Source organism: Chionomys nivalis, chromosome 18 (assembly GCF_950005125.1).
Source record: "Chionomys nivalis chromosome 18, mChiNiv1.1, whole genome shotgun sequence".
Taxonomy (NCBI): Eukaryota; Metazoa; Chordata; class Mammalia; order Rodentia; family Cricetidae; genus Chionomys; species Chionomys nivalis.
Window position 1 is genome coordinate 32677429 of NC_080103.1, and position 266155 is coordinate 32943583.

At 44.4% G+C, this 266155-nt stretch overlaps 3 protein-coding genes across 6 annotated transcripts; 1 reads left to right on the forward strand and 2 right to left on the reverse strand.

The window, feature by feature from the left end:
- Positions 1 to 24901: 24901 nt before the first annotated feature.
- Rwdd3 (RWD domain containing 3) lies at positions 24902 to 37113 on the reverse strand. 2 transcript variants are annotated; one of them, XM_057793742.1, is made up of 4 exons: positions 37011 to 37113; positions 27746 to 28233; positions 25760 to 25875; positions 24902 to 25662 (listed from the first exon to the last, which is right to left on the reverse strand). In XM_057793742.1, exons 1-4 carry the CDS (start codon positions 37093 to 37095, stop codon positions 25548 to 25550), a joined length of 804 nt encoding a protein of 267 aa, XP_057649725.1. In that variant the 5' UTR covers positions 37096 to 37113; the 3' UTR covers positions 24902 to 25547. The 2 variants fall into 2 exon arrangements, with proteins under 2 accessions (XP_057649725.1, XP_057649726.1); XM_057793743.1 differs by lacking the exon at positions 24902 to 25662 and having other exon boundaries at positions 25799 to 25875; positions 27793 to 28233.
- Positions 37114 to 65157: 28044 nt separating this feature from the next.
- On the reverse strand, positions 65158 to 121282 carry Tlcd4 (TLC domain containing 4). 3 transcript variants are annotated; one of them, XM_057793682.1, is made up of 7 exons: positions 121261 to 121282; positions 94190 to 94355; positions 91345 to 91434; positions 88974 to 89032; positions 86898 to 86992; positions 70822 to 70895; positions 65158 to 70562 (listed from the first exon to the last, which is right to left on the reverse strand). In XM_057793682.1, the coding sequence occupies exons 2-7, from the start codon at positions 94342 to 94344 to the stop codon at positions 70244 to 70246; spliced, it is 792 nt and encodes a 263-aa protein (XP_057649665.1). In that variant the 5' UTR covers positions 94345 to 94355; positions 121261 to 121282; the 3' UTR covers positions 65158 to 70243. The 3 variants fall into 3 exon arrangements, with proteins under 3 accessions (XP_057649665.1, XP_057649663.1, XP_057649664.1); XM_057793680.1 differs by lacking the exon at positions 121261 to 121282 and adding an exon at positions 120841 to 121116; XM_057793681.1 differs by lacking the exon at positions 121261 to 121282 and adding an exon at positions 120841 to 121116 and having other exon boundaries at positions 94190 to 94358.
- Positions 121283 to 145992: 24710 nt separating this feature from the next.
- Alg14 (ALG14 UDP-N-acetylglucosaminyltransferase subunit) lies at positions 145993 to 210768 on the forward strand. Its single transcript, XM_057793858.1, has 4 exons — positions 145993 to 146222; positions 153206 to 153354; positions 170910 to 171041; positions 210349 to 210768. Exons 1-4 carry the CDS (start codon positions 146087 to 146089, stop codon positions 210577 to 210579), a joined length of 648 nt encoding a protein of 215 aa, XP_057649841.1. The 5' UTR covers positions 145993 to 146086; the 3' UTR covers positions 210580 to 210768.
- The last annotated feature ends 55387 nt before the right edge of the window (positions 210769 to 266155 follow it).

Consider the following 266155-nt stretch of genomic DNA (forward strand, 5'->3'; position numbering starts at 1 on the left):
GTAAGGAAGCAATAACAGAAATACTGAGAAACACTGACCAGAGTCTCTGCAAAGTGGGGATGAGCTTTCCTGAGAGAAGCGCGGAGGCTAGGGCTGGGGAGAAGTGGGGAGGCAGGCGTTCTGAGTGGCAGAGCCAGCCTTGTGTGTGCTCCACGAACAAGGGAGAAGTAAACAGCATGAAATGCAATAGTGTGGTCAAATAAGATAAGGTCTGAGAAGGGTTTATTGGATTTAGCAATTAGGAGGTCACTGGTCATTTAACCTCCTTGTGCTTCAGTTTCAATACTTGTTAAATTAAATTGAAAAATAATCTCTAAGGCAACTTATAGCCCTAAAGACTCTCTCACCATGTTAGGTCTTTTTGCACACAGTACATGTGCACACACACACACCACATACACATATACACATACACACACCACACGCATACATAGACACCACACACACACCACATACACACATACAAAACACACCACACACATACACACCACATGCATACACATACACACAGCACATACACACACCACACACATACATAGACACCACACGCACACACCACATACACACATACACACACCACACACATACACACACCACGCATACATAGACACCACATACACACACCACACACATATACATACACACATCACACACATACATAGACACCACACACACACACCACATACACACATACAACACACACCACACACACCACATGCATACGCATACACACCACATGCTTACACAAACACACACCACATACACACATACAACACATACCACACATACACACACACACCAGACACATACATACCACACGCATACACAGACACCACACACACACACACACACACACACGCCCTCCCAATCTGCATGCTAATCTTTTCCCTTCATCTAATTCTCATGTCTCTCTGCTTCTCTGTTTGCATTTGGAAAATCCCAGTTCTCTTTGTTTAATTATAGCAGTGCTTTGAAATAAATCAGTTATGAGCGTCTACAGTGCCCTGATAAACTGAGCTGCCGGACAATAAACCGCTTAGCATCAGTTCCTATAAACATTTCCAATGCCTTGTAAAGGCCTTTTATGAGGCAATAAAAGCTTTAGAATGTGGATACCAGATTTTATTTCATTTTTTAAAATGATTTTTAAAACCCAGACTCATTCAAAGGAAAGAAAATAATTGATTTCCTCCTAAAGACATCATGTGTTCATTATTTTCTAAGTGCCTCCCGTGTGTCGAGTAATAGAATGTGAGCTTGGAAAATGTCACTGAATAAGACAAATAGTTCATACCTTCCTGCAGCTTCGGGAGAGGAAGGTGGAGCAGGTTAGCATAACTCTGTCACTGCCACCAGCTGGCCACACGGGTGGCATGTTTGAACAGAACCTGAGAAATATGCAAATTATCAGCCTGCAAAAAAAAAAAAAAAAAAAAAAAACAGAAAAAAACACGGTAGTACAATTTTCACGATAGGATTCTCCCTGCCTTGGGGGAGGGGCATGTGTCCCTCCTCAGGATTACGCCTTTAGAGGCCTATACATTATGATCTTATAGTTTTTTTTTTAATGGGCAGCACAGTGTACACACCTCACCTCTTTATTATTATATCAAATCGTAAGTTGGGCAATTAGTTGTCCTATTGACTATTGTAGTTGTGAGGTAGTGAGGGACGTCAGCGTTATAAGATATCTTCTGAAAATACCCCCGATTTCCTGAGCTGACAGAGTCACAGATGTGACGAAACCGTCCAGTGTGGTGACTCTGTCTGTTATGGAACAAAATGCTACAATTTCTGCTGCCGGTTAATCAAAGTGAAGAATTTTTTGTCCCGCTTAAATTTATAGACTCCCTTAGTTTCTTGCAGAGATATCCCACACCTAGGGATCCTAGGGTCCCATTTGAGGGCTCTGGATTAGCTTGGGGTTTTCTTTTTTTTATGACATGGCTCCGCAATTGCCGCTGGAGCGACATCACTGGAACTTTGCAGTGATTGTAGCTGCCCATTATTTGGGGCACACTGCCATCCAATGGCTCTGCCTGAGGTCTAGCACTAATAACATCGGCAACAAAGCAGCCTTTTAGGGCATTAGACCAAACCTGCAAATTAATGTGCTGGTTCGTCACAATTCATTAATCAAACTCAGACTGGATTTAACAACAGATTATTAAAGACTCAAAATTATATCCACAGGGGGAGAAAAAAAAGCAGTTCCCAGAGGGTCAAATGTAATGTGAATGATTTTGCACAAAACTATAAACCTGCTATTAAATTAAAAACAGGAAAAATTATGTCCATTCCTTATCTTCAGTCATTTTTTTAAAGAAATGCTACATTAATTTATTTTCCACTCTTGCTAGCTACGCAGTAAAATACTAAAAGGTTAAAATGCAATGGTTCCTTTGATATTTGGTTGAGTAACTTACACTAATATGCACTGACTGAGGTGAAGAAATTAATGAAATTACTCCCATAATTCATTACTAATGGAACACTGTCAATGCTTTCAACTGACAGTTCACGCAAATGCTCCTCAGACACCGAGACACCTCACGGTGACTCACTCACTCATGCTAGTGTTGAGCAAGGCAGAACTGGGCTGCTTGAGCCCCCAGCCTCCTACTGGCTCAGTTCTGTGCTTTTGCTCTTAGACCGTTCTGCTCTCTGTGAGCAAAACCCAAAGGGGAAACAATAGTTTGCATTTTCTCTTTCTCTTCAGGGACTTCGGTAGAGCCATTTGGGGATTCCCCAAAACTTATTCAGATTCAGAACGTGACAAGCTGGCAGATCGCAGCGCTCCGACCAACTGTGAGAGGAATTTTTAAAGGTTAATATTTTAGAATAGCGATCATAGGTAAAGAGCATGACAGTAATAAGAGGAACCGGGGAAGCAATTTAAAGAATTGCCTGGATTTGTGACATGTTTGCTCTTTCCCCAGTATAATTGAACCATTAGTCCTTTCTGGTATTGCAAAAAAAAAAAAAATCAATTCAAAAATTACTAACACACATGCTGATTAAGGGGTAAAAATGTTTTATTTAGATTATTTATCTAATATTGTATCTGTGTTCGCTACCTTGTCTTTTCCTTTGGTTGTAATACTGTCTGATTGATTGATTGATTGATTGATTGATTGATTGATTGATTGATTGATTTGTTGGTGGTGGTTTTTTGTTGTTGTTGGGTCTTTTTGGTTTGGGAGTTTTGTTTTTGTTTTTGAGACAGGGTCTTACTACATAGTCCTGGCTGGGCTATTTTAAACCCTAAACTTCTTAAGGTCAGGAACAGTGTTTGTGTTATATATCTTAAACTAAGAATTTCCCATTGAAAATGAAATTGGTCATAGTTGTAGTGAGATAAAATATAACAAAAACATATTTTGTGATATATGTGAATGACATAGTACTACACATAATTTTTTGTTTGTTTGTTTTTCAAGACAGGATTTCTCTGTGAAATAGTCCTGGCTATCCTGGGACTTGCTCTGTAGCCCAGGCTGGCCTCAAACTAATAGAGATCTGCCTGCCTTTGCCCCCCAAATGCTGGGATTGAAGGTATGTGCCATCACCATCTTACTCAGAGTTCACATTCTTAACTGTCTCAGGAGACACTCTCACCAACAAATACAGAGGTGTTTTGGGTATGCACCATCTCCCAGGTAGTTCCCACAAACCCCCAAAAAAGGAGGAATAGGTGAAATGTACTGACCCAGGCACAATACCTGCCATGCAGTAGGTATTACATAAGTATTCATGAAAATGAATACATAAACTCCTTCGCCTCTTGAACGCGTACTGTAAGGACTGTCCATCCAAAGTCAGCTAATCACTAGTATTTCTCAAAATGTGTCACTATAGATATTACAGGCAAATAACTGGATCATAAAAGTTCTTGTGGAGCCATGTACTCGGTCTCTATCCGCTTGAAGATGCTGACCACTCAGACACGAGGAGAAATGTGAACCCCAGAAGTATAACTCATGACTGTTTGCAGACACGGGTATAACACCCATATCACAAAAACTCGGGACATGGGAGGCCCCTGAGACAGCTGAGCATAAAGCAGTGGTTAAGTTTTAATGGTAGCTATCTGAGAAAATTAGGACTTCTGAGAGTCTTCGGACTTTAGGGTGAGTTGAGTGTATCCACCCAGGGTGCCTCACTCATGGCTGCTCTGTTCCCATCCTTTCCCACAGGTGCTCTCTACTAAAGATACCCTAAGTTAAAAAGGAAACATGGAAGGAAAGACACAGGCTCCATTCCGTCTCTTCATAGCTCAAGAAATATGCATAGCTGAAAAGCAATGACGCCAGCAGCCGGCATGGAGGCACCCGGTGGCCTGGATTACGGCCCTCTCGGGTGGACTATTATCTTCTTTGCAACTTGCTGTTCTCATAAGTAGAATAAATACCTCTATAAAAGTCAGGATCATGAGGCTGTAGTTATAATTCAATGGAATAGTAAAGATGTGGTGGTTGGGTGTGGTGGCCTATGCCTTTAATCCCAGTTCTATTTATGGCCATCACGGTCTACAGCGTGAGATCCAGGACAGCCAGGGTTGTATAGAGAGATCCTGTCTCAGAAAGATGAATGATGGGATGTCCAAACAAGATCGCTACATGGAGACTATTGCCAGATGTTGAAGTATTGGGTACCGTTTTTAGCTTACAGTCATATTGGAGGACAGATGCAGTCACCTTCAATTTAGCACATTCATTGACCAGCTTCCCATCGCTAAGTTTTATTGAATATCTAAAATCTGTACCTCAAACAGAAAAATATCCTGGAAGTGGTCCTAACCCAAGACACCGGGTGGTGCATTCTTTAACATTATGGCAATTCTCTCTGAGTCATCCCTACTGACTTCGAGTTCTACCCTATGCAGGAAGACTCCTGGCATCCCACTGGTTGAGTGACTCCAATGAGTTCATCTTTGAAAGTCCTCAGGCACCCATCATCTCTACTTTGGTTCCTTCTAATGAAGAAGAATTTAAATATCACTTTATTACTGTTGTTTGTGGCATAAACCCAAATTTAATGTATTGCAGCTATTGGACTTTTAACCAGTTTTGAATAATGAAGATGTATCTGAATGCCGTGAGAATCTGTCAGTTTAAAAGAACAGGATAAAATGATACCTTTCTGTACTGGCTCCAAAATGATTAAAGGAAACAACTAGATATCTTCAAGTTACTGTTGAGATTGATGCAGCCCTGGATTGAAAATGAGCAAGGGTACAATCACCATACACAGGTGACCCTACATACTGCTCAGAAATGTCACCTTCATTAAATGGCTCTTGTATAAATACTTGGATTCCCTGCTAATGAGAAACAGTTTACACACACACACACACACAGAGAGAGAGAGAGAGAGAGAGAGAGAGAGAGAGATACTGGAGGAGACAATGAACTCTCCACCAAGGTGGTAAACACTCCTGGTTACTTCCTCTTGGCTGGGATTGCAAAAGCATTTTGTTAGCCTATAAGAGCAGATAATGAGAAGAGACTAACCCTTCATACCTAAGTCACTCCTGGGTGAAGGTGTCTAAATAACAGAGGGTTATCACAAGCTAATAACTCACATGACCTCAGGAAAACTCAACTGTTGACACTTTCCCTGGACGATTCCCTAAACTGGTCCCTCTAGATCAGTAACATGCAAGTGATGAAATTACCTTATTAACCATCAAAATAAAAGGAACCCTGAGAATAAAGTTGTCATTCTTAATTAAAATGAACTCTTTAATTCCTTTACCCTAACTAACTAAAGTAGATACTAATACAGTAAATACTTAGCTAAGAGAAGGCTTCTATCCACACCCCAATTAGCGAACACTTAATTTATATATGTTGCAGCTCATAGCTGTTTAGCAATGCGGTTGGGGTAAGTCTCTTCGGCCTACTTTTTAAATGATTAAACACTCTCCATCCAACCAAATAGACATCTTCAGAGCTATGTTTTGCATGCTTAAACATTCTGCACTCACACAAGCCATCGCTCACATTGAAGGGGAGAGGGGGAGAGACCCCTAGTGCCAGTACACTCAGTACATGTCTCAAAGCTGGAGTTTTCCATGGGGTCATGCACAGCTAAAAATGAGGCTGGGTTTAATAACAAAGCAAGCGCATTCTAGCACCACAAAAAAAATTATAAAATTTTAATGTGTGATGTGTTCCTTAATTATAGAAAACTGCAACACTCTTGAATTTTACGATGTGGATGCTCTTAATTTATGGCAAATTTCTCCTTAAAACACAAGTATTAAATCTCTATTAGATTTGCCGAGGTGATGCACTAATATGCATCACTAAGATCTTACATTTCGAAGTAGCAATGCTGTTTGTTGGGTATAAATAAGGATTACCTTAATTAAAATACACTATCCCCAGTCTCTCTGTAGAGCTGGCTCTGTCTTTATATAGGACAGGTTCATTATCTATCTCAAGTTAATAAAAGGATGACCTACTGTGGTTACTTCTTTTAAAATTTAATTTTAATTACTATTTTGCTAATGGAAATAAAGCACCAAAGAATCATGAATATGATCCAAAGGCAATTTTGAAAACTTAATTAAAATACCTCTTGAAAGCTTCAAAAGGAATTTAGCACTTACATGGCTTGATAATGGATGGCCTTATAAATACAGCATTAGATAGCAAGGCTATATAAAAGAAGGGGGGAAGCACTGAACGAAACATGTTGCAGAGATCCAACACTCCTCCCTGCATCTTGAACTAACGGTTCAACTGACTAGGTATAAACACAAAACTTTTAATTCAGAACTTTACCATTCAACAAAGGCTCTTCACCAAGAAACGGAGTGAGTGAACATTCCTCTCCAACACAGAAAACGTAAGTGCTTTTAGGCTTTTGCATAAAACCATCACGGTTTAATCCAGGAGATTGCGGATATGCTTAGTTTATCTTTGAGTCCTTCGGGACCTGAATATAAAATTAAAAGGCTGCTATATGTTTTGTAAAATTCAGTAGCAGAGTTTTATTAGGAAAGCTTCCTCTTCAATCCAAATTTCAAAGGTTTACACATATATTATTGATCTTATCTGAGAACATATTGGTTCAGTAAGGAGCTTTTAAACATAACACAATCCGTGAATTTTATTGAGATTCACTACTCCTCATGAATAAGATAAGAATATGAGATGAGAGCTATCACAAAGAGCATGCTCCAGGCAAGAAACCCAGTCTTTGTGATATTCAAAATATATTTAGCAGCTCTTATATTACAAATCTAGTAATGTTCTGGTTTATAAATACAATGTGTGTTTTTGTACCAGGCTACTTGACTGCTTTCAGTAAGTAAAATCTCTGAATTTATTAGCAATAATGAAATTTTCTTCTTATTCTGTTTATGGATAAAAAGCATTCTGCCAAGTTCCTTTCTCAACCCTGTTATGGTAGAAGAAACATTCTGTTTAACATAGTGTCATGGATCTTGACTTTTAGAGATCAACATTCAAAATTCATTTTAAATATTTATTTTTGTTTTTATTTATGTGAGTGTTTTTCTTGCATCTATGTCTGCGATTCACGCACATGCCTGGTGCCTGCAGAGGCCTGAGAAGGGCATCAGATCCCCTGAGATTGGAGTGACAGGTGGTTTCGAGCCACCCTCTGGGTGCTGGGCTCCAAACTCAGGTCCTCTGCAAGAATAACTCCTGCTTTTCACTGCTGAGCCACCGCTTCAGTCTGAAGATTCAGCATTTTTAAAAATTGACTTAAAATGAGCGCGTGACCAGAATGATGGGTGAAACACTGAAGCTTCACTGAGTTTTTAATGCTTCTAGATTAGCCTAGAAATGGGACTGAAATTCACACTCACAGATTTAACCGAATTGAACTAGCCATAGGCGTTCTAACACAGATATAGTCACTCACACCTACAATCTCCGCACTCAGAAAATTCCAGCATTAGGAATGCAGAGACAGGCGATCTCTATACATTTAAGGCCAGCCTGGTCTACATATACAGGCCCTATCCAGAAAAAAAAAAAAGATAATTTTCAGCTATCACAACATTAGAACAAACAAGAACCTCTTCCTTCCACTGTTAGAGGTATGCCACTCCTTCAACTGTGTTTTTACCTGATATTCTGGAAATTACCTAAGTCCATCTCTTGGTACTCTTTATTCACTATACAAAAAAAACTTACAAATGAGTTGATTTCTAAGACCCCTTTACACCTCACGTCTGGGAACTGAAGTTGACTATTCCCTAGAAGCAATACATGGGGATCAGACTTATCCTGAAGAGGGGAATCTATAGAAGTTTGATTCAATCTGACAGCATAGATAGAAGATTTTGGTGAAAGGGAGCCCAAACAAAAATGTTCCATCCTAACAATCAAATAAAATGGAAAGTTTACTCAATAAATATTTGTTATTTTTAAACTCACTGAAGGTAATGGATTTCATTGGAAGAGGAGGCAAATGTAGAGCAGGCGTTCTGGAGAGAACATCTGAGCTTTGTCAAGACTGTTGAAGGTACTTGCCACCAGCTCCATGAAGCAAAAACGAAGCTGTTTCCATGCCCGTGACTAAGGAAATGGAAAGGTGAATCGAATCAAAGAGGGTATCTTAGTCTTAAATGCTCCAGGAGTAGTGGATTCAGTTAGAAAAGCCAGCAAACGGAAATGAAATGTTTGTGACCATTCTGGAAAGGACTTTTGAATTTGCCCAAGGCCTTTGCAGGATGTCCCCACCACCAGTTCTGCATTGAGACATAATTTCACTTGAATTCTAACAACGTGGTTAAAAATGAGCCCCCCCAGAAAGATAAATACTGATATCCTCACTTAAATGTGGAAGCTAAAAGCTGGTGGAATAGGATCACCTAAAATCCTGTGGCACAGAGTGTAAATATGGGTGACAGCAATTAACTGCAAATTTCGCAATATCCAGTAGAGAGGAATATTTCCAATACAGTGAAATCTTAATGGTTAGGGTAAGTGGCATGTCAAGTCCCCTGATCTGATATTACTATATAAACATTTACTGTATATTGTTCTTAACCCATAAATATATACAGTGTTATGTGTCCATTAATATATATACTACATTTTTAACCGTTTATTTGTAATTTTGTGTATGCATCTGTGAATGGATTAGGTGGGCATAGGCAAACAAACATGCATAAGCCAGGAGAGGGCATCAGAGCCCCTGGAGCTGGAGTTACAGGCGACTGTGAGCCGCCAATGTAGGTGCTGGAAGCTAAACCTAAGTTCTCTGCAAGAGCAGCAAGTGTCCATAGTCACTGAGTCCTATATTATATTTTTAATACAAAGTCAAATTTCAAATAGCAAACAATTAGTACAAACAAGAACCTTCTCCTTTGGTTATTACAGGTATGCCAGACGTCAGCTCTAATTTTCTTAATAACCTTCCTATCCTGGTCTTTGTTTTGTTTTGTTAAGGTCCTGTGTGACCCAGGCTGGCTTCATACTCATGCTGTGACTTCCTCCACTATACCAAGCTCTGTTACCCGTGTTCCTATCAACAATGGCAAGAGCAGGGTATAGTGGCACAAACCCTGAATCCTAGGTCTCAGGAGGCAGAGGCAGGCAGATCTCCACGATTTCAAGACTAGTCAAGGCTACATAGTGAGAACCTAACTCAAAAAAACAAACCAATGACAAGAGCTACTTCTAACTCACAGTTCAATTGGAAATGGAGCAATGACCGTGACAGATTTTTCTGGAGGTAACTGAGCACGGTCTAGAAGGACAGAAATGAGGAGGAAAGGAAATTGGAGAAGAAAGGGGAAAAGGTGATTAAGAAGGAAGTGTGTCCATACAAGAAAGGAGTATTGAAGCCCACTAGTTAATGGGTTGGGGGTGTTAATGACTACAGAATTATGCAGTGAGAATTTAGTGTATACTTCAGAGGTCTACCACCAGAGATGTTTATCTCATGGGGGGTCCTTCGACAGGGGGTGCATATGTGCACAAAGATGTGCAAGCGTGTGAGGAGGTCAGAGGTCAAAGTCAGGTACCTTCCTCTATAGCAGCGCTTCTCAACCTTCCTGATGCTGAGACCGTTTAACACAGTTCCTCGTGTTGTGGTGACCCCCAACCATAAAATTAATTTTGCTGCTACTTTGTAATTTAGCTACTGCTATAAATTGTAATATAAATATCTGTGTTTTCTGGTGGTCTTTGGTGACCCCTGTGAAGGGGTCTTTCAATCCCCAAAGGGGTCATGACCCACAGGTCGAGAACCACTGTCCTATGGTCCCCACTTTATTTTTTGAGACAGTATCTCTTACTTACCCTGAAACTCACCATTTTGGCTAGACTGGCAGACAGTGAACCCCAACAATCCTCGTGTCTCTACCTCCCCCACACATTCACCACCATGCCCAGATCTTTTTAGAGGTGCTAGGGATCTAAACTCAGGTTCTCAAGCAAGTACTTCATAGACTTGGCCGTCTTTCCACACCCCGTTGATGAGGATTTTTACTTATTGAGGTTTTTTTAATGAAAGGGGGGAGGAAGAGGAGGAGGAGGGAGAAAGAGAAGGAGGGAAGGAGGAAGAGGGAGACAGAGAGAAAGAGAAGAAGAAGAAGAAGAAGAAGAAGAAGAAGAAGAAGAAGAAGAAGAAGAAGAAGAAGAAGAAGAAGAAGAAGAAGAAGAAGAAGAAGAAGAAGATGATGATAAAGGATCATGAACAGTATGTATTCTTATTGCTCTTTCATGTAAACAGCTTTTTTCACCCCAGTGCTTCTTTTGAAGGGAAAACAAACCCAAGTGTAGGATGAAGCACGTGATTCCTGGAACGTGAGCCATCTCAGCTCACACTTCTGCAGTAATCAGCACTGTGAACAGGCAGAACATCAGCCAGACTTTTTGCATAAAACCATAGTAGTTCAGCTATGTCACTGCAAAAACATTTTTTGTTTATACTTTGGCCCTGCAGGACCTATGCAAATATTGAGCTGATGATGTACCGCATAAATTTTAGTAGCACAGCTAGATTAGGCAAGGGCAGAAACAGCAAGGCAGCCCTCAGAGTCTTTAACACATTCCTGTGCACTGGCTCTCTCTCTCTAAGGTTCTTCAGTGCTTTCCCAGTAATCTGAGCTTTGGGGGAACAGTGGTTATTAGCTCCCTACTACGGTATTCTGTGAGTCAGACTCTGGGAAGAACTAGCCAGGAATAGACAAGGACCCCCAATAACACTCTGTTGCCTAATGATTTCCATAATCCCACTGTGGTCTGGCAGTGTCTTGAAGGATCAAGTCAAAACACTCTTTTCAAATGATATGAGAGAATCCAAGAGAATCAAATAAGATCCATTAGAACAGAAATAAACAGCAAAATATAAAGAAAATCAATGGTTTTCACTAAAAGTAACAGCAGTCCTTTGGGAGATATATTAAGAGAAAATATTCCACTCATAACATGAATAGAAAAGAAGAGAGATCACCCAAAAGAAAAATGGGCAAAGAATATTAACAAGCAATTAACAGAAATATGCAAATGGCCAATTAACATATGAACAGATGTTCAAACTCAATAATAATCAAAGAAATATAAATTAAAACAAGATGTTATTTTCCCCTCATGAGAACTGAAATGATTAAAAACATGGGTAATGCCATATCTTGACATGAAATGTGGAGGAAAAAGACACTGTGATACAAACAGTATTACTCAAAGTCCAGACAGGAACAAAGAGCACACTCAAGTCTGGTAAACACACAAGCATTTACACAGATTGAGTCATGAGGATATACATTCAGAGAGTGACAACCATGGATGGTACCATGTCCACTGCGACAAGCAGAAGAGGAAAGCTGAGACGAGAGGCTCATCTTCCATGATGTGTGACCTCCAATCAAGAGAAACCCTCAACAGCTTCCTAGGGAAATCCAGGAGAAGCAATACTCTCCAGCTGGACCATAGTCTAGAAGGCAGGAACCAGGGCTTCCAGGCCAGCTTCCCAGACACTAACAGAGAGAAGAGAAGAAAAGGTGTGCATGGGGGAGAACTAAGATGCCCAGGAAGAGGCAATGGCGGATATTCAGCATGCACATATGGGGTAAACACAAATTAGTAAAGCCAACTTTGAATAAAAATTTTTAAAAACAAAGACTTCTATAGGTAACAGGTTTAAACATTCACATAGAGTAGATATCTGTTTAGGTGTTTTTAATGAAAAATAAAAATATCAACCCACTGGCAGTTATCTCTAAAGAGGGCTAGAAGAAAAGCTCAGGGTCCCGGCATCAGCCAGATCTAGATTTTCATCTGTTTCTAGATAATCAATGTTGACAAAATAAAATAAATCAGTAAAAAAACAAAACAAAACTGACCTGGGGGAAAGCATTTAGTCATAAGATTTTCACCACCAAACCATAGGCAATCAATCCATTGCCTTCTGATACTAAATAGAAATGCAATTTAGAACAACGGCCAGCGAGAGGACTCGGCATGTTAAGTTATTGCCCAAGCCCAAGGACCTGAGCTTGATCCCTTGGACCCACACGGTAGAAGGAGAGAACTAGCTCCCTAGAATTGTCCTCTGAGCTCACACACAGACCGTGAAATACACACCCTAAAACACACGTACGTACACATACTCACACACATGCATGCACACACAAAAATAAATACACAATTTCAACTAAAATGATCTAGAAAATGCCACTGACTGGGCAGGCATTGGGTCACGTGGTCAACCATGAACCAATCCCCTAGCAAAGCACGGGACAGTTTTGGGAGCTGGCCATTTCTGGCACACACATCCACCTTGTGAACAAAATGTGCAAAAAAAATTAAGGGACACACACCCACAACCACATGTTTTAAAGAAAGAATAATCCACAATCATACAGAGTAAGGCTGGGCGGTGGTGGCGCACGCCTTTAATCCCAGCACTCGGGAGGCAGAGGCAGGCGGATCTCTGGGAGTTCAAGGCCAGCCTGGTCTACAAGAGCTAGTTCCAGGACAGGCACCAAAACTACAGAGAAACCCTGTCTCGAAAAACCAAAAAAAAAAAAAAAAATCATACAGAGTAATAATGCTGTATAAATAGTAATCTTGGTCAAGTTACTCAGTCTCCCTGAACCTCTATTTCATCAAGATGGTGGAGGCATCTTCTATGATAGGGTATGGTAGAACTAATCTAATTCTACCTTATTGTTCTTACTGTTATCAAACATAAAGGTCACAGGTCTGTGCCCCAAGACAGCTTCAGCAACCTGTCCTCAATAAGCCAATTAAAAGAGTCAAATTAATAGTAGAAAGAATAAAAGACTTATTCAGTGTAGTCAGATTGACAAAAGGGCCAAAGAAATACAGTGACTTCCCCACATCACCTTCTGGGCCCTGACATGACAAAGTTCACACACGGTCCAAGGATATGCACTCCTGAACAGTCCCAGCCAAGGTGTGGTCCTGCCAGACTGACTCATCACTGTCTGGCCTCCCGTCTCATCTGCAGGTGCTCTGAGAAGTCGCTGGAACTGTGTGAAATCCCCTTCCAGAAGGCAAGTTCCCCACTGGCTAGGCTTTCCTTCAGCTTGCACGCAGTTCCTGGGGAAATGCCATTTTTTAGGGTCCATTGTTTCAACAGTATGATACTCAGATTGAGAGCCACACGTACCCCTTGAGAATGTCTTCGTTTCTGCCAGGCCAGTTACACTACTGCGTTTGCAGTTCATATTGTTTTATTTTCTAAAAGAACATGCATTGCTTTTAAACAAAAGAAAGACATCTCCATAGTGGTCAACAGTAATTACAGAAGAGCCATCAGTTATACTCATTATTAATGATTTAAAATTTGAACTGCCTTTAGAGTTACCATTTACAAAATACCCACGACTGATAGTTGCTGTACTGTGTGCTTCCCATATGTTATCAAATTTAATCCTTACAGACACTTCATGAAGAAGATGTAGTTCCCATTTTACTGACAAAACTGCCTTCACACCGCAGTGTGGGAGCAGACAAGCAGTGGTACAGGAATCTCTTCTAGGCTTCGGCATTTGTTACTATTTATTTGTTATTAAATTATATAAACTAAGAGCCAGACAGAAATTTTGTAAATTCCTGTACAATAGCTAACAATGGCTGTCACATAAGTAGAAAGCATTCTGGTTACAGTGTCTGCGAGGGTTTAAATGTCTCTCTAGTATCACATGTAAACTCAATCCCCATGGTGATAGTATTAAGAAGTGTGATCTTTTGGGAAGACTTTAAGTCATGAGATCACTGTCCTCAAGAATGGAATTAAAAGCCCGTAGGAAAGAGGCTTCTGAGTAAACCAGCCGTTTGATCATTCTGCCATGGAAGGCCAGAGCATGTGGCAACGGAAGGATGGAGCAATGAGGGGCCATCTTGAAAGCAGAGAGTAAGCCCTCACCAGAAACCAAATTTATTGGTGCCTTGAACTCAGACTACCCAGCATCAAAGCTGAAAGAAATAAAATTTATCACTTATAAACTACTCCGACCAGGTATGAGAAGAATAGACTCCATATCTCACTACACTCTATTGCCCAGACTTAAAAAATACATTCCAAAAGCAGTAAGAAGCCACTTGGCTCCTGGACAAAGACCCCAGGACTGAAGCTAGACCATGAATGCTGATGGCCACTTGTTTACCCAGGATCCTTAGCAAGCTGCATCCTCTCTTAACTTAGGCGTTCTCTGGCATCTGAGCAGCTGTGTCCAGGTTGTCAATAAGATGGGTCCCACCTGTCAAGCAGGAAGATTCTGTGAGGATCCAACTTGACAGCAAAGGTAAAACACTCAGGGCAGGAACTGTTAGTGCTAGATATTCTGAAGATAGCAAAGACAATGGCAATTCAAATTTAAATCATTAAGAATGAGCACGCATGATGGTTTTTCCTCAGTTAATCCTGTTGGCTTATTTTCTCTCAAAATAGAAACATCATTATTTATGACATTGGCAAATTCTTTCCAAAATAAAATATGTATATTAATGCATCTTTCAAATTGCAAAATGTCATAAAAGGTGCTTGTATTATTTTCCTCAAGGTTTTCTTAGGATGCCAAGACAACTGATTTAGAAAAAAGTACCATCCATAGGCAGAGAGGAGCAGTATTTAAGTCAGTTCCCATGGTTACTTAAGGCTAAGAACCCACAGCATATATTTCACGTGCAGCATTACAAGTAAAAATTAAACAGAAAGGTTGGTGGGTTGAGGGAAATAGTGCATCTCATTCTAACTCAATTCCTTTTCTCCATGGGTTTGCTAAAACCGCAGTGGAGGCTTGATTGGAGAGCATAAGTTAGCTGGCAGGTTAACCTTTCTACACTACAGGATTGGGTTCAAAAGCTGATGGCAAAACCACCATGTTTCAAAAACCTGATCTTCTCAATTCTACCGTGTAAGGCAGCAGAAATGGTCCGCCCGTTAATTAACCCTGGGATCCCGTCAAGGTAATTGAAGCATAAGGTTAGAATGAACACTTACTTGGCAGAAAAAGAATGCTGGAGCACGCATCCCCTTGCCCTATTGCCCCCTTCCTATCTCAGTTTGACAAGGGCAGACTCCCCAGCTGGAGCTCAGACCCACTGAACAGAGTCGAGTGTGCATGGGAAAACCTAACAAAAAGGTACCACGCAGCCCATGGATTTAACGTGCATTTTTTAAACATCTCCTCTTAACAGAATTTTCTTGTTCTCTTTGAATGTGGGAGACAGGAGGGAGAGAAGAAGGATAAACAGATTCAGTTGTATTTTTTTTTTAATTTGGCTAAACACTGTAGTACTAGGCCAATAATAAGACCCCAAGTACTTTCACTTGGAAATGATTTCAGTTGTAGACAGTGATCTGTTTGGCTTTGTTCAGAAGCAGCTCCAGGAGAAAACTTCTTACATTTCCATTAACTATGAAATTAAATAGAGGAGGCAATTTTTAAAAGAGAAATATTGCTTTCAGCCTGAAACTCTAAGTGTTGAATTTCTGCCTGCAGTGAGTTTTTTCAATTAAATTATAAAGCATGGGTAATAGAGATTTATAACGGAAGCACTGATAAAATCTTAACTATAAGAACACCATCCGCCACGCTCCACACGGCATATGGATGGATTATTTGCATTAAATTATCTTTAGGAAATGCAAACAAAGCAAAGAAAAATGTAAAGCTTGTCTAGTTATTAGCATAAAGCTAATGCCCTTGAATGCATTCTTGTTCCATATCCAAAGAGTTAACGGATTTTATTCTTAGAGTTCAAAGGGTTCCTAATCAATATGCAAAATGGCCTCATTTATAAGCAAGGGTTTTTTTTTTCTCTTCTCAGTAAAAGAGACAGTTCTTTGCTAGCGGGAAAACACTGTGAAGTTTCAAAAACACGAACTGATATTGATATAAAACCTACACACTCGTATGGCCCAAACAGTAACCACTCGATGTGATCACATCGTCTCTAACCCTCCAGTCTGCACATGGCTACATAGCGTATGGTTAGGCAAATAGCACCAGGCTTCGGAAGATTAACTGTATAAAATACAAAAAGAAGGCACAATCACTCGCTACAAAGGTTTACCTATTTGCTTAACATTTTTTTACATTAAGGAGAAAGCAACCTCAGAAGCACAAGGCACTCGGAACCTAATGGTGCTCATATGAGTTTGTAACGCCAGCTCTAACTTTGAAAAGCAGGGTCCCTCCCATTTACATGGTCTCAGTGCCAAGATCTGTAATGAGGATAAAAAGTTTAGACTGAACAAATATTTCAAAGGTTTGTTGACAAATAGCCGGTTCCATATTTTTTTTTCATTTTCCTAAATATATGTCAGAATTATATCTTTATTGAAAGTGATTTAATTGGTTTTCTTTAGTACATTTTTCTCATTGTAGAGAACAGCAGACAACTAATTCTAAATATGTATACATTTCCTAATATTTTATGCTCTTTGAAGTATTTGGCACATGTTACAAATCAAACCATACCTACTACAAGATGGTCGTGTTTTAGAAAATACAGTAATTTCTTTTAACCAAGAAATAATGTTTTTCTGAAAGAGAAATCAATTCTAAGGCTACTAGAGTTCCAAAGTGCCTAAAACGATGCTACATAGAGCTGTGCGAATAGCCCCACCTGTAGCACCAGGTTCACAGCCAAGATCGAGGAGAATATCCTGTAGTATGCGGTGTTCATATGACAAGTATCAATTAAGAATCTATCACGCTAGCAAAAAAAAAAAATCCTGTAAAATAAAGGGACTTCTGGAGGCATCACAATCCCTGACTTCAAACTCTACCACAGAGCTACAGTACTGAAAATAGTCTGGTATTGGCATAAGAACAGAGCTTAAACCAATAAAAATGTAGAAGCCTGCCAGTTTGGTTGATGTTTAGGAACCCAGTATTTTCGGATGTAGCTCGGGATACGTCTGTACGATGGATAAGTTGTTTCTTGCAGTACTCTCACCATCAATGGATGTTCCTAGGAGCCCTTGGAGTTTGGAAGTGAAAAGCTCCATTTGACCCATTTCCCGATGAGCCCTCAAAGGTGTCTGTTTTGAGTGGGGCCCAAAGTGAGAACAAACTTCTGATCCAAACGGGAGTGCAAGTGACCTGGGACCCACACATACAAAATAAATTTTTTTAAAAAAAAGCAAATGTAAATGGTTATAAAATACTAAATATTAAATTTTAAAAAGAAATGTAAATGCACTACCGGGAGCCATGTGAAATTGGTTAACAATTTTGGAAGTGGATCCGTGAACCCTTACTACATAGCACGAACTGAATATCAGTTCATCCCAAAGCCAGGTTTGCACAGAAGTGGTACGCACAGGGTAAGTAAAAGTGGGTCTTAGAGGGGCATGGAAACCCCTAGAAGTGTGGCTCTGTGATCTTCAGTGCTTCCACCTGAACAGCTTCCTCTTCCTCAGTTCACACTCAGGGAGGGGAACGCAATCCCTTGTGAACGGCGCAGGGCAACTTCAGGCCTGCTGTGCACGGTTCACCACAATATGCTGCAGCAGCGGTCACTCCCGTGCCAAATATCTTTGAAATACAGAAGAGAAAAAAAATTCTTAGCCGGGCGGTGGTGGCACACACCTTTAATCCCAGCACTCGGGAGGCAGAGGCAGGCGGATCTCTGTGAGTTCGAGACCAGTCTGGTCTACAAGAGCTAGTTCCAGGACAGGCTCCAAAACCACAGAGAAACCCTGTCTCGAAAAACCAAAAAAAAAAAATTCTTGGAGGGCAAAACGCCTTGGATCAGTGCTTCTGGGTACACACTTTACACAGGTGCAATGACAGCCAGAGGTGTGACCCCACAGGGTTCCGTGGGCAACGGCTACCATGCTAGCTAGCCTGACAGTCAGAGACACCAAAAGGTCTTAGCTAGGGTTTCTATTGCTACAAGACCAGAAAGCAAGCTGGGAAGGAAAGGATTTATTTGGCTCACACTTCAGCATTGCTGTTCACTGAAGGAAGTCAGGACAGGAGCTCAAACAGGGCAGGATCCCAGAGGAAAGAGCTGATGAAAAGGCCATGGAGGGGAACTCTGGTTTGCTCCCCATGGCTTGCTCAGTCCATCTTCTTATAGAGAAAATGCCTTACTGCTGGATCTCATGGAGGCATTTCCTCAACTGAGGCTCCTTCCTCTGGTGACTCTAGCTTGTGTCAAGGTGACACACAAATCCAGCCAGTAGAAGGAGCCAATCAGAAAGCTGACGGCAGAAGATAAGAGGAGAGGCAGAGATGTGCCTCCCATACTGAGCACAAACGATGAGAACATGTGTGTCTTGTGAGTGTTTATCAAAGGACTACTACTGCAGAGAAGACCCTCACTGACCCACAGGATAACTGACCCTGTGATGTCAGCCAGCCTGTTTCCCTGGTGCCCAGTCTGCTCAGCGGGCCCATGTAGAAAGCAAACAGGTGGCTGGAAATGGGGGACAGACAGGAATTCAACAGCATCAAGCTTCCTTCACTAGCAGCGTGAACTTGCTGCTGGCACTCCTGAGTGCCTAACCTGTGAAGTGCACCAATGAGGCCTCACTTCTTGGGACCCCCAACTACCCAGTTACTAGGCTTATGGGAAGGACGAGGAAGCTGAGTTCTGATGGCAGTGGAGGATGATGGGACTAATATACTCACCAGCAAGAAATGAGGGTAGGCAAGCAAGCAGCGCTGCTTTCTCCTCAGACAATCTTATGTCTGGGCCATCACTAGAAAGTGCTGCCCACTATGGGGGAGGAGGGGACATTGGTGGACATTCTCCCCTCAGCTAATCCTTCCTGGAAATTCCATCGTCAATCTCAGAGACAGGTCTCTTCCTTGATTTGAGATCCAATCAAGTTGACAATCAGAAAAAAGCATCACACTCGGGCCATGAACCTGAAGTCTCTTCCTGCAGTATCATCGAATATGATCTTACAGCTGTGGTGTTCCTCACAAATGAGAATGCAATTGACAAATCAGAGATTCGTTTCCCAACAATGTAGCGATGAGACATGACTGTGAAATTCACAGGGCTTTCCAGGTAACAAACTACCCAGGAGTGTTTAACTTTAAAAAAAAGAAAAAGCAATATAATAACCTACACTGACTCAGCCATTGGGGCAGGAAGGGGACAAGACCCTCTGACAGGGAGGTGCTGTCATACGGAATGTGAAGCCTATACATCAAAACACGCCAGTCATCAAAAACTGCTCCCTCAGCCACTCCTCCTTCAGGACACAGAGCCAGGACTCGAGAGATAAAAAATAAGACTGACTGTTTCCAGTATAACAGTTACTAACTCTCTCGCAGAATTCCGTACTATTATCAAGAATGTCTCTACAGGAGCACATTAAATGGTTTGAGTAAACTGGAAGCTAAGCCTGATAATTAAGTAAACTGGGCTCTCTAAGTCGCTCCACTGTGCACAGGGAGGGTTTCTTGTACTGGCTGGGTGACAAGCGAGACTGGTATAGGTAGATCAGCTTGCTGCTATACACAGGAGTCAACAAGGGCTGCGAGGAACTAAGGGCTTCTCTAGGCGGCCTCATCAAACTCTCCAGTTTAACAGTGAGAGTTAGAAAGCAACTCAGCTAAGGGCCCACTCTTCCAGAATGAAGATCCTGGCTACTGAAGAAAAACCTCAAATAAAGAAGTTAGAGAGCACAGTGTGATGCAATTATGCAGGTTCTTTCCAAATCCACATGCCCTGTCACCTTATGCTCAAAAGTGTTGGTGATCTTTACAGTTAGCATTACAGCATATTCGGGAGGGACTAACTATAAATAAAACCAGAAGAATTCACTCTAATAAAGATAATAGTGGCTCTTAAGACTTTGTGCCTCCCTTTGAGGGGAAGAAAGTGGTAATTTCTCCTGTGTCCAGAAAAAAAAAAAATAGAAGCATAAACATATCTATTTATATATTTAAATATATATATATAAACAAATAAAGGTATTGTTGCTGAACAGACATTTAAGGCTGAAACTGGACAGCGTACTGGTTAAGGATTTCTAAGTTGAGTATGCCACACTCCTCACATCCAGCCTCGTGTCCCCTCCCCTCTGCTTCTCCAGTGTTTCTCATCCGTGACCAATGTCTACCTTAAAGACACGCTGCTTGAAGTACCTGGATCCATTTGATTTCCTAGATGGATGTTCACTGATAACCATTTGCATTTGTTTGCTTTTGATGCTGCGACAAAACACTGACAGAAGCAACTTGGGAAGGAAAGGATTCATTTGCCTTACCGCTTAGAGTGTGTCATCAAGGGAAGCAAAGCGGAAACTCAAGGCAGAAGCAGTCTCAGAGACCATGGAGGAACCTGCTTACTGGCTTGCTTCCCATGACTTTCACAGCTACTGTTTTCTATAGGCCAGGCTCACCTGCTAGGATGGTGTCTCCCACAGCAGGTCTTGCAGGATTAGTCAGGCCAATCTGATGGAGAAAATTTCTTCATTGAGAGCCTCTCTTACCAGGTATGTCTAAGTTTGTACCAGGCAGACAAAAAAACTATCTGTGGTGATTTGAAAGAGAATGGCCCCCAAAAGGAGTGACACTATTAGGAGGTGTGGCCTTGTTGGAGGAAGTGTGTCACTGTAGAAGTGGGCTTTGGGTCTCTTTTGCTCAAGCTTCCCTCAATGTGACACTGAGACCACTTCCTGTTGCCTGAAAGATGTAAGACTCTCAGTTACTTCTCCAGCACCATGTCTGCTTGTACATTGCCAAGTCCCACCATGTGATAAAGGATTGAATCTCTGAACTGTAAGTGAGACACTCCAATTTAATGTTTTCCTTTATATGGTTGTGGTGTCTCTTCACAGCACTAGAAACCCTAAGACACTCTCACACTGTCCCACAAACTCTTGGTGTTTCTCTGCAAGCTTGTTTTCGGCTGCTTATTTCTAGGGTTACCCAGCAACCTCTCGTTACTTGTTGGACCCTGAATTTTAGAATACTTCATGAAAAAAATTGAGGATTATAAGAGAGATATTTACCCCAAAGAAGATTCAGTGGGTCTGAGAGCTTTAGAATTCCAGACCTCCTTAACCCAAGTTCAAGGTCTGAGATTCCCTAGAGCTAATCAGAATGTTTCAAGCTTAGCTGTCACCTAGGCTGGCTACTTCACGGTGTTTCCCTTCCTCTTATAGCAGTCCTTCAGGAGTCTTGGCCTCAGTTCCCACCTCCTCTCTTCTCCTCAGCTCAAAATTTTACTTCCTAAGTCTGAAGACTGGCAAAAATCAAGTCATCCCCCTGCCAGCTCTTCCAGACTAGCCAAGTATCCAACTTCTCTTTCCTCCACGTTTTGTCTGCTTAGAAACTTGAAAGTGTTTGATGTTGCTTTTATTTTCTTCCACGAGAAGTCAGTTCTCTCTTAAGAAATTATAGGTCTCCAGGCATGGTGGTGTATGCCTTTAATCCCAGCATTTGGGAGCCAGAGGTAGGTAGATGTCGGTAAATTCAAGAATATAGTCTAGTCTACACAGCAAGTTCCAGAACAGCCAGGGCTCCATAAAGAAACCTTGTATCACAAAGAAAGAAGAGGAAAAGAAAAAAGAAATCAGAAGTTAGTTTGAACAGCAAGCTAAAAGGACAGCTGTAGATTGTGAGAAAAAATATCAATGGGAGCAATAAAGATTCTCTTCCTCTAAAGCAGTGCTTCTCAACCGTCCTAACACTGCAACCCTTTCATACAGTTCCTCATGTCATGGTGACCCCTCCCCAACCACAAAACTATGTTTGCTGCTTCTTCAAAACTGTGATTTTTCTGCTGTTATGAATTGTAATGTAAATATTTTTGGAGATAGAGGTTTGTCGGGGTCATAACCCACAGGTTGAGAACCGCTGTGCTCGAGCACTAAGAGAGCCATTGAATTGGTGAAGGCTCTTGAAATCAATCCCGATTGCCTGAGCTTCAGTCCCACGACCCTTAGAACGGAGGTGGACAGCCCACCTCTGCAAGTCCTCTGACTCCACTTTGTAGTACAAGTATACCCCCACCCACACACACCAATAAATAATAAAAAGTTTTTTTAAAATATTTATTTATTTGTTTATTATGTATACAGTATTCTTCCTGCAGGTCTCATTACAGATGGTTGTGAGCCACCATGTGGTTGCTGGGAATTGAACTCAGGACCTTTGGAAGAGCAGGCATGCTCTTAACCGCTGAGCCATCTCTCCAGCCCCCAATAAAAAGTTTTTTAAAAGAAAAATCAAAGAGACTCTTAAAGCTTCTGGTATATAATTTAAAACTTTCTTTTATCCCAGTGTCAAGTTTAATTTCTCAACTACTGTCAAATTTTCATATTCCGTTCTGGATGGGAACGTATTTGTGCAAGATTTAGACATAAGTATATAAAAAAAGTAATAACTAATACTGTTTGCATAACTTTAACAGACGGAAACATAACGAAGTGGAAAGAATCATTGCTGCCAGAGTTCCTTTTCAGGGGTACAGAGTAAACTCTGAAGATAAAACTCTGACAATGTGCCAGCCATAAAGCATAAGACAGGCGGCCTTTCAGCAGAGAATCACCGTAAGACAGAGGGGGGACCAGAAGCTCTGCTATGATAAAGCTCAAACCCAACCTCCTGCTCTTGCGGCTCTAGTCGTGATGACAATGACCTTTAATGTTATTGTATTACAATCCCTTTCTGTTCAGCTCAACCATGTGCACAGAACTCTCAGTTCTGGTTTCTGCCCTGTTTTAATTTTCGCTAAGATCATAGTAAATTAAATAAAAGGGTAATAATGGCCAGCCCTGGATCTTAAGTGTGCTTTCTCAGGTTGGTACCCAAGTAGGATATCTTCAGCTTGCCACACGTGACAGTCTAACTGATCTGTCAGTTCCTGAGAAAAAATAAATACCCCGGTGCATGACTTAAGAGACAAAATATCACCTCTGATCAACAGCAATCCAAAAGATGCTCAGTAGGTGGACATAATGTAATAGTGGTGGGATAAGGGAGTAAACTGTCACACTGAGTCACCACGGTGATTTGAAAGAAAATGACCCCCAATGGGAGTGGCACTATTAGGAGGAGTGGTCTTGTTGGAGCGAGCTCTGAGGTCTCTTTCCTCAAGCTTCCTGTTGCCTGCAAGATACGGTGCTCTCAGCTCCAGCACCACATCTGTCGCAGGCTGCCATGCTCCCTTTTGTGATCATAGTGGACTAAACCTCTGAAACTCTAAGCAAACCACCCTCAATTAAACGTTTTCTTTGTAAGAGTTGCTGTAGTCATGGTGTTTCCTCACAGCAATAAAAGCCCTGACCAAGGAAAGCACCATGGCCACAGAACCGCAGTGTCAAGAAACATTCCACACGGTGCCAGGAAGGGGACTCGGTGGGTAAAGCACTTGCTGTGCGAATATGGCAACCTAAACTCAAATCCCTAAGCCAATGCAAAAAGCCAGGCACAGTGACATACACCTGTAACCCCAGAAGGACCCCAGGGGCTTGCTGCTCAGTCAGTAAGCTCCAAGTTCAGTGGGAGACTCCACCTCAAAAAGTCAGAAGAGCTAGAGAGATGGGTCAGTGGTTCAGGGCCCTGGCTGTTCTTCCAGAAGACCAAGGTTTTGCTCCTACGTTCCACAATCACCCGTAACTCCGGTTCCAGAGGATCCAACCCCCCTTTAGCCTGCTTAGGCAGTGCACGCATGTGGTGCGCCGGCATACAGGCAGGCAAAACACCCTTACACAAAAGTAAGATTACATAACTGTTTTCTAATAAAAAGAATAAAACAGCAGCCAGGTGATGGTGGTGCACATCTTTAATCCCAGCACTCTGGAGGCAGAGGCAGGCGGATCTCTGTGAGTTCGAGGTCAGCCTGGTCTACAGAGTGGGTTCCAGGACAGCCAGGGCTACACAGAGAAACCCCGAGTTGAAAAATAAAAAAGAATAGAGAGCAGTTGAGGAAGACATTCAACACTGACCTTTGGCCTCCACACAGGAGCAAGTGCACGTGTGTGCACACACACACACACCTACATACATGGTCATGCATGCACTTGTGCTCAGCTCACTGCGTCACCAACTATGATGTTATGGTGGCCTCTGTCTCGACAAGGTGTAAAGACAGGGAGTCCCCTCGCCTTTCTTCCACAGCTCTGCCTCTTACTTTATGCACATAAACATTCTTCTCAGATCCTTTTCATTATAAATTTTAATACAAGGCCAGCCTGGTCTATAGAGTGAGTTCCAGGACAGGCTCCAAAGCTACACAGAGAACCCCTGTCTCAAAAGAAACAAGCAAGCAAGCAAGGAAGGAAGGAAGAAATTTTAATACAAACGATTTATTGTAAAGTGTATTTCCCTTTGGTCATAGTAAGTGTATTTTATCATTATTTGAAAGATTTCACAATGAAAATCAATAGCTGTAGTTTTTTTTTTTTGGGGGGGGGTGTTTTTTCCTATCCAGCAAACCAGGTTCACTTTGTTGAACACGTTTTCCTTGTAAAACCAGAAATTATTTTTTCAAATAGGAATTTTAATTTACACTTACTATGTAGTCTCACAGCTAGCAGTACCATGTCATCCCGGAACCCTGAAAAGTAACTGGGTTCTGTAAAAACATCTTTGTTTTGTATTTAATCCAGCAGTTTATACAACTGTACCAAGAAACTAAAGCTAGATTTCTCCCAACATTCAACTTAAAACATTAGACATAATAAGCGGAGTGGGGAGGAATCAAGATTTAATGCCAAAAATGTAAACATGAGAAAGTAAACACGAAAACAAATCACTTTAAGAAATCATTTAATTACAAGAAAATTAGCCTGAAAATTGCAGACTCCTAAACAAACTGTCTATATAAAAAACAACAGCTCATTTACCGCCGCAAGTTTTTATTTCTCCTCCAGATAATCCCATCTATTGAACCCAGTCTTTTCTAGCACAATTAGAATATGTGGGGTCTTTTCATGCTTAATATTCCATAAACTAGAGCTCGCCTTCTTCCTGAAATGAGGGTGATTTCGCTACAGAGAAACATGAGATTGCTCTCTTATGAAAACGTCAATGAGCCCCTCCCCAAAGGTAGCGGAAATCAACAACAAAGCTGCTGCTTTACCGACAACGGCTCCTGCCATTCACTTCATTTTACCAGCCCCAGCGCACACTCCGAGAAGAGCTGCACAAGTCCTGCAGTCTCAAATTCCTTTTGTAACTCCTCCAGCGTTGAATACTCTTTGACTTCGAATGCCAGAAACCTGCATTATACAAGAGAAGCTCATGAATATGCGGCGGTTTGTCAGGGATAATTACCCATTCCGTTGCGTTTGCGTCCGTAATAGTACTAAATTATACCTTTTGTGTTCCGGTCGTACTTTTGTTTCAGACAGTACACTAATCATTTTCTCTTTGCATTTCTTTCCACTTGAGTCCACATCGACTTTGGAGGTTTTCTGAAGGATCAGGTACTCCTAAACGATAATCAGTACGGTAAGCGCAGAGCTTACGCTGAAGGAACCATATAACCCACAAGCATTTTCCTGCTTAAGGAGCCGTCTCGGGATGGGACAGTGAGAGAGTTACAGGCTGTCTCTGCATAGGTGGCTAACTGTTCCGCTGAGCAATGCCAACACGCTCGCCTGGGAGTCTGGACTGGACAGCTACTGGAGTGGGTTATTTACCCCCTCCGCTGTTTTTTAAAGCAGTTATTTAAACTAGTTATTGAAGTTCTGTGCCTTAGGTAACCGACCCACACAACCAGCTATAACAGGATCCCCTCGTGGTGAAGCTAGGACAACTGGATAAAGTGACAGACACAGCACTTCCGGGAATGACGGACTTCCAGAGCGCACAACACTGCCCAGTAATCGCAAGCACCGTAGTCACCACGCCAGCCAGAGTGGAGCCATGAGGCACACACCACCTCCTTCTCACCAAGAAGTGCACCTGCACGTTCCTGATCCTAGTACGCAACCTTATAGACGTTTTTATCAGAGAAAGCCATAAAAAGTAATTTCTCTGAACTAGTGGGATTGTAGTGGTAAGAACAGACGTGTGTTAGCAATTCATGATTGGGAGAAACACTATGACACTACATTTACCCTAACCAGCCGGAGCCAGCCGCAGACACTCAGAGCCTTAGCCGAATGTGAGCAAGAAACCTTGCACCCATTTTCATCAGCTAGGATGTTACCTTAAAGGATCGAAGTAAATAGATACATACAGATTTGCCTCAATATCTGTGGTTCCTTAGCTAGGCCCACTGCAGACTATAGATTAAATCTGGCTTCTCTCTACTTACACCAGAACCCAGCATGGACCTGGTTAAGTAAATGTCACAGGAGGTTTGTGGAACTAACCCACCTTGGAAAAACTCAGGGCTGTTACTCTGCAGAGCTTAAGGACCACAGGCTGCTCGTGATAAATCTGTTTTAAATAAAATCTTCTAAACTGTGCCTGTCCCATTGCGTCTGACAGTGTAAGACTTCCTACGTGATCTGTAGCTCCTTTAAGATCTAAAACATAATAAGACGGTTTTCCTGTCTAGCTCCTCATAAAACAGGCTAAGGGGGCTTTGGGATGAGAGCTGGGAAGCCTGAAGATGACGGCTTTGAAAGCACCTGCTGAGACAAGTCAGGTGGAAAGAAGTTGGGGAGGAGGTGACCTGCTGAGTCTGAATGATTCCCAGTACCTAAATGGCAGTACCTAATAGCTGCCTGTGTGTGACTCCAGCTCCAAGGGATCCTACGCCCTCTTCTGGCTTCCTCAAGCACTGTACATACATGGTGCACAGGCATTCATGCAGGCAAAACAACACCCATACACATAAAAAATACAAATCAATATTTTTAAAAACTGCCACTTTAAGTGGCATAATATTTACAGTATAATGTTTATAATCTTAAACTTATTTCAGGTTTATAGTTGTAACAACTAGATAGTCATTTTTACAAAGAACTGGAGGGGTTGGCTAGAGAGATGGCTCAGTGGTTAAGAGCATAGCTGCTCTTCCAGAGGACCTGGGTTCAATCCCCAACTCCCACATGGCAGCTCACAGCCATCTGCGACTTCAGTACCAGGGAATCCAACACCTTCTTCTGGCCTCCACGAGCACCAGGCACACAAGTGGTGCATAGACAAACACGCAGACAAAATATCCATACACATAAAATAAATAGAAATTAAAGAATTGTTTAAAAACACCAAAGTACCATTTAGCATGATAACAGGAAAAGCAGAAGCACCATGCTCATCCATCCCATTGTTAAAAAACACACGAAAGATAAACCATGTCTAGCAGAGACTCGGCACATGCAGATTCTACGTTAAGTTTGCTGGCACCTTGATGCTGCTTCTGTGCCCTTGCAGCAGGATCAGGATTGTTTTGCCCATGAACATCAGTCTCCCTGTCAGCCTCAACTCTGCGGCCCACTTCTCCACGGTTTTGACATATTTAGTCCTTGCTCTCATGTGATCTACATGCAAAAGAATTATCCACAATCCGTCATCCATAGCCATGCTTTCTGGCCGAGCATGCTTCTCACTGCTGCTGGCAGTCTCTGATTGGCTGAGGACGTGTCTGAGATTCTGTTGAACCCAAAGAACCAGCTCGTGAATCATAGGTTCTGACAAAAGCTTCCCGGCTTCTTCAAGTAACTTCTCCTTCACGGTAGCACACTGGGCCCTGGTCAGATGTTTGGAGCTAACCGAGACGCCGGGCAGACACAAAGGGTAACCGGCTGGTAGATGGAACACCAGCTCGAAGGGCACATCCTCGCCCACAAGTCCTTCAGCTGTTGTGTGAATTCTAAATACAGCCCCATCTGTCTCTGGAAGACATCCAAAAATAATTATTAGCTGTACATAATTCAATCTCAATGGCTAAAATTTCCCTTTTAAATCTCTATTTATCTCTCATGGGAAAACTCTGAGTTACTTTACGAAGAGACACATAATACAAAGAAAGCCATGGCGTACAGGTCATTTCCCCCAGCCAGAAACACATATGGACGGCACCACGCAAACCTGCTCACAATTATACTCTTTAACAACCATTTTTATTACGTTTTCCAAAAAGTAGTTTGGGTTCATTTCCTTCTAGCCATATTTCACTCATAATCATGAAAATCATGAATCAACTCTTGCAGGTGTTCAAGGGAGCAATAATGTGTACAGAAAATATGTAAGCCATCCACTCGAAGTTACTTATGGTAAGTCAGTCACATGGAGTCCTAGGTGCGGCACGGTTACGGCTGGATGTGATCCTGAAAGTGACTGGACACAAGCTTCTGACGCAAATACACTGATAGCTGTGTAACGTGAAGGCGGTGAGATGAACCGAAACTGAGCGGACACATTTAGCCTCTGCTGGGCTCCCTGCGAAGAGAGGACGCACACTAGGAGAGGAGATGAAATATTCTGCTCTCTCTCAGATCTGCTCGGCTTCACCACTCTGATGTGTTCCACATCGCTTCACCCCACTTTCCACAAAGTTGATAAAATGTCAGGCTAATTCATTCTGCAGGGCCAGAAGGGCCCAGATTAGAGAGTGGAGGAGGGGGCTGGGTCCAGATGCGTGGCTGTGGGGTGAGCCTGCCTCTCTGCCTTCTTTTCCTGTGCCCTTGTGCTCAGCAAGGAAGCAGCCAGGCCCCGTATCTTCACAGCCTCGACAATGGAGCCCTGACCCCGTCCCCCATTTTAAAGCACCTAACAGAACATTAAAGTTGCTTCCTAGCCATCTGATGTCAACAGCGTCCACAAGCCATCGGTGCACAGATTCCCACAGGACCGTGCACATCTGTACCCACAGGACCGTGCACATCTGTACCAGCTGCAGGAAACTACTACTTTCAGACATCATCCAGAATCCCAGGCAGTAACCATTCCAAAGATTACCAATCTCCTCTCCTATATATGTAATGAATATACTAACCCTAACACTAACCCCAAACCTACCAGCATACATGCTTCTAAACCTCTCACACTCTTCAAATCTGTCTGCCCCTGCTGTTAGTATCACTGTTATTATCACTGTCAGTTCCGTCTCAACACCTTGGAGGATTCTGGGATTGGATTTGGGATTGTCAGGCCCATGCACAAGCGCCTCTACCCACTCAACCACCTCCCCAGCTCCAAGTCGCTTCTTTCTTTCATGGGGTTCATCTTTTAAAGACATATTTTACTGTCATAATAGGCTCCCAAAATGTCAGTTCGGTTAATATCTTTTGCTGTGTGGGACCTGCAGACAACGCAGGATCTCCGGGCTGAACAAACTCGACAGCCATCACCTAGCAGGTCTGCATTCTTTCTCGAGGAGGGAACGGGTTTTTTAAGATCTTCATTCACCCATCAGTCAACAAACATCCCCTGGGCACGTGTCCACCCCACACACTGTGCTGTTCGGAAAACAATGGGTAAGACGCAGGTCTGTCACAATGGCTCAGTCATTGTCCCAAAACATGACATCAGATCTTCCCAGACTTCTAGTCTAGACCTGCAAAACCTTCACTTAGAGATACATGAATATAAAGTTTCTTTTTCCTTTCTTTTTATTTCTCAGGGTTTTTTGTTTGTTTTTAAGACAAGGTCTCTCTGTCACCCTAGCTAGCCTAGAGCTCACTATGTGGACCAGGCTGCCTCCCAAGTGCTGGGATTAAAGGCATGCACCACCGCACCCAGTTTTAAGTATGCACACATGCGTGTGTGTTGGGAGACAGCTCCCCATGGTCTCTCTCAGTGTCTGTGGGCAGTGATACCTTTGCTCAAACAGCCTTGGAAGCCAGAAAGGTTTTCCCCTGGGTCAGACAGCAGGCGTTTTCTGATCAGCACTATAAAGACAGCATATTCTTTTAAGACAACAGCTGAGAAAAATTAGCACAGCTTTCATAAGACTGGAGGGGTTGTTTTTTTTTTACTAACTATATTTACCAGATACATAGAAACATTAAATGTGTACACATTTATGTGGTGTTTATCATAGTATTTTGATACCCTTTCAGGTTTAAATCAAGGTAAACTGGCTGCGGGGCTCTTAAATGCAGTGACCCTCAGCTGTGATAATGACCCGCGGCTGCAGCTATATATGTCCACCCACCCGCACACGACCTCGTGCATGACAGTTTGGATGTAAAAACGCCGCCACGGGCTCATCTGTTTGCACACCTGGTCTCCACTGGGTGGCGCTGTTCTGAAAGGTGAGGCCCTGCTGCAAGACGTGGGTCTCTGCAGCCCAGGTTTTGAAGTTTCTAACCTGGTCCCACTTCCTGTGTAATCTCTGCTTCCTAATTTACCTAGATAGGAGAAAACAGCCTCACACCCGTGCTGCCCCAGCGGGGAGCCCTTCCTGCTGCCACGATTTCCCCACCATACTGCACTGTGTTCTCACTAGGAACCGAAAGAAACCCTCGCTCCCTGATGTTTTCTTAGGAGGCATCTGCTCACAGTACGCCCTGAGATAGGAGAACGTGTGTGAATGTGCAGGGTGCGCAGCGAGCAGTACAGCCACTTGGGGGTGCTGTCTCCTAAGTGCTGAAGTCAGGGAAGCTGGCCCTGTCCTAAAAGCCGCAATTGCCGTGGCTGAGGACCAGCTCAACCACTTGGCTCAATCAGCCTTTGACCTTGTTGCTCTCTTTCTATTCCCCTCTGAGAAGGAAGTGCCTTTCTCCCACACAGCCCACCACCGGCACTGTCTCATTCTAATCACTACAACTTCCTGTGCATTTCCTAACCCTCCCTGCTTCTCCCTCTCGCTTAGAAAATACTCTAAAAAACAAACCAAAACACAGCAAAAGTCCAGTGTTGCAAATTCCTCCATGAGTTCAGACCCATCTCTCTCTGCCCCTTCATCATCAATTTCCATAAAATATAACTCTACCAACCAATTCCATTTTCTTATAAACCAGCCTCCCATGACCTGTCACTTCTGATGCCATATCTTCCTGGATCGCCATTCTCAAACATGACCTATGACCTCTAAAATGCCATGAAGAATGGGGAGAACTTAGTCAGTCTGGGTTACTTCAACCCTGAAGGTTCCTAAGCAAGGCCTGTCTTCAGGGCTGGTCCACAGCTACCTACAGAGAGATGAGCCTGAGACTTTAGAATATCCTGCACAGTAAGAGTGTGTTTTGTATGCTTGGGCTTAACCATGGGATTGTCGTCAATCTTGTTCTGAGTTTGAAGTCAGCCATGCAAGTATGTGTGCCTACATGAGCCCTGAAGAAACCTGACATCTATTGTCTTGGGCCACCTAACATCCCTGCTCTCTGAAGCTTCGATCTCAAACTTTACGAATCATCCCGTAAGTGCTATCATGCAGGGAAAAGTGCACCTTCCAGGTGGCCATGCTTCTGGCAGACCATCATCCAGCGCTGCTGCATCGGGCAAGTCTACCGAGGACCACATCTGGCCACTTGCTCACGGATTCTCCTGTGCCTTTCTCTCCACTGATTCGCCTCTCCCCCGCTAGTATATAACAAAATGGAACTGACTTTAACAGATTCGCTGAGTCCTGTAACTTCTTGTAGCAAATCACTGTGTTCTGCCCACCATGGTACCCTCGAACACTGACCTTATGAAGCCCATCCTACGGTAGTTTCAGATCGAATTTTTTTTTTTTTTTTTTTTTTTTTTGGATTTTTCGAGACAGGGTTTCTCTGTAGCTTTTGGTTCCTGTCCTGGAACTAGCTCTTGTACACCAGGCTGGCCTCGAACTCACAGAGATCCGCCTGCCTCTGCCTCCCGAGTGCTAGGATTAAAGGCGTGCGCCACCACCACCCGGCCAGATCCAAATTTATTATACTTAAACCAAACTAACTTTTTCTATACCTTGAAGTATTCCAATTTTGCTTTTGGAGAGTAATATTGCCATCCCAAAATGGAGGGTTTAATAAACAAATTTTACAGTTATATAGGCCTACACCATTGGCTTATACCGGTGGATCACCTGAGTGAAGAAGCCCTTGAGCCTGTGGCATGCAAAGTAACGGACCTAAGAATGTATGCACCCTGTTCCCATGAACCTGTGGGTATACTCCCCTGCATGCCAAAGCGTCATTGCAGACATGATTAAGGATGCTGGTGTGAAAAAGCTGCCCTCAATTACTGACAAACACCGTCCTTGGTGTCCTTAAAATGGGGAGGGACAGATAGAGATGGAGAGTTTATCAGAGAAGAAGGAAACGGATGAACTGGGGCATGAAGCTCTGCTTCGGGGTTTGGTAATAGAGGAAGAGAGCCCTCCGTGGTGCTGCAGTGAACCCTCGGTATATAGCCATGAAGCTGAGAAAGGCAGGCAATCAGACGGAGCAGAGCGCATAACTTCCAACAATTTGATTTCATCCAGGTGAAAACTGACTTTGGACTTCGGACCCTCAGGATGTCAGTGCATTAAAAACATGTTGCGTGAAGCCACCCATGTGTGAGTACTGGCCGCAGCAGCCAAGGCGGCTACCGTGATACAGCTGCTCTGCTACAGAAAAGGCCAGCGTGTTCCAGCCCAGTGCAATGCATGAGGTTATGGGCAGCCCAGGGAACGGTGTAAGAGGCCCGGCAAATCTTTACCAAGCTTCGCTTCTCTTTGTTATTTTACAGTCCCCATCAGCACACAGGAGAGCAATGGGAGGGGGCGCCCTGATCCTCACTTTAGGAAACCACGGAAGGACGCCCCTACCTACATGTTCAAAGGAAAACTGCTTTGATTCTCCACCTTGAGGAGTCATAGTCTTCCTGGCCGATTCCCCTGGCTAGTGTCTGCCCCCAACACGTCGGAGCTGCAAACTAAGGCGACACTGTTTGCCTAAGAAAATGGGAAGGCCTGAACAGACCCCTTTCTGACGTTAAGTATGGTGGGAGAAAAGGAAATCCACAGGATCTCTTTAAAACTCATTTTCTCAACTGTTTTTGATTCTTTTTTTAATTCTCCTAACAAAAAAGAAAGTTGTTCTATTGTAATGTTATCATCTGCTTTGGGGTTAAAGTTATTAACAGTTTAGCAAGAGAATGGATAAAAGGAATAATTGTACATATGCCATTAATCCTGCCCCTGCCCCCAACTCCAGGACCGGAATTAACTCAGAAGCATATTCTCAATAAGCCTATATCCTAAAGAGCCCATGCTTGTCCTACCAAAGACCCAAGACTGTTTTGTCTAGTCTAAGCCCTCTTCAAGTTCAGATCCATGTTCACTATTTGCACTGCTCACTCTGCCTTGTAACAGTATTGATGTTAAAACTACAACCCAAACTGAAAGAGAACTAAACCCTACCCTTCCTAGCCCAGGCACACTTAGAATACCAGAACTGAGGAGGCTGAGGCAGGAGGATCTAGACTTTGTAGTCAGAGTGGGCTACACAGGAAGGCTCTGAACTAAGACAAACAAACCTTAATTTTCCCTAAAAACACACGAAAGACGTTGTTTCTAACGCACCAAAGACGGCATTATTCAAACTACAGAAACTGAATGAGACCCCAGTATCCACCCTAATTCTATTTTAAAAGTTTCTCTCTACTTCCTTGCCTATAGCACAAGAGAGCTACACAGTCCCGCCACACAGGCGCCGGGAAAAGCAAACGAATACACGAGGCTTTACTTCGGGATTTACTTAGCACACACAGAGAAACCATTTACACACCATAGCCAGCCCGTGTTCTCTGTGCTTGCTTGATTTCTTTCCAATTTTCACATATCCTCAAAGACTTCACACACAAAAGCACTCAAAAGCTTCCCACGCACTCTTCACACTTCAAGAGACCAGGATGGTCTTTGCTCTTACCCTGGGGCCACTCACCACAGACAGGCACACACAAATGCTTGTTTCATGCTTCCGTTAGATTTTCATGTGGCTTAAATGTCCTTACAGAAGGAAACAAACCAACCAAACAGAACGGGAGCTAAAGGTGGCACTGGCATCCTCTTGCAAGGAAGACTGAGGCTGTGTGGGTTTTAAAGAGGCGGGGTCAGCCCAGACAAGCAGCAGACAACAACCCTGTCAATGTGTTACATCAATGTGCTACTGTAACCATTCTGCAAGCAAGCGGAATCCCACCTGAACACCCTGTCTGTTGCAAGCCCATGATATGACGCTGGGTTCCTAGACCTCTTGTTTTGCAACTTTTTTTTTTTTTTTTTTTTTTTTTGGTTTTTCGAGACAGGGTTTCTCTGTGGTTTTGGAGCCTGTCCTGGAACTAGCTCTTGTAGATCAGGTTGGTCTCGAACTCACTGAGATCCGCCTGCCTCTGCCTCCCAAGTGCTGGGATTAAAGGTGTGCGCCACCACCGCCCAGCTTGTTTTGCAACTTTTAAGTCTGTGAGATTGTTTCCAAACTGCAACTCCATTAATAATGAGCACTGACCACAGCAATGGCCCCTCCATGACTTCACCAGGAAAATGGGCAACACCAGCTTTGGCTGCCTCACAAGGGTCCAAGCACATTGTCTTAGGGTTTCTCTCGCCTTGAAGAGACACCACGACCACAGCAACTCTTACAAAGGAAACATTTAATTGTGGTGGCCGGCTTACAGTTCAGAGGTTTGGTCCATTATCATCACGGCAGGACATGGCAGCATGCAGGCAGACGTGGTACTGAAGAGGTAGCTGCTTTCTTTCAAACCACCACACACAGGTATGCGTGAAGGGGATTGCGAACACCCCCCCCCCCGCCGCCACTGAATTGTTCTGAATACAAGCTAGATCCCATCCATACCTTTGCTCTGGATACTCAAACTCTTCTTTCTCAGCACATACACTTTTTGCTAATAACCTTTCCTGCACCAGCCCGACCGCTACAGAGGAACGAGACACGGTGCCCAGCCCAACCCTGCGGAGCTTGGCGGTTATTTAACCATCCTGACCATCAGCGAGCTTCAACGAAAACTGAAGCTAAGAAAACCTCTCATCAAATAAGGCTCATGTAAAAATCAGGAAGGTGTCAGGTGACCACATCAAACTTGACACCTGGGCTGACACGTGGGCTAGAGAACAGGATAATCTTGATTTGCTCTGTCCTCACGCCTTTCCTACAGCAAGAAACCTGGTGCCCTTAAGAGATTGTTAGACACAGTGCCTCTTCCTGAGAATTTACTCTAATGTTAATCTGAGTGGCCGGAATGTAAAAAGTCCTCAAATTGTTAACATAAATGAATCCCCACTAAACTGAACCCATTTGTTCGGGTCTTTTCCATTCAAGACCTGAAGAGCTGGCCCTGAGGTCAGCCTGGGCCTTCCTGGACGGTCTTACAGATATTTGTAAGTGGGCCACAATACAAGAACCCAAAGACACCAGTGTCTTTAACCATCCTCAGGTAGAAGCAATTATCAATAAAGAGCTGTGGAGACGGAGATGGTAACCAGCTAGAGCTATTACCAATCAGAAGAGGGTGGCAAAGCCCTATGATCAATCCTTTTACGGGGGTTTTAAGGAAGATTCAAAAAGACACGAGACTGGTCTAGGCACTAAAGAAAAAAACAGTTCCATTTTCCCAGAAGGTTCATGGTGCCTAAACCATCACAGAGTAAGCACCATGAGCATCTGTAGACTCCCAGGGACTCAGTAACTTACCTTACGGAAACCCAAAGCCCTCTTAATCATAGCTATAACGTCTTTGGGTCTAGCACATTTCACACTACCTTCTAGGACATTAACCAATGTACAGACATAGTTACATTTTAACCCTAGAAGGATAATTCCTATTGTCCTCAAAACTCAAAACGTGCATGACATATTTGACAGCTGAGAGGAAAGTAGGGATCATGAGCATGGACACACTTCCCAAAGGGGGAAATCTGGGGGCGCTGGAGGTGTCTCGGTGGTTAAGAGCACTGGCTGGTCTCCCAGAGGTCTGGGTTCAGTTCCCAGCACCCACATCGCACAGGTCACAACCCTTTGTAACTCCCATCTCCTGAATGCCCTCTTCCGGCCTCCTTGTACAAACAGTACACATATATACAGGCAAGCAAAACACACATACACACAGAAAAAAAATTTATTTAGTGTGTGTCTGTGGAGGGGGGGAGTTTTAATGGAAACCAAATCAAGAATGAAGTAGTTTTCGCTATTTCTTTTTAAATAAATAAAAAGTTTTATAGACCATTAACTCCCAGAGGAGAGGCAGGTACCCTGCCTATGTTAGAAGGGAAGAAGGCATCCAGGAAAGCTGGCTGCGTGGTTAACGCGTCAACCAGGAGTCTGGGATTGGCTGCCCCTTTTGAGCAGCCTGGAAAACGTAAAAATAAAAAGATTTTTTTAAATTAAAAACAAAATACTTAAGGCTATCAACACTGGTGAATTCAAACATTCACCCACCCCAACAAATGTTTGCTGCCTGCCTTCCGCGTGGCTAGCACTGATCTCGGGGCCCAGACAACCAAATATAGCGTCGTGCTGTCAAGGACGTAACGCACAAGTGCTCAGAGAAGACACTGACTATTTCGGGGAGCTGGATTTCCATGAAGAGGGCAGTTTAGTTGCGGGAGAGCCCAGAGGAGGCGGAGGGCGAACCCAGGGGAGGGCCTGGCCCCTCCGCTCACCTCCCACACTGCCCTCGGCCACGTGACTCCCGGTCCCCCGGCTCCCCGCTGTGGCCGCGGGGTGGGAGGCAGGGTATTCACCTGAACAGCTCAACATCTCCCACTCATTTGGCCCGCAGAAAATTGCGGCCAGCGCCGAGAGCTCCTGCCGCACCGCCTCCGCCATAGCCGCGTGGCCAGGACCCGAAGCCGCTTCCGCCGCTTCCCGCAGCAGAGCGCGTCCGCGGCCACTAGAGGGCGCTCCGGCCTCACAGCACGGCGGGCTGCGGGTGGGTGGGGCGGGGTGGGATGTGGGCGTGTCTGTGGGCGGGGCGAGTGTCTGGATGCCCCGCCCAGACCCTTCTGCTCAATAGCGCCAAGGCGGTGTTTACTTCTCCAGTTTTCGACCCTAAAGCCCACCCAGCGCACCTGCTGCTTTCCAGAGCTGAGGGAGCTCCGTAAAGTCCCAAGTTCTCCAGAAGAACACCCAGGCTGTGAACCCACCATGCTTCACCTAGACTAGACTGGGGACGGAGAGAGAGTAAGAGAAACCTAAGCAAAAAAGGAAGGTCAAACAAGGTGAGCCCATGACGGGGCTTTTGAACTTTGTGGCCGAGATCCCACAGTGAGCAAAACACAAATTCTCCACCCTCGTGTTGTTGTTAGTGACCCTGACGGCATGGAAATCCGGAAAAGACGTTGGTAATGACCTCCAGGGAGCTAACCTTGTCACTGACCCTGGAATTACAGAGTCTGAATTCCCAGACCTCTTTCCTGTCAAAGGAGCAGAATGCGCGGACTGAGTCTCCTATCCGCTAAGGTCTCCCTTAGGACTGAGACTCCAGCTACTTTGGGGTGGTCCAAGGTCATAAACACTAGCTTTTCAGTATTTTGGATTGGGTTTGGTTCCATTCGGTTTGGTTTCGATGATTTTCGATACAAACAACATAATGTGTCTATTTAACTGTTGTGACTCCTGGAGTTTAGTGGTGGACCACCATCTTTGAATCTTGATCTAGACGTCAAAACACACGCAATAACCATAAAATAACAGAATCCGTAATCCAACCTGTTTCAACTTTGATTTTAGTGAACAAAATTAATTACAGGAGGGAAGTAGTTCTGTCTGTGTGTATTTGACTTGTCCTTTTTTAAATTTTCAAATAGCAGTTTTAAATTCTGCAGCTCCCAGAAGCTGCCTGCTCGCTCGGGGAGGACCCGCACCTTTTGGGTTGCATCAGAAATAGCGTTCTGTGAGCGCATCCTAGGGTGTAAGAGGGTCCACAGTGGAACAATTTCACCTGACCCGTGCTACTGTCCCCATCATCATTTCTATCGCTAAAAGGGGAATTTGAAAAAGGAAGAGAGATTGGCTTTCAAGAAGAGAAAGGGAATATGACAAGATAGTCAAGAAAGGCTTTCCCTGGGGACACCCTGAGATCTCAGTGACCCCAGGCAATTAGGAGCCATGCTGTGAACATAATTAGAAAGATAAACGTTTATTTAAACACATAATTATCTACAGTGATTCTAGAAGGAAGGAAAAAATAATTCCTTTGAGTTACTTCCAAAATAGCAGTTCGAGCAAGTTCAGCGGGTTCAAAATTAACTGCTAGAGAGATTTGGGGAACAGGATACATTTTTAATTTACAAATCACTCAGTTCTTCCATTTCAGTTTGAAGTCCAGTGTTACTATGGCAAGTGGTGGGAACTATTTAATCTGGTTATTTGTCGTATTTGTTAAGATGGTTCACACAATAATTGAATAGCCCTCATCCTGATTTTAATTTTTCAAATTCAGTGTGTGATCTGAATGAAATAAGATGAACAGCGTGATTCCAGTTGTCATCGGTGTTAGGAGGCGATCGCTGGAACTGTCAGCAAAAGGTCCAGGGGAACTGATGGGAAAGGACAGCCATTTATTATCATGCTTAAAATTTTCTGGTCAGTGAGTTTCTGCTTTTCTTCCCTTTTTCCGCTGGTTCCTTAACCTGCTTCTCATACTTCATTGAGCACGTTTAAATAAAAAGTCGATGTGACTGTCTTTTAAACTGACACAGTCCTGAGCCACTGAAGTCCCATGAATGCGTCCCCTGCACTCTGACATTTCACAGTAATCATCGCACAGACAGGGGAAATGCCAGCTCGATATTTCTCACACCAGGAAAATAGCAGGTACATGTCAGCTCTCTGAACCCCCTGCACGGTGATCATGTTTCTTGTAATAAATTCTCCTCTCGTCACAGGCTACTGAAATTCTAAATATTTAAATGTGAAATGGGTGTCTACGGTGAGAGTGTTGTCTACCTCTCTCCCCACCTCCCACAAACACACACACCAACGTGTGATTTGCTAAAACATTATTATCTTTCCAGGCGCTTTTCCTAAAGAGTTGGGTTCCCTAAGACTAGAATGAGAAAGGGCTTGTACCCTCCCCCTCATCTCCAGTTAAAACCTCTAATCCAGGAAGTCAGGTTAAACAGGCCATTCTTTTCATTGTCCCAGAACGACTGTACTGACTGTCTTGAGGATAATACCTGAACTCAATACTGGAATCTAAAATCTTAAGTCAAAACCCAGTTGTGCAAACAAATAACAATGCACACTCTTAAGACTGTTAGAGTAGGTGAAACGTTAGTGCCCTAGAAAAAGCTAAGTGGATAATAAATAATATTTCTTATAATAAGAAAAATTATGCTCTGAGAACATCAAAAATACTTCCCGAAACCCCCAGGCTGAAGATGTAGCTCCGTGGAGGAGCACTTTCCTGGGCTACCCAGGTCCTGAGTTCAGTCTCCAGTCCCTAAAACAAAAGAGGAGGGGCCTGAAAGGCCAGCTTCCTAAGTCACTGTTAAGTGGAAGCAGCCAAGCAACTGTGTCGTCTAAGGAGTCCCTGTGTTTACTGTTTCTCTGGATGTCCTTGAAGCCTCTGTGTCTGTTGACCTGGCTCTGGGAGCTGGTGTTGGAAAGCAAGGATGAAGCAAGAGGTCCTTGCTTGCTCGCACAGCCTCCAGTCTTCCATCTAGATAAGGACGTGCGATCTGCAAGAAGTCGCAGACTCTTTCATCACCTTAAAGGTACAAGAATTGCCACATTTTGTTAACCGGAGTGAAGTTCAACTTCCTGACACAGTTGAAAGCCCTGGGGGATGGAGCATACCATGTCACCGCCCACAACTTGCTGGGAGAGAAGGGTCAAATAATTTGGTAACGTTCAGGAATGGTGAGAGCTTCCAAAAGTGCACAAGTGGGTGCTATTAATGGGCCATAGATCTTTCTGTCCTGTTAAAGGGCCAAAGTTGCAAAATTATCTCACACCATGATGTCAAAATAGAAACAACTAAATTCGATGAGAATTTGGCCCAGATTTCTGTTTCAGGGGAAGATATCCGGATAATCTGTATTCACCCCGGCACGTCCATGGTTGCCTGCCTCTGCTTGGCTCCTAAATGCACCTGGTATCAAATCAGTTCCAGCTTTGTGGGAAACTGTCCCCAGGGGCAAGGTCAACGCTTCTCTATGTTATCCCAACAACTCGTCGTTATCATGGGGAGTAGGGGTGTCTTAAGGTTTGTCTAATTCAAATAGTATCCAATGCTTAATTTTGGTTGCTGCTGCAAATATATCCTTTTATTAATTCTGTTTTCTCTCAGCATAGGCCTTGAAGAGCCAGTTTCATTACCTGAGGTGGAGACTGAGGGTTGTGTGACATTTTAAAAACCTTTTTCAGAAAGGAATTATAAATGCTGCTGTAGGGTAAGACGGCGATTGAAAGTGGTGGGAGGGAGAGGGAGGCATGGGGCAGAGTGGCGAAACGAGGGCCTGGGTTTCTTAAAGGCAAACAAATAGACACCACCGTAGAAGGAGGAAAGAAGGTGCAAGGGAAAAGGGAAAGAGGACAGAGGGAGGGGAGGGGAAGAGCAGGGGAAATGGTGAAGAAAAAAGAGAAGAAACAAAGAAAGTGGATTCACCTTAAACAACAGTTTAAAGGGTACCGGAATGATGCCATTTTTCAGCCAGGGAAACTGTGTGCTCAGCTAGATAGTGAAGAAGAAACTAAGCGTCATGTTCTTATCATTCCTTTATTATGGAGAGAGGGCCGTGCCGTGGGGAGACTGTTGACAGTCCTTGCCACACCAGCTTCAGTGTTGGCCCTGAGATTAAGGGGTCACATAATTCTACAGACCCAGCATCCCCTCCCCTTGACCCCGAAGCCCTGTCTTACTGGCCTGCCTTGGTTTTCTCACGACATCTACCATTATCTAAAGTCACTTTGTTTATTTGTATCTATGGCTTCCCCATGCTCTGTCTCAATGTTTGTGTCCTGTCCAAGTCCGCGGCCTGAAAGTGATGGTATTGCTAAGTGTGGCCTTTGGGAGGCGACTGTGTCATGAGGCTGGAGCTCTCACAGATGGGATTAGCATCCTCACCAAAGAGATGAGGGAGCTTCTTGCCCTTCTAACCACATAAGGACAGAAAGCCCACCTGTGAGCAAGTGGATTGTCTTAATTAGAGTTTCTATTGCTGTGAAGAGACAACATGACCACAGCAACTCTTATAAAGGAAAACATTTAATTGGGGCTGGCTGGCAATCTCAGAGCTTTAGTCCCTTATCATCATGGCAGGAAGCGTGGCGGCACGCAGGCAGGCATGGTGCTGGAGAGGGAGCTGAGAGTTCTACATCTGGATCAGCAGGAAGAGAGAGACACTAGACCCCGGCTTGAGCATCTGAAACCTCAGAGCCCACCCCCAGTCTAGGCCATGTTTCATTGCTCTCTCAGGGAGGCCTGCTCTTTTCTAAAGGGAAGTGGGGGGGGTACCTGAGGGAGGGGGTAGTGGTGGTGGAACTGGGAAGAGAGCAGATGGAGGGGTAACTATAGTGGAGACACACTTACCCAAACAAGGCCACATCTCCTAATAGTGACACTCCCTGTGAACCTGTGGGAGCCATTTCCATTCAAATAACCACACAAACCCTCACCAGCCATCGCCAGTGTCTTAATCTTGGACTTCCCAGCTTTGCGAATCATAAGAACTGAATTTATGCTGTCTGTCAGTTACCTGGGCCAAGCTACTTTGATAGCGCATTTCTAGCCATCACGTAGACCACAGGATGCATAAGCCAACGCCATCATTAAATCAGCTCAGTTTGCCCTCAGCAATGACTCAGATTCCAAAAGGAACTGGAGAGGCCCATTTCTCAAAGACTGAAGCTTTCTGGGTAGAACAGGCCAATGCGTGATGTCTTGAAGGGTGGGGCAAACAGCCTCAGTATTCTTTGTGGTTAGGGATTGATTGAAACCTAGAGTTCTGCACAGCACTGGGGTTCCCATGATCCAGATGCTACTAACCACTAACGCCAAAAGAAATGTTCAAAGTTCCTTGCAGACGTTTGAAGAGATGAGAAGAGTATGGCTTGACGGCAGCCAATTATCAAATAGAGTCTGACATGTTTATCGTCTATCTCCAGTAAAACCTCAGTTCCCCAAATACACAAATACTGCATGGTCTAACTCTAGTGCTTGGGGAAATAGAAGGAACAGGTAATTAAAGCAAGTCTGGGCTATATAAGACCCTGTCTCAAAAAAAAGAAAAAAAAGAAAAAGAAATATAGATAGATAAATTAGTAAATAAATAAATCCCGCAAACAGAATTGACGTTTTTAGAGATTTATTTACTTTTTATATTTTATTTATATGTGCTTTTTGCCTACTCGTATGTCTGTGCACAACCTGTGAGCAGTGTCCAAGGAAGCCAGAAGGCATTGGATTCCCTGGTACTGGAATTGCAGACAATTTTAGACCTCCACGCGGGTGTCGGGAATCGAATCCTGGTCCTCTGGAAGAGCAATCAAGGGCTCTTAACCACCAAACCATCTTTCCAGCCCCAGAGTTCAAATTTCTTAAATTTAGCATTCAATAAATATTTGTCGCTGCAAACAAACATTTTTAATTAGTTGTTTATAGAATCACTTCCTTGCCAGAGTTACTAAGTATCTAGTGCACGCCATTTAATGAGGTTTGAGACAGTTCATGAGTAAATGAAGCACAGACCTTCCTGCCCTCCAGGAGCTGGGCACCTCATCTGTCTGGGCCATCAACCCCTCCTGTGATGGAGCAAAAAAAAAAAAAAAAAAACCCTGCTAGATGTGTGGAGGCCCACCTGAGAGGACCTGGGAAACCTGTTTGGCCATTGTGATAGAGGCTTTTCCATAACATAGAAGTGGGGAAGAGAGACTGAGTGAGAAGTTTTGTTTGTGACTGCCAAAATTCGTATCACCAGTTCAGTGATGTTGGGAGGTGGGCGTTAAACCTCCGCTGTGTCGAGCAGCTCCTGTTATGCTCAACACTGCGCCAGGTTCTGAGGAAGCAATAGTTTATATACATATGACGCAGGCTTCTTGGTGACCGGCGATTGTCGTGCAGCATGAGAGACCGGCTTGAGTGATAGATAACGCATTTGATCACCAGCGGGAAACCACAAGACAAGATGAGCTTCCCTCCCTGCATCTCAACAGTTTCCCAGGGACTGCACATTCCCAGCAATGGAACAAAGATGCATTGTTTTTTTTGGTCTTTTTTTTTTCCACAATCTGGATCAAAATAATAGTTCTTTTGTGGGAGCCTTTCTGTATTTCCCTGTTGGTTTTCACTTTTTTATGTTGTTCAGTTTTTAGTGGGAAGAAGTCAAGAAAAGAAAAAGAGAAAATCTCCCTTCTTATCACCGAGTAACACCGCTTCAGCGGGCTTGCTCCTTATTTCTCTCTCTACCTTGATGATACACAGTAACACCGCTTCAGCGGGCTCGCTCCTTATCTCTCTCTCTACCTTGATGATACACATTTTTCTTAACTCGGAGCAAGAAGATTTCTCAGCAGGTGAATATGCTTCCTGCTCAGGACTTAGTGACCTGAGTTCAATCCCTGGATCCCATGATCTGACTACCAAAAGCTGCGCTCTGACCTACACATGCGTATACATAGTATTAATAAATTCTCTTTAAGAATAGAATGCTGGTGGAAAAAAAAAGAATAAAATGCTGGGCTAGGGGGTTGGCTCGGGGTGGGCGTGGCTTCGACAGCATAGTAACTATTGTACAACAAGCAAGAGGACCTGAATTCAATCTCAGGACCCATGTAAAACGCCAGTTTTGTGGCATACCTATAATCCCAGCGCTCGGTGGGGAGAGACTGCAGATTCTCTGGGACTCACTGACTGGGCAGTCTATCTAAATTGATGAGTGTCGGGATCCTTGAAAGACCCTGTCTCAAAAACAAAACAAAATAAAGTATAGAGAAGTTGAAGAAGAGGCCTGATTTTGATCTCTGGGCTCACTCATTGACACAGAGAAGAAGGGGGGATGAGGACTTGGCCACTGTTCAGATAAAGCCCTGCTTTATTTATGTGATTCTCCTTGCCCTTAGAGTTACTGATGAGTCGTGACTTTCTTCATTATGCCATAGCTTCATATTTCCACATGAAGCACCGACTTGGAGGGTTATCCCAACATCCTTCCTTCCTTCTGTCTTCTTCTAAAATGCTTTCCCACCGTTCTACCTGAAGAATCCCAGTTCATTCTTCATTGGGTGTTTTGCCTGCATGCATGGGTGAGCACTGCATCCTGCCTGGTGCCCACAGAGGCCATTAGAGTGCTGGGTCACCTGGAACTGGAGTTACAGATGGATTTGAGTCACCATGTGGGTACTAGGAATCGAACTCAGGTCCTCTGGAGAAGCAACCAGTGCACTCCTTAGCCATGTGTCCAGCCCCACACACTCATTCTGGTGGGTTTTTTGTTTGTTTGTTTGTTTTGTTTTGTTTTGTTTTGGCTTTCGAGACAAGGTTTCTCTGAGTTGCTTTGGAGACTGTCCTGGAACTAGCTCTTGTAGACCAAGCTGGCCTTGTCTCACAGAGATCCACTTGCCTCTGCCTCCTGTTAATCCTCTGCTAGGATTAAAGGTGTGCACCACCGCCCAACCTACCCATTCTGTTTTTGTTTTTCGGTTTTGTGATAAAGGGTCTTACTCTGTAGTCTTGACTGGAACTCACTATGTAGATCAGATTGACCTAGAACTAACAGAGATCCTCCTGCCTCTACTACTTTAGTGCTGGGATTTAGAGGTGTTCACCACAATGCCTGGCTTCCCCAATCGAAAATTTAATTAAATATTAAAATCTAAATTATTTCTATAACTTTATTTTTATTTAATATTTAAAGAGTTGCTTGTTTCATTTTATGTGTGTGAGTATTTTACCTACAGGTGTATATGTGTACCACTTGTATCCAAGGTATATGTGTACCATTTGTATCTCCTGGTATCCAAGGAGACCAGAAGAGAGGTCAGATCCCCTAGGACTGGAGTTGTAACTGTGATGGTTGTGAGCTGTCATGTGAGTACTGGGAATCAAACCTTGGTCCGCTGCAAGAGCAACAAGTGCTTTTAACCACTGAGTCAACTAGTCCCCACCTTAAGGTCTGAATCCCCTACTCCCTCTGAATCTGAGTTTAGGACCCCTCCTCCATTTCTCCATCCCTTGTGTTTCTAACTTGCCAGACCACACTGTGATGGCTCACATGTCTCTAACCAGCACAGAGGGGTGTCTTGAGACAGAGGTGTATTTCTGTGGCGTCTTTAGCTGTACCTCTAACTCTTTCACACGGTGCCTAGCATATAAAAGGCTTTCAATTGTAAATTGAACCACCAAGAATGTATGAATGATGGGAACGGGCGAAATGGCTCAGTCAATAAAGTGCTCGTAGCACTCATGTAAAAGGCTGGGCGAAGTGGCTGCCCTCACCTATAATCCCAGCTCTGGGGACGCATAAACAAAAGGATCTGAGTGTACTAGCCAGCCCATCTAAATAAATCAGCAAGTTCTGTGTTCCGTGAGAGACGCTGTCTCAAAAAATAAGACATAGAGACTGAAGAAGACACCTGATGTCAGCCTCTGGCCTCCACATGCACCTGCACACACACACATACTCACACACACATACTCGTGAATACACGCTTGCATGCAGGCACACTCACACACATGACTGAATGAGTGTGTTGATATAGTGTATAACTAAACCGGTTAGGGTCGTGCTCTTACCACCTGCACTCTGATTTCCACTCCATTTCCTTATCTCTTGAACATGCTGATGCACTGACACACAGCGATGTTAAACGAGCAGATTGCTACCCAAATCTTCACTTGGTTCACATTTGGAATAATGAAGGAAGTAGGAACGGGCAAAGAGTTTTCTCCACACACAGCCTTGCAGAAGAATACAGGACTAATGAGAAGGGCTGACTTCTCATACTTCATGCGAATAGCTATTCACGGTAGCCATGAAACTTCCCATATGTATATGCGGGCATGACCTTAAGGTCATTAGCGCCTATACATAAAATTGAATGTGGGCATCCTTGGATCTAGTCTAGAAGTCACTTGCCGGGTGAATCTATGTATTGTTATGTCTCATACTGACATAAGAAACTACATGGCATCTGATGCAGGCTAGCATTATGAAATATTTTCACCTAAATATGTGGCTAAGGTGTCACGTTTAATTACCATACTGGTTAATGTTAACCATTATTAAAATAGCTAAGTCACCAGGCATACTGGCACGCACCTTTGACCCCAGCATTTGGGAGGGCAGAGGCAACTAGATCTGTGAGTTCGAGGCCAGCCTGGTCTACACAGAGAGCTCCAGGATAGCAAAGGCTACATAGTAAGACTATCTCCAAAAACAACAAGAAAGTTAAGTCACTTGAAAATGCCCCTTGATATAGAACAATGCAAACATAGCTGTTGAAATTAAGACACTCAGGGCTGGAGATATGTCTTGTAGGTTAAGAGAACTGTCTGGTCTTCCAGAGGTCCTGAGTTCAATTCCCAGTAACCACACGGTGGCTCACAGCCATCTATAATGACATGTGGTGCCCTCTTCTGGTGTGCAGGCATATATGCAGGCAGAACAGTGTATACATGATAAATCATTTTTAAAGGAAGGAAGGAAGGAAGGAAGGAAGGAAGGAAGGAAGGAAGGAGTTCAGACACTCCTAGATCATGCACTGTGTAACTCGTGATCACTTAAGAAACTCCTTTTCTCTTTATACATAACTTCTGGATTGAAATGTTTTTAAAAGTGGATCTTAAACTCACCTCCAGAACAAGAGCATAGTGCAAGGATTACCACTGAGGAAAGAAAATGGCTACAAGTTCTGGAATAGGGTATTGGTGAGATGCACCCACAAGCATACATCACACGTAAGCACATGCATGCACGTACATGTGCGTGCACACTCACACACACATACACACATGCATGCGTGCGCGCGCGCACACACACACACACACACAAAGAACTTCTAGAAGGGAGCAGTGAATCAATGCCTCTGCCCTAAAGTAGGAGTGTTTGACCTTGTGGCTGAAATCAGATCTTTAAAACAAAGCATAAATGAAGGAGCTACAATGTTCTTGTTTTGTTTTGTTTCATGGACTATTGATTTCAATTTCGAATACCAAAATAAAGTATCGATTTATTTTTTCCAAAATATTAAGATTCTAAAAACCTCACATTAATAAAAGATTTGTAATTATATAAAAAATATCTGGTACTCGGTCTCAGCCAATCCATATAATTTTACAAATCAAAAATTAAATTCTCTATCCAAAAATGTAGACCTAGAAAAACAAACATGAAATGTAACAAAAAAAATCATGTTCTTTTTTCTTTCAAATAATACTAAGCATTTTTGCTCAACAAAGTGAGGTTAATTAAACAAACTGCCTTCAAGTTATAACAAACATATCGTCAAGTTCAAAGGAAACTACTTCTCCAAATTTTGGGGCCCTTTCCCCTCTACCACTGTCAGGAGGGACAAACAGGCTAGGTTCCTATTAGCATCCCAAAGGGCATACTGGCTTTCCAGGCTCACTCAGTACCTGTGGCTCTCCTCAGCTCTACTCATGCAGCCCCCTGTCCTGCCATAAACCTCTGCAGCCCACGGCCTTCCCTTCCACAGCTTCTCGTTCCTATATAAACTTCTGTCATGTGCTAGCTTGATTCTCTCTCTTTTTGTCTTTCTCTCTTGATCCTCTCACTCTGATTCCTCTTTCTTGGTCTCCTTTGCCTTCATCTCTCTGTCTTCCTCTCTTGCTCCCCTTTCTCTCCTCTCTTAAGCCCAGTCCAATCTGCTGGCTGCATTGCCTCTATTACTTCCTCTTTCTGTTCTGGATGTTTCCAGATGCCTCTGACTGTTCCCTCGCACACACATACAATAAAAACCTTCTCCTCAACCACTGGAGAATGGAGCGGTCATGTCCTCAGCTTATACATCAGCTGCTGAAACTCCTGGTTTATACGTGTATTTGAGGATCTACTACTCAGTTTTTTAAAATATGATAATATGTAATTTTCTAGCACAGTCATTGCTGCAATACTTTTAGACGTACATATGGTTTAGAATTTTTGCTAGATTTTAGAAAGATTTTTTTAGGTTTATTCATTTTATGTGTATGAGTGTTTTGTCTGCACGCATGTCTCAGTATGACGTGTGTGCCTGGCGCCCGTGGAAGTCAGAAGAGGGCATCAGATTCCCTAGAAATGAAGTTACAGGTGGTTATGAGCTACCTTGTCAATGTAGGAAATAGAGAATTCTAATAGGCTTGAATAACAAAAATCCGGAGTCAGATATTGGGGTAAATGCTGAAAGAGCAGAGAAGTAAAGGAGTCAGCCACTAGAGAGACCCTTAACCTCTACCGAATCCTCAGACTAAAATGGGCAAAATCCTCCATGAATCCTCAGACTGAACGTTCTGTCTCCTCTAACCTTATCTTCATTCCTCTCTGTCAGCCATGTCACTCCTGTCTCCACCTCCCTAATGCTGGGATTAAAGGCGTGGGATCCCAAGTGCTGGGATCAAAGGTGTGAGCTCTGTTTCTCTTTGATTTAGTCTTGAGTAGCCCAGGGTGGCCTTGAACTCACAGAGTTCTGTCTGCCTCTGAGTCCTGAGTGCTGGGAGTGCGTGTGCCTGGTCTCTAAGGCTAACTACTGTGGCTAGCTCCGCCTGCTGATCTTTAGGCAAGCCTTATTTGTTATAGTACAATCAAAACATCACCACAGGGAAGTGAACCTGGGTCCTCTGTAAGAGCAACAGACGTTCCTAAGCAATGAGCCGTTTCCCCAGCCTGAATTTCAGATAGCATTGTACTGTTGTCTAACTTACTGACTCAGGGGGCATGGTTTTCCTTGTGGCTTTATTACTTTGGGTAGCATTTTCATGAAAGGCAAGCAAGAATGGCGGGGGAGGGGAGCTATCTGCAGCTATATCCACCACCTTAAAAGCTCATATTGGCAGATGGGCATCCCTAGAACCAAAGTGAATCTAACAGGGTCTGTCTGTTTGTGGTACACTCTGAGGATCTATACAACACTCCCTACTAACTCGGGGTCAGGGCATTACAGGTGGGGGAGATAGCAAGGACATCGCTTGAGGAAGCATGTCTTTCAAAGTCCATCAAAGGAACTCTCTAGCTCATACCCACAAACATCAGAGCATCTCAGATCTCAGTCATTCTCATGAAGGGAGGAGCAGACACCCAGATCGTTCCAACTGTACTTCAATGGCTGGGAGAGCAAGGAAGAAGTTGACTCTGTGACTCGCTGGCAGCTAGCCATGATATTAAAATACTTGCCTATTGATGGAGTATGGACCCTGAACAGCTTAAACAGCAGCAGCAGCAGCAGCCTCCAGTCCGACTACAGTGGTCCGTGTTCAAGGGCATCTAAAAATGGTAGTGGGTCACAGCTGGAGCAGCTGGGTTTGCAAGGGGGGAGGGGGGTCCAAACATTTATCTTTACCTATTTACCTAATCCTCGAATTCTGTTATGTACACATTAACATTTCTCGGGGAATGAGTGAGAAAACACATCTTTACAGATGTTAAACCATCAGATCACACTTCAAATAACAGGAGAACCCAAGGCTATGACGCTTCGCACAACCAGCTTGGCCTATATTTTTTTTCCCACTGTGCTATGGAGGCAGGCAGACGTCAGAAAAGGAAAAGCAGCCAATGAAAATGTGGAACCAGGACTTGAGCTTTGTGCCCTTGGAGTCACCGTTCCGAGCAGTTACCACCGAGTGACTTCCTTGGCCGACTGAAATGTTAACTAGGAGAAGAAGGCGCTGCGTGCGTGCACTTTCATCTCAATATTATCTTGAAGAAGCTCTGCTGGGGCCGCTTCTGCCACGTCAGCAAGTAATGTGAATTGAGGTAGATGAACCAAATCACTGACTTCCTGGATGAAATTTATCTGAGTTGAGTCTTAGTAAGCAAAGCAGGAAGCTGTAGAGTCCTTTTTGTAAGTATTAAACATTGACTATTTTAAACTCAGAAAGGCAAATATCATGTTTTCACTCCTTTATGATTCCTAGAAAAAAAATGTGCATATATGTACACAGAAATAGAAGCAAAACTATCTAGAAGGCACTAGCGGGTGGGAGGGGTAGTAGGGAGGGGATAAGCTCAGAGCACATTATATGCTTGCATGGAAATGTCCCTATTGCTGGAGATAAAACTTAGTGGTAGAGCATTTGTCCAGCATGTACAAAGCCCTAGGTTCAATCTCTATCACAAAAAAAAAAATGGAAGGAAGAGAGGAAGGGAGGGAGAGAGGGAGGGAGAGAGGAAGGGAAGGAGGAAGGGAAGGGAAGGGAAGGGAGGGAGAAAAGGCTAACCCATAAACTTCTGATGTCAACTCCCAGGGCAAAACGGAAACAATGTGAAAATCCAACAAAACAACACAAACTACAGTCCCATGATAATGGCATCTAACAAAGTATTCAAAAGAACACTTCTAGCATGCTCAACCAACTCAAAGAAAATACGAACAGATGCAAGCAAAAGCAGAGAAGAGTGAAATAAGAGAAGTCAATTCAAAATATGAAAACAGAGCTCAGCAAAGAGAACGGCTGAAGGAAACCCACACTGAAACGACGCTGAAATGAAAGACTCAATGGGGCAAATAAAAGCCTCACTAGTAGAACAGAATGCATGGAGACTCAAGCCTGGAAGTCATGGTAAAGAAACTGGGTCACTCAGTAAAGGTCAGTGATAAGCTTCAAGTGTGTGTGTGTGTGTCCCCGTGTGTGTGTCTGTGTGTGTATGTGTGTATGTGCAGGCACGCGTGTCTGTGTATGTATGTGTGCGCGCGCACACACGTCTGTGTGTGTGCATCTGTATGTGTGTCTGTGTGTGCGCACCTCTGTGTCTGTGCACACGCGTGTGTACATGCAGAACATAGGAGAGCTCTGGACACCATGAGAGGACCTAATCTTTGGATTATGGGCATAGAAGTAGGAGAATGTCATAGCAAAAGCAAAGAAATTTTCCAAACCTAGAAAAAGAGAGGATGTTGCAGGGAGCCCACCAGCAACGATCGCTCAGGCACAGCTTAGAGCTAACTGAAAGTCTCTATTTCAGCCAGCTGGGACTACACTCAGGCACTCAGGACCTACGCATATTCCCAAGTGACCAAAGTACACTGTTTTTCGGGCAAAAAACACATCTTGGCACCTCGCTCTACAGTTGCAGTGGGACTTTTCAGAAACTGTGATAGAAGGTTGGGGGAGGGAATTCCACACAGTCAAACAGCTTAAACAGAAGCTAAGGTAAGCTAGCCAGCAGATCTTGATCTCAGGTTCCGAGAATAGAGTTTGGTAATTTTCCATGGATTTCTCCATCAAGGAGATCAAATTCTAGTTAAACCTGAAATGGCCTCAGCAAGAATCCAAGATGGAGTAACCTCTGCACTGTCTTGCCCCACACAATTATCCAAGTGTAAAAGGTCTGCAAACAGATAGGACCAGAAATGGAACTTCCAATGGCATGGTATAGTTAAAACATTAAAAACAAAATAAAGGGCATTAAAACTGCAGGAAAGAAAGGTAGGCCCGTCAGGATAACACCTGACTATTTGTCAGAGGCTTTTACAGCCAGACGGGCCTGGAAAGGTATATTCCAAGTTCTGGAAAGCCACAGCTGTGAACCCAGACTGTTATACATCGTAAAACTATTAAAACCAAAGGCAAGGTTTGAGAGATGGCCCTGCCATTAAAGCACACTGGCCGCTCTTCCAGAGGACCCATGTCTGATTCCAAGTTCCCACATGGCAGCTCACAGCTATCTGTAATTTCAGTCTCTGGGGATCTGACACCCTCTCCTATGCCCTTTGGGCACCAGACATGCTCATGGTGCACAGACATACATACGACACGACACTCATAAATATCGATTTTTAGAAAAATTTAAAGAAAACTAAAACTTTCCATGTCTAAAATGAATTAAGTTATGACTACTAAACCCACTTTAGAGAGGCTATGAAAGGAGCACTTGGCTCTGAAGAGGACAAACACACCTGAACTAAATAAACAACTCCAGAAGCAGCCATGGAGAGAGTTCTAAGAAAATGGCATCAAAAAGCAACAAAGTAGCCGGGCGGTGGTGGCGCACACCTTTAATCCCAGCACTCGGGAGGCAGAAGCACGTGGATCTCTGTGAGTTCGAGGCCAGCCTGGTCTACAAGAGCTAGTTCCAGGACAGGCTCCAAAGCTACAGAGAAACCCTGTCTCGAAAAACCAAAAAAAAAAAAAAAAAAAGAAAAAGAAAAAAAAAGCAACAAAGTAACAGGAACTAGTGTATCCTAAGTTTGCAGTGACCCCGTCAGCCACATAAATCCTTCTAGCTCTACCTAATGTTATATTTGAAGGTTTTGCACTGCCCTAGAGGACTCCATCCAATATGTGGCTTTATTATCTATAATCCAGTGTCTCCCACACAAATGCTCAAAATTCTGAACTCCCTTCCATTGTCTCTACTCGCCTCCTTAATTTCTTTTGGCTTTTCCAGAAGACCTCATCGTTAGCCTGTCTGAAAATGGTTGTACTCCCCCCAAGTACACTACATATACAAAGAAAATCTGTTTTCTCTAGCCTTATTGTGGAATTAATCTAGGCAGAACTTTGGGGCTCCCCTGGGCTGCCCATTTCCATCAACTAACATATCAAATCTATTCTCATTAGTGACTGTCTTTCTTTTAAACATTTTTTGAAGGTTTATTTATCACCTGTACAGTGGTTTTTTTTGTTTTGTTTTGTTTTTGTTTTTTTTTTTTTTTTTTTTTTTTTTGGTTTTTCGAGACATGGTTTCTCTGTGGTTTTGGAGCCTGTCCTGGAACTAGCTCTTGTAGACCAGGCTGGTCTCGAACTCACAGAGATCCGCCTGCCTCTGCTTCCCAAGTGCTGGGATTAAAGGCATGCGCCATCACCACCTGGCTGTACAGTGTTCTGAATGCAGGTATACCTGCAAGTCAGAAGACGGCACCAGATCTCATTATAGATAGTTGTGAGCCACCATGTGGTTGCTGAGAATTGAACTCAGGACCTCTGGAAGAGGAGGCAGGGCTCTTAACCCCTGAGCCATCTCTCCAGTGCCCAGTGACTGTCTTTCTAATGATTCTGAACCTTGATGCTTCTGGCTGATACTTACCAAAGGGTCTCTTAATATCATACAGTATTGTAACATTGTATTTCCTCTGATTAAAAATGCTCCCAACTTCCCCATCTGCATTTTGCCCCTGAAGTCTGCCTTAGAGGTTCTTTCTCCAGTAACTGGTCACAGTGAGAGAGTCACCATGTCTGGATATGATGTAGCTCCAAGGCTAGACCCATGCTCTGTGAGGTAGCACTGCCTCGATCCTAATTGTGGCTCTGCAGTCTAGTCCCACAGACGACATATAGTGTGTACTCAGTAACAAGTGTGTACTCAGTAACAAGCAGTGATTTCTTCCTTCAGTCTGTCTTCCTCCAGCCTGCCCATCACAGTCTGTTCTCCTTATGTGATCTGAAGACAAATCTCAACAGGCGTCTTCCTATTTTTCACAGGATCATTTCTCAAAGAAGTTTCCATTTTATGCAACTCTGAGAAGAAGGAAAAGAAGTTAGGCTAGAGCCAGTGAGATGTCTCCATGAGTTAAGGCACGTGTCTGCAGGCCTGACTACCCGAGTGCAATTCCTGGGGACCCAGTGTGCTGGAAGAAGAGAACAGATTCCTATGAGTGGTCCTGTGATGTCTACCCATGTTCTGTGGCAGGTACACATGCACCCGCCCACATACACACACACATGAAATGAATGAATGAATGAATGAGTGATGTAATGGGAAAAAAGGTTAAATTAGGCTCATGATAGTTTTCTTCTAAAAATATATTGAGAAATAGCCAGGCTCCATCTGATGATTGGATCTCTTCTGTCAATCATAATTTCATAATACATTTCTTCATTGAGGCCAACCATGTCAGAGATGGGTCAGGACAGAAACAAAACAACTCCATAATCACGTTTGGACAGAGTCAACATGGACATGGTTCAAGACAAAAAAAAAAAAAAAGGCCTCCTAGTCTGGCTGCTATGAAAACCACTGCCCCTTTGTCAAGGCCTCCATTGCCATGGCCTCTGCCTCTTCAAAAGCAGGTTTACTGAGATCCCCGCTCACAAGACTAACCTTAGTTTCCGACAACAGCCGATCCTACATACAAACCCAAGCATTTCCACGAGCTGGAATCCTACAAGAGATCTCTGGGTAAAGCTGTCTTACTGAACCACCCAGACTGCTGCCCACGAGCCGCAATTCTCGCTGTCAGAGAAATAACCTGGGTTTGCTCAATCCAAGTGTCTTTCTCTTAGCTACAGAGATTTGGTAACGTTTTGCCCTCTATACAGATCAACTGCCAAGCACATCTGTGCAGCTGCTTATGGAACTGGGGAGTTCAGGAACAATGAGAGGAAGTTACAAGGGCGCTCTCAAGGCGAAAGGGGGGAAACAATGGCTTTGGACCTAAGAAGCAAGCTGGGCTGAGGTAGTCATTTTAATATCTGACAAAAAAAGACTTCAAACCAAAACTAATCAGAAGAGACAGCGAAGGACACCACATACTCATCGAGGGAAAAATTCACTAAGTTGTCATTTTATTCTTAACATATGTGCCTCAAACACAAGAGCACCCAAGTTTGTAAAAGAAACACTACTATAGCTTAAATCACATTTTGACCCTCACACACTATAGTGGAGGATTTCGATACTCATGCTCACCAATGAACACTTGTGCAACCATTATGGAGATTAATGTGGCGGTTCCTCAGGAAGATGGGAATTGGTCTATGTCAAGCTTCAGCTATACCATTCTTGGGCATATACTCAAAGGATGCTTCGTCCTACCACAGAGACGCTTGCTCAACTATGTTCGTAGCAGCTTTTTTCATAATAGCCAGGAATTGGAAACAACTTAGGTGCCCCTCAAAAAATGTGAAACCATGAAATTTGCAGGGACATGAATAGAACTAGAAAAATGAGGGGAGTTCTGCAGGTGTCATACAGGGAAGCAAACCCCAAGAAAAAATAAGAATGAATACCTGGCTGGGCAGTAGTGGCGCACGCCTTTAATCCCAGCACTTGGGAGGCAGATACAGGAGGATCTATGTAGGTTCGAGGCCAGCCTGGTCTACAAGAGCTAGTTTCAGGACAGGCTCCAAAGCTACAGAGAAACCCTGTCTCAAAAAAAAAAAAAAGAATGCCCGGCATATATTGACTTCATCAACTTGGATCAGACTTCAGGGAGTCTAATGCCAGATGGTTCAGTTTAATCAGTGCCAGGTGCACAATGAAGCTTAAGGAGTGACTACTTAGAAACTTCTCTACAAAATACGTGTGACCGGGAGGGTGGCTTCTATAGCAAAAAGACCTAGCGTCTAGTATGGTCTCTAAGTAACCAACCAAGGTACTAGGGTAAAACCAAGTACTACTGTTAAATAAATAAATGAATAAATAAATAAATAATAAAGTGGCTGCTAATGGCATTCTGCTACACTCATAGGTCAGTGTCTTTCTCAGTCACCATCAGAGAAGCTTCCTCCCGAGGTAGCTAGGAACACATAACAAATACAGAGAGCCACAGCCAGACCTTATGCAGAGAGAGAGACCTTGGAATATTCAGCCCTAAATGGGGTGTCCCCTCAGGGCTCAGGGGATGCTGTGGAAGAGGATAAGGACAGAATGTAAGAGCCATAGGGGATGGAGAACACCAAGACAACAAAGTCCTCCAAATCAATGAGATGGATTCACGCATGGACTCACAGAGACGGAGCAGCACGCTCAGGGCCTTCCTGTGTCTGCACCAGATGGCGTTCTAGAGCTGAAAGGAGAAGTGGCCACAGCCCCTTCCCTAACCCAGAAGCTAGCTCTAATAACCTCTCGTAAACGAAGATTCAGTTTTCTCCAAGGGAGTCTCACTGCTCTTTAGGGCAGGCTGCTTGCTCAACAATAGATGGCCAACAGAAACCCAACTTCTCTCAGAATATTGTGTCAAGGACTCTTTAATTTTTTTCTTTTTATTACATATATTTTTTCCTATTTTCTTTTTACCCTATAAATCCTTTATATATATATAGTGTCTTCCACTTTTGTTTTGGTTTGTTTATTATGTCTGCAGGCCAGAAGAGGGCACCAGATCTCATTACAAATGGTTGTAAGTCATCATGTGGTTGCTGGGACTTGAACTCAGGACCTCTGGAAGAACAGCCAGTGCTTGTTACAGGTAAGCCATCTCTCCAGCCCCAGTTTAGTTGTTTGTATGGGATTCCCAGGTATGCAGTGACTCCCTGACACTATATCAGTTTTATGTGTCTTTCCTTGGGTTCTTTCCCTTCTGATTTGTCCTACTCTGATGTATTAGTTTTTAATCTTAATTTATTTTATTATTATCCATTAGGAGCCTCTTTGTTTTCTAATGGGAAACAGGAAGGGGGTGGATCTGAATGGGAAGATGGGGAGGAACTGGAATAGAGGGAGGGAAACCGTAATCAGGATGTATTATGTGGGAGGGGGAAATAAACAATTTTCAATAAAAGAGAAAAAAATCAAATGGTACTGGCAATATTTAACTTTATAATTTGGGTGTTTCCTTAAAATTGTGAAATGAAATTACGTTCACCCTTTTGAGTGTTTCCAGCCTGAGGTAAACTGGAAAATATAAAAGAAAGGAAAGACCAGAGGTCACAACGATACGTGCCAAGAAGCTTGGGCAGAAGTAATCGTGTTCCTATAAGTACTTGGAGAATTCTAAGTACTGAATTGGCTCTGAGCCTTCTTTCTGGAGATAAGCAAATACTGGAATGACCTCAAAACATACAATAAACAAAGAGCCAGAGTTTCCCAGGATGGAGAAAGATTTGTTTCAGTTTTAATTGAAGAGTTAACATTTGCTGAAGGACAAGAAGTTCTGACAGGAAATTTGCGATTAGCCACCAATAAATACTCATTTATTAAAGATGTTTGTTGTTTTAGATGCTTATTTAAACCGAAAGCTGTTTAATACAGAAATCATTCAGCATTCTTTTTCTTTTCTTTTTTTTTTTTTTTGGTTTTTCGAGACAGGGTTTCTCTGTGGTTTTGGAGCCTGTCCTGGAATTAGCTCTTGTAGACCAGGCTGGTCTCGAACTCACAGAAATCCGCCTGCCTCTGCCTCCCAAGTGCTGGGATTAAAGGCGTGCGCCACCACCGCCCGGCTAGATTTTTTTTATAAAAAAAAAAATGGTGGGTGTGCATGTGTGTATGTATGTGTGTGCATGTGTGTGTGCATATGCATGCATGCATGTGTGTATGATCAGTTCCCTCAGAGGGCAAGGGGGTGCTGGACCTTCTGAATCAGGAGTTACAGCCTGTTGTGAAACACTTGACATGGACTCTGGGAACCAAACTCTCTGAGGCTGCATACGCTCTTAATAACCAAGTCACCTCTCCAGCATCCCTCCCCCCATATATTCTATAATCAATTTAATAATGAGCATCACACGTCTAAGCACCCAGGCATATTTTAGCCAAACTCTCTCCTCCATTGCTTCCTTCACACCTCCTCCTTCCTTTGTCTTTGTTTTCTTAGGGTATAGGAGCACTGTCTCCCCCTTTGTTCACTCCGCAATCATAGAAACCATCATTCATCTGGCTTTCCCCTCGCCTGTCCCCACAAGTAGTCTGCCAAGAGCCACTGTCAGCTCTCCCTCTACCATCCATTCTGAATCTCGCCATTTTTCTTCATCTCTATTGCTCACACTTTAGCCTGAACCAACATTTGATGGTGTGAACGGCAACCCAGTGATGAATTATGGAATTGGTTTAGTGGGTGACAACCAGCATTTCTTCTTCTACAGTGAAAGGGAGTACAATCCCTCACAGTCAGGGGACCATGCCACAGAATTTTTGTTTTTATGTATGTGTTTATGTCCTGGGCCACTCATGAAATATATCACTTGTGGCCAGTAATAATAAGGTTGAGAGAGCCTAGATTTAAGAGCCCATATTTCACTCTTGAACTGCCTGGATCCTGGAACACTTACCATAAGTACTGAGAAGCCAAACATCATTCAGGGGCATGACCGCCACAGCATGAGCTGGTTGCTGTCCTGCCACATCTGTATCTGTTATTCTTCTTCCTTACCATGTTCCAGCCTCTCTGGCACTGAACATACACACACAGGTATCCCCAGATCTGGGGTTCTACTCTTGCTTCCCCTTGATCTTAAGGCAAATGTCACCTCCACAAAGTATCCTTGCTAATCCCGCCCCCATCTCTACTTTCTTCTGTTTCCTTCATAGCACCTACTTGTTTTGGAATATTATTTTGACTGTGTAAAGGTAGGTTGCATTCGTTAATGCTACATGTATTTAGTGAGGCAGTGATGTGTTGCATTTGTTTCTGCGGCATTTGTTTAATTATGTAAAGATGTGCTGCTGTTTTCCCTTGCCTGCCTAAGGCACCTGATTGGTCCAATAAAAAGCTGACTGGGCAATAGTGAGACAGTAGAGGGATAGGTGGGGCTGGTAGGTGGCGCTGGTAAGAATAAGTAGGAGGAGGAATATAGGCTGAGGAGAGAGAGAAGAGAGGGAAAAACAAGAGAGAAGGAGAGGGAGATGCCAGACAGACAGACAGAGTAGGATAGGACATACAGAATGAAAAAAATGTAAAAGACCCTGAGGTGAATATAGATGAAGAGAAACAGGCTAATTTAGTTTCAAGAGCTAGTGGGACAAGCATAAAATAAAGCTGAGCATGCATAGTAAGAAGTCTCCATGTCATGATTTGGAGCTGGTTGGTGGCCCAAAAGAAAGCCTGCTACTCCTACTCCTATTGCAAACTACCTAATTTATTTCCGGCTTTCAGACTTCCTTGTCATCTCTGTGTTTGCTAGAATGGAGACCAAAGGAAACGGCCTTTTCTGTCTCCTTTGCGGATGTGTCTCCAAAACCTAAAAGACAGCTCACTGTATAACATATATAGAGAATAAGTATCTTTGATTTACTGGTTTGCTCAATACAAATCCTATGCTAGGACTGGGAAATGACTCAGTCTCTGAAGTTCTTGCCACACAACCAGAGGACCTGAGTGAGTCTGATGCCCAGCACTTATGTGAAAGGCTGGGCTTGGTGACAGATCAATAGGTCAGCGGAATTCCAGGGGCTTGCTAACATCAGCCTAGCCCATTTGCACTCAATGAAATAATATTCTTATTTTTCTAAAACAATACAGATATATTTCTTTTGTTACTTTCCTTCATATTAAAATGCATCTGTTAGACAGTCTTTGTACTGATTGTAGAAAGATAGAATGAGGTATATACTACAGATAACTTCTCCACCAATCAAAGACCAATGAATGATATTACAAGAAACAAGTGTGCCAGTCTACTGTAAGCAACAATTAACACTGACTTAATAATTCCTCCAATCAATTCGTCCTGGGTTTGACTATAAAGTCCACCAAACAATTTCAGCATTGTACAGTTAGAGTTTCTGTCTTTGTCTGTCTGTCTGTCTTTCTGCTGCTTCTATGTGTCTACTTCTGTGTGTGCATCTATCTACCTGTCTCTCTATCTTTCTCTGTCTGCCTGTTTGTGTGTTTCTCTGTCTCTGTCTTGCTCTGTGAGTGTCTATCTCTCTGTCTCTCCCTCTGTGTCTGTCTGTCTCTCTGCTTCTCTCTGTGTGTATCCATCTCTCTGTCTGTCTCTGTCTCTTTGTCTCTCTCTGTGTGGTCTGTCTCTCTCTCTCTGTTTGTCCCTGTCTGTCTCTGTCTCTCTGTGCATGTGTGTCTCTCTGTGCATGTGTGTCTCTCTGTGTGTCTGTATCTCTGTGTATAGCTGTCTGTCTGCCTCTCTCTCTCTCTCTGCTTGCCTGTCTCTTTCTGTCCTCTCTCTCTCTCTCTCCCTGTATGTCTATGTCTGCCTGATTGTTTCTCTCTGTCGGCCTGTCTGTCTCTCCATGTCTGTCTCTGTCTACCTGCCTGCCTATCTGTCTGTTTCTATCTCTCTATCTCTGTTCCTCTCTGTGTGTGTCTCCCACTCTCTCTGTATGTGCCTGTGTGTCTACCTCTCTGTGTGTGTCTGTCTCTGTCTCTCTCTCTCACACACACACACACACAAACCCCAAAAGAACAAGGAAGTCTTATCAACAGTCGTGATTATCCAATACTGGGTCAGCCAAGGTAACTGACCCATTAATGATGGATTGACTTTTCATAATAATAAAAGCTTTAGATTGTCTTAATGAGAAAATAGATAACTTACTATTTACATTCTTATTAGTCATCCATTTTTCATCTTGATGATATTTTACTATGTAAACAAAGAAAATTGGCTCTGCATTTGGATAACATGATAAAGATGTTTATATCTTCCAAAGGTTAATGCTAAGATTAACTTTTTTTTTTTTTTTTGGTTTTTCGAGACAGGGTTTCTCTGTAGCTTTGGAGCCTGGCCTGGAACTAGCTCTTGTAGACCAGGCTGGTCTTGAACTCACAGAGATCCGCCTGCCTCTGCCTCCCGAGTGCTGGGATTAAAGGCGTGCACCACCACCGCCCGGCTAAGATTAATATTTTTAAGACCAACTAGATTCTAAATATATTGGGAAAGTACATCATTAAAACTTTATGCTTCTCCTAAGAACGTTGAAGCACTTAGCCTTTTTGGCTGGATTCATCAATTGTAAGTCTTACAAACTCCTCTTGCAGGGGACAAACATAGAATCATTTAAAAAAAAAAGCAGTCTTACTCAGAGCCATAAAGTCATAATTAAAATTAGAATTTAGGGCGGGAGCGAATAGGGCTCAGTGCGTAAAGTGCTTGTCAAGCAAGCATAAGGACCACTTATAAGTTCAGATCCCTAGAGCCCTTGTGAAGGCAAATATAGTAGCAGGTGTCTATGATGCCAGTGCTTCTATAGCAAGATGAGAGGCAGACACAGGAGAGTATGCATATAACTATTACACTTATTTACTGGGAGGGGACAAGCATACCATGGCAAGCCTATGGTGGTTTGAGGCCGTCTAAGAGGATGACTTAGGGTTTCTATTGCTGTGATAAAACACCATGGCCATAAGGCAACTTGCAAAGGAAAGGGCATACTTTGCTTACACCTCTGCATTGCTGTTCATCACTGAAGGAAGTCAGGACAGGAAGTCAAAAAGGGCAGGATCTTGGAGGCAGGAGCTCACACAGAGGCCATGGTGGGGAGCTGCTTACTGACTTGCTTCCCACAGCTTGCTCAGTCTGCTTTTTTAGAGAACCCAGGACCAGCAGTCCAGGGATGGCACCACCCACCATGGGCTGGGCCCTCCCCCATTGATCACTAGTTGAGAAAATACCTTACAAATGGATCTCATGGAGGCATTTCCTCAACTGAGGCTTGTTCCTCTCTGGTGACTCTAGTTTGTGTCAAGTTGACATGCCAAACCATCCAGCCCAGAGGATCTCTTCTTCCATCATGTGAGTATTGGGGATAGAACTTGGGTTGTCAAGCTTGGCGGCAAAAGTCTTTACCCACTGAACCATCTTGCCAGTCCATAAATAGATTTCTGTTTTATTTTTTAGGAGGGAAAAGGAAGCCAACCATATGTGGTGTTGAGAAGGAGGACACAGACCAATAAGGGAGGAAGGGGCTACAGGCCAGAGAGCCAGAAAAGGTAGGCAGTACCCCGCTATCCTACCTACCCCCTACTACATCCCACCCAACCCCTACCAGCAGAATTTACAGGTAGATGGTAAGATTAAGCCAATGGATTCAGGAACTCGGGAGACTGGTGGTGTTCCATAAGGAACTATGGTCAAGACTCTAGTCTCACCTCTGAACAACTCAGAATGCAACAATGTATCTGTCTCACCTCTGAACAACTCAGAATGTAACAATGTATCTGTCTCACCTCTGAACAACTCAGGATGTAACAATGTATCTATGTCTCACCTCTGTACAACTCAGAATGTAACAATGTATCTATGTCTCACCTCTGAACAACTCAGAATGTAACAATGTATCTGTCTCACCTCTGAACAACTCAGAATTAACAATGTATCTATGTCTCACCTCTAAACAACTCAGAATGTAACAATGTGTCTACTTCTTACCTCTGGACAATTCACGAAGCGACAATCTGTCCCAGTCACAAAGGCTCTACCTGCTCAGGACATCTTGGAACTTAATCAATCCCAGCCAGGCTGGGGTCTCCTTGATCCGCCACTGTCCCTGTCTATGGTACCTTCAGCTGAAACTCCAGAGTGTGACCAAGGAAGACTCTCCAGCCTTTTCTAAAGCTCTAAGACCAGATGGGCAGGGTTGACCTCACTGGAAGTGAAGAGTCAGCACAGCAAAGGACCTCAGAAGCTTCTGAAGCTCCGAATGGAGTCGGGGACTGGCCAAGATCTTAAAATACTCGAGACACCCGAAGCCTTAGACTCCCATCCCTTTCCCTCTGAGAGTCTCACGGGGTCTCCTAAAAAGCTGCTGCCAGCAGGCTGAGATCCAGCTCTCAGCCCCCACCCCTACCCCTGGAGGCTGAGGCTCTGTGGCTCAGTGGCTCCTGTCTCCAGTCAGCGCCACAGCCTTACTCGTGAATTTCGTGAACGAACTTAAATGTCCTCCCCACGACTCTTCCCCTCCCGCCAGGCTTAACTATTGAACAATTCTCTGCCTGCTTTTCTTTCACTGGACCTAGTCTGTTCTTCACTCAGCTGGCACTGAGAATACAGCTTCAGATGCCATTCAGGTCAGCCTTACTCCGGCGCTCTCAAAGCTACACTTGTTCTTTCCTAACTGCATTGTGGCAAATGAAAGCTCTTCCCAGTAGCCCGGCAGAGCTGGGGCGGACAGCCAGAGAGAGAAGCTTCAAACGTAACTCTCCGGATGATAAAACCAGGATTCTGAGTCATGGCTGCCACAGCTCAGGCACCTCACACTTCCCGAGTTCCTGTCCCCAATTTACTATTCAGTCCTTTCCTAATGGGCCGCGTCCATTCATAAAGCCTTTCCGTCCAAACCACAGCACAAAGACCGCACGTTCCATCTTCGAAAAGTCTCCCAAGGGAAGTTGGCCCGTAACACAGATCTTTCCAGGAAATTTAATAACCATTGGGTATTTGAATATTGAAAACTTGCTTTTAGAATAAAGGATTTTGAAACCTCAGGTAAGATGCCTTACATAGACAGGACATACATGTACTTATTGCCTTTTAATAGTGAAATTATAGAATTTCTTATACTGTAATACCATAAGAATTTTATTCATCTTATTTTGCTAATTAAATAGTAATATATGCATTACATTCAAAATTTCCTATTCTGGGGCCATTTCATTTTTCCGTTTGTGTTTTTTCTTCCAGATTTCCACTTAAATTAGCCCTTTATCCTCAGTAGACATGCCCACTCTCCATGTTTCCTCTCACTACTCTCTAGGAGCCCCTTTGACAGGTCAGGTGATTGCTGCTAGCATAATCAGGGGCATGGTAAGATGACAAGGGATGTGGCCATGGGATTAGAGGTAGATGAAAAACAAAAGTGGTAGCCCGGGTGATGGTGGTGCATGCCCCTAACCCCAGAATGTGGAAGGCAGAGGAGGCAAATCTCTGTTGAATTCAAAGGAGCCTGGTCTACAGAGTGAGTTCCACAACAGCCAGGGCTACACAGCAAAACCCTGTCTCAAAAAGAAAGGAGGGAAAGGGGAGGACAAGGAGGGAACAAGGGAAGGAAGGAGGGAAGGAAAGAACAAGAAAATAAAAGTGAAGGGACTACCTGCCATGGGCACGGAGTTCCGAGCACTATGCCCTAAATGCAAAGGGACACAGCCACTCACGCATGTACAGTCCTTCCACGAAGAGCCTTGCTATGTGGCAGATTATCAGTTACTTGCATAGGGGAAAATGACAAATTTGCCACATCATAGTTATTGTGGGCATGCTTAGGGACCATCCAGAGGAATGGGGGGCCCAGAGGGCCAGTAAGCAAACTTTGGTAAAGACTGGCCACTAGAAGAATAAGTGAATTACATGCATTGGAGACAGCTGAAGGTGTGGGCGACCTGTTTCTATTTGCTTTCAAGTGGTTTTAATCCGTGCAGTTCCACCTGGGGCCGCTCACCGCCGACAGCTGGGACTGCTATGTTCATGTTGAAACTCAGCTGCTCCTATGGTAGTCTTGATGCAACGTTTCAGGTATGTGGAGAAACATGACTCACGACACTCTCCAAAGACGAAACCACTTCCACAGTCTGTTCAATTAGTGCTCAGCTTCTGGATCTACTGAGGCTCCAGACCCAGATGCACAATTCAGACTGCTCGCAATCTGAGAAGCAGGGAATTTCAGCAAGACACTTGGCAAAAAGTACAGTGCAGGAGCGGGATGCAGGGGGCGGCGCGGACAAAGACAGGAGATCTAAAATCTAACTGCCAAGCATCCCTTAATCTACAATGGCCTGTTGATTGGCTAGCTCCAACCCTCCCACCAATAAGCACAGACTAAAAACACTGAGAGTTTTTGCATCACGGCTGGCTTTCAGTAGCTTTAGTGTCAGTGAGCTGTAGTTAAGGCCAGGAGGTGTGTGTGTGCGCGCATTTGGGAAGATTCTCACCGGTGTGGTGGCTCACACCTGCTGGAAAGCACGGGGCCATTTTTCTGACAAAAGTAAAATGCAACTTCTGGTTTTCTCTGAGGCTGGAATTTCCTCCAGGAGAGAAGGGAGTTTGAGGTATAAAAACCACTTTCACGATGCAGTTGCTAGGAGTGATCCTGGGAGTGGAAAAGGGCAAGCTCATCAGTCCGCTCGCTCATACTATTTAAGCACACACCAACCAGACAGATTTTTGCACTAAATAATTGTGGCTTTATTTCTCTTTCACAAAATACAAAGGTTTGCACCACGTTATAGTAGTGTTTTAACATGAGAAAATCCCAAGGTGTTCGCTGGGAGAGGGTGTTGACTGGTATCATTCGGAATAGTAAAGGAAACTGTCGTGAAGACGGATGCCGACCAGGTAGAACATGCAGGTTATTGCTTAGAACTTGCATAAACTGTAAAGTGGCACACATACAAAGAATACAAACATTTCAAAAGTTTTAATGAAAGTTCTGAAAAGATACTTTCTATCCCTTCAAACAAAGCACAACCAGAAACCAAAATCAAAGAACGCCAACTGTATTTCACTTACTGATGCGTCTTAGTAATACTGATTTATAAATTAACTGGTCTTATGTTTTATAAATAACTCTTCAATCTTATGGAAATAAGTTATTAAGCATATTTTGAGAGGCTTCCAAAACTTTATGACAAGATTATCTATTATAGTATTGGAGAAAAATTGTACATATCGCTATAGTTAGTGCAGGCACCCCAGTTTTAAAGTGGCCTTTGCAAATAATATCTATGTTGAAATGTTATTACAAATTCAATAATTGAAAAATTTCATAATTTATCCTACTTTTAGGAATATCATCTACACAAAAATTCCTTAAGTAAAAAGGAGACAATCCTAGAGAAACCAATCAAACAGGAAACAAAAATACAGAACACGCCTTATTTACAGCTATGTTTCAGCTATGTCTTTAAGTTCGGTTAGCCAAAAGAGCAAATGATTGTAACACACATTAATTACAGAATTACAGAAAAATGCAAAGAGAAAAATTTGAGATGGTGTCTAACAAGTTTCCAGCAGAGGTATAGAGCTAAGACATCTGAGATTTAGAAATCATTTTCATTGCGCTCGGTCTTATGTGTAGGGTCTGTCACCAAGGCTGCTGTGCAAAGTGGGTAAATGTAAACGTTTTCCGATGCACACAGCTCATCTCGCGAAGCTGCCCACTACAACAGAAGACACACCAAGTATGACATGCCATCAAGTAGGTAGAAGCTGAAGTTTGGACCACACAGGTCCCAGGGACTTGAGTCCCTGGGGTTGAACTCCAAGACACACTAACTCAGCTGCTGGTAGCTTGCTTTTAAGTAAACAGGACCACAGAAGTCTTTTCTATTGAAGAGTAAGACTAAAACAATTTGCCACAAGCCAGACCCTGCCCTCATCAAAACAGCTCCATTTTACACCCTCAATACTGCCATGGAGTCTATAAAGAACATTTAATAGGTCATTAACACGCCTACAATAAATCCCCAGCTGAAACGCTTTATAAAACTCTATTGCTAAACCAGTTTAAGAGAGAGCTTACAGATGTTTCCTAACAAAACCATAATTACCTTTGTTCTATGTTGTAAACAGGTATTACATGCTTACTGGCTTCCTGCAGCCTATTAATAAATTGTGGTTTGTCAGATCTTTATTTAAACGTCCTACAATGCTTGTTTTCATGACAGAACCTATTTGTAAACTTTGAAACTTGCCACGGAGATTGAGAAGCACACAGATGACCGGGCATGTCTCAGAAGTTGACATATAGAGATCCCAGCACATGGAGGAGGGATACTGAAGTCTAGTGAAGTCTAGAGAGGAGATTGGCAACCAGGTGAGTTTGGACAGAAAACTCTCAGTAGAGGAAGGAAATACCGTCTTTGAGAGGAAGAGCAGTCTTGCTGTCTCCTCCCACACCAGGTCCTGTGGGCTTTCCTCATTTCTGCATACATTGAGAGTTTTTGCATCACAGCTGGCTTTCAGTAGCTTTAGTGTCAGTGAGCTGTAGTTAAGGCCAGGAAGTGTGTGTGCGCGCATTCAGGAAGATTCTCACCGGTGTGGTGGCTCACACCTGCTGGAAAGCATGGGGCCATTTTTCTGACAAAAGTAAAATGTTTGCTTTTGAGGAAATCGCAAACACAAAAATGCATAAGCTTCTATGAAACATTACTGATGCCCATCCATAACTATGTGGGCTTTTCAGCTGCCCAAGCCACTGAAGTACTTAAAGTCAGGCAATGCAAACAAACCAATCCTTGAGATGCCTCTTTACATACTTGCAGCAATGTAGGAACAAACTTATCCAGGTATGTTAATAGAGGCTTGTGGGACATGTTGATTTTTCTTAAAACTGAAAGGAAAGAAACACGCATTTTGATGGTACTTTTCCCTGTGCCTCCATGAAAAATGACATTTCCAGATGCCTAAGAAATGTCACCAGCAGTCAATGAATCCTTAAGAAGAGCTTGTCTCCAAATGCCCAAGGTCTCAGAGGAAGCAATTAAAAAAATCTGACACTTGAACAAAAGCTGAGTTAAACAAATTATTAAAATTAATGAAAGAACTTCATCCAAAATACCTATAGACTAAGTGATTTTCCAACCAGACCCCCTATGGACCCAGTTTATCCATAATACAGCAAACTAGCTCTCAGAGATGGTAACGGTCTATCATTATTCCTCTTGATACATAACTGGCCCATGAGATAACAAAAAGCAGTTAAAATTTAAACAGTCAACCTACCATAGAGTAATTTGAGTTAATTTCCTTACATGCATACATAACTCATTTTTAATTTTAAGTAAATGCAAACAGTCCTCTAAGTGATTTTAGACACAAGAGTGCAAATTCTATAAACCCAAGCTTAAAAATTTTAGTCTCACACACAAAATATTGAATGCAGGATCCGCGATCTTGCATGCTATCTGCTATTTTTGCTCTTTTTTTTAAGTTTCATGAGAACTTTTATTTTCTAGAGTACTACACATTCAGATTGTCACTAATCTTTTCTAGAAAAATAGAATTGCTTAAAAATGTATACCAATTTGCTTTTATTTTCTATAAAGATTTTTTTAAGAGTTGTTAAATATCAGAATGCCTAATGGACTCGTTTAAATCAATCCACGTAGCCAAAATACTTAATATCTAAAATATCTAGCAAAAATTTGTCATTCAATAAGTGAAAATTTCATTGTTTTAGTAAATATTATGTTTTGTCTTTATTTGGATTTTCGGTTGATAAATATAATCACAGCAAAAACACAGCCCCATCCAGAGACTGGCTTGCGTTGCAGCGGCAGTTCACGGGCATTTCCACTGCACTTCTTCCACGAGAGAACGTGGAGAACTGACTTTTGGGTGCTGCAGCTAATAAGGGCTGCTGACAAAGGGAACGGCAAATTTTAGTTAACATTTGATATTCCGAATATACTTATTTGATGACTGGCTACATCAATCAATTAAAAGTAACAGCGATGACCTTTTAAGCAGGAAATAATTATTGCTTACATGGAGATTCTTAACTGTATGCTGTCATCGTTTTGATGGTGAGTTTGAAATCTGTGTTCAGAACTGCAGCAATATTCAAAGTGTTAAAAACACTTATCTCAAGATTTATTCCTTTTTGGTGAATTTCTAAAACAGTTTTATAATATAAATGTCTTCTTTCCTTACAAAAAAGCTCACTTTTCTTGTAAAAGAGCCGAGAACAATGTAAAATCATTTGCGTTCCTATACCTTCACCCTTTAGACAACCAATACTCTTGAGGCCTCTGATGTAGAATAAACAAGCCATTACCAATGTAACATTAGCTGCTTTAAAGAAGTCCTATCTTTTACATTACTTTATCTTTCAAAAGTAAATAGACCTGATTTTAACATTTGATTAGCTGAATTTTTAATTCCCATCTTTAAACATACTAGACCTTGCCAGATTCTGTCTGTACCAGACAATTAGACAAAACTGCATCACAGAAACCATTCTGACTACATTGCACCACTCTCCTTTCACCGTCATAGGATGAATAATGAAAACAAGTTGAACATTCCCCTTCAATCTGAGACTCTAGACGGATTAGAACTTTTGGTTTAGGTTCAGTTAAATTCAAGTATTCACCACTAATTGAATTAAGTCTCTTTTTTCTTAAGAACAATCATTAAAGTCAAGTACTTCAGAAAAAAATAAATAAAGGCAATAATAGCTAAATATATAATTATTTGGATTGTAAGAACCAAAGTGAAAGTAAACACATACACACACTTTCTTCACATAGAATGACAGTTTTGATCATCAAAATACTTGAGTTAAATCACCTTCTTCCTTCCTGCTCAAGAAAAATGCAAAGCAAAGATGGACTAAGCAAGCTTGAGAAAGTCTACGGATAAACCCAAACACTGACCTGTCTGTAGTGCCATCATTCTAACCAATCAACACAAGGCCGATTTCTGGGGTATAACAAATGCATTCTGGGAAAGACTGGTATTCTGGTGTCAGGCTTTAAACTCAGGGAAGATTTTGCAAGAAGAGTATCTTCTTTTCATGGAAAAAGTACAAGGAAACAGAGGGGAAGGCAGGTACGAAAGCCATGTTCCCAGCATGCACTTTTAGAAGACATTCGTCCCCAAGGTCCACACAATGGGTCTTAAGCCTTGCCTGACATAGTTTTTAAAACGGTTGGATGAAACACTAAAGACAGAAATAAAGCAGTATCTGAAATCTTAAAATGCAGGAAGTATTTTCAAACATGATATTGCCAAAGAGTGAAATACTCCTTCATAATAGATGACCACATACCCAAATGAAGCTATGTCATTTCTGATGGCCTGGGAAAAGGACATGCTAGCAACTTAGAAATCAGACCCTACACAGGCATTGGCATTAGAAAAGAACACAGCACAACAATCCCGAGCTGCTTACGGACTTAAAAGCAGTTCTCGCTCCTTCAGCGAAGCGGGTCACCCCAGCAGTCATTTCTCTCTCTGCAGAGAACGATCCCCACGCACACTGCGAGTTCAGAAAAGGTGCTCCACTCCACTTACAACTTCTACTGAAACCTGTCGATGTCTAGCCATGCTTAAAAGGCAGAAGGAAAGAAGATATCTTGGGAGTGAAAACTAAATTTTATTTTCTTTTTCTAAAGATGAAAGAGAGAGAAGACACAGAAACCCTGAATAACAGTCGTAATGAACAGAGCAGTAGAGGAGCATGCCAGGAACTCATCTATCAGTAGACGTGACGCGGGGAGGAATGAAGATGGCTTTGGAAAAACGGGTGTTTGATGAAGCACGCCTTTAATCAAGTTTTCCGTTCTGAAGGCTACTCTTGACTTCCTCTTGTCTGATGAGAGAGATGACCTTGATGCATCCTTTTGTAATTTTGATCATCCACATGACATTCATCACATCCAAAATAAGACAGGTAGTGATCCAGGTACACTGGACCACCAATCCGAGCCTCATGTAGGCTTCTGTTCCGTACACGGAATACATGAAGAAATACAAAGGAGGTATCGCGAGGATCCGCACTACGAAAAAGACCACTGTCATGAGAACTCCATTGATGACGTTGGCTTTGGAAAACTTGGGGTACTTTAGGGCTTCAAAGAACCACCTGGAAAGAAAAAAAAAGAGTGAAAGAAACATCACACTCATTCTGTGGCTTGGGAATCTATCACCTCACTCTCACGTTTCTGGCTACAAAAGAATTCACGGAGCTTCTAACAGTTTCAGAGAGAGAATGGGGAGAAGGCTCTGTGGATAAAGCGTTTTCGGTGCAATCATGGGGACTTGAGTTCTGTATCTTGGAAAAAAGTTTTCCACAGATTAAAATGAAACCACACATCTTCGAAGTGATAATATTGGTAACCTACCTCTGGTTCACGAAGGGGCTGGAAAGCTCGGCAAGCAGGCGGAAGTTGGCAATGTACGCTAGCATTCCATCTTTCTGGATAAGAGACAGAAACGGTGTCAGGGACTCATCAAAAAATACAAATATTCTAGAAAGGGCCAGTCACTCTGGTGTACAATCCATCGCTACAAAAAGAGACCGGGTGTCCACCTTTTATCATTAAATTAATTTTCTCCTTTTTAAAAAAACTAGTTTTTAGGTTTTTAGGTGTGTGAATGTGGGCCTGGCTGTTTGTGTGGGCACCGTATGCATGCCTGGGAGTCTGAGAGACCAGAAGAAGGTCCCCTAGATCACAGTAACAGTTGTGAGCCATCGTATGGGGGCTGGGAACCAAACCCAGGTCCTCTGGAAGTGCAGCAAGTGCTCTTAACTGCTAAACCATCTCTCCAGCCTCCTGATTTTCTTCTTCAGACTTTAGAAACGTGCTTGGAACTCTACAGGTGATAAAAGATGGTCCATCACACACTTAAGTCCACTCAGCACTTTCTGTTCACCTAGGAAAGCAGAAATCAAGCAACTGACTCACAGTGAACTGCCTCTCTCTACCCCCCGCTGCGACAGCATCCTCAGACCACTTCAGGAAAATGATCACATGGAAGGGGGAATTTTGAAAGTTAAAGAGTTTTATAGTAACACTATGGGCATTCCTTTAATATCCATTATGAAGTAGAAGTGTTTAAACATCTCAAAAGTGTAATTATCCCATACTGTGATAATTCATCTGTAAGCAAGTATATGTTTGCTAAACACAACAATGCTAGATCTAGAAATATATACCTGTCATCTAGAAGATCCTATAGCTAAAACAATACACACACACACACACACACACACAAGCCTGGGATCTTTCAAAATTGAAACATAATACTTAGCACATTCTGCCAATGTAATAAAATGAAAAATACAGCAGAATACAACAAACATTAGAAATAAAATTCTTGGAATTGTATTTAATGTACTTTTAATATTGCTATGAGGTAGACTGGTAAGATGGCTCAGTTTGATGCCTGGATCACACATGGTGGAAGGAAAATTGTCCTGTGACTTCCATGCGTGAGTCCCCCCCCCCAACACTCACACACACACACACACACACGAGATTTTACAATTGCCACAAGGCAGATGGGGTCACTCCAGCATGTCTAATCTTATCAGAGCTGTGATAAATCGGAGAAACGTCTGCCCATTCCCAATCCACAGATGCACACAAAACTTGGTAAACTACTTTCTGATCAGGTATTCCATGATAAAATAACATGAAGCATTATTTTGGGGGTTTGGCCATAGAATTAGCTTTCCTGGAGCTATTTTCAAGTTCATTGTCTTTCGTGTCACTGGAATGTGTGAGTAAGAAGGGAGGAGGGATGCTTAATGATCAAACCAGTGACCCAGGACACTGACACCTAAACAGCGGAGTGTCAGATGTCAGGATGTGTGTGGGTTCACTGATTTCACACAGACATGGTGACGTTAACAGTGCCCGTTAGTACTAACAACCTAACTCAACAGAGATTTTTAATGACAGTACTTCTACAACCATTCTTACTGTCCCTTTACCTCTGCTGAACAGTTAAACAGGCTATATGGTATGTTTCTAGAATACATAACAAATTTTAATAATGAAATAAACAAAATAAAATGAATTAGAACCAGAATGAGTTTAAAAATAACATTTTTTCCCCTGTCTATGAACAGGATATTTCTTTTCTGTTTCCTTTTTCAGTACCACTTCTTTCCAGTGACTGCCTGCAGCCTGAGGGGAAGTTTTTTTTTTTTTTTTTTTTTTTTTGGTTTTTCGAGACAGGGTTTCTCTGTGGTTGTGGAGCCTGTCCTGGAACTAGCTCTTGTAGACCAGGCTGGTCTCGAACTCCAGAGATCCGCCTGCCTCTGCCTCCCAAGTGCTGGGATTAAGTTTTTTAATGTACTGTGTAAAACTACTACAATGGGGGCTGGAGAGAAGGCTCAGTGGTTAAGAGCACTGTCTGCTCTTCCAGAGGTCCTGAGTTCAATTCCCAGCAACCACATGGTGGCTCACAACCATCTGTAATGAGATCTAGCGCCCTCCTCTGGCGTGTGGGCATACATAAAGGCAGAATGTTGTATACATAATAAATCTTTTAAAAAAGTACTACAATGAAGCATGAGGTTTGCTTTGACTTGCATTTCAGCTCCTCAGCCAACTATGTGTCGGTTTCTATTGTCAATCCATTCTGATAATAAGCCCAAGTTACATGATCTCCCAACAAAGATGCTAGGATCTAAAATGCATATTGGTGGTATTTATTTATTTTGATTTTTGGGGTCAGGGTGTCTCTGTGTAACAGCCCTAGCTGTCCTGGAACTAGCTAGCTCTGTAGACCAGGCTGGCCTAGAACTCACTGGGATCTGCCTGCTTCTGTATCCTAAGTGCTAGGATTAAAGGTGTGTGCCACCACCGCCTGGCTTAGAATGTTTTTATTGCAATGGCAGGCTTTTAGAATTATAAAAATTAAGTTTCCTGTTCCCCAGGAACATCTAGTCACTCTGTTTCCAGTCAGTCCAGTTCCTTTATAGGTAGGAGGTCATCATCTATACTCCATCTCTCTCAATAGCCATGTGTTTTCATACTTAAAGTACCCTGGACTCCCTGATAAGCTATGACAGATTCCTGTTTGTTATGGCACCACTATCTAGTAAATTTTGTTGTTGTTTCAGAGCAGTGCCATGTACAGCTCATGCTGACTTTGAACTCACCAGGGAACCAAAGAGGACTCTGCACTCCTAATCTTCCTTCCTCCACCATGCCTGACATGAAGTGCTGCTGTGGGCAAAACCCAGAGCTCTCTGCATGCCAGGCGAGCACTTAACTACTGAGCTACAAGTCCATGCCCTAATTTATATTTAAGTTTTGATTACCTTGCTTCCAAAAGCTGAGTAATTGTATGATTTCTTTTTTTTCCCCAACCAACACTCAAACAACTCAAACGAAGATGGTTTCCTCCTGTAACCTCCTCAACAATCAAAGCAGTCTGAGAGACTGCCCATAAACATTTGTTTTACTGTTCTTATTTTTCTACATTTTCATCCTCAACTTATTTAAAAATCAAAGCAAGCCATTTTTTTGTGTGTGTTCCAGCTCAGAAACTATGAGTTTGTAGCAGCTGGCTTTTCAAGCATCTTTGTGGCCAGCAAAATCATGGCTGCCTTGTAGGCATGCGTTATCTTCAGAGGCTATCCTCACACAAAGTTATTTTTTAAGTAAGTTGTTCTGAAGGTTTTGGTGAAATTTATAAGTGATTGAACATAACATCCTCAATGTCAGAAGTTGTACAGGTGCAAGGAACTTAGCAGGTAATACATTTCCCCGCTTTGGCAAGATGTTAAAATTGGCCAACATGTGTGCCTGTCTTTCATCTTCAGGAAGGAACCTATGTTATGCTATAAAACCTATGCCCACGTTTCCAAGAGGTGGGGTTGGTGGGTTTTGGTCATTCAATGGATTATGGATATTTGTCATTGTTTAGGGGGGTTGGTTCAAGTTACTATTGGTAATGATCAGGAAAAAAGCTAAACAAAGGAAATTAGATTCAAGGTTCTTGTGAAAAGAGAAAGGCCAGGCAGTGGTGGCACATGCCTTTAATCCCAGCACTCAAGAAGCAGAGGCAGGTGGATCTCTGTGAATTCAAGACCAGCCCGGTCTACAGAGTGAGATCCAGGACACAGAGAAACCCTGTCTCAAAACAAACAAACAAAAAAAACAAATATTAAAAATAAAAGTAAGAGTTTTTTTAAAAAGCCATGTAAAGATGGAAAACATGCCTTTAATCCTAGCACTCGGGAGGCAGAGGCAGGCAGTTTACTGTGAGTTCGAGGCCAACCTAGTCTACAAAAGCTAGTTCTAGGTCAGGCACCAAAGCTACAGAGAAAACTGTCTCGAAAAACAAAAACAAAAACAAAAAAACAAAAAACAACAAAAAAAGTTTGACTGCTGAGGAAGGAGCAACAGCTGTTAAAAGACATTTGATTATAAATGCTGCTGGGTTAATCCAACCTATATATTTTGAAAATAACTTGACTTCAAAGTATGTCAAAAGATATGCTACTTTGGATAAGAGGTTTTGCTTTTGTTTCTACAGGAAATGAGAGGCTGTGGATTCATTTTGGGTTAAGAAAAATCATATTTGATCAAGGAAGACTCCCTGAAAAATCTCCGATAGGAGCGAATAGCCCAGATAATCCAATGTTTCAAAGTGCCTCTGATGGAGGTTCCTCTGAGTTCCATATCCAGAACAGCTTGAAGACTGTTGGCTGAGATGATCCAGTCTCAAAGAATACTCCAGCCAATACTTGATCATAATCTTAAATTTTCTTTAGGTTCCCCCAATCAGCAATAAGTAGCCTAGAAAACTATGCCCACATTCCCAAAAATTGGATTATGGATATTTGTCTTTGTTTAGAGTGTTGGTTACAAGTTGTTATGGATGACAGTCAGGAAAAAAACTAAATAAAGGAGATTAGATTTATAGTTCTTGTTTTGAAAAGATAAAAAGGGGAAGTGCTGTGGAATAATGCTCTTGTACCCAGTAAAGATTCATCACTTGTATTGGCTTAATAAAACACTGATTGGTCAGTATTTAGGCAGGAAGTATAGGCAGGGCAACCAGACTAGGAGAATTCTTGTAAGAGGAAAGGCTCAGTCTTCAGTTACCAGCCAGATACAGAGGAAGCAAGATGTCTCACTAATAAAAAGGTACCAAGCCATGTGGTTAACATGGACAAGAATTATGGGTTAATTTAAGTTTGTAAGAGTTAGTGAAAAATAACACTGAGCTAATAGGCCAACCAGTTTATAATTAATATAAGCTTCTGTCTGTTTTGTTGGGGCTGAGTAACTGTGGGGCCAGGCAGGACAAAAACTTCTGTCTATAGACAAACACAAGCTGAGCAACACCATTAACAATGTACCACAAACTCTTATTAGTTTTCCAGGTCTAACTCTGTTCTTCAAAAAGTACCCAAAGCAGGGGCTGGAGGTTGGGCATATTTTGTTGCCTTGACTCAATTCATCATGGGACTATTGAAGAGCCTGAACACTGTTCCCATCTGATAGAATCAGCTCTACATTGCAAAAGGTCAAAACATCTTTTCAGCCCCACAATCCTCCTCTCTGCACCCATTTTATCAAGAGGAAATCTGAGTTACAGTCTTGGAATTAGGAAATGCAAGTTTACTCAATCTCATGTAGCAATCAAGAGGAAAATCCGATGTGTGTGTTCATATGGAATTGCACAAGCTAACTCAAAGCCTGTTACTTTCAACTGAGCATCAACACCTTCCTGGAAGATGAAGAAGGCACAGCTTGATTTAGATGTAGCTGCCCACTGCATCCCAGACTTGTCCTTCTATGCCTTTATATCTCTTCAACTGAAAGTGTATTAATTTGGGAGGGTTGCAACAAAGAAACAGGTGGTAGGTGGAGGGTACAGTGTGTCACAATTTTAGAAGCCAGAAGTCTGAGGTGAAGGTGCCAACAGGTACATGCCTCTGAAGGTCAAGGGAATTCTCTGTTCCACCCTTGCTACTGGCTTGACGGTTCCTCAAGTTTGGTGGCCTAACTCCTGTCTTCACACAGAATTCCTGGGCCCAAACCGCCCTTCTAATATGGACATCAGTAATGGTTTATTAAAGGTCCACCCTTCAGCAATAGAAACTCCTCTTAACATATGTAAATGGACCTATTTTCTTTTTTTCTTTTTTTCTTTTTTTCCAATGGACAGGGTTTCTCCGTAGCTTTTGGTTCCTGTCCTGGAACTAGCTCTTGTAGTCCAGGCTGGCCTCAAACTCACAGAGATCTGCCTGCCTCTGCCTCCTGAGTGCTGGGATTAAAGGCGTGCGCCACCACCGCCCGGCTGGACCTATTTTCAAATACACAATAAGAGGTACTGGAAGCTAGAGACTCAACATAGAAAGCTTAGAGCGAACTTAATTCAACTCATACCAATGTGGAATCCCCAATTCTTTTCTGCATATTAAACAGTCTATTTTGTTTTGACTATATTTCTCTTTAATTCAATATTATGGGTCTTTCCATCTGACCGTTAATAGTATATATATTTCCATATACAAGAATGATGACCTTCTCCTATCAGTTATGTCTAGGCATTCTGGCAGTATCACAAGTCATCTCTTCCATTACATAAACTCTTTTTTTTTAAATATTTATTTATTTATTATGTATACAATATTCTGTCTGCATGTATGCCTGAAGGCCAGAAGAGGGCACCATACCTTATTACAGATGGTTGTGAGCCACCACGTGGTTGCTGGGAATTGAATTCAGGACCTTTGGAAGAGCAGGCAATGCTCTTAACTGCTGAGCCATCTCTTGAGCCCCCCATTACATAAACTCTTATAAAAATACTCGCTCTAGAAAATTCAACCTCAGAGATTAAACCATGCAAATCACAGCTGTCAATCCAACATCCAAAGTCTGAGGGACTATGGCTGCTCACAATTACAATGTACTTCGGTCGCATCAGAATGTCCCATTCTCAGAAACCATACATCAGAGTTGCCATGAGGAAGACACACCATCATAGGAAGGGTTTCTTGGGATGTAGGATTTCAGGTGTGTCTTCCTTGGATAGGTCACACTCATTTTTGTTTTATTACACAAATTCATTTTAATACATATCAGAAGTCACATTTGCAGCTAGGAAACAAAGGGATGAAAAGCAGGACAGTCCAATCTCTCTAATTTGCACGGCATGAAGAAGCACTTTAAAAATAACAGAAAGCAAACTGCTGCTCACATTGCAAGTTCATGCATACTTTATGTGCATTCTTAATAAAAAATCATGGCGGCTTCTTAAAGCACAGCTGAATTTGTCCAGGAGAATTGCCGAGGGGTTGAAAAGATGGCTCGGCAGTTAAGAGCACTCGCTACTCTTGCAGATGAGGCTTTGCCTCCCAGCACCCACACGGCAACTCATTAACCACCCGCAACACTAGTTCCGGGAACCTGGCATCCTCTCTGGTCTCTGCAAGCACCAGGCACTTACAAAATGCACCATGCATATACTAAGGTATACATGCACATACATATAAAATGATAAATAATTTTTTAAAAAATGAATAGCTGGAGTATTTGACTTAAATCTCAGCATGCTGGCATACAACTCTTATCCCAGCACCAAGGAAGATCCTAAGTTCTAGCCAACCTCGGCTACATAAAGTCCTCATCTCAAAAGAAAACAGTATGTTTTTAAAGAAAAAAATAAGATTAGAAGAACATTTAAGTGTACATCATCCAAATAAAATATAAACTGGATTTCTCTAAGTCCTGTGCTGAATTAAAGCAAGAGAGATGAACTTTGAAAATATATCCGTAAGTGTTGGGAAAAATTATGCAAAGGAGAAAGTTATTTTTAGTGGGATTCTTACTTGAAGCAGGTACAAAAGTGTTAAAAATATTTTTGTTACAATAATCCCTCTATTTTGGGTTTTTTTTTTCCTGTCTGTCTTTCCTCACCCCACTTCTTGTTTCGTTTTAAGACGAGAGTCTCACTATATAACTGAGGCTAGCCTTCACCACATGATCCTCATGGTTCCCCCTGCAAGTGCTGGGACTGTGGGTGTGGCCACACATCTGAAATGCCCCTCACTACCATGGATTCACGTGTGTAATAAGCGTGAGTGCTTGGTTTTTAAAGTCAATGTGCTCACTCCCTGGGCTAAAGAAGGTCTTCTTCCAGTCTATGTTCACTAACATGTTTCTTTTTCCTTGGGTCAGGTATTTTAAGGCTGTGGCGTGTGTCATAATGTTGCCCAATGTTTACAGAACATGACTAACCAGATAGCTACAAAATAATATGAGTTAATATGTTCCTAAAGTATACCGACTTCCTTGACAAATGACTAAACTTGGCTAAAGTTCCACTGCCAAAATTTGTGGGCTTTTAAAAGTTTGTATTTATTGACTGGTTTACATATTTTATGCATACGAATGTTTTGCCTACATGCATGTATATGCTTCGCATGTGTGCCTGGTGCCAACCGGGGTAGAAGAGGGCGTCAGATGTCTTGGGACTGCAGTTACAGTTATGAGCTGCCGTGTGGGTGCTGGGACCTGAACCAGGTCCTAGATCAGCCGGTGCTCTTTAGTGAGCCGTTTCTCCAGCTGCCCCAATTCTTCTTCTCAATAATGAGACTTAATTATTCTTGATTTTTAAAATTTTTAATTTTAATTTACTGGCTAATGGAAACACACTGCATTGAAAGCAGTTGCTGATCACTTCTTCCAACTCCCTTCATAACAACATACGATAAAGTGTGGCCGCTAACCAAGGCATCAAATTAGTGCCAGAGGCAATATAACTTTATGATAGCCTTTACAATCAAGTTACTGGTAAAAATAGTGCCTTGGAAAATGCCTTTCTCTAACCATAATCTCCCAAAGTACAAATTCTCTACCAAAAAAAAAAAGCTGAGGCCTTCTAAACCCTGTCCTCCCAAGGAAATCTTCACTCTTATTTGGAGCCCAGTGGTTCCCAAGTATGGTGCCTAGAACAAGGCCTGGGAACTTGTTAGATAAGCACAGGGTTTTTAAAAAAAATTTTTTAATTTTTAATTTTTATTTTTTTTTTCCTTTTGGGTTTGTTTGTTTTGTTTTGTTGGTTTTTAGAGACAGAGGGTTTCTCTGTGTAACAACCCTAGCTGTCCTTGAATTAGCTCTGTAGACCAGACTGGCCTCAAACTCACAGAGATCCACCTGCCTCTGCCTCCCAAGTATTGGGATTAAAAGCATACACCACCATCTCCCACCTTGATTTATTTATTTTATTGTATGTGCATTGGCGTTTTGTCTGCATTTATGTCTGTCTGAGGAGCCATCTCTTACTTTCTTCCGTGTGTGTGTGTGTGTTCTATATGTGTTCCATGTGTGTCTCAAGCGTGTCAAGATGCACTCACTCACCTTTGCATGTACTCTTGGAGGTCAGAGGGCTATCACCTGTCTTCCATTGTCGCTTTCCACTTTATTTTTTGAGACAGGTTCTCTCACTGAACCTAGGATCTGATTATCTCCCTCCCTCCGACACTGTCCTATAACAGATTCACATCGCCAATTAGGCTTTTCCATGGGTGCTAGGGATCCAAACTCGGGTCCTCATGCTAGCGCACCAAGTGCTTTGACCGCTGAGCCATCGCCCTAGGCCTAGATCCCACCAGACTGACTCTGCAACCCGGGAACTAGGGATCAGTCATCTCTCTTCACAGTCTCACAGGTGATTCCAGCACAGAGCAAGCTGAGTGGTACCTTGGGAACTAGCTCCCTTTGCTGTGATTAAGCATGGTTTACACACACCTCCACCATACCATACAGGGTTTTCCAGAAGAATCTGCTCCGTTTCCTCTAGAAAACTTTCCCCAGGCCCCTCAGCTCCCGGTTAGGTCGATTTCTCCACAGATCTCTCTCGGCTTGTCTATCACAGTGCCCAGCACCTGCCAAGCACCTATAATCCTGTGCCTTGTTGTCCACAATGCCTGGCACCGCAAGCAGTTGACGCTTTTTTCCTGAGCTGAATCTGCTACATAGGAGTGTCACCTCTGAGGCCAAGAGCTCACTCCCTTCTGAAGAAAGGCCAATTAGAAACAAAGTTAAAAGCTTTCCCTTACACGTTATCTAAAGCTGGCAAACCAAGACAGAGCAGTCTCTGAAAATGGACATCAACATTGCTTCTCTCCGCTTTCTGCAGACCTGCAGGCTCCTTCCAGCAGGGGCTGAAAGGCTGCTTCCTTCTCTTTGAACTGGGATGCCATTGGCCACTCACTTGATTGACGGAGTTCTGTGTGCTCCATAGCTGGGTCTGGAGAAGCCCTGCTTCCTCCCCAGGTCTCCTCCTGAGAATGCCCCTTTTAGAAAATACCTGCCAAGTGCAGGAAGCCGAACCTCTCAGAGGAACCAGCCACAAGCTGATGCTCTGTTTACAGGTCCCCCCCCATCAGAGAGCCTTCAGCACCTGCCAGCTGCGTGAAACCTACCAATATCCTCCCCCTTCTATCTAATCTCTCTCTCCCTCCCCCCCTCTATCTAATCTCTCTCTCTCTCTCTCTCTCTCTCTCTCTCTCTCTCTCTCTCTCTCTCTCTCTCTTCAGATCCTACAACCATTTTATGAACTGTAAAAATACAAGGCATGTTAGTTAGAATTTCCACTCTATATATACCTCAGGTACCACATCTTACCCAAATGTTCACCCCGACTATGCCCCACAAACCCCATTTCCTGCCAGCCCAACTCCTGCCTATCTCTCAGGAAGAGGATGTCTTCTCTCAACTCTGGGTCCTCCATTCATCTGATACAATGAAGTGGGCACCTAATCTTGCCTCTACAGTCAACTGGCTGCTCTCCTAACTATTTCTCCCCTGAACAGATGTACGATTAGGGGCTCCAGATAGGGGCTCCATTGGGTTTGGCAAATTAGAACATTTTCTAACTAGAAACTGTGCCTTTCCTGGTGGTGCCTAAATTTGAAAACTGCTTTCATTGTCAGCTGTAATATATGCTATTGAAAGAAGTAAAGTGTGGTCAAAACCTCCAGGGTATTTCTCTTTTTCTCTAGTTATTAAATCGAAATGCAAATGTAAGCTCTATTTCTTTAGGCTTCTTGTTTTAGTGTGTAGCTTTATCTAAAAACTACAATACATTATCCAACACAATAGTCTTTCTCTCTAACTTTTCATAAATAAGCTTTCTTTTCATAATTTATTGCGATAAAATATACACGACATGATGGTTTTAGAAGTGTGCAGTCAGTGACAATAAGGACATTCATACTGTCATGGAACTGTCACCACTCCCAGAACTTTTTCAAATTCTCCAGCTAAGACTCTGGTCCCATGAAACAATAAGCCCCCATTATCCCTTCTGCCCAGTTCTTGGCAACTTGGAATCTATTTTCTCCCTAGGGACTTAGTTATTCTAACATCCCGTATAAGTAGAATCATATGATAAGCTTGCTTTTAGAAAAATCTACTTAACAATTAAATACTGACCAGGATAGTCATTTTTATCTTCTTGGTTAACAGTTTTTTTTTTTTTTTTTTTTATAAAATCATCATATACCAAGCTCTGAGACACCTCAGGAGGCCCAGGGTAAGGTTATGTAGTAGCTAACAGTTAAAACTTCTTTTTTCTTTTCTTTTGGTTTTTTTGAGACAGGGTTTCTCTGTAGCTTTGAAACCTGTCCTGAACTAGCTCTTGTAGATCAGGCTGGCCTCGGAACTCACAGAGTTCCTCCTGCCTCTCCCTCCCAAGTGCTGGGATTAAAGGTATGCACCACCACCACCCAACTACACTTTTTTTTCAAGTTTGCTGATGTACACAACTTTTTCTTTGAAATAAGTGGGGCTATCGTGGTAGGGAGTTCAGCAGCTTGACTGACAGCTGTCAGGTCCATCCCTCATGTCCAGCCACAGCAACAACAGCCGAGAGTGGAAACCGAACCTCTTCATCAGGACCGGAAGAGGGAAAGCCTGGATTGGGAGACACTGCGGCCACCTTCAGTTCCAGAGTTAGTCAAGACTGTGAAGGACATGGCTGAAGAGTATGAGAAGGTGACAGGGAAAACTTTCACCTGCCATTTCTGAAGAGTCAATGGGAGCTGCCAATCAAGTGAGCACCTTTTCAGTGCGTATCAGGACAATCAATGGTTCAACAGCTCTCACAGATGCCTGCAGGAGACTCTCACCCAGCCACTAATGCCTTCATGAGACTCCAGACTAGTAGAAACTGGAGCTAGGCGGTCACCTGACCTTCCCTGCCACTCCAAAGAAGTCTTTCTTTGCCAAAGTCAGCTTGAGATGATCCTTAAATGATCATGCCTGCAGCATGTTAGATGATCTTAAGCACAGATAGTCTAGTCTTACTGGGTCAGATGTCAGCCTGGTAGGGAGGGGTTCCTCCCACACCCATGGGACCTACAACACATCCACCCCGGCCACGCAAGCAGCATTCTCATCATTAGGGGGCGGTCCAGTTCTTCCCCTTGTTCACAGCCCCTACAAAGCAGCAGAGAGGCCAACGAGACATCATCCAAACGGTGTAATTGCCTACCTGTCGTGTAAGGTAGGGCAGGCTAAGCTGGTTGCATAAAGAGTGGGTGACAGCCAGGGCTGACAGCTCTAGGCACAGCCAGCAGCTATAGATAGGACAGAAAAGTTTAAGAACGGCTTGAGACAGATCTCCGAGTGTAAGACCAGCCTCGTATACATAGTGAGGTCTAGGAAAAGCAGCCAGGGCTACATAGAGAACAAGACTTAAAAAAAAAAAAGGAAGAACGGGAAGGCAACAGGCAAGCAGGCAGACAGGTGGGTCTGAGAGCAGAGAATGTGGAGATATGAGACCATTAAGAATTGTGGAACTGCTGAGAGCTGAGAGATGGGAGGGGGGGAACATGGAGGTGGGCAGAAGAAGACACTGCAGGGAGAGCTACTATCTCCAGGTGCTAAGCAGAAGGCCAGAGCTAAATGCTAAGCGCTGGGGTCCTGGCCCCTGAAGCACCACACTGCAGCACTAGGTACCAGGTAATGGACACCTGGCTGTAACAGTAAGAGCTACACGGGTTCAAAACCCAAAGCTTGGCACTCCAGAAACAAAGGGAAGGAGCCTTTATCTAGTTACGATTTCCACATGAACTGGTATGTGACCGTGTGGCAGCACCACCCAGCAGCGGTTCTCTCTCATTATTTATTTCTGCATTGACAGGAAAATGGGTTTAAAAAGCCTAGCAGACATAAAGATAAAAAGGGGAAGGATGTGCTGAGACCATTCCCACTATACATTTGTGTAAAGCATCCCTTGCTCTCAGAGGACGGTGAAACAGTAGGAAAGGCCCTGCCTCCCTTGTCCTTTGCTTATTTTTCCCTGTGCTTCGGAGTCCAGAGCCTATGCTAAAATGGGGGAAATGCCAAGTAGAGACTCAGCTATGCCTGCAAGTTATGAGAATGCTCACATCAATCAATCAAACATTCTATGCCAAACAGTAAATGCTGAGACAAAGTCCTAAAATTGGCAAAGGTAGATATCATGGAAGTTGCCTAAATTTTTTCTTTTCTTGCCATTTTCATGTGTGTGTGTCGTATGAGAGTATGCATGCGTGCAGGCACACGGCACAGATGGGATTGTGGGAAATCAGCCACCATGGCTCTTCTGCCACTGTCTTAACTAAGGTGTGGTTTCTCAGTACAACCCTGCTGCTGATATATCTAGTTTTGCTCTGGGGATCCCCTGTCTTACCCTAAAGCTGGAATTACCAGGAGGGCTGCTGTATGCCCCATGAGGGTTCTAGAGATCCAAACCCAGTCCTCCACTCACAAAGCAAGTTCCTAAGCCACTGAGCCATCTCTTCAGTCCCTCAATTGTTTTCTTAATGGGAAACAATAGGGGAGGGAATACAGTATGTGTATGTGTTGAATATTGTTAAGAACACTATTAAAATATTTTTAACTGGGTGTGGTGGCGTACACCTTTAATCCCAGCACTTAGGAGGCAGAGGCAAGTGGATCTCTGTGAGTTCAAGGCCAGCCTGGTCTACTTAGCACATTTCAGGACAGTCAAGGTTACACAGTGAAACCCTGTCTCCAAAAATAAAAACTTTTTAAAATAAACATTTTGCTTCCTAACTCCATTAACCATAAAAGACTAGCGAGTGGCATTTATTTCATGGCTCTGCAATGGAGATGTTTATGATGTGTATATGCCTGCATGTCCATGCATGTGTATGAGCAGGTGTCCATGTCCACGCATGCAGAGGCTAGGATCCACATCTTGCTATTTAAACTATTTTTCACTAGAAGATATATTTAAAACCTGAAGGAAACCTACTTCTACTCCTACGTTTTGATTTAGTTCCAGTAAGACCATTTAAGAAAAAAGATCTTTAGACAGCTGCAGACATGTCAAACCAAATTGTTTCTAAATAATGATTCTTATGAGTAATAAGGATTTTATGACACTTTACTCCAGAAAAATAATTACTGTTTTGCTAGCCTTCTTAGAAGGTTGCAAAATGGGCTGCAAGTTTACTGCATGAGGGGAAAAACTATCATATATTTAAAGGAGTATAAGATTATTAATAGCAGACGCTGAGAAACTGCTTTTTCTAAAAAGCACTGACTCTTCCCTTGGGCCCACAAGATAACAAAAAGCACAACGAGACCTGGCACCTCCGCCTTTGCTTTTCATCTATCTCCTCAGACATTTCACAAAGCATCAGGATCCCAAAGAAACCTACATCTCTCCATCTAAGTCTAAGTCAGACCCCCACCCACCCACCCACCAAGGGCAGGTGTCATGGTGGTAAGGCCATCTTGAGCAGGAGAAATCATCTTCAAAGAACCAGAATAGTCCCCTCAGCAGTGAGGGTGATAACGCCTCAGTGAACCATGAGGGATATTTGTACACTGTGAAGATGTATTGCTATGATTGGTGTAATAAAAAGCTGAATGACCAATAGCTAGGCAGGAGGTATAGGCAGGACTTCCAGGGAAGGGAAGAGGAGATTAATTCAGGCATATGGGGGACACCATGGAGATGCGAGATGTCGAACATACAGAATAAAACACAGGGGGAAGTCACATGGTAAAATGTAGATTAATAAAAGCAGATTAATTTAAGTTATAAGAGCTAGTGAAACAAGAGCTTTCAGAATTGATAAGTCTCTGTCATTATTTGTGAGCTGGAGGCCCAAAGAAAAATCCAACTGCAGGACCAGCCTGCAAGACCCGATTTGAAACAGTGATCTAAAGGGCCATACCTTGGCCAGGACTGCCTAGCCATACCCACTGTCCTGCGCTGTCTTCCTTTATTAAAAACTGACACTCATGTCAATAATCTGAAGATGAACTCGGGGCATCCATTCCTCTCTTCTGTTTTCCACCATCACTGATCTTCTACACCGGTGTTATTAGTGACTTGATGGGGCTGTTGGAACTGATATTCCTGCCCTAAAACTCTGGTTGTAGATTGTTCAATAACAGGGTATTTAATCCAAGTTTTGGGGAAGCAGAGGCAGGCAGATCTCTTTGAATTCAAGACCAACCTATACTACATAGCAAGGTCCAGGGCGGCCAGGACATAGAGATGCCAAAAACTCAAAATAGAGAAACAAACAAAACAAAAAATCAAAACAAAATCTTTTCATTTCTTTTTCTCTTATTTTGCTTTGCTATGAACTTTATTAATTTCATTTTCTCTTATTTTGCTTTGCTATGACCCACTTTAGATATATTTATTTCATATTAATCAACATAACAAAGGAAGATATTAAAACAAGACTGCAATGGGCCTTACTTATCAACTCACTAAATAAGACAACCATTTATTTCTCCTTTAAGACAACAGCATGCAGTTGATTTTTTAAAAGCAGGCATAGAAGTCCAAAGGGAAACTAGCGTCCATCTCATGTAATTAAGCATTCAACTTGCCAATCTGTGCACAGCCAGTGATTTACCAAGCTGATGATCAAGCAGAGGTCAAGACAGAGCAGCAATTCATAATATCCATGCTTACAGATGCATGTAAGGACCTGAGCTTCAGTTTATATTCTTCCCACAGTGCACAGAAATCTATCCATACCCAAGGCTGTTAAACCGTAAATGCACCTAGAAAGGCAAGGAGCTCCATCTGCTAGGTCCTAAGGAAACTCGAGTAAGTAGTGTTGTTTGCCTGACTTGGTTTAGGACCGCAAACAGACACTAAGTCAGGAGCGGTGGCCCATCTTGTCATGCCTCTCTGCTTCAAAGGTGAAGGCAGGAAGGTCGAGGGGGCACGGAAGGCATGGTGGCACACACCTTTAACCCCTGCACTCAGGCTAATCTCTGAGTCTAAGATCTGCCTGGTCTACATATAGAGTTCCAGGACACCCAGAGTTACAGAGAGAACCTGTCTCAAAAACAAACGAACAGAAAGACTTAGAGGCTTAGCGTTCAGTTCAGCCTTAAACGTCTCTCTCCATCCAGTCTTGCCTGCTGGCTAGGCTACGGAGAATGCTGGTACTCACCAGTACAAAGTAGTATGCAGTTAGCGCCGTACAATGGTGAATTACAAAAAACTTGTCGCCGATCACTTTCCAATTCAAAAGGATAATCAATAAATCTGCATGAAAGAAAAATGAGATAATCACATTAGACAAAAGCTGCTTGGTTTTATGAGCGTATTAACCTCATTTCTGGTAACTCTTAGCTGCCCATTCCGACAATACTAGTATTTGTGTTTGTTCATTTTCGAGAGAGTTCATGTAGCTTAACTAGCTTCCAATTTGTTATGTAGCTGAGCTTCACCTGGAACTCCCGAGCCTCCTATCTCAGTGCTGTGGTTGCAGGTATACACTGCCTTACCATGCCCTTAGCAGAAAAAGAAAAAAACTAGTAAAACCACTAAGAACTGTACAAAAAGCCTACAAATAAAGAGAAGGCACCACTTTCTCATTAAGAGACTCGGTCTACATATTCTGACTCCGTTCAGTTTAACAAAATAGAAACTGCTCAGAATATTAACACAACTATTTTCTTTAGCAAATGGTTGAATATCAAATGTAGCCTGGGAAACTGACGGTCACCATGGGTTCACACTTGTGGCATTAGAGCTTCTAGAACGTAGAGATTTCATTTTCAAAAACAAAAATTACTAGCACAAAACTAGATATAAACATCTTGAAAGAGGACTCAAGCTACAAATTTTAAAGAGAAACTAAATACTATAACTAAGAAAAATAATAAGAATATCAGTAATTAATTTCTTTCGATATATCCATCTTCCCTGTTTGTTTTGGCTGCTTGGTCACAAGCTATGACGATTTTGTAGCATATTCTATAGAGACTGAGATGGCCTTACTTTGTGTGTTCAATGTTTTACAGATTGTTATCTTACTTTGGAGAGTCTTAATAATAATTTTATTCTGTACATGATCCAGAGCTGCTGAGAGGGTATCTCGGTAGAGCGCCTGCCTGGCATGCATAAAGCCGGCAGGCCTGGTCCCTAGCACCACAGGAGCTGCACGGTGGTGCCTGCTTGTAATACCGACAATTTTAAGTTGAGGAATCTAAAGTCAAGGTTACCCTTGGCTACATAGCAAGTTTGAGGCCAGCCTGGGCTACAGGGGACCCTATTTCAAAAACGAAAACAAGCTAACATAAAAAGGATTGTCTGAGAGTTACTATTCTGTAATAACAGTATCAACGACCCAGGATGTGATACACTATGAATTGTGTGATCCTGTCAAAGACATTTTCTGTCAAAGGAGAAAATCTTTTCTCAATTTGTTGACAAGTTCCTTTTTTAAATTCAGTTACCAAATAATCCAACAGTCTATCATTACTCTAAAACTTATCCTTTCCTCGTAAAGAGTTACTTATTTCAATATAATTATTGTTACAATTCACATCTTCATGGCAAACAAATTTTCTATGAAATTCATCCTGTCTTTATTGTTGTGCCATATTCTATTTTGGCTTTTATTTTCTTTCAGTTATTTACTAAGTTGTAGAATGATAAAATAGGGTTCTTATATAAATGTCCACATCGTGGCTGACCTCTTTCTTTGATTGCCCACAAGACAACCAAAATGTTTGTAACTGCAGTTAAGATGGTATATTCCCTACTTCCCTTGTCCTCGCTGTAGAAAAGGCCAACCCAAACCCCACCCAACATGAGAAAAAAAAGGAGCATAGGAGAATGTGGAGTCAGAATCCACACCTTAACTGATCATGTCTAGACAGCTTACATGTGCAAACAAAAAATCATGTCTACTGGAACATTCTTCAAGAGCCCTGGCACAGGCATCACTAACTTTATAGTAATTATACTATACTAAGAGCTCTTCAGGAAAGAGAAAGGCCACTGTTTTGCTTCTGCTTTTTTAAGTGTGAAGGCCTCTGTAACTCAGTCCTTTCTTGATCTAGAAAGCCAAAGGGTAAGTTTCAGGCCTGTCACCATTGAAGGTTTTATTATTTTTTTTCCCTGTACAAATCCTCAAAGCTAATTTTCAAATAAGTCAAAAGCATAAACAATAGATTTTTGCATCACTCCATGAGTAGTTTAAAAAGTAATGAGCAATGAAAAAAATGCTATCACATACCAGAAATGAGGTAGCCTGAAGCGGTTGCAATATTCAATTTCACAAGCATTGGATCACCCCTATACATATTCAAAACAAAACAAAACAAAAACCCACATTATCTTCTTAAACAAATGAACTGATTCATATGAACATACTATCTGATTTATTGAGACAAGGCTTCACAAGGTCCAGGCTGACCTTGAACTTGCTAGAGCCAGCCTTGAACTGGAATTCCTGTTTCCACTTCCCCTGCTAGGTTCACAGGATACAGCAGCACATCCAACACAGTAACAACTGTTTTAACCAGAAGACCTGTTATCCATACTTCTCATAGAGTTTACTCGAAGGCTAAACTGCCTCTAGAATCTTCCTGATGCTCAATCACTGATTCTTGGCATTTAAATTGGGCTGAAATCTTTAAGAAACCATCTAACATCAATCCACACAAAGGTTTGCAGTGCCTGAAACACAGCTCCTAAGGATGGCCAAGGGTAGCCTATATATTTTCTAGAGTGCTCAGAACTATTCCAGGAGCTCCAAATCCAGGGCATAACAGTGTGTTTGTGCTTTAAATGCAGAGGCAGCACCCAGTTTCACTGCACTTCTGGAGGAAGCCTGAGGGCCCACTGGCCTATGGGGAAGTGGGTCACTAACAATTCTGGACTCTATTCTAAACCTGTCTACAAACAGTCTTAGAAATGCGTCTTCATATGACTTGTTCACATATGGACTGAAATTGAATTTTAGATGCCGATTTTTAAAAATTCCTTACTTAGAATCAGTGACTCAAATAAACAAAGAAATCATCTATCCCACCTTTGATTTTTGAGGCAATACAGTCCTATCAATATTACTCTACTGAGGATGGAACAGATTTGCCTATTACCTGATAATATGGTCAGAACAGGACAATTTGACCATGGTTATTGTGACCAGGTTCACAGATGCATATCAATATAAAGAATTTATTTAAAAATTTTCTATTTAGTTTATTATTAGTAATATATCTGAGTATCATGGCTATGTGAGTATAGGTGTGCACATGCTAGTGTGTGTGTGTTTGTGTGTGTGTGTAGAGGACAACTTTCAGGAGTCTGCTCTTTCACCCCACCATTCATGTGGGTTCCAGGGGTTAACCTCAGGTCACCAGGCTTGGGCAGGGCAGGGTGTAACCTGCTGAGCACCTCACTAGCCTAGGATGGGCACATATTTGCTCCACTCCATCTTTCATGTGATTTGTAGTATGTGTTACTTTAAAATTAACACACAAAAAAAAAACTGGTAATAGCTGAACTAAAATGGAAATGCAGAAGAAAAGTCACATTTTCGTCATACACTGTGACCTTAAATGCAATCCAAGAAAACTAGACCTGGAATAAAGCTTAGACCCAAAGGGAAAAAAAAAAACAGCAAAATTTATGTTAGGTTTAAGTTTACCAAGGCAAAACCTGACCAAGAAGCCACATCTATTTATTTTTTTATACAATGTACTTCTCAAAGGACTTGTTCTGTTTACAATCATGTGAGAAAAAAAATATGGGAGAATTAAAGGTACAGTTCAGTTAGATTGAGAATAAAAAAATCTGGTCACGGTATGAAATATGCTAAATTGAGTTATTTGGGGGAAAACATCTTCCTAATGGAAATGAAAATGAACCAGCTGGTATAATACTAAAGGGGTAATTTTACAGTTATGGCAGGGGGTCGTCTCATAGCGGTGGTCCAAACACCTGGTCAAATTGTCCTGTATCCACAGGACACAGTCACCTCCCATCAGTATGTCCCCCACACCTACTTACTCCTTACATTAAGCTGACCTAACCCTTCCTAAGTGGCTCCAGCAGTTTGCAGAACTTGCGCAATTGCAACCATACTTAATGTGCCCAGGAAGAGCTGCCTTCTTGGTTGCCTTAGATTATGACATGTGCTAGATCATCATATTAATGATAAGTGCTTCCTGTGTGATTTTAATCCCTCTCACATGGCCATCTCTAAGTCTCATTTCAGTTCTTTGGTGGCAAACAATGGGTCACATGCAAGTTTAAAGGCAAGCCTTTAGTGGTTACTCCAGCTGACTGTCCTAGCTCAATGATGAGGCTGTTTTGCTCACAACAGTGTTTGGAATAATGTGGTTTTGCTCAACTCATCATATTCTCTTTGTTTTAGGTAACAATTGCAATAAGAAAGCAAAATGGCCCTCTTTGTGTTTATGTTCACATCTAAAATCATTTTAATATAATTGGCTGAAGTAGGACTGACTATAAGCACTTTAATAAGGCAAACATCAAAAATAATCGATGTTTTTAAGTAATGCAAATGAGGCTTCTTTTAATAATTCATAGCAAAGCATAAGTCAAAATGAATAACAACTGGGAAAGAAACAGCTTACCAGAGTGGATCAGCTATAGTAGGCTCATCAAATAAGAAGAGGTATAAGCCAAAAATCCCAACCAGCAAAGAGTGGCACGTAGATACTACCCTGAAATGAAACAAGGCACACACACAAAGCTCTCAGATTCCTTGCTGCAAATGACTTGCTCCTCTAAGACATTTTCATCCTGAAAAAATGCACACCTTGGAGCATTAAAGCTAAATATGAAAGAGTGCAATCAACGGAGGAGGAGAGTATATCTGAGGATGGCTAAACACCGTCCTTTAGAGGGGCAGGGCCACGGCTCAGCAGCAAAGCACTTGCCTACCATGTATGTATAAGCCTCCAGGTTCATTAATCACTAATAACTAAGGGCTGGGGTGGCGCACGTTTTTAATCCCAGCATTCAGAAGGCAGATGCAGATGGATCTCTGTGAGTTTGAGACCAGCCTGGTCTACGTTATCTATGACAGCCAGATTTTTATGGTAGGACCATGCCTCAAGAAATATACTAATAATGATGACTAATAATGATGTAGTCATTTAGAAATTATAGGGCCACAGCTTTATTTTCAAATGAACAAGTTCTACAATCCCCAGTGAATCGTTTCTCTGTGTTAAGCTTCTGAAGTGGAAACACACTTGATGACACTGTTAACAGAGTCTTGCCTAAACTGGCACAGCTGACAAGGTCATGACCTTGTGCCCTCCATGTTCTATCCACATCAGATGAACTGCAGGAGAGTGCTCGCAGCGCAACCACCCTGCATGCAAACACTGCATCTAAGCCACCACACAGAAGGTGGTTTCCTAATGCTATTCAAAATCCTATGAGAGGGAAAAATAACCTCTCCTGAACTCCTGCAGAGGGATTAGTGACCATGTGTCAAAAACGTTTCCTTCTCAGCTCCCTCCCAGGATGGGTCAGCAGATAAAAAGCACCTTCTTGCTGACTCTGAGTCCTGGAGAACCTGAACTCAGTCCCCATGGCCCACATGGTAGAGGGAGGGACTCTCCTGACGTCCACACACATGCAAAGAGGTCTGTGCCCACAAACATACAAAGAAGCAGAATGCATAAAAACTTTCAGGTTTCCTTTTGTAAAATAAAATCTGGAGTTTTAAATTTTGTTTCTTACAAACAGGCTTCAAGTGTTAGTCTTCATGAGGTGTTAAATGGTAGGCGAAGTATGGTAAGTTCTCAGAGGATAACATTCAGTCAAAAGTTCTCACTATGCTGAACAGACGTGCGAAGCAGACACTAGGAACGACCTGTCAGTCTGAATCAGAACCTTCATTTACACAGCTGAGTGCTGTGACGGAATTGGGAGGTGGAGGCAGGAAAATCAGGAGGCTATCCTGAGCTACACAGTGAGCTGCAGGCTAGCTTGGGATACGTTGAGACTCCGTCTCAGAAAAGCAAAGTAACAAAAACCACCCCAAAAGTCTATACTTGCAGAAGCTGCTGTTGGTAAACACTTGAGATTTTTATCTTTTTAAGAACATGGTCCTGGAAAAGCAAAAATGTAGATCCTCTAGTAGCTAAAAAGAAATGCCAAAGGGAAAGATTTCAAAGAAGAGTTGCCTGCTGTTTGGAGCATATGTCAAGGCTGGAAGCTGAGTTTTAAGACATAAATATGTATTTCAAAAACAGCTCAGCTTTCCTTTGTACTCTTTATCCCTAAGTTCCAAGTATACGAGCTGGAGCAGGAAGCAGGAAAGAGAGAGACGAGAAAAATGCTATTCGAACAGCTAAATGAATCTCATATGAGGCCAGATTCCTTCCTCGAAGCAGAACTTGGTTTCACACGTTATAATTTCCTGCACCACAGAACAGTGATGATACTGAATAACGCAAAATAGCTTCCAATTTCATTTTCATCTCTGCTTCCATCTCTTGTTACCCGCCCTATTCTTTGGCTTGATTCAGAAGCTTCCACATATTCTAACCACATTGAAAGGGAAACAAAATTTACCCAGAAAATCTATGTCTCTCCCACTCATCTTTCCCACCAGTTTTTCTATCTACAAATGTTAGAAAAGTCTCTTTGTTTGTTTTTAATAACGATATATAGGCTGAAGGGATGGCTGCTCTCCCAGAGCATGGGAGTTTGATTCCCAGCACCCACATGGGGGGTCAAAACCATCAAGTCCCAGGGGATCCAACACCCTTCTAACCTTCACAGGCACCCGCGGTGCAGACATAGATGCAAGCAAAACACCCACGCTGTATAAAATAAAATAATACAAGTTTTTAGAAAGAATAAATCTAGAAGGATCTAAATCATAGTTAGAAATTCATGATAAGATATAGACCATACACTCTGCCCTCTGGTCTGTAGAATTCAATCACGCTGCAGGTGGCTAACTCGCCCAGGCTAATATTCACAATTCCAGAAATGTTTCTTGTTGTTACCACCACAAAAGGATATGTGTTTGCTGTGAATTTTTCAGAGAGGGGTGCAAAACCAGTTGGAGTCTACTAAATTTTCCCAGACTTACATAGAAAGTGGAGAAAAAACATCCCTAGCATTTTTCGTTTATGTGTATGGATGTTTTGCTTGCATGCATGCCTAGTGCCAGTGAGGGCCAGAAGAAGGTATCAGATCCTGTGGAGCTAGAGTGACAGATGGTTGTGAACTGTGGTGTGGGTGCCAGGAAGTGAACCCAGGTCCTCTGGAAGAGCAGCCAGTGCTCTTAACCTCTGAGCCACCCCCAGCCCCACCATCTTCTGATGTAAGAATTCTTAAACTGTTCTTGTGTGAGATCTTGTCTTTCCTTCTACTCCTAAGATCCAACGAAAAGGACTTTATTATTTCATAAAACTATTTTTAAGTCAATTAATCATATTTTCAGGGTCTTACCTTGAGTTCCATTCGATCTTCTTGTCGATGCTAAGACTATTATAACCTGTAGAAACTTTGGCTGAAAACCAGTAACTTACAAAATGGAAAAGAACCTGGAAGAGGAGAAAGCTGCTACAAAGAGTGCCGATGACCACTTTGGTGTTGGCATCCATAGCTCTTCAACCTGCTGAGAGAAAGGACAGCTCTGAGTTGTTACTGCACAATAACCCTAGAATATTTTTTAAACTTTAACAAATATACATTTATTTTAGTATTTTAATAGAAACAAGAATATAAGAAAATTTCAATCTAAGGAAAACAAACAGGAAGTTGTGAGCCTCCAGTTTCTTCGCATTTACTATGTGTCAAGTGTCATACATTTGTTATTTAAAACAAAAAAAAAATTTTTTTTTGAGACAGGGGTTCTCTGTGTAGCCCTGGCTGTCTTGCAGATCAGGCTGGCCTCAAACTCACAGAGATCCACCTGCCTCTGACTCCCCAGTGCTGAGATTAAAGATGTGTGCCTCCATGCCTGGCACAAAAATACTTTAAGTACCTGAAAGGTACCCTATACCTTAAAGGTCTCCATATCATTAAAAAAAAAAAATCTAAACATTTTAACATCACAATTCAAACTTATCTAATCTTAGGAGTTTAACATTAGGAGAAAAAATTAATTACTACAATTGAAATTATTCTTTCAATGACATTGTTTTAATTTTATTCAGACAAATAGACTGATTTCTCTTTGACTCAGTTTTCTCATCTAAAAACTGGGAGTTGATAGGGTAATTGCTAAGACATATTTAAGTCCCAAATCACAGAACATTGCCCACAATAACAAACAAACAATAAATTACAAAGTTAAAAACTGATTGCAGAGGCAGGCAGATCTCTGTGAGTTCGAGGCCAGCCTGGTATACAAGAGCTAGTTCCAGGACAGGAACCAAAAAGCTACAGAGAAACCCTGTCTCGAAAAAAAAAAAAAAAAAAAAAAAAACTGATTGCATTATGAGACACAATATTGAAGACAAAATTAAAATGCTACAAAGAAATAATTAAAAAGACCAAAGAGACCGAGAGATGGTTCAGCAGTGATGAGCCCTCACTAGTCTTGCAGAGGATCTGGGTTTAACTCTGTGACCCCAGTCTGGTGTCTTTTCAAGTATCTCCAATTTCAGGTCCACAGTGTCTGATGCCCTCTTCTGGCCTCCACAGGTACTGCACTACCATGCATAAACACACATGATATGCACAATTAAAAACCAGATTTTTATTTTATTTTAGTTTAGTTTAGTTTTAGTTTTTCAAGACAGGGTTTCTCTGTAGTATTGAACCATCCTAGAACTTGCTCTGTAGACCAGGCTGGCCTTGAACCCACAGAGATCCACCTGTCTCTGCCTCCAGAGTGCTGGGATTAAAGGTGTGTGCTACCACTGCTCAGCTAAAAATCAAATAAATAAAGAAAAAACAAAACAAAATCACATCATTGTAAATATTAAGTCATTGGTAATATTAACATTCTTCCTTAGACCAAAAAGCTTCCATGTTTTAAATCTCATTTACAAAAACTGTTTTGTTTTACTTTTTTAAAAAAGGAGCTTTGGATTGTAAGGACAGTTAGTGAAAAGAATAGCAATGTGCATACACACACACACACACACACACACACACTTGAAGTATGTTTTCTGTGCTGCTGGGCTCAACTTTTATTTTTGGCCTCTAAAAAAAAAGTCTTAAGGCCAGGCATAGTGGCACTGGTCTTCAATCCCAGCATTCAGGAGGCAGAAGCAGGTGGATATCCATGATTCCCAGGTCAGCCTGGTCTATATAGTAAGCTTCAGGACAGCCAGGGACATATAGCCATGTATTTTCCTGAGACCCTGTCCTGGCTGGGGCGGGGGTTGGGTATCTTAGTACACCCAGGCCAAAAAGTGCTAGGGCATGCGCGAATATCCAGTGGCAGAGTGTTTCTGTCTTTGATGGGGCTGATCCTCAGAGGAAGAGGAAAATGAATCAATATATATTTTCAAGCTCCTAATTTGAAGAAATAAAGACACTTACTAAAGTCAATTCACCAGAGAAAGACCAACTCATTGCCTGAGCTAGCAATAGCCCCACTTCATCCTCTGCCAACCAGGACATCATAATTTGAATCAGTCTCCCATGGGGCTCCTTCTGACAGAATTCATATGTCTGGAATGAATTACGGCCCCCACCCTCTGTCACTGCCTCTCTCTATGGGTATATGCTTGGTAAAATTATTGACATTGCAATTCTTCTCTGTAAGACTCCATTAACTTTATTGCTCATTTGCTTTTTATATCTCTTTTATTTCAATGTGTACTTGACATTAAAAAATTAGTTTGTGGCCTTTTAGCTTAGGCTTATTATTAACCAAATAATACATAAAAGTAAACTTTGTACATCAACTGGATGTTGTTATTACTTGATTATGTGGGACATAAGGAAAAGAGCTTTCGAAAGGTAAAGCAAACACAGCGCTGGCAGCCAGGTGGATGGCTAATTAAAGAGAATGGAATCAATGAGCAGAAGGTACTGAGAGTCTAAGCCAGCAGTTCTCGGCTGCGGGTCAGGGACTGCACAGCAGAGATCCTGTATATCCTATGTTCACATTACAATTCACAACAGTAGAAAATCAGTTAGGAAGCAGCAACAGAGTAATTTTATGGTTGGGGTACCACAACACGAGGGACCTTATTAAAGGGTCACAGCATTAGGGAGGTTGAGGACCACTGCTCTCAGCTCAGTTGTGAGGGTGATTTGCCCCAAGGCTTGGACTGCTGGCCCTGGAGCATGGGCTGCTGGCAGACTTTTGTTAAAATACAATGTACACACGAGCACTTCTTAAATGTTTACTAAAAGGTATCATAAAACTTAGCATACATTACCAGGTCTGTGAACTGTTCCTTAACTAATACACTAAATAAAACACTCCAACAATTCACTGTTAAGAAACGCAGTATGGGGCCAGGCATGGCAATGTACGCCCTTACTCCCAGTACGCCTCTAATCTCAGCACTAGGGAGGCAGGGGACAGACATTTCTGTGAGTTCAAGGCCAGCTTGGTCTATGTAAAAGGACCCGTCTCAAAAGAAAAAAGGAAGAAAGAAAAAAAATGCAATATGGCCTCAAAGGTGACTCAGGGTAAAGGTACTTGCACCAAACCTGACAACCAAGCTCCAACCCTGGGATCCATAGGGTGTAAGGAGAGAACCGATTCCCAAGTTGCCCTCTGACCTCTACATGCATATCTTGATGCACACGTGTGCACACGCACACACGCACATGCACACACAGATACAAAATAAATATAATCTTTAAAAATACACTATTTCCCCCAAGCCTTAGATTTTGTGGATCATTTGTTATATATTTGGATATATGTGGATGAATACATTATATATTTTTAAAAGGCTTACTATTTTATGTGTATTAGTATTTTGCCTGCATGTATGCACACCCGGTGCATGCCTGGTGCCTGCAGAGGCCAGAAGAAGGCAGTGGATCTCCTGGAACTGGAGCTAAGGATGGTTGTGAGTTGTCATGTGGGTGCTGAGATTAGAACCCAGGTCCTCTCCAAGGATAGCAAGCATTTTTAGCTGATGAGTTATCTCTCCAACCCCCAGTGGTTTATATTTTCAACAGACTTGTTTTCTGTTTCCTTGGGTTAGACGATGAGAAGATTTCTTTGCCAAAAAAAGTTTTATTTGTAACTAAACAAAGAACACCATATATTCAAGCTGTGACTTCTATTAAAGGCTCAGCAAACAGAAGCTAATTAAATTGTTCTACTCTCGGCTCTGCTTCTTAATAAGCAGCTGCTTGCTTAATCAGCCATGCCAAACAGAGGACTCACCTAGAGATGATTACAAATGTCCCGTCCCCCCAAGAAAACTAAGGCCTCTTGGTAGAAGCAATTGCACCTGTTTGTTCACTTCGGGTGCCTGAATCAGACAGCAGAAAGGCAAAAACAGACAGAGAAAATGATTCCTAATATCAGCCTAGATAAAGGCCCTTCGAGGGCTTGGCAATCACTAAGCACAGGCAAGCACAGACCGCAGAAGCAGCAAGCCTCATTCACGCTCCTCTACATGTGGCCCGCAGCTGGTAGGAAGCTGGGAAGCCGGCCTAGTGGGAGCCGGCCTAGAAAAAGCAACTGAAAACAGATAGGAGAAATGAACGAGATTGTTAAGAAATGAATCTACCATATAATTAGCTGTCTGGATTTACAGGAATTGTGGACGCTAAAGAAACTTCCACCATCTTGCTGAGTATGACGATGCTTGCTGGTCCTCTGCCCGCAAGACAGCCAACTTTCAGGAGTTGTGTCTTAGATCAGGAGCAAGCCTAGACCTCACTATGAAAGGCCTCCTCCCTCCTCCTGCAGAACACTCCCTCTCGGTTTGGGATGCATGGCCCAGAAACAGCAGAAAGAGCCGGTTGGGGCTTCACTTCAGAACCAACAACGCCTCCTACACCTGTCACCTGTCGGCTGCATACCAGGCGCGGTGTTGGGGTTCGAAATGCTAAATGGGAGGTTTGTGCGCCAGCAGGGAGGCAAGAATATCTATCAAAAATCCCAGAGTTGCCCGGCGGTGGTGGCGCACACCTTTAATCCCAGCACTCGGGAGGCAGAGGCAGGCTGATCTCTGTGAGTTCGAGGCCAGCCTGGTCTACAAGAGCTAGTTCCAGGACAGGAACCAAAAGCTATGGAGAAACCCTGTCTCGAAAATCTATAAATAAATAAATAAATAAATAAATAAATAAATAAATAAAAATCCCAGAGTTCAGGGAGCTATGGGATGCTCCTTGCTCAGTAGGCAATAATACCTAGCAGAGATAGTGCATAGTGAAGAGATAGCCAATAGTATTCAAAGACTTGAACAAAAGAGAGGCTAGTAAAGAAAGACGACATTCTCTGTGTATCCATGTGCGGGCAGGTAGGTCTGCAGAGGCCAGGAGACAACTTTTGGGTGTCATACATCAGGACCATCTTCCCTGGTTGTGTTTGTTTTTGAGACATGCTCTCTCACTGGCCTAAGTAAGCTACCCTAGCTAGCCAGTGAGCTTCAGGAATCTGCCTGTCTCTTGACTACCAGAACTGACTTTGTTTTTTCTCTTTAACCATGGGTTCTGAGAACCAAACTTAGATCCTCATGTTTGTCTGGTAAGCAATTTACCATGCCAGAGCCATCCTCCCGGCCCAATACTTCCTCTTTTATTGAGATACCAACTGGATGCTTTGCGGCAGACGCTCCAACTCTCCCTTCCCTCAGTTCATCATTCCCTTGTAAGTGCAGGGATCTCTGAGTGATTATGTCTGAACCACCAATGCTGTTTCCAGCAGGCATGCCCGTAGGAAGCAATGCCATGACGGTCAGTGGTAAACACCCTTAAAGGGGCATGGAATAGGGCTGTGTGTTTGTCTTTAAGAGCAACAGGGCAGAAGGAAGCAGAGAACAATGTCTCACTCGTGCTTAGCATTCCTTTTCCATCCCTAGCTAGCTTCCTTCCCTGGGATACAGATAGAGACGCCAGCAAATCTCCAGCTGTGCCTGTCTAACAGATGTATTTCTTCCCATTTCACAAGAAAATGAAGGCTACCCAGCACAAACTCTCTTGACACTGTTCACTGCCTCCTTCCACCCTGGACCTCTTCTCTGCACACTGGAGTCTGCCTGGTTAGGAATTCCTCACTCCTAACGCAGCTCTCCTTCCGTGCAGCTCCAGTACTTTCTTTCCACTGCATGGGTGGTGGCTCCATATGGGGTCACACAGGTCCCATGCCCCTATCTGGCCAAGCCTAAAGCATCCCTTCCTCCGCGGCTACACAGCTCAGTGAACAGCACCATCACACACCCCACTCACTCCCCATCTCCCAACCTCCATCAGCTCAGCCACCCCTGATGCCTGACAATGTCACTCCCACGAGTGGCAAAATGGCAACTCCTAAGGGACTGGAGGTTGACAATGAAGGGCAACTTGATTCCAGCAAGGTTCCAAACCCTTCTCAGGATGGATTTATGGCTAACTTGGAAACAATGTGACTGGCTAGCAAAACTTGGAGCTGCACGTTAATCTAAGAACAGAAGCGGACTTGAGAGCCAGCTCCTACCGGTGTAGAAGGCTTTCACGTCATGTCTGAAAGTACATTTTGGCAAACATCTATCTGCTAACGACTTAATCTACATGAAACACGCAGCAGTGAGCACAGTGTATACACTGGGTCATACAAAGAACCTGATTTCTCTCCTAGCTGACATGATGACTCCCAGTCACAAGGGGAAAATGCGGTAAGGTACACTTCAGAAACCAGAATGGAGAAAGAGTGAGAGAGAGCCTTAATATTGCAAGTGGCACAAGTCAATGTGAGATAAGAGTATAATAAATAAATCATGCACAAGGAAACAAACCTCAGACATAATCGGGCCAGGAAAGATAAACCTTTCCGTCAAAGTATGTGCAGGCTTTTACTCAGAATAAATCACGTAGTAAAGAACTATTATGGCTGTGTAAATAAAATAGCGGTCCTTAGAAATATAGCACACTGTCGAGAGTTAACGGGCTTTGGAAGGAGATATCTCAAACAGGACTTGAGAAGAACTGGAAGTGTAGCTCAGATGGTTAGAGGCCTTGCCTAGCATGATAAAGCCATGCTTTCTAAACCGATCACCAATTAAACCAGGCATGGTGGCTGATACATGCCTGTTATCCTGGCACATTTGTTAGTAGCTGTGTAACCTTGATCAACTACTGAATTTGTCTTGACCAAATCTCAATTTCCTCATCTCATGCTGGGCATAACAGCAAACCTTAGATGGCTCTCATGGGAGAATTATGCTCCTTAGGGGGCTAAGAGCAATGGGTCCCACTCAGTAGCTCCTGTTCCCACCACTGTCCATCAGTCTACGGAAAAGGAAATCCAAGGGACTGGCGTCACTCCAGTCAAGAGAGATTAATACCTCTGCCAACCACACCTGGCCCTGAACTCATCCCTGTTTTATCAGTAGAAATGCCAGTGGTACCCACTGCAAACTGTCTTCACCATGCTCCCACAATTCCTTCCAGTCAGAAGACCCAGCCCATCCACTGGGTTCCCTGGAACTGCTGCTCCACGGAATCCAGCACCACATGCTTGGTATCTCTTCCAAGCCCCTAAGGACATCCTCTTTCTTCTCCTACAGCGCTCAGTGTAGTCTACTCTCACACTTTACTCTGAGACGTGGTCCAAGAACCTCCTTTGCTCCCTCTCTCTCCTTCAAGCCTATTCCCCATCCCCTACCCTCTAAAACACCAACATTCCTTTTGGTTTTACCAGTGAATCATGCCACCCACCCGCTTCTCATTTGTACCTTCTTCTCACCTTCTAAATACTTCCTGCTACTCAGAGCCACTGGCCCCAACCCACTGATGTCCTTAAGCCTGCCATCATCTTGAGTAACTTCCTGTCCATCTAGATGGCCCGGCACCTTTGACCACTCAACCACGCACAGACTCCAGACTTCACCACCCTTTACCAACATCGTGTTCCTCCTAAATGGTGTTAAAGTATCTTCTTTGCTCACCTCAGCTTCCTTTCCTTCAAGATTGTTCTAAATTACACTTCCACATCCTCGATGTCACCTTTCCTTTACCCCAACAGCCTTCTTACCTTTATTAACTTCTGTCTTTAATCAGCTGTGGGCATGCCCAAACCTTTGACATTCTGACACATTATGATGTTGTCATCTACAAAGTTCATAACTGATAACTGAGTTACAAACAAAAAAAAATCACCACACACACACACCACCACCACCACCACCACCTTAGTGCTTTAAAATAAGCTGCTGATTTTCTAGTGGCTGGACACTGGACAATGGACACACTTAGGAGACCATCATTTCAGTAATAACCTTATTAACACCCTCCAACTCTCTTCTGTTGTCAACAGCTGGCAAAGTCCAAACTCTGCATACGCCCAGTTATCTACTCAGCAATGAGTCCTGAATGACAGACAACACTGTTGAAGGCCACTGTGGTGGCCTGAATAAGAAATGTACCCCGCAGTCTCAGGCATCTGAACACTCGATCCCCAGCTGGTGGCTGTGTTAGTGAGGTTTAGGAGGTGTGGCTTTGCTGGAGGAAGTGTGTCACTAGAGTTCTGCAGTTCTCTCTGCTTCATGCTTGTGGTTCAAATGTGAGCTCTGGCACCTGCTCCCGCTGCCATTCCCAATGCCTGCTGCCCTTATGCCCTCATCATAGTGGACTGTACCCCTCCGGAACAATGAGCTGAAATAAACTCTTCTCTACTGTAGTAAGCTGCCTTAGTCATGGTGTTTTATCACTGCAGAGAAAACTGATTAATACAGCAACCATATACTAGAAGGGACAGAAACCGGAGAGCATGAAATAAATGATCCAAGGTCCAAACAGTCCTCTTCACTGCCCTGCACACGAACACACTGCCTTGGCCTGCTAATCTCGCGTTTCACAGTGAAAATTCCAAGCCTCTAACGATCCACTTCCCTTACAGCAGATAACCCCAGCCTCCTAGAGAAAAATCAAAAACAGAATCCAAGCTATGGAAATCTTCAGTATCCTGTTGCCAACCGTACAGAACTGCCTCTTTGAGTACTTTGGAGCTATCCTTGCTGACTCCTTGGGAACCCTCTGATCCCCGCTATCCTTTATTTCCTCCCCCTCAACTGGCTGGCTATCTTAGCTTTTCTTTCTTATTATATTCTAATTAATTCATTTTGTGTGTACATATGTAAATATATGTAGGCACACAATACCACACATGAGTAGAGGTCAGGTCAGAGGACACCTTGCAGAGAAATCACTTCCCTCTTTCCCCCCTGCAGGTCCTGAGACTGATTCTGGGAGGTCCTCAGGATTGGTAGCAGGCACCTTTATCAGCCTAGAGGGGTCAGGTTGGCCCCTATATTAGCTTTTTTAAATGTTCAGATCTCCAGTCAAAACAAATGCCAACAGATTCAATGCCTCTTCCTGATTCTGTGAGTTAATATTGTCACCTTGACAGGATCTAGAATCACCTTGAAGATAAACCTCTAAACACATCTGAGGAAATTTGTAGACAGGGTTAATAAAGGTGGGAAGAGCCACCTTAAATGTGGACTACGCCACTTACTGAATAAAAAGGAGAAAGTGAGCTGAGCACTGGCTTCATCTCTTTGCAAATTAGTTTGGATTTGCCCCAGATGGAGCCTTCAAAGGGTCTTATCCTTGGGGCACCTTTTCTAGGGTGTCTCTTTAATCAGGCCAATCTAACACATTATCTTTGCTTGCCTGGTCTGCAACTTTAAACCCCCTCCTCTCCATATCACAGGGCACATCTTCCCTCTCTCTGGCTTCCTTACGAGGGCTGTAATGCAACCAGGTACTTCACGCTCCTGCCACCATGCCTTTCCCATCAGGATGGCTGTAGGCCAGAATAAACTCTATTTCCCTAAGCTGCTTGTGCCTGGTATTTATACAGCAGTGAGACATAACCAGTACAACTGCCTTTCTTCAGCTTTCTCTGGCTTCCACTTCCCTGCTTGCATTCTCTTGCTCGACCCACCCCCCTTCACCAAGTTCTAGAAAGGCTTCCTTACATTTGCCATTATTTCCCACCTCACTTTCAACCCTCACATCCTCATCCCGTCCTCATCACTGACACTAGCCATTGCTGGTGGCCAACTTGGACTCCCTAGGTTCCTTTCCTCTGATTTGCTCCGCTAGGTGATTCCTGAGGTACATGGAGCTGACTGCTTCTCATCCTTACTGCACAGGGTCTTGAAGCCATCTCAAACCAGCTCAGAGTCACCTCAGCATCCACTGCTTCTAGCATCTTCCACTCTGCTAGCAAACCCCATCTACCATGAAGGCCTATGGATTTTATTCCTTAAATAGCTTTCAAAAAGATCTATTTTTTTTTTCCTCTAGCTACCTCACCACTTTTCTGGCACACATCTACCCTGCTCTGCTTACTGTAAAGGGCTGGAGGGCTCAGGGGAATCTCTTGTGAGAGTATCTCCAATTATATCACCTCTAAGCCTATCATCAAAACCCTGATTTCCCAGTGCTCTCCAAGGAAGGCTCTGCCTGCCTTCCCCAGGCTCATCAGGCACTCACCCACACTTGCTGTGTGTGTCTCCAGCTGGATGACCTCGTTGCTGTTAATAAAGGTGTGGAGTTCCCTTCCTCCCTCCAGGCCTTTGCACACCCTATTCCCCAACTCCCAACTCTGCTCCCAGTTTAACTCTGTGGCTCCTCAGCAAACAGGACCACCTTCACTTCCCCATGGAGGCTTCTCTGAATTTTACCCACAGTCCTTTATAGCTGCAACTCTAACAAATGTGTGTACCATAAGGCTGCAAGGCTAGCCATGCTTCCTCACTACATCTAACATAAGGGAGGCCAGGAGCAGATGGCATGCGCTCAATGTCTGTTAATAATGTGCACAGACATTCATACTCTTTTTGATCCTCTCATTGTTTAATATATTTTATGTAGTCTTTGAGAATTTCATGCTCACATACATATTCCTCTCATATTCACCGTCTCCCTGCCTCCATCCATCCCCACATCTCCCCATATATGAGTGTGTGCAGCCTTCTCCCAATCTCATGCCCTTTTTTTAATAACCCACAGAGCTCAACTGAGCAGTCCACATCCTGATCAAACTACCAACGTCCTTCCAAAAACCACACACCCCTAAAGAAAACTCTTTCCTCCCCAGCAGCCACCAACTGTCAGTAGCTCTTCGTCAAGGGTTGGGGGCTCATGAGCCCCTCTCGTTCATGCTGGAAGACATTCCTATTTTGATAAGTGACTTCTGTTCTGCGAGTACTTAATCAATTACCATATATTTTCTAAATTGACAGCCCAGCTGGTACAGCATAAACATACGTTGACTTTGAAAAGACCTCACTTCTAAATGTGTCTAAAAGCAGAGTGCCAATAAAGATGAATACTGTTATAATATTTTCTACCTTTAATTTCTTCCATCCAACATACGATATGATTCAAAACTTTCACATATACATACAACAATCTGCACTATGTTTTTAAAGTCTTATCAACTGTCTGACTAATAATGTAGAGTTATTTACCATTCTCAAGGGCCTAACATTGTAGGACTTAATCTCTTATCTGCAAACTGTAAGTCATTTGTAAATGAACATGTAAATGAGCAAAAGATGAGCTACTTACCCAGCCCAACAAACAAACTAGAAACCTACTTAAAGCTGAATAGTAGAGTTCCTGGCTCATTGTAGGATCTGTGTAAATGCTGATAAAATGTCCATAATTGATCGGAGCATGAATTCTAGCTGTTCTTAATAAAACCCGGAGTCAGATATTAGGGGAAGAAAGCTGAAGGATCAGAGAAGCAGTGCAGCCAGCCACTAGGGAGACTTTTTACCTCTACCAATGCTCAGATGGAAGGGAGGATCCTGTCTCAGACTGTCTTCTCAGACCTCATCTTCAGACTGCAGGGGCGATCCTCAGTCACCACCTTATATTCCTCTCTCTGCCCAGCCATATCACTCCTGTCTCCACCCCCCTAGTGCTGAGATTAAAGGCGTGGGATCGCAAGTGCTGGGATCACCTTTGTGTGAGTTCTGTTTCTTCTAGACAGACTGAACCTAGTGTAGCCCAGGGTTGCCTTGAACTAACAGACTCCTCGACCTGTCTTCCAGAGTCCTGGGACTAAAGGTGTGTGCCACCACTCCCTGGCCTCTAGTGGCTTAGCTCTGGGCTCTGACTTCAAGCAAGCTTTATTTCTTAAAACACAAACAAAACATCTCTCACAGGTTTTACACTGTCTATGCAAAGAATAGTTAGTTGTACACCACACTTTTCATGCCTGTAGAAACTGGCAAGCATTTGGGCAACGGCACACAAACATCTCAGCTAACTGTGGCTACAGGTTTATTTTTTTAATTTTTAATTTTTATGGAGTATTTGGGATTGATTCTCATATATGCAGAACAACTGCTCTACCACTGAGCTACATCCCTAACAAGGACAGAGTATCCCTAAGTTCCTAAGTTGCTCTTGCTGGCTTTAAACTCACTCTATATATTCTGGCTTCAGTCTCCCAAGTAACTAGGATTACTGATGTATGCCACCAGCCCTAGATTGTTATTATTTTATGTTTAATAGATGTTTTGCCAGTAGTCTATGATTCATGTGCATGCCTGGTGCCCAAGGGAATCAGAAGAAGATATCCAAGCCCTTGGAAGTAGAGTTTAGAAAAGTTGTGAGCCAACAATGTAGGTGCTAGGAATAAAGCAGCTAATGCTCTTCACAGCTAAGGGGTTCCTCTTAACGCCTCGCTTTGTTATTTTTAAATTATGACCTGGTGGGCATATGAAAAAGTTAGGAGAATTACAAGTTCATCAAATGTCTCCTTTTTCTTTTCTGAGCATCAAGCTCATGAACGATCAATCATGAGCGTGGCTGTTAAAGTCTGCAGGGCATCCCAATAGCAGGCAACCCATAAAGATCTTCTAATAGCCGTGTGCGTGTATGTGTATGCGTGCGTGTGTGTGTTTCGTAGTGTGCAGGTGAGTTCAAAGAACAATCCTATAAACCACCTGCCTGTCAGGAATGAACATGTTCGCCGGGCAGTGTGGCGCATGCCTTTAATCCCAGCACTCAGGAGGCAGAGACAGGCGGATCTTTGTGAGTTCGAGGCCAGCCTGGTCTACCAGAGCTAGTTCCAGGACAGGCTCCAAAAAAAAAAAAAAAAAAAGTGTTCTAAAGAGACAGGGACTTTCCTCTTTGGCTAATCAGACTGTTTAAGGAAAGAACCCAAGAAATTTAGTAACTCTTTTCCTGCTGACAGGAAATGGAGGACGGCCTGGGGGCATTCAGGAGAGGAACCTGCCTCAAGGAGAGTCAAAATTTGTCAGATAACCCCTTGGGGAGACTCTGAGGAGACAATGGAAGGCAAGAGACCACGGCTTGGGAGACTGCTTCCCATGCCCACCTCTTATTGTTTAAGCCCCGCCCTCCTGTCAGGAACTCCTGGAGATAGACTGGGGAGCTCACTGGATCTCTGTCCCTCTTCCCAATGTGGTCACACTGAACAAATCTTCTCCCGCTTCCCACTATTAATTTTGCTCCTTTAATTGGCTTACTGAGGATGGGTAGCCAAACCTGGAATGTTGGAGTATGGGCTGTGACCCCTAAGTCTGGTAACAATGTTCCAACCTTTCTGTCCCCAGCAGCATGTAACAGAATTCAAGTTAAAAACAAACTTCAATTCTGCCTGCTACAGACCCTGGCAACTAATACTTAACGTTTGTTTTCATGATAACAAAGCATAACATATCCCACATGTATATGATGTCATATATGTATACACACTCATACCACATACATATATGATATATATTTGTACATTTCTAACCTGGCTTTTCTTTTTCTTTTCTTTTTTTTTTTGGGGGGGGGGTTCGAGACAGGGTTTCTCTGTGGCTTTGGAGCCTGTCCTGGAACTAGCTCTTGTAGACCAGGCTGGTCTCGAACTCACAGAGATTCACCTGTCTCTGCCTCCCAGGTGCTGGGATTAAAAGCGTGCGCCACCACTGCCCAGCCAACCTGGCTTTTCTTTACCTCACAATTCTATGTAATAATTCTATGTCCAGGAGGCCAGGACAGGAAGGAAGTAAATACATTCCCTAATTGAGGCTCTGTACGGATCACCCAGAGAGAGAAACTACACAGCAGGGGTGGCCGCACCCTTGCACCGCAGGGCAGAGAACTCTTGACAATTCCTGTCTCAACTGAAAATCTCTTTAACCAAAGATTTCGCCTTATCTGACATATAATCTCGTCTCTCTGCTACCGTTTTTAAGGCCTCTAGGATCTTTCTTGTTCTCTGCTCAGTGCAGAGCTCCTGTGGGCACTGCTGTTCTTTTTCACTCTTGTTGGGAGAGACCGGCAGTGACTCTGCAGCTCAGGAGCGATCCTAGGCAAAGTCTGAATTTCCTGAAACCCTCCTGCCTCTGCTTCCCAAGTGCTAAGATTTCAGGGATGAGCCACGACACCCGTCTTGAGGTCTTCCTTGCTAGAGTTTATTTTTGAAGGAAAGGGCTTCTGATAAAGATTCTTCTCATTGAGCCCCTTAGTCCACACCAAAGAGGTGTGACACAGCAAGTGTGGGGTCCCCATCTCCTTAGTTTCTCCCTGAGAATCCCTGTGCCCTCTGACGAGGTTTCCTTTTTATTACAGGGTTATTAATTGGATTTTAACCACCTGTATTCATAGCTTCCTCGACTGCCTTGAGAATTTGTATATGCTTCAGTTTGGGGTATTGTGTTGTTGTAGATGGGGTGTTTGCTGTTTTGTTCTGTTTTGCTTTGCTTGTTTTCAGCACTCAGGACTAACTAGAGCCTTCTTAGCACGCTAGGCCAGCGCTGTCACTGAGCTCCGGGCTCTTTAAGTTGCCCAGACTGGCCTTGAACTTCCCATCCTCCTTGCCTTTCCATGATTCATGTTTTAGCTTTTATCTTAAAAATAAATGAAATCTGGTATAGTTCATGTATTGTACAAACTTTATCTTTTTCTTTCTTTACCACCTCACTCTCTCCCACTTTTTATTTTTTTTATTTTTTTTATTATTATTATTTTTTTTTTGGTTTTTCGAGACAGGGTTTGTCTGTGGCTTTGGAGCCTGTCCTGGAACTAGCTCTGTAGACCAGGCTGGTCTCGAACTCACAGAGATCCACCTGCCTCTGCCTCCCAAGTGCTGGGATTAAAGGCGTGCGCCACCACCGCCTGGCCCCACTTTTTAACTTTTTATTTTTGCAGTTGGTATTTATCCCCGGACTTTCATCTTCCTTTTTTTTTTTTTTTTTGGTTTTTCGAGACAGGGTTTCTCCGTAGCTTTTGGTTCCTGTCCTGGAACTAGCTCTTCTAGAAGAGGCTGGCCTCGAACTCACAGAGATCCGCCTGCCTCTGCCTCCCAAGTGCTGGGATTAAAGGCGTGTGCCACCATCACTTGGCTTCGACGTTCATCTTCTTGCAACAACGCCTAACATGCAATGAGGCTGCCGGAGGCCCCCACAGGCAAAAACCCTTTCCCAGTTCTCCCTCCACCCCACTGCTTCTCACTCCCAACTGCCACTGAGTTCGACCTGCTCATAGGAAATCAGCTGAGTTTCTAGGGCCCACAGGCACAGAGGACAGGCAGCATATGTGTGATTTATGTGATAAATGTTGCCTCCTCTCATCTCACCCCACGTACAACTTTTTATGAAGAAGCTTTTGTTCTTTAAACTTCTGAGTTCCCGATTACAGGCACTGAATTTAGGAGAAACCCAAATGTCTGGAGCCAGGAGGCCACAGTAGTTAGGAAGTCGCACCACAAACTGCTGCGGTAGCTGGCGCAAGTCAAAAGGATGGGTTTTGAAGCTGGTCCCATTTGAGAGTTTGTCATTAATAAAATTAACATTTCCAATTCCATGCTAGACCCGAGTCTTAGGAGTCTGCGCCGTCAGGGTCCTGACACCGAGAGACTGGAAGGCTCCTCACCTTCTTCTTCCCAGCTTCTGAAATGCTTATTTTCAAATCAGTGCCCATCCCTTCCTGGAGAGAGATCCCAGCAGGAGCTGCTTGGCTTAGAACATCTTCTGGCACTCTGCCAACACTGTGAAATCAAGGGAAGACTGGACAACTCACACCACCCCTCCCCCAACAGTTCTATTTTTAAGCTGGGGTGGGGGCAGAACTGGGACACCTGCCAGACTTCCCCGGGAAGTCAGGTTCCTCTCACCTCCAAATCAACAGTCCACTGGCCACAGGGAAATCCTTGGCTTGCAGAGGTGGCTGAGGCAAGACTCAGCTTCTTACCTTCTGCTTTCTTTTTCCATTCTGTCCCCCACAGGAAAGTATTCAGTGGGGTCAGAGAAGCTGAAGAGCCACTCAATGGACTGAGAAGACGTATTCCATTTAGCTGGAGAACTAGAATCAAACCCCAGCCCCAATTCTTCCTTTAAACGCGTGTATCACATTCTATTGTGTGCACGGGTTTGTGTGTGTTTTCCGGGATTTGAGTTTTCATGTATGGTGGTCAGTCCCGGTTCTTATTAGTGCACTGCCTTGGTTAAAAACAATATAGCCTGGTCAGGCCAGGCATGGTGGTGCACACCTTTAATCCCAGGTGGATCTCTGTGAGTTTCAGGACAATCAGAACTACATATTAGAGAAACCCTGTCTCTAAAATGGAGAAGACATCCTCTTCAGCTACAAATCCTATACAACAGGCATAAGAATGCCTACACTGTAGGTGATTGTATAGTTTAAGCGAGGTAATGCCTTAACTGTACCTATTAGAGTACACAATACATACAGCTATGTGTGGTAAACCATTTAATGGCCATCGATCACTTTGTAACATGACACCACCACTCTCAACCAAAGACAGAGCCTGCCTCTACCTTCACCCAGTGGAGCTGCAGAGAAGGGAGAACACGGTGGTCAGAGCAGAAGCAGCTCTCACAGCAACCATCTGCCCTGCGTGCGCTGACTGTTGTGCTGGCCATGAGGCCCTGAGGAGGAAACTGAGGCTGAAAATTGCAGTTGGCAGCCAACCCTTAAAACTAATGACCCACAACCACAGGAGCAGGCCTTCTGGAATCTTCCAGCCCCGTGACCCTGAACTTAATGCACACACTTCCTGAGTCTGTACCCCGCAGAAGAACTGCCTAACACCCCCCCCCCCATTTCTCAAGAAATAAGAAAACATTGTTTTAAGATTCTCAACCAAGAATGGTGACCCAGTGTGGTGGCCTGTGCCTGTAAACCAAGGGAGATTGGAAGGTGGAGGATCAGGAAATACAAGGTCAACCTTGTCTACACAGTCCAAGGCCAACAAGTGGCTCTCAGAGAGCCTCTTTCAAAACAAAATAAAATAGGACTTGGCTGAGCACGGTATCACACGCCTTAATCCCAGCATGCAGAGGCCAGCCTGGTCTACACAATTGTTCCAGGCCAGTCAAGGATACAGAGCAAGACCTCGTCTTAAAAAACCAAAATATATATATATAAAACAGTGCTTTATGCTAGAAATCCTTTCCTTAGGAAGAAATGTCACACCTACTTCTCTGGTAGACCCAAATCATTCATTCTGTATCTAAATCCTTCAGTACCTAAGTCCTTCTTTTTCTCGTTGGCCTAAAAGCCTGACACTTGTCTACCTTATGACCTGATCTGAATTTGAGAGTTTAGATAAGAAGACTTCTCAGCAAAGAAAATAATAGCACAAAGAGACAGCCCAAAGAATGGAAGAACATCTCTGCCAGCTATATTCTAACAGGGGATTCAATAGAATATATAAAGAACTCAAAAAAAAAAAATCAAACACCAAGAAATCTTATCTATAAATGTGCAAGTGAATAGGACAATTCTCAAAAGTACAGATGGCCAGTAAATACGCAGGAGTCGACACAGGAGACCGCGGCATTTGGTCACCAAGGAAATGCAAATCAAAACTCTCAGGAGAGTCCCTGCTCAGCCCAGTCATTAAGTTATCATCAAGTAAACAAACACCAAAAGGTAGTGAGGGTAGGGGTGACTGGGAGTAAGGAACTCACTGCTGGGGGCGGGGGTGTCAATCAGCAAGGCCACTAAAAAAATTAAAATAGAACTACCACCTGATCCAGCCATATCACTCCTGGGGACACGCCCAAAGGAAATCAGCGGGCTGGAGAGATAACCTGCCTGTCCAGGCTGACTGCAGCACCAGTCACAACAGCCCGCAGGGAATCAACTGAGGTGGTGTCCATCAAGGGCACATGAAGAACAGAAGGCAGAGCTCTAGGAAGCCACAAAAAGAACAAAACTGCCATTTGCAGGAAATGGGTGTGGCTACAAACCCACCTTGCGCGTTTTCTCTCCGGTGTGGAATCTAGTTTGCTTGTTTTGTTTTAATGTGTATGACATTACATTACAGGGGAGGGGGAGACTACTTGTTTTAATGTGTGTGACATTACATTACAGGGGAGGGGGAGACTACTTGTTTTAATGTGTGTGACATTACATTACAGGGGAGGGGGAGACTACTTGTTTTAATGTGTGTGACATTACATTACAGGGGAGGGGGAGACCACTTGGAGGAAAAGAAGCCATTTCGGGAGGGAAACAAAAGGAGGGTAAGTGGGGAAAGTGACAAATATCACAAATATTATATATTTTATCGAGTACGAAATCTACAATTTATAAACATATAAAGAAATGGTGACCCCATTTTAATTAGCATGCCGCATCATGGGCTTCGTTTCCACACCTCCATGTAGGCATATCATGGGACTTGGTTCACATTCACCTCCCTGTATCTACTCTTTTCCTCTGCTCCATCCCCCTGGTCCTAGAAACAGGACTATCTGAGAAAAAATAAAATTCTTAAAACATGAAACAAGACAGCCAAGGATCAGATCATACCCATCCTAGGTAGCCTTTCATTCTGCTACCTAAGGGCCCCTTAACGCTGCCCAACGTCCTGAGCACAGATTTTCTCATCTCTTCCTCTGAGACTGCCTTCACCCAATACCAGCTCCAGCTGCACTATTAGCCAACAAAGCTGATGTTTACCAACCTGATTCAGCCTCCAGTGTAGAACCAGACTGGGTCAAAGTGATGTGGTTTTAGTTCTTGTTTTGTTCTTTTCTGCTGAGAACTGGCTGTCCTGGAACTCACTACATAGACAAGGCTGATCTGGAATTTATAGAGATCAGCCTGTGAGAGTAAAGGCGTATGCCACCACACCCCACAGATGTGATTTTGTTTGTTTTTGTTTAACTACAAATCTCACGTTTGAATTCCTAAAACACAGGGAATCACACAAAAGGAAGTTAGCATGGCCCACAGCTGCCATGTGAAGGACTGTCCCGAAAGCTTGGCTTGAATGATGCAGGCCTGTAACTCCAGCTACCTGAGAGGCTGAAGAGGAGGCCCACAGATGGGCCCTGCCTGGGCTACAGAGATCTGTGCTAGGAAGCTGTTACTGAGACCAGTATTTGGTGGCTGCAGTTCCAGAAGCTCAGACCCCCACACCTCTGAGGAGTCACTTCCCCAGTTTTATGAGCGAGGGTCAGGCTGGTGCACTCAAATCACACACTTGTACTGCCTTGTGAAGAAGCTGTCCAGGAAGACTATCACGTTGCTGTTTATTTTGGTCATGTGTCCCTTTAGGTCCTGTTAAAGGTATTTCTGGGTTAAGCCCAAGAACTTACACCTCACCCTACTGACCTTTTACGGAGCGCCCTGGCTAGCACCAAAGAACTTGATCTGAAATGGCCTCGGAAAGCCAAGTCACATGTTTTTACTGTATGAAGCACAAACGGTTGGTTTGAACAGAGCCCCTGCAGGTGTGGTGTTGCCTTGACTAAAAACTCAGAGGAGAAATGCATCTTGTGTAGGTTCAGGGGGGGAGGCGGTATCACATATGTGTGAACGTGTGTACGGAAGCCAGGAGTTCACATCCAGTGTCTTCCTAAACCACTCCCCACCTTGTTTTCAAAGACAGCACTGCCCACTCAAACTGGAACTCAGTGATTAGCTAGACTAGCTGGCCAGAAAGTCTCTGGATCCTCAGAACCAGGAACAGTCAGGGTTCTCTGGTCTCCCTGCCCAGTATCCTGAACTGAGTTACAAATCCATTCTTTTTGGCTACTAGAGTATTATAAACCAGAGCTTGTAGCAAGAAGAGGACTTCAAAGAATACAAGATGGCCTTCCTCACACTTCAGTGCTTTTATGTTTTGTTTTCCCCCTAAATTCAATTTATGTTGCTATAGTGTGTATGTGCATGTGCTTGTGTGTGTGTGTGTGTGTGTGTGTATTCAAGTTGTCCCAAATCCCTTCTCCTCCCAGCTCCAATGTTGTGACTGAACCTAGGGCTCTGACACATGCTAGGGAAGCTTACACCACTGAGCTACATCCCAATCCACCTATGTGCTTATCAACCAATCTATTTATTTATTTATGACAGGGTCTCACATAGCACATACTGACCTCCAGCTCCTCCTGCAGCAGAGGCTGCTCTTGAATCCTGACTTCCTGCCTCGGCTTTCCACGTGCTATGATTATGGGCGTGTGTCACAGCTGTTTTCCTCCTCACCCACTTTTATTTTGAGACACCGGTCTTATTAAGTTGCCAAGCTGCTTCAAACTTGGAATCCTCTTGCTTCAGACTCCTAAGCACCTAACAAGAATCTACCACAATGGTTGGGAAAACACTGGCTATTGTAGGCCATAGAGGCCATGATCAAGCCCTTCAAATCCACAGTGTCTCAGGGTTTGTTTCTAAGATGTGAACCTACGAGTTGCCTTTGCTTCAGGGATCGGCCTTCCCTCCCAGCCCAACCTTTATCTTGCCCTACAGCACTTCATTTTTCTACAAAACCTGTAAGAAATCTTTCTGGTAACACACGGGCTTTCAAGAACATGAAGAGTAAACCTGGAGATTCAGCTCAGCTGGTAAAGGGCTTGCTGTGCAGTGGTGAGGACCAGGGTGAGTTAGGAACGCCAGCCTCCCACTGTGTGGTGGCTCCCACCTGCAGAGACAAGAGGATCCTGGGGCTCTCTGGCCAGCTAGTCTGGCCAGCACTGAGCTCCAGTTTCTAAGGGTAATGTCGTTAAAACCAAGGTGGAAAGAGCGAGTGGAGCGGGCATGATTAAAGTCCATATCTTTAATCCCAGTCTGCAGAGGTAGGCGGATCTCCATGAGTTTGAGGCTCTCCTGATCTACATAGTGAGTTTCAGGACAGCCCAGGGCTACAGAGTGAGACCCTGCTTTTTTTTTTTTTTTTTCGAGACAGGGTTTCTCTGTGGTTTTGGAGCCTGTCCTGGAACTAGCTCCTGTAGACCAGGCTGTTTTAAACAAACAAACAAACAAACAAACAAACAAGGTAGAGAGTGACTGGGAAAAACATGGATGTGGATCCTGGCTTACACACACATACACACACACACACACACACCTACACATACATACACAACAAATAAAAAAAGACAAAGGATATTGGTTAATCTGAGCAAAGCTGTAATTTTTATGAGTCTTTTAAAAAGCATTAACAGGGGGCTGGAGAGATGACCCTCTAGTTAAGAGCACAGGCTGTTCTTCCAGAGGACCTGGGTTCAATGCCCAGCAACTACATGGTAACTCACAACTGTAACTCCAGTTCTAGAGGATCTGGTACCCTCACACCAATACACATAAAATAAATTATGATTATTAGTATTATTATTAGTAGTAGTGTTTCAAGAAAGGGTTTCTCTGTAGCTTTGTAGCCTGTCCTGGAACTTACTCTGTAGACCAGGCTGGCCTTGAACTCACAGAGATTCGCCTGCCTCTGCTTCCCAAGTGCTGGGATTAAAGGTGTGTGCCACCATCACCCAAAGTAAATTTTTAGAAAGCATTAACAGATTACAAAATTTGATTAAATTCATGGGTCCCAATACTTTTACATGTATTAGAACAAGCATGTTAATCAAGCAAGACTAGTTTTAAAAACTGTGTCCCTAAAATGCAACACTCTGTGTAGGGGGCTTTTAGATTTCATTTAAAAAATTAAAAATTCATCAACTAAAATTCCTTTTTGCTGCCATTCCAATACGTAAACTAATACCAATATGGAAGGCATTCTCAGTACTATCAAATGTGCTTCCCTTTTCTTTTCCTTTGTAGGGCTGGGGGCTACAAGGAGAGGCTTACAGGGCTGTCTCCCCCTTCTGTGTTCCTTCCCAGCCCCCAAATATATCTCTCTATGGATTCAATGGAGAAAATGAAGTAAAATGAACTTGACCAAATAGTTTCTCCTTGCCCCCCCCCACTGAAAGTTAAATGAGAACCAAGATACACACCTCATTAGCATACAGTTGTTTCTAGAATACAGGATACAAAATTGGGCTCACAAGAGTTTCTGGACAGATACCCAAAGCTGGGGGATGTGAGAGATAATAGTAGTGAAACCAGAATTGAAAGCGCCTTGGACAAATGCCAGGAAGATAAAAAAGGGTGAAGTCAAACACCTAAAAACATCACCTGCGGTAAGAAAGGCACATAAGGAATCCAGATGGTCCCAAAGGGAGATCCCCACTAGGTCGAAAGTCAATGACAAAAAGCAAGCGGTCACCAAGCAACAGACTAGGGTGGACACTGATGCCGGTGTACTTTGTTTCGGTAGGTTTTGTTTTACCATCTGGTAGAAGTGTTCAGGGGTTAGATGTTGGGAGTCAGATGTTAACTGTTACGAAAAGGGAAATCAAGGACCTGAAGAACAGTTTCAGCTCTTAGCCAACTCCAGGGCACACAACAAAACTAGCTGCCTGCCGGGCGGTGGTGGCGCACGCCTTTAATCCCAGCACTCGGGAGGCAGAGGCAGGCGGATCTCTGTGAGTTCGAGACCAGCCTGGTCTACAAGAGCTAGTTCCAGGACAGGCTCCAAAACCACAGAGAAACCCTGTCTCGAAAAAACAAAACAAAACAACAACAAAAAAACAAAACAAAACTAGCTGCCTGACACTGGGTATGGCAGAAACCTGAATTTGACCATGGATCATGAACTAGACCTCTGAGGAAATCTTGGTCGCCTGGCTGGGTAATAAAAGAGAATGAGAATACTGTTCCAATTCTTGGTGTGGCGAGCAGCCAACTTCTCACTGAGTTCAGTGGACAAGTGAGGCTTAGAAAAACACAACACACTCCCTGAGCTCTGCTCAGAACTCCTCAAAGCCAGGAAGTAGGAGCCTCCTACTCATCCATCCCACATCCAAGCCCCTGTGCTCCGCTGGCGGTCCACAGAAGTGGACCTGACCTAAATCCATCAGCTACTTGTTCTCGGCATTGGTTCCCCCACTTACCCTACAGAGAGAAAACTACTGGCCCACAGAAATCTGCTTTGAAATCCAAATGCAACTTCCTTTCCACACGTCTTCCTCCTAGCCCTTCAAAAGCAATGGCTTGGCTTTGCGGTGAAAGGAAACAAGCAGAAAGTACCTGTCTGCATCTGCACCATCCAGCTGCCTTTTTAACTATATGAGTCTCATACCCCTCACAGACCAGATGAGTTCCCACATTCCCTTCTGTCCCCACGGACAGATCCAGACAGCTCCTCCAACATCTCCACCTCCAACCCCCGCTGACCCTCGATAAACCCGGTTTTCCACTGTTTAAACAAATAGAGGACTGGAGGTGAGGGGTTCCCTGAAATGCAGACTAGAAACAGAATAAGACAAGAAACTTGTTTCAGATACTCATCTGCTTAGTCATCTTTTTGGTCTCAAAGTAAAACTGCACTTTCTGACGGCTTAGCCCCAAAAGTTTGGAACGCAGCTTCAAACAGGCCTGGGACATTGGTCCCATTGTTTAACAGCTTCTTTCTCCCACGTGACTCAAGCTCTGATCAGATGTGCAGCTATCTTCTCCAGGTACTATTTTCAAGAACACTGGCCTCACACACTGCTTTACAAACTCCTTACGTATCCAAAGAATTCACCATCATTTCATCATTTATGCCCTGGCAATGCTACAGCATGCATGGGCAGCCTGTTTATGGCAGTTCTTTAGTTATTCCTATCCTAGGCAGTACAAATGCCTGTGTTATTGTTTTACCCAAGATTCCAAGGTTCCAAAGTCTTCCTTTACACTGTCTATCCAGCGCTTTTTGGGCCTTGCTCTTCACCTTATCCCGTGCACTCCTCCAAGCAATGCCGTCCTCGGGTATCTGCCGTCATTCATTCTCATAACATGGCCGAAGTATCTCAAGCACTGTTGCTGTATCCTGTGTACCTCTTCCTCAATACACCCGTGTTATCTGAACAAAGAATCCCCTTTTCTATTTCTGCCTTATCCTAGCTTCTCGGGTCAGGGATCCACTGGCTGCATGTCCAAGGCCTTCCAAGGAGCAGCAGGCCTCAGTGCCGCAGGGCTCCGTTTCTCAGTGAGCCGCCTTTCATCCTTTAAAGAGAAACACCGCCAAAGTACCTCAGGCTTCCTTATAAAAATCACCTAGTTTTCCTGACGTGATGTGTTCACACAAATAATCCCGTGGCCAGTGTCAGGTGAATACAGCCTTCCCGACCACCCAGTTCAAGTCTGTTTGCCATCCCAAGGACAAACACACGGTTACTCTGCTTCATAAGGCTCTCTCATTTCCCCTCACGGGGCAAGCGGAAGTAGGGAAAGCACCAGGAAACTGCACTTGGTGGGACACCTTCCTTGCTTAAGGACGATGGCACAAGCTATCCAACCTAACTCTCCTGACTTTACCCTCCAGGTTTCCCTCCCTTGTACATATACCCACTACTCTAATTAGGCCACTACCATCCTCAAGAGAATGGCAGTCTTCCGTATCTCAGTGTAGACAGCCCAGGTTTCTTAACCTCCCACACCATACTAAAGCTCAAATGACTCTTTAATCTGTGAGACTTGGAAGTAGGTGAAAGGAGATTTGAGGTCTGAAGGGGTTCTTATGAACTAAACTGTGTGGTGTCCTCTAATAAATGTCAGGCTTTGAGAAGCATGTAGACATGCCAGGTCTCTTTTGGAGCACCAAGGGAGGGGAGTGAACAGATCTGATGGCTATAAAGCAGCAGCCCTTGATGGTGAGGGACAATAATCCTCAAAGAATGACAGCGAAACCTCAAGCCTACTCCACTCCCTCTTTGCACCCCGGAGCCTCCCACGTCCCTTCAGAAATCCAGGCTTTTTTGCCCCATAAGTTATATTAGTCCAGGAAGGTGTCCATCCCTGCCAACAGACTACTTCCTCCTTCCCACTCCTTGGCAGGGAGTGTTCTTACCTAGCTGGGCACTCAGTGGGATCTATGAGAACTCAGGGCTCCCAGGGCCTCTGTTGGTAAGACAGTGGACTCTCTCCAGTGGAGATTTCAGAAGACACTGGACAGGGAAACTTTGGCTTCTTTACTCTGTGGGTCTATTCAGAAAACCCTTAGCAAAACCATCTTCTCTGGTGACGGATGTTTCAACCCTCCGACTACAGTCAGCCCTCATCCCTTCCAAGTGATTTCAGGACTTTAGTGGTGAGACCCATAATTCTTTTCCCCAAGTGATGAAGGCTTTTACTTGGAAGGAACAGAAACACAAAGCTAATGACTAAGCAACTGGGTCAAAGGCATCCAGCCCAGACAGATAAAAGGCAGGAATGATGACACAGTAAAGAGCCAAACACTGGACAGAGGCAGCATGGTGAAAGAGGAGGAGTTGCTGGGATTCAGAAGAAGGCAGAAGAAGGATAAGAAGCTCCTTCAAAATAAATTCTCTGGGCATAGGAGAGGGGAAACTAGGGCAGGCTTTCAAGTTTGACATTGTAGGTATGCATTTCTAATTTAGTTTTATCCACACAATTTAAGGAAAATAAAAGAGAAAAGATCTTGAATCTGATAGATCACTTAAAATAGGGAAGTGGTACTCCTGAATTTATTGACTTGGAGCTACTGACAAAGGAAAGGCAATGCTCCATCCGGCACCACGCGTTCATACAGACGCATTTCACTTCAAAACACCCCCATCCAGGATCCTTTCTTTTTTCAACTTCTTGACCATGTAAAGGCTTTCCTAAATAAAATGACAGACTTGTGTCTACTTTACACATTAATTCCCACCATCCACCCAATTTGTCCACACTGCCTCCAAACTGATGTTTAAAAATTATTTTAGCCGGGCGGTGGTGGCGCACACCTTTAATCCCAGCACTCGGGAGGCAGAGGCAGGCAGATCTCTGTGAGTTCGAGACCAGCCTGGTCTACAAGAGCTAGTTTCAGGTCAGGCTCCAAAACCACAGAGAAACCCTGTCTCGAAAAACCAAAAAAAAAAAAAAAAAAATTATTTTAAACACCAAAGATCACTTTTTAATATTTTGTAATTTTACATACCCCTTCCCATTGACTCGCAAATACAATTAAAAACAAACAAACAAAAATCCACAGGCCAGCAAGTGACCCTTAAGTGAACTTAAACAACTCAAAACTACTTTCACACAGGCTTCCCTAACACCTTGGAAAGGTGGGAAAATAAATACTGGCATTAGACTTCATTTCCTAACAGGGTAAACGAAGGCACTTAGTTTAATCAACTTGCCAGGGGTTATATGGCTGGAAAGAGAAATCAATTCCCCCTCCAGTAGACTTCAGCACTAGGGTGGCTAAAAATGGGACCCTCCCCACCCCCTTGACAGTAGCGGGAATTAATAAAAGCTACTTGTTTTAGAAAGAGGCTAGGAAGGATGGGGGATGCCACTTGATGCGTCCGACTGTGAGCTGATCTCTTGCAAGAAAGCGTCCCCTGCAGGCCCAGAGGTTGCACCCACCCGTTTTGGGCTCAGACCCCTTAGGCGCCGCTAGCCAAGTAGGAATGCCAGGACCCGACCGAGCAGCCCGGCAGAGCCGAGTGGATCTCGGGGTGGCGCGGGGGCCGCGGGCCGGGGACACCATCTGCTCCAAGCCAAGCGGCGCGGGGCCGGTGACAGGAAGGATGCTGCGCCGCCGCACACCTGCGAAAGCCTCCCGCGCGCTCCCACCCGCCTCGGGCGCCCGAGCTCGGCCGCGCTAGGCCGGTGCGACGCGGCGCCGTGCCCGAAAGCAGCGCTGGGCGAGGCCGCCCTCCTCCCGGATCCCGTCCAAACGGCGTCACCTGTGCCGGGTCCCGGGATGAGTCGCGCGGGCGGCGGCTGCGCGGAGCCGGGAGAGCGCAGCGGGGTTTACAGGCGCCTGGTCATCCGGCCGGGCCGGAGGACTGCGCCGGCCGGAGCCACGCGCGAGATGCTCGCGGGAGCCGGGGACGCCTGGAGGAGCAGTCGCCGAGGCTCGCGCCGCCGCTGCCGCCGCGCCCGCCCGGACTGCGGGCTCGGGTTACCGCAGAGCGGCTCCTTAAAGGGGCCGCGGCCGCTCGGACTCGGCTGGCGCTCGCCTCGGCTCCGACCCCAGGCCAGAGTGGGCGGGGCCCGGAGGCCGCGCGTGGGGCCCACCTCTCCGCGCTGGAACTTAAATGTTGGGGGGGGCTCGGAGCCGAGAGTTGCGGCGGTGGGGCTGCGATGGGATCCCGAGAGCTCACCCTCGGTCCGGGTGTCGTGAGTGTGCGGTTCGCGGGCTTTCCTAGCAAGTCACAGACCTCACAAGTGGGGAGAAGTATGTGAGTCCGCCTCCGCGGCGGTCAGCGCCCCGGCTCGCCACGTAACCAAAAACCTTTTCCAATGATGAATTCTGCTTTATATGCCCAAATACTGGGCAAATGATCGGCATGGTTTGCTTATCGAGAAGGGGATGAAAGGGCAATTGCTGTTTTGTTTTTTTTTTTCTGCCACGTCTGACACGGCCAAAGTCGAGCCCCGCCCCGTTCTGGTTTGAGGCTGCAGGTGAGTGCCAAAGCGGGTAGGAGGCTTGTGTCTCCGAGCAGCCTCTTCCCAAACCCCTGGAGAACACCCTTGAAGGACCGCAAAGCAGTCTAAAGAGTGTCTAGCATGCCCAAGGCCCTGGATTTGATTTCCTTGTAACAAAAATGGATACAATAGCAATCCACTTACATCCAGGACCCCTCTGCAGTCAGGGTGTTTAAGTAAAACTGGACTTTTTTATACAGGCTGAGTATTCCAAGTTGTCAAGTTCATAATCTGAGCTTTCTGACCTGCTGTATCAACCAGACAGAACTGCCTAGAAAAAAAAAAAACAACGAAGTACATATAAGCTGTATAATTTGCAAAAAGCAGTCACAAGTCCAATTTTTTGGAAAGAAGTAAATTCTAAACAAATAGAATCATTTGGAAATTCCACAATTAATGACATAGGGCAGTTTGTGAGGAAGACCTGCCAATAAAGCTTACGTATTTGACCTAATATGTACCCACACTGCGACAGAACATGCACAATACTCTTACACCACATCTGTATTTAGATGCAATAGGAAAGTAATAGAACTGAAATCCTATTTATTACATCCTAGAATTCTTTTTCGTGGGGCTGTTTTCAACTAATTGGCCTCACCAAAGCTCAATTTCTTCATCTATATAAATGGAACAGAATTTCAGTCATTTCTGAAAGCCCCCGGTCTTGGCAGAACCACAGAGGGAAACCTCTCTCTCGGCTACAGGGTCAGAAACGCAACCAGGAAAAGACCATGCAAGATATTCGCCATGTTCTGCCCAAGGCTCTCAGAGCATTCCAGGGCAGCCGTGCTGTGCCCACACCTGTTTCATCACAGATACTTCACAGCCTGCGTGGCCCTGGACTGTTTTGCTTTGCTCCATAGCTGTTTCGTGTGTTCACGTAGCTATATCATAACTCCGTGGGCTCGTGATGGTTACAGGCAGCTATCTGTAGGGTCGGTCCAGATAGGACAAATTTCACAGTGCTATCTCAGGGCTCTGTCATCCACAGGTCTCCTCTCCTAGCTTATCATTGCTGGTTGTCAGTTGCTCTGTTCTGCCCTGATAAAAATGCACCATCATTACCTTTGACATCTATAATTCTTTGACTCCAACAGAAATAACCAAGCAAGCCAAGCAAACCCACAGGAATACACTATACTTGATGCCCTACTATTCCTTCATATTAGGCCTCTATAAATGCATCACCAAACTGCAAGAATGCATTGAGATTACACAGACACAGTGACTATATTAAGGACAAAGACTGAGATCTGAAAGGAGTTCAGAAAATACTAGTTGGATATCAAAGCTTATTTTTCTCCCTCTCTCCCCTGAGACAAGAGTCTCAGGTAGCCCAGGCTAGCATCTAATTCATACAAGAGCCACTAATACACTCCCAGCTTGAATGTTAAAACTTTTAAATTAATTTAAAAAACAGTGACATTAGGAGAGAATATCAACTCTATATTTTCTGAAATTTTTATGCAGTTTAACTTCTTTAAACAGTTCATTTCCTTTATTCTCCTCTAAATCCTAATTACTCTTAATGAAACTTCAACATTCTGTGTTTAACAAAGAGGACCCTAAGAGAGACAAACATGGATCTACATGGGAAGGTGAAAAAGACAAGATCTCCTGAGTAAATTGGGAACATGGGGATCACAGAAAAGGGTAGAAGGGGGGAGGGGAGGAAAGGGAGCCGAGAAAAATGTATACCTCAATATAAACAATAAAAAAAATCTGTTTACTATAGGAAGTCCTTCTACATTTTAATGTGTGCCTCGAGGCTAAGTTGCACTTTTTATGCTTTTCGATCATAGAAATGGCTCAAGAGAAGTAAAAGTATTTATCATATACTCTTAAATATATATATATATATTCCCTTAAATGATGTAAATTTCCCTGGTGAATTAGTTTCAAAAAAATCCTTATACTTCTAAATAGAGCTGATTGTAAAATTGAGGCTGGAAATGACTTTTTAGAATAACAAGGTAGGTCAGGAAAAGCTATCCGAAATCTGCCTCAGTTCTCCTCTGACTATGAGAGAGATGGAGGCTAAATGACCAGAAAGTTTTGGCTGGAGCTGAGAATATGGCTCAGGGGCAGAGCTCTTGCCTGACTTGTACAAGGCCCTGGGTTCATCTACAGCAGTGGAGGTGGAGGGAGGAAGGGGGAAAGATGAGAGGGGTTAGTAATAAAAATGAGTAACTGCTTTAGAATTTTTAGTATATCAAGACTTTTTTGCTAGATATTATGAGTATTTAAAAGTACTTTCAGGGGTTAAGAGCACTGCCTGTTCTTCCAGAAGTCCTAAGTTCATTTCCCAGCAACCATATGGTGGCTCACAACTATCTGTAATGAGGTCTGGCACCCTCTTCTGGCTTACAAGCATATATACAGACAAAACACTGTATACATAATAAATAAATCTTTTTTTTTTTTAAAAAGTACCTTCAATTGTGTTTTAGGAAGAAACTATTTGAAGATATTAAGAAATGTTATCCTTATGGGGGTGACATTCTGGATAACTTTTGGGTTCTTTTTGCTTACATTGTGTGTTTTTCTCCCTGGATACACGTGTATTGCTTTTGTTTACAGTTTAATTCTAATAAAATTAATATACATGTATATATGAAAATCTTAAAGCTTCTTAAAGCTTCAAGGAAAAGCCATGGCTGCCCACTTCTCACCGATCTTCAGCCATTCTTCAAACCCTGCTGTGAGTTTTCTATTTTCTAATACTATTCCCATGCAGCTTCTTAATTTTAAGTTCTAGACATCATCAATTGACATCTCCTCGCAGTATTTGAGGATCTAACACCTTCCCACAAACACCATTGCCGCCACATCCCCCCACACCTGCCCTGCCCTTCCTCCTAAATTAGCCTCATCACAATCGATAAACAGTAATTAAGGTTTACGTAATCCTGACCTGGTGAAGAGAAGGTATTGCCAAGTCAAGTAGCGTGCATGTTAGCATGTCTTCAATGTTCCCCCTCTGGAGCCAATAGCTGGCCTTGCTTTATTTATTTATTTATTTATTTATTTATTTATTTATTTATTATTTATTTATTTATTTATTTTTTGCTTTGTAGAACGTGTATCTAACTTAAATGCTATCCACATGTTTTAACGTTTCCATCAAATACTCATTGGTAATGTCTTCCAACACCCAAACATGTCACTTTGACTCGACTCTCATTTTGCTGAAGCACTGACTCAGTGCCGTCTTCGAAGGGGTACTCAGGAAACACCACAGTCGGAATAACACCGTCTTTTTCCTGTTCTCCCAGGGGTGTTGAAACAGCTGGTGCCTCCACAGTTCCTATGCCTCTTTGACTTTTTCTTCCTAGACTTTTTTTCCCATTATGCTTGAAAGTCTGAAACGTCCCAATAATGTATTTTATTTACAATGGGTCTTTTTCTCATTGATTACATTGAACACTAGGGGTTTCCATCTGACCTACGATTTTTCATTTCCTTGAAGTTCTTGGTTGTAGTAGTGAATTCTGGGTAGTACTTGCATGTCTATTTTATTCCCTAAATGTATCGCTCTCTCATCTGATTCTGAATCCAGCACTCAAAAAGCTGGGTGTGCTGGGGAGGCAGGTGGATCCCAGAGGGACACCGGCCATCTATTTTAGCAAAATGGCAAACTCCTGCTTCAGTAAAAGACTGTGTCTCAAAAAAGTGAGGCAGAGAGCAGCAGAGGAAAGACACCCAACTTGATCTGACTTCTGATTCCATTTGCATGTGCATAGGTGAGCACACCCACACACAGAGATAGCAAGCACACACACACACACACACACATACACACTCAGCTCTTATGTCTCCATTAAGCTCTTGCAGCAATCCCTGAGCCCTTGGACTTTTCCTATCAAAGTATGGACGGCTCCTAGAAACCAAGACTATCTACACTTTCTGACTTTGATATTTACCCCAGGATTTTGCAATTACCCTTTAACGCAGTTCATTTCCCCCTAAACCAGGCGATGACCTAACTCACTGCATCTTTCCTGTCTCCTCATGCTCCCAAAATGTATCTGATATCAACGCCACCATACAATAGCCATTAAGAACTCTGTTGAGCTTCAGGCCTACATTCCTAGTATGCTGCTGTGTTCTCCCAGATCCACCACAGTAAAATATAAAATGCATTGCCTCTGTTCTCCCTATTCCTCATTCTTCCAACCACATGCTACTCAGGTCCAACGCTGGTTAGCTTCCAGGACCAGATGAGACAGGGTGCATTCAGGGTGGCATGGTGCACCAGATGAGACAGGGTGCATTCAGGGTGACATGGTGCACCAGATGAGACAGGGTGCATTCAGGATGGCATGGTGCACCAGGTGAGACAGGGTGCATTCAGGATGGCATGGTGCACCAGGTGAGACAGGGTGCATTCAGGGTGGCCTGGTGCACCAGGTGAGACAGGGTGCATTCAGGGTGGCCTGGTGCACCAGGTGAGACAGGGTGCATTCAGGGTGGCATGGTGGACCAGGTGAGACAGGGTGCATTCAGGGTGGCATGGTGGACCAGGTGAGACAGGGTGCATTCAGGGTGGCATGGTGGACCAGGTGAGACAGGGTGCATTCAGGGAGGCATGGTGGACCAGGTGAGACAGGGTGCATTCAGGGAGGCATGGTAGTACACCATACTATTCCTTCTCTAGCTTTCTCTGCCTCTGGTCATCCAACTAACTCAGAAACTTCCGTTGTTGGGGGTCCAGGGAGAGAGAGATGGCTGAGTTGTGGTACTTGCTGTCAAGCCTGACAACCTCAGTTCGATTCCTGGGACACACGTGGTAAAAGGAGAGAAATTATCCTCTCACTAATGTGTGCTAGTCTCAAATTCACTATATAGTTGAGGATGACCTTGAAATTCTGATCTACCTGGCTCCGCTACCAAGTGCTGGGATTACAGACAGGTACAACTATTCCTGGTTTATGCGGTGCTGGGGATTGAACTCAGGGCTTGCCTGAAATGCCTCATTCTTGCTCGGACCTTCCTCAACACCATACCCTCCTATTCATCTCAGTTCTTGACTCAGCCTACCCAGATCCAACCACCAGTCACTCCGATAAACCTCTTGTCTCCATGGCTTCCTTTATGCTCTCTCCTTTAAAAAGGTCAGTAAGTTTACAAGTTCTTTTGCATGTACGCATTTTGTTTTTAGGAGGAAACTGCTATCAGAGAGATATTTTCCAAACCGTCTGTGACAAAATAGCTAGAATCTTATGAAAATAAATAAATACATACATAAACTCATACATACACAGCCCAGCCCATTAGGGCTGACAAGACCCATCAGCAGGTAAGGGTGCTTACTGCTAAGACTGAGGACCGGAGTTCAATTCCTGGGACCCATAAGGTAGAAGGGAAAACTGACTCCTGAAAATTGGCCTCTGACCTTTACTGGTGAGACAATGCCAGTTTCTACACTTCTTACTAGCAAGCAGCGTGATTTTGAGTATGCTATGTTGACATCAGTTACTTTATCTGAAAAATAGTGATAATAGCTTGAATAATTATTAAACTAGATTCCATGAGGCTGAGACCTAACTTGAGTTTATTGTGAGTGGAATCATTGAACACCAATATTTTCGGAAAGGAAGCCAGGTCTGGTAGCGCAGCCTCTCACCTGTTTGGGAGACTAAAACAGATGAATCACAAGGTCCAGGCTGTGCTACAGAATGAGTTCAAGAGCACTCGGGCCACATTTGGAGATCCACTCTGAAAATAAAAAGCGAGTTTGGAATGTAGCCCAGGTAGAGGGCATTTGCCCAGCGTGTGTGAGGTCTTAGGTTCAAGTTCATTACCGTGAAAGAAAAAATGTAAAAGAAAGCTGTATTCAGTAAATATTGCCAAATCAAACTAATACTATTGGGTTTGCGATCACTCAGTGTAAGTCCTGTGAGACTCATTGTTTTGTCTGTTCATTAGTTATGCAGTCAGCCAACCAGCCAACGTGTTTTAAATACCAACTTATACTAGGTTGGGCTAGTTGAGCGATAGTGCCTGCACTCACAGAGTTCCAGGTTAGCAGAGGAGACGAGAACTTAGACAAAATGGCCAACCATGGATTAAATGGCCAGAATGTTTACGGAAAAAGAGCTCGGAGAGATAGCTCACTGGTTACAAGGCTTGCCGAGCAAGCATAAGGACCCGAGTTTGCATCCCCAGCACCCGTGGAAACGCAAAGATGGGCGTGGCAGACGGCTCTGAAGGTCGAGAGAAGGGATTCCCAGAGCAAGCTGGCTAGTTAGAACTAATCTCATCAGCAAACCGAGTGTAATTCCTAAACGTGCCTCAACGAATAAGGTGTACAATGACTGAGGAGCACTCCGGACACCAACTTCGGGATGACAAACCCATGTCCTCAAGTAACCTACCACACACAGGAAAAGAACAATAGGGAAAAAAATCACAAAAGAGTTTGTGTTGAACCTGAAAGGATGACCAGAGCATCACTAAGGGAGACCAGCGTGCTCAAAATTATACTAGAATAATGCATGTGACTCTTATCTAATTGCACAGGAACTGAATGACTGTTTATCCTGAGTACCTATAATGTATCAGGCAATACTAAAGCTTCATAGTAGCCCATTTTATAAATAAAAAGGTTTTTAAAAAATCATTTGACTTACAGAAACCAAGCGTTTCCAGAGACTAAGCAGTGGGTGGGAAAGGCGCTGGTCTTTCTGTGTAACCTTTTCTAGGAAATAGATAGCCAGTTCCAACAGGAGAACCAAAACACCGAGAGGCTAGATCTCATGGGAGAAACTGGTTGGAACTTGGAATTTTAGCCCAAAGTCCAGGCCGATGTGAAGGAGGGAGTCTCCAGAAAGAGAAGGAACATGTAAATCTAAAGAAGCAGGGAGGGAGCTGGAATGTCCCTCAAGAGCCCCAAGAACCAGGAATATACAAGATACACTTATAGAAACAGCAGCAGAAACTGAAACCACTAAGGCCATGAAAGATTATGAAAAATAAATTATGCCACACTAAATTATGTAGACTCTGCTAAGGAGATGAGGAAACAGGCTCAGGATTTCAAGCAGCAGAATGAGGAGATCAAAGACTGAGAAAAAGGAGGCAATGCAACCTGCTATGAGGCAGAACTTCCATGATTGAGATGAAGACTGTCAGTCAGACCCATTGACGTGGTCATGACGTTAGGAAAGAGAACCCTTTGGGCTAAAGTCTCCTTATCAGCACGTGACTACAATGTTCAGATCTGTGATAGGGACTGAAGCATCTGTGTTGTATTTCAGATCTAGTAGGCACTCAAAAAACAATGGAGGTTATACTAACTTGTTATTGCTATTACTGCTGTGCTATAAATATATTGAAACCCAACTTTGGTCTTCTTGAAGGAAGGACATATTCAATAGACTTACTGGTGTTGTTTTACTGAGGCTGTTTAAAAATTAAAAATAAAATAAAAGGGGCTCTTTGATTTGTTCAGACATTGTAGATGAATCTGTATCAAACAACAGAGTTTCAGGACTACAAAGTAGGTATCAGCAATGTCATGATGGTAAGGGTTCAGAGATTACTCTGAGAGTTGTCCTACCCTGCAGAATCTGAGTCGCATACCTGATATGCTCATAGTTAAGATATGAGAGAACTGTAACTGTGACCATCTAGTCTTCAACCCCATCAGAGACCTGAGAAGGAAAATAATATTACCTGAGTAAGCAGGAAGTGCAAGCAAGAGACCTCCAAAAGACACAAGAAATGATAGAAGCAATCACTCAAAGACTCTGCAACATTTGGGGCACCAAACTTTGGCTATAGGTCTAGAATCTCGGAGAGACCATTTTCAGAAGCAGGAAAATTTGAAAGACTTGTTCTACCCTGTTGTGGCAAGGTTCAGCAGTTGCTTTTCCCTGTATCCAGCTTGTCCAGATTGGACGGCCTTCTTACTGTCCAATCTGTCCATCTGTCAGCAGTTGTGCCAAGGACTGTTCTTTGCCCATTATGCCAGTCTTGCCAAGAAGAAAACAAGCTCCATATGGAGTGTCTTCAGTGCCCATCATTATCTTGGGAGTAGATTGGTGCTGCCAGGAGCAGTCATGACTCACATTAACAGAATTCTAATTTATTGAAATATTTAAATGCCATATTCTGTAGGTCTTTGAAGTGTTTGAAGATTACCTATCTATGTGGAGTACATCTCTGTGCATCTAGAGAACCTAACTAACACTATAAGTATGACAAACGTGGGTGACTATTAATATGTAATTCTTTTTTGTTTGCTTGTTTGTTTTGTTTGGGGTTTTTTTGGTTTCTTTTTATTTTTTAATTGATTTTATTGAGCTATATATTTTTTTTGCTCCCCTCCCTTCCTCTCCCCTGCCCTTCAACCCTCTCCCATGGTCCCCATGCTCCCAATTTACTCAGGAGATCTTCAACAAATATTCTTAAAGGGCCAGATAGTATATAATTCAGGGTTTGTGAGCCAGATGATCAGTTACTAAGTTGAACACCTAAGACCAAAAAGACAATACAAATTAATATGCACAGTTGCCAATAAAACTTTATTTACAATAACAGGTGGCAAGCCTTCTGACCTGCCCTCTGTTCCTCATATTGTAGTCAGGGAAAGCTATTTCTAAATGTCACTCCTCTGTTTAAATACTAAATGATTTCCCATTAATGCCCTCAGGATAAAGGTCAGATTTCTTAACTGGATTAACAAATTACCTCCATTAGCCTCCTTTCTAACCACTTCCGCGTTCTAACTCATTTTTCATCAATATCTATCTACTTTAAAACCCAACAGTTCCAAGTTTTCCCTTCCTTCTACACAACTGTAAACGATGCTTTGGGAGCCTCCGATTCTGTGCTCAGCAGCCACACTCCCCACCGCCCACCCTCAGCCCCCAGCTCAGTTGAAGCCCCTCACCGATCTTTCAGGTCCCACGTTACACATGGCTTCTCCCAGGAAGCCTTCAATGACTGCCCTCAAGCTCTCAAAGTGCTGAGGTTGCTGGTTCGTGAAATGAATCTCCTATTAATCAGAATCTCTAGGAGACGACTGTGAACTCCCAAGCACTCAGAAAATAAATGGTGAACACAGAGGTGTGTGTGTGTTTGTTTAACTTAAGAGTAAGGAAGAAAGGGACCAGTGTGCCGAAGGTGAAGGTAGAAGGGGTTCCCTAAGTGGTAGACAACAAACGGGGATTGCTAGGTCTTTCTTTTGAAGTCGCTGGTAGAGCAGGTTCTGCGTGCTGTCATGGTTCTCATAGAGGCTTAGGAAGCATACATCCCAGGGTTTCCCAACACTGCAACTAATACAAAGCAAATTTGGTCATTTCCTTCTGAGTGACCTTGGCTTGCATTGCTAACCAACACTCACATTTCAATATCATGTGGTTGGCATATTCTGTGCCCCAAGGTTTCCTTTAGTCTTGGTTCAACCCTCCCACGAACACTACAGAGACTCTCTTTGTTACTCGCCCTTTGCACTGACGAAGCTAATGTAGGAAGCAAGAGCACTCGGAGGAACAGAGCAAGCGGTGGAACTGGGACGTGAAGGAAGAGAAGCCTGACCGTCTCCAGGGCTCACTGCTACCGCCCAGCTCTTTGTGGGAAGCAGGACCACGTCCATTCCACCTCTCTGGGTGTAAGTCTTCTCTGCCTCTGCTGCAAGTCTCATCCTGGATTTTGTGGACAGTGAGGTTGCATCCAGCCTAGTGATCACATTTGTTCCACAAAGCATTGGCTAAGTACTGTTCAGGTGTCATAACAGGCAAGTTTCACAGACTTACATTTACAAAAAACAAAACAAAAAAAAGGTTATCTCTGCTTTGCAGATGAGGAAATGCAGGCACAAAGAGACAAAGAGACACAGGGATATTCTCCAATGGTGCCCACCTGGAATTGCAGCACTCAAGAAGCTGAGGCAGGAGGATCGCAAGTTCGAGGCCTATATATATCAAGGCCCTAACTCAGAATCAATGAAAAACTCATTTAAATGTGACCCAGTCCATACGCGTAGGTACAAAGAATACAGGTGACAGGGAGAAGCAGCCCACAGTCCTCCTCAGACAGGTGGAAGTGTGTTGAAGCTGAACAACTTAGGCTTCAAGAATCCTTGATAGGAGATAAGGGGATATAGACTTATTGCTGCCAAATAAACTATCATAAACGTAGTGACTTCAACATCCATTTATCAGCTAGCAATTCCGTGAGTCAGTATTGACCTGGACTTGGAGATTTCTCCTGGTTTCATATGGACTTAACTCTGTATTGACAGTTAGCGGGGAGCTCACTGGAGACTTGACGATCCAAGATGGTCTTTCAGGTGATTGGAACCAGTTCACATTGATGTTCGGAGCCCTTCTCTGGAGAGTCAATGCTTGCTTTGATTTTTCTTAATAGATTTGGAACAAAGAATCCACTCTGGGGGCTGGAGAGATGGTTCAGAGGTTGGGAGCATTGCCTGCTCTTCCAAAGGTCCTTAGTTCAATTCCCAGCAACCACATGGTGGCTCACAACCATCTATAATGGGGTCTGGTGCCTGCAAGCATACACACAGACAGAATATTGTATACATAATAAATAAATAAATATTAAAAAAAAAAAAGAATCCACTCTGGACTGGGAAACTTATGCTCCCAGCTCCTCTGGTAGCTGCTGCTGGTGTCTGCTGGGCGTCTTTCTCCATGTCCCCTCTCATCCTAGAAAGGTTCACCCAGGTTTCTTTCCATGATGGCAGGAGAAGGAGAAGGATGTCTCTGAAGGCCTAGCCCAGAATTTCCAGATTATTTTTGCTGCATTGCTCAGCCTCCCGGCAACTTAGATACAAGGGGGCAGAAACCTGAATTCCACTTTTTGATAGGAAGAAAAAACCAGATGAACAACAATGTCCCAAGCAAAGTCTGTTTCTCTGGCCTTCTTCATTTGTAAATAAAGGTAAATTACTAACCCTCTAAAGCTGTCCACTGCCCTTTTCCCAGGGAGAGAATATTTAAAGTGTCACGTTTCTTTTGGAGGAGACTCTGGGGCCCCCAGAGATCACACTCCCACCCAACGACCACAGCGGCACAAGATAAATGGTTTATTTCCTGGAGAATCAAGAGGATCCACACAGAGTGTGGAAACCAACAAACACCAGACCAGAAATACCTTAACGACAGGTATAAGGAAAAGCCTTACCCAAGTAGGGATGGTTAACAAGTGGGTGAGTTTGAATGGAAGGAAAGCTACGGCCAGCAACAGTCAATCTTATCAAGGTCAGGTGGGCTGACCTGGACTCGTGGCTACCAGCTATACAAAATTCCTAACAGAGCCCGGCGGTGGTGACGCACGCCTTTAATCCCAGCACTTGGGAAGCAGAGGCAGGTGGATCTCTGTGAGTTTGAGACCAGCCTGGTCTACAAGAGCTAGTTCCAGGACAGGCTCCAAAACCACAGAGAAACCCTGTCTCGAAAAACAAAACAAAACAAAAAATTCCTAACAGAGGACACATTGACTCTAATTCTGAAACTTCATGCAAGTTTTTCTTTTTTTTTTTCTCAAAGGGCAAAGAAAGGACTGAAAGCAAATTAAGGACAATGGGTTACTCTGGGAGGAGTGGGAGAGGAGAGGGGTAATCAAAACACAGTGTGTGAAAAAGAACGATAAAAAGGTTGAGGTGGGTTTTTTTTTCTTTCGTTGGATTCTTTGTTCTTACTTTTGTTTTGTTGTTGTTGTTTGTTGCTCCTGCCATGAATCACCCAGGCCCTGGACCCGCAATCAGCTACCCAGCTGTTTAACCTTTGCCGGAGACAAAGCAGAAGAAGAAGCAGAGGCGGCTGGCAACGGGGACATCCTAACCAAGAGACCACCTGCCCTTCGAGCAGGACAGTCACCACCTTGGTGAAGATCAAGAAGGTGCACCTATTTGTGCTTGCCCGCGACATAGACCCCACTGAGCAGTTGATCTTCCTGCTTGCTCTGTGTCTCAAGATGGCAGTATTCCATTGCATCATTAAGAGGAAGGCCAGGCTGGGGAGGCTTGTGCATAAGAAGACAAGCACCACCGTGGCCTTCACACAGGTTAACTCAGAAGACAAGGGTTCTCTGGCTAAGCTGATGGAGGCTATCTGGACCAGTAACAATTACAGATACCAGGAGATCTGCTTCCACTTGGGGGGGGGTGGCAATGTCCTGAGTCCTAAATCTGTGGCTCAAATTGCCAAGCAGGAATAAAGCAGAGGCCAAAGAACATACTTCTGAACTGGGTTAAGTGTCCACTGTTAAGTTTTTTGTTCATAAAGATAAATAAAAAATTACCCTTAGAAAAGGAAAATATTTTTAAACCAGAAAAATATATTTTGTAGAGAAATAAGTAGATTTTGTTTTTACAGAGAGTAAATGCTTCTTATTGCAATGTCTACCTCTGTTATAGATAGAGCAGGACTGAGCCACTGTTTGGAGATTGGTCTTTTAACCTTGTTTATAGGGTTTGGCTGAATGCTCACTCAGTCTGAGTGATGAAGTCTGAAGCAGGATGATATGAAATGCGTAAAAGATGAAACCTTTGGTGGAAAATGGCTGTAGAAAAAAGATGAGTTCCCCACACTGAAAAGTTTAGAAAGAAGAAATAAAAGCCTGGAGAGAAAGCTTACGGGGAAGGACAGGGAATGCCCCTGCACCCTTCATCGGAAAGGTTTTTCTCTTGAGTGGAGTTATTATCTCCTTTAGAAAGAACCCTGAGGGCTGGGGAGGGAGGGGTGCCTGCTTATACTCTCATTCCTTATGAGGTTGAGGCAGAGGATGGTGATGTCACCAGATTGGCACACCCAGTGAGACACTGTATCAATCAATCAACCAGTCCCTGGAGAACTGGATGACTCAATCTGATACACATCTGATACACAACTCTGTGCTCAGCTTCCATCCCATGACATAGTCTTACTGCATAAAAATAGACTTGGGAGTAGAAAAACACTCGATCCCAGGGAGAAACGCCATGGGTAAAGACTGCAGTGCCGTTTTTAAGTGGTTAGGCTGGTGGAGGTTACAGAAGTCAATGAGCCAAGCTGACTAAGGGAGGGCATTATTGATTTTTGTCTTTATTTTTTAATGAGAGAGATTTGAGAGTGTTCTACTGGCTAAGAGTAAGAACACAGTTGACAGTCACTGGGTCAAGATGAGGGAGAAGAAGGGAGGACCGCATTGGTGGAGGAAAGAGAATAGCTTCCTCCAAGCTTTTAGTTAAAATACAGGATCCATTAGCAGACAGGCGCCAAATATTACAAACTGTTAAACTGCTTTCTGAGGCTCATTTCTCTCAGTTTCAATTTTCTCGAGGCAAACATAGACAGTAAAGAGTCCACCTGAGTCCTGGGGTAGAGGAAGAGACAATCTTCATGGCAGGAAAATGCTAAGTCATCTAAGTTTTATATATTTTTTAAATGTTAGTAAAGCCCGTTTTTTATTAAAAATGAGAAGGGATTCAAAATGAACAGGGCACCTAATGTTGATAAATGATGAACAGCATATTTAATATGTCATGGTAACACTAAGAATAACTCTAGAGGATAAGGGGCTGAAAAGTCAAAGACTGGAGTTCAGATCCCAGCACCCATGTCACATGTCCCACATGTCTGTAACCCCAGTAAGAGGCAGAGGCAGAGCAGCCCCACAGGGACTTGTTTGCTCTCAGCCTAGTCAAAAACTGTGAGCTCCAGGTTCAGGAATAAGGCTAAGCAAGATGAAGAGGGTGTCCAACACCTTCTTCCAGCCTGCACAGATGTGCACACACATGTGCACACCCTGCACATACAGACACCACACACACACACACACAATTAAAAAGTAATAAAACCTATTTAGTCATGTTGCTCAGCACATGCGTTGATTACTTATACAAAAGTTCCAAGAGAAAATAACACTGACCTTTAAGCAGCACCTCTGAAAATTCTGGTTTTCTGATCCCTTTTGCTTTTTTTTGTATTAAGTACTGTATTAGTCAGGATTCCCTAGAGTCACAGAACTTATGGAATGAATCTCTCTCTCTCTCTCTCTCTCTCTCTCTCTCTCTCTGTGTGTGTGTGTGTGTGTGTATGTGTATAAATATTAGATGGATGGATATTAGAGATAGAGAGATAGATAGATAGATAGATAGATAGATAGATAGATAGATAGATAGATAGATAGATAGATAGATAGATAGATAGCCTGCTGCCCAGCTAATCCATCAGTTAGCCCAAGAATCTGGTAGATGCTCCCTCCTACAAGGCTAAGAATAGAAAGCTCAAGAACCCAGTAGTTGCTCAGCCCCATGAGACTGGGTGTCTCAGCTGGTCTTCTATGTATCCTGGAATCCCGAGAAGTAGGATCCAATGCCAGTGAAGGAAGGGATGTGCTTGCTAGGTGAGGGCAAGCAGGCAAAGATGGAAGCTCCCTTCTTCTATGTCCTTCTATAGATTTCCAACAGAAGGTATGGCCCAGATTAAAGATCTGCCTTCCTGAATCAAGATTTGGATTAAAGGCATATAACTTCCCACCTCAAGATTCGAATCAAAGGTATGTGCCTTCTTACCTCAAAGGTCTAGACTAGAGGTGGATTCGCCCACCTGAAACCAAACAAGAATAATCTCTCCCAGGTGTGCCCTCCATTTCTAGATCGTAGCTCATTCCAGACATAGTCAAACTGACCACTAAGAAGAACCATCACAAGTACCTTCCCCAGCTATCAGTGTACTCTGAAGTCGCTAGACTGCCACAACACAAACACAGGAAATCAAGGTACCACCTGTATGCATTACTTTGGTAAAGTCTCCATTTCCTCACTTAGAAAATGGAGTAACGATATGGCTCACATTCATTAGATGGTGGCGGGAGGTCATTGAGGTGCCATGTGGATTGCTTACACACATATTTAACAGGAAGTTTACTGTGCTTTTTCTTTGCATTAAAGTTAAGGGCTAATAATTAGTCAAATAGGATTAAAGGCAGAATTTGTATTCCTATCAATGACAAAAAGCTCTGAGGTGCAGAAAGTAATTTTTTAAAGGAAAAAAGGGGATGTCAGCTGGGCGGTGGTGGTGCACACCTTTAACCCCAATACTCGGGAGGCAGAGGCAGGTGGATCTCTATGAGTTCAAGGCCAGGCTGATCTACAGAGTGAGTTCTAGGATGATCAGGGCTACACAGAGAAACCCTGTCTCAAAAAACCAAAAAAAGAAAAAAGGGGGGTTGTTGGGGGTAGTATATATAAAAGGGGGAAAAGGACTCAGGGGAGATGCCAGGAGGGGTTTTGAGGAGAATGGAGGATTGGGAAGGTAAGAAAATTAACAAAGAGAAGGGGTGCTTAATGAAGAAAACCTTTTTAACCCTACTGATCTAAACGTATAAAGCCAATGATCTTGAAACTTCAAGTCATTGTGATTATCATTTTAAAATATGTCATGGTTTATTTCTCAGGAGAGTCTAGGAATGTACTTGTGTGTTGTGCAGTTGTTTTTCTGACTGGTGGTGGTGGTGGCTTTTTTAAAGTAGTCTCTTATGTACTCCAGGGTAGTCTTGAACCCTGATCTTTCTGATTCCACCTGTGTTGAGATTATAGGTTAGTGCCACCACACCTCTGTTGTATGCTTTTGTTCTTTTAAGACAGAGTCTCACTCTATAGCACTATACATTCTCCACTCAGGATGGTCCTCTTATATTAGCCTCCTGAGGGCCAGGATGTATATGCTACTATATGCCTGGCTTGAGAAAGTAACTCTTTGTTGAAATGTTAAAAGCATGCCTTTTTTTTGTATTTAAAACCTTTTATTAGGGTGAGGATATAGCTCAGTTAATCAAATGGTTACCTAGCATGCACAAGGCCCTGAGCCTGATCCCACCATTTAGCTGTAATCCCAACACTTGGAAGGTGGAGGCAAGAAGGTAAGAAATTCAAGGCCATTCTCTGTTATGGTGTAAGATATAGACCAACCTGGGCTACGTGAGACCCTACCTCAAAAAACAACCTATTCTTTTTTTTTCTATTCTATAAGTGAAAATTCAGGTATCATTTTTAAAAAAAAGCACATTTCTGTCTTGCTTTGTTTATAGCATAGTAGCTCATGTTGGTGACAATAGTTTTTAAATTATTTTATGTGTACGCACATTTGTCTGTGTGAGGGTGGTGGATCCCCTGGAACTGGAGTTACAGACAGTTCTAAGCTGCCATGTGGGTGCTGGGAATTGAACCTGGGTCCTCTGGAAGAGCAACCAGGGCTATTAACTGTTGAGCCATCTCTCCAGACCCCAAATTACAAAAGTTTTAATGATACTATAGGTGACTTTAAAAATAAAGAATAAAGAATTAGACTGATGAGGATTGAAGCCAGATTTTATGGACTTTGTAGCCCAGAGAAAATGACATGACCTTTCTGGAACTCCATGTCCTCATTTGTAAAAGGGGGGTCCTAACAGTATGTATCTCATAGTATTTTTTATGAGAATTAAATTAGATAATTTATGTTCTAACTGCTTGGCATACAAGAAGCATGCACAAACAATGATTATGATACTCATAATAGAGTATTATATAGTTGCTTCGTCTTCAAGGGTTAGCCCTCAAGGAGTCTTAGAGTAGTGGTTTCATGCAGGTAAATAGTAATGATTCAAGCAGATGCTAGCGTGGATAACTAGAAAAAGTCTTGTCTACAGGAGTCCCTGGATTGCCCTGGGACAGTATTTATCACTAACCTTCTGAAGACCTTTAGTGTAGGATGTACAACCACCATTCCTGGTGGTCACATGGCCCAGTTCTGTCTCCAGCCAGCCGGAGGGCATCGTTCTTTATCCTCCTACCTTGTCATAGAAGGCAAAATGCTGACCAAGGTGGTCTCCGTGGTTCTTACAGGAAATCTTCAGCCTTCTTGCCCATGCTCGTCAGTCTTTACGAGAACAGATAGATTCTCTGGTGGCAAAGGATCTAGCTGCCCAGGTTTCTACAAGTCTCCACACGCTGGCAGCCCATGGATTGGTGGCTCTTCTCTAGGAGACTCTGCCAAGAGGTTGGTGCTCCACATAATCAGGCTTATTGTTAAGTCACCCCTTGGGTGTCAACTGCTACTGCATTATCCCTATGTCCCTAGCGTGTTGCCTGGGGGACACCACATAATAGGGGCTGGGAGATTGGGACTAAAAACGGGAGCCTGCTTGTATTCTCAACTACTTCGATTCCAGAAGCCTGCCAGATCATCCATACCATTGAGTCTTACCTTTTAAATTAAATTGAATTATTTTAAATCCTGCAGTCTGATTCAGCCCATTCCTCACCCTCTGAATCCTTCCCGTCCTCTGCCTTTCTTAATATGACTTGTGAATTTCTCGTCTTGGAACATCTTTCCTCCCTCACTGCTTAAGCCAAGGCCTCGCTCTCCCACAATATCCTGGTGTGTCTCTTAAATAGAGGCCATATTTCTCACACCCACCTAGGATGTGGGGAAGACACTTCTCTTTCTCCCATTTCTGTTCCCTAGTAAAACTCTGGTTCCTCTGAAGTTCTTACCACTCTGTTGAATGTATTGACAATACATGCCTATTAGATTTATTTAAGCAGACTTTAATAAAAAGACCAAAGCCAGGCAATGGCGGTAAAAGCCTTTGATCATAGTGCTCAGGAGGCAGAAATCAGGCAGATCTCTGAGTTCGAGTCCAGCCTGGTATACAGAGTGAGTTCCAAAACAGCCAGAGCTACACAGAGCCCCTGTCCTGAAACAAGGAAGGAAGGAAGGAAGGAGGGAAGGAGGGAAGGAAGGAAGGAAGGAAGGAAGGAAGGAAGGAAGGAAGGAAGGAAGGAAGGAAGGAAGGAAGGAAAACCATTAGGGTTTTTTTTTGTTTGTTTGTTTGTTTTTTTCGAGACAGGATTTCTCTGTGGTTTTGGAGCCTGTTCTGGAACTAGCTCTTGTAGACCAGGCTGGTCTCGAACTCACAGAGATCCGCCTGCCTCTGCCTCCCAAGTGCTGGGATTAAAGGCGTGCGCCACCGCCGCCCAGCAGGAAGACCATTAGTAAAAGCATGAATGGGGTAGGAAAACCCAAGGAGGAGTGTGTGCAGTATCAAGGGGGATTGACAGTGGACCTGGGCCAAATGAAATAACAGCGGAGAACTAGGACTTAGAAGAGCTACACACAGGAAAAAACATGAAAAAGAGGAGAGATCTTAAGTTCAAGGATATAGTCTTCCCTCCAGGGGCTAGACTCTAGCAGCAAGGTCCCTATTGGCCACATCCAACCAGTACCAGAGCAAGGAAGCCTGCTGATTCTAGCCCCCAGGTTTTGGATAACAAGACACAAGAGATCTGGGGGTGCAGGAAGAAATTCAGCTTATACCTAAAGCTCTTCTGAGGCCTTCAACTCTCTTTTCAGATTTGAGCTCCTGGCTGATTATTTTCCTCTTCTTCACTCAGTGACTTCAGTATGGGGAATGCTACTGACCATTTTCATTCATGCTCACCGCCATACCCTAAACACCCCCAGTGAATATTCACTATTGCCTCTGCTTTCCACTGTGATGACTACTTGGATACTTCGCAGCAAGACTTACATCGTTCAATCTTAATCCTTTCCTTTTTGTTTCTGAGACAGGATCTAATACATCCTGAGCAGGCCTAGTACTTGCTATGTAGTGATTATAGGCATGAACCAAACCCAGTGTTGTGTGGCACTGGGGATTAAAGCCAGGGCTTCATGCGGTCGTAATCTTGTACAGCAGGTGTGTTGTTAAGAACACAGCCCCAGCCCAACCCACCAACCTTCTAATCCACTGCTCTTCCCACCCCTTCACTATGCATCTCCTCCTGCACCTCCGCCCTTCTGTCTTCACTCCCCACTCTGTCCGAAGAAAATCCCTCAGTCTCTGTGTGTTGTGCCCACCTGTCAAAACTGACTCTGCTTAGAGGCAATTAGCCACCATTTCCTGTGGGAAGGAAAATATGAAAAATATGTTGACTGTTTTCTCTCATGTTTGTTATCACAGCTTTAACAGGCGTTTTGTTTGTGAGACAAGGTCTTTAAGCCCTGAGCTGAGCCTCCTGCTTCCTCCTCTCCAGTGCTGTAATCACAGGCCTACCCCACCAGCCCTGGCTTCCACAGCAATTTTAATTGCTTTGGTCCTGGTGAGGGTGCCAGTTACACAAGATTGCTACTCTGTACCTTCTCTCACTCGGTAACACACACACAGCACACACATTTGCATGCACACACATACACACACACGCAGCACACACATTTGCATGCATTTACACACATATACACACGTGCACCAATGCGCGCGTGCACACACACACACACACACACACACACACACCTTCATGCTCTCATCCACTCATCACCAGGTCTATGAACTTCCATGTACCTGTATCTCCACCCCAGCGCTCCAACGGGTTAATGGAATAAGGCTTATTCTTCTAAAAGCCCACCTTCTTGACTTAGGTTCTAAATTCAAATCCATTTCATCTTTTGCAGAACTTCCCTCCTGTTGCCACACTCCTTTCTCTCCTGTACTGGAGTTCTTTAACAGCAAATGTCCCGAATTCTCATTTTAAGACAAATTTCCTCAGGACTAAGGGCACAGTTCTGGCCAAAGGGCTTACCTAACGTTCTCAAGGCCCCGTCTTTGTTTTTTTTTTTTTTTTTTTTGGATTTTTCGAGACAGGGTTTCTCCGTTTCTCCGTAGCTTTTGGTTCCTGTCCTGGAACTAGCTCTTGTAGACCAGGCTGGCCTCGAACTCACAGAGATCCGCCTGCCTCTGCCTCTGCCTCCCGAGTGCTGGGATTAAAGGCGTGCGCCACCACCGCCCGGCCAAGGCCCCGTCTTTGATCCTCACAGTGCGTCAACCACAGAGGAAAATTACATTTCCTCAGCTCCAAATTCTCTGTCATCTTTTGTCCAAGATGATCATTTCCCATTAAGGAAAAATTGGAAACGCCTAATGAGAAATCTGATTTCAGCCAGCAGTGGTGGTAGCACACACCTTTAAACCCAGCACTCCGGAGGCAGAGGCAGGTGGATCCCCGTGAGTACGAGGTCAGCTTGGTCTACAGAGCGAGTTCCAGGACAGCCAAGGCTATTACACAGTGAAAACCTGTCTTGAAAAACCCTAAATAAATAAATAAATAAATAAATAAATAAATAAATAAATAAATGTGTGTGTGTGTGTTTCTGTGTGTGTGTGTGTGTGAGAGAGAGAGAGAGAGAGAGAGAGAGAGAGAGAGAGAGAGAGAGAGATCTGATTTTCTTCATTTTTTGGTCTCTTTCCTCCTCATTCTCAACTGCTTTCCAGCACGTACTATGCTATGGAACAAGGCTATTGTTTAGATTCCCAGTGACTGACCTGTTCCAAGTACTGGACATATTCAATATATTCAGGCATATTTCTAGCTAGCTCTTATATCTTAAATTAACCCATTTCTATTATTTTATATTTTACCAAGAGGCTCGTGGTTTGTTCCCTCTTGCTTCTTGGGCGGCTACATGGCATCTGCCTGACCCTGCCTTCTTTCTCCTTGCATTCAGTTTAGTTTTCCCACCTACCTATAATCTTCCCTGCTATAGGCCAAGGGAGCTTCTTTATTAACCAACGGTAATAAAACATATTCCCATCATCACGCATCCCACATCATGTGTTAGTTACTTGTCCTGCTGCCGGGACAAGACAAAAACAACGGAAGAAAGGGATTACTCTGGCTCACACTTTCAGGGGCTCTTATAGCCCACATCAGGGAAGCCACAGTGGCGGAAACATGAGGCAACCTCATCTGCGGTCCCACAGCCGAGAGTGACGGATGCTGGCACCCAGATCCTTCTCTCCTTTATTCAGTCCAGGATCCCAGTCCACGGAATGGTGTGGCTCACAGTTATGGTGGGTCTTCCTGGTCTAGATTAGGATAGGCATGCCCAAGGGCTTGTCTCCTGGTCATTCTAGACAAGTAATATAAGCTATCTCACATATCAAACATTGTCTCTATTGATTTTCGGCATAACTGGTGGTCCCCAAATGCTTCCCTGTCCGTGTCACCCAGTTACAATCAAACTGATTTTTTTTTTCTAGTTACAGGGATGAAAGGAATGAGGGGACAAGAGGGTACGGTAATGGGAAGTATAAGAGTATCCTTTCCATAGTAAGTCTTCCTTAACATGGAGCGTGGGGCCTGGAGCCATGTAACGAGTACATGCCTGACCACATCAGCGCATCTGTTTACCAACCCACGTCTTCACAGCACCCAGGCACCACAACTGCCTATGGCAACAACCCCTCTCCTTTAGCTTCCGGGTCACACCCATCCTCCATACAACGGACATAAACCATAGCAGGATTTTATATCCCCCTCCATTCCTAGCTCCAGCAGCTGTGGGAGCTACTTCATTTTATGGATGGGTGATATAATTATGGCTCACCCTAGTGAAAGAAAGCCTCCCATGAGGGATTCTGGAAAAACATATTTCTCTTAACACAGACCAGATGACAACAGAAGAGCTTCTTAAGACTGTGGAAACTGCCCTGTGTGGAGTGATTCCTGGATCACTAATAGCCCCCTCTTTGTTTGCTTGTCTGAAACGAGGTCTCTCACTCTGGAGCCCTGGTTGACCTGGACATCATCATGTTGATGGGACTGGCCTCACAGAGATCCACCCTCCTCTGCCTCCTGAGCAGGTATGCCCCGCCATGCCTGGCCACTGATGCCTTCTTTTCTTTCTTTCTTTTTTCTTTTTTTCTTTTTCTTTCTTTTTTTTTTTTTTCTTTGGTTTTTCGAGACAGGGTTTCTCTGTAGTTTTGGAGCCTGTCCTGGAACTAGCTCTTCTAGACCAGGCTGGCCTCGAACTCAAAGAGATCCGCCTGCCTCTGCCTTCCAAGTGCTGGGATTAAAGGCGTGTGCCACCACCGCCCGGCCTGATGCCTTCTTTTCAATGTGAAGCCAGTCTTAGGTTTAAGCTACTTTGGAGAACAGCAGAGAAGGCGGTGGAAGAACACAACACTGTAACACTCTTGAGCCACTCTTTCTGCGGTGTGTGTTCATGTGTATATGAATTTGCGAGTGCCCGTGTGCACGTGAGGAGGTCAGAGGTCGACAGGGTCTTCCTCAATTGCTTCTCTGCCTTAGTTTGATGTTTAAGGATCTGTTTTTATGAGTATGGGTGTTTTGCCTGAATTATTTCTGGGCACCATGTTGTGTGCCTGCAGAGATTGGAAGAGGGAGTCAGGTCCCCTAAAACCAGAGTGGCAGATGCTGGTGAGTCACCAATTGGGTGCTGGATGTTGAACCTGGGTCCTCTGACAGAGCAGCCAGTGCTCTTAACCACTGAGCCATCCCTTCAGCCCCCCCCCCCTTTTTTTTGAGACAGGTTCTTCCATTGACCCTGGAGTTCACCGATTGGTTCAAGTCCACAGATCCTCCACCATGCCTGGCTTTTCTGCACTGGGGATCGAAACTTGGGTCCTCATGATTACTCAGCCCACACTTTACTACTGAGCCATCTCCCAGCACTGAGTGGTGTTGCCCTGCTCACCTGAGGCCCTGCCTCTGGCTCCCCAGGATGTCTAAATCTGCAGCCTTCTTACTGCATCCAAATTTGACAGACACCGACCTCTAAGTCAACAGCTATGGATTCTCATCACATAAGCAACTTCAGGCAAATTAACTTTTGTGTAATCTATTTCTCCATCTGTAATGCAAAGAATAACATCAGCTTAGGACCTGGTTGTAAAGAATGAGGTCAAGAGGGACTGACGAAAGGTTCCACAGGCAGAGTGATGTGAGGTTGCCAGTCAGATAAAGCTACAGTTCAGGAACTCTCTGGTGCCTGGCTGCTGATCAGGAACCAACACACCTGATTTTATGAGAGGCTCTCAGGAGCTGTCCTGGATCTCATCATCCAGTATCACTTCCAAAAGCATCCGAGGCGCCAGGCAAATGTGATCACCAACCCAAACTGAGTTTACCAGAGAAGTATATGACGTAACGTTCTTAAGCTGAAGGTTTGTGTTATGCCATTATTTCATAAAATATAAATAACAATTACAAGTAAAGCCTATTTCTTATAGAATTGCACAAAGTATTCTACATGTCAAGATTACAATGTTACCATTCTAGGAGACAGAAGCAGAAACAATCCAACAAAACATTTATACTAAACTCAACACATTTGGTTCCAAAATGTACATTTTATTACAAAAGCAACTTTATTATTTAGAAAATAAGATATCATATATATTCCTTTGTAACACTGTATCTAATTTTATTTAAAACATTAACCTTATACATTTAAAAAACTCAGTAATTTAAGTAAGAACTTGTTTGATTTTTCTTAAAATTTGCAGAGTCAGAATTTTTTTTTTTTTTTGAGACAGGGTTTCTCTGTATAGCCTTGACTGTCCTGGAACTTGCTCTGTAGACCAGGCTGGCTTCCAACTCACAAGAGATCCACCTGCCTCTGCCTCCCGAATGCTGTGATAAAACGTGTGCATCACCACCACGAGGCCAGAGCCAGAATTCTAATACATATTGGGTCTAAATGCTACAATCAAATGGCAACAATAGAGATTCTGCATTTAAGTTTTGAATTTTTCTTTTCTTTACAGAGGGGCTCATGAAACCCAGGCTGGCCTCAAACTCATTTATGTAGCTGGGGATGACTTTGAACACTTGATCCTCCTGTCTCTATCTCCCAATTGTAGGATTATGCCTTCCTTTCTCCTCTTGCTCTCTGAAGTCAAGAAAGCTTCCACTCCTCTCAGGAATATGACATAGTTTGAAGTGATCACGACTCTGGTCATCGTTTGAGATTTGTAAAACTGTCTAGAAAAGTAAAACTATGAACATTGGGAAAGGGTGGATTTGAACGTTCTTCCCCTAAGGGTATATCTCTGACAGGCACACATCAGTTCTACCCGTCTGTGGAACCCAAGCGTCTTGTAAGAAGGGGGGAAGAAAGGAAAGAAGTAATGATGTATGCCGTGAACCTCAGGCAAAAACTGGCAGAGCCAGTTACTAACCCGGGCCTTCGTGGTCGTGGCCCTTCTGGCATACATAGCCTAACCTGGTCACTGGAGGAAATCAAACTTGTCCAGCAATTAACCTCCCATTTTCACACAGGCCCGCACAACTGCAGCACAGTCTTTTTTTTTCTCTTCGAAAAGAGTTCTTCTATGTTGCTTTGGAGCCTGTCCTGGAACTCGATCGCTAGACCAGGTTGGCCTCGAACTCACAGAGATCCGCCTTCCTCTGCCTCTGCGCCACCACCGCCCGGCTTTGCACACAGTCTTAACCATTCCAAGAAGCAAGATTCCAGCTCTAGCGTTTAGCCCCGCCCACCGAGACGCCAGCGACACGTCGCTCGGCGTCTTCCAATCAGAACTGCACTTCTGAACTTTGACCGCCCAACTCCTCAAGCTCTGCCCAGCGCCGACAAGCTCCGCCCACACGGGACGCGCTTCGCTTTCGGCGTTTTCATTTTCCGGACGTACTGGCAAATTTTGACCGCTGGCACCGGAACTACTACGCATGCGTCGTCCCTATGCATGGTGAGCTTTCTGATTCTCGCTGCCGCTGCGGGAGCAGTGGTAATCTTGCTGGTCGTGAGACTCTGTGTCGTGCTTCAGCCCGGTCACGTCGTTCCCCGAGAGTCTGTCGGACTCCTGATAGTTGCTGGATCCGGTAAGTATTCGGGCGGTGGCGGGCGTGCTTGTGTCCGGAACTACAAACCCCAGAGTGCATCGCGAGTCTCTTCACCCTTCTTAGCGCCTTCACGAGCGCTGCATCCTGAGATTTGTAGTTTTTCTGCCTTTCCGGAACCGGTCAGCCCAGACAGGGAAAAAGGCTCGGTAGCTGACGCCACTCAGCCGCCTTGTCGTTAAGACAAGTAATTTACACTTGTCTGTAATTAAGCCTCTCTGCAGTGTACAGCTTTCTAACAAATAATTAGCGACAGAGTACGCTGAAGCCTCTTGATGCTGATATACGTTGCCCTCTTTGCTGCTGTGCGTTATTAATCTAGGTTTTTTGTATTTAGTTTAAGACACGTGAACTTTACATGTTAAACGAGGCGGAGTTGTCACATATAAATGTGCTATGTCCTTGAGGATAAACATGTGAACATTCCATACGACAATACCTTCAGAGTGAATTTTTTTATTTTTAAAAATTTAAATTAAATTTAAATTAATGTGAAATTTAAACAGAATTTAAACCTAGAATTTTAGATGAACAGTTTTAACGGGTGTATAGTCAAACATGACTTCACACAGCCAGAGTGATACCCGATCCTATACAACAGTGCTATCTGGACTACATATGGAATAGTCTGTTGCTCCAGGGGCAGGAAAATAAAATTAAATCAAACCTAATATAAAATGAGACACAGTAAACTCGAGGTGTTTAAGCCTGCCTCTGCAACTGGACTTACAGTTTTACTGTAAACTTTTGAAAATAGAACCCTCTAATAAAAAGTTACAGAAACTAGTAATGAAGTTGTATGTTATCATTATAAAGTGTCATGTACCGTATATTAATAATATATGTTGTGCTTTTTTATATGATAGGCAGCACAGTCAATTTGTTTATATAGCACTACAAACATACATTACCTTGGGCTACTATGCTGTGATGGTTGTCATAGGCAATAAGAATTGTTAAGTTCTCTTTTAATCTCATGGGACCACTGCCAAGTATACTATTATCGACTAAAACATCATCATGCAATGAGTAACTACATACAAAAATAGTATTTAAGATATAAGTAAATGTACCAAACTTACATGCAATTATAATTTCTTACTTATTTACTTAACACATTTTGAGTCATGGGAAAGACTCAACTGAACTCTGAAATAAATAAAATAAAACAAATAATAGAATAAACCAAAACAATTATGACTTGCCACAGAGTGATGTCTGTGTGCCAGGCACTAGGAGAAGGACAGAGATACAGCAGTGAATGCACTAGAAAAGCGACCAGAAGATGAAGCAGAATGAGTGGCTTCCACACAGAGGACAAAAGTCTCTATTAGTTGTAGAACAAGTACAAGTTATTTCAAGTGAGATGCAAAGCCACTGTTGGGGGGGGGGCATTTGAGCAGAAGTAAAATATTTACCAATTATTTTTCTTAGTAGGAACACATTGAATGTAGTGTTGAAAATAGACTCGAGAAGTAAAAGAAGAGGACATGGGGATATGATCTATGTAAAGCTGTATTCATAATTTATGTGAGAGTGGCTTCGAGTGAGATGGAAGCAAAGGACGTGGTAAGAAGGGAATGAGGGGCAGGAGAGTGGCTCAGCAGTTAAGAGGACTTGTTCTTGCAGAGGACCAGAGTTTGAGGTCCAGCAGCCCCCCCCCCCCCCCCCCGCCACGGTGGCTCACAACCATCTGTAGCTCCAGTTCGTAGGGATTCGGTGAAGTCCTGTGTGAATGTGTATGGTGATGTAGCCCTGCCATACAGTGGTGGTTTGTGTGAATGTGGATTGGTGATGTAGCCATGCCATACTGTGGTAGTTTGTGTGACTATGTATGGTGATGTAGCCATTGCCATACTGTGGTGGTTTGTGTGACTGTGTATGGTGATATAACCATGCCATACTGTGGTGGTCTGTGTGAATGTGTATGGTGATATAGCCATGCCATACTGTGGTAGTTTGAATGAAAATGGCTCCATAGGCCCCTAAGGATTGGCACTATTGGGAGATGTGGCCTTGTTGGAGCAGGTGTGGGGTTATTGGAGGAAGTATGTCTATCCCTGACAGCAACTTTGAGGCCTCAAGCTCAAGCCAGGTCGAGTGGCTCCTACTGCCTGTGGATCCAGATATAAAACGCTCAGCTACCTCTCCAGCACCATGTCAGCCTGCATGCCACCGTGCTTCCCACCATGACAATAATAAACTAAACCTCTGAACTGTAAACCAGCCCCAATTAAATGTTTTCCTTTATGAGTTGATGTGGTCATGGTGTCTCTTCACAGCAATAAAACCATAACTAACCCCTGTATCAAGGACCTCAGTGTCTCAGCCCCATGGTAGTGGCCAAACCTAGGTGAGGTTCAGAGCGATTACATAGCCTTTCTCTGGTCCTAGTGGGAATGTTGATAGAGTATGCAGAGAATATCCACTGTAGCACCCCCCACCCCCATCTGTGAGCCTGAAAACTGCTCGGCTGTAGAGACTGTGCCTGCAGAGCTAATCTTGCCTCCTCGTCTAGCTGTATATGATAAACCTGTCTCCATCTGTATCACTATGTAATAACTCTTCCTTTCTGTTCAGTGTATACAGTAAACACTGTGAGCTTCGGGGTCCTGCAGCTTCTTCTTCAGAGAGCCCGACCACCCCATTCTAGCTTTGCTGTGTGTGGAGCTGCATGCCTCTCCTTTCCTCATTCCCTCACTACCCGGTTAGGTCACTCCCAGGAGCTGTGCAGAGCATGGCAGGATCCTGTACTTTCTTCTGACTGCCATGGTCACCAGGTAGTCAGATGATGCAGAGATAAACATGTGAACAAGCCTTCATACATATTAAATACATCTCTAAAAGTTAGAAAATGAAGTGATCGGATGCTTGATACGTATTAAAGTATAGATAATAGTATTTCATCAGTTCAATATTTGTGAAGTATTTTTCCTTCAGCCTGGTAAGCCTCTCCGCCGACACAGTAATCCAGATTAAACCAAATCAGATCTAATTAGGAAAAGCCTAGGTTTAATGGATGCCAATGCTCCTGGGTTGCCCACCCCCCTCGGGAAAATACGGAGGCAGGGAAAGGAGAACCAGAACGACCATGTGTTCATTCTCCGAGGGGCAGTTTAAGTAGCCTCTGAGAGTGGTCTTGACCCTCCCTGGGGAGGGGTCACTGTTTGGTGGGCTTTCTTGGAAGTGGAGTTTGGACTGAGGCCACTCCCAAGGGAGGGAGCTTGAAATGGGGCTTTCCACCCAACATTCCAAAATGGGTGCCAGGAGCTGGGATGTAGCTCCCCAAATTAAACATGCCAGACTCTTTGGACAAAGGAAGGGCTGCCCGGGAGCTGAGGTGACACTTCCAACCAAACAGTATTGTCTTCAATAAGTCTCTTTTTTAGATTTATTTTTATTTATGTTTATATACTTGCATGTTTGTGTGGATGCCCATCTCCTAAAAGGATTTTATCCCCCATTTTAAAACCATACTTATTTTTATTTATGTGCGTGTATGAGTTTGTATTTGTGTGTGTGTGTGCATGCGCATGCTTGCAGAGACCAGAAGAGGTTGTTGGATACCCTGGAGCTGGAGTTATGATATGGTTTTGGGCTGCTTAATATAGGTACTGGAAATTAAGCTGGGGTCCTCTGGAAGAGCAGCAAGTGCTCTTAACCACTGAGCCATCTTTTTGGTCCCCTCTCCTAATATAATAAGAGAGTAAAATATACCCTCAGTAACAAAGTGAGTATCACTATAAAGTTAATGACTTTATTTAGTAACAGTGCCAATGATGTTAGTGACTTCACTTGGTAACCAGGCTAAATTTTCCCTGAGCATTGCCTTTAAGTAACAGAAGGGAGGCTACTCCAGGAAGTCTTCCAAAGCTCCCATTTCATTGTGGATTTTAGGTTTTACCGTTAACTGTTCCCTCTGTGGGAAAAAAACCAAAGAAACTACCTGGCAAGCCACAACACCTTTTCAAGGCCCAAGATGGAAATACTAAAATGAGTATAAAGCAGGCGTGTCGGTCACATGCCCCAGGGCAGAAGACACGCAGCAGGTCATAAAGTTAACATGTGATCCTAATTCCTGATGTGCACACAGCGGCTACACCACATTCCTTTCTTAATTCATTCTACAACCAGGAAAACTCAAATACCCGATGAGGGAAAACACATATTTTGTGTGCTTATCTTTCTGTGTTTTCGTCTTATTAAAAACTCATTCTGGGGACGAAGGAGCTTTCTAAGTAAGAGGCACAGCATAACCAAAGGCAGGGAGGATGTAACAGGATGAGCGTGGCAAATCCTAAAGGGATCGGCGTGGCTCAGCCGCAGAGCTTGTGAAATAAAGCCGGGACAGTTACATCTGATAGGGAATTTGATTGCACAGCTTAAATGGTTTGTGGCAGATGCACTTTTACTGTAATCATGATAGTTCTTGTGAAAGAAGCCACACAGGGGACACCGCCATTGGCTCTCTTTCCCTATCAGTGGGTTTTGTATTCTCAGATCCAAAAGACTTGAAAAAGAATGCATTTACAGTGAACATGTGCAAACTTTCCACTATTCCTTAAAAAACACAGTGTACTACTTAGGTAGTGTTTGCATTATATTAAGTAAGTAATCAAGGAATGTTTTTAAATATATAGGAGAAAATGTATAAGTTAAGTGTGTAGGTAAAAATGACAGACTTTATTTGTAAAGAACTTGAGCATTTGAAGATTTGGGGTTCTGTGGGGGACCCAGAATCCTGTGCCCTACAGTTACTGAGGGGATGACTGTCATTGATTTCCTAATAAAAGACTTCTTTTTTTTTTCTTTTAAATTAATGTGTATGTGTGTGTGGATGGTGGCCTGGGAGGCTAGAAGAGGGTGTCATATCTCCTCGGGAATTATAGGCAGTTGTGAGTCGCTCCGTGTGGTTCCTGGGAGCTGAATTCCAATCCGCTGCAAGATCAGGGAGAACCCTTAACTGCTGAACCATTTCTCCAGCCCACACTGTAATTGATTTTTTAAAGTCATGATTTTTGTAAATAAAGTGTCAGTATTTTTTTAGATAGCAGAATTTAAGAAACTGAATATAGACTCCGTTGGTGGAAGTGGTCACGGGTTGAAGACCTCAGTGTGCTGAGGCCTCTGCTGTGACCTGAGGTTGGAGGCCAGCAGTGCTCCTCCAGGAACCTTACACCCTGATGTTGGAGCATGGAGTCAGCTCTCCACACAGAAGCCTCCTGTCTTCTTCCCAGTGTTCCTGCTGCCCCATGAAAACAGCTCAGATCTTACTCTCTCATGCTCTAAGGATTCTGCTCCTGCCTGCCTGTTGTTTCTGTGTTTCAAGTCTTCTTAACTTTTTTTCCAGGGTCCTTCTTGTTTTGAGGGAATTGATTTGTTTTATTATTTATAGCCCTTTGTAGCTTATGTTCTCTTTATGTGTATATGTGTGTATCTTGCTTTTTCCCTGCCAGCTTTCTTGATTTCCTGAAAATTCAGGAAATTAAGAAAGTGTCTTGTATGTGCACGCACCATCCTTTTTTAAAAAAAATGATAGTATTAAATTTTTTTTTTTTGTTTTTTGAGACAGGGTTTTACTGTAGCTTTGGAGCCTGCCCTGGAGCTAGCTCTTGTAAACCAGGTTGGCCTTGAACTCACAGAGATCCACCTGCCTCTGCCTCCTGAGTGCTGGGATTAAAGGTGTGTGCCACCACCACCTGGCTTGTAACATGAGGGCCTGCTAGTTGGGGTTTCTGTCCTGTCCAGTTCCCACAGCCGGTAAGTCCCAAAGAAGATCACACACAAAATCTATATTAATGATAAACTGGCCCATTAGCTCAGGTTTTGTAATTAGCTCTGATAACTTATATTAACCCATTATTTTTATCTATGTTAGCCACATGGCTCAGTACCTTTTTCAGCGGGGTAGGTCACATCTTGCTTCTACAGTATCTGGACAGGACTGCGGGAAGAGCTTCCTTCTTCCCAGAATACTCCTGTTCTCATTGCCCCATCTCTACTTCCTGTCTGGTTGTCCCGCCTATACTTCCTGCCTGGATATTGGCCAATCAGTGTTTATTTAAAACATAATTGACAGAATATAGACAATTCTCCCGCACTACTGACTAGATAGTATCAATTTTTAAAATGCATTTATTGTCTTCTGTATAAAAGTATACTTATTCAAGGGCATAGATCGTATTTCTGTGTTCATGTTCACATTTGGGGAAAATGCAGTTATATTAGTTCCCCACCCCCGAAAAGCATGACACTGATATAATGTGGTGGAATGTTTCCATGTATCCATGGTAGGTTCATTTCTTAAATTAAAATTTTATTTTGAATTATGTGAATGTGTATGCCTATGTAAGGAGTATGTGCATGTGTGTACAGGTGTCCTGAAGCTGGAGTTACCCAAAGTGGGGGATCAGGACTGAACTTGGATCCTCTATAAGAGAAGTACAAGCTCTGACGCACTGAGCCATCTCTCAAGCCCATATTATGTGTCTTCTCCCCCTTTTTTTCCCCTTAGATTTATGAGTGGCTTGCCTGTACATGTGTACGTGTATGTGTGTGTCCGTGTGTGTGTGTGTGTGTGTGTGTGTACCATATGCATGTCTGGTGCCGATGGAGGGCTGCTGAAGAGGGTGTCAGGTCCCCTGGAACTTGAGTGAGGGATGGGCACGAGACACAAGAGCATCAAGTGCTCTTGACCACTTACTTAGCTGCCTTTCCAATAATCCCTCCCATAGGGCATGGGTTTTTTCTGTTTTGTTTTGTTTTTGTTTTTGAAGACAGGGTTTCTCTGTGTAGCTTTGGAGCCTGTCCTGGAACTCACTATGTAGACCATAGTGACTAGATCTCTGTGAACTCACAGAGACCTGCCTGCCTCTGCCTCCCAAGTGCTGGGATTAAAGGCATGCGCCACCACCGCCTGGCCCTACGGTGTTTCTTAATCTTAGGCCATATTATATTTGTTCTAGGTGGACATACCACTGAGATCCTGAGGCTGGTTGGAAGCTTGTCCAGTGCTTACTCCCCCAGGGATTACGTCATTGCCGACTCTGATACGATGAGTGCCAAGAAAATTGTTTCTTTTGAAGATGCTCGAAAGAAAGACTCTGCTACTGAGGTGCGTGATCATTTCTATAAGTTGCAAGTTGTCTGTCAAGTTTAGTTGTCTCTGAAAAGAATTCCCTGGTATTTCAATGCCCTGCCCATAATAGGCAATAAAATGTGACTGGTGGAGAAATATGTTTCCTTTACTACCAAGAGATAAAAATTTCTTTAAAATAAATATTTTTAAATATTTTTATAGTTTATTTAACTTTTATTTTATGTGTAAAACAAATCTTCACATTAAAAGTAGCTCTTACTCTCATACACTATTACTTTAGAGTTATTGAATTTCAATTGTGAAAATTGTTTTGTTCTATAGTTACATATATAAAGCATTCAGGATTATACTTAATGGGTCTTCATTAAAGGTTTTTATTAATGCGTTATATTTATTTTATATCTGTGATCATTTTGTCTTCAAATCACATTGGTATTCACCTTTAGAATTATTTCTCTATCCCCTTTTCGATGATTTTATTTTAGCATTTTAATCAGTGATGCTAAAAAAAAGTGAAGCAAAATGAAAAATAAAGGTGGAATCACATCTTTATTGACGCAAAGGGGTGGAGAGTGGGGAGCTGGGGTCCCAGCAGGTAGGCCGGTTTTCTGCCTTTTCACCTCTTTATAGAAGGGAGACTTTTACTTTGCATTACCATTCTGTCTGAAGCAAATTTAGAGTCAGGTTCTGTAGCATGAATAATAAAAACCCCGAGGCAGATATTGGGGTTCAACCTGAAGATCAGAGAAACAAAGCATCCAGGCCACTAGCGAGCTCTTACCTCCATGAAATCTTCAGACTGAGAAAAAGTGAGTTCCTGTCTCATCCCACCTTATATTCCTCTCTAGTGCTGGTATTAAAGGTGTGCACCACCACCATCTGACCTCTGTGGCGAACTGGTGTGGCTGCTGGGATTAAAGGTGTTTGCCAGCCGGGCGGTGGCGCACGCCTTTAATCCCAGCACTCGGGAGGCAGAGGCCGGCGGATCTCTGTGAGTTCAAGGCCAGCCTGGTCTACAAGAGCTAGTTCTAGGACAGGAACCAAAAGCTACAGAGAAACCCTGTCTCGAAAAAAATTCAAAAAAAATAAAAATAAAAAAAATAAAGGTGTTTGCCATCACTGCCTGGCCTTTATGGCTGACTAATGTGGCTGTTTTCTGTTCTTTGGGCAAGCTTTATTTATTAAAATACAAATGAAATGCCACTACAAGGTTCTAACTGGAATCCGGATTTGGTTGTGTGGTCTGTGCCTCCCTGCCCCGCCCCAGGCTAGTTCATATAAACAGCACGCCCTCCCTGGAGGAATTTCCCTCGCCCCTTTCCTGATAGAACTTTACCAAGTGCAATCTCCCGGTTCTCACCAACACCCCTGTGGCTCGAAGCCTTGGACTCTCTCTTTATAGTTGCATTTTTCAGTCTTAAGTGAGTTGGAAAATGTGTTCCATTTTGACACACCCACGGTATTGCACTGTGTGGTTGTGCATGACTGTGCAGCCTTTTCCATAACCCCACAAGCCCTTCAGTAATCAGAGGGCATTGATTCACAGTTGGTGCTTGTGAGAAGCCCAAACCTACCTCCCTATACAGGCTTTGCTCTTGCACAAGTAAAGAACCCCCCAGAAACCCAAAGACACACCACTGGTTTCGGATCCTTAGAATTAGCTAAGTTATATTGGAATATTCTCTTTGGTTTATAATTTATTCTTATGTACAATTTTTATGTTGCTGGACATGAAGAGTCTATAATCCTATCACTTGGGAACTGAGGCAGGTGAATTGCTGTGAGTGCAAGGCTAGCCTGGTGTATCTAGGAAGTTCAAGCCAACCTGGACTGCAAAGTGAAACCCCGATTCAAAAGAAAAAAAATGAAGAAACTAAATAAATAAAAATTTAAATAATAAAGTTCAATGAATTTTTAAATGTTTTTGTCAGTTTGTAGAAAAGTCTCATTACCAAGCTAGTTATGAGAGTTACGATAGATAAATATGCAGCACACTTTGAGTTTTAACATTTTAAAATATACTTTTTTTTTTTTTTTTTTTTTGGTTTTTTCGAGACAGGGTTTCTCTGTAGCTTTGGAGCCTTTCCTGGAACTAGCTCTGTAGACCAGGCTGGTCTCGAACTCACAGAGATCCGCCTGCCTCTGCCTCCCAAGTGCTGGGATTAAAAGCGTGCGCCACCACTGCCCGGCTAAAATATACTTTATTAATTAAGTGATAGAGGAAACTCCTTTAGGTTTCTCTTTATTCATCTTATTTAGAGTGTAAGAAATAATTATTATTTTTTGTTGTTGTGTGTGTGCCTGTGTGTATGGGCATGTGTGGTGCCTTAGGAGTTCAGTGCTGTGGATTGAGCCCACTTAGCCACCGAGCCATCTCTCCAATTCCCAGCTATTTTTAAATTAAATTTTAGATGCTTAGTTTACTGTGTTTATACCATGGAAGTAAAGAGCGGTGGATCTTCCTGGCTTATCCTAAGGCTGGACTAGTCAACTTCAGTTTGGGGCACTTTGTTACCGTTTTGAGAAATGCTTTTCCTTGACTAACAGCAGCCTTAACTAACTGAAGCAGCAAGCTCAGACTCCCTCACCCCCCAAAAAGGAATATTTGCTTGTGAAATCATGTGTGTGAAAAAAAATGTCCCGCCAGGGGGCGTTGGTGCACACCTTATCTCGACAGTCTGAGTTCGAGGCCAGTCTGGTCTACAGAGTGAGTTCCAGGACAGCCAGGGCTACACACAGAGAAACCAAAGAGGAAAAAAAAATGTCCCCAGACTTCTAAAGAACAAGTCATCTTCTCTGGGTTTAGTTCTGAAGAATAACTAAAGAGACAGACATCACTAACGACAGTGGGTCAGAGAAGCGGTTCCTGGGACTACAGGGAGTAATTCCCACTGGAGTCGGTTTCAGCTGAACTGCACACACACACACACACACACACACACACACGCACACACACCCCGCCCCAGCCAAGCCTGGAAGGAAAGAAGAAGGAGGCCCTGGAAGGAAAGGAGGCTCTGGTCCTACCACCGGCTTCAGTGCATCCTTTTATTTCCTCTGAATGGGAACCTTTGTTTTCCTAAGGGCTCCCCTTGACAAGCAGCCTTTCTCCTGGTACCTTCTGTCAGGTCCCGAACTGGCCCCTTCAGATCATATGACTAAAGGGAAAAGCTCTGTGTCACTGAAACAAAATACTTTTTAAACTACATTTGTAACTGCCGAATGAAAAATTCGCCCACGAAATAGGCAAAGTCCTTGAAAACGGATTTGACAGGTTTTAGAAATGAAGCCAACCTTCATTACTTTGAGTTTTCCCTCTGGTCCTAATTAGCCTTTGGGTGTTTTCCCAGGAAAGGGTGGTTTTTGTTGATTCATTTTGAAAATGGTGAGTGCTGATTCTAGACACAATACTGCAGTGAAGAGTGGAACAGTGCTTCATTGACTGGATCCTAGAATCAGCTGTTTCTCTTTGCTCTCCCGGTCTTCGCATACTTTATTCCTTTTCGTTCCTTCCTTTTAAATGTTTAGACAGCAAGGGTTGAACGTAAATCCGTGGCAGCCTGCTCTAGAGGTAGCAGTGGGTACTGGCTGGAACGGGGTCCTACCGGTGCTGATTTCTTCCTATACGTGTGTGCATATGACCAAGGATTAACACATATACGTGGAATCACATAGGCCATGGTGAGGGCTTTTAGGAGTGGGTGGAGGGCTAGTTTATAAATCAGAAACTGCATATTATATTACTTTTCCACACTTAACTCTACACATTGCTGGTTTTCCCTGTTGGCACACATATCCTTGTACTTTGTACTGATTGCCTAGTAATCTGTAGTATTGGTGTACCGTCCCCCCAGCTGTACATGTGCATGCACACACACACACACACGTTCTCTGTGTAGCCCTAACTGTCCCGGAACTCTCTCTATAGACTAGGCTGGCCTCAAACGTGGAGCTCCATCTGCCTCTGCCTCCCGAGTGCCACCACCGTCTGACTGTAGTAAGCGTTTTAATTGATACATATTCTGCCAGCATTCTTAAACCTGTCCAAATATTCTGTGCTAATTACAGTGATTAGAAAAAAGCTAAGTCGAACACTGTGGTGGCAAGAAATGGCCTGTCGACCCCTCCCTCCCACTGCCTTCTGTCAGACTGTGGAAACCCCACAGGGATTATGAAAGAGGACATGTGGGGCAGAGGACAAGGCAGAGTGGATATTCCAAACACTGTTGTTCTGTTCTCCGTGAAAACTGTGTCTCTGTTCATGATTTTGGGTAATCTACTTAAGCCAAGATGCAGAGAAAGCTCTGAGGTGCAAATCTCGCCCTTGCTGCAGTTACTCTGGGCTCCAGTCAGCTCCGTATCAAGTTCATGTCTGTGGCTGTCCATATTTAGCTTCCTAAAGCACTTCATTGCCCCAGTTGTTCATTAGCCTAACGTTTTCGGTGGTTTTCTTAGTATAGAAAAGTATAATTGGAACCAAAAGCCGATGTCCATTAGAGGCTCCGTTTAAAAGCAAAAGCAGGGTAAAAATATCTGCCGTTAGTCATACCGCTGTTTGGTTTTATGCCTTTCACCTAAAATGAAATAATAAGTACTGAGAAGCAAAACAAAACCTTGTATTATATAAATAATTGTATCTAGCAACAACCAATAGCTACAAAGCTTATCGAGTAGTCCCGGTTTTAAAAGGCTTTAGGCGGAGGCTGGACAGCACAGGAACTCTGTCTGTTTCACACGCCGGCTTTAACTGGAGAGAGAAGCAGTGAAAAGAGGCGCTGGGAAGGGGCTTTTAGTAAGAGGAAATAACACAGGCTCAATAGTGAGCTCTTATCAGGATATATCAACTATGATATAAACAAATGTAGGGTGTATTCTTGATGTTTAAAACTGATATTTTTAGCTAGCCCCTTCCCAATTTAATACAATAGCAGTCAAATTCTTTTTTGGGGGATGGGGGAGGTTCACGACGGGTTTTCTCTGTGTAAAAGTCCTTGCTGTCCTGGAACTCACTTTGCAGACCAGGCTGGCCTCAAACTTACTGACATCTGCCTGCCTCTGCCTCTCAAGTGCTAGGATTAAAGGTGTGTGTCATCACTGCCCGGCTGCTGCCAAAATTCTTGTGGGATGTGTGTGTGTGTGTTTTGAGACAAATTCTCTTTATTATGCACCTCTGGCTGTCTTATGACTAGGCTGACCTTGAACTCAGAGATCTCCCGAATCTGCCACCTCACCTGGCAAAACTCTTATTTCATAGGTATTGTTATGGTTGGTTCGGATCCATCAGTTAACAGAATCAGGCCAAGAGCACTCTTGCTGTCATGGAACAGAACAGCTGCTGTTGAGAGGACTGTCATACCGGACTCAGTGGCTAGGAGACCTGTAGAGTCCATCAGAAAGTGGACAGCGCAGTGGAGGTTACGCCGGGATGGGCAGAAAAATGAGATCAGTTGCTTATCGGGCCTTGAAGATGAGGACTCTGAGGAGAGGAGGGTTTCAGACGCAGGGCACATCAAAAAAGCTGTGGGAGGGGGGATTTCTAGATGCCGGTCCAGTGCAGATGGACAGAATAAGTGGAGGGACTCTGGAGGGGAGATGGAAGGTTGGGTAGGGGACAGACGGCATTGCAGGAACTTGCTCTGTCAGGAAGATGGGAAGTCGCTGGAAGCTTCTGCTCAGATGTGTGGTAGGGTGCGATGCGCGCACTACAGATTCTCAGTGTTGTCCTGCACGGCACAGGCAAAGCCAGGGGCCAGGGGCCCTTGCAGCCTCCCAGAGAGAACCGCACTGGCTCGCACTAGTCGAGGTATGAGGGAGAAGCAGTTGGGCTCCGTATAAGTTCTTGTAGATTTATTTAGTTTTTTATGTGTCTGAATGTTGTATAGATGTATGTGCGTATATGTGTGTGTGCCACATGCATGCCTGGTGCCCATGTAGGTCAAAACCGGAACCAGATCCCCTGGAACCGGAGTTCCCACTGTGGGTGCTGAGCAGTGAACTCGAGTCCTCTGCAAGAGCTGTCTCTCCAGTTCCTGTATCATTTTTCTGGAAGTCAAGTCAAGATAATTTCCTGGCAGCTTTGATAGGACTTTGTGGAGGAGAAAGTCAAGCATGACTGGGAACTGTTAATCTGGGTAGTTGTAAGAACTGTCGTTGGCCTGGAGAGAGCATGGTTCAGTGGCTGAGAGAACTGACCGCTGTTGCAGAGGACCCGGATTCAGTTCCCAGCATCCACATGGTGTCTTAAAACTATCTGTTAACTCCCAAGTCCAGGGGATACTTTCCCCACTCTGACCCTCATGGACACTAGGCATGAACATGACCCACATACACAGATTCAGACAAAACATCAATATACATAAAACAAAATGAGTCTTTTGCTGCGCACTGCACCCCCGTGTCTGCGCTCTGTGCGCTGTTACCGAGTTCGCGAGCTTCGGGCAAGGGGTTGGAGGTTAAAATACACAGACACACACAGACACGGGTCATCCTTGAATTCCCCAAGAATGCCCCCTTTATTGTGTTCAGATTATATAGAGATAGCCACGCCCCAGCCAAACCCACCAGAAACCACTCTCCTGCCATCAGGAACTCCTGAAGGTCTCGTGCTCAGAGCAGCTGTAGGCACTCAGATCAGGGGATTACAAGAAATTCAGGATCTAGGGTCTCACTGCTCCCAACAGTCTTTTTTTTTTTTTAAGCATAATTTTAAGCCCTTTTATTGTAGCTCTATTGGAGTTTCTAGGGAGAGAAATTATATGTATGTGTTTAATTCACCTTTATCTGTTCAATGACTATGTGTTAAGTGAATGAACCAAGTTCTCAATGTACCAAAAAAGTTATGGTTCACACTCTGTTGACTGAGTTTTCTGTCCTGCTCAGCTCCCGCAGTCATTTAGTTCCAAAGAAATCACACAGAGGTCTACATTAGTTATAAACTGATTGGCCCACTAGCTCAGGCTTCTTATTAACTCTTATAACTTATATTAGCCCATTATTCTTGTCCATGTTAGCCACATGGCTCGGTACCTTATTCAGCGAGGCAGTCACATCTTGCTTCTTCTGTGGCTGGGTCAGGACTGCCTCCCAACAGTCTTGAAAAAAAAAAACCATATATGCTTCTCTGTGTATGATGTGTGTGTGCATACATGTGTTGGGTGTGGGGGGGTGTACGTGCATGCGTGTATGTGGCATGTGCATGAGGTGTGTGTGCGCGGATGCAGGTATGTGTGATGCATGTGCGAGTGTGGTGTGTGTGTGCACATGTGTGTGATGTGGTATGTGTGGGTGTGGGTGCAGGTGTGTGTTGTGTGTGTGTGCGCCCGTGTGCGTGTGCATAGTGCTGCCTTTTCACCACATTCTGGGAAGTCTAAGAGGAGCTTTCCTGGCTCCCAGCGTCTTTATAGTGTCACCCAGACTTAGCCAGCAGCCGCCACTGAAGCTGTAAGACAGGAACGCCCTGGACTTCAGAGGTGTTTGCAGGTACTTCTTGCATTCAGGCAGAGCTTTCCCAAACCCTACACATTTGCTTGCTCTCTCCTTCTTACACCCCTGACCTCTGCTCACCTCTTTAATCCCTGTTCTCGTCCATAAACCCATTCGTTCCTTCTGTTTTCCTCTTCAAAAGGTCCTACCCGCTTGGAAACTGTTCCTGGCAAGTCCCCAGCTGTGGGTTGTTGAATTTTTCTTATACTTTTCCTCCGCAGACAAGCCTGCTGTGTTTGATGTCATTCCCCGTCAGGCCACCAGGTGGCAGCACACTACAGAACATTGAGCTGTTGACCCTGCACTACCAGGAGACTTTCAGAATAGCCCGAGATACAGAAAAATTAGACAGGGGAGTCTTCCCCACACTTCCTTTTTAGTGAACATCGTGCACCTCTGTTAGATAGTATTGTCTTTCCTTCCTTTCAAAATTGACCTTTCTTGAGTTAGAAAACACGTTACGTAGCTCCGGAGTCACATTTCCACCTGCGGATGTTTTTATTCCAGAATGTCTTCACGGGATTGGGACCATGCATGTTCAGGGGCAGCATTGCTTGTGTAGGATGTACAAGGGCTTGCATTTGGTCCCTCGTAGCGTGGAAAAACCACTCTTTGAACCCAAACACATTGCTTTAGTACTATTATGTTTATTTCAATCTGTTTCAGGTGTTCTTTGTCTGAGGCAGTAGAACAATTCGCTTGAAGCTTTACCTTCCCCCAGTAAAATATTTCTTGTGTGTGTCTGGGGGGATATGAATGCATGGGGTGTGGTGTAAACTTGTGACTGAGCCAGTGCAAGAGGAGGGCAGGTGTCCAACTCTGTCGCACTCTGCCTTATTCTGAGAGCGGTTTTCTCCTTGAACTTGGAGTTCATTTTTTTTTTCCAGCTAAACTTGCAGCCAGCAAGCTCCAGCGTCCCTTCTGTCTCCATCTACGCCCCCATACCATTGGGCTCAGGTGCGTGTGCGATCACAACCAGTACTTACACAGGTTACAGCCAGCACTCTTCTCCTCTCCCCTCCCCTCCCCTCCTCTTCTATTTTATTTCTTTATTTATTGTTTTTTCAAGACAGGGTTTCTCTGTGTAACTTTGGAGCATGTCCTGGAACTAGCTCTGTAGACCAGGCTGACCTCACAGAGCTCTGCCTCCCTCTGCCTCCCGAGTACTGGGATTAAAGGTGAGCCACCATTACCCGGCTTTTGGGGGGCAGGGAGGGCTCAGCAGGCTGCCTTAATCACCTCTAACCCCAAAATATGTCCTGAAAACTATAAAGTGGCTGCTGATGGAGCAGGATTGTGAGGACTGTAAGGAAAGCGGGTGCCTCTGCCGGGGAAACCCTCAGTGCAGTGGGAGAGAGAAGTGTCCCAGTGGAAACCGTAAGCGTCAGCTGCTAATGGGGGTGGGGGTGACTATGTCCGTAGAGCGCCCGCTGTGTAAGGCTTAGGACCCGAGTTTGGATACCCAGAACACGCGTGAAAAGCCGGGCAGTGCAGCACACACCCGCAATCTTGTGCTGGGTGTGGAGCCTGCTGGTCAGCCGCCTGGTCAAATCGGCGAGCTTCGGGTTCAGTGCACGCACGCACGCACGCACGCACGCACGCATGCGCACACACGCACACGCCAATACAAGCACCACTGAGCAGCGGCAGTGCATGAAGGACGATGTCCGTCGGTGGCTCCTGAGACCTGCGCTGCCACACAGCCTGGGTGAGGCCTTCATAGCGAGCAGCTGTGCTCACAGACACCCCGAGTTAGCAGGCAGAGGACCAAGCCTTCATCCTGAGATGTGAAGGTGTTAGCCTTCATGCTACCCTGACAAATGGAGGGTGGGATGAAATACTACCTTGGAAATAGGCTGCAGAAGAACGAATACCTTCCCTGTCCCCTAATACTTACCACTTAGGTCTCCTTTCTGCACCCATTCTCAGAGAACCCCGTTTATATCCTCCAGGTGAGGAATTCAAGATTAATTTTGAAGAAAGTGCTTTGCCCCACAGAACGAAACTACAAGTCCTAACACATGGGTCCTGTTTGTCTTTCACCCTTCAGTGCTCAAAGCGGCCCAGGCAGTGGCTACTGCCACCTCGTTCATTGGCATGAGCTAGGCATTCCATCTGCCTCAGCTGTTGACAACGGGGCCACATAAATCTTTGTTATGGGAGAATGATCTGTGTATAACAGGATGATCACCAGCAACCCTGACCTTTCCACCAGACGCCAGGGAGAGGCACCCCCAGCCCGCGCACACCCGCTAGCGGTGACAGCTCTAATGTCTCCAGTCCTTGTTCAGTGGCCTGGGGAGGGGTCTTCCCTCCATTCTACTTGAAAATCACTGATTTGAGCCGATATCCACCGACTCTCAGGCGTACAAGGAGTGCCCATCACGGAAGAACCCAAACCGGCCATCAGCAGAAGGGATTTCGAGAAAAGGAGGGTCTGGGAAGCTTAAGTGGTGTGGCTAGGTTACACTGTGAGTGTAACTGTAGCTATTGTTAGAGAGATGATAGGGTGCCGTGCTGCTGAGAACAAAGTCTAATGTTTTGAAAACTCAGAAACACTCTAATCAATTAAAATTTTTATTGCAATCATGGATATTAAATCTACAAAACACGAGGCAGTCATGTTGAAGATTCTTCCATAAACTCTAGGAAACATGGAAAACCAAGGAGTAAGCGCTAGGTGGTTAGAATAGAATATTGAAGGATATTTCCAGAAAAGGCAAGGAAACGGGAGGAACGTTCCATACAAAAGGATGGCCTAGGAGAGGTTCCCAGACCTAGAAGGACAGGACCTTCAAAGTAAAAGGACTGTAATGAGTCCAGGCAGACTGGAGTCACAGCAAGCTAAGTCATCTGAGGATTCAGAACCAGTGACAGAGAGGATTCCAGAGGACAAAACAAGACCAACTGGGAAAGGAGTCAGTATAGATTCATGTGTGTGTGTGTGCTTGGGTATTTTATTAATGACTACATTCTTTCTGTTGGATTCTCTTTTTCTTTGCATTGTTTGGTCTGGATGTAACTCTGTCGAAGCTTGGTGGTTGCAAGATTCTCAGTGGGCTCCTCTAAAAGGGACTTGGCAAGCTTCCGCATACACCACCTCCCTGGTCCACAAGGTGGGGCGCCGCCTTCGTGGATGACTGGGACTGCCCGTCTCCGTGAGCCTTTGACTTTCAGGCATTTGGTGTCTGCTCCCAGCAGTATCCAAGCAGTTCTAAAAAAGAATATTGTAAACAGTGGGAGTGTAATTACGGGTTTCGCTCCAGGTGTGAGCTTTCCGTTGCTGCTGGTACTGTGCAGTTCTGTTGCTGCTCCTCCTTCTTCTTTTTAGGTTTTGGTTTTTCAAGACAGGGTTTCTCTGTGTAACCCTGGCTGTCCTGGAACTCTCTCTGTAGACCAAGCTGGCCTCAAACTCAGAGAGATTTAACTGCTTCTGCCTCTCGACTGTTGAGATTAAAGGTGTGCGCCACCACCGCCGGCTGCTGTTCTTTTCTTATAGTGTAACTAATGTGTGTGCGTGCTTCTCCTCATTCTAATGAGTATTAACTACATCCAGTTCTATGTAAAAGTAAACTACCTCAACCCAGAAACAGTCAAATGCCTGCACTCAGAGTAAAGATGAAACGAGCAAAATATCTGAGCAAGAAACTATGTGTTTCTTACCAAATGTTATTTACCACCGCACCTGGCCTTATAATTTCCTTTTCGTTGCAATATATTGATACGTAGGTTACTGGGGGATTCCCTGTCTCCTTCCTTTGAACACTTGGATGCTCTTCCCGTGGATATAGGCCCAGGAAATGCTTCTGAATCCTGGTAGTCACAGCCGCACGTGGGATTGCATAAATCTCATAGCTCCAAGAAAACAAGGCTGTCTGGTTATTCACACACAGTGCCTTTACCTTCTGAGCCATCTTGGCAGCCCCAAACTACCTATTTTCTAGCACTGATAGAGACTGTTTGGAGAATTTCACCGGTTCACAAGATTGTGCTCAAAACCAGACTACAGCTGGCCCTCATGGCAAGGGCCTTGCGTCTCAGCTACTTGGAAAGTCCAGCTGTCTGAACAATAGAGCAAGTTCAAGGCCAGCCTGAGCTGTCTATGAGACTCTGTCTCCAAAGAAGTAAAAAAGGGCTGGGGAAGTTGCCTGATGGGCAAAGCTTCCTGCTCTGCAGGCATTGGGATCCGAACTTGAATCGTCAGCGCCTACATGAAAAGCTGAGCATGATTCTGCGGGTTTGTAACTCCAGCCCTGGGGGCAGGGGTGGGGCAGGTGGATCCTGAAAGCTTGCTGGCGACCACCCTAGCCCAAACCGTGAGTGTCTGGTTAGGTTAGAGACGTTCTTAAGGCAATAAAAACAGAGAGTGATCCGTGAAGGCGCTGTCTGCTCTGGCTTCCGAGTGGGAGTGGGCATGTACACCCCCCACCCCCACACACACAGACACACACGGTTCAGGAAACTGCTGAGGATAAAACTCAACAGTGTGGTCCTTGCCTGGCCTGCATGAAGTTTTCCATAATTCTACAAAATAAGTAAACAAGCAGACCACGGGGAGTACAGGTATGCCCTCAGCTGGTTTTCCCACCTGCATTCTCTCCTTGGGGGCGTGACAAGACCATTGTTCCAGCTAGAAGCCCGAGTAGCCCCAGGCTGCCCATGGCCACGCCCCTCCCCACCGTTTGCCCTCTTCATCCTTCTCACTTGACTGACAGCATCATTGCCCTGGTACCTATGGACTGTCTCCCGGCTGTGCCTCCTCTGGTCCTTCTCAGGGCTGTTTTTCCTCCTGGTTGTCAGAGTGGTATTTCTTGAATGCAGATCTGATCAGAGACCCTTTGAACAACAGCCAGCGTCTCAAGTCAGCACTCACTAGCCTGGCTTTAAAAGCCTCATCGCTAACCCCGTGCCTCCTGCCTTCTATCTAGTTCATTCTGTGTCAAAATAGAGCTCCCCACATAACTCCACGTTCTCACAGACCTCTGCTGTGAACGTGCCCCGACCCTACGTCGAGACCCTTCCCGCTTTTCCTACATGCCCTAGACCTGTATCCGTAGTGATTCAAATCGCATATCTCCTGCAGGAAACCTGAGTTCTGAAATGGAGTTAATTGTTCCTTCCTTGGCGACTAACATGAAAATTATGCCTCACACTGTACTTGTCTTTTGGTTTGCACTTATTTCCGTGCTTTTCCCATTGGGACTGTAGTGAGTTCCCTCTCAGTGTCTTACCCACCCTGGTTCTTTGTCACCTGGTAGGTGCTTATTAGGTATTCAGTGAATGAGGGAATAAATCTACGCTTGTAGTAAGTACAGTTCCCAAGTCCAGGTCATAAACAGTTGCTTCTATAACAAAGACAATAAGAGGAATTTGTCAACTTACAAAACAGAAAACAAAGCAAAACTGGTCTTGCCTCTGGCAGGACTCCGCGCAGCTGCCCAGGGATATCACTAATGGACAGTAAAGTCTCTGGGCCCCGTGTTTGGCAGTTGCTCATGCTGCCTGAAGCCTGTTGTTAATGAAGCCAGTACCTGGCTTCATTGTCTGAGGAGAGGGTAGGTCTCTCACAGCCTGTGGACCGAGAGAGGTAAACTCTGTTTCCCAGAAGCCAGGGCTAAGACCTGCCCCATGGTCTCCCACTGGGTCATGTTCCTAACCATAGGAGCCAGGAGTGGTCACTCTTTTGTGCGGGAAATTATGGTCATTTTGATTTTGGGAGAATGGGTTAAACCATCCGACATATATTAGAAATAATACTCCGAGATGCTTAAGCTATTCCAAGTCTGTTGGGGGTTTCGGTTGGAGATAAATGAGATGGGTGAATACCACCAAAGCCAGCTGGAAGCGTGAGTTATCCAAAGGAAGACTGGATATTGTCCAGAGAAGGAGCCCGAAAGACAGCTGTTCAGCGTAGAAGGCTTCAGAGTCTTTGAGTCATAATCCAAGTTATTTCTGAAAAATTAAAATTTCCCCCTAGACAAGAAGGGGCTTCTCGAGGGAAGGTGGAGCCCTAGCCTCGTTTGTCTCTTACTATTCGGTCTGGATAGGCTGAGTGTGTTGGTGCCTGAAATCCCAGTGCTTGGGATGTATAGGCAGCCTAATCTCTTCAAGTTCAAGACTCGTCTTGTCTGCCCAGCAAGTGACAGGCCAGCCAGACTGCATATGTGAACCAATAGTCAGCTCACCTGAGAAGCGAGGTCGTGGAGGCTAGCCAAAGAGCCCCATTGAGAGTTGTGCACTCTTGTGTCATGGGGAGAGATTTAGGTCTCCACGGACTGGTTTGCTAGACTGGGTGGCAGCGGGCTCACACCACCACAGCTTTCTCATTTACGTCTCTGTGACACATCGTCAGTTCCCACAAATAGACATCGTCAAGCATTTGAAGTTCAAGACCCTCAAAAGTGTTCTGCGGTGAACCACGCTTATCTTCATTTTAAAATGATGGGTTTAGCCGTCATGGGATGTGTGTGTGTGTGTGTGTGTGTGTGTGTGAGAGAGAGAGAGAGAGAGAGAGAGAGAGAGAGAGAGAGGAGAGAGATTTATATAGAGAGAGAGATGAATAAAATTTGGCCATTTTAGTCTTCATCTTGTTTCCAAGATTTTGCAATAGTGTGGCATCCATTAAATGATAAGTGTGTTATACATTTCAATGTGTGGTAACAAGAAGAAATGACCTCATAGCCATTTGGTCTGCTCTGTTGTGGTTTATGATGACATCTGGATTCTTTGGTGGAATTATCTTCCATCTAAATCACTGTAAACTTCTGTTCGGTTTTCACAAATCCAAAGCCAGATCTGTTTGTGGTTTTTAGCAGTGACGTAATCCTGGGACACACTGTGACTCTTAGAAGCTGTCATATACCATCAGGATTTAACTCAGCGTTTCACACAATTTCAGACAGGCTAGAAGCCTGATAGAAAAATCCACTTCTCCATTGGAGATTTTACACCTCAGTGTTTCCTGGCCACATTGCCACTCACATTTCCTCCTGTGTCAGGGGAGGCCCTGGAGAGCTCCGCCCCTCAGTCAGGAAGCTCAAATACAATGTTTCCCTGATGTTCACTTTTTCCCCCCTGTGTGGTGGAGAAAGAGCGAATCTCCTTGGCCGAGATTGTAAAAGTGAGTGGATTCTATTTCAAAGTGTGTCCGTATTTGGGATGTACACAGTGAACTGGACAGAAGAAATGAGGCCACTCCATCTTCCTTCTCAGGTCCCTTCAGCCCCGTCCACTGCCAGGCAAGAGCACTACTTAAAATTCCAGCAGTTTCTTGAACGAACCGCGGGCCTGAGAGCCACAAAGAAGGAAGATTTCAAGGTCCTATGTCCTCATTCTGCGTTTCCCCCCAAAGCCTTAGGGGTCTGAGAGTGGGGCATGCCACGCCACCGATGACAGTGGTAAGGGGTGGGTACACCCCACCTCCAGTGCACAGCTGGCAGCGAGGACAAAGAGACAGGAAGAGCATAGTTCTTACAGAGCCGAAGAGAAGGCGGGATTTGTGGGCTCCTGTCAGTATATAAATTTAAAGTGAGTTGAAAAATGGTGTCGCCAGTGATGGTGGTGTACGCTTTTGATCCAAGGACTTGGGAGGCAGAGGCAGGGGATCTCTGAGTTCAAGGTCAGCCTGGTCTACATAGTGAGTTCCAGGATAGCAAGAGCTACACAGAAAAACCCCGTCTCAAACAGAAAAGAGAGAGAGAGAGAGAAAGAAGGAAACTGAACAGGACAGGTATTTGCAGTACATTGGAACAACAGGAGGCAAAGAGTAACTCCACATGAAGGTGGTATAGTTTCTAAGGTGCGAGGAAGATGTTAAGGCACAGTGATCCAGAAAACACCCATCGAAGGACTGCTCCACACCTGTCAGCACACGTGGAAAGCCCGGGTCCAGGTCCTCGCTCTGTTGCCTGGAGAAATGTAGATCCCTGTAGTGTGAAGTGAGGCCTTTGGATTTGTCACTCTTTAGCCCTGAGATATGAGGAGCCCGAGTCTTTGCCTCACCATCTTGAGCATAGACCACAGACTGAACACCTGGCAACCGTAATAATAGCCTTCTGTATATGTTGTCGAATGCTGTCCTCTGGGTACAGCGTGGCCACTGTCCTGAACTGTCAGCGTTGGGATTACCCACAGGAGGTCTGCACAGGATTGGGTCTGTTAGCATCAGGTCCCGGAGGGGAGGAGAGCTTTCTAGGCAGCACACACTCGGTATGAGGCTCCCCTTCCCCCGGGTCATGGAGGAAGGTGGGAGACGATTTCATCAGTGATGTGTTGCCCATGCCACGGTAGAGAGCCTCTTTCCTGGGCTACTACTGTGAGTAGCTCAGTTAAACTCATTGGTTCACCAAACTAAACGTGGGTGGAATAGTTTCTTCAGTCTATCATTGGCACTCTATCTGGGGACGAAAACGTCTCCCTAGGAAAAGCTCACGCAATAATGTGACAAACATTTGCCAAGTACTTAAAATATAGGAGATAGCAGACTAGGCCCTAGTATTACCGCAGTGGAAAAAAGAAAACCCTCTCAAGTTGCATTCTGGTGAAAGAGGCAGAAAACCAAATGCATAAATCAGTGGGGGGGCGGTTACTGTCCGTCCTCTGAACAACCGAGGACAGAGCTAACTCAGACTGTCTGGGGACAGGGCTGGCGGGGCCACATGGAGCAGAAAGGGGCTTCCAGAAGGAAGTTTGATCCTGAGAGAGAGCAGACCTTGAGCTAGCAAGGAGGAGTTAGAGACAAACCGGTACCAGATTATATGGGAGCCTGGGAGCGACCGCAAGGAGCTCGGACTTCCTCTCACGTGCAGGAGGCCTGTGGATGGTTACAGACAGGAAAAGGAAAGGATCTGCTTCGCATTATCAAAGGATGAGTCGTGGTGAGTCTACAGAGAATAAATCATAGCAAGATAAAAGCAGGAAGGAGAGCAGCTCAAAGGCAGCTGGCAGTAGCAGCCAAGGTGAGCGATGGTGATGATTGGAGCCGTGGAGTAGCAGAGACATTTGGAGTCCGCAGATGGCTGCGGGAATACGGAATGAGGTTTCCGGAAACGCACACGGGAATACCCCCTCCCTCCATGCGTCCCTGCCAATCCCAACATAAATCTTCATTTCTCTGCAGGCAACTCACGATAGGCTCCACTGTTCATGCTTTTTATTTCAGTCCAGAGAAGGGATCTGGGCGCCAGATTATTACTTGATTTATTATTCGTTTTTCAATTAATAATTCTACCAGTGAGGCAAGTGCACGAGTTCCCTTCTTGGCTCCTTGGCTACTGTCCCCTGCGCATGGATTCTGCCTTCTAAGAATGAGGGTCTTATTTAAGAACTGTGTGCGCTATGGGCTCCACACCACTGACCTGCACTGTCGGTGAACTACATTCGTGGTTTAGTACTGCGGCCTCACCCCCCAGGCCAAAGACAGCTGAAGACTTTAAATCTGCTCATGATTTAGAGGTGTGCGCATATGTATGCTTGTGGGCACCAGAGGGCAACTTTGCAATCTTTTCTCTGCTGCACTTTACATGGGTTCTGGGAATGGGCTTAGATCACCAAGGCTTGCATTAGCCACCGTCCACTGCCCAAAAGTTGGATCAAGGTGTTCACACAGGGGAATGTCTATCTGCTTCTCTACACCCTCAACAACACTGGGTGTCTATAATTACTGTTCACTAATACTTGAAGAATCACTCTCTTTCCCTGTTAACTGCCTCTTTATGTTTGCTGGCTATGTAGTTCTTCTATTTGAAACTATCAGGCCATCTTCTTTGACTATCTTGATATGAGATTGCGTCACCCATTGATTTATCAGGTCTCTTTGTATATATTAATGTGTTACACTCTGCCTGTAATATATTTTATGAAAAATCTCTTCCAACACAGTGCCAAAACTGACTTCGCATTTTAATTGCATTTAGGAACCTCTTTGTCATAATCCAGTAGTGTAAGGTTAGATGAAGCATGAAATAGACTTTGCAACTCTTACTTTCAAAGCAGTTAAGATGGAAATTACAAATGAGTAAGAACACAGATGCTCGCTCTGTTGACCCGAGTATTAGCTCTTTGTTCATCTCGGTCTCTGCTCTTTCCTCTAGTGCACCCCTTACCGCCTTCACCGCATTCCAAGAAGCCGGGAAGTTCGGCAGGCCTGGCTGTCCTCAGTGTTCACCACCCTATACTCCACGTGGTTTTCCTTTCTCCTGGTTTGCCGAATAAAGCCAGATTTGGTATGTAAGCCTGTCCCTTGGGACAGAGAAAGTTTAACTCTCTTATAGCTTGTCCACTGATAATAAGATCGATCGTTTTATTCAACAGCTACTGTTTCTAAGCGAGTCAGGGCTTTTTAGCGGTACGTAAAATGTATAGTTTATATGCGCTTCGCTGAAAGAGGTGAGAAGTTGCCTTCCTAGCTACAGTTTGAAGTCAGAGTTTGTCCTGTCCTTTCTTTTATAACGGTAAATACCAACAGTGTCTTTAACTAATGCTTGTGGCAGCTCACTGTGGTTCCTAACCAGCACCATGTGCGAGTCAGCCACCAAATAGTTGATTCTTTTTCAATAGCCTTCTTGGTATTTGTTAAGACTTTGACCAAATATGGTATGTGGCAGTCAGAATTTCATATATATTCAAGTTTTCACAGGAAAAGAGGACAGGAAATAGAAAGACAGACGCTAAATACATCCTTGCATCACCGCATTCCCAGTGTCTGTAGAAGTCTGGCAGGCTCTTGCAGTCTTTGTGGTAAAGTCGCAGGATTCATTGCAAACGTGCAGTGGTAGATAGTGCGGACAAGGGAATGTGTATCACAGAGCTGACCATGGCTCTTAAATTATGCTCATCCTGTGGACGACGGAATCCATTAACTGCTGTAGCCTGAAAGGAAGCTCTTTACTTGATTCCCAGATATAGGAGTCCTGGAAGTAGAGATTATTCTCAAGAATAATTGAGCCAAAGTGTGTGGTTTAGAAGGTTCTCTATTAGTTACCGTTCGTCAGCTAGGTTAAACTTCAAACCCTCATTGTGGAGGACAGTTTAAAACCTTTTATTTATTTTTTACATGGATAGTTCTCTATGAGTTTTTTTAAATAGTATTTACATACCATAGAATGCACAGCTCTTAAGTGTATAGTTTGACCACGTCCCTAAAAAGATGTAGAAACTTTTCATGATCTCAGAGTGTTTTCCCAGACCTCTTCCAGCCAACCCAGTCCCTCAAAAGAAATCACTGTTTTCTGATTTATACTACCCTTGATTAGTTTTATACACACTTATCTTTTTTTAAAGTTTATTTTTATTTTATGTATATGGATGTTTGCCTGCATGTATGTTTGTATATCACGTGTATGCCTGGTGCCTTGGAAGCCACAAGATTCATCAGATTCCAAGAACTGAAGTTGCAGAGGGTTGTGAGCTTCCATGTGGGTGCTGGGAATTGAACCCAGATCCTCTGAAAGAGCAGCCAGTGTTCTTAACCACTGAGCCATCTTCCCAGCCTCCTCAGATTTTTGTCCAAATAAGTTGAACTCACAGTTTACAACTACATTGTTTAGCATGTAGGAGTCAAATATCTTTCTTAAAGATTATCATTGGCCTCAAATGCTTGATATGATTGAAGGGGGAAAAGTTCATTTTATTTCACTTATGTTGATATATTAAGTGGTCTTTATTTGATATTTACATAAACCACACTACAGTGCTTTTCAGTCAGTTAAAAGCAGCCTCATCAGATAACAGGGAATTCTAATTAAGTTGGCTTAGTCAAGAACAGTATAGACACCTGCTTCCTTGCCTTTAATCATCACCTATAACAGGCTAGTGGGTAAAATTGAAACGGTGAGTCACGCTTTGTTCTGACAACGAAGAGAATTTTTCCCAGTGTGAAAATATACTCATATAACCAATGATGTGAATCTAAGTATAAAGCCAATCTTCAGAGCTGGAGAGGTGGTCCCATGGCTAGAGCACTGCCTGCTTTCCAGAGGACCCGAGTTGTTTCCTGTGCCCACGAGGTGGCTCGCAGCCATCGGTAACTCCAGATCCAGGCATATGAAGACACTCTCCTCGGACTTCTTCAGGCCCCAGCATGCACACAGTGCACAGGCAGATGCAGGCAAAACACCCGTGTGCATAAAATGAAATTAAATTGAGTAGACTTTAAGGTGGCATTCCTTAACTTTGTGAAAAGCTGAACATTACTATTTAGATCCAATCATATCTTTATTTTATTTATTTTATGTGTATGGGTGTTGTATCTGCTCACCAGAAGGGTGCATTCAGATGCCATGGGACTACAGTTCCAGCTGGCTGGGAACCACCAAGTATGTGCTGGGAATTGAACTCAGGACCTCTGGAAGAGTAGCTAGTGCTCTTACCCACTGAGCCATCTCTCCAGCCCTCAGTCATGTCTTTAAAAGGGAGGAAATAGTGACAATATTTAGTAAACCGAAATTGCTATTAAAAAAAAAAAAAGATCATATTGGGCTGTGCATGGTCCTGCATACCTTTAGTCCCAGCACTTGAAGAGGCAGGAGGATCTCTGTGATATATATATCTGTCTATATATCAAGTTCTAGGACATCCAGGAATATATAGAGAGATCCTGTTTCAGAAAAAACAGTAAATAAAAAGATCACATTCACTTTGCTATAATCTAGTTTTACTTAAATCAGGACTGGCTTCCAACAAAAATATTCTGTTACTTTTCATAATCTGGATTCTGGTTCATGAGTTTGATCCTGGTTCATATTGAAAGCAATGAGACATTTTTTTATAATAAATAGGGCGTGGCTATCACTGGTTAGCAATCTGCCCTTTCTCCCTCTTAGTTCCAGCGAAGATTACTTTTGTTCCAGGGATGTCCTTTTGGGGACTCTCTAAATATGTCGCCAGTGTATCCTTTCTCCAGGTGATGCCTGTATCATTGGCATTTGTGGTAGAGAGTCCTGGTGTGTCTTCCTCCCAAACGGATTGCAGATTTGGTCTGGTCTTCTGCTTGCCTGCGTCTTCCACAGCATGGCACCGAGTGCATTTTGGAACAAAACTCTCCACGCCTTTCTCAGTGTTGCCCATTTATAATTCATTCCTCCATTCCCTGGCCAGTGTGAGTGCAGCGACATCAGAACTCAGAAGGAAATGATAAAAAGATGGGTAATGTCTGCTGTGGATGCAAAAGAGCTCGGTGACTCCCTGGCTTGGGCTTTGTTTGGTATTGCAGAGCTGGGGACTGAGCCCAGCTCCTCAGGAATGTAGGCCCGTGCTGTAGAACCAGCTCTAGGTTTCTGATACTCTAGTGCTATGCCTTTGGGTGGTGGGACGCTTGGTCCCAGGCCCGTTTGCCTCTTACTTTATGGCATTCAGTTCCCTTCGAGGCATTATTCACCTTAAAATAAAAAAGGATTGGGCCAGCTATCCCCTCCACGTCTTCCTTAGTTATTCTAAAGTTTCACCGTGCTATAAATATGCTTGGAAAAAGTGTGTGTGAGATATTCTCATGTTTGTGAGGAATAAGAGAGGAAGGGGGTGGAATACGTGGAAAGACATCTTCTACTTTTAAATGACTGAGTTTTAAGAGTCGCATCAAACCTGAACATTGATTGACAGCTATTTTGATCTGGTCAGCTTCACCCGATGAGCCTGCACTTAAGGAAATCCCCCTTTAAAGAGAACAAAGCTAGAACCTCCCACTACACTGAAAGAAAAATGACAATACAAAGATCTCGCCTATATTTATCCGCAGGCCACTGAGTGTGTACGTCTCTCCTCAGTTAGGCATTGTAGTACCCGCAGGACTGACTAGAAATGCCTGGTGTTCCCATGGGACCAAAGTCGAGTTTTATGGAATCCTAGTGACCAGAGAGGAGAGCTGTGTGGTGGCTGCGACGGCACTGCATCGGATGGTCACTCATTTATTGTGACGCTAGAACCTGCACTAACATCAGGAACAATTAAAGTCACGTTGAGTGTGTCCTGACAGTTCTCAGAACAAAGCCAGCGAGGTCGGTGTAGAGAGATCCTGCTGCCAACGCACTAGCAGAGCGCATTTGTTTACCAAGAGGCTTGCTAAGCTAACAGCTCCACCACCGTGCCTGCATTCCCAGCTACTGATGGCTGCAAATGTCCTAGATTGTCAGTACAATAAATTATAGTGAACTTTTAATTCTCTGTTATTTAATGCCTGTAGTTAGCAAGGTTTTCATGTGGAGCGTGTTACCAGACTCTAAAGTTAACTGCGAGAGACGATCTTCTCTCACTTTGTGCAGGAATCAGAGTTGAAATGTATACACTATGTCAGTGAACTGGACATTTTTACAAACTGAGAAGTGGACATCTATGCCATATCATGGGTGCCTTTGCTCTGTCCTTTAGATTTGACTTTTTAAGTTATAGCAAAGATAATGTGTTTGTTGCTACAACTTAAGAACTTGATTTGAAATCAATTTTGGAAGATTTTCCTAGGTATATTTTATAATATTTTGAACAGTAGCCAGGTGGTCACCAAGTAAACTGTATGGCTTCAGAGGCTGGAAAGATGGCTTAGCAGGGGCTGGAGAGATGGCTCAGAGGTTAAGAGCATTGCCTACTCTTCCAAAGGTCCTGAGTTCAATTCCCAGCAACCACATGGTGGCTCACAACCATCTATAATGAGGTCTGGTGCCCTCTTCTGGCCCGCAGGCATACACAGAGACAGGATATTGTATACATAATAAATGAATAAATATTTAAAAAAAAAAAGATGGCTTAGCAGTTAGGATCATTGGTTTCTCTTCTCGAGGATGTGAGTTCTATCCCCAGCACCTATATGATGGCTCACGAGCGTCTGTAACTCCTCCCCTGGCCTCCTCAGGCATACATGGTACACAGAGATATATGCAAGCCAAACACCCAGACACATAAAACCACATTTAAAATTTTTTTAAATTATATGTCTTAAGCAGTTTTCAACCTCCCTAACGCTGTGACCCTTTAATGCAGTTCTTCATGTTGTGGTGACCTTTAACCATAAAATTATTTTTGTTGCTACTTCATAACTGTAATTTTGCTACTGTTCTGCATCACAGTCTGAGGTGACTCCTGTAAAAGGGTCGTTCAGCCCTCAAGAGGGTTGAGATCCACGGGTTGAGAATTGTTGGCTTCAGGGAATACTCACTCTTAGAAAGGAGAGCATGAGCTGGGTGGTAGTAGAGCACGCCTTTAATCCCGGTGCTCAGGAGACAGAGGCAGGTGCATTTCTGTGAGTTCGAGGCCAGCCTGGTCTACAGAGCTAGTCCAGGACAGCCAGGGCTAGACAGAGAAACCCTGTCTCGGAGGGGTGGAGGAGAGAGAGAAGGGAAAAAAAAAAAGGTGGCCTGAGCCTTTGATTGCTGGAGTTGTTGAGACAGATGAGTGCTTTTCTGCGTTCCTGGAACTGCACACCTGCGCCCATAAGTCCATCTGCTGGTCCATTCAGCTCTCTGTCTTCACTTCGTCATCTGCGACACTTAAACAGACCGCCATGCCAGTGCAGAGTGAGCGCAGGATAATAGAGCTTTCTAACCGCGTTGAAAGGACAATTCTCTCTGGGTCATAATCGCTAGCCTGTATTGACCACGCATATGTGCTCCACCCGAGCACTTTGTATTGCTGCTCAGTGTGGTGTCATTGCTAGTTTGGTGGGTGCAGGAACCCCAAGCTATGAAGTCACGTGTCACAAGTTTGCACCATTAAGAAGTAACTGGAACCCAGATCTTTCTGATTCTCACTGAATGTCAGGGCTTACTGATGGAGGGGCTGGGGAACTGCTCAGCTGGCAAAGGGTCTGCTGCAGCTGGGTAAGGACCTGGGCTTGGATCCCCAGAACTAACATAAAAGTAAGGATAAACGGGGAGGCAGCATGGGGCAGATTGCATTGACCACTGATCTCCACATGCACATGTTAGCATGTACCCATACACAAGAGAATTATTAAGGAAGGATTAGTACAGATTTCTACAAATGAAAATTGTTTTGGAAAATTAAACAAACTGAAAATTTCCAGTTTCTAATTATAAAAACAATTCTGAGAGGTACTATTCCAACTCTCTTCTCTACGTTTGGGGGAGGGGGTTCTGAGACAGGGTTTCTCTGTAGCCCTGGCTGTCCTGGAACTTGCTCTGTAGACCAGGCTGACAGGAACTTACAGAGATCCACCTGCCTCTGCCTCTGCTCCCGAGTGCTGGGATTAAAGGCGTGCACCACCACCGCCCGGCTCTACAGACCATTATTTTACATTAATATACAAGGTAATGAGTTTCAAGCTTATATTTGCATGTTATTCTTCCTTGCTCGTATTCACTGCCCTGCTACTCCCGTACATCCTTCCTCCGCTTCATAATCCCCTTTCTGCATCCATATCATGTGTGTGTGTAGTTAGATTCTGCATGAAAGGAAATGATAGGTTTTCTTTCCCCCATTACATTCTCTTCTCTCTCCACTCGGGATCCTTTCTCCCCTCTCATAGTATCTATTCACATTCATGTTTTGTGTGTGTATGTGTGCGTGCATATATGTGCACATATTGATTCAATACATATTCCACATAGTTCCAGTATTTGTCTTTCTATGGTCTTATAGCTTGATATTGACCAGTTCCATCCATTTCTTGATGGAATTTTTTTTCTCAGATGGTTTCTAAGATGGCCCATGGTGTAGGCCAGTCTCAAATCTTCTATGTAGTGGGAAATAACCTTGAACTTCGGATCCTTCTGCCTCTGCCTCCTAAATGCAGGGGTTACAAGCATGCCCCTCCATACCTGGCTCCATTTAACTCTTTACCACAGAACAAACTCCATTGCGTCTATATATATCCCATTTTCCTTATCCACTCATCTGGCGAAGACCACGATTGTCGGTCTTGTGAATAGTGCAGCAGTGAACGTGGATGTGCACGTATTTCTGTGGCATTCTGACGTATATTCTTTTGCACAGACGCCCGGGAGTGGCGTTGCTGGATCCTGTGGTAGCTCTGTTTAGTGTCTGAGAACCCTCCATGATGACTTCTTTTACATTGCCACCTGGTTTCTGCCCAATTTTTCCCTCTGTCGTCACTTGTCGTGGTCATGGAAATTTACTGAGGTTTGCTATAGGATCCAACATATCATCTGCATGCAGAGTCTATGGATGCTTGAAAGGATGTGTGTCCTGTCCTGCTGTTCTATGGGTTGTTTTTGGTTGCTGTGCGGTTGATGACACCATTGAATTTTTCTACTGATTTTCGAACGGTTCTGTTTATTACTGAAAGGGCCACACATACTTTATCCGCCTTCTACAGAGCCCCGTAGATCTTAACCTTTTGTAGCGCCCTCTTCCCCCTCTAGTGCAATGTACCTACTGATCCCATATTAAAATCTCTGTGAGTTTATTGTTTTGTATCCCGAAGTCCAGAGATTTCTTTTGCTGCTGTATCTTTGGTTTTTTTCCTGAAAGTAGGAACATCTGAGTCATGCTCTCTGGGAAATATACTCTTGAAGAGAGCTGGTTTGTTTCGAGCCCAGGCACAGAAAGGTCAGTGTGCAAGGTTGCTGAGGACGAGAGGAAAGGGTTGCTTGTGTTAGAGAGGGGGCAAGATCTGGGAGACTCTTGAGGGCAAAGGGCAAGCGTTTCCAAGTTTCCCATGATCTCCTCTTAGCAAGGCGCTTTCATACTTGTGGGGTGACTTCAAATGAATGAAGGTTGGCTAGTGTGACTCAGTCCCCAAACAAAGACACCCACTCCCTCTGGTGCTCCTCAGGCCTGCCACAGCTGGACGTGTTTGGCCACTGGCTTCTCTCCAGCCTGGCCATTCTCAAATGGAGCACTCAAGGAAAGAATTTTACATACAAAAATGAAACCTAATTTAATTTTTAATCAAGTAGAAGACTATTTTGGATTTTCAGTATGTGACATATTAAGAAGAAATAGACCATTTGAGCCTAATACTCTACCCCTTTGCCCGGAACTGTTTTAATTTACCGTGATAATCTTAGATGCATGGATTAATCTACACTCATGTTTTGAATGAAAGAACACCATTATTTTACTTAGACATCTTGCCCCTGTTACAAACCCAGTCTAATTCTGTGGCCATAGCACGTTGCTGACATATACAGAGGGTTATTGTCCATAAATGGATGCTTTGATTTTTTTTTTTTCTTTAAGTTAGGTGTTTTCTGGGGAGAACCACAAGCTAAGTGGCACCAAGATTATCACTGTCTGGGCATCATATAAAAATATTATTGGCCTACTAATGAACGTGTGTTTATGCATTCTAAGGAATCGATGAACTTTCTGCTAAGATGTCAGAACTCTTGGGCGAGCATTGCTTCTCTCCTTGGTGATCCAATCCTACTTATTTAACGGCCTTCATCTTCCATTATGTTTTAGTGATCACAAACCTTTTCTCATATTCAAAGGTTTCTCACCAGACCAGAATAAGGCCAGACTATCCCAGTGTTAGCAGTGGTCAAGATCTAGTCACAGTATCTCCGGGTTCTTGGCCTCTTATCCAAAGAATCGAAAACAAGGCCTTAGAGCTTTCCAGTGATAGCAAGGCAAACTTTATTCAAAAGCAAATCGGTGGAACTGATTAGAAGGAATTCACTGTCAAGACTGGCAGTGGGCCTCTCGAGCAAAGATACTCAAGGGCCCCAGTTACTGTTTGAGGCTTTTCTTTTATGGGGTTCAAACAAAGTGGGAATTTTGGTTGCTAAGAATGTAATGAGAGTGGTTCTCTGTTTTGATTGATAGATTAGGTCATATAATCTTTTTTCCACTGCGCACGTCTCTTCCCATAATGCTTCTAACTTTAAGCATATGTAGAACCCATTATGTGTAGGTATAAGATGACAAATAGGGGATCCTTCTTCAAAGTCACTGAGATGCCATTTGCCTCACTGTTCATGCGCTAAAACCTGTTTCTGTTTGCGCTGGATCAGGCTTTCAATTTTTGTACTGGATACATTAGAAATTGTGTTTGAACAGAAGCTGACAGCTGTTTGGGGAGGATCGTAGGGTAGCAGGATGGATGTGGCTGCTGTAGGTTGAGCAGTGCCTTGTCTAGACAGGAGTGTGTGTGCATAGTATGTGCAGGTAAAGAGCCAGACTGTTGGATGCACTGTTAGAAGGAGGGGCGTTCATAATCCAAACCAAGTAGAGTCCAAGTTCCTTAGCTATTCCCTTGTCTGCCTCGCCCAGTTGCCTGTCTACAAGTGAAGCTAAGAATAAGATTTTCCAAGCCTAATCTAAACACAAACAATTAGATCACACTGCTTTGTGTACAAGATGAATGAGATCATATCTGAGAACTATTTGTTTAGTTTCTTCAGTTCCTATTCCTCTCCTGCCCAGTCCTCTGTAATGCCTCAAGGTAGTAACCATGTTTCTCTTTTTCCTGCTCACTTCTCTTCATATGTGCACTGTAAGTTCACACAGATATACATATGTTTCTACAGGTTCCATGATCCTACTTCCCTGAAAGATGTGGCTGGATATGCAGATTTTCTCAACTATCTGCTTCCTTGGGACTTACAGACTCAGAGTTGAATCACTTGCTCTCCCACCGACACTCTGGCTGGGTGACAGTCTGCAGTCACCTCTACCCACATATGAAGTTTTTCATTTAAGCTTACAGCTCAGAACAGAATCTGTGTCAAAGTTAGGCCGTTGACGGCTAGCGATTGCTTTGAACTGTTGTTACCCCTCTATTCAGGACTCTGGAGTCTGAAGATAATTTTTCTTTCTAAGGCTGATCCTTTTCCCACTTGGCAGGCATTGCATTTTTCCTCTGCAGAATCCAGCTTGGCTGTCTACCATTTCTGCTCCCTCATCTGGCCTTGCTTGCATCACTCTGAGCTGTCGCTGTTCTAGCCCACCAGGCCCATGGTTGGATCTGGGCCGGGTGGGGCCTCTCGCTGGCAAGGGGAAAAGCTAGTGTGTTTTCTTAAGTGTAGTGGTATGGCTGCAGCGGAAATGAAAGTGGAAGAAAACTAATAGTTTTAAAGGGATAAGAAAAAGGGAAGTGTGGGCTGGAGAGCTGTCCCAGTAGTTAAGACACTGACTGCCCTCCATACCAGGCAGCTCACAACTGCCCTAAACTGCAGCTCCAGGGGATCCGATGCCCCTTCTGGCCTCCGTAGGCACTGCACACACATGGTGAACATAAACTCACGCAGTTATTGGTGTGCTAGTTCCTGTGCACATGCACGTGTACATGTGCGTGCATGCACACACACATATAAATTTTTTTTAAAGAAGGAAGTATGGTGGAAATGAAACTACTTTCAAAGAAGGAACACAGTCAGAAACTGTGAGCTTGGGAGAGAGCTGGCCTTGTGGACAGGGAGGTGGGAAATGCCAGTGGCTACCGAGAGCACAGTGTGGCAAAGAGGGAGGATGTTTCTGAAAATGATCTTAAATACACAAGTAATTCTTAGAACCAGTCCAGGTTCATAGGGTTTAACCTAAAAGGTCCATGCGAGCCCTTAGCTCTATTCACACATGATTTCAATTCAAGAAGGTGATTCTTTTTCTAGAATTTTAAACATCTTGCTCTTAAAGAGAATGGGGGGCATGAATGTGTAACTGATGGCAGATGCAGTAGGGCTTCTGGTAATGGGTAATGGGGGGGGTCTTACAGACTGCAGCAGGTCTGATATAGAAGTGAAGGGGGGCTGGAGAGATGGCTCCAAGGTTAAGAGCCCTGGTTGCTCTTCCAGAGGTCCTGAGTTCAATTCCCAGCAACCACATGGTGGCTCACAACCATCTGTACTGAGATCTGGCACCCTCTGGCAAACAGGCACACATGCAGGCAGAACACTGTATACAAAATAAATAAATGAATCTTTAAAAACAGTGAAGGGGAAACTTGTATAGTTCTGACTACAGACCATGGCTCTTTAATAAGGGGCACAACGCTCATCCTGGCTCCCTGAGTACCCATTAAAGTGCTCAGATTTTGTTAGAGTTGGGCAAATACCAGAGGTGCAAAGTTGGATAAGAGGGGGGATAGACAGGGAAGTCGCCAGACAACTGTACTGCCAGTGGATGGCAGCTGCTTACAGTGGTAAGCGGGGCTAGAACAAGTGGATAACAGACTGTGTAAGCTCCTTGGCAAACTTCTGCTCTCTGCATTAGTCCTTGGAGTTCATCCAAGGATTTTTTTTTATAACACATTTCTGATGTGTTGGATATTCTAATAGTCAGAGCAGTAAAAAGAAAAGACTGAGTGTGGTAGCCCTCACCTCTCATCCAATCAGCCTGGAGGCTGAAGCAGGAGGGTCATGAATTCCAGGTCAGCCTAGGCTACATAGTGAAGTTCTGTCTTTTAAAAGACGTTTGAAAATGACACGGTGTTCTCCAGCAGCCCCTGGACATCAGAGACCCCCTTTCTCTTCAGCCTTTGCAACTTCCGGTCTCACTGGGTAGAAGGATGGTTTTCATCTAAAGATCCACAGGAATCATTAGCTCTATCCACATGTGCTTTAAAACCAAGAAAGGCGGAAGACTAAATCAGTGGGTAATAGCCACCTTCTTAGATTAGCGTTTGCCGTCTGATAGCTTGCTACTTGCTGGCTTCTCTTTCTTTTCCTTCTGGACTTTCGGTGTGATTTATTGTCATCTGTAGTGTGAGTGCAATGAAGTTTCGTGGTGTGTGTGTGTGTGTAAACATGTGAAATTAAATCAGCTGTGAAAGCATACCACTTCTCAGTTGGGATGCAGTTCGACACTACCTGCACCAGGCCAGCATTCTTTTGGAATTGCAAGCCAAGCTGTTTCTTCTTCTTCTTTTTTTAAAATCATTATTATTTGATTTTAGAGTTATTTTATGTATATGAATACACACCTGAGAGCCTGGAAGTGGCAGATAGTTGCAAGCCACCATAGGTGCTAGGAATCAAACCTGCAAGAACAAGAGTTTTTAACCACTGGGCAATCTCCCCAGCCCCGCCAAGCTGTTTCTGACTTACCTTTGCGGTGACTGCCTACATGATCCAAAGAGTAACTTGATTTTCTCTAAGACACATGGGCAAATAATTACAGGGACACTCTTCAAAAGTGTCTTGGAGTCACAGCTGAATAAGTGCTTACCATAGCTTTGCTCGGAGAGGTGAGTTCACATCTGAAACATCATGGCTCACAGGGAGAGATGCATTAGCCATTGTTGGTTATGGTGTAAAAGGGTTTGGTGAGTACCAGGGTCAGAGGGCCGTAGCTGATGGCACACAGTTTGGAGAGCAGGAAGAAGCTCCCTGTGGATCAGACCTTCATAAGAACGTGTTTTGACTGATAGCTTTTTAAGAAATGAGAGCACGCGATTTCTTAGCTTGTGTTGTCCACAGTCTCAACATCTCCGTATTCTGTTACAGATGATAGGATCTCGCAGCGGAATCCTCTGTAGAATTGCAAAGAACAACAACTTCCATTTGTTAACCCAAGACCATTTTTGCCTCCTTGGTCTTCCCGAATTCACATTTAAGTCCCTTAGACAAGGCTTTCACACAAGCAGTTTTAAAAAGGTGTTCACAGCTGACAGGTTGTGAAAAGAGGCTTAGTTTTTGCATTTGTGGGCTAAATAATCACTTTTCTCCAAAGACAGGTGGGTGCGTTGCGCTTACATAGTTTTGTACACACCTTCGAAGCGCCAGGTGCTGTTTGCACAAAAATTGCTTGCACTATGTTTTACAGGAAGTTCTCGTCGGTGTGGGGGCTGCCTAGCTCGGGACCTGATGCCTAAGCCAGCTTTCCCTTCCCAGGTTCTTTGTCAGCTTACGTGGGGACGCTGTTCCTCAGCAGTCACCCTGGTGAAGTAGGTGAGGGTCTGCCCCCCTCAGTGGGGACCAAGGGGACTTACGTAACTCCCAGACCTAGAATTCCTTCTCCTTCGGGCTTTGCTGATCATCCATTCTAGCATTTCCTTACGAGTGGCAGTTTTCCTTCCTCTGATTGACGCTTGTTCCGGTCCACTCTAGTAGAGGAGGGAAATGACATCGTAGGGCTCAGGGGGCTTGTCTGGAATGAGTTGTTGGACTTTGGTGCTCTGCCTGACCTCCGCCTTTCCTCCCGTCACATGGGAACAAGTTACAGAAGGAACACAGATGGCAGATGCACCGGCTCTAAAGCCACTCCACCTCCTGCCAAAATGACGCAATGCCCTTGCAGCTCCGCATTTCTAAGCTATTGTAGATAACAAACAAGGTTTCTCCAGTGATGGCTAGAGTCATTCTGGGCATCTTCCTGGTTTACTTAAGGAGCACATTTGAGGGGTCGGTTATCTTCCTGCCCTGTTCCACACTGGCTCAGTGGTCCTCTCTGCTGCCTCTTCATATGGGGCTACATTCTCTCCTTGTCCTTGCCCAATTCCTGTCTCTATCATCTCTTCCAGTCGGTGCTTACACCTTCCCATTGGAATGCACGCTATAGCACCCATGTTCATCTTCTCTCATTTCTTCACAAAGGCCCAACGGGCTGGCTATTAACATCTCTTCCTTTCCATCTGTCTCTATTACAAGAATGCTTTTTTTCCTTAGGACTTTTGGGAAACCAACTTTTTTCTCCTTCCTTCCTTCCTTCCTTCCTTCCTTCCTTCCTTCCTTCCATCCATCCATCCATCATTGTTTGGTTGGTTGGTTTAGACAGGACCTCACTGTGTAGTCCTGGCTGCCTCTGTCTCCTGTGTGCTGGGGTTAAATGTGTACACCATCACACTCAGGTTAACTTTCATTTTCATCAGTTCTTATCCTTTTTACCCCTCATGTACACCAAACCCTTTGGAGTTATGTTTTGTTTTTATTATTTTCGCCTCCATCAGACTCTCGGTTCCTTAGTGGTGTATGACAGTGTTCTTCTAGACCTTTCTAGGTGTTGACTGTGGGAAGCATGTAGATACTAATGAAACTGTAAACACGGTAGGCATGAGATGTATAAGAGCTTGGTTCAAACATGAGTTAGACGAGGCCTTTCAGTGCCTTTTATTCATTACAATAAGCCCTTTTTTACTTCCAAAATGAGCACTCATCAGGACTTCTTTCTCTCTTCCTAGACAGCTCTGAGACAGATAACCTCTGAGCTGCAGGACACAGGCCTGTTCTGTCTGGTTCATGTAGCTAGCTAGTATCGGGACCTCACAATTACTCTAGGCCTTTCTTTCTTTCTTTCTTTCTTTCTTTCTTTCTTTCTTTCTTTCTTTCTTTCTTTCTTTCTCTCTCTCTCTCTCTCTCTCTCTCTCTCTCTCTCTCTCTCTCTCTCTCTTTCTCTCCTCTCCTTCTCTCTCTCTCTTTCCTCCTTTAAATTTTTTGATTTTTTTCGAGACAAGTTTTTCTGTGTGGCCTTGGCTGTTCTGGAACTCACTCTGTAGACTAGGTCGCCTCAAACTCACAGAGGTGCGCCTGCCTCTGCCTCTGGAGTAGTAGGATTAAAGGCGTGCGCCACCACCTCACGAAACTCATCCTTTTCTTAAATTTTATATAGGTGAAGAGTTTCTGTACCCTGATAACTTTCTCTACCGACGCAGCAATCCAAGTCACCAAATCAAACCGAATTAGAAAAAGCCCAGGTTTAGTGGACACAACTCTCCCGGATGATTTTTCCAGCCCCACAGAGAGAGATGGAAAAGAGAGACTGAAAAACCACATGTCTTTTTTTCGTGGGGGGCAGTTTGAATGCCCTGTGGGAGTGGTCTTGAGCATCTCTATGGGGAGGGATCATCATTTGGCAGACTTTCTGAGCTGCAGCAGGGTTTAGAGGGAGATGGAGAGAAAGCTTGGGGTAGAACTTCCATTAAACAGTAGGACCAAGAAAAGTTGTGTGCCTTGCCTAGTTAGAGTCTTAGAACTAAGCAAAACAGAGACCAAAAATCAGTTTTCTCTCCCACCTCCAAGCTCAGCCCTAGACCATATACAAACAAGTGATTGATTGTATCTGCCCTCTATGAGGGTATCACATATCCTCTTTACGTGGAAGAGAAAGGGAATGGACTTGGACCGTATGCACACCAGCGTTCAAACCGTAGGTAGGTCCACCATTCTAATATTTAAACAAGTTTAGGTGAGCTAATCCATATCCATGGAATTCCTTTCCCTTGTTGACAGAACAGGAACCATAATTCTATTTTCTAGTCTTTTATGGTCATAACTATACATTGATGAGAAGCTTCCATGAAAGTTCCTAGGTCCCCTTCTATTTCTTGGTCTTTGTCATTAGTTAGAAATCAAATAAATATTTTTAAATTCTTACCAAGAAATGTCTACACAATGCCCAAATCTCTTCAGGCTACGCTAGGATAGTACCATAAATTGGCTGTTTACCAACAAAAATGTATTTCTCAAAGCTGTCGATGCTTGGGAGTCCAAGGTGACAGCCATGGCTAGTTTGCTACCACTCCCCAGTGTAGACAATTCTATCACTTCACGTGGAGGGATGGCCAGGGGATTTCTGGGCCCTCTTTTGTACAGGCCTTACTCTCATTCCTGGATGAAATCACAGGCCGAAGGCTCTGCTGTGGGGGTGTCAGCAGGAAGTGATTTGATGCTATAGTTTTCCTTCCTAAGCTCTCTGCGTCTCTCCTCTCCCTTCTTCTTCTTTTCTTGCCACAGTGTGACTGGGTTGGCACACTATTGTAGAGACGTGGTCAGGACAATTCCTTCTGCCCTTATTTGGTGCCTTTGTTTATATAGGGAGAAACTTTGCTTGTTTATTTCTGCTAGGCACTGTTGGAATTTGATATTTGGTTTCCAAATTTATAAAACTTTTTACTAAATATGGAGTGATATTCTGGTACTTTTTTGTCTTTCCAGTCAAGAACTCTCTCTCTCTCTCTCTCTTTTTTTTTTTTTTTTTGTAGAATTTAAGAATGGCAAAAAAGAACTAAGTCATCTCTGTGGTATTTTCTAAAATCACAAACAGCAATCACCCAGCTAATAGAAATACCAGATACAGTAGCTTGTTTCTCTTTTATGTTATGTAAAAAGGACATTTCTAACCATTGTAGATGTCCTGAGAACACGTATAGACAATTTCTACAATCTCTTTTTTTCCATTTTTGAGCCAAAATGGAACTTTATGCTTTTACATTGTCGCTGTGACTCTCAACAATAAAGTTAACTGAACTTCACCTTCATACCACAGTGAGAAGAGGTTGTGAACTTCATGCTGCAGTGTAGACCAATATTCTGAGAGGTGGTTAACTTCAAGTCTGAGCAGAGTTCTGTGCCTAAAGGGTCCAGCAGGCCGTTCTCCCTGGACTGGGTGCTGTCTCGGTATCAGTTAGGTTGACTTAGGACGTGGTCGGGGCAGAGTCTCCGAAAGGAAGAACACTTCAGCTAGAAACTGGTGTAGGACATTGGTAGGAATTTCTACTTTCCGCTATCAGAAAATTAAAAACAAGGAGTGGGAGGGTAACTCTGTTGCTAAAGGTACTCGCTACCCAGTCTAATGAAACCTAATGATCTGAGTTGCGTTCCCAGAACCCACATGGTGAGAAAGAAGCCACTGCCTCAGGTTGTTCTCTGACCTCCACACTGTGGAGTTGTGCGTGGCAAGTCTGCACACCTCACACCCCAACACAAATGAATTCATAAATAAGTAGATGTAAAAAGTTGTTATTTCTTAACCAGACTCACACTTTACAGTGTAATCCTTAAAACAAAAAATGGTGAAAAATTCCTTGGGATCCGCAATCTACTTCTAAGTATTAAGAATTAAAATGGAGGGCCTAAAAAATGGCTCAGCGGTTGGGGCATTTGCCACCAAGCCTGACACCCTGACTTCAGTCCTCAGCAAGGGTAGAGCCAAGCCCTGGAAGTCGTCCTCGGACTCCACATACCACATGCTCACCCCTCCCCCGTACACACTACACAAGCACACTAGGTAAATAAGTGTAATACATTTTCAAATTCAGCTGGGTAGTGATGGTGCACACCTTTAATCCCAGCACTCTGGAAGCAGAGGCAGGTGGATCTCTATGAGTTTGAGACCAGCCTGGTCTATAGCAAGAATTCTAGGACAGCCAGGGCTATTCAGAGAAACCCTGTATCCAAATAAATAAATAAATAAATAAAATTCAAGTGGAATTTGCTTAAACAGAAAGGAAATCTTTCAGTACTGAGATGCAATGATTAAACAGCTTATCCCCTCTCCCTCCTCCTTCCTGCCCTCCTGCTCTCTGTAAAGGAAGAACGTTTTCCTTTTAAGAGAACTGGGAAATGCAGCTACGCATTTCTGCTCTGGAAACCACATTTGGTTCTGGCACCACACTTTTAAAAGACCATTGACAAACTGGAACTTGCTCAGTAAATCACCCAGATGGCAAAGGAACCTGAAACCAAGTCATATGAGAGACAGTTGGAAGAAGTCAGGAGACTCAGCCTGGAGGAGAGAACCAGAAAGCATCACAGCCATGGTGCTCAGGCCTGGGAGAGACTCCAGCCCGGGGATGCATTATGTTCTGTCCCTTAGGACCTTCCAGAACAAGGGAGAACAAGGTTATCTAAAAGAACCTGAGACAAGTCAAGGTCAAAATGAAGTACATCATGGAGGGCATGGAGTTGACCCCTGCAGTGTACTTCCATGGGACTCCCAAGCTCTTCTGTGGCCAGTAACCTTTCTTCCTCGTTAGCCTTCTTAGGGTCTATGACATTCCCTTATGTTGATGTTTAGACTGTGTATCACTGTAAATAAAATCAAACATACCTTTACTAAATGGAGCCTTTATAATCAGCTCCCCCATTTTTGGAGTCAGGGTCTCAACTATGCATCCCTAGTTGGCCAGGAATTCATAATGTAGACCAGGCTGGCCTCAAACTCAGAGGTCACCCGACTCACCCGGGATCAACCTGTTTTTGCCAGTGAAAAATAAGTTTGTTTCTTCCTGTGGCATAGAACTCATGCTTTAGAATTCAACAAGGTCTTGGCAAGAATCTTAGCAAGAATGTCCTGCTGGTTATGGAAGCATTTTCTCTGCAAAAAAATTCCCAAGATGTTTGAAGAAGCAGTACTCAGTTGGCAAGAGGTCAGGTGAATATGGTGGATCAAGCAAAACTCTGTAGTCCAGGGCCAAGAGGATGCTTAGCCAGCAAAAGCACTCACCGCACAATCCTGAGGACCTAAGTTCCATCCCCAGGACCCATAGTGGGAGAAGACAGCAGACTTTGAAAGTTGACTTCTGCATGCACACCCTTGCACATAACCCAAAGCTGCAATGTCTACTCCATTATAAAGAAGAGGGGAAAACAGAAAGTAAATTGTAATCAAAATACATGTCTTATAATACACAAATCCCCCAGCAGGACCCCACAAGAATTATGATCAGGTAGGTAAAGTCACAGTCAGAAGATACAGGTCCGACTGACAGCTCCCAAACTGCACAGCTTTGATGCTGGTGATGGGGCGGTATTAAGTAGTGACAGTCCTTAGTAAGGTTCCAACCAGAGCAAAGTATAATCCTTGTTTCTGTGACGGCTCTGGGTGGGACAGGTCAGCTCTGTTTTCCGTTCTGTGTAAAACAGAGTCAGGTTTTAGGCTCAGACAGTTTTAGTGGATTAGCATCCATATGGATGTCCAGGGGACTTTTAAAGTCAAGAGGAACATAGGAGTGCTTTATCATCTTAGTCTGAAGCATTGCATCATGTTGTATCCCTGGCAACACCCACCAGCCCCTGTAAACCAGAGATGTCGCTGTAGGGTCCATGTCACCCGAGAACCAGCCTGAGATCTAGATAGAAGGACCTGGTTCTTATCCTTACTGCTTGGTACCAGTGCTCACTACTGACGGGAGTGGAGAAGGCAGTCAAGGATGCCCAGGTATTTTGAATTTCCTAACCAGAGGTTAATCACCCCGGCTCTGGAGTCAGTGCCTGGAGTTTAAATCCCACATGATTTAATAGTCTTGTGGTCTTAAGTCTGTAATCTCTTCTGAAGTCCCAGTCTTCTTATCTGTAAAATGGGAATAATCTTAACCACCTCATAAAGATATTGAAGATTAAACACAAAACTTCAAAGATTTAAGGCAATGGCTTGAAATGTTATCCAGTGACATTAGCTGTATATGTGCCCCAACACCCCACAGTAAGCAGAATAGACAAAGTACTTACTGACTGCTTAGGGTAGAAGAACTGATGGCTGATACTGTCCGGTTTTGAGATCCTATGTCTCTGTCTCTCTCTCTCTCTCTCTCTCTCTCTCTCTCTCTCTCTCTCTCTCTCTCTTTCACACACACACACACACACACAGGGAGAGAGAGAGAGAGAGCAGAGAGAGAGAATGCATGTGTTCATGTACAAAATGGATGTTATATTTAGAATCTCTAATTTTGTCATAAATAAACGTTTATCTGGAAAAAATATGCTTAAAGCGGGAGGGGACCCATTTTCTTCTCTGACTTTTTGTGTACATTAAGAAGTGCTCATTCTAACTGGGCAGTGGGGGCGCACACCATTATTCCCAGCACTCGGGAGGCAGAGGCAGGCAGATCTCTGAGTTCGAGGCCAGCCTGGTCTACAGAGTGAGTTCCAGGACAGGTAGAGCAACATAGAGAAACCCTGCAACCCTGTCTGAAAAACATACAAGCCAACCCCTTCCAAAAAAAAGTATTGGGGAATGGGAGGGGGCTTGATTCTGCCTCAGCTTGGTATGCCAGACCTTGTTGAGTCCCCAAGGAAGGCCCTCCCTGCTTTGAGGAATGAATGGGGAATGGGAAAGGGGTTGGTGGGGGAGGGGGGAACTAGGGTTGGTATATAAAATGAAAAGTAAAAGTTTTAGTAAAAATACGAAAAAGTACTCATTTTTTTTTTAATTTTATTTAATTTTATGTATGAGTGTTCTGCAGGCTAGAAGAGGGTGTCAGATCCTATTACAGATCTCTCTCTCTCTTGTTGTTGTGAGCCACTGTTTGGTTCCCGGGAATTAACTCAGGATCTCTGGAAGAGCAGCCAGTGCTCTTAACCACTGAGCCACTTCTCCAGCTCCAAAGTATTCGTTCTAAAAGAACGCTTCAAAACAAAAACCTTTAAAGTTGCCCAGTATGGGAAGAAATCCTGTTCCTTGAAGTAGCTGTATTTTGGGTTTTGACTGACACCTGACTAAGTGAAGAGTGGGGAAAGTCACCTCCCTCTCCATGTGCTGGTCAGGGACGAGAGACACACCCAGCCCATATGCTGAGTCAGTAATAGTCTTTACATCCCTATCCAGCCTGTCCCAGTTACTTCCGTGCTTTTAAAGTCTTTCTTTTGGGTTTCTGAAGTGCTGTTTGCAATAGAAAACGAACCCTCCATTTTTAAAATACTTCCATAGTTACTGCTCAGCTAAACACTGAAATCCTGACATTTAATCTCCGTGAACTGGACGGCTCTGATTTCACTGTTTTCAGCTAGTAAATGTCACTCGCAACATTGTTGCTTTCACTCACACTTAAGCGCTTTCATCTGTGGTGGGCGCAGTGTGTCAGAGAATTCTTTGTGCACCGCTGGAGGGGGGTGTGTGTGCAGCTAAGCCCGGCCTTTAAAGGGGGCAGAAAAACTGCTTGTGAGGCAAAGACAGCCCTGTTTTTAGATGGTGTTTGTGAATTCCCAACACTGAGTTCTACCCAATACTCTTAAAGCCACTGCTTTAGCTCGGGGAGTATGGATTCTGCTGCGCTCAGAGATGATTGACAGCCGAACAGCCCCTTCTGTGCCAAGCCGGCGGCGGCTGCTAGTGGAGGGGGTACCTTCAGTGTACCCTCAGATCTCCCCTTGCCTGACGAAGGAATTTTGCCTGTTGGCTTCCCAAATTGTTTTCAACTAGAATATTGGCACCCAGCCCACCCCTAACTCTCCATCTTTTTTGTGTGTTTGTTTAGTTTTAATTTTGCTTTGCTTTGCCTTTTGAGACAGGAGCCCCCTATGTAGCCCAGGCTAGCCTAGCTCACTCAGCCTCTTGAGTGCTGGGATTAAAACCATAACATCAGACACTTTTTTGGGTTGAGGAGAAGGGTCACTTGTCACCATTTTGTCTTGAAACAGTTTGTGGCTGTTCTCCTTACAAGCAATTAACTTTTCTGTTCTTGTTTTTGTTTTTTTTGGATTTTCGAGACAGGGTTTCTCCGTAGTTTTTGGTTCCTGTCCTGGAACTAGCTCTTGTAGACCAGGCTGGCCTCGAACTCACAGAGATCCACCTGCCTCTGCTTCCCGAGTGCTGGGATTAAAGGCATGCGCCACCATCGCCCGGCAACTTTTCTGTTCTTTTATCTCTTTAAATTTTCTCTTTGTGTGTCCGTGTCTGTGTCCGTGTGCGTGTATGCACGTGTGTGCGTGAGTATGTATGTCTGCATGCATGTGTGTATGGACATGTGTGAGAGCGTGTGAGTATGTGCATGTGTATGTGTGTGTGTACATGTGTGTGTGTGCACGCATGTTTTCTCTCTAGCCTTTCGTCTCTTGGGATCTTCATGTTCGTTCTTCCTCCTGTTGCCTCCTCCCCACAGCCCAGCCCTGACCTTTCTGGGCCTCTGACTCCTCTCCTAGTGCTCACCCCTTTCTCTCTCATCTTCGCGCTCTGCCACATCCCGCTCTCCTCTCCATCTGCCGTGCGCTGCTGCTCAGTCCCCTGACCACTTATCGACAGTTCTGGTCCCTCATTTTCTAGAGAGGTCAGTCAGTATTGGCCATGATGTGGCAGACAGCAGACAGCCATGCGCACTCGTCCTTGCCACTGTCGTGGCTATGGGTCCTCAGCAGAGGTTTTAGGCATGCGTGTGTTAGGCAGTTAATGCTTATGCCAGCCAGTGTTTCCAGTTTCCATTTGAAGCCCAGAAATAAAACTCATCGGAGAACCACTGAAATGGAATTTTAGAAAACCATGGACTTTTCCATCACATGCGGATCAAGTCCCTCACTACTTATTAGCCACATGACCTTGGGCAGATTCATTCATTTATTTAACAAATACTTAGTGAGTGTGTATATTTGTGCTTTGTGTTTAGCTCTTCGGGAGGCTGTTAGCCCTCTGACTTCCCCTCCTGTATTCACAAGTTTCAGAAAGAAGATACCCGGGTAGAGGTGTTGCTCAGTGGTAGGGTGCTTGCCTGACATACACAAGACCCTGGGTTTGATCGCCAGTACTGAAAAGAAGAAAGAAAGAAAGGAAGGAGGGAGGGAGGGAGGGAGGAAGGGAGGGAGGGAGGGAGGGAGGGAGGAAAGAGAGAGAGAGAGAGAGAGAGAGAGAGAGAGAGAGAGAGAGAGAGAGAGAGAGAGAGAGAGAGAGAAAGAAAACCTACAGGAATAAGATGCAGAAATCAAAGTATTAGCTTTATCAGCTGACACAGAAAGCCTGCATGGAGGCCCCAGCTCCAGGCTCACTGCTTCCACTGCAGAGCTGTGACTATTCAAGGGGAGAGGATGGAAGGATGGACGGTTGTGTGCTAGGACAGACAGACAAGCTCAGTTTTAAACTGAGCCAACACCCTGTGGACTGCCTAAACTAAGCATCCTCCATCTGTTCCAAGCCCACCGATCAGGCAGGCTCCTCCCCCACCCCCACCCCCATCCCAGCGTGAGGAACAGAATGGGAAGCCCTAAGAAATGGCCCTATTAAATCTTCCCGAGAGCTGCGAATTCTTTCGGCTCTGCTGAAGCAGAGCTGAGCTTTATACTTGACCAGTGGTTACCATAGTGAGCAGTGTGAGTGTTGTCTGTTCCTTCACCTGGAAAATGCAGGAACACGGTCCTCCAGCCGTCAGAGTGAGGCACCGTTTACAAGAGCATGTGTGTGAGAGAGACTGACGTGTCCTTCGATCAGAACCCATCTGAGCTAGAACTGCCGCTCCCTAGGTATAATGTTTATCTTTATTCTCGTTCTGCGTCCCTAATCTGGTCATTTTTCTCCTATTTTTGTTTAAACTAGGAGTCCTGATACTAAAGCTTGTGATCTCCAGTAAGTCAGCTTGAATTCATTCATCCTGGCCAATCATTGCTAATCTCTTCTTTGTGTTTGAAAACTCGCTAATTTGGACAAAGAAGGCACTGGGAACTACCAAGTATACTTTAGAATTATGAAATTGGTTGTACCTGCGAAGTCAGCGGGTCATCATCTATATAGTGCACGGCCACAGGCAGACTTCATAGAGGAGATTATATCTTTATTCATCGTGTTCAATGTTCTTACATTACCTGGTACAATACTGTGCGGTGTCTCTACTAAAAGAAAATTATCCAGGTGAGCCTTGAAACTGCAGTCATTCAGAGCAGTAGGATACAGGTGAGCCTTGAAACTGCAGTCTTGCAGAGCAGTAGGATACAGGTGAGCCTTGAAACTGCAGTCATTCAGAGCAGTAGGATACTGGTGAGCCTTGAAACTGCAGTCGTTCAGAGCAGTAGGATACAGGTGAGCCTTGAAACTGCAGTCTTGCAGAGTAGTAGGATACTGGTGAGCCTTGAAACTCCAGTCATGCAGAGGAGCACTTATACATAATGAGTTTTCGGAAAGGATTTTCATCCAGCGAGTTTAGAGAGCCAGAAGGCACTAAACATAAAAGATGACCTGAGCAGATTCGCATTTGAGGTAAACGTACATCAGAGAAATGAGAGATGGATCAGGAGGAAAGCTGATAGGAGGCCTGTTTGAGTCAGGTGAGAAAGGAGATGGGCTGCATCAGGTAGGGGAGATTAGGAGACTTGCAGAGTGGACTACGGAGGATTTCTGTCTAAAGGAGAGAAACAAACTTAAGTAGGACAACTATTAAGACACGATTTCAAGCCAGGCAGTGGTGGTGCATGCTTTTGATCCCAGCACTTGGGAGGCAGAGGCAGGAGGATCTCTGTGAGTTCAAGGTCAGCCTGGTCTGCAGAATGAGTTCCAGGACAGCCAGGGCTACACAGAGAAACAAAACAAAACAACAACAAAAAAAGATTTCAAATGACTTGGCTGCCCAGGACCCTATTCCTGCAGGGTTGGGGTCACTTTAGAGGATGTAGCCCAGGAGGAACTATTGCAGCTGAAGAGAGAGGGGCCACAGGGTGCAGGATGAAGCCGCTCTTGTACCCCACACATGGTGGAGAGGCAGAAGAGAGGGACATAATGAGAACAAGCCATGTATTGGGAGCACCTGGGGAGCCACATGCTCTCAAGAATACCAGCATTTAACAAACTCCTGTCTCCTGCATAGTAACATCTAAATATTCAAATAAAGTGCATGAAGCCTCGTTTAACTTTCTAAAACATTTAATAAAACCATATATCTCATGGGATGCTCAGCCAGACTTTGTTTATGTTTGTGAACTTCCGTCTATTTTATTTGTTTTGTTTTAACAGCCTCCTTTTGCTTCAAAAGTTGCCTGGGACGGAGGGGATTCAGTCTCTGGAATGGGTTGTCCTGTGATTTATTTTATAGAATGTTATTAGATGTTCAAGATTTTGAAAGAGCAGTCTAAAGACAGTGATCGAGGAGAGGCTAGTGGGTGCTGCTTCTTGCAGGGTGGAAAAAGGAGTCCATTTTGTGGCTTTAGGGCGGCCAGTACCGTTCCCCTTTGCTCCTTCCTGTCTGTGTGCATCAACCATCAGTGTTGTCCGTCCCTCTTAAGCTCTTTCCTGCCTAGTGCTTAAAGGGTTTCTGCATCCGCCTGTCCATCGTGTGCCACGCAGGCTGTGGGTCCTCTCACCTCCGCCTCCCGTTGCCAGCGCTAACTTGTAGGTGTGTGCTGCCGCATTGGCTGTTTGTGTGGGTCTCGGAGATACAAACTTGGGCCCTCACACTTGGGAAGCAAACATTTCACCAAGGGTGTCAGGAGTGGGACACAGACTGTCTAACACGTTGTGAAGTTGCTCACTGTACAAAGCCTTTGCTTTTGCTGAGATCTTGTGATGCTGAACTGGCGCGCACCCGCAGATGAGTGTGCAGTCTCTCTGCAGGTCACCTTGAAACTGTGCTGACCTGTTTTGTGCAGATGTGCTAGGATTGAATACATGCATGCATATGTACATACATGCATACACACATACATACATACATACATACATACATACATACATAACATACCAACCTGATTTCTAGGTTGAGTTCCCTGAACACTAACTCACCATCCCAAGCCCTAGTACCAGGAAAACTGCCAGATACCACTGTGATGCCGTACACATTTTAATTCACGTAGTCTTCAGAACCATTCTATGAACCTGCCATTCTTATCCCCATTTTGTACATTAGAAAGCTGGGGCACAGAGTTTAACTTAGCCCAAGTTTGATGGCTAGGTAGCAGAGTAAGACACAAACCCAGGTAGCCCAAGGCCGCAGCATCCAGATGGTGATCATTCAGCTACCATGAAAACGTAGAGAGAAGACAACCGAAAGTGATGGTAGTTAGGGTTACAACATGGATTTTGATTTAAAGTCTGTGCTGTCACGCACGTGAGTGCCTTGCTTCTGCCGCCTTTCAGGTCTTCCCACTGCCATGGCTTCCTGTACCCAGAGGAGCCTGTTTCTGTTTCAGAACCTCACACCATGGTGGGCTGGCAGGGACAGCTGAATGGGGTTAGACAATCGTGGAGCAAGAGTCGTGAGCCACCGTGAGCGAGCGGATTGGAGACTGCATGGCACTCACTATCCCCGAAAGGCTCTGTCACACTCCGGAAGTGTGATTTAATCCCGGATAAGATCATCCCATTTGACCCCCTAATGACCTGTCTAACTCTCGTCCTCTACGTCTTACCCTGAGGAATCCGACCAATAAACAGTCCTGTGTAAATTGTTGGCTCTCTTAGCTGAACCGCACAAAAATAGGGGTTCCTTTATTTAATGATTATTATTATCTCTACCTCTCTTTTCCCCTGAAAACTGGTTAAAGAGAACCTGAGAACTCACTGCCCAGTGGAAGCCGCCTGGACTGTGACCCGGCAGTGCCCTTGGCTGGCCTGGAGGGAGGAGGGAAGACGAATTTAATCCAAAGCGGCCCTGTAGAGCTGCAAAGAACAGCACCCGTGCCTAGGCCACAGGGCTTCTCTTCCCGGAGCTCGTGGGCCAGGCTTCTGGGAGTCGCAACGATGAGAACCTTCAGGCTTTTCCTCACTTAGTCTGCACCGTGACCCAATGGGAGAGGCTCTGCTCGACTCCTTATTTGACACGTGAGAAAACAAGCAGGGGTGAAATAAGTGCCCCATGTCACACAGCTGAGAAGTGACCACGCCAGGCACATAGGAGTAGGCTCCAAAGTGTTCCCAACCCCTAGCGTATCAGCGCTTCCGATGCTCACCGGGCAGGAGTGTGTTTCACAAAAACAGGGAACTCCATATTTGAACTAGGCCCTCTCGAAATATAGAATTCTCACAGTGGCTGGGAATTCCTTCTTAAAGAAACTTTGGCTTTTGGCCAGGCAAGTTCTTTCCCAAATTTCTTGTTGGATTAATGTAAACCTGCTGCCCGTGCCTTTAAAAGTCTGCTGAGACGGGAACCTCATTCTGTTCTGCCGGTAGACTGAGCACCCCGCCTCAGCGAGGCCCTGTCTACCTAGCCATCGCATCCCCAAAGTCCGAGGCTGCTTGGGCAGTGAACCATCCCCCACATGCTCTTAGAAGGGATGGGCTAGGACCCCGGAAACTACGGTGAGCTTGGGTAAACCCAGGGCTGTGTCATCTTATTAACGTCATCTTTATATCCTGTCTGTCTGTGTTCTCGGAATGTCATCACCTTTTAAAGAGTATTTTGGGTCATTATGGAGCAAACTTTGAGGCCTTAGGATAACTATCTCCTCCAGGAATCCTTGCTTCCTAAGAGGCAGCTGAATCTAACTGACCGAGGGAGGGTTTCTGACTATTGAATCTCTATAGCTGTTTGGCTAGACTGTTTGGCCCCCACGGTGGTGTTGATTGAGCAGGAGGAGAGACAGAATGACTTTGGATCACCACAGCTTTGTGGTGGTCTGAATGATTGATGTCTGTCTTAGGTTTTTATTGCTGTGAAGAGACACCATGACCACAGCAGTTCTTATAAAGGAAAACATTTCATTGGGGCTGGCTCTCAGAGGCTAGGTCCATTGTCATTATGGTATGTGCATGGTGGCGTGCAGGTGGACATGGTCCTAGAGAAGGAGCTGAGAGTTCTACATCTGGATCCACAGACAGCAGATAGAACTGGCTTGAGCTTCTGAGACCTCAAATCTCAACTCTTAGTGACACACTTCCTTCAGCAAGGCCACACCTACTCCTACAGGCTGTACCTCCCAATAGCGCCACTCCCTATGGACCAAGCATTCAAATACATGAGTCTCTGGGGCTGTTTCTATTCAAACCACCACACTGTCCCTCGTAGCGTGAAGCAGTTGAATGAATACTTGGTTTCCAGTCGGTGGCATTGTTTCGGGAGGCTTAGGAGGTGTGGCTTTTCGAGAGGTAGTATGTCCTTGGGTGCAGGTTTTGGCCTTACATTTTGAGTTAGCTCTCCTGCTTCTCATTTGTGTCTCATCTGTCCCTACTACACCTTCCACCTGCTGCCAAGGTTACCTGCCATGGTGGACTCTCTCCCTCTGGGTAAGTTGCCTTCGCCATGGTGTCTTACCACAGCAATAGAAACGTGACGAACTCCCCACCTTACCTTCTCTTGCTACCTCCCCTGTAGAGCACACAGAGCCGCTTTTCAAGTGAGTTCAGGCTTCAGAGCCTTGCCTGACAACCTGCGAGCCTGCAGTGCCTCTTTTGGTGGAGTAGAAATTCCAAGAGCGGACACCGTACCCAATCCCCAGAGAGTGGCTGAAAGTGCAGACTCCAAAATTCCAATTCAGAAAGACTCTACATGGTAAATAAGAATCCCTGGACGGGTGTAGTTTGGAGAACTCAGAACCACGAGTGTAGAATTGCTCTTCTACTTGGTAGTTTCAGGGAAGCCTTCTCTGAGTGGTGCCGAAATCAGCCTATGAGTCCCTCCGATCCTGCCCGTGCTCCTGCTTCATGTCTGCAGCAGGGAGAAGTCACAGTACAGCCAGGCCGCAGACAAACCTACTGGGTATCAGTGCACCATTGCCGGATGCTGGAAAATTCACAGGCAACTTTGAGAAGAAAACGACTTTTCAGAACTGGAACACTCAGAGTCCAGCACGTGGTCTTTAGAGGATTGTAGCAGTTCATTCAAGGTGCGAAGCCTAAACTTGGCCCCAGAGAATCGTGTTGTTTAACACAAGGGCACAGTGTTGATGCAGCTCAGTTGGTCAGATTCCAACTGAGTTTCTTGGTCTCCAACTCTAACTCCAATATTTCCTCTCTCTCTCCTCTCCACCCACCCACCCAAACACACATACGTACACACACACACACACACACACACACAAAAGAGACTCGGTGGTGGGGTCATCGCTGTTTTTCTGTGCCCTTTTGTTTTAGAATTAAGGCATCAGATAGTCCTCTATAAAAGCACTTATGCCTTTTTTAAAATACAGAATTAGTTTTTATACAGTATTTTACAGAAAACTGCAGGCTGATGTTCAGTCCGGCGAGATAGAAACGTAATGCACAGAAATTCAAGCCGAAGTTGCGGAAGTGCACTGGAAGCTATCACTTACCTGCTTACGAGAAGCCTCGGCAGGAGCCAGGAGTTGTGTAACTACTTTGAATTCAAGCCAGTTCTTCTCATTTCGAAAGGTTATGCCCTTTTCTGTTTTAGAAGTGTTAACTCTTCACTGTTTCCTCCGCAGAAAGGCTTTACTACTTGCGGTGGTTGAACTTGACGGTCAGCTTGCTTGGATTGGGGACTACCTGGGAGACGGTGCACAGCTAAACACCTCTGTATCTGTCTGTGAGCGTGTCTCCAGAGACCACTAAGAATGAGGACTCTGGGGCTGGAGAGATGGCTCTGCCGTTAAAGGCTAGGCTTACAACCAAAAATACAGGAATGAGGACTCTGAGCCAGGTGGTGGCGGTGGCGCGTGCCTTTAATCCCAGCACTCAGGAGGCAGAAGCAGGTGGATCTCTGTGAGTTCAGGGTCTACAGAGCTAGTTCCAGGACAGCCAGGGCTACACAGAGAAACTCTATATCAAAAAAAGAAGAAGAAGAAAAAAAATGAGGCCTCAGGCCTCTGATCTAATGAATGAATTAATACTCAATAGCTAATAATACGGTGGCTCTATTGGAATTAGTGGAAAGCGGGAGGGGCCATCATTAGAGGAAGTAGGTCATGGAGGAATGTGATGTCCTAACATCGTCTGCTGTTCTCTTTCCTCTGCTGGTAGGAAGTCTTACCTGCCGTGATGGAGTGGACCCTTTGCAATCATGCGTAATAAATCCCCCCTCCTTCCAATTGCTTCTGTCAGCTGTGCCTGGTCTGCGCTACTCCAAGAGCCTGCTCCAGGTCACCTCTGCTTTCTCTGCTCAAAGTCCAGTGCGTTCATGACAGTCCCCAGGTTTCCACCTTTAATTAAACTTCCACTGGCACTCTGCCCCCGCACTCCTTCCCTCCGTCCTCCATCTAGCTAACGTGGGATTGGATTGACAGGCCTAAGGTGTGCCAGTGTGAGGAGAGACAAGGCCGGCCTTGGCTTCTGTGTCTCAGCTCACTCACTGGTGAGCTCTGTGATTGTGCACATGTTAATGAATTTCTCGGTCCCTTCGGCTTTGATCTAAAATACGAGAGTAGCCTCACAGGGTTTTGAGACAAGGTTTCTCTGTGTAACAGCCTTGACTGGCCTGGAACTCACTTTGTAGACCAGGCTGGGCAGGAAATGACAGAGATCCACCTGCCATTGCCTCCCGAGGGCTGGCATTAAAGGTGTGCTCCGCTCTTTGGCCGACATTGTAAGATTTAAATGAGATTCAATAGCCCCCATCATCCACAGTTTCACTTTTTGCAGTTTCAGTTACCTATGGTAACATGCAATCTGAAAATATTAATTGGAAAACTCTAAAAGTATATAATTTATAAGTTCAAATTTCTGTCTTGAGTAGCATGAGAAGTGCCGGCCTTTTCTCCTGTGCCCCTCCCAGCACGTGACTCTTTCCCTTTTCCACCATTCCCATTCTGTGTATACAACCTCCCTATTAGTCACCGAGAACTGTGTTATCACAGTGACAGTTATGGGATCACTGTGCTTGTGGTTAATGGCCCTTATTTTATTCAGGAACGGCCCCAGAGCTCAAGAGTAGTCATGAGGAAGTTCGGATATGGCAAAGCAAGGCTATAAGGTGCTCTCTGTAAGCGAAATGGTAAAAGTTCTTGATTTAAAGAAAGAAAAAAATATCATATGCTGTGGTTGCTAAAATCTGCAGCATATTTTTATAGTTAGTCTATTTTAGTATTAGCTATTGGTAATTATATATTGGTATATTATGCCTTGCTTACAAATTAAACTTTTTCATGGATATATATAGGGAAATATTATATATATATATATAATATATATATGGTTTGTTATTCGTGTCATAAAGCAACTGCTAAGGATAGCTCATATCCCACAAGTAAAGAAGGACTACTGTATTATGCAAGATGCATAATTACATTAAATGCATAATTATATTAGGCTCTGCCTAGCAAAGAGTGGGTGCTCAATATGGCCCCCTGGAGCTCTGGCTGTGCATCAGAAAGTCCTACCTAGTCCAAGGTGTGAGAGAACAGAAGGCAAACACTGGACCCGTAGTCTTTAAAGAGCTTGTTTTAAATGTTTCAGTGGATTGAAAAATACAATGAAAACTGAAAAGGCCAAGAATGCAGGAAGTTGGCCCTTTGGTCCATTTGTGCAGAGAACAGGAAAGCTACAAGATTCTGTTTCCGCAACCGATAGCAGAAGGTAGTCAGGAGACCCAGGAGCCATGCTCACCGCTGGGGATGGTGTGGCATGTTCGTCTGTCCGTTTCAGTATCTTATTCACGTACTTGGCTTGGCAGTCGAGGGAAATGAGAAGCTGACGGTGTGACCCCAACAGCCTCTCAGCTCCCGTCCTTCCTTTGTAAGGGATGAAGAGGTAGCCTTCAGCAGTGGGAGATGTCTCAGCGCTGTAGCCTCAGGTCTGGTGGCTGGGATCGTCTCTCCAGCCCTGTCTGTGTATCTTTTGATTTCTTGTCTGCTTCCTGGAGTGTAACGTTTGTGGAAACAGGACTTCCGTTCACTAATGCATACATCCACAACAGACCTGCCGCATTGCCTTTGCTTAATAAAATAAAATATCTTTTGAATGGATGAATTTGTAAATGGGAAAACTGAGACATGGAATAGTAAGGATACTGTCCCAGGTCACAGTGCCATTCGGCAGCCAATCCAGGTTAGCATGATTGCCAAGCTCTGGCCCTAAGCACCACATTATTTATTGTCTTCTTAAAACAATTAGCTATATGATGTTTTTCCTCATTTACATAATCTAATATTGTAACTTGATATACAGTGTATAATGATCGTGCATTATAATTTTCATGTGCTGGAAGACGATACATCATCCTCTCCTGTAGTTATTTTGAAATACAGGATTGCCATCATCTGCCATTTTCCTTTGGCGCTGTTTTGCATTAGAAATACCTCCCCCCCCCCCATGTTACCCACCCTGCGCCTGCTCCCTTCCTGGTCTTTAGTGACCTCCAGTCTACTTCCCTGCACTCAACATGACTGAGAACATGCAGCATTTGCCTTTCTCTACCTGGTTTATTTTATTTAACGTGACATCTGCCAGTTTCATCCATGTTGCTACAAGAACCTCCTCCTTTATTATGGCTGTCATTCACCCCTTGATGGACGGCGTGGACACTCAGTGAGTGGGGAATTCCGCCTGAGCAGGAGTAATCGGTGATGGTTTGTCAGTTTAGGAACCTAACAACTGGACAAAATCTCACAGGCCTGAAGTTTCCTGTTCTTTCCAGTAACTCCGTTAAGGTGTGAACAGTGCCTTTGAATTGCCAACAAATGAAAGAAAGCAGCTGACCGAGGAGCCAGTACTCTCTTCTTTTCTAAACATAATTCTTTATTGATTCCTTGGGATTTTTACATCATGCCCCCCAATCGCACTCACCTCTCGGTCCTTCTATGTCCGTCACCCCTGCACTGTCCCTCCCAAAAAATTAATTCAAAACAAACAAACAAAACAAAAAAACCCAACACCTCACTCCTCCGTCTTTCAACACTCTTCATTCATCCTAGTGGTGGTATGCCCTCTTGTCCAATCAGCCCCAACCGAAATGTGGTCATTGCACTGAGTTATTGGTCTAGTTCAAGGCCTCTGGCACTGGACCGTCATTACTGGACCCTCACCAAAACTCCTCTTGGACATCCTGCTATTTCCTGAGTCGTGGAGACCCGTGGCTATCATTCTGCAGGACCAGTCCCTCACATGCTCCAGAAGGTCACAGATGGGGCAGATGTTAAGTGGGGTAGATGCTAGGGTGGGCCACCCAAGGCCCAGGATGTGAGTCTGTACGGTAGCTGAGCTCGTCGGTCTGGGCCACTGTGACCATCCCTCTCAGGTGAGGGGCAGAGACAGCTCTTTTATGCCCACGCCATCGGGGCCAGCCATGTTGGTGTCCAAGGGCCACACTGCGGCTGGGACTGTACCAATCTGAGTGGCATATACTGCTACCTGGGCAGTAGTGACATTTAAACCTGGCTCCTGCTGAGGACCATGTCTGGGTCCTACCATGGCTGAGTTCTGTGCCAAAGTCCAAATCCTGTGTTGCCACCAAAGGTTGCACAAACCCCACAGCCTGAGACATTGGTGGTGTCCAGGGGCCATGCCGCTGCCAGAACCATCCCACTCTGAGTGGCCAGGATGTCATCCAGGCCTAAGCTGCAGCTGAGGGGCCATGTCTGGGTCTGTTGTTCAGTTGCAACTGGGGTCTGTGTTGACATCTGTGGCCCGTTTCATCTCAAGGGACCATAGAAACCATGTAGGATGAAGTCAGAGGTCTCTCCTGAGCCGTCCATGCCCTTTGCTGGCCCAGGGCAAGCTGGCCCTTCCTCTTGAAGGCCACTGTAGCAAGAGAGCTGGCCCCAACCCTCACAGGAGAGCTGACCCCTGCTCTCAGGAGAGATGGCCCCACCCCTTACTACAGGTGAGGGAGAACAGACCCTGATGGCCTGGACGTAGGGCAGCTGGCTCCACCCCCTCACTCGGGGCAGGTGACCCCAGTGGCCAGCTCAGCTACCACCCAGGCCCACAGCTGGGCCTTGAGTTGGCCCATCCTAATAGCCACCCCATCTAGGACCTGCTGGAACCAGTGAAGGCATTGGTCCTGTGCAACAGTACCGGCAGGATGTCCATGACCCAGGGCTGCCTCGGGATATCCCAGAGGAGTTCGGTGAGGCTCCAGAGACCAGTGAGTACCAAAGACCAGAGGACTTGAACCAGCGACTCATGGCAAAGCACACTTGCTAGTAAAGCTGATAGACAGAAAGGGTATTCTGTGTGACACATTGCTCCCAGTGCCGCCAGGTGTTAGAGAGGTGGGAAAGAAGGAAAAAGGAAGAGGTGAGTTTTTAGGGTTTTTTGTTTGTTTGTTTTGTTCTTGTTTTGTCTGCTTGCTTGCTTTGTTTTGGTTTAGTTTGATTTATTTTCTTGGGGGTGGCGCTGCAGGGATGAGGGGAAAGATATAGGGGATGTGAGATGAGCAGAACTGGGTGCATGATGTGAAATTCCCAAAGAATAAATAAAGAAATTATGCTAAAATATATGTATTTTTAAAAAAAGAATGGCAGCTTTGCATGACTCCAGTTTTGGATCAACCTAACTGCATGTCTCTGGCCCATAACCAACACAGCACCATAAGTGTCTCAACTCCAGGTTCAGGGCTGAGAGGGGATTACTGCCAAGCCAGGAGTTAAGTTCAGACTGATGAAGTTAAACATGTCTTTTCATGCGTGTAGGGATTATATTTCAGCCAGTGGGACTTGCCCTGTTTGACCCAAATATACAGAACAACAAACCTGTTATGACTATCCTTGTTCCTCAATGGGCACAGCTCTCCTCATGACTCCATATGTACAGTGGCCTGACCTCTTCTGTTTTCTACATCTCTGGCATGCGTTACCTTTAGTGCATCTCTCGGGCTTCCTGCTTTCACAGTGTATTTATTCATTTGGTAACTCATCCAGCAGATACACATTGAACACCTGCTGGTTGGCACCGCCAATAGAGGCTAGTTAGAAATTTAGACAAAATAAAGGATTATGCCAATTGGTATGCTTTTTTTTCTTGCCAGTCACGGAAATTTTGATTGACACTGGCATAAGCACAGATAGAACATATATCCACACACACACCCGGCAAGCCTAGTTTTGGGAAGATCTGGTTTCCTTCAGCAGGCACAGCTGGATTCATGGACTTTAAACCTGGTCTTCAAAGGGAACCTGGCCTGTCTTCATCTCTCAGCTCCGCTTGCCTTTGCAGTTGGTGGCTTTATTCTCGAGTTTCCCACTGATAAGAAGTTAGATGTCAGGAGTCCCAAGTTCACACACATCTGGCTTCCACTACAGCAGAGAAAGCACTGCTCCACCCTGGCATGTGCTATAATCTCAGTACGGAGCTGGAGGATAACCCATAAATTTGAAGCTACTCTGAGCTATATAATAATTTCCAGGATAGCCATCTAAAACTATATAATACCCTGTCTCAGAGAAGAAAAGAAAACGAAAAGAAAAAAGGCACTTGCACTCAGCGGACCCTTTAGATGGCCCACCCTCTTGTGGTTTCTGCCTGTCTGTGTGCCCTTCCTTGAACCAGTGTCATTTGTCAGAGGAATCCAGGGCTCTGGTCAGACAGGATTTATGTTCCCTTCCTTATAGCTGGATATAAAGTCATTCGAACACTTAAGAGCGAAGGATATACTGGTTTCTGAGGAAAGGGTAATAGATGTTGGCTGTTGACCAACATAAAATGAACTCAGTGGTATTTTTGTAGACTTTTTGCGTTGTTTTGGCTTTTTTTTAAAAAAAATCTTCCGGGGCTGGAGAGATGGCTCAGCGATCAAGAGCACTGCCTGCTCTTCCAAGGGTCCTGAGTTCAATTCCCAGCAACCACATGGTGGCTCACAACCATCTGTGATGAGGTCTGGTGCCCTCTTCTGGCCTGCAGGCACACAAGCAGACAGAATACTGTATAAATTAAAAAAAAAAAAAATCTTCTGCCTGTTTGTTTTGATTGTGTGTGTGTGTGTGTTGGAGGGCTTGTTTCTTGCTTTTCCAATTTTTGTTTGTTTGTTAGAGAGAGAGAATACAGTTGGGCAAGTAGGGAGATAGAGAGTATCCTGTTTTGGGGAAAGGGATAAACCTGATCAAAATACACTGTATAAAAGACAAAGAAAAATCTGTAGGTGACTGCCATTATGCTAGCCCACCACATAAGTTATGGTTAGGTATGGGATGAGCGGCCAAGTAGAAATGGATAATCACCAGAAAGGAGCCTTTGACTCCACATGGGCTGAAACATAGGGTACTCTCTCTCTTTCCTACCCCTTGTCTCCTCTCTTGCTTGTAAGCAACTTTGTACTGTTGACGGCTGGTGAGGAAGAGACGGCCATGGCAGTGAGTCGGCGCCCATTGAGAATTGGTGTTCTCATTCATTACATTTAGCACCAGGCTTCTTGGTAGCCTCCTTTCCCCCAGTTCTTGCAGTAAGTCTCTCTGGTATGCTTCTTGGAATAATAAAATCATAATCCGCATGTAAATAAAAAAATCTAGGCTGCTGCAAGTCAGAATTAAAATATGTGGTTAATTAAACGTGGTTTTCCTGAGATTAGTTTGCCTTTATTTATTTATTTTTCTTCAATTCCCTTTTACCTCCTTTACCCTGGGCTAGAGGTAAAAGCCAGGACCTTGCACACACTACATCGATAACCTTATCCTGGCCTATATCGTGTTTCCCTCTGGCTTGTTGGTCTATGATTTTGTGGTTTTGCTGTGCCTGGGCCTTTTATATAAGGTGCCTCCAAGTATGGAGCTACAGACTGGTGAGAAACAAACAAAATACCTTTTTTTTTTTTTTTTTTGGTTCTTCGAGACAGGGTTTCTCTGTGGTATTGGAGCCTGTCCTGGAACTAGCTCTTGTAGACCAGGCTGGTCTCAAACTCACAGAGATCCGCCTGCCTCTGCCTCCCAAGTGCTGGGATTAAAGGCGTGCGCCACCACCGCCCGGCAACAAAATACCTTTGATTTTCACCTTCGCCAGCCTCTCCTTCCCATCCATGGTACATTGTTTAGGCATCTCTCACCAGCACCCCGTCATTTGTATATGTATCCCTTGTATCCAGAGTCAGCTGGATGTTGAAGTGAACACACATGGACATGTATTTAAAGAAATACATTCAAATGTATCATGTCCTTCAAGTTCCAACAAGCTTTAGTTTTGTAACTTTGGTTTTGTCCCATGCTGCCTTAAAGATTACTATAAACCCAAGGATCAGGACGTATTTTAATAGTTGTTGTCACCTGGAAAGATGTGGCAGTGCCTCAAGTCCTTCCTGGTTGTCTTGACGACAGAGACCAGGGATGCTGCTGACCTCCCTGTGATGCTGCGGGCCCCACACCTGGGAGGGGGCATTCTAAAGCCTTGAGAGGATTCCGAGTGAGTCTGCAGGTACCAACCAAAGTAGAGGCAGACTGGCATCCTGGGACTGACAAGGAGCTTAGCCTGCTTTCCTCGTTTTTTAAGCTAGGAGGATAACGGAAGGAAAGTGTAGCCTGAATCCACATCACCTCTCCACCTCCTAAGCCTATGATCAAACAGATTGCCTTCTTATCTACCAGAAAAGATAGTTCAGCCTCTCTCAAATGATTACTGTGAGTAACAATTAAAGCATTTTATGTACAAAGTGTTTGGTGTGGTCTGCAGCCATAGGGAGCTAATAGTGGTGGTGAGGGCTACTGCTGTCGCCCAGACTTGGGTCCCTCAGCCCGTGGACCTCGTCCACCCCACCTTGAGTCCGCATCTGTACGGTACTGCCTTGAGAGTCTGTGAATCTAAGGGGGATGAAAGGCTAGACTCTGGCCTCGCTTAGTCACTGCTCACCCAAGAGGCATCCTAAATGAAAATTCTCTATAAAAGACGGAAACCATTTAAATCATCAGAAATCTTTATATGTATACTTGGAGAAGTACCCCAAGTCTGTGTACCTTGGGCGAATTGTTTGACAAGTGGCAACTTAAGAATCTTGAGAATTAATGCAATTACGTGTGTGTGTGTGTATTGATTCCCTCCTGAGAATGGGCAGAGAGAGCTCTGTGAATGGTGTCTGGGTGGTCCTGCTGGCAGGAAAGATGGAGCAAGATGACCCTTGCAACCCAGAGGCAGGTTGTCCATCCGGGTGAGAGGCCCTTTTTGGCAAGGACGTTCAGGCCTGTGTCTGAAGCCCCATCCCCTGGAAGACTGATGTTTTGTGGATTTGGTTTTGGAAGGATCACGTGACTGTCCGCATGATGCTAATAGGCATGTGGAGACAGCTACAAGCCTCCTGTTTCTTAGCTGCGAAGTCAAATGATTTATTGGGTTTTACTAATTCAGTCAATATGGGCGTACGAGGAAGATACTCTACAAACCTTTTTTCTCTCAAGCAGTCATAAATTATCTTACTAATAAGTCTATGAAATAAGATTCCTCTCATTTCTTCAAAGACCAATAAAAATTCTTTGTAGTTGTTCTGTAATTAGAATTGTTATTTCTTTTGTTAGATTTAATTTGTTTAAAATTGCTGGCTTTCTGTAGATATTAGCAGAATTCCAGAGATACTGGAGCCATCTGTTACAAGCACAGATTCAGGTTTTTTGAGGAGGAAATGAAAGCTCCGTTCATGTGGCAGTCCCCTTCTGAGTGTCCTATCTGTGGGGCTGGAACCCCAAGAGATACTACATCATAGTCACGGAGAGCATTTTCTTCTAAAAACACGTTGAAGAGTGGGAGGAGTGAGAATATGGGCAGAGAGCTCAAGACCCTGATGGGTTCACCCACTGAAACAGTCTACCTGAGCTAACGGGAACTCACCAACTCCAGCTGGACAGGGAAGGAACCAGCACAGGACCAAGCTAGACCCTCTTAATGTGGGTGACAGTTGTATGGCTGGGGCAGACTGCGGGGTCACTGGCAGTGGTACCAAGGTTTATCCCTACTGCATGTACTGGCTTTTTGGAATCCATTCTCTTTGGATGGATACCTTACTCAGCCTAGAGAGAGTAGGGAGGGCCTTGGACCTTCCCCAAAGCAATGTGCCTGACCCTCTCTGAGGAGTGGACAGCGGTGGGAGGTGGGGAGGGAGTGGGAACTGGAATTGGTATGTAAGATGAAAAAAGATAGTTCGTTTTCTTTTTTAAAAAACTAAAATAAATATAAAAGAAAGCATGTAAGTAGAAGAAAGAAAACTGAATGGATCGTAATTAGTTGGATTTTGTTTGTTTTTGTTTTCTCTGTATTGTGGGGCACTGACCATTTGTGAGGCTCCGATAAGACTAAATCCTCCATCCCGTGAGTACCTGCCGCGCACTGTGCCCCCCCCCATCCTCCCCCCGTCTGCGCTCTATGCGCTACAATACAGTTCACGAGCTTCGGGCAAGGGGCTGGAGGTTGAAATACACAAACACACACAGAGACAGACAGACACACGGACATCTAATCACTGGTAAGAAGCCCTTCATTCAATAGCACCATGGAGGCTTATATACCCAACAGTCAAGTGGGCCAACAGGTGAAAACCTTATCCTCTGATCCTCAAGGCAAGGCACAACTTTTAGTAACTCTAATCAGAAGGCTCTAGCAGGGAAGAACAGCTGAAGGCCAGGACTCCAAATGGTCCCAACAAGTACCAAGTAATAACCAAGCACTGTGTCCAAGGTCTGAAGTTAAATGATCTGTGGGGCGCCAGGGAGATGGCTTGGTAGGTAAAGTACCTGCTATAGGGGGCTGGAGAGATGGCTCAGTGGTTAAGAGCATTGCCTGCTCTTCCAAAGGTCCTGAGTTCAATTCCCAGCAACCACATGGTGGCCACAACCATCTGTAAAGAGGTCTGGCGCCCTCTTCTGGCCTTCAGGCATACACACAGACAGAATATTGTATACATAATAAATAAATAAATAAAAAAAAAAAGTACCTGCTATACAGCATGAGCATCTGAGCTCGGACCCCAGCACCTACCCAAAAGCCACGGGATTAATTAACTAATTAATTAATAGCCCTGCATTGGTGGGTGGAGAGAGACAGATGTAGGACTCCAGGCCTAGCCAGTCACTTAACCGAAACGGCAAGCCCCAGATTCAGTGAGAGACCCTGTCTCAAAAGCTAAAGTGGAAAGCAATAAAAGGAGACTCCCCAATGTTTGCCTCTGGCCTCTACCTGCACATGAATGAGTTCGTGTACAACACACACACGGGGGGGGGGGGGGGGGGTTGAAGGTAAGTGGTTTGAGCCAAGTATCACAGCTGGAAAACAGGTAAGCCAAGAAAGACATCAGAGCTCCACATGACCTCTGAGTGCGTTGTCTTCAGTACACACCATCACATCTGTGCTCTTTTTAAGGAAGACTTAACTGGATTAATAAATCCACCCCTCCTCCAAGACTAGAGTATTTTTAAATTCAGAATGGGCCACCGAAGACAGGATTCTGTGTTTTAACTTGGTCTCGTTTGTTTGTTTGTTTGTTTGAAGGTGCTGTGTAATGGACCAGGAACATGTGTTCCCATCTGTGTGTCTGCCCTGCTCCTTGGGATACTTGGAATAAAGAAAGTGATCATTGTTTACGTCGAGAGCATCTGCCGAGTGGAGACTTTATCCCTGTCTGGGAAGATTCTCTTCCACCTCTGTGATTGCTTCATCGTTCAGTGGCCGGCTCTTAAGGAGAAGTACCCCAAGTCTGTGTACCTTGGGCGAATTGTTTGACAAGTGGCAGCTTAAGAATCTTGAGAATTAATGCAATTACCAATAATATTTACTATATCTATCTATCTCTATTGTAAAGTTCTCCAAAAGTTCAAAGAATAATCAGTGGTGAAGGATTTAAAGTGTGCAAATAACTCAGTGAAGGAAAACAAATAACTTTGTCTGCACATCAAAATAGTTTTCCAAATAAAAGTGTATATAACACTACTTGCAGGTTTTATTTTGACTCTTATAATCATGGGGGCTTTTGTTTGGGGTTTTTGTTGGTTTTTTTTGGGGGGGGGGGCGTTGGTTTGGTTTTGGTTTGTTTTTCTCAACCTAAATATAGAGTTTGTATGTTTGGTAACATTTCCTGTTTTACAGCTTGAAATAAAATAAGAGGATTCTACATTATAAAAAAATAGGAAGAGGAAAAGTCTGGCTTAGGGAAAGGCGTTGTCATTCTAGTGTGTGATTGTGCACTCGGGAAGTAGAGGGAGGAGGATCAGGAGTTCATGGGTCTCCTTGGCTAGCTAGCAAGTTTGAAGCTAGCCTGGACTCCATAGGAGCTGGGCACAGGGGAGGGAGGAAGGGAGAGGGGGAGAGAGAATAAGGTGTTCCTTTGGTTTTGTTCAGACATGCCAAGCTTGAATCCTTCTGTGGGAGCAGTGATGTCTCCAGTGAGCTATCACAGCCTAGAGGAAGCAGTTTGTTAAACTGGCTTCATGACAGTTTACACTCCACAGACTTCCAGATCTCTGGCCATAAGTAATGTCTTTCTTCATTGTTCAGTCTGTCTGTGTTGTTGACCTGTATCCAGACAGTATTTCAAAATTGGTGTGGTTCAAATAAATAGTGACCAGTGTTGTAATAAAAGCATGTTCTGGGGCTGGAGAGATGACTCAGTGGTTAAGAGCACTGACTGCTTTTCCTGAAGTCCTGAGTTCAATTCCCAGCAACCACATGGTGGCTCACAATCATCTGTAATGAGATCTGGTGCCCTTTTCTGGCCTGCAGGCATATATGCAGGCCGAATACTATATACATAATAAATAAATAAAAATTATTTTTAAAAAAGCATGTTCCTATTGATCAGGAATCTAAATTCTCAAACATTAGAAAGAATTAAATTTATTTCCAATGTCACAGCTGTAATTGTCACTAGCCTTTTGAGATGCTTAAGCCTGCCTGATAGAAGCTGTATTTATAAACATTTATGTACTGCTTGCTGTATGCCAGGTATTTTAAACACTGTTCCGATAATACCTAGTTCCAACCTGGAAGAACTCGGTGAGGTAGAGAATCTTACTATCCCTGTATTATAGACGGCTCATCCAGGTCACATGACTAGGAAATGACAAAGCCAGATCCCAGCCTAGGTAGCCCACTTGAGAGTGGGACCAGCTTCATGAGTCCGAGTGTCGCACTCAGGAGGGTGCCCACACTCTGCTTTCGATCTTTAATTTCTTTTCATGTTGTATATTTGTTGCTGCTGCTGCCGCCGCCACTTTCTGCTGCTAGAGATTAAACCAAAGTCCTGCCACCTTGTTAGATGAGTACTTGGCCTCTCAGCTCCACCCTCAAACACCTTCCTAATTTTAAACAGGAACTCACATTTGAGACCCCACAAATTATGCAGTGGGTGCTGTTTGAGACCGTGCACGTAACAGAACCATGTCTGTGACAGAAATTCCTGAATGGTCACAAATGTTTGTCACCTGCCTTGTAAGGGCTGCTCCCTTAGCAAAGCCACAAAAAAAAAAAAAAAAAAAAAGTTAAGACGTCCACGTATAGTACTTGAATTTATGTTTGTTTTCAATCTTAAGTATTCTGTTGTTTCCGTGTGATTAAATCTAGTAAAGAAATGGGGGATGGGCCAGCACGGTGGCTGAGCAGGTAAGGATGCCTGCCATACAATTTACGTTCAGTCCTCAGGACCCACATAGTAAAAGGAGAGACCTGACTTTTGTGGGTCGTCCCCTGACCTCCATACAAGCACCGTGGTACTTGCAGGCCACACACAAGTGAGTCAGTAAAGGGAAGCTGATACAGATATCTGGTTGGATTAAAAAGAGGCGTGACCATCCAGGATGATGTGAAATTGATATGTAAGGCAGGCCAGACCTGTTGGTGCAAGCCTGTAATTGAAGCTATTCAGGAAGCTGAGACAGGAAGATGGGAAGTTCCGGGTCTACCCAGACTACAGAGTAAAGCCAAGACCAGCCTAGATAACTTAGCTGATTTCTCTTTTCAAAATAAAGAAAACGTGTCTTCCTAATAGAGTGCTTGCCTGGCATAGATGAGTCCGTGAGCTCAATCCCCGGTACTGAAAAAAATACAATGCTGTAAACGGAGACTGCTTTTTTTGCTTCCCGGCTGCCCAGACCTGAATAATCATACAAAAAGTACACTGCTTGGCATATGGCTCAGGCATATTCCTAGATAGCTCATATCTTAAGTTAACCTATTTCTGTTATTTTGTATTTTACCACGAGGCTCATAGTTTGTTACCTCTTGCTTCTTAGATGGCTACATGGTGTCTCTCTGACTCCACCTTCTTTTCTCCTCTATCTCTGCTTGGATTTCCTGCCTTGCTATATTTTGCCCTGCCATAGGCCAAAGTGGTTTCTTTATTAACCAATGGTAACAAAACATACTTGTAGCATACAGAGGGGAATCCTACATCACAATGCTAAGGCTAATGTAAGCTTTCTTATTCTTTTAGCAGACCCTCCCCCCCCCGCCTTAACCAAACAGGAGGCACATCTGTCACGAATATGCTTTCTTTGACTTGGGACTAGAGACCACTTGGTGGAAGGCGCCTCAGACATGTCTGCACTTACTGTCTACCCTCAGTGGCCTTTGGGCAGGGCAGCCAACCGAAGACTGACTTGCTTAGAGTTTAGTCTTTGAATGTCGGGCATTAGCTGTTTACACTGCCCTCTTGACCTAGACTATCATCAGGCAGCAGATTACTATAGCTTACCCAGGTCAGAGATGAAGTGAGCTGCTATTTTGCTAGAGAGAAACTAATACTCTTTGGTGGCAGCCGTGTGTACGTCTGATTCATATTAGAATCCTTCTCCCTGTGTATTTTGTTTCTAAATGGCCTTTCTTTAGTAAAGTGGCTGTGTTCAGTCCCATTGATACCCATCAGTGCTGGACAGCAGCTCCCCTCAGCCCACAGCTAATCCTACTGCAAAAGGTCTCAGGTCAGGGAAAAGTATACAAAAGGTGTCCTATCCCCGCCCCCCCCCCCCCCAGAACTGCATGTCCCGGATGTCTGACTAGCCTGCAGCGTCAGGGAAAGAGTCTGTGCAGTGTGCCACTAAAAGCTGACAAGTAGCCGGGCAGTGGTGGCTCACGCCTTTAATCCCAGCACTTGGGAGGCAGAGGCAGGCGGATCTCTGAGTTCGAGGCCAGCCTGGTCTACAAGAGCTAGTTCCGGGACAGGCACCAAAGCTACAGAGAAACCCTGCCTCGAAAAACCAAAAAAAAAAAAAAAAAAAAAAAAAAAAGCTGACAAGTAGTTCCCAGGTTTGGTCTGCTGCGCACACTCAGAGCCAGGGAGAGACACTTGTTACCGTGTCTTCCTGCTCAGTTCTAGATTATCCGGTAAACAGGTGCATGTCCTGCTGCGTGTTACTCACAGATCCAGCTTGTGCTGGCGGAGGTTATGGTAAGGGGCAGTTTCCTTGCTGTGCCTTTTTATGCCGTTCAGAAAGAATGTTCTAGTTTCAACTTGAAATGACGATCAGTAGGTAGTTTGTTCCTTTGTGTTTCTCTTGGAACACTCCAGAATGAACCTTTTTAGTATAAGACACCATTTCTGCCAAACGAACTGAACCAACCTTCAGATGAGAGGCAGGGAAACCACACATCCTGCCCACACCTACTTCCCTGTAGATTTTTATCTGCTGTTCAACTATCCTGAAAGGTCTCAGCAGCCTTCCAGGTCAGAAGGTCTGTTTCGGAAAGGATGTCCAGAAGGCATGGCAGGAAGCTCACGCCTGGCACGGAGGGCCCTGGAATCATGTCAACAAGAACACTGTAGAACTTTAAACTGAATAGCAAGAGGTCCTTGCTACAAAGATCCAAGCTTCCTTTTACAAAGTAACTTAAATATATCACCTTACCTTCTGAAGTACCACAGTGAGTTAAAATTGGTAAGCCTGTCCACTTTCTGTACTGTGTCTCAGATTAAGTCAGTATATTTCTTTATCTAAAGCCCTGTATGCTAAAGGGAGGGATGGTGGAGGTGCAGGGTAGGGGGAGGTAAATCCCCCTGAAGATAGGTGTGGGTGGAGACCAGGGGTTGACATTGGGTTTCTTCTTCAATCAGGTCTCTGCCTTTTTCTATTGAGACAGGGTTTTTCACTGGACTTAAAGCTCTCCCATCCGGCTAGGCCAGTGAGCCCCTGGCTTCTATCTCCACTCCTGGCACAGGGATACAGACAGGGACACACTACCATGCCTGGCTTTATGTGTATTCTGGGGACCCTGAGTTCAGGTTCTCAGACTTGCACACAGGCATGTTACCCACTGATCTACCTCCCTAGCCCCAGCTAAAAGGCATTGCAACATTAAGCACCTTTAGTTGCCAGTAGGAACCTCTCTTCAGTAGTAAGGATCACATCGTAGTGGTAGAGCAATTGTCTAGCATGTTAAAGCTTTGAGCAAAGCCCGGGGGGGGGGGGCGGGGGATTAGTATTACCGGAACTTCCCCTTATTCTTTCTTCTTTTTTCTCTCTTTGGTAGTGACCTTACTGCTTTTCTTATTTGCTAAATTCATCCATTGATTCTGCCATGAACATAATACGTATTTTACACTGGCCCATTCCTTTCAGTCTCATGGTCTCCACGCTCACACCTACCCCCAGGAACTAGGTAAATGCTCTGTAACTGAGTTACCTCCCTGCCCTCCAGGGCCACAACTTAAATGCAACTCAGCATAAATTCCTAGTTCGATTGACACATCTTATTAAGGAATCAAAGCACAGAGAGGCTAAGTAATTTACTAAATGTAACAGAGCTTGACCCAGCTTTCTCTAGCATCTGCCAGACACAGTTTTGCTTCTCCCTCCCAAAACCCTCCCCACTACAGTGCCGAGGTTTGAATCCAGGGCTATGTGGCTACATTCCCAATCTCAGACTTACCTTCACACAGTACTAGTAAGGAAATAAGCAGGGTACCATGAAGGGCCATGTCCTCGCCTCTCTTGAAAGAGAAAAGCCTCAAAAAAGACATTTTAGGGGGCCAGAGAGATGGCTCAGTGATTAAAAGCACTGGCTGTCTTTCAGAGGATCTGACTTCAATTCTCAGCACCCACATGGCAGCTCACAACTGTCTACAACTCCAGTCTCAGGGAACCCAACACCCATGGCAAAATACTAATATACATAAAATAGAAATAAATACATTTTTTAAAAAAGACGTTGTAGCTGAGATTTGAAAGGCCATCCCTGAAATATCTGTCCTTCTCTGTCGAGCTTAAATTTCACTTCCACAGTCTTCCTGTTTCCTGGAGCCTAGTTTGGGTTGCATCTCCAAAGAACTCTGTGGCACAGCCATCTGCAAGCAAGGAGCAGATGTATGACGTCATTCTCAGTGTTCGCTTTGCTTCAGGGACTATATGACATTCGCATTTGGTCTCCTTGTTCCACACTTAGCAATACTTACCCCATAGTTCTGGACAAAAGATTGACATTAATTAAACATGTAAGTTCATATATATCCAGACTTGACCCAGTTCATCTAGACCAGAGGCCCTGGAGCTTTTTAGTCTCACGTATTACACCTTTAGAATTGTCAAAGACCCTAGTGAGATTTTGTGCGTGAGCCTCATTTGTCAGTATCTACTATGCAAGATCATAGCCCATTAACAGTAACGATGGTTTCATATATGGCAGCATCTGGAAACTCCTATGCAATAATAAGATCACCAACAACGAAGAAAGTGGAGACTCACATTCTATCCTCACAGGCCAAGTGTCCAGACCCAGGAGTTTATCATCGTCATCATAATCATCGTCATTGTCATTGTTACCTGTTTTGGTCTGAATGAGATGTCCCCTATAAGTCTCAAGCACTTGAGACTTTGGGCCACAGTTAGTGACTGTTTGAGGATTGGGAGGCATGGCCTTGCCGGAAGATGATTGTCACAGAGGGGAGGCTGTAAGGTTACAAATGACCCATGATATCTCCCAGTTAGTTCTCTGTTTCCTGCTTGTGGCTTGAGATATAAGTTCTCAGCTGTTGCTCCAGCTGCCACGCTTCCCTGCTGTGATGGTGACAAATTCTTCACCCTCTTGGAACCATATGTCCAAAATAAGCCATTTCTTCTTGTCTTGGTCATGGTACTTCATCACAGTCCTGGAAGAGGATATGATACACAACCTTTCACCTGACCACCAAACTCCTGCTTCCATATCCAAGTCCTTTTATTTTAAGATTTATTTTTTGTTGTTGCTTGTATACACCTATCTTATCAGCTCTATTCTTGGAGTGTAAAATTGTTTAATGATTTATTTACTTTGAAGTTTTTATGTGTATAAATGTTTTACTGCGTAGGTATATGTGCACACGTACATTGCTGGTGTACTCACGAAAGGGCATGGGATCTCCTGGAGCTGGGGGTACAGGCAGTACGGGTGACCATGTAGGTGCTAGGTACTGAAGCTGGGTCTTTGGCAAGAGCAGCAAGTACTTGTAACTGCAGAGCTATCTCTTTCTCTCTCTCTCTCTGCTTTTAGAACTTGGAATTGTGGAAATGTTCACACCTAGTATGAAAAGGAAAGATGTGATGGCCTTCTTCTGTGGCGATTCCTCGTGTGCTTGTCACTGCCTCCCGACTGTTGCTGGGTGATGGGGCATGGCTATTCCTGTTCCAGCTATTCTCTGATGTGGGAAGTCCTTCTGTATATGTGCTGCTTTGATTGATTAATGAATAAAGATGTTTGGACCAATAGTAAAGCCAGGCAGGAAATTCGAACGGAAACATAGAAAGAGAGTAGGCAGAGCCAAAGAGACACCTTGTAGACTAAGTCTTCCCGGTAGGCCACAGCCTTGTGGCAATACATAGATGAATAGAAATGGGTTAATTCAAGATGGTTTTTGTTTTGTTTTGTTTATATTTGTTTTTGTTTTTCGAGACAGGGTTTCTCTGTAGTTTTGTCAAGATGTAAGAGCTAGCAAGGAATACGGCTCAGCTATTGACCAAATAGTATTGTAATCAATACAGTTTCTGTGTGATTATTCGAGTCTGGGTGGCCAGGAAATGAACAAACAGTCTCGGCTTACAATTCTCTTTCTGTCCCCGTTCTGGTGACAGACCTGGGAGTCAGCCCTTTCATCATTTCACTCAGAGGTACTTGGGTTTCAGTACAATCGTGAGGAGAGCACTTTAGGCTAGCGTTCTGCCTGCCTTTTATAGGCTCAGCTTGTTTGCCTGGGTTGTCAGTGGACCATGGGACAGGCCCTTTACATGCTCTACATGGTTTTAGGTCCAGAGAATTCTGGGAAAATCAATTTGAGAATTGAATCTCTTTTAATTCGCCTACTAGGCTGGAAGTGAATAAGGACAGGCTTGAACTTCTTTTCCATTCCACGCCGTCTCCCTGCCAACTCTGTATATGGTATTTCTATTGACGTCTTGTCTTCCTTCCCTTCTCTCTGAAGCCTCTGCCTCTCTCTTTTTGAAAAGAGACAAGAGCCTGCCATTCCAGACTCTTCTATCCCTCCTACTGTTGCCTGGCTTTTCTTCAGTTTTAGTCTAGCCATAGTTTGAGCTGGTACATTCTGAGGGTTGGCAGCCACACAGGGCCCCTGAAATGGGGAGAGAGGCCCTCTTGGATATCATAGAAGATGACTGTGATTCAATCATGGGAGCCACGCTAAAAACTTTAAGTTCTCTTTAAACATGAAATCAATATTTTAAAAGACTAAGGAAGGAGGGGCAGGAAAGGGTTGAGGGTTCCAAGCGAGACAGAAACGCTACTCGGTCCTTCCCTGCCAGGAACATTGTTCTTGCTTTCGGGCAAATAGCGTGGGTATTAATTAAGGTTTCACACTTCCCAGTTATCTCGTTTTCCACATTCTTGCTGCTAATCGTCATATAAGAGACACATGACTTCTGTTTCAAAGGCTCAAGTTTATTAGAGTGGGAAAAAAAAAAGACCTCCACTCTACAGGAAAGGAAAAAAGATTAGGACTCAAGTCCAACAGTTTGCTTATTCGTCTGCATATGGTTAAAGGGTTTCCAAGTATCCACTGGTTTCCGTTTCACTGCGACATGAGGCCCACGTGAGCAGGGGAAAAGAAAAACCCGGTTCCTTTCCTGGTGTAGGAATATATCTTCCTTTTGCCTCGAGGGCAAGAAACTGCTTCCTTTTTTAATAGTAAGCCAAGGTAGCCAAACTTGGGAGAAACTGGTTGCTTTTGATAGTTAATCTTCTAATTAGCTTTTTAATTTTATTTGCAGCACCAGGCTTGAAACCATGGCCTCGCACACATTAGGCAAATGTTCTGAGCTGTACTTCCAGCCCTAATTACCTATTGCATTGCATCAATTTACCTTACAAATTAGTAATGGAAAACAGCCATCATTTAATGAAGCCCACAGACTGTGGATCAGCACCTCACAGGGGACAGAAAAAGACTTCTCTCTGTCTCCTGGTGTCTATGCTTCCACGGGGGAAGACTAGACCGGCTAAGAGTGGCTCAGCAGGTTCAGCTGGAAGATGCAAGGCTCGGAGCACTACGACTCACGGTCTGTACTGCAGTCTCCCAATGCAGTATCGGCTGCAACAGCCTGCCCATCTATCCATGTGTGACTGGGTTCATCCTTCAGAGAGCGAGGATGTCAGGGCTTTGAGTCCAAATGTCACTTCAGCTGTCCTCTGGGTGTTAAGGACTTCAGATGTGAGAAAAGACAGTTCAGAGGAAAGAGAGAAAGTGAGGTGCAGAAGGCCAGTTCAAAAATTGTAAAACCAAGCATGGCATGTGCTTTTGATCACAGCACTTGAGAGACAGAGGCAGGAGAGCTCCGTGAGTTCGAGGCCAGCCAGAACTCACTGTGGTCTACATAGTGAGTTCCAGGTCAGCCAGAACTACGTTTGTGAAACCGTGTCCTGACAGAAAGAAGAAAGCTATAGTTCACCCCGGTCACCGTGGCTCAGGGGACAGAAGGGGCTATGCTGGAGTGACAAAATGAGGCCACTTTGTCAAGATGCAGGAGCAAGCTATTTCATGCTAGCCACAGTGGCCATCCCTGGGGTATAGTTCACACACCAGAAAATCCACCCAGATGAGATCCGGTGGTTTTAGCACATTCACTATGGTGCAGCTATCAGTATGAATTCCATTCCATGTTTCATCTTTCCCAAGAGACACCTCGGATTTGTAGGAGGTACTCACTGTTTCTGTCTAGGGATTCACCATTTTATGGATTGGCCATTTTATACAAAGGGAATCATCTGCTATTGGTCTTTTGTAACTAGCTTCATTCACCTGGCGTAGTAGTTTCAAGTTTCACCCATATCGTGTCTGTGTGTGTGTGTGTGTGTGTGTGTGTGTTGTACAGGGTGTGTACACATTCATGTGAGCATGTGCATATAGATATTGAAGTCCTATGTCTTTTTTGGTCACCTTCCAGCTTATATTTGAGACAGGGTTTTCCACTGACTTTGGGGCTCAATGATTCAGCTAGATTGACTGGCCAGTGAACTTTATGGATCAGCTTCTCTCTGCTGCCCCCAACCCTGACCTGTATTATAAGAACACGCTGCCATGTCTGATTTATCACGTAAGTGCTGGGAATCTGATCTCCAGTCCTCATGCTTGCAAGCAGATTCGATTGAGTCATCTCCCAAGCCCCTACTTTATTCCTTTTATCAATTAGATACTATCCCATTGTATGGCTCTACCTGGGACATTTCATTTATCCATCTAACATTTGGGTTATTTCTGGGTTTGGTGTTATTAGATGTAATGGCTCTGTGAATATTTCTGTACAAGCTTTTTCATGAAATACATTTGCAGTTCTCTGGGGATCTGTAGCTATGGGTGGAGCTGCCGATGAAGAATGGCTAACCCTCAGGACTGGGGAGACGGCTCAGTGGAATCACCTGTCATGCAAGCTTGAGGATGGGAGTTCAGAACCCCAGGATGCTCTTAAAACGGTGTAGGGTCCTGCCTGCAATCCCAACCTTAGAGAGATGGAGACAGGGGTCCCCAGAGCTACCTGGTTAGCTAGACTCATGAGCCCTGGGTTCACAGAGACACGCTGTCCCAACAGGTGGGGACTGGTTAAGGAAGACAGCTGATGACAACATCTGGCTACCGCATGCCCAGGCATGCTCATGTACCTGCACAAACACGTGTGCTCCCAGACACATAAATACTCATAAATGCAGATGCCAGACATCCACACAACCCCCCACATATGTCACAGAAGAAATTTTCAGATCCCCCAAATCAAAGAACATATGATTGTAGGCAAACTAAAAATCAAACTAGGTTTTAAAATGAGGCCAACAGAGGTCATTTGAATACCGCTTTTCTTTTACGCTTAACTCACGAGGGGAAAAGTTTCAGCCTGCAAACCTGATCCAGGAGCCTGAATCCATTTTTCTAACCTGATATTCTTAGTCAACAGCCTACTACCAAGCACAAAATGTCACCACGTCCTTTATCACCCCAAGGCCTGTGCCTCTTGCTGCTCGGTAAATATTTGAGACATTCCAGAGTTAGCCTGAACAGATGTTAGGGAAATTTTTCACTTGCACACACTCCCTAACCTGGAGCAGAAGATGGTGATAGCTCAAGTCACCTCTCTGAACCAAAAACATCATAGTTCCCATTGGCCTCAGAGTGTCCCTGCTTCTGTTGCCCTAACAACTGCAGTCTGGAGCAGAGGGAAGGCAGATGGCCTGTGGAGCCCTGTGTGTAGGTACTGGCTTTCCCACCTACACAGGTTTAACTGTGGCTAATTTACATTTTCCAGTTTGTTTGGGTTTCCTTATCACATAAAAAAGAATTTGAGTGGCATCCATCATCTTTGAGATCCTTCAATGGCAGTAGGTAGTACCCCCCCCCCATCATTTATTGAGCACTAGCAACGGGCCAGGTGGTGGCTATACTGGGCGAACTTTGACTCTTCTCAAAGCCAGGCAACTTAGGCTATATACTTCAGAGATCCCCAGTTGTCTCCACACGGGGACATAGAATGTGTCCATACCTCTTGTTAAAGTTGAATTGCTTCTCCGGGACCCCAGAATCCTGTCTCGTGGTCCAGCCTACTTCTAGGACTTACGTGGATCTGTTGTCTATAGAATACAAGTGAGCCATGCCTGGAACTCAGAGATGACAAAGTTGCTTGTAAAGGGGAAATGTGGATGTTGTTGGCCCCATAGGTTAAGGAACAGGCACTGCACAAGCAAGTTCTCCCTGCAGGGAGTGTGACCAGGTAGGAAGGGAAGGGAGGTGGCTGAGATCAGGAGCACTATTAATGTTCTTGCCTGGCTCTTGCACATGTCAGCAGTGGCTAAATTATAGCTACCACTTCACTGTTTTTGTCATTTTGTTTTTGAGACAGGGTCTCAAGCAACATGGGCTAGCCTCAGATCCACTGTGTAGCTAAGGCTAGCCTTGAACTCCTGATCCTCCTGCTCTACCTCTGAAATGATGGGATTACAAGCATGGGCTACCATGCTTAGCCTACTGCCTCTTTTTGAAAAGTTATAGCAGGAATCTGAAGAACAAAACAAAACAAAAGAAGTTCTAAAAAAAAAAAAAGAAGTTCTTAACTCTGTAAAGGAGAAACTCGAGTCATTTGCTTTGGGTACACAGCTGGTTGTTGGCACAGCCAGAGCTCAGACAGTTCTTACGATTCCACATTCTTTCCTACTGCGCTGCCAAAGGAGAAAACCACACTCCCCGTGGCTCTCTGGTACTCCCGAGACCCTCCTGAAAAGCAGCTTCTACCCGGTAAATTGCTTTCTGACTGCTCCCCACCTTGTTGGTGCCAACTGAGCATGTGGCAGACAGACAGCAGTGGTGGTAAAGCCTCCGAATTACCATGGGAGGTTGACTCAACAGAGAAATATTTGGTTAGAGAGTATGACAGTTAATCCTGGGATTTCACTCTTTGTTCTGAACTTCTGACCTGTAGCTGCTGGCCCAACCACAGGCTCTCAAGGTGACTTAACTAGATGTAACATTGCTGAATGAATGTCCAGTCAACCAAATGTGGGCCTCTGTTTCCTCTAAACCCGAATGCTAGGAAGTAACTTCTGATATGCAGAGACCCCCACTTTTCCTCCAAGGATATCCTAAGGTACAGAAATAAAAGTCAAACATAAGTTCAGTCACAATGACGCATTCAGCAAACTATGGGTAATTTGAAAAAGCAAATGTCTCCACACAAAATTTATTACACTATTTTGAGGGGGCATCATTTGATTTGCTTAATAGCAAGGAGTCAATTTAATTCTGTTTTGGATACTAACCACAGATACCTACAGATAGGAATAATGATTGTAGCAAACTGAATTGAGTGTTTACATGACAGGCACAGGTTTTGATCTTTCACAATTCTCTCAATAGCATTAGGAATAGTATTGCTACTTCTTATTAATAGATGAGAAAACTCCCAGAAAGAGTCATCATTTGGGGAGTAAAGCAGCACAGTAAAGCAACTATCTAAATGCCAGATATAATAAAACAGAGAGAAAAAAACAAAAATGGTAAGTACTTAATAAATTATTACATAGGGGCTGGAGAGATGGCTCAGAGGTTAAGAGCATTGCCTGCTCTTCCAAAGGTCCTGAGTTCAATTCCCAGCAACCACATGGTGGCTCACAACCATCTGGAATGAGATCTGGTGCCCTCCTCTGACCTGCAGGCATACACACAGACAGAATATTGTATACATAATAAATAAAAAACATTTAAAAAAATAAATAAATTATTACATAGCCACATAATAATTATGTCACCATTAACAGTTACATTATTGGGTTGCAATAATAACAATAATGGCTCTGCTAATAAGGTGCTCGTTACATAAGCATGAGGATGGACTTGAACTTGGATCTCCAGAGCCCATGAGAAAACTGATCATGGTGGGACTTGCTGCTAATCCTGACATTGGGAAGGCAGAGGCAGGAGGGTCCATTGGCCAGCACTCAGGAGGCAGACACTGGTGGATCTCTGTGAGTTCGAGGCCAGCATGGTCTACAGAGTAAGTTCCAGGACAGCCAGGGCTATGTAGAGAGACCCTATCTCAAAGAAAGAAAGAAACAAACAGAAGAATATTTATTGCCATAAAAAAATTCTTAAGATTTTACTCTGAGAGCTGGTGTGTGGCTGGAGCAATAGCACGGCACTTAAGAGTGCCCACTGCTCTTCCTCAGGACCTCTGTTCCCATCAGCCACGTCCGGCGGCTCACAACTGCCTGTGATCCCATCTCAATAGGATCTGACCCTCTTCCAGCCTCCGTGGGCATCCACACATTCTCATACACATACACATCCATGTACACCAAAAATTAAAAATCGAAGAATAAAATAATAATTAAGTCGGTTTGGTGGTATATTCCAACTACTCAGGATGGCTGAGGCAGGAGGATTAAAGTCTGAGATCAGCCTGGCCAACAAGACCCTGCCTTGAAGCAGATTTTATGAAGGGCTAGTGATAGACAGTCCATTGACAGGGTGCTTGCCTAGCATGCACAAGGCCCTGGCTTCCATCCCAAATACTACAACATATGAATGAATACGTTTTTTAATTGTTAAGTTTGTTAAGTACCTCTTTACTCTCCATGAAAGAGACGAGTGTGGAAGTGACCATGAATACCCCATGTCTGTGAAATCAGAGAGTGGGGAGACCTGAGCCCCAGTATTGGTGTTCCTGAACTAGGTCTCTGGGCAGATCCTTTGGTTTCCCTGGGTTCTTGTTTGTTCATCTGGATACAACACAAATGTAATCGGGCTGCTGGAGTCCAATGCCTGACTGGAGGTCAGTGGCCTTCATGGTCACCTGCCAAAATCCGCTGTGATTCCAAATACTTTGAATAGCGACACTGGTGTCTTACTGAGGATTCTGCTGGAGGATGGAGCGCATTCCCAGCAAACGTCCAGAAAGGCTTTGAGGGGACCCTTCTCTTCCCCTCTCTCTCTTTGTCTGATATCTGCCTGTACCCCCGCTCGTTTGTGTATTTGTCCTGTGTACATATGTCCATGGGGGATGAGCCCAAGGCCTGGCACACACGAGGCGAGCAGGCTACCCCTGAGCAACACCTCCAGTTTAGCTTTTTTTAATTTGAATCCAGACCGAGGCAGGTTAGGGAGGCACATGGGTACTCAAATTCCCAATACTTTCTTTTTTGAGACAAGCTCTCACGCGTCCGAGGCGCATCACGTGTCCGAGGCGCATCCCAGCTTGCTATACAGGCTAAGACTGGCTTCATCTTCTCATACTCAGGCCACTCTACCCTGACTGCAGGTATTGCCACCACACCTAATTTATTCGGTGCCGGGTATCCAACCCATGGCCTCCTTCCTGCCAAGCAGTCACTCTACCGAATGAGCTACATCCCCAGACTTTCGCGGTTGTTTCCATTTTTTTGAGGTAGGGTCTCACTATGTAGCCATAGCTGGCCCAGAACTCGCAATGTCGAATGAGCAAATCTCCATCCTGTGGCAATGATCTTGCTTCCTCCTTAAAATTGATTACAGGCATGAGCCTCCATGAAAATGTTTCGAGTGTTACATGTAAAATGAGAGGTAAGCCTTCCTGCTCACACAAAGCCTCATAGCTATTATTTTCAATTATTCTATGATTTTATAAAATTAAATCCAAAACAGTACCTCCTTCTAAAATATTGATAATAGTTACAGCCAGCATATATTTGGATTCATAGTGCCCATCACACTGTATGGACTGCTTTGCATTCAACCTTAATATAGTGAGATATATACTAATGCTATTATCTCATCCCTCAATGAAGACACTTAAATCTAGACACTTGGCTTGTCTGAAGCCAAGTAGCCACTGGGTAGGCAGGCAAGACCCAAGTGTTCCTGCCTCTAGAAGCTATCCCTTTCAGGTTATCTTCTAAGCACACTATATCCTGTTCCCCTGCATCCATAATGTCGTGTCTCACCACACTTCCTATGGTCCTGTGAACGTTAATACAGTAGGCCACTCTGTTTTCCTGTTCTCGTAATTCTTGCCTTCTGCCAGAGCATCCTCAGATTCAGTCTGAAGTAATGATCCATCACTTGAACTTCTCCAGTGCCTGTAGAGCCGTGGTCAGGTGCCAGGCCCTAGAGCAATGCTGTGGATTCATTATAGACACTTGTATGGTTTCTGTTCACAACTGTTTTTCCTTCTTTAGCTTTTATTCATACTCATAAACTTAACTTTGCAATCCAGCTAGACTTGAAGGGGAATGGGGAAACTATGGAACCCAAAGAACTTCAGTGAGAGCAGAGATTATAGTATATTGTGAACAGATGGGGTGGGGGCTCTCTCCTGAGCTACAGGGGGGCATGGTCTGAGTGGGTAGGATGCCCGCAAGTCAAAACAATTAGAGTTATTCACTTAGAAATGGTGATCTTGCTGGTCTTGCTGTTCCCAGACCCAAAGCCTCCACGGCTCCCACAAAGCTCATGTCTTCTTTCACGTTCCCAAAGACCACATGTTTGCCATTCAGCCACTTGGCAGTGCAGAAAAAAAAAAGATGCAAAGCATCGGGAACCATTTGTCCTTGGTCCAGCATTTCCCATGGACAAGATGCCAGGTCCTGTAGGCTTCAAGATGAAGTGCTTATCCACAAATGTCTCCTCAAATATGGATCTGCCATCAGAGCCGTTATGGTGTGTGAAGTCACCACCCTGGCACATGAGTCAGAATGGAATAATTCTGTGAAAGGAGGAACCCTTCTACCCAAATCCTTTCTCTCCAGTGCTTGGAGTGAGAAAGTTTTCGGCTGTCCTTGGAACTCTGTCTGCAAACAGCTGGAAGGCTCACCATCAGCTGTGATGGCCAAGAACACGACAGGGTTGACCATGGTTTCAGCAAGTGTTGACGGGAGAGTGGACCTGCAAAGCCAGTTTCTATGTCAAAATTCATAGGGTTTATCAATGGAAGCCCAACTAAAAACAATTTTAATTCCTAGCAAGAAAGTCTAGGAGTTAATCCAGTTCGAAGCCTGGGTGGATTGAGGAATTCAGGCCTCACCTACTTCTGCTCCTTTAGGGACTCTGTTCTTCCCTTCCTGTCTTCATTCTATGTCACCAGAAGTTTTGGGTTATATTCCCCTGATTCAGTAACTTCAAAGGAAGACATTCTCTCTGTCTCTGTCTCTGTCTGTCTATCTGTCTGTCTGTCTGACCCTCCCTCCCTCCCTGTGGTTAGCTCTGCCTGAGTCCCATGAGTCCATCATTATGGAGTATGATTTATAATCTCATCAATGTGGTAAGGAGTAGGGGAGAAAGTGCCCACAGAAGTTAGGAGAAGAAAATGGGAATATACATAAACTCATCTGAGACAACTGTGATTGTCTATCATTATGTCACGGATAATAATGAATTTAGATGACAGAGCAGAGCATGAAACAATAATACAGAGAAGCTTATACTTGCTCACGGACTGGTGCCCAGAAAAGACAGATCTTGAGTTGAAGATAGGAACCAAAGTGTTTCAGAATATTATTTTAAGATGTGCTACATTTGTTTATGCTGTGGAATATTTGCTTAATGATGCAAACATGTGTTGCGTTCTTTCATGTTGCATTTGTTTAACTCTGTGAAGCTGCATTACTTTGCTTCTAAAACACCTAATTGGTCTAATAAAGAGGTGATTGGCCAAAAGCAAGGCAGGAGAAAGGATAGGCACAGCTGTAGGAAGAGAAACTAAACAGGAGGAGAGAGGTCAAGGAGCAAGAAAGAGAAGGAGAAGACTCCAGGGGCCAGCCACCCAGCCACCCAGCCACCCAGCCACACAGCCACACAGCCACCCAGCCACCCAGCCACACAGCCACCCAGCCACCCAGCCACCCAGCCACCCAGCCACACAGCCACACAGCCACCCAGCCACACAGCCACCCAGCCACCCAGCCACCCAGCCACATAGCCACCCAGCCACCCAGCCACACAGCCACCCAGCCACCCAGCCACACAGCCACACAGCCGCCCAGCCGCCCAGCCGCACAGCCGCACAGCCGCACAGCCGCACAGCCGCCCAGCCGCCCAGCCGCACAGCCACCCAGCCACACAGCCACCCAGCCACCCAGCCACACAGCCACCCAGCCACCCAGCCACCCAGCCACACAGCCAGCCACAGATTAAGAAGTAAAGAAAGGTATACAGAAATGGAGAAATATTAAAGCCCGGGGGGCAAAAGATTGATGGTAAGTTAAGAAAAGCTGGCTAGAAATAAACCTAAGTCTGAGCATTTATAAGTAAGAATAAACTTCCATGTGATTTATTTGGGAGCTAGGCAGTGGGTCTCCTAAAGAGCCAAGAGTAAAAAGCAACCAATTACACCAAGGAATCAGAAATGCAAAAGCAAGAACTTTTTAGCCTACATAGGTCTCCTGGTTTCCTATCCTTCCTGGTAGGTTTTCTGGACCCTGATAATAGGTTTCTCCACTGACACTGTAAGCCAGATCGAGCAAAATTAAAAATAAAAGACCAGGTATATTTGAGCAAAGCACTGTGGAGTGACTTTGCAGTCCCCAGTGATGAGACAAAGGAAGGGGACAGGAGAGAAATCACATGGCCGCTCTGCAGGAGGAGGCTTAAATATCCCATAGGCATGAGGTGGGGTGATGACACACCCTCCACAAGCTGGGTTTGTGCCCATCATAGTAGGCAGGGTCTTGAGCAGCTAGCAGCCTCAGGGGGAGTAGCTGCTGCCATCCCCATGAATGTGAAACTGGGCTTTTTTGGTGGTTCTCTGAGTGGGTGTGGAATTTGGAGGGAAAGAACTGGGGCAGAACTGGGGAATCCAGCCGAACACCTCCCTTCGCCAGGTTCCTGTTTGCTTTCCCTAACATCAGTCCAACCAGTGCTGGTGGGAACAGAATGGAGGCCCCCAAACAAACAACAGACAGAGACCATTATAGAAAACCACAACAGGTCAAAATACAGAGAAAAATTTACGGTGTTCCCAGCCCCAGTGGATACATCTGCAATGCAACTCCTGCAGTTATGCCGGAAAGGTTGTAAGAGCAAGAAGACCAGAAAATCTGCTGTGAGAAGGCGTCTCCTAGAAATGACCGCAAGCCTACCTCATGCTATCCCAAGAATACAGCTGCCTACACAGGACCTGGACAAGGGCATCATTAGGCACGCTAATGTAGAAGGGAAAAGTCATGTGGTCCCGCCCCTAGCCAAAGAACTGCAGGCAACTAAGGGATGCTGAGAGGGGATAAGTAGAGCTCCCCCAAGAATGAGCCTCCAAGTTGGTCATCTAATACCAAGGGGTGAGCCCTGAAATCATGTACCTGCAACACTGGATAGAGTCAGCAGGTTTATATAAATATAAGTACATTTATGTGTGTAGAAATATAGATGATAGATAGATAGATAGATAGATAGATAGATAGATAGATAGATAGATATAAATAGATAAATGATAGAGAATGTGTATATGTTTAACAATAACAAGGAGGGAGAAGTCAGGAATATGGTTTGGGAGGCGGGGCATTGGGGAGGCAGGATGGCTGGAGTTGAAAAAATGAAAAGAAATGAAGGGAAATGATATCTTTTAATATATGTTAATTTTTACAAAGTTAATAAAAATAAAACAAAATAATTAATATTTTGGGAAAGCAAGACAGATTTTCAGTTCCACGACAGAAATGCCTTTTTCATTAGTTCAAGCAGAGGAAATAGGAACTGGTTATTTGGTGAAGCGTGTGTGCATGAGACTTAAGAAGGATGAGCCAAGAGAAAGAAAGAAAATTAACTTTAAAGGAAGCTCAAATATCCGTGTTTTGCCGAATATGTTAAGTAAAAACAGAGCCTTTCCTCAATGGAAAAAAAGCTCCACTCATGACCTGGATAGACAAGGAACTTGGGCCTTCTGGCCGGCTGTAGGGCTGTGGGTGTCATAATGTCCCTCAGAGTTCTAGCAAGGTTTCTGTTCACCAGAACCTTCAGAGTGGTCTGGACAGTCCATGCTCCACATTGTTACTACAGCCTCCTGTTAGAAGAGCAGTAAACAAATCTTCCTTAAAGATTGGTCACCTGTATTGAGAACGCCTTAGAGGGACTCTCAAAGAACCAGAATAGGTTTTACATCCCCCCCCCCAAAATAGTAAGTGGCCACACATCTGTAGTGAACTGCCAACACATTCCTGCTCCCAACAAGGCTAGAGTGATCCAGTGGACGGTGGGTGAATGTCCTGACTTGGTATCAATGGAAACAATTCCCACTAGATTGTTCCTTCTTCTGCCTGACATTTTGTGGATGAACGCTGACATAATTCAAGGATCTGAAGGCTGTTGCATGAGGCTGGGCTGTATAAGACCTGAAATGAATGGATGTGAACGTAAAGCAGCATTATATAGCAGTTTCCTGGTCTGGAAAGGAAGTAAGTCTGTTCACAATGGAAGGATTTCCTTGCTGCCCCCTCTCCTGCTCTGGAGAGGGGTACAAATAGCCTGAAATCAATGTTTATTTAACCAAATGTGCATTCTAAATCCCCCCTCCCTGGCATAAAAGACAAAGATTCCTTTTTGTTTGTTTGTTTGTTTTTCGAGACATGGTTTTGTAAGTGTGAGATGTTGAATCCACAAGAAACTAAAATAAAGGGAGGTATCAAATATTTGTTGGGGAACAACAAGGTAGAGAGCCGCCACAGTCCTCTGCTCTGTGGGCACTGGGAGCTGCAGTCAGATCGCCAACAACCACCCAAGAGAGCTAAAGAGCAAGCCCCTCCTCTCTCTTAAAAGAAATCATGTATGCATTCAAAGACTACACCCCTAGTACCCTCAAAAGCTATGGGCTGAATGAATTTCTACACTTCCCCCTTTCATCTAAATAAAAGGGTTTTAAACCTAGTACAAAACTATATACAATAAGGACAAATATCAAGTATCATCCAGGAGAAAAAAGGGTAATAACATACACAAAATAGAACTACAACCATCAAGCACAAAATACAAACACATACTAAATGTTCAGGCTATTGGTAAATAAGCAACTAAGTGATTAATCCAATAGTTGTCTTATCCTGACAAGTCAAAGTCTTGTACCTAAAATGTCTTAACTAAGTTATGAAAGGATTTTAGCCATGACTGTCTAGGGTGTTGTATTATAAATGATTGATGGTCATAGTCAATCTCTTTCTAAAGATAAAAGGGGTATATGATATAGAAATGAATACTTTACATTGGTATGGTTTATTGATACAAATTTAAGGTCAATTTTGATATGTTGTATATATATATATTTCTACTCTTGTTTAAGGTATTATGTTTATGTAGCTCACTTAATATATAGTTAAGAAATACAAATTAATAGTCATCTATGATAGTCAAACTTATAGACATGTTAATTAGGTTCTCTAGATATACAGAAATTTATTTCAGATAGATAGATAGTCTTCAAACACTTCAAAGACCTACAGAATATGGCATTTAAAATGTTTTAATAACATACACTTCACTTTTTTATGACGAGACATGTTTGTTCCTGGCAGCACCCATCTACTTCAAAGAAGATGATGGGCATCAAAGAAACTCCATATGGAGTTTACTTTCATTGTGGCAAAAATTAGTCACTGGGCAAGAAAGTGCTCTTGCCTCAACTGCTGACAGTATGTTGTCCAAATGGGATAAGCAGAACCCAAAAGACAGGACAAGACAAAGTTTGTCAAGACAAGGTAGGATAGCCCTTCAGAAAACCCTGCTTCACAGAAAAGTCTGTCAGATATGCTAAGCCAATAGGCTGAAGATGGATGTCCTAACATTGCAGACAGACCCTGGGTGACTGTCCAGGAAGCCAGCTGTTTCTGTCATTTCTCACATATTTTGGAAGTCTCTTGCTTGCACTTCCTGCTTACTCAGTTAATATTATTTCCTTCTCGGTTCTTTGATGGAGTTGAAGACTAGATAGTTATAGTTTTCCTTAGTTATGTTAAAAGATAAATTAGATATAAAATTTTATATTCACAAAGATAGAATAGATGATAAAATGTTTTCTTGAATTTTGTCAAATACAAATAGACTGGATATTATAACTGATTATTACTTGGTAACTGTTTTGTTGTATATAATTTTACTGTGTTAAAGCTAAAACCTTCCTTTTGAATTAGAAAGAAAAGGGGAGGTGATGTGGGTTGTCCTTCTGTGCACTGTGAATATGTATTCCTCCCATTGGTTAATAAAGAACCTGCTTTGGCCTGTGGCAGGATAGAATATAACAAGGAGGGAAATTCGATCAGAGATAGAGAAAGAAGGCAGGGTCGAGAGATGCCAGTCAGTCACCCACTGAACAGAATACCAGAACACCCAAGGTAATGCCACAGCCATGTGGCAATATATATATATATATATTATGAGAAATGGATTACAAGTGAGAGCTAGCCAGTAATGGCCTAAGCCATTGGCCAAGCAATTATATTAATATTAGCCTCTGAGTGATTGATTATTCTCTAAGCGGTTACAGGGACTGGTGAGTTGGAGAGAAACTGGTCCAGTGGGCCCTGGGCAAGACTGAGAAAAGCCTCTGGCTACATGGTTTCTCTGTGTAGTCCTGGATGTCCTGGAACTCGCTCTGTAAACCAGGCTGGCCCCAAACTCAGAGATCAGCCTGCTTCTGCCTCTCAAGTTCTGGGATTAAAGGCGTGGACCACCACTGCCCAGTGAAGACAAAGATTCTTAATACTGACCCCACAGAAATGTCTGTACAGTTTTGGGGACTTAATGTACATCTATGAATTTTCCAGAAAGAGAAGCCATACTTGTATTAGATTCTCTCTAAACTTCTCCTCACCCCGCCCCCACAAAGAGATATGAAAGATACAAAAAGGATTTTAAAGAGAATGCCTAGTTACTGTAAAATCTTTCTTCGTTGCCCCACCCAAATCTGGGGCCTGAAGGGAAAGGAAAACTCACTTTCTCAAAAATGAATAGTAAATGAATGTTTGTGGTGTAGGAGGGAGGGTGTGCTCTCAATACTGTCCGCAGGTAATAGTCTAAGAGAAAAACAGGAAAGAAATAGCAACAAGCTTTAAAGAATCTACTTAAGACAAACAAACAAATGACAAGGAAAACCCAAAGCAAAAGCAGGTGTCTGGGGCTCTTGCAGAGGACCCAAGTTTGGTCCCAGCATCTACACAGTGTCTACAACCAGTTCCAAGGCATATGACACCCTCTTCTGGCCTCCATTCCCACATGCGTGCAGTACATATAAACTTAGAGAAGAACACACACACAAATAATAAATAAATCATTTTTCTAAAAAGTATCTACCTTGGAATCTCTCTCCCCTTCTTTCCCCTCTGCTCCCTCCCTTCTCCTCCCCTCCCCTCCCTTCTCCCCTCTGTCTCTTGACTATTGTTCATTGTTATTTAGTGTTCTTCACTATGATTATTTTTTGTGGGTGGCTGTAAGTTACTAGATTTCTTTTAACTAGAAGAGCCAGCAGAGCACATTCATGTTCTGTTATAAATTAAGAGATGCGAGGACATATGCTTAGTGGTTGGACTGACACACAAAATAAATCAGATGCAATCACTGGACTAGAAGTTTGAGATATAAAATAAGCCACTTTGAGGTCGAAACAAAAGACAGGCCCATTGAAGCAGCAGTTTGCCAAAACACAAATAAGCGAATTCTGTTTAGAGTCGGCGAGAGAAAAATCATCTCAATTGGGTATTTTTTTTTTTGTCCTCAAAAACAGTACCATGAATAGATGTAACTCAGATGCAAAAACACGGAATTCAGAGCAGACACAGTGAGGACAGGGGACCAAAGGCACATCCAAACACAGTGTCTGATCACCAGAACACTAGAGCCCCAATTCACATGCTCACTTCCTACTCCCTCCTACCCAAAGCAGCAGCAAGAACAGTGGCCTTGCAAATGTTATAGAACGCTATTAAAGAACCCATCCCCATATGCGCGTGCGCGTTCATGTTTGCATGTGTGTGCTAGCGCGCACATGTGTGAAGAGCAGAGGTTGATATTGGATGTCACCTCAATCACTATTTTTTTTTTTTTTTTTTTTTTTTGGTTTTTCAAGACAGGGTTTCACTGTGGCTTTGGAGCCTGTCCTGGAACTAGCTCTGTAGACCAGGCTGGTCTCGAACTCACAGAGATCCGCCTGCCTCTGCCTCCCAAGTGCTGGGATTAAAGGCGTGCGCCACCATCGCCCGGCACCTCAATCACTATTTACTGAGGCACGATCTCTCACTGAATCCGGAGCTGCCCCAATCCCCAAGTTCAGCTTTGTCCGGCTAACTAGCTTGCCCTGGCAATCCCCAGGCTCTCCCTCCCCAGCACTGGGTCCCGGGATCACAAACATGCAGACATCCTCACCCTGTTTTTTACACGGGTTCTGGAGATCCAAACCCCCTTCCTCACACTCATATCACGAATGCTTTATCTACGTCATGTTTCCTTTTCTGTCTGTGTGCCTCGCTGTGGAAGAACGGAAACCAGAAAGATGATTAAAATAGGACGTATACCTGGAAACCACACCTTAATACACCAGAGGAAGCAGGCTGTGTGAGGCTCAGGGACTTCCAGGCTTACTACAGATAAAAGCAGCAGGGCTTCTGCAAGCCTCTGTCCTGTGTTTACCCAGCAGCAACCCACCGACTGTAATTCCTGCAGTGGGGCACTCCTGGGCGTGGCTCATCCCATTGGCTTTCCGTAGCTCCCACTCCTGGGCGTGGCTCATCCCATTGGCTTCCCGTAGCTCCCACTGGGAATTAGCTCGTTCTCATCACCCTCCAGACATCTTTAGATTAGAGACCCTATCTCAAAAATAAACACGTGAAAAACAGCAACAACAAAAAAGTTAGCTGGACCCCAAAGCGACACCTAAGACTCATCTCTAGCCTGAGGGTGGGAGTGGGACCCGTAGAAGTCAGGGCTGGAGGAGTTGGGGGGGGGGGAGCGCTACCAAACAAAATTATTTTATTCACCTTTGTTTTCCAGCTGGATGATGACATGTTGCTACACAGATAGTTTGATTTTTAGGAAAAACTGAGCACATGACAGATTCAGTAAGAACAAAGCAGGCACCCTTTCCAAAATGTCATTTTCAACATTTCTAGATACCTTTTGTTCAGTTCTCGGGGATGCTGGAGCGTGGGAGGCCCACAAAACCAACAGAAACTAACACGCGACAAGCCAGAGAACAACCTGTGCCCTGGTGCCAGGCTGGCGAGGCTTTAAACCCTGGCTTGCATGTACCCTAGCCAAACTACTGAGCTGCTCCTCTGCCTCGGCCATTTCATGTGGAAGGTGGGGATTGTGGTTGTAACGCCTTTATAGGGTTGTTTTGTAGAAGATGAAGAGCATTCATAGACACGAAGCGCATAGTCACACACAGTAAACACCCCATAAAAAGCTTTATGAACTTAAATACATTTCTTCACAGTCCTTGTTAAACCTGTACCACCTTTTGGGGGGGGGGGGGCAGGGGCCGCCAGGAAGCATTTTCAAAAAGCCCTTAATACCATCCATCCCGAACTCCCATCACAGTGCTCTTCCGGAGGTCCCTGGGTGCAGGCTGAGTTGATGGGCATTATTACTATGTCCTGGGCATCCTGCACTACAGGCCAAGGTTTTCCATGCAGCCTTGGGTCTTTGGACATGAAAGCAGGAATTGAAATGACAGAAAACAAAGGGGGAAACAATAGAGCTAGGAAAGGCTTAGCTGTTTCCCATTTCGCTGTGTATAAAAAGAAGATTAAGAGCAACTGAAAACCTGTGACGTCCAGTGCATATTATTTCAGGGCTGTCTTTTCTGAAGGTCAGTTGAGTTCACAAATATTCATGCAGCAAGCATCTGTTGATTATTTAGTATGGGCTGCCCCGATGCTTTGTGTGTGTGTGTGTGTGTGTGTGTGTGTATCTGTTGGCCATCTACTGTGGATTTTCTAGAACAATCCTAACTGGTGTGTTTTCATGGGAATACCTTAGCAAGGCAAGGAGATGAAAGCCTTCCTCAGACCTGTGACCAGAGCTTTGCTCCGTGTTTACTGTCGTCATGCCCTGAGGTTAGGAGCCACCCACTAAAAGATACCTCCAGGTCCTGAAGGGCTGCAGAAGCCAGGACAGAGAGATTACAAGCAGGTCTCCCTGCGCTGCCTTTGCAGGAAGAGTAGAAAAAGAGAAGCATAAAAACTACACCCACAGTTGTGGTTGTTTCTATGAGGCAGCAATTCTGGAAAGGAATTATATATTCTCATAACTTTTGCTCATTTCGCTTTACAGTAAGACATATTACAGTGACAAGAGAAAAAGAATATTTTTCTTTAGCATGGCTTACTGCCACAAATAAAATAGACAGCCCTCTCTAAGCAAGAGTCATAAAGAATGGAAAGAAATTTCACACAGGATGAGGGTGGGAGTCACTGGCATTTCTCCTCCTGGGGTTCCAGAAGCATGCTCCAGAAACGTCTATCAAAGGTGTGAACAAAGGCCTTTTACATTTGCCCTAAAACACCTTTACTTTCCCAAATAGATATATTGTAATTCATGCTAAGCATGCCAGAAGGTAGCTCTGTGTGTGTGTGTGTGTGTGTGTGTGTGTGTGTGTGTGTGTGTATAAAACCTGAATTTATATAGAAACTATGACTCACTTAATGAAGTATTTGTCAGGTTCCCTTGGACAGCACCTCTCCAAAGGTTTAAAGGAGGTTTGATTCCCTTCACTTTCTTTATGAGACGATGAGGTAAAGCGCTCTGTGAAACTGAGAGGCCAGGATGTGAGTCCTGCCTCCTCTGCTTCCTCTTTAGTCCTTTTTTTAAAAAGCTGTTTCTCCGTGATCTCTGTAGTAAAACTAGAGCAATCCGTCTAATTACAGACACCCACTGAATCCCCTGACACAGTGCCAGGAGCACAGACAGAAACGTGAGCTGCTATAAGGGTTGTTTCCTAGCTAGCCTTTGGAAAACCTCGGGCATGAATTGGTGTGGTTAGAATGATAACCCCAACTCCCGAAATGCACCGCGCAGCTCAAACCCAGTGAGTAAGAAAAAGCAAGCTTGTCACGCTCTATCCCAGCCAAAGGATTTAAACACTTAGACTCACATCATTTCATGCTCAGAGTCCCGCGAGCACAGAGGCCTCCTTCGCTTCCTTGTTTATGTAACATGGGTGGAAATCCCACCCTCCCCCATTCTAGCCTTTGAAGTTCCGCTAGGGGCGGAGAAAGAGAAATTTGGGAGGGAAGACTACTAAGCTTGGATGTTGAGGTTGCCTAGCCAGAAGAGTCTCTGAAGGTTCACACTCCCCCCCCCCAAAAAAAAGACTACAGTACAAACTTCCCAGCGTGATAAAGACCGAGAGCTGTATCCTAGCTTGAGGATAGAAGTGTTCTCTGGAACTCTTTGAGGTGGGACAGATCCTGCGGGGTGGATGGGCTGGAGGCTCGATGTAGCCGGACATGGTTCAGACCACGTAAGCCAGAAAGTTTCAGGAACAGTGGGGCGCCGGAGCACAGCAAACAGCTGTTTCCATTCCATCTCTGGGCTCTGCCTCCAGAAGGTCTAGCTACAGGACCCCAGCCAAGCCCGGGGCTGCAGAGTTCCTCTGAGCTTCCCTGTGGTCAGGGAGCACAGGAGCTCCAGCCTCGGCAGAAATTCTTGGCGAGTCAACAAGGCAATGGGCCTCCTCCCCGTGTCATGCCTGGCCGGCCCTCCTCCTGGAATCTGGGAGAGGTACCTGGGAACTGGACAATGAACACCGGCCACTGACCTGCTGAATGTTCCGGTCTCAACAGCACAAATGAACTCTTATCCTCGCTTGTCTGCCACAGGTCCCCTCCTGAATAATTATATAATTGTATTGCAATTTAAAGGAAAGGTGGGTTGTGTTTAGGGTTGTTTTAATTTTGTTTCTTTAAGAGTCAGAGGCTGCGTGGCCTTCAAGACTGAAGATCTTGCCTGGTAAGGTGGTGCGTGCTTGTAATCTCGGCATTTTGGATGCAGAGGCAGAGAGATTGCTGCAAGTCCAAGCCTGTCTGAGCTATCCGGTATTAGGGATACATAACAAGACTGTGAGATGGGTCAGCGTCACCTAACCAGTTGAAAATATGAAAACAGCAGGAGTCCTCCCAAGCCCTGGGCCATGGGGAATTCCACCAGTCCTGCAGTATTTTGCTACAGGAAAGAGGACAAGAAGATATTCTCTTAAAATTCACTTTCTTGTGCTGATTTTTTCACAAAGCTTACTCCATTTGCCCCTGATTTTTTCTTTGTGGGTGCTGGAACAGAACCCTGGATTCTCTGGAAGAGCAAGCAGTGCTCTTAACCACCGAGCCATCTCTCCAATCTTGAGGCTGGACTCTCAATAAGAAGTATTAGGTTATGTGGGGGTCTGTCTCCACAGATGGGCTTCGGTCATCATTGCAGAGATGGTTTGTGGTTGCTTTTGGCCATGCAGGAAGGCCCTCTGCAGATGTCAATACCAGCAGGGCAGGACAATCTCTTTCATACCCTATCCCCACCCCAAAGTCATGCAGGTGGCTCTCTCCAGATGTCAATACCACACTCATGGCCTCCACATCTCCAGAACTACTAGTAAATAAATTCCTTTATTTTTTTCCTCTTTGTGATACTGGAGGTTGAGCCCAGAGGCTTGTGCATATTAGTCAAGTGTTCCACCTCTGAGCTACACATCCCTACTTATTTTATTTTATTTTATTTTAGAGACAATGGTCTCACAGAATTGCCCAAGCTAACCTTCAGCTTGTGGTCCTCCTGCCTCAGCCTCCTGAGTAGCTGAGACGTTAGGCATGTGCCTCCATACCCAACTAAATTTGTTTTCTCTGTAAGTTACTTAGCCTGGGGTATTGCTAGAGCAACATGCACATGTTAGAGCAAAGAAATACAGACTAATGCCTTCAGTGCCTGGCTTCCCATCATTAAACTTTCATAGACTTAAATGTTGGCAAGGATAGCAAAATTAACAGAAAAAAAATTAAGTAATTACAGATGTCAACGTGTTCTTACGTGTGGAAAAAAACCTCAGGATGTGTGGTCTAGTATCAAAGTATTCAGAAAGAAAAGATCTCTGGAGTTGGTTTTTAGAAAACATTTATGGAAGTGTATGTGAATTGGGACTGTAAGCATGAGTGGGGTTTCAAGGGGAAGGGGAGGTGGGAAGCCATTTCAAGGTGGGCAGAGAAGAAGAAAGAGCAGGAAAACAGAGAGTAACATTTATGGTTCAGTTAACAAACCAGCGTAACTAGAGGGGACGCTAGGAAAACACTGTTTTTTGTTTTTTTCTTTAAGGATGAATAAATGGATTTCATCCTGATCGGATTAAAATGCTATGTAAATAACAGAAGTCCTTAGAAGCTTTTCATATGACAAGAGAAGTGTTTGGAAGAATTCATAGTGGTGTGTGTGGGGGTGACTACAAGGGACACAGAAAGCAAAGGGCTAGGATCTTCAGAACCTGCGGTTTAGTTTAGTCTCATGGTTGATCTTGATTCATGAAAACTTTTCAAGGGACATGGGAAGGAAACTCAACTGAAACTAAAGCAAAAAGACAATTCGTAGCTGGTCATGGTGGGGCTTGTCTGCGACTCTAGGGCTCAGCAGCAGAGACAGAAGAATCACCCACAATCCAAGGTCATTTGGGCTACGTAGCAAGTTGGAGGTCAGCGCGGGTTACACAGACAGATGCTGCCCTACTCCACAAAATAAATAAAAAGTCCTTGGTTTGTGCAAGAGGAAATCTGGGACTCATTCATTTTAGTAATGGCTGGATCCAGGAACATACCTCTACAGAATGTCACTTTCCTGACAGTCTGGGTCTCTTAGGATGTGTTGGGCAGTGTGTGACAGGGGCACACAGGGGCACACAGGGCTCACAGGGCACACAGGGCTCACAGGGGCACACAGGGCACATAGGGGCTCACAGGGGCACACAGGGCTCACAGAGCACACAGGGGCTCACAGGGGCACACAGGGCTCACAGAGCACACAGGGGCTCACAGGGGCACACAGGGGCTCACAGGGCACACAGGGCACACAGTCAGCTCCAGTGTCACAACCCCATTAGCTTTCAAGCCCAGCAGGAAAAGACTGGCTTCCTAGACAGTGCCTAAAAGGACATGCTGGGGCAAACATTCATGGGCAGGTGTGTGTGTGTGAGCACGTGAGCATGCATGCATGTGTGTGTGTGTATGTGTGTGTGTGTCTGTGTGCCTGAAGGGGAGTGTAGGGAAAGACACCCACAGGCAGGGGTGTGTGTGTGAGCACATATGTGTGGGCACATGTTTGTGTGTATGAGCATGCATGTGTACATGTGTGTGTGCGCCTGAGGGGGAGTGCAGGGGGAGGAGTGTGTGTGTGTGTATGTGTGTACGTGTCTGTGTGCATGCACATGTGAGCATGCACACAGCTCTAAACTCAGGAACTTCAGGAATATCTTGTGTTCATCCTTTCTCCAAAACCCCACACCTCTTCCCTGCTCCGTGCCCTCTTGCTTGGCCTTCTCAAGCAAACGCCTCACTAGGCTGCCTGCCTCTAAATTGGCCTAACTTCTTATTATGCCACACTGCCAGTGTTCTAACCCTAAAAATAAAGCAGAGTCCTCAGATTGTGACAGGCCTCGACAGAGAACGAAGTCCATAGTCCCAGTCCCAATATGGCAAAGTGACAATTGTCTTAATGCCAACAAACCCCTCCGGCCCCCATTTGTCTGTATGATATGTGTGTGTCTTTGCCAAGTGACCTTACTGTTTCGCCATTGTACCACGAAGTCCGTTTTCCTACACCTTTAAGTCTGTACTGATCTTGTAGTTTAGCTTGACAGAGAAACCGAAGCTATGACTGGGCATGTAGTTCTGTTGCTACAGTGTTTGCTTAGCATGAACAGAGTCTTAATATGGGTTCTCGATGTGTATAAACCACACGTGGTTGCACCAAACTTTATCCCAGCACTTGGGAAGAAGAAGCAGGAGAATCAGAAGTTTAGGATCATCCTCAGCTACATAGCAAATTTGAGGCTACCCCGGGATACATATATTTAATTAAGTAAATAAAAATAAATTGTAGTAGGTGTTACCTATGAGAACTAAAGCTGAGGTTAAACAAACGTGGCAACTCCGACCTTTGAAGATCTGGAAAGATGCCGTGAACATTTGGTGCAAAGCAGCCAGTCTGGCCTCCACAGGGAGAACTGGGGCTCTCTGTGTTGACCCTGTGTCAGAGGTCAGGCAGATGAGTGAAGCCATCTGGGCATCCCAACCCCACGGCAGCCTTGCTTGTTCAGGCACATGAACGAGCCCGGAAAAAACTGATAAACGAATGCTCAGCCAACGTAGAATCGTAAGAATGAGTTATTGGGGGTAGTTCCTTACCCAGCAATGGAAAACTGCAACGCATAGATCAACCAGATCTATTGGAGAGAGAAACTAGGCACGGTGCTCCAGACCTGTAATCCCAGGAAGATCGGGAGTTTAAGCTAGACTGGGCCACATAGTGAGTTCCTGACCAGCCTGGGTTATGTAGGAAAACTGTCTCAACAAAAACAGGGGATGGGGAATGAAGGAGATGTGTATGATGACCCCCACCCATTGAGGGTGACAGGAATTGATAAATTCAGGTAAGAATTGAGCTCAGATAAGAATGTGCTAGACATCTGAAGCCTTTGGGGGGGGGCGTTCTTGTAGAGATGCCCAGTGGGAGAGAAATACGTGCATTTGAGCCTGTCTAGCTGGGGTCATACATCTGCCCAGTTGAGGAGGGACTGACTTGTCCAGGACCACCCACGGAGTAAGAGAATGCAAAAGCCAAAGTTCAGAGGACAAGAACCAGGGAAACCTTAACGTTTAAGGATGGGCAGAGGAAGGAAAAGCAGCAAAAGAGACTACATTTTACAACACATATAAAAAGGGATATGACTTGATACCTGGGATGGTAGGTAATATGGGGAAATTGCACGGACCGAGTCTACTCATCCATCTCACAAGGAAGCTTAGAAATTCTATGAGGCCAAGGTGAGATGCTGAACACACACTCCCAGGCCCTGGGCAAACTCAGCAAAGAAGCATTGCAAGCTATGTGGGGAAAGCAGCCACCCCACACTGCCCCACACCCCTGTCCCCAAGATGACAATCTGGAGAAAACCCAAACAAATTCAGAGCTCAAAGAACAAAACAGCTGCTCTGATCAGTGCCAGAGGGCACAGCAAGGAATTCAGTTACAGGAAGCAAAACACAAAGAACCTAGACATCAGTGAGGAAGACTATGGTGATTCGTGAGCAAGCATGCATGGGGCTGTGCTACCCCTTCTACAGACTCGTCTCTCGGTTCCAGCACTGTGGCTTTCTAGAACATTCCTGTGAGGAGGAATCTTGATTGCTCCTTCTGTGTTCCAGGACCGAAGCATGTGATCGCATACTTAAGCCAGCCTCCGAGCATCCAGAAGCAACGGCAGCTTAAATGAACAGACCTGCTGGCGCTGTTTACAATACAGCGTGAGTGTGCGTGCGTGTGCGTGCGCGTGCGCGCGCGTTAATCCCAGTTTATCCCACATCAAAGCTCAGCTATCTTGGATCTACAGTCTCCTTGTTTGATGATAATGTTTTGCCTGTTTCTGACAATAAGCTTGCTGCACTGCTTCCAACCCTGCCTAACTGAAGACTTGGTTTTACAGACACATGCTGAGCACCGGTACCAGGCAAGGCTCTGCAGAGCACACATAGACGAAAACAGGGCTACGTTGGCAAATGACGGGTCAGGAAAAAATAAGGCCTGATTTATAGCATTTACCCATTTTAGGGGTGTACATTCTTTCTCCACAGCTGATTCCAAGCTGCTGGTGGTTTAACAACTGGCTAATAAAAATCTTTGGGGCAGGGACTAGGGAATTGACTCCGTGTAAGAACACTGCCTATGCCATCATGATGACCTGAGTTCAAATCTAGGTCACTCGCACAAAAACCTGAATGTGGCTGCATGGGGAACCCAGAGCTGGTGGAGGGGGAGACAGGAAGACTGCTAGAGTTTGCTGGCCACTTGCTTAGCTCAAAGTTCAGCAAGAGACTGTTGGACAATCTTGATGCTTCAAGACACCCAGTTTCTTCCTCTGACATCTGTGCAAGCATGTGCTTGTATACACACACACATACACACTCCTCAGTGAAAAGTTTCTACACCCCGATAAGCAGCAATCCAAATCAAACCAAATCAAACCAAACTAGAAAATGCCCAGGTTTAATGGATAAAACACTCCCAGATGATTTTCCAGCCCCCCAGGGAGGAGACAGGAGAGTAAGACCAGAAAACCATGCGCCTGTTTTCTGGGGGCAGTTTGAATCCCCTGTGGGAGTGGTCTTGAGCATCTCTGAGGGAGGGGTCATCATTTGGAGAGAGATGGGGAGGGGACTTGGGATGGAGCTTCCACCCGAACATTCTGACTCTTTGGGTATATGAATGCCAGGGGCTTGGGGTGGAGCTTCCATCAGAACATCTGGCTACCTCGAAGGGACAAGAGTCTGGAGAGATGGCTCAGTGGTTAAGAGGGAATTCTGCTCTTTTGGAGAACCTGAGTTCAGTTCCCAGAACCCACAACTGTAAGGTTACCTCAACACCAGCAGATTGTCTCCTCTGGCATTTACAGGAGCCGTCACGCGTGTGTGCATACACATAATTTTTTTTAAAAAAAATGAAATAAATTATTTTTGTAAAAAAGAACATGTACTGTTCTGAAGTGGACTGAATTTGGTTCCCAGAGCCCACATGGGCAAATCACAATCACTCCAGCTCCTGTGGGATCCAATACCTCTGGCCTTCACACACACCACAGAGAGAGAGAGAGAGAGAGAGACAGACAGACAGATAGATAGACACAGATAGACAAATGCAAGCATATACATAGTCAAGAATAATAGAATCCTCAGGGAAAATACTGAAGAACGAAGTCTGAAGTGCTTCAGACTGAATGGTCCCAGCTCTCAGCTCTGTGTATGAGGCCTTGCAGGTCCTTCCAGCCCAGCTAGTCTGTAGCTGAAGTATACATGGGGGAAATAAACCGAAGAAATGCCCCCAAGCAAATCAAGGAAACAAGAGTAACCTGTCTGAAACCACTAAGTTTTGGGGGTAGTTTGTTATGTAGCAATCAACTGATGCACTCCTAGTAGCCAGGAAGCAAGAGCCTTCTAGCCCCGCCCCCTTTGTTGTAGTCCAGTCCTGTCCACAGCTATCTGGGCAACTTCTGCACCAAGATTTCTGGATCTCCGGAGCCAGCAATAAGCACTGATAGCTTCTGTACTTTTGTCCTGTGGGCACATCAGTGATCAGACTGGGGGCTGCACAAAGTAGAGACTCGTTGAGCAGACAGTTATGAGGAAACATTTCATTGAAAACTAAAGCTGTGGACTTTATCAAATAAAGGGATTTAGAACCATTGTAAACCAAGCCACTCAAAAGCAGGCAACAGTGGGTTGGGATGTAGCTCAGTTGATAGAGTGTTTTCCTAGCACTCAAAAAGTCCTGAGTTCTGTCTCCGGTACTAAATAAGCCAGCTCAGAAGGTAGAGGCAGGAGAGTTAGGAGCTTAACATCATCATTGCTTACACAGCCAGTTGTGAGCTAGCCTGGGACGCATGAGACTATGAGCAGGCAACATTTAGTAGTACCTTCCTCTTCTACTTTAGTGTGTCATTTGGATACAGATCATCCAATCCTTCCTCCGTTCCTTCCTTTGTTCGTTTGTTCCTTCCTTCCTTCCTTCCTTTATTCCTTCCTTCCTTCTTCCCTCCCTCCCTCCCTCCCTCCCTCTTTCCCTCCCTCCCTCCATTCCTTCCTTCCTCTAAAGTTTATGAATGTTTTGTCTGCATGTGCATGCAAAGCCAAGAGAGAGACAGGAGTGTTGGATCCCTAGAAGTGGAGTTACAGATAATGTGAACCGTGAGGTTGCTGGGAACCCAAGCCAGGTCCTTTGCGAGAGGAGCCAGGGCTCTTAACTGCTGAGTCATCTTTCCAGCCACTGGATTACAGACATTCTTATGTGTCCACCATCAGAAACAGACTTTGGACCACTGTAACCGGTTTGTTAAATATTGACAGAGCGCAGGACCCACGAGGACCCATTTCTTCCAGAACACCTCACTCTACAGTTAGTGCCTTGCGGGGGTGATACCCTCCTTTTCTGAGTATGGCGGTTAAGACCTGGTTGTGTATCACTAAAGTGTGTTATCTTCTCCCAAGGATTTCAAAAGAAATGCTCCCTCCTTCTGGATAGTGTATCTTGACCATGAGTGGAATATCATCAATGTGCTGAGAATGGGCTAAGAGCAAAATCGCCTTGAAAAATCAGTTTCCTAGAGCAAGAACATAATTATCAGAGATGTCAAGACGGTGTTTTCTCCAGGGAGGAAAGAGTTAATGATTATTTAACTTTTAATGATTATTTGCTTATTTTCAAATCATCATAAAGTCAAAGGAGCAGGTCCAACCCCTGGGAGGCAGGGACTGTCTATAACACATCTGCATTCAGCCTTCCTATTATATCACCCAGGCACTTGTTAGAAACGAAGCCTGGCTCCACTCTAGATCTACTCCATCTGCTGATCCTAAAGATGGTTTATCTGCACAGTGAAGACTGTGAAGCATCATCCAAGACCAAAAGAGCACAAGCCACTGGTCCTCTCGCTTCTTGTTTCTTCTCCGCTTTCCCAACCAGATGAGGGCTTCTCCACGCCCACAACGAGGTTTCTGAGGCAGATTATGTTTTTCAGATGGCACTGGTGTCACCAGCCCACCTATCTGGTAGATCAAACCCATCTGTTTGGCTATGCCTGCCTTATGAGAATACCGTCTAGGCTTCACTAAGGAAGAAGCTGAGCTTCAGAAGGATGAGGGAAATCCAGGCAGGCAGGTCTCAGACACATTCAATTACTCATGGCTCTTTTGCTTCTCTCTCTCTCTCTCTCTTGCTTTTTAAACTATACTGTTTAAGCACAAAGAGCTAGAGTGGTTTTGTTTGCTGAATTGCTGGTATGACATTGGTCTTGACTATCGACTTGACTGTACTGAGAGATCCATAGGACTCCTGCAGGGCACACCTTCGGGTGTACCCATGAGGGCATTCTCATACTTTTGGGTGTACCCATGCGGGCATTCTCATACCTTTGGGTGTACCCATGCGGGCATTCTCATACCTTTGGGTGTACCCATGAGGGCATTCTCATACCTTTGGGTGTACCCATGAGGGCATTCTCATACTTTTGGGTGTACCCATGCGGGCATTCTCATAAAGGATTGGTATCCAACGGACTGGGAACCCAGTTGGCATAAATGTGGAAGGAGGTGAGGCCAGCCAGCATATGCACGCTCTATTTTGAGCCAGTGTGTCTGTTATGGCTGCCATCGCCCCGGATGTCAGACTTCAGCTTCTTCATCCTTTCGGTATAGACTCACACCAACAACTCTCCAGGAAGCTTCTGGACCTTCAGTTGTGGATTGAACCACATCACTGTGCCCCCTGGTTCTGAGGCTTGTAGCTTCTCGAGACTGCACAGCCACCAGGCTGTCTATCTCGCTACCCTGCAGGTGGCCACTGCGGGACTCCTTAGTCCCCTATCACATAAGGCAATGCAATAAAGCCAATATCTTTCCGGCTTAGTTCTAAGGTATGGGAACCCTCGTTAGTGCCAATGGCATGGATAATCCATTCAGGACAGGTTCTCAGTCCAAGTCAGCACAGTTGTCAAAGCCAGCACCATGGTCAGAAGTTTGAGGGTGGCACCAACAGAGTTGCTGGTGACACACCCCTTACAAGAAAGCAGTATGGGATCATGTTCAAGGTGTCACCCTGGGCCCCCAGAGTCCCCGATATACAGTTGCCACCTCCTTGTTCAGCCTCAAGCACTGCCAATTAGTTGTGAGTTGTTTTTTTTTTTTTTTAAGATTCAATTTTATTATTGGTGTGCACGAGTGGTTTGCATGTTTATATGTGCACCATGTGTGGACCTGGTGCTGGAAGAGGCAAAGGAAGGTGTGGGATCCGCTAGGATTGGAGTTCTAGACAATTGTGAGCCGTTATCTGAGTACCCGGAACCAAACTCCAGTTCTCTGCAAGAGCAATCAATGATCTTAACCACTGAGTCATCTCTCCAGCTCTAGCTGTGAGGTTTAGGTTTTGAGACAGGGTTTCTCTCCGTAACAGTCCTGGCTGGCCTGTAACTCGCTTTAAAGACCAAGCTGGTCTTGAATTCACAGAGATCTATCTGCTTCTACCTCCCAAGAAATGGGATTAAAGGCGTGTGCCACCACATCCAGCTTCTAGTTGTGAAATTTTAAACCAGTTTCTTTAACACTACTAGCTGGGTCTAAATATTCTCACCTATAAAATGAGGAAAAGGAGGTAGGATTTGTTTTCTTGGTTTATTGTCAATAAATGATTTAAACAGTATCCTGGCTTGGTAAAGGTTCCGTAAGTATTACTTACAATATAAGTAAAAAAGGACCAGATTGGGGAAACAAAAACATCAAAAGGTGGCTGAAAACATAGCTCAATGGTAGAGCGCTTGCCTACTCTGCCCAAATACCAACTAAAAGAAAAATCCTTCACGCTCGCCACTATTGTTCTCGTGATTGCCTCTACTGATAGCGCACATGTAGAAAGAAATTAGCAAAGTGGACCCGAACTCCTCCACATGGCAGGCCTGCTTGCAAGGTTGCCTCGGCTGGTGCCTGGGAACTTGGATTTTGCTAAGGTTCCCTCCCGCCCTTGGTGATAAGAGGCTGGCCTTGCCTAAACTATGCAAACTATATGGTTTATACTGAACACCTGCTTTCCTCCAGGGAGTCTCAAATTGACGCCTGTGCCAAGCAGAGGCTGCTTGTGTGACCGGCCCCCTCTATAAAACCTTGAATGTTGAGTCTCTAATGAGTTCCCTGAGTGATAACATTTTAACCAGTTCTCACGTGGAGAAACCCTTGCTTGAGGTTTTATGTGTGTCTGACTCTCTTGGGTCAGCAGCCCCCCCACACCGAACCTGTGCCTGGGTTGGCCCAGAGTGCATTCTCTACTCTCTTATTGCTGAGTGTCGCAGACATTTGTTCCCTTGTTGTGAGTCCTCATCCTGACAAGGGTTGCATGGGTGTCCTCTTAGGAAGTTTCCAAACTGGGAGTGTTTCAGGGGGCCCTCTCAATGCAATGCTGAATCAGTTACCTCTAAAAGAATGTTTGAGGGTAGACAGCACATTATCTAACTCAACGTAGATAAATGAACTCAAAAACATAGGGTCTGAAGACAAACGTTCTTTTAGGTGGGAGGGTTGCTGAGGATCAGAGAATCAACCTCCACACCCCTCCCCACCTCTGCCACCTTATGCATGCTAGGCAAGCATTCTGTCATCCCCAACTCTTGGAAGAACTAGCCCTAAATGAATAAAGAACATTGTTTGGGTGGAAGTTCCACGATTTGGTCTGATTTGGATTATTGTGGCGGCGGAGAGGTTTATCAGGGTGCAGAAACTTTCCAGACACAGCCGCCATCCAGCAGTGTTTTGCCATCGGCGACCTTTTTCTAAGTGATGAACATATCACGAGCCTCCGGGACTTTAGAATCTAACCGCCTTACACACACTGAAACAGAAAGGACTATCATTTAAATCGTTTAGGTTATTATACACTAAAAGCTTTCCGGTTCTGCCCCACCCATGTGTGACTTTTTTCCCCTCCTCGATAGACTCTTGTTTGAGACAGGGTCTCACAGTGTAGCCCTGGCTGGCCTGGACGTCCTGTGTAGATCACACTGGCTTCACATTCATAGGTAACCACCTGAGTTCCAGGCTTAGGGTTGTGCACTACCACACCTGGTGGAAACAATCAACTCGTGTGCATTTTTTCCTTTATTCAGATTTCGCTCTGTTAGGGATTGAACCTAGGGCATCAGGCATGCTAGCCAAGGGTCCCCAGCTTCACCACGGGTAGACTTGGATGGCTTTTCTACACGCGTGAAGGGAAACGGCATATTTAATCACAAATCCTGTATGTTGTGGGAGTTCTGTGTCAATGTGCTGGATCCGGAATGTTCTATTGTTTTCTGCGTCTGTTTAAAGTGTACTCAATCAACAAGAATTACTTGAATACCTCCTTCGTGCCAAGCAGACTTGTGAACTTCTTTGATTGAACATGAATGCTGCAGATCAGAAACATCCTCATTAGGGAAGCCTCTGGGAAATTCCGTTCTCTGTGGAAGAGAATCAACGAACCACGTGGTTGGGGAATGTTGCATTGGGCTTCGTATCCAGTGTGCTAGATACAGGTCTTGTTTTCTTTTTTCTTTTTTTTTTTTTTGTTTTTTTTTTTTGTTTGTTTGTTTTTCGAGACAGGGTTTCTCTGTGGCTTTGGAGCCTGTCCTGGAACTAGCTCTGTAGACCAGGCTGGTCTCGAACTCACAGAGATCCGCCTGCCTCTGCCTCCCGAGTGCTGGGATTAAAGGCCTGCGCCACCATCGCCCGGCACAGATCTTGTTTTCTATCTCGTTGACAGAACGCAGCTTTCCTGGGGGGGAGGGGGCAGGGGGCAGGGAAATCAACCTTCCCTTTTTACAAAGGTTAATAAAATGGTACTTGTTTGAGAACTCACTACGGAGCTCAGACTGTCCTGCACCAGCCTGGGGATTACAGCCATGAGCTACCATGCCCAAAATGGTACTTCTCTCCAGCTGGTTAAATTTAAAACACTGGAAAAATTAAAATAAACAGTTTTGTGCAAGGCCCTTCAAATCTGGGCATGAGCATATTCTTCTGAGGGTGAGCTGATCATATTGGTATGTCACTCACAGGTCTGCAAGCATGTGTCTACCCTGGAGGGAACTGAGCCCTCCAGCCCTCCGTAGCCCTTCTGGTTCTCATAACAGTGTGGTTTGTATTACTGCTGCTGCTGCTGGCCCCTTCTCTCTGAGTGCTGACAGGTTTCAAGGAAGGGCTGTGCCAAAACTGTTACTATTTTCTTCTTCATACTCTGAACTGAGACATTCCCTGACATCCTGGTGACTGGTTTTCTGAGGCAATTTGAAGGCTCCGTTATATAGCTGGCAGAAACGACGGAGACAGATGATGAGCGCATCCAGCTGCAACAGGAAGCAACAGAGTAAGTCAAACCGGTATTTCCCTGTAAGCAGGGGTGCTGCTGCCTACCCTATACCTGGGGTTGAGAGAGAGAAGTGCAGTCCCAGACACCAGGAGCACTCCCCTGCTCCTAGTTCTTTTTTTTTTTTTTTTTTTTTTTTTTTGATTTTTCGAGACAGGGTTTCTCCGTGGCTTTTGGTTCCTGTCCCGGAACTAGCTCTTGTAGACCAGGCTGGCCTCGAACTCCCAGAGATCCGCCTGCCTCTGCCTCCCGGTGCTGGGATTAAAGGCGTGCGCCACCACCACCCGGCTGCTCCTAGTTCTTTGACCTCAAGGGACAGAAGGCCACTGGGTTGGCTTATGTGGGGTTACTGTAAACTGGGGAGGAAAACTGCTGGGTCTCCATGACGACCTAAAGCCTAGAGCCTGGTGCCAGCAGGAGGCTGCCGGAGGCTGTGCTAGTCAGGAGGCTGCTTTTTCTCTACTTGCTGATCACTCTTTGCTGATACAGGGACTCAACCTGGGGCTAGTTGAGTCTGTTTGTCTGCTGTCTTATAGAAGAGAGTTTCTGCTAGATATACGACCACACAGCTAGTAAACACACTTCTGATGAAGTTCTGACCTGTGCAGTGTGGGCAGATACGATATGGACAACCTCTGGGTCATGCTCTTGGTGCTTTCTATTTGTTTGTTTGTTTGTTTGTTTGTTGTAAAGACAGATTCAATGGGAAGCAGCCCGGCCTCTGCCTTGGGATGCTCTCACCTCCACCTTCCGAGTGCTTAGATTACAGCCTGCTTCTATTACTCTTTTAAACAGACACAGGTAAACTCTTCTCTCCCGTTCTCTCCTTGGTCTTTGGTGTGGCTGAGATGCAGCAGTTGAAGTCACTACCTTTGACCTAGAGAGACTGGAATGGAAGGTTGACTGTGGCAACAGCAGCACAGACGTCTGGGCCTCGACTACACAGACCCAAGATGATTACTAACCCTGCTTAGACTGTTGGACTTCATTCACACTTTCCTATAAAAAGGAAACTGTTGTGCAAGACGAGTTAAAGATGTGTCACACTTGTTTATGCTGTGGAACATTTGCTTATTGATGCAAAGATGTGTTATATTCTTTCATGTTGCATGGTTTAACTCTGTAAAGCTGTGTTACCTCGCCTGTCTAAAACACCTGACGAAGAGCTGAACAGCCAATAACGACGCAGAAGAAAGGATAGGCGGGGCTGGCTGGCAGAGAGAATAAATGGGAGAAATCTAGAGCAAGGAACAAGGAGCAAGAAAAGAGAGAAGGATGCTTGGGGCCAGCCACCCAGCCACCCAGCCACCCGTGGAGTAAACAGGAAAGCAAGATATATAGAATAAAGAAAGGCAAACCACAGTTAAAGAGAAATGGGATAATTTAAGTTAGAAAAGCTGGCTGGGAACTGAAAAGTTTCTGTACCCCATAAGCCTCTCTGCCGATGAAGTAATCCGAATCAGACTGAATTAGGAAAAGCCGAGGTTTAATGGTTACAAACGCTCCCAGAAGGCTTTCCAGCACCCCCAGAGTGGAGACCAGAAAACCACGTGTTTATTCTCTGGGGGACAGATTAGATATCCTATGGGAGTGGTCTTGAGTATCTCTGGGGAGGGGTCATTATTTGGCGGACTTTCTTGGGGGCCCGAGTCTGAATTGAGGCAACTCCAGGGGAGGAGGCTTGGGGTGGAGCCTCCACTCAAACATGCCAGTCTCTGGGTATATGGATGCCAGGTGGTGTGAAGCTTCCACCCAAACAGAAACAAGTCTAGCTAGGCTGGGCATTCAGAAGAAAGAATAAGTTTCTGTGTATTTATTTGAGAGCTGGGTGGCAAATTACAAAAACAAAACAAAAAAGACAGGAAAGTTTCTGTCTTATTTGAGCTATTGTTATATCGAGCCTTTAAGGATGGTTCAGTGGGTAAAGCACTTGTTTCGTAAGCCCAAGGGCCCGAGCTCAACACCTGTTTCCGATGGAAAGGTGGAAGGAAGGAACCCACCCTCCACATATGTGCTGAGGCATGCCCCTTTCCCACATGCCATGCAAAAAAGAAAAAAAGGAAAGTAATGACCATTTTTAAAAAATATAGAACCAAACTTGTAAATCTATTTTTTTTCTGTTTTCTGATATAGAAAATGATCCCCTTGTCACTTGTAAATTTACCAGACCTCAGCTGAAGTGGCCATATGAGAATTTTCAGTTCTTCCACCCAGGAAATTGATTGGTCCATCTTTTGTCTTCTGCTCAGCTAAACTGTGATGGGAGAGTCAAGGAATGCAAGCCTAGTTACTGGGCATCCCCAGGGAAGGACATTCCCAGAGGAGGTCACTGGCTTGTATATGGCACCTCAGAAAGACATAAATTATAGGATGGAAGTAGATTAGCAGGACATACATGGCCACCAGCTGCCAACTCCTGGACTCACTTCAGTGGCAATCCTTAAGTCCGAAGTCACATTTGAACACCATTTGAAATGACTATGGGTGAGATTCTAGGCACAGCCTGAGGTGAGCTCCCTCTCCATCACCAGCGAGCCTGTAAAACCCAGTTACCTTCACGCTCTCAGAACAAAATGGCTAGATTATCCCTTTCTGAAAGGGAGTCAGGAAAAAGGAAGAGATGACAGGTTCCAAGGAAGCCCCAAATCTAACAGAATAAGCAGTCCACACGTGGAAAGCTGAAGAATGACCTCTTCAGATGCCACTGTCTGCCCTTTCTTCTCTGCTAGGACGGTGGTCCTGCCTCTGTGACCAACTGGGGTACTATTCCAATCTTCTGGATGGACTAAGCCTGGTTTTTCAATCACAGCCTTCAAGCTTTCAAACTTGGAGTTTTAATAAGCAACGCTCAAACCCCATGACTCTGAAAAAAGTGCATTTTTACCTTCCGATAGCTCTACGATCTCATCAACAATAATCATAATTTTTAAAAAGGTCACAAAATTAGCTGGGCAGTGGTGGCACAGGTCTTTAATCCCAGTACTCAGGAGGCAAAGACAGGTGGATCTCTGTGAGTTCAAGGCCAGCCTGATCTACAGAGCTTCCAGAACAGGCTCCAAAGCTATAGAGAAATCCTGCCTCAAAAGAAAAAACAAACAAACAAACAAATCAATCAATCAATAAAAAGGCCACAAAATTGACTCCTTCCTCTTCCTTCTCTCCAAACTTCTTTCTTCTCCTTTTATTTGGTTTTTGAGACCAGGTCTTGCTAAGTAGTTCTTGTAGACCGGGTCCACCTCAAAGGTGCAATAATTTTCTTGCCTCTGCCTCACAGGTTCTGGGATCAGAAATGTGTGCTGCCGTATCTGTCTTGACAGGGCTTATTGTGTAACCCAGGATGACTTTGAACTAACGATCTTCTTACCTCAGCCTCCCAAGTACTAGGACTGCAGGGATTAACTACCGTGCCCAGCATGGCGAGCGTGCCTTACTCTGCTCCTCCTTCCCCCTCCCTCCCCACTGGTGTCATTCTGTTCAGTGCACAGCTGACCCTTACAACACCAGTGTCCTTCTGGAACCTGGGCTGTGTCAGCTGGCCACACACCGAGAGAATGACCTCTTCGGAGCTTTCTCAATTTTTCACAAGGCAGGTAGGGTGAGAATTTTCTAAATCTTTTACATTCTAGTTCCCTTTGCTTAACAATTCTGACTTCAAGGAAGTTTTTTCTTCTCACGTTCTACTCCAGGACCCGAGCTTCTTCTCAACACTTGGCTTAGAAATCTATCCAGGTAAATGGCCAATTTCCCCTCCTCTCCACCTCTCCCCCCAAAACGCTAGAGCATAAACGTGGGCTCTCTGCTCAGCAAGAACTATCTTTTCCTACCCTATCTGTTGGAGTCCTGGTCTCAATGGAGTCACCACCCACATGTTAACCAGCCAGACTGGTTATAACTCTCTAAGACACTTAGCAGTTTCTTCTTTCCTCTCAGAGTTCCCAGGAGACCTGATTTTAAAGTCCCTTCTCAGCAATCTGGGCTGCTGAGCCAGTCTCGTCTAGGCCAATTCCAAAGCTCCTTCAGCATCACCACATGCATACACAGAACCACCGCACTTCTCAGCACCAAGCAACATCTTCACACACAAATACCCGTATGCTGGGAAGTTCTAACAAAGCTGCGAAGGCGCCAGCTCAGTATCTGCTAAGGGTTCTCCCGTTTCTAGAATGCCAACCTCAAAGCACAGAGAGAGCAAGCTGTACCATGCCAGGGTAGGTGCCGGAAGGAATCAAAGCGAGCAAACAATAGAAATGGCTCCACACCTGTGTTTATTGCGGCACCATTCACAACAGTCGAGATAGGAGTCAGCCACACATGCAGTTTTATCCCACCATAAAGACGAATGAAAACATGCCGTTTCAGGAAAATGAATGAACCGGAGAACATCGTGTTAAGTAAAACAAGCCAGACTCAGAAAGACAAAATTATATGTTTTCTCTCATGAGTGATTTAGATTTAGCAACAACAAAAAGACAAGTAAATAGAAGGGGAAGCCGTCTTAGGAGGAGAAGGAAGCTAGTTAGATGGGCATGGGAGGCAAACATAATCAAAGCTTTATATGTGTATGAAACTGTCATAATGAAACATGGTATTCTGTAAAATTAATATAAACCCATGTTGGAATACAGCCCAAGAATGAAGGTGTGTGAGAATTTTGTTTTGTTGTTGTTGTTTTTCTGTTTTTCTAGACAAGGTCTCTCTGTGTAGCTTTGGTGCCTGTCCTGGAACTAGCTCTTGTAGACCAGGCTGGTCTTGAACTCACAGAGATCCGCCTGCCTCTGCCTCCCGAATACTAGGATTAAAGGTGTGCGCCACCACCACCCCAGCTGTTGTGAGAGAATTCTGAGTGCTTGTGAGAAAACTCCAAGAAAACAAGACAAGAGTTTTGGGCACCGCACGCCTTTCATCCCAGCACTCGGGAGGCAGACGGATCTTCTGTGAGTTCGAGACCAGCCTGGCCTACAGAGTGAGTTCCAGGACAGCCGGGGCTACACAGAGAAACCATGTCTTGAAAAGCAAAACAAAACAAAAACAAACAACAACAACAAAAAAAAATAACAACAAAAAGAGTCAAAACACAGAATTGATGTTGGAACGTGTTTTTGTGCTCCTCCCCAGGTGCATCGGAAAGGAGTGAGCTTACTTCAGCTGCTGTTACTCACACGACTACAGAACCACCTGCTTTTGCCATGTGTGGCTTGTCCTTGTGATTGTACTCCTTACTCAGGTGACTCTTAACCCACAGAGTATAAAGTGTGACGCCTGAATGAAGCTGGCTATTGCACGAGACCTTAGTACGCCTCATTTTAGGCCCTGCCCTCCCAGATTCATTTGGCCAAGCAGATCGGTAAACCCCCATGTATATGTACACACACACACACACGCATGCATGCACACGCACACACACACAGGTGGGGAGGGAGAGGCAGAGACAGGGAGGAAGAACAAACTAGTACTCCAACTTCATACAAGGACACTAATCCTATTCAAGAGCTCTGCCTTTCTGACCAAACACCTCCCAATGGTGCCATCTGCCCCACCATGTTGTGGTTGTGATTCCAACATGAATTTGGGGGAACACTAACAGTCAGTCCGTAACAGACAGACTATCATAAGCTACAGAGGGGCATGCTGGGGAATCTCCAGTCACAGTGTAACTGGAGAAAACAGTGGTGAACCATTTAGTGAATGAGGGCATGGGATTCTCTGGGCTCATCATTCTCCTGCTCCCAGCAGCCAAGCAGGATTTGGAAATGAATGGACTCTGGAGCCCCTTCCCAACAGTGACCCCATAGGTCACCCTCTCAGGGTCGTCCTTTCTTCACTTTCATATATCGAAAGAATAGAAGCACAGGGTTAAATTAGAATTCAGAAAACAAAATGGAAACAGTAAGCGCTGTGCGCCAGTTTTCACTAAAGTTAAGCTCTAGAGTAGGGTGTGCGAGCTCAAACTGTATTCCCAGCACCTGAGGAGGCTGAGGCGGGAGGATCGTTGCAAATTTGAGGCCAGCCTGGGCTATAGAGCAAGACCATGTCTTTAAAAAGTTATTTATTTATATTTTGTCTGAGTGTTCTGCAGACCAGAAGAGGGCATCAGATCCCATTATACACGTTTGTGAACCACCATGTGGGTGCTTGGAATTGAACTCAGGTCCTTTGGAAGAGCAGCCAGTGCTCTTAACCACTGAGCCATCTCTCCAGCCCCAAGACTGTCTTTCAAAAGAAAACAAAAAAATTAAAACTCTAATAATAATTATTATTATTCTTTCAAGGACACATGCTAATTAAGCCCTTGCTTACTGCCAAGAATAAAGGACCCTCTGAGTTAAATAATTTAGCGGTCCCACAACTAATCATTCTCCTGGGCACAACTCTAAAAAGCAGGTACTGGGGAAAATTTCTCTCTCTCTCTCTCTCTCTCTCTCTCTCTCTCTCTCTCTCTCTCTCTCTCTCTCTCCCCCTCCCCGTGTGTGTGTGTATGTATGCACATGTGCAAGCACATGTCTATGGAAACAGAAGATAACTTACAGGAGTCCGTTCTCTTCAGGGATCAAACCCAACTGTCAGTCTTGGGGCATGCATCTTTACCTGCTAAGCCATCTCCCCAGCCCCCAAGGAGAATTCTTATCAAGAACACATCCTCCCTCCCTCCTCCTCCAGCACCTCCTACTTCTTTGTTTAGTATGGTTACCACAAATGAAAACACACTAGTCTCTAAATTTAAGTTCACAGTCTGGTGACAAGAAGTGACTATTCAATTATGACGTGCTGGGTTCTAGGACTTGTTTAAACCAAGTCATGAAGCCAGGTGTGGTGGCGTGCATCTTTGAGCCCAGCACTTGGGAGACAGAGGCAAGCGGATCTCTGTGAGTTCTAGGCTAGCATGGTTGGTCTACAGAGTGAGTTCCAGAACAGTCAGGGCTATGTCATGGGACATAGCAGCAGCTACTGAACCAAAATGGGCAGATGGGGACAGGAAAGGCTTCCTGGAGAAGATGACAGAGGAGATGAGGCAGGTAAGTTAAAGTCACATAGTGAACAGGAGAACATGGAAGAGGTGCCCCCCCCCCACAGGTGTGTTGCGTGGTGACTGACAGCAGGTGAGGAACATGGCCACTGCAGAGCTCATTTATTCCAGGTGGCCAATGAGATGGTCCAGGAAAGGAGGTCTTTGTAGACTTGTCCATGATGGGGCCCACCAGGAATGCCAGCACTTGGGACCAAAGGTCAGAGGGGGCTGTGAATTTGAGGCCAGTCATAGCTACATAATAAGATCTTGTCTCAGAAACAAAGAGGGTGTTTTAAACTCTAAGATGTCTGGAGCTGCCCTCCATGCCAGTTGAGTCCCCCACTGGAGGGACGAGGTTGGTTACACAGCTGTCCTTGGGCACATACAGATTTGGTTAAATATAAGAGGTAAAAATTATGGCTGGAGGTGTAGCTCAGTTGGTAAAATATTCACCGAGCACACACAAAACCTTAGAACATGGAGGCGGTATGATAAGTTCAGGTCTATCCTTGGCTACATAGCAAGGTGGAGGTCAGCCTCGAGTACAGAGGACCCTGTCTCAAAGAAAGAAAGAAACCTCTTAAGTTTTCATAAATAGAAGTTTGGATGATGAATCCCCAAAGGATTTCAAGGCATGGATTATGTCTTGTTTGTAGTTTACTTCTTGGAGTCCAGGACAGAGCCTGACACACAGGGAACACTCAACGGTCATTTGTTAAGTGAGGGAGCTAGCAGAAAAGAAGCGTATATTCTAAGCGTGCTGTTTGCCGACCTTTGTCCATCCCTTTTGGGTTGGCCCTGATTGCAACAGCATTTTTGGCTCACGTCTGAAGCAGACAACAAGTTTTTTTTTTAAGTTGTATATTAACCAGGTTTTTCAATGGTTATGTAAATGAAAAAGCAGCCTTCAAGAGGTAACACTAAAACTTTAATTGCAAACGAATATCTGAACAAAATTAATAGTCTTCTTGTTAGCCTTTCATTACTCTGACAAAATACTGGAGGAAAATCAATTTTGAAAGGGTGAACTAAACAAACCTTCCTTTCAATTTTCAGAGATTTAAACCTGTCACGGTCAGTTAGCCCACTGCTTTTGAGCCTGCAGCAAGCAGATACTTCAGGGCAAGAAGCACGTGGTGGAGCCAAGCCAAAACTGGTCCCTTCCTCATGGCCAAGAAGCCAAGGAGAGAGAGAATGAGGCTAAGGTCCCAGGAGCGCCAGTGGCCTTACTTCCTTCTAGGTCATCCTCAAAGTTCCACTCCTGTAGTACCCCAGGCCTTGGGGACGTCTAACTGGGAATAGGGGGACTGTTTGATTCTCTCACATCTGCCTCACCTTACAAACCAGATGCAAAGGTCAGATGCATCGTCTGCAGAAGACGCCATCACTACACATCTTCCACTCCAGGCTGCTCTCTTAACATCTGCCCTGTGATTCTCACTCTATTTAAAAAGGCTTATATTTTTGGAATTGGCTCCAAAAATACTGATGTCAAGGGAAAACAAATCATTTGAATAAAAAAATCGTTTTCTAAAAATAATAAAATTTAGTTCCTTCTTTTCACAGGGTTTTGTTATGTTGCCTAGGCTGGTCTTGCTTGGATCCCTGAACTCAAATGATCCTCCTGCCTCAGTCTCCCAAGTAGCAGAAACTATGTACTACTAAGGCCAACCAGTAGCTACATTTCTTAAACTCCCCCTGCTCTGCCTCTCCATCTGTCTGTGCAGTCATGACAATGATTTCTCACTGTCCTGGAGGCTGGGAAGCTTGCGGGCTCCATGACTGCTCAGGGCAGCTGTGTGTTCTCATGCCGACCCTCACACTGCAAGAAACAGAGAAGGGGCCAGTGTCTCTGAAGCCTCCTTTATAAGATCCTTAATATCATCCCAAGGGGAGGCCCTCAAGACCTGGTGATTCCTTGACGGTCCGATCTCTTGACACTAACACATTGTAGAGTAAGTTAGCGGACACAGTCAGACCATTGCAGAAAAGCTAGGGGACACAGTCAGACCATTGCAGAAAAGCTAGGGGACACAGTCAGACCATTGCAGAAAAGCTGGGGGCCAAGGTCAGATCATTGCAGACTAAGTTAGCAGACACAGTCAGACCACTGCACCATTCGTGAGATAGCAAAACCAGGCCATCAGAAGTGCATTTCAACAGCTGAAATTGATATTTTTCGGTAGGGGTGGAGGCTGGCAGGGAGTATTTGGAATAATGCCTGTAAATAAACCACCCATACAATCTTCTAGTTGAGCTGCAATCAAAACCTATTCAAATTCCTTTACAAAGAAATTTCCTTGAAAATGTTTTTTGGGGAGGGGGAGGAAAATTTTTTTAGGTGAGGCCAATTTTTTTTTCTTTTTTTAATCTATGATCACAATCCAAATAATTTAAAACGCAAAGTTGGAGAAAGAAATGGAAACGAATGTGGAGGCCAGTTCCGCACACACAAAAGGGAGTGGAAAAATTCTTTCCTATTATGCTGACCACATTCCTCTCCTAAAACATAAGCTCTCAGCTGAACCAGTATTATAATACAATAGGCGTGTTTTTATCCAGGATGGCCGGACAGTGGGTCCACCCACTTCTTTTTCTCAGCACTGGGGTTGAAGGCAGGGCTTCCTACATGCTGCGTGAGCACTCCATGGTTGAGCTGCAATCAAGGCCCACTTTCTAATTCAGATGAAATTAAATTTCTTGGGCCGCCCTAGAACTGACACTCTAACCCAGGCAGGATGTGAACTTGGAATCCTGCTACCTCAGCCTTCCAAGCAGCTGTGAGGTAATCTCAGTATGGGGTTGACTTACTAGGTACACTACTCAAGACTTCATTTTTAAATCACTAATTTGGGCTTATTTTAACACACACAGAGGGTTGTTTTGTTTTTTTCTTTTGACTTCCTGTCTTCATTGTTACTTATAGTAAGTCTGTTTCCTGTTGTAAAAATACATCTGATGTTGCTTTAAATACAAGCTTGGGCTGGGATATAGCTCAATAAGTAGAGTGCTCGCCTAGCAAGAACAAGGCTCTCGTTTCAAGGCACAGAGATGTATAAAATTAGACATGGCCAGGAATGCCTGCAAGCCTAGCGTTTGGGAGGTAGAGGCTGGAAAACCAGAGCTCAAGGTCATCCTCAACTAGGTAGCAAGTTCAAGGCCAGCCTGGACTGTGCGAGGCTGTCTCACAAACAGGAGCCACATGCTCTTTAACTCAAAGTTTCGGAGGCTGAAAATACAAAATTTTACAATGCAGAATTTCAGCATGGCAGATGGCATCATGGCAGGAACATAGATGCACAGGGAGAGATTGCTTAGGCAGAGACTGCAAGCCTAAAGCAGGGAGGAACCAGTCTGGTCTTTCGTTTCAGAACAGCCCGTTCTTGAGAGAACTAAGGTCTCGAGAGAACTGCATTAATCCTTTCTGAGGGCTAATGACCTAATCACCTCCCTCTCACTCGGCCCTACTTCTTTGTACATTCTCAGGGTTTCTATTGCTCTGAAGAGACACCATGACCACGGCAACTCTTATAAGGAAAACATTAATTGGGGCTGGTTCACAGTTTCAGAGGTTTAGTCCATTATCTTCTCAGTGGCATGCAGGCAGATATGGGAAACGAGTTGGGAGGTCTACTTGATCAGCACACAGAAGCTGATGGAAACACTGGGTGCGGCCTTCGCACATATGAGCCCTCAAAGGCCGCCTCCACGGTGATGCACGTCCTCCAACAAGGCCACGCCCACTGCCACAAAGCCACACCTCCTAATAGTGCCACTGCCTGTGGGGGCCGTTATTTTTTTCAAACTACCTCAGTGCATGTATGTGTTTATGTGTGAATTCATATGTATGCAGGAGCCAACCTTGTATTGCTTTTGTGTATCTCAGTTTAACATGGAACTTGCTAGGCGGTTTGGTCCGATCCTTTCACCTCCCTAGTGCTAAGGAATCCGTGCGCACCACTACACCAGGGTTTTTATACTGGTTCTGGAGATGAGACTCGGTCCTTATGTTCTTACAGTAAGCACTTTACCAGTGGGGTAGTCTGCCTCCCTAAGCCCTACCCCTAGAAGAGTCTGCTAACACCCCTCTACGCTAGAGACCAAGCCTCTGACACATGGACCTTGGGACGATACTCTCCATCCGTTCAAGCCATAACCTTACTTACTCCTTTAAGGCCAAACTCCTCACAGCCTTCAGAGCCCTCTTGCTCTGTCTGACCTTTGCCTGGCCCTCCTCCTTCAGCATTCTGCCCCACTCCCACCCCACTCAATGCCACCAGCTACTTCTCGGCTTTTTCAGGGTTTCAAGCCCATCCTCTCCCAGGAATGTGCCCTCCCTTTGTCTTATCAACAGTCACATCTCCACTGCTGGTCCTTTCTTCCCCAGACCACTCTCCCATAGCACACACAGCCTTGAGGGCAATGTTAGCACTTGATAAACACGTTCCAGGAGTCCCGGCCTGACTGACTGTATTCTATACCCAGCTGCCTCCTAGATTGGAAGCCCTGAAAGATAAGATCTGTACCTTAAAAGTCTGGTACAGGATCGACACTCAGCAAACAACAACAAAATTCAATGAAATAGGTTCACCTGTAAACTGCATTCCTTATCAGCTTATATTTTTCTTATATTTTTGTTAGATATGAGAAATATATTTAATTATTTAATTAAAATTTATTAAAATTATTTAATAATTTTAATATAAATAGTTAAAAGTTATTTGGGATCCCAGATATAGCTAATCCCGAGCACCATCACAAATTAAAACAAAGATTTAAAAATAATATTTTTTACCAGGGCATGAGGTAGCGCTGGCGGGGGCGGGGGGGAGGATTAGGAGTTTGAAGTCATCCCTAGCTACACAGTCCATTCTGAGCTGCATGAGACCAAGAATCGGAAATAATGAAGTGGCCATGATTTGTGAGTCAGGCAGAATTGGACCCTAACCAACACAGTTCCATACAGAGACAGCGAAGGGAACGGAAGCTTTTGTGAACTGTTTGCAGAAACAAGGCAAAGGAAAGTTAAATCCTAATAAGAGGTTAGCTGCTGGTTTCTGATTGGCTAAACTGAAGTTTCCTTGCAATATGAACAAAGTTTCATTTTAAGCGCCTCCCAATTACTTATTGTAGTGGTCATCACCTTGCTGAGGGGCAACCCAGGACCTCACACATGTTAGGCCGTATTCCTACCACAGAGTTCAGCTCCTAGCCCGCAACTAATTATTCTAACAGGATGAATACTTATTAGCCTTGTCTGAAGTATTGGATGGCTCTTGCCCTCTTGATGCTTAGAATCTAATGGGAAGGAAAACAAAGTTTGGTTTAGCAGGGTCTTCGGTTTCCTATATGAATGCTTTAAAAATCATTGAATCAATCCAAGCATCTTCATTACCAAAAGGTTAAGTGTGCGTGCGTGTGTGTGTGTTGGAGATGCAACTAAACATAATTTTTTTTTTTTTTGGTTTTTCGAGACAGGGTTTCTCTGTGGTTTTGGAGCCTGTCCTGGAACTAGCTCTTGTAGACCAGGCTGGTCTCGAACTCACAGAGATCCGCCTGCTTCTGCCTCCCAAGTGCTGGGATTAAAGGCGTGCGCCACCACCGCCCGGCTAAACATAATTATTTTAAGAAACAGGTGCCCAGCAAATTTGAACAGATTTAAGCTTCTCCCTTGCCACGGTGTTAAAAGAGTTGTGTTTCAGAAAGGTGTCTGGCTTTAATATTTCAGTGTAAACAAGTTTACAAAGGAATTAAACTGCATTAGTATTCTGATCCCTTCTTAAATCAAATTATCTAAGTCTTTGGTAAGCAATAAGGAATGTGGCACTGGAATGCAGGCCATTGCTTTTCTTTAGAAAATTTGCTTGGCGGAGATTCTCAGTGTTTGCCCTACTCCTTATAGGTAGGAGTCTTTAAGCTACATCAAACTCAAGGACTTAAATGAACATAAAGAAACTGAAAAGGAGCAAATGTGTGGGATGGATGGACGGCCCAGAGGCTATGATCCTCATTGCCTGAGAATCAGTCAACATATCAGAATCTTTCTAAAACACACACGGGGCTGGGCATGGTGGAACATATCTTTAATCCCAGAGCTCCAACCAGAGACAGCTGGATCTATGAGTTCAAGACCAGCCTGATCTACAGATGAAAGTTTCAGGAACATTCAGAGCTACACAGAGAAACCCTGTCTCAAAAACTAAAACAAAAACAAACAAAAAAAACACACTGTACATGAGCACACCATACACAAAACCATCACGGAAGGTCTTCCAGACCTCATCACCTGGCTCTCTTGCTCAATTCCAGACTGTTAAACCCAAAGGCACCGGTCCACACCTAACCTAGAAGTCAACCACCTTTGGTCTTGAATGACGATCAGTGAAATTAGTGAAGTATTAAGATAAAACGAAAAAGGGGTTGGAAGGAAGGAGGGGGATGGGGAAAGTCACCCAGAAGAGAGGAAGAGGAAGGAACACAGGAAGGAGAATAAGGGGGGGGGGTGAGAGGAGTGAACAAGTCGGTTTCTGAGGAAGAAATGAACAAAGGGCAATCAATCCCCAATGCACCCTTCACCTCCACAGTAAGGATGAGGGATTAGGCTGGAACCGTCTCGAGATAATAAATGCTTTTGCTAATTGTATACATGGACGGTGGTCTTTGTGGGACTTCTTCAGGACCCTAACAAGTTTTAGTTTGGTTGGTTAATTTAGTTAGTTTGGTAGCTTGGTTAACCATGCAGCTGAGGATGACATTGAATTTTGACCCTCCTGTCTCTGCCTCCTAAGTGCTAGAGTTAAATGTGCATGCATCACCAAGTCTTATACTGTAGCCAGGCTAGCCTTGAAGTCTCAGTGATTCTTCTGCCCCAGCTTCTCTAGTGCTGGGATTACAGGTGTGAGTCACTATGCCATGTGAGGGGGGTTAGGGAGCTGGTTATACCAACAATATCACTTCAAGTAAGGGATGAACATTCCCCAAGGGGCACAAAAAAGAGAAGAGTCTTACAAGAGTCATTTCAGCTGGCAACTCTGTGTCAGACCTAGATGTATGCCTGTGATCCCAGCACTTGGGTGGCTGAGGCAGAAGAAGTGACTTCATTTTGAGGCTAATTTGATTGTCAGAGTGAAGATCTATTTCAAAATAACAACATTCCCCAAAATCAAGAAAATACCCCTCCATCCCATCCCCACATACACAAAAGGGATTTCATACAGCTTCTGGGGACTTGAACTTGTAGAGCCATGGTCATCAGGCTATGCAGGAGACACCTGTACCCACTGAGGTATCTCTTCGGCCTCTTTATTCCCAATGCTAAAATCTTCCACACCCCTCCCCCTCTTTCCTTCTTTAAGAAACAGGGTCCCACTGTGTAGCTCTGACTGGTCTTGAACTCACTGAGATCAGCCTGCCTCTTCCTCCCGAGTGCTGGGACTAAGGTGCTTTCCCATCCCTACCTCCACATTTCAGTCCTGACACAGCTTTACTTATCCCTGGCAGGGCGCTAAACGAGAATAACCCAGCCACACTGACAGAACCCACTGGGACCAACAGTACTTCCCTAAGTGTTGGTGGGAGAGCCACACAAATGTACTTTGGGGAGGATAAGAGTGGAGTGAACACTAATGTTCATTTTGAAGCCACACAGAGGGACCAGAGTGTTAAATGCCCACAGCTGTGACTGCCGCCACTGTCCCTGGGCGGTGCCTTTCACATCACACACCTTTGAAGCTCTGTAGTCCTTGGTGATAACTTGTTAAACACTAGGATCCATGCCCTAGGCGACAAAAAGGAAAAAAAAAAATTCCCAAGCACTGTATCCAGGATGATTTAGGAGATTAAAATAGCATTGACCACAATTCCTTACCCACTGTGGCCAAACAGAAGCCCCGAGGCGTGGGGTTCTGCAGGAGAGCTGTGGCGGTGGCTGTAATTTCTACTTCAAATCTGTTTCAAGTGCTGGTTCTAAAAAATGGGTTTGGTCTGCTGGATGACACAGGGCCACTATCACAGGACCGGAAAAACAGCCCCAACCACTCGTTCCATCATCATATTGGGTCAGTTGCGTCATCTGTCTGTGGAAAGAATGCCCTAATTAGTCTTAGGACCTTCAGAAGCAATCGGTAAATCCTAAATCATCTCACGTTTCTGCCTATTCGACCCATCCCTATCCCATCACACTGTACCTTACAGATTCGATGAAAAATTCTTTCAGCTAACAGAAATTTTCTGCCTTTTTCTTTTCTATATAGCTCAGGCTGACCTCCAACACAAACTCACAGCAATCCTTTTGTGTTGGAATTGCTGGGACACCACGCCACATTTCCTTATTTCTAGCCCAGAAAAGTTCAACTTGGGTATTTGGGCTCGTTTGATTCAGGCAGCCATCCCTGGTTCCGGGGCTCATCTGGAACATCAGCTTGTATTTGGGAAAATAAAATCCTTATATTAGGACTCAGAGGAGTGAAACCTGTCCTGGGTGTGCTCCAGAACGCCGAGGTGTGAGGGGACACTATGGAGGTGGTGACTCTGGTGGTATTAGGAATCTTGAGTTGCAGCCTTCGAGCCGCTAAAACAGACATGAATTCCACCTCGTAGTTCTGGGTAAGAAAATGGGTTAACTTCTGGAAGACATACAGTCCAGTGTAGTCCCAGGAGCAGAGGCAAGGGCCAATGTTCTGTTCTCACCTTCCTCTATCAGTTTGCCTTTGAGATCAGAAGAAAGGAAGGGGACAGGAAAGAATACAGAGTGCTAATTCAAAGAGATCTCTGACTAAAAAGAAAACAAAAGCAGGTAGACTCCTGATTCAGGACAGTCCTCTAATTAAAAAATAAAAGAACAAACTAAAACTAAACAGGGCAACAGCCACCTAGACTTTTGGACTGGCTGAACTTCCTCCCTGTAAAGACGCGTGCAGAGGGCAACCGGTGCGAATCCAGAAAAGGATCTGAAAAGCCCCCAAGACTTTGCCATGGCACTTTTCCCAATTTCTTTCGCACTCCTTTTAAAGTGTAGACAGGGTGAGCAGGAATTTGGCAAAGAACCTTGACCAAGACAGAGGTCAGACCCACACAGGTGCGGCAGCTGCGTGGGGAGGGAGGACCTGGTAGGTGTTGCTGCAGGCCTCCCAGTGCCAGACATGTGGGCTCGGAGGCTGCTCCCGGGATTTCCAGCGCGGCATCGGGGCGCGCTGTGATCCGGGAGGAGGCGGATGGAGTGGCCGGTTAGCGGCGGGCCAACTCTGGGAGCTTCCTGTCCCCCTCCATCGACGGAG

What these genes read in the sequence shown, in the direction of transcription:
- Rwdd3 (XM_057793742.1), bottom strand. Translation starts at nt 37,095, where the DNA reads ATGGCGGAGGCGGTGCGGCAGGAGCTCTCGGCGCTGGCCGCAATTTTC. An exon ending in GGAGATGTTGAGCTGTTCAG is followed by an intron (nt 28,234 to 37,010) that starts GTGAATACCCTG and finishes GATGTCTTCCAG; the next exon opens with AGACAGATGGGGCTGTATTT. An exon ending in GTACGACCGGAACACAAAAG is followed by an intron (nt 25,663 to 25,759) that starts GTATAATTTAGT and finishes TGTATAATGCAG; the next exon opens with GTTTCTGGCATTCGAAGTCA.
- Tlcd4 (XM_057793682.1), bottom strand. Translation starts at nt 94,344, where the DNA reads ATGGATGCCAACACCAAAGTGGTCATCGGCACTCTTTGTAGCAGCTTT. An exon ending in ACTATAGCTGATCCACTCTG is followed by an intron (nt 89,033 to 91,344) that starts GTAAGCTGTTTC and finishes GAATATGTATAG; the next exon opens with GGGTGATCCAATGCTTGTGA. An exon ending in CTGCATACTACTTTGTACTG is followed by an intron (nt 70,896 to 86,897) that starts GTGAGTACCAGC and finishes TCTCTTATCCAG; the next exon opens with AAAGATGGAATGCTAGCGTA.
- Alg14 (XM_057793858.1), top strand. Translation starts at nt 146,087, where the DNA reads ATGGTGAGCTTTCTGATTCTCGCTGCCGCTGCGGGAGCAGTGGTAATC. An exon ending in AGAAAGACTCTGCTACTGAG is followed by an intron (nt 153,355 to 170,909) that starts GTGCGTGATCAT and finishes TCTTTCCTCTAG; the next exon opens with TGCACCCCTTACCGCCTTCA. An exon ending in GCCGAATAAAGCCAGATTTG is followed by an intron (nt 171,042 to 210,348) that starts GTATGTAAGCCT and finishes GTTTGTTTGAAG; the next exon opens with GTGCTGTGTAATGGACCAGG.